The sequence below is a fragment of the Phaenicophaeus curvirostris genome, chromosome 5 (genome assembly GCF_032191515.1).
Source record: "Phaenicophaeus curvirostris isolate KB17595 chromosome 5, BPBGC_Pcur_1.0, whole genome shotgun sequence".
NCBI lineage: Eukaryota > Metazoa > Chordata > Aves > Cuculiformes > Cuculidae > Phaenicophaeus > Phaenicophaeus curvirostris.
Genome location: NC_091396.1, coordinates 55,750,279 through 56,038,636, shown reverse-complemented (window position 1 = coordinate 56,038,636; position 288,358 = coordinate 55,750,279). Strand labels below are relative to the sequence as shown.

At 42.4% G+C, this 288,358-nt stretch overlaps 4 protein-coding genes across 6 annotated transcripts; 2 read left to right on the top strand and 2 right to left on the bottom strand.

Moving 5' to 3' along the window:
• Positions 1 to 970: 970 nt before the first annotated feature.
• On the bottom strand, positions 971 to 24,027 carry HHIPL1 (HHIP like 1). The gene is made up of 10 exons (XM_069858788.1): positions 23,735 to 24,027; positions 17,021 to 17,667; positions 14,262 to 14,405; positions 13,369 to 13,697; positions 11,137 to 11,263; positions 10,093 to 10,238; positions 6,979 to 7,060; positions 4,803 to 4,885; positions 1,551 to 2,188; positions 971 to 1,513 (listed from the first exon to the last, which is right to left on the bottom strand). Exons 1-9 carry the CDS (start codon positions 24,002 to 24,004, stop codon positions 1,596 to 1,598), a joined length of 2,421 nt encoding a protein of 806 aa, XP_069714889.1. The 5' UTR covers positions 24,005 to 24,027; the 3' UTR covers positions 971 to 1,513; positions 1,551 to 1,595.
• Positions 24,028 to 54,387: 30,360 nt separating this feature from the next.
• On the top strand, positions 54,388 to 166,514 carry CCDC85C (coiled-coil domain containing 85C). Its single transcript, XM_069858824.1, has 6 exons — positions 54,388 to 55,242; positions 122,261 to 122,337; positions 138,427 to 138,531; positions 154,217 to 154,312; positions 161,190 to 161,288; positions 162,889 to 166,514. The coding sequence occupies exons 1-6, from the start codon at positions 54,528 to 54,530 to the stop codon at positions 162,976 to 162,978; spliced, it is 1,182 nt and encodes a 393-aa protein (XP_069714925.1). The 5' UTR covers positions 54,388 to 54,527; the 3' UTR covers positions 162,979 to 166,514.
• Positions 166,515 to 166,669: 155 nt separating this feature from the next.
• CCNK (cyclin K) lies at positions 166,670 to 184,601 on the bottom strand. Its single transcript, XM_069858812.1, has 11 exons — positions 184,504 to 184,601; positions 182,147 to 182,413; positions 181,037 to 181,118; positions 180,294 to 180,425; positions 179,169 to 179,274; positions 178,971 to 179,028; positions 176,513 to 176,682; positions 174,667 to 174,947; positions 171,146 to 171,179; positions 170,132 to 170,206; positions 166,670 to 167,993 (listed from the first exon to the last, which is right to left on the bottom strand). The coding sequence occupies exons 2-11, from the start codon at positions 182,341 to 182,343 to the stop codon at positions 167,368 to 167,370; spliced, it is 1,761 nt and encodes a 586-aa protein (XP_069714913.1). The 5' UTR covers positions 182,344 to 182,413; positions 184,504 to 184,601; the 3' UTR covers positions 166,670 to 167,367.
• A 467-nt stretch (positions 184,602 to 185,068) lies between these two features.
• On the top strand, positions 185,069 to 249,573 carry SETD3 (SET domain containing 3, actin N3(tau)-histidine methyltransferase). Of its 3 annotated transcripts, none has more exons than XM_069858809.1 (13): positions 185,069 to 185,180; positions 210,370 to 210,479; positions 213,492 to 213,584; positions 216,801 to 216,949; positions 218,008 to 218,080; positions 218,617 to 218,873; positions 234,592 to 234,650; positions 236,497 to 236,611; positions 240,890 to 240,964; positions 243,644 to 243,810; positions 244,450 to 244,538; positions 246,253 to 246,413; positions 247,035 to 249,573. In XM_069858809.1, the coding sequence occupies exons 2-13, from the start codon at positions 210,377 to 210,379 to the stop codon at positions 247,476 to 247,478; spliced, it is 1,785 nt and encodes a 594-aa protein (XP_069714910.1). In that variant the 5' UTR covers positions 185,069 to 185,180; positions 210,370 to 210,376; the 3' UTR covers positions 247,479 to 249,573. The 3 variants fall into 3 exon arrangements, with proteins under 3 accessions (XP_069714910.1, XP_069714912.1, XP_069714911.1); XM_069858810.1 differs by lacking the exon at positions 185,069 to 185,180 and adding an exon at positions 185,295 to 185,413; XM_069858811.1 differs by lacking the exon at positions 218,008 to 218,080 and having other exon boundaries at positions 216,801 to 216,900; positions 218,702 to 218,873.
• Positions 249,574 to 288,358: the final 38,785 nt, after the last annotated feature.

The window sequence follows — 288,358 nt, the reverse complement described above, 5'->3', positions numbered from 1 at the left end:
AAAGATTGCACCTCCACTTTCTGTTTTCTTCTGGCCCTCTAGTCCCATCAGCTCAACAGGTGCCAACTCTTTTAACAGAAGTATTCATAAAGGGCTTTCTTGTCCTCTGAATGCTTTGATGTGCCTGAGGTGAATTTCTGCACTTTAAGTAAATGTGTTTGTACCTGCACTGCAATGGGAAAAGCCTAAATGACAGTCAGGTCCCTGATGGTATTTGTAAGTTTTCCAATGAAACGAGAGTAGTATTTTGCAAAAGGCACTTTAGATGTCTGTTCTCCCCTTTATAATTCATAAGAAGTAGCGAGTGCTATTTTTATGGGTTTGTATAGTGAAGGTGTTCTTTAATATCAAAAGTATCAGAAAATTGAGGAAAAATATTGAAAACAAATTAAATTACCATATACATCTATGTTTTAGGCTTAAGAGGACACAGTCAACTTGAAATTGGGGAATTAAAATAAGTATCCACAGTAAGAGCTTTAGATACAAAGTTTGGCTTGTGAACTTTTCTGGATGCACTAGTTGCTTTGCATTTGTTTCCTTTTGTCTTTCTCACATATTTGTGTAAGCAGCAAGATAAAAATTATCTCGATTAGGGAAAAAACATAACCTGGCAAAATACTACCAAATGTAGGGAGACCAAAAGAGAAGAACATGTGTCTCCGACCATCACTCAGGTGAAAAACACATTTCGGACAAAATGAAGTTTGCTTTCTTTTAGCATCCTTTAAAAAGGGGTAAATATTACAGGACTGTTACCCCACTACATTACCTCTTGTCCAGTCATTCACAGTCCTGAAAACTGAATGCAAAAACATGTGGCTTCACAACCTTTGGGAAAATGGAGAAACATGTACAAAGTATCTTCAGGGTTAAACTGGGTAACCATCCTGTTCATGTGAAAAAAACCCACATTTTCTTTTGACTTGGGCTAGTGTAAACTGCAGAAATATTTTTCCAGACAGTATGCTCTGATTTTTTCCTATTTTATCTGATTTTGCTTAGACAGTTATCTTCGATAATGGATAGGTTTATACCAATAAAAAGCATTACAGAATAATAATTTTCCTTTAAATCATGGAAAGTTACAACAAAAATTGTACTTTCGTGTTCTGCCAAGAAAGGCACAGATTTACATATACTTAGAAACCACCATTCAGAGCTGCAGGTGGTAAAGCAAGCCAAACAATGCAAACGCTTCCATAAGCAAGAGCAAAGTGTGGTCATTTAGGAATTCTTTTTTTTTGGCAAAACACTGTGAAGCATGGCTGGGGAATGCTGTATTTTGAAAGGTGAAAGGGCAAGAGGACGCATATTTTTTCTCATCTATAATGGCTGACATCTGGGATTTTCTTATTAAAGAATCTCCACGCAAACACACTCTCTGCCCATGACATACTCAAGTCACTGTTTCATGTTACTTTTTCTTTCCCCCTGAAGGCAGAAGCATGAAGATGAACATAAAGAAAACATTAAGATCCCTTCAAAGAGATGCAGCATCCTCACAGCAGGACTCGCTTTCCTCAGAACTCGCTTTTCTCATTACTGACGCTGGTTTAGAGGGTCGGGCAAGAAGCGGATGTGTTCAGCTGCTGTCACCAGTCTGCCACCTCCTCCCGGCTGCACACCACGCCAGCGTCCTCCTCGTGGGAGCAGTTGTGTGTGCCAATGTCAGCATGGGAGCACTCCAGCAACGTCTTCTCCTGCCCGAAGCACTGAACATCATCCAGGAGAATTCGTAGGGAGGTCCCTTCTCCAAATTCTGCTTTCTTGCTGGCCCGCACCACGTAGGGAAAGCCCAGCTGGCGGCACACCACAGCGGCAGCAGCAGAGCCCCAGCCATCATCACACACTGTGCCCCACTCGCCATTGATGTAAACCTCCACCCGACCCCAGCTCCGGCCGCGGGTCTGCTGCTCCATCAGCCGCACAGCACCATTTTGCAGTGGTGGGGCTGTGCTGGGGGGCTTCTTCCTGCGCTGCCCCTTTCTCTCTCCCCCTTTCCTGGGCTTGTTGCTGGGCGCTGGTGTGGTGGGCGTCCTGCTTCGGTTCGCCGGTGACGGTGGGGCTTGGCCCAGCCAGTCCACAGACAGTGTGTGGTGGATTTCAGGGTCTGGCCCACCTGCCTGTGGGGCCCTGGTCGTGGTCTTCAGTTGGGGACGTGGTGTTGGTGTTTTCACAATGAGCTCTGGTGGAGGTAAAACCCAGGAAACCATGAGTCTGTCACTGGACACTTCTTAAAGACAACTACATGAAAACAGTGCTTTTTTTTTTTTCTTATTTAACTCATTTATTGGAATTTGCTTACTTGATCCTGTTAGGAAGCAACAACACTCCCGGTGAGCCAACATTTCCTCAGAGAAAAATGCTGTCTGCTTTTACTTAGCAGAGAGGACTGCAGGGCTTAATGTCAACTAGTAAGCCTCTCCCAAGAAAGAAACTCCAAGCAGTTTATTGGCAAAGCTTCAGCCTGGCCACTAAAGGGTGGGCACTGGAGTTTCAGGGTTGGAAGAGGAGTTCCCCCTACTGCCCCTCTCCCCAGCTGAAAGCATTTTAAAGACAGGGACTATTTCTGCTCTTCTTTTCACTACTGGTGATTGGATCCTTACCAGACAAAGAGTGCTGGCCTCCCCACTGGGCCAGACGCTTTATACAGAGGAGTTGAAATCAGGAACATTCAAAATCAATTCTCTCTGGCAACTGGAATGTGCAAAAGCAAGAGAGTTGCCAGGACAACACATAAAACAGGATTTGGGGTTGGGTTTTTATTTCCTTATGAAAAAAAGAAAAGAGCCTTGAACTCCCTAAGAGCTGAAAATTCTTTGCTGTCACTGTTTCCAGGCATTACTGGACTTGCTTATTCACATGTGCTCTATTTTTAGCTTAAAAAATAAGTTTTAGCTTGTCAGAAGGAAGCAATTCAGAATTGCTCAGAATATCAATCAACTGAGCTGGGACGCTCATCACAGACATCTGCAAAGACATGACAACTTTTTGAATTATACCCTAGATTTACCCATTCTCATTTGTAATTTGCTTTGTAGCACAGAGATGAGGAAAAATATGACTGTCTTATTTGTCCTTAATATCAATTGTCCCCAAAAGGCAAATCTTTGCGGCAGTCCAATTTTTTCTGAATAATGCTCTTTGGAATGCAATTGTATTTGTGGCATGAAAAGATTGCCCTTCTTTGGAAGATGAGGTTCTGAAGGCAAGAAACAAGTGTGAAAGCTTTACCTATGCATACCTCAGTTGCTGAAGCCTGATCTGGCAAAACCCTTAAAAATCCTGGAACTTATAAAATGATTTGTAGGACTGCATGAAAACTAATGGTCACCTGGGAGTGCTTTTTCACTTCACTGAATCAAATCGGTATTATATATTACTCTTTGTCAAGCTATTTATGAAATACACTTCAAACAAATGCACTCATCCAGCTAATGCAAGCTGCATGCCTTGGTGATTCTGTTACATTCACACTAAACACTAATCAAAAGAGGAAAATATTTACAGCTACAGATCCTGTTTGCATGCTTCTGAATCAAAATATTCATGCTTGGTTTTCACCTACACATGAATTCAGCTCTTGAGACACTTAGCAGAATCTCTCCCAATGTTTTTAAGTTTTATTTTATGATGAAAACTACCTCATAAACAGACTTAAAAAGTTTAGTTATTTGTGTAGTTTAAAAATCTGAACTTTGGACTTTCATAGAGAATAATGCAGAAGGAAAAACAAAGACCCAGCTGGCTGACATAAACTAAGTTAATAATATTTGCAAACTGTGTGCACAGCTCACAAAGGAGAATGTTCCCGAAGATAAGCTGAGTGCTCAGGCATATCAACAGTTAATAACAGCCTTAGATCTTGTTCCACCCTGAAGACTCAATCTTGCAAGGTGCTGAGTGCCCTAATTCCTCCCTGAGCTGTCAAAACTGTCAATAACTCAAATGCAGTGTAACATGATTAATATATTTAAAAATTAAATAAAGGTGTTCTGACATTACAGATCAAAGTTATATTAACTCCATGACAAAGTTGTTAGAGGACTAACTTGGAACTTACATGTGTAAACAAAATGCACAGAGGAAAAGAAAGGTGATGCTGCTTAAGCTAATTTTGAGATCCTAATAGTGCATTTAGAGTTTTGTATTTAATGTAAATAATACTTGGTTTACTGCAGATTCAAGTACATCATTGACTACTCCAGCCCTAGCACTACAGTACTTCATTCAGCATGAAGTAATCAAAAAGCTCTGGAGGGTCTGGATAAGCAAAAGGTTCAATGGAATGGCTGATCACATCAATTCTTTTGGGAGTATTTTCTCATCCCATATCCTTTCACTTTTAACTAACGACTCAGCCCTCATCCTACTCAATGAGCTATTTATCAACCCTTTAGCCATCATATCCTTCATTCCTGAAGGGCTCCTCACTACCTGAAGGCACTGCAAAAAATCACTTACCACTGAAAAGAACAATCAAGCACAGGATCTCAGTACAGAAACAGTTATGGGAAACCAAGTTGGTGGTAATGAAACAAGCACGATGCATCTTGGACAAAGGAAAACATACAGAGGTGAAGACTGCAGAGATTTCACATGGCCAGGGGAGAGGAAATACCTTCTGCCTTATTTGAATCAACTCTTCAGTTCCAAAACAGCTGGTAAGAATTAATTTTGAGGATACTCTGAACAGTGAAGTTCTGGGTGGTCTTGCATACAGAGATAGTGCAAGCCTGGAGTTTGTATTTACTGCCAGCTAACATGTGCCAATAAGAAACAGCAACAGTGACACTTACTTTCCTTTGGCACAAACCGGATGCGCTTGCTTTTTACTTTCACTGGCGATGGCTCAACTCGGCATTTTCCTGGTGGTGCTCTCCTGTGAAAAAAGGAACACATATAGCGAACAATTAATTCCTTTCCCCTGGCATCATGAACCTTTGTTTCCCATTGTTTTTCAATTAATGTAATGCTCACTGGAAAAAAAATGTCTTTTAAAATGATCCAAGTAAGCTCTTACAGTCGAAAACATAATTAAACAATCACATATCTCCATTGATCAAAGTTCAAATATTCACAATGCAGTGGAGTCCTCTGGCTGTGTTTCCTCTTGCTATTGCTGAATCCATTAAGGAAATAAAACATTGGCAGGTTCAAGCATTAAGGACAGAGATTAATCAAACTGAAAATAAAAATCATAAAACTAGACAGTGTATGTTGAACATCTGAAATAAAGGTCATGGGTATGCAAGTTTTCAGGCTGTCTTCAGAGAAGCACAGCAATATGCTATTATTCATACATAAAGCCCCCCCCCCAATACTATTACAAAAACGGTCCTAAAAATGCATTAGTTTCAAACAAGAGCTCTGTGTCTTCTACAGAGGCTTCCTCTTAGTGTAATGCATTGTTTTGACATAAATTTGTTTGCTGTGGAGGTATAATTCACTTCTGAGAAGTAACATCCAGTACATCATCACATTTTCCTATGCCAGCTGGCTCATTAACCTGCAGCCTTCTTCGGAAGTTTCCAACTTGGTTTAAAAATATTTGATGATTGCATTTGGAGGGTATAACTTGTTTGTAATTAGGATTGTTAACATTTTCATTTCTGTGGAAGGCAAAGAGCTCCTCTCTCAGCTGCTGCCACAGAGATCATAGAATCATAGAATCATAGAATAACCAGGTTGGAAGAGACCCACTGGATCATCGAGTCCAACCATTCCTATCAAACACTAAACCATGCCCCTTAGCACCTCGTCCACCCACGGGAAGTCCACCTCCAGGGAAGGTGACTCAACCACCTCCCTGGGCAGCCTCTGCCAGTGCCCAATGACCCTTTCTGTGAAGAATTTTTTCCTAATGTCCAGCCTAAATCTCCCCTGGCGGAGCTTGAGGCCATTACCTCTTGTCCTGTCCCCTGTCACTTGGGAGAAGATGTCCCCTACTTTTGTGAATTTTCCCGTAAGTTATTTTCTGTACTCTACAAAATTAAGAAGCTTCTTTTTAAACTTAAAGACTGTCTTTTGACTTCTGCTTGCTTTGTTTTTGCAAAGGTTGTGCAATAGCAGCCTCTCAATACACAGTTTACAGGAACTTCTCCACTGTGTTAGATAATGGAAAACGCTCCTGACAGAGGAGAGTCAGATGAAAACACCCGGCAGCTCTGGGGGCTGTGTAACTTTGGGGCCTGGTTCTAACCCAAAACAGAAAAGTGTTTTGGTTCAAAACACTCAGATAGCTAAAGCTGTAAACTCAATCTGTTTAAAAAAAAAACCCAAAGCTACAGAAGTCTCAGTCTACATGTCCAGCTGAAAGCATTTTGGTATTTAGCCAGTAATACTAATGCTTAAAAAACAGGAAGATGGAAAAAACAGCTGTAAGTCTTCCCATAAAATGCAGCTACTCCCGGCCTTGCCCAGTCTGAAGATACATACACGTGGGATCCAGAAGGTGTAACAATGGTTTTAGTTCCTTGTCCAAGGCATTTTCCTCCTTAAAACACAAACACACAATGTATTTTTTGACATTCATTTCTGCTTTGCCTGAGAAAGGACTAGTGGTCACACCGGGTCTGCTTTGGCTGCACCTACCTGGGCACGGCACAAGCAGCCAGCTGCAAGGGATAGAGAGGAGCTCAGAGTAAACACCTTGAGAAAAAAATTCCTGGGCAGCAATCCTAAGAAACTTTGCCTAAGAATGACAAGCCATTCATAAAGTAATCCTTTAGCTTTAAGGAGCAAATATTCCAAGCCAACAGGCTCCGTAACAAACAAGTTACCAGGCAGCATAGACTCTGAGGGCTGCTGTAGTAATGCCGACTCACAACAGGTTGCTCCAGCAATTTCTCGACCAAGGACCACAGAAGGGCCCAGCATGGGAAAGGAACTAATTAGTTAGTCAGCATCATTCATCACATCCACACCTGGACACACTGCACTGTACTTAGGATATGCAACAAGAACATCTCATACCTAGAGGTGTCCACTACTTTGTACACCACTCCATGGGGAGCCGTGGCGCTTGGTATGCCAGTAGACATGAAGTAAAGTTCCCCTGGGAAAAAAAACAAACACAACCATGAAAACTCTCCATGGCACTCCTGTTCTATACAGCACAGGGTCATTAACTCTGCATCACAGGTCGGAGGGCATCAGGAAACCTGGGAGTGACATGGAGATCTGGCTACTGGAGGAAACAAGGCAGGTTTGTATTTGGGTTTGTAGTGAGAGCTCAACTGCAGTCCAGTGGCATAGAATAGTCTTAGTGAGTGGGAGCTTTTACATATTGTCATGAAATATTATTTTGACAAATTTCTACTGCAAGCTCAGCTGCCGAGACTTCAGCTGCCATCTCGGCCTGATTTGTAACCTTTAACCTCACTAGCGCTGAATTTCCTCTGCCAAAACAAAATCAAAGCAAATTAAGACTGTTCACACTGTCTTCTGTTCCCCTGGATGAAGCACTGCTTTGGAGTGAACTACAGATCAAGATTTTGCTTTGCTCTCTAGCACACTCACAAAGTGAGATGTATCTCATGAGAATGGCATTTGGTTTGTCACAGCTCTGTCAGGTCACATGGGTAGAGCTTGACCTTCAGCCAAACCATTTCCATCAGTATATATTTAACATATTTTCTCTTAACTGCATTTCCATTCCTCTCTTTCTGTTGTGCAGGGGAGGCCGGGACAAGCAGTCCCTCTGGCACTCTCTCTTTTGACAGTTCAAGTGCTTTACGGGTGCAATGAAAAGGATCAGAGAGAAAAAACAGATAAGCAATATTTCAAAAAAAAAAAAGAGGAAAAAAAAAAGGGGGGAAGAAAAAGAGGCAATGGAGAGCTGCTTAGGTGAGTAAGGCAGACTTCTTTGGGCCTCCTATTGGTACCCCAAAGGGAATAGGGGAAGGAGTGGAGAGGTCCAAGTGAGTGAGCAAAGGAAGACGCGGGCAGTTGGTGGCAGCTACTTCTGCCTGTTGAGCCTTCCTCCTCCTTGTTCTTTTGTTCTGCCACAGGCCAAGCTCCTCCGGATGCTCCCAGGGCAGAAGCCAGCCACCCTTGGCCACCCCTGGTTTGTTTCTTCCTTTTCCTGCTGGGCCCTATTAATCACAGGCTAGAGCACTCTCGTTTCAAACAGGGATGGGAACCACCTGGCACTGTGTCTTGCGGTGCAGTGATGTGTGCTCCACATCCCACCCATCTTTCCTAGAAGTTATTAGGCAGAAATCTGAACGTTCTGGCCGTGAAGCCCACAGGCTATATCGCACGTGTGCCCACAGACAGAGCACAGCGTGCTTGATGTGTTCAGCTGCCAGGGGACAGGGCTCTGGCTTTATAATGGCTGTGCAATGAGTCAAAACTATAGGTGTCTCTACTGCACAAACACATCCACTGCACCAGTTGGATTAACATTCATCAGAGTAACAACCCCCAAAACCAAACGCTTCTGTGAAGAAAATCTTGTTACAACAACCTGTGTGATAAACTTGTAAAAAACCACTCTTAGAACACCAAAAATGTGCAAGACTGTTCTCTGCAGATAAAGAAATTCAATAAATTCACTCAATAAACTGCCATCAACAGATTTTTCTACATTATAATAGAGTGAACACATGGCAAATAATACCTCTGAGGAGAGACTCCAGCCCAAACTTCCACCCAGCTCTATTATACTGTAGAGTATGGGTGAAAAGCACAGGGTGGAAGGGCAGCAGCATTTCACCCCAACTTTGCAAAGGTGGCAGGGCAAGGGAGATGCTGCTCCCCAGGTGCACGTACAAGGGCTCCAATTAACAGCTTGATAATGCACCTAGCAGCCCTCTGCCTGAGCATAAAGTGATTTAAACACGTTATTCTGATTTTAGGGTACAATATCCATCTTGCCACAGCAATGTGGAAGCAGCTCTACTGTTCACGAACATTAACTATTAAAGAATATGGATTTTAACTCCAAAAAAGATAAAATTCCAAAGTAAAACTTCTGACCTAATGCTTAATTTGGATGACTTACATTTACCTGATATGTTACACAGGTTGTATTTGTGCAATATCCACACCTGACATCACCTGCAGGAAAACCAGAAATTTAACAACTCGGGCACTCTGGATGCAGGTGCCCGTGACCACAAGCCAGCACCTCCCTGCACCAGCACAAAACGAAAACTCCTGCGTTGCCCAGTTGTACATGAGGCTACTTAGTAAGCGCAATACTCTCCCCTTCCCCAGCCAGGAGCTGCATGCTCTACCTACCCAACTGCAGGGCTGGGCAATTAACCACTTGTATGAACAAAGGTAGTGATGACTAGCTTTTACCCCAGGACTCTTTATTTCCTCCTTTTCAAATTACAGCAGCTCCTTCATAGAAAGCAAAATGACTCCAGTCCAAAAAACACAGCTATGCGAAGCTACACTGAGACTATATCCTTTGGTACTATGCAAGGCAAAATCCCAGATGGCACTAATAAAATATAGAATTAAGCAGCCTTTTGCCAATACCTCAATGAAGATGTAACACAGGGCTTTCATTCTGCTTCACCTCGAGAGGTACAAATACTCTAGGCTAGAGTGAGCAAGCTCATAATCACTGCTCATTACATCTGCTTTCCTGTACCCATTAATAATGTCAACAGCCTTCCTGACTAGCCAGGAGCACAGACTTGCTCTCACTTGGGCGTCAGCTTCTCAGCCTCTCAGGGCCTGCATTCCCCACAGCATGGCACTGTAAAGAATGAGATATCATTTCTAAACCATGTTTTATTGTATTTGCTCCCACGCTGTTCCCTGTCCCTCCAAAGGGTAGGTGTGTGGGCAGCAGCACACCTAGACCCAGTCCTGCAGGGAACTGCCTATCCAATTCCCTCTGCAGTCACTGTGTGGCACACTGGCCTCAAAATTAGGATTCTAACTTTGGTTTCATGTTTGGGAGATGCTGGGAATCTCACCCACTAGCATTTTAAAGACTGATGGACTCATGCTCTGCCTCCCCACCACCGCTGCCTTCCACAAGCCCTCTCTGACCTGTTCTCAGGTGTTTTACTCCTAAGAGTAACCATGAGCAATGCCATACAGTGTGACATGAAGTTAAAAGATTACCTGCTTCATCTTCAGCAAAGGAGATGATGTATTGATAATAGTTATTGATAAGCCCAGGAAACATGCATGTCTGTCCTGTCCCCATGCAGATTTCATTGTACTGCCATTCTCCAGTAGCGTGATCCTCCTTCAAAGACATCAGGCGTCTGCAAGGCAAAAAAACACTTGCACCAAGCAACCAAGAAGATATTTTATGAACATTAATCCAGACACACATTAACACTTCCTGCCTGCATTAGCTCTTATAGGAACAGTACTCCTCCAAAAAATTAAAGACTGATAATATCAAAACACATCTATAATATACCTCTGTAACACCTTGTCTTTCGTGGGCACCACAAGCACAAGAAATCATTATAATGGAGGGTTTAAGGGATGTCAGATTGTTTAGGGGGGATGCTGCCAGAGGTGCAGCACTTGGCTTCATTGCAGCTCTGTGGCCTCTCTCCTGCACCCAGGATCTCCAAATGCAGCTGGCCACTGGATCAGCTAGGGCAGGTGGTGTGGGGGCTGCATGCCAAAAAAGCCTGGGAGATGCAGATACAGCAAAAGCAGAGGAGGTCGAAGGAAAACAAAGCAGTCTTATGTCTGCCTTACCACAGGTTTGCAGCAACTCACTGTTGGACCATTTTTATTTCTTTTAATGTCTTTGGTGTGTGTAAATGTTGCATCAGAAGTTTGGTTTTTGTTTTTGTTTTTTTATGATGCATTAAAATGCTTTTTTTAATACAACTTTCAGGATTTTAAATGAGCATCGTATCATTACCCCTTTATTTTTACTGGCACAATGTGAATTAGCAACATCAACGGCTGCTGGAACACAAAGATTGCATTCCTGAACAGCACCATGGACTAAAGGTTATATAAAACATGCCATGTGAGCCCTCTGTAGTGAGCAGTCAGGCTTTGAATAGTTCTTGTAACCAGCAAGTAGCAGCACGTCCTCAGTGGTTTAACCGCATGAGCATTCACAGGCAGGCATAGCATCACTGGAGGATGTTGGCTGGGGGTACAGCTTAGTGAGTATCTGAAATATTTACTTACCCACTCATAAAATCACCAAATATGTACAGGCCATTCAAGTTCGGAGACTCACAGCCCCGATAGACATAGCCTCCTGTAACGGATTTCCCCATTTTGTGCGGATACGCATAAATTGGAAGCACATCATCTGCAGAGGAGGAAAGATCTGTGACTTGCCTTGTTTTACATGATGCAGAATAGTTGTCTACCTAGATATTATAGTTCTGAGACTAGCACAATACGATCAGGTTCATTTGAGCACCCTGATTAAATGAACTGCCAATGGAGTCATATTTAGTTGGATTTTCACCTTTTCAGAATCATGTTCAATAGTGCTGTCTAGTCATCTGCGCTAAATAACCAAGGACAAGCTACCTCAGGGAGACTGGTTGCTGTTTCACTTGCAGTATAATCTGAATTCCTGATAAGCCTGAGTGCTCTTTACCACCTCACTGTTCTCCTGAGCCCTTCTCCTACAACCTGACTCTGCTAGTGCAGCCTCTGGGCCATTTCTGCACATTTCTATGCTTCCTCGTTTATCAAACACTGGAAGAGGCTGCTCAGGGAAGTGGTTGAGCCACCATCCCTGAAGGTATTTAAAAGACATGCGGATGTGGCCCTTAGGGACATGGTTCTGTGGTGGACTTGGCCTCAATGACCATAAAGATCTTTTTCAATCTAAAAGATCCTATGATTCTACACATACTGACTGGTTTTGCTATGAATTTGCAGGTTACTCTTACAGTCACTGCATCCATGCAGGAGATGTTTGCCCAATGCAGCTTTGTTTCGGCGGTAAAAGGGAAAAAGAGACAGGTAACTCCAGCCTGCAGGCCCTGATGAAAAGATATGTCAGCGCAAATAGCTTCTGTTTCTCTGAAACAGGGGAGCTTAACCTGAAAGGGTCATCAAATATTTATGGTGTGGCACAGGCAAGATGTAGTACTGGCATATTCATTGTAAAATGTAAATTAAAACACAAGACAGTAGCAAAACAGAGGGAGATTTTGAGGGTCCCCTTTGGATGCTTCCTCTCCTTTCTTTCAAAACTTTTGGGTTAGAGGTATCTCCTTGTGGTACCCACCCTCCTCTTATTCGCAGCTTTCCTCCCTGCACACAGAGCAGATGCCTCATGTAGCAAAGCCAGCAGCAATGTCACCAATGAACTTGCACCAAGGGCATTTAATCTAAAGTAGGTGTTTTCTATACTCCAGCCGCACTTGCCATTTTAAGGGGGCTGTGACATTTCACTGTTCTAACAAAAAGCTCTCTAAAAGCATCAGAAGTTGTTCTGAATCCCCGAAGACCTCTGTGAAGTGCTTGCCATGAATGCTCATGCAGGCACTGTCACACAGGAGAGCACTGAACAGGCTCTCTGACAACTGCTTCAGAAAAGGGAGTGCAAAAGATCTGCTCCCTGCTCTCGAAATATTTATAAAAAACACTCAATCACTGCCACTGTACTTCTAGCTAAGTTAATAAAAGGAAGGAAGTTAAACTAAGTTAATAACAGGAAGTTAAGCAATGCCACAGAGCACATAGAAGAGAAAAAAAATCAGAATCTCAGCTAATACAAACGAGTGCCAGTCCACTGCCCCACCGCTCTACATCTCTGGAGAGATGCTCCTGCATGAGATGTGGCCCACATCAGGCCTTGCAACACAAGACACTCTGACTTCACATGTGTGCTGGAATTTAGCCAGCCAGCTAATAACTTGACTCCAAGTTTGAAAAGTAACAGAAAAAAAAAAAAGAAACTAGGGTTTTCCTTTTAGGCACAGCCAAAAGAAACAGAACCACATTGTACATGCAGCAAAGCAGGCAGTGTGTATACTGGCCGGCCAACTTAGACAATTTTTCTTTCTTCTTTTTAAAAAAGGACATTATGTGTGAGTTATGGAGAAAAATACAATTGCTTCAATCTTTTCATTTCTGCAGGAAAGCTTATTTTATGTGTGAAAGATTAAATTGTCCCCCCAAATCACAGAATCACCAGGCAATTTGACTAACAAAGATCACTTTTAAAAACAACAGTTAGCACATTTCATTTTCTTCACAACTCAAAATTGATAACATTGGGACTTTCCCTAAGTCAGCTCCCTTTGAGACTGAGACTGGACAGATTTACATCTCAGAGATCTGTGCTCTCCACCTTCTTTCCTGCCTTTTTTTTTGAAGGCAGGAATTAAAAACGATGCCGCAGAAAACTGCACAGTGTGAGACACAGGTAATTTACAGAGAACATCTATTTACCCATTGAAGAATTGGTGCAAAGCTTTTTATCGTAACAGCTGAACCCTTCCCTCGCCCTCCAGCCATAATTTTTCCCTTTCTCGACGATGTCGATTTCTTCGTATTTATTCTGCCCCACGTCTCCACAGAAGAGCCGCCCTTTCCCTTCCTTGGTGCGAGGATCACCCCTATCAAAAGAGCAGCGCCACATATTTCTCACTCCATATGCATAAATTTCAGGGCGAGCCTTAGGGTCATCAAGAAAAGGGTTGTCTGGAGGGATTCGGTACAGAGGCCCGCGGTCATTGTTGTTAACATTGATCCGCAGCACTTTGCCCAGCAGGGTTGATCTGTATTGGGAGAAGAAAGGAAAAAAAAAACCAAACAAATAAGACTGGACCTTGGTTAACATTAGAGATCAAAAATAGACATTTTTGAAAGCCTAGGGTTTCATTCTTTCTGGTTTGGAAAAGAGAAGTCTTTCAATATATCTAAAATACCCATTTCATGACCATTTAATTTGTCCCAGGCCACTGAACAGCCTTCAGGTGGCACTGACTTCCCACTACTTGCTGCCCCATGGATGTACACTGGTGGCTTGGAGCTGCCGTACGGATGAGTCCACTCTTCCCGTATCATGGATCCCCTCTCTGAGCAGACAGAAGGCTCAGCGAGCTATCACTGCTCACAGGGGAAAAAAAGGCACATCTCAATAACCTCCCCTAAGGAAACTGAGACTACACAGGAGGTCTACACGCCCACGTGTGTGCAAAAGCATCAGTTTGGGCGTTAGGGAAAAAGTAAACCCATGACAGAAAATTCCTCCCCCCCAATTTACCTCCTCCAGTTTCTACTCTCAACCCAGGTGTGACAGGAGGGACACAGGGTGCAGACAAGGTTTTAGGAGCTCTTACTTGTTCTGAGCATTTCCAAACGTCCCAAAAGGATCCCCAGCCATGCCTCCGTCTCCAGTAAATATATAGAGATAACCATCATCTCCAAAGAGCAGCTCTCCTCCATTATGGTTGGAAGCAGGTTCTTCTATTTCCAGGATTATCCTAAGCGAAAGCAGGGAAGAGGCATTACCTACTGCACAAGCCCTAAGAAAAGGGCAGAGCAATGTCACTCCAATGTTGCCTTTGACACATGGAAATGGCTAAAGATCCGTTTTGATGCAAAGTACTGCATATCCACACTACTGAATTTACTTGGGTATAACTGATTTTCTAACCTTAAATAATTCCAGCATATTTTCTAGATTAAAAAAGCATCGAATTGTGTAATAGTGAAAATCTGGGAAACCACGTGACTGAATATACTTTCAATTACTTATACTTTTCCTCTGATTCTTCCTTCCTCCTTGTTAAACTTTTTTTTTCTTTTTAGTTTTTTTCCTTGAGATAAGACATCTCAGCTTAAATATGATTGTAAACTGCAAGAGAAAGGGCTCCAGTCCATGTGTTCATCTGTACAGCACTTGTCACAATGCTGAAAAGTGCTTTCAAGGTGAACCTAAAACTGTTCAAACATTAAGTTACAGTTAAACTCTTAAAGGGAGAAAAATTCTTAAATGATAATTACATACACAGAACTTCTTGAACTTAATGAGTGGTTAAAAGCAGCCCCACCAATAAATTAACACTTTGACAAAGGTAACTCAAAGCAGTACCAACAACCTTTACCTTCATTTTAAAACCTAACTCTCTCTTACTTTTATCTTTATTTTATGCACCTGGCACCCTTTTCCTAGTAAGAAAACGGTGAAATATATACGAGTATAATTTTGTAGAAAGGTAAAGTCATAAATATATGCAGTGGATTTTCCCAGGTACAATAACTGAAGTTTATTTCACTCCAGCTTCTAAAGAAGTCCAGATTTCATGCTGGCAGTGCCTCTTACTAAAAAAAGGGATAATTATCACTTAAACCACCTCATTTTTAACAAGTTCTTTGCCTTCTGAAAGTACTAATAGTTTGTGATCAGACTGTAAATTGTGGGAAGGAACCCAGGTATGCAATTATTCTGTCACCAGCTGCTAAATATCACCACCGCTGAGAGAAGGTAACTGTGCACCAATGCACAGACTCCAGCTGGCAGCAGGAGTGAAGGAGGTTCCTGTACCGACACAAAGGTGAATCCTCCTCAACCTCTCAAAGAAGACAGAAGAAAACAAAACATATTGAGCAAAAATCTGCCAGCAAACAGACATACACCTTCCCACTAAGGCAATGCACACCACGTGTTAGCTGAAGCTTCCTCTTGGGCAGCACCTCAGGATGAAGTCAGTGGGAGCTGTGCCTATGTAAGCACAATGGGACCAAAACCTTGTTTTCTTAAGCTTTAGCTGTTAGCTAAATAAGCACAAAAAATGTTACAAATGTTGAGCCTGAGGATTTTTAAACAAGACAACTCATAGGCTCTGACACCTGCAAGTGTAAGCTCCTGACTTGCTTTCCAGGGGAGAACATTTCAATTCCCCCTACCTGTCATATACAGTGTTGCTTATACTGAATTGCTGTCATTGCTTTACAAACAAGCATATCCTTTCTATCACAAAGCTACATGCATTTTAGCCTACAGGAAAGACAGGGAGGGGCTCTTTATTAGGGAGTGCAGGGACAGGATGAGGGGAATGGTTTTAAGCTGAAAGAGGGTAGATTTAGATTAGCTATTAGGAAGAAATTTTTTACTCTATGGGGTGGTGAGGCACTGGCACAGGTTGTCCAGAGAAGTCGTGGATGCCCATCCCTGGAGGTGTTCAAGGACAGGTTGGATGAGTCTTTAAGCAACCTGATCTAGTGGAAGGTGTCCCTGCCCCTGGCAGGGACGTTGGGACTAGATGATCTTTAAGGTCCCTTCCAACACAAACATTCTATGATTCTATTATTTTTGAGATAGAATCATTTGCTGCTGAGTATTTCACAAGTCTCTAATCTAAATCATGTAACAAAGCAAGAATCCTAACAATAATATTAAAGGGTCACTTGAAACAGTGGTTCTGTTTCACGGTTCTGCAACAGGTTATATAGATCTATTGATGAACTCTACAAACTTCTCATCATCTGTGCATATCAGTGTGGGTCAACTGCAGGATCAGACTCAAACAGATTAATTTCCAATCAAAATGCACTCAGTAATAGCACGGTGGTTTGCATTTTATTTAATTTGATATTAAATTTGTGATATCACAGGGCTGAGCTGTCATTCAGATAAGGAAATGTGTGGCCAAAACCATTTTTGGTCCAGTGTCACAGCGTTTGTTTGGAAACCTTTGGCTGTCGAATGAACTTCACTTATATGTCACAGAAGTCTATTTTAAATGGTAAACATTACAATACCAAAAAAAAAAAACAAACCCAAAAAACCTAGCCAAAACCTAGACCATAAAACACTAACTGTAAATAATATTTAATCAATGTTCAGTTAAATCTTCTAACATACCAAAACTGAGAAACATCAGATTTATTCCCGAGCATTTGCATATCATCCATGGAGGACAAGCATGTTCTCTACCTTGAAATGCAAGATATAGATGTGGACTGACTCGCTACATACTAGAATGCAAGAATAATACTAAGCTAAGTAAGTCTCATCGATTAATAGCCTTCAAAAATGCACAAGCTGCCCTCCAAGATCTTAAATACATTTGTCAGAGAAACATCAGTACAATACCTTTCAGAACTATGGTCCAAACTATTCATGTCAGCAGGAGAAATTCTGAACTCACTGATTCGGATTCTCTCTTCATAATGAACTTCAACTGAATAGTAGACATACACTTTACCATTAAATTTGAATTTAGGATGGAAGACAATACCTAGAAAACCTCTCTCGTCTCCTTCCCAAGGTGAGGTAAGAACAGCTTCACTGATGTTCAGAAATGGTTTTTCAAGCCTGGATCGATCAGGGAGGTAGGTCCACACCAGGCCAACCTGCTCCGCAATGAAGAACCTGTGGGTGCCATCGTTGGCGTGTACCATCGCAACAGGATTGCGTAGCCCATTGGCAACCTCCACGAGGCAGAGCTGGAGACAGCCCTCTGCATCGGCAGTCACTAACCCCAGGTTTTGGTTAAGGTTCTGGTTAGCCAGCAGGTGTGGAAAGCAGTAGTCTGTGTCCTCCAAGGACAGGTAGCGGCAGAATTTTGCCATGTTGTTCTCCAGTGCAATCAACTCTCGGTCTGCAGAGAGATAGCGAAAAATGGGGCGGCATTTTTGCCACACTTGCCGGCAGTAGTCTTGGCAAAGTCCTGGTATCGTTCGCACGGGGGTAGAGGGATCCTCAGCATCATACAAGTGAGCCGCATATGGAGAACATTCCTAAAGGGAGAGGAAAAAGCCTCATGCCATTTCTTGGACCGGATTTTAAACAGCTGAGTAGAAATACTAATTGGAGAAATTTCACCTTAATTAGAACATATGTTGTGGTTTATTCTGAAGATAAATTAACAGAAGAAAAGATCTTAAAAAGGAAGTTCATCTCAGCATTCACTGACATGATCTTCACTATTCCTCATGAAAGCTAGCTTCCTCATCCTGTTACTGATTTATTCCAACCATAGCATTAACAAAAGAAAACCAGTGATGATATGTCTTGCTACACCACCCTAGTAGACTGTACCATGGGAAAAGAGATCTTTCTATATTGGATGTTCCAACTTTATCTATGAAATAGCGAGCAGATTCATCGCAGCACAAAAGTGAAACCAAGGAGTCAGCAGATAAGATTCAGGTTCTGCATCTCCAGGCTGAGAAGGGAAAGGACAGCAGGGCAAAAGCCTGTGACTTCCATACCTCATCTGATAATCCAGGCACGAACTCCAAATACAGACATGATCTACAGGCGAAAAGGAGCAGCATAAGAAAGTGTAGGAGGAGAAGGAGACTCATCCTTCACACCATGCAGTGCACCCAGCCCTGGGACACGGTTACTGCATACACCATCCTTGTTCAGGTCCAGCTGCCTTTGCCTGCAAACACTTTATATACCTGACTAGAAGTGGTGAAATGACCATAATCATGACACTGGTCACCAAGTTCTGTGGTGGATGGTCAGGCTATGGGATTTCAGGCAGTGAGTACCAAATAGCCATAATCCAGGCAAGGTCCAATGGCAGCAGCTGCAGCTCAACCTTCATTTATGTAAGGTACAGCCTCGGAAATCTATCGAAGGATTAAATCAAGTTCACACAGTTCATTGTGCTTTCCACTACAAGAGCTCCTACAGGCACATTTTCTTTACGTAAAAAGCCACTGCAATCCAGTAAAAGTGTCCGTAAATTACAAGCTGACCACAGTGACTCCGTTCTGCTTCGCAAAGGCTTTTCTTTGTAATAAACACACATGATTTTCCAGTTGTAATGCATCTTCCTGACAAGCATCTCTAAACTGCTCTCCAAATAACAGAACGTGACCCAGTAGAGGCTCAGTTATTTTCACAGCGTAGATAAATAACCGAGGCAAGAAAGGTAGGAAGAGAAAGTATCCTTCTTGAATAAATTCTGCGGTTTTAATTCTTAGCTGGCATTTATTCCAAGCAAAACCAGCTTACTTAAGTAAGAAATAGAGAGCTATTTCTAAATATATAGGGAGCTATTTCTTAATGCAGATTACAGCACAATTCAAGAGCTGAAAAGACGTAACATCTGAGATACTGAAGTATTTAATTTATCTGATAAGTACATACAATATTTAATTTTTATTTTCCATTACATACCATAATAAACAGAGAGGCCACATAACAGATCATCAGCGCACAATAAGCTTTCCTCCTGGAATGTCAAGCCATTCATTGCGAAATGAAGGTTATTATGTCTTCAAATGAGCAGCAATTAATGTGGTGAAAAGGAGACTGCCAGTGACACAAAACACTGAAATTACATGGGCAGACTGGGTAACGGCACTCGACTCAGTTATGTGAGGTGTGCCAGGGACAAAATGAGCTGAAGCTTTTGCTGATGCAATTGTTATGACTGAAAATTTGGCCTTAGAAAACACACTGAAATGAGATGGAAAGAGGATGTGAAGACAGGGCTGGGTGCGAGATCAGTCTGTCACCGCCTAGGAAGGTTTCAGAGAGCGGAAGACCAAGGGCTGAGTACTGGGGTGTATCTGGTTCCCTGAAAGCCTCTTTCAAAGCAAGCAGTGATCTTAGGTATTACGAAACAATGTCCTGTTTTCAGCACCAGAATTAAAAATAGCACAGAGATATGGCTTCCCTGACCCTTTGCCACTGCGGGCTGTTCACTCCAGCCTCAGGTGTGTTTGAACAGCAGAGGCAGTTGTAATGACTTCTTCACCCCTTACCACATCCCTGGTGGCATACAGCTGTTTACAGTGGCATCACGGTGGTCATGATGTACAGAGGTCTATCACCAGACAGATAGTACCCAAGCACGTGTTTAATGTATTTTCTAGACACAATTGGAATATTTCCCAACTCTTATTCCAGAAGATATGGAGCCTGATGCCTGATCCTGAATTTTCCTGAATCAAATGTTGTGGTCCTTCACCATTTTCATGGTCTTGTCACATTCACTGATTCAAAACACCAAGAAACTGTATACTTGGTCACAGCCCAGCACTACTAATAGATCTAAATCCTCATTTCCAAATGACACAGTCTGTTCATCCATTTTAAACTACGATGTGGTCTACAGACCAAGGAAACTAATGGGCTGATGATAAGTAACTTCAGCAGGACTCGCACAAGTTCCCACTCACTATCAGAAAATAAAACAAGTGACAATAAGACAAGTTAGACAAATCCTTTCTATCTGTTCCAGGAATTCAGAGGCAGCTATTTATCTGAGGAAGTGAAACTCTCTGAATCTGGATGAACACCCACCCCAAACAGTAGCTTATTTACTGCTGCCATCCGCCTAGCGGAAGTGACACGACTCCTCAGGGAAGTGTCTGCTTTTCCTGTAATCCCTGACATTCCCTGCCTACCTCCATCTGGAAACTCAGGCATTTAAGCAAGCTGTTCCCCAGGAAGCAGAACAAGGCATCTGCTCTTCTGCAGTTTGGTGTCTTGTATACCACCATACAATAATCCACACCCACACACATCCCTGAGACCTGCTGCCCCCATCAAATCACCCCTGGGTGCTGAAACTGTGGGGCAGGCAGGGGGACATCCTACTGCAGCCCTCCTCTCCCCCATAGCCAAAGGTATCCTCAGCCTGATTCTGGGTGGGGGCAAACCCTGTGGGGCTGGGAGATCATGGGCAGTATGGATAGAAGGACGTTGAGGCTCTTCCACTTGCCCTTCCACAAGGAAAAGGAACAGTGCCACATAGCATATCACAGTTTAAGAAGAGGTAGGAACTCTCACCACAAGTACAAGCTGAGACACTTGTCAAAATAATTTGATCACATTTGAGAGAAATCATGAATTGTGAGGAGAAAGAGAGAGCAGTGTGCTGAATAATAAGTGGAAACCCACTTATTAATTCAAGTCTAGGATATAAATTGTATATACCACAAATGAATGGAAGAAAAAGTGTTCTGGAGCGTTTGCAATGTCTGAACTGCTGTTTCATGCTTGTGTGACCAGATGTGCTGGTTTGTAGCCTTGTCTGGGCTAGTGATGCACTGATCTCACCAGATTACAGTGAATCATTTTTCCCACATTGAAATATTCCACTGCTTCTGAACAAATTCTCAGTGGTCAAGTTTCTGATTTACCCAAGAGACTTACTTACAGCTTCCAGAGGCAGAAGGAGGGCTTAGCACACATTGCTAACTGATTTCCTATCTGCAAATGGACTTTTGGGCACAACTTGTTTCAGGAATATATTCAAAGTTTGTTTCCAGTACAACACAAAGTGAAATAAAAGTCAAATCTCTGGAAGCTGTTGTGGAAAAGGGTTGTCTTTCTCTTCATGCTTTCAGGAATACAAGAGGTACCCACCAAAATGCTAAGAGCAGGATTTCTGAAAAGCTACTTTGATCCCATCTGAGCAGAGCAGACGAGACTCCACTGTCTGAATTAATTTAAGATTTCCACTTGCACAGCACAGAGCTGACACTGCTCTGCCTCAGGGGCATTTTCATACAAGGCCACTGCTGATGATAGGGTCAGACGCTTTGCTCTGCACAGACTGTGATCATCCTGTTATTGTACCTGACCACAGAACATCAACCCTGAGTGGAAATATCCCCCGTAGAGGATGGCCACCACAGAGATTTCTAGGCCACATCCTCAGGCATTACTCTGCACCCACCATCAGGACTGAAAGCACCTGGCACACACTAAAAACATCTCAGGATGCTGTAACCCAGTACAAAAAAACACCTGACCACATGAGCTGGGCGTAACAAAAAGCCTGTTTTGTGCAGGCAGGTCTCCTCCTAGGTGTTTTCACCAGGTCCAGTGATCTAACTCTGAGAGGGCAAGGGCAATCTACAAATTGTAACTGCCCCATGTTCATCTCAGAGCACTGCTGCTCATAAATTAAAGCAGAGCAACATCCCTATTCCTCTTTCAGACACCTGCCAAAGGACAAAAAGTTCCCTGGGACACCTGATGATGGACAGTTGTTCCTGACAATGCTGAGGAGTACACATCAGCTGGGCTGAGTCCAATGGCATGAGGTTTAACAAGGCCAAGTGCCGGGTCCTGCACTTGGGGCACAACAACCCTGTGCAGTGCTACAGACTAGGAGAAGTCTGTCTAGAAAGCTGCCTGGAGGAGAGGGACCTGGGGGTCTTGGTTGACAGTAACTGAACATGAGCCAGCAGTGTGCCCAGGTGGCCAAGAAGGCCAATGGCATCTTGGCTTGTATCAGAAATGGTGTGACCAGCAGGTCTAGGGAGGTTATTCTCCCTCTGTACTCGGCACTGGTGAGACCGCTCCTTGAATCCTGTGTTCAGTTCTGGGCCCCTCACCACAAGAAGGATGTTGAGGCTCTGGAGTGAGTCCAGAGAAGAGCAACAAAGCTGGTGAGGGGGCTGGAGAACAGGCCTTATGAGGAACGGCTGAGAGAGCTGGGGGTGTTTAGCCTGGAGAAGAGGAGGCTGAGGGGAGACCTCATTGCTCTCTACAACTACCTGAAAGGAGGTTGTAGAGAGGAGGGTGCTGGCCTCTTCTCCCAAGTGACAGGGGACAGGACAAGAGGGAATGGCCTCAAGCTCCGCCAGGGGAGATTTAGGCTGGACATTAGGAAAATAATTTTCACAGAAAGAGTCATTGGGCACTGGCAGAGGCTGCCCAGGGAGGTGGTTGAGTCACCGTCCCTGGAGGTGTTTAAGGCATGGGTGGACGAGGTGCTAAGGGGCATGGTTTAGTGTTTGATAGGAATGGTTGGACTCGATGATCCAGTGGGTCTCTTCCAACCTGGTTATTCTATGACTCTGTGATTCTATCTAGGCTGTTGCACTAATCCCTGACACATCCATATGTGGGCCAATGCACTTGTGCCTGAGCCCAGCCACCCATGCTCTGGCTGATGCATCCGTAGGGTGGTCCACGTTATCCCTGTCTGGGCCTGGGAACTAACGCCATGGCTCACACCTCCCCGCCTTGCCCAAAGTCTCCCTGCCAGTGACGATGTAGCCCTGCACCGGTGGGTGCAAGTCATTTCTGGGCTGATGTTACCATGTTATGGCTCACGCAATCCTGTGAGGTTCGAAGTACCTGTGCCTGGACCAACACACCCACGTCTGGGGAAGCACCCATGCTTGGGCCAGAGCATCCTGTGGGGCCAAAGCACTGCACAGGGGCTGAATCTCCCTGTGTGCCTGATGCCTTCTGCACAGTGGAAGTCCCCTGTGTGGCTAATGCTTTCTGCACAGCGGAACCCCCTCGTGTGGCTAAAGCCCCCTGTGTGGCTGATGCCTTCCGCACAGTGGAAGCCCCCTGTGCAGCAGGACCAATGTCTTCTGTGCAGTGGAAGCCCCCCATGAGGCTGAAGCACCCCTGTGTGGCCAATGCCCCTTGCACAGTGGAAGCCCCTTGTGCGACTGAAGTCCCCTGTGTGGCTGACACCCCTTGCACAGCGGAATTCCACCCCGGTGCAGCAGAAGCACCCTGTGTGGCTGATGCGCCCTGTGCAACGGCAGCCCCGTTGCAGCAGGAGCCTCAGTGCAGCAGGAGTACCCCGCGCAGTGGAAGCTCCCCTCTGCAGCGGGAGCCCCGATGCAGCAGGAGCCCCGGTGCAGCAGGAGCCCCCCGTGCAGCAGGAACCTCAGTGAAGCAGGAGCCCCGGTGCAGCAGGAGCTTCAGTGCAGCACAAGTCCCCCGTGCAGTGGGAGCTCCTCGTTGTAGCAGGAGCCCCCGGTGCAGTGGCAGCTCCCCGGTGCAGCAGGAGCGCCCCGTGCAACAGGAGCCCCGTTGCAGGGGGAGCCCCCAGTGCAGCGGGAGCCCCGGCGGGCGCCGCCTCACCTGGCAGAGCAGGTCCTGCAGGTGCCCGGCGCAGGCCGCGTACTGGCGCTCGTCGAGGCGGGCGCTGAGGCGGTAGAATCGCTGGAGCAGGGCGCGGTCGCGGCGCCGGTCGCAGCACCCGAAGTCGGCGTAGCGGCGGCAGAAGGCGAGGCCGCTCGGCGGCCGGAACGGCGGCTTGAAGTCCAGGCACTGCGGGTGCGGGCGCGCCGGGGCCAGCGCCAGGAGCAGCAGCGGCAGCGCCGCCGGCGGAACCCCCCGCGGCCCCCGCATGGCCGGGCGCGGCCTCCCCGCGCGGCGCGCTCCCGGCTCGGGGACGGGTCTGGAAAGGCGTGCGGAGGCTGGTCCCACCCTGACCGCAGCCTGGCGGGTGCCGGGCTGTGAGATCGGCACGGGGTGTTACAGAGTCATAGAATAGTTTGGGTTGGAAGGGACCTTAAAGATCATCCAGTTCCAACCCCCCTGCCATGGGCAGGGACACCTCCCACCAGCCCAGGCTGCCCAAGGGCCCATCCAACCTAGCCCTGAACACCTCCAGGGATGGGGCAGCCACAGCTTCCCTGGGCAACCTGTGCCAGTGCCCCATCACCCTCATCGTGGAGAATTTCTTCCTAATCTTCTTGACTACCGTTGTTACTCGGCACTGGTGGGACCGCTCCTTGAATCCTGCGTTCAGTTCTGGGCCCCTCACCACAAGAAGGGTGTTGAGGCTCTGGAGCGAGTCCAGAGAAGAGCAACGAAGCTGGTGAAGGGGCTGGAGAACAGGCCTTATGAGGAACGGCTGAGAGAGCTGGGGTTGTTTAGCCTGGAGGAGGAGAGGGAGGTCTCCCTGAGGGGAGACCTTATTGCTCTCTACAACTACCTGAAAGGAGGTTGTGGAGAGGAGGGAGCTGGCCTCTTCTCCCAAGTGACAGGGGACAGGACAAGAGGGAATGGCCTCAATCTCTGCCAGGGGAGGTTTAGGCTGGACATTAGGAAAAAAATTTCACAGAAAGGGGCACTGGCAGAGGCTGCCCAGGAAGGTGGTTGATTCACCGTCCCTGGAGGTGTTTAAGGCACGGGTGGACGAGGTGCTGAGGGCCATGATCTAGTATTTGATAGGAATGGTTGGACTCAATGATCCGGTGGGTCTTTTCTAACCTGGTGATGCTATGATTCTAGTCTAAATCTTCCCCCCTCCAGTTTGAAGCCATTCCCCACGGTCCTATCACTACATGCTTTTGTAATTCTGGAGTATGTAAGGCTGTGATATCTCATATTGGAAATAAGTCCCTAGGGTGGTTCCTTGAGTCTGGGCTCACTTCTGTTGCTGAATCTTTAGTATGACCAAAATATGACAGATAATAGCACTCTGAGTTTATATGACTGATGGACATTTTAAAACTGAGAGAACTTAGCTTCGGTACAACTACTATATCCTTTGGCAATCTCATCCTGGGATGAGATTCTGATTTAATTCATCTTCGAGAATGGAAAGGAGAGCTCTGGTGTAGTCTTTATACCGTGTGGCCTGGATAACCCAAGCAACATCTGCCCCTCTGTGACGATACGGCTGCCATTCAGAATGATGCTCCCTCCATGCTGTCCGAGTACTCCCTGCCCAAACAAAATAAAATTGTAGATGGTGCTTTCCTTACCTTAAAGTGGTTCATGGCATATCCTGGGAAAATACTTATTCCGAATGACATTTTCTTTCCTGTCATATGTACTATCTGATGTTATCAGCTAGTAAGATCAAGTCCCATGTAGATGGCATTTTTTTGCTGTTAGGTACAGCTAGCCACAGTGTACTGTGTTTTTCAATATTAACACACAGACTGCCCATGAAAGATGAAGAATACAGAGTTCATGCTGATATGCTATTTTTGACTCCTGTCTGGAGACCAGAGAACTGCTGTACAGTGCATATGGACTGTAAAATCACTGCATAGCTTGGAACATCCTGTCAGGAGACCATATGTGTTATAGCATTTAATACGAGTTTGTTTTTCTCTCCATATGCTTATGTAACTGCTTCTAAGGTCACTAAAAACTTTGCATACGTGCAGGGAACCAGAATACCTGATGCTCTTACTTCAGAATTCTCTGCCCTTTTATTTGTGGTCACTTAAAACCACTTTTTCATGGACAACCTTGGTAAGCGCATCAGAAAGCACATGATCTAGCCATTGCCCCTGAAAACTTCACGTGCTGTGCAAAAAATGAGTATGCAGTTACACAATCCCATGTTTGCGTAAAAAAGACACATGTAAAGGCATCTCCCTCTTCATCCCAGTTAATCTTTTATTCTTGTGGCTAACACTAGCTCGTCTCATTGTTTGTAATGATTTTTAGCCATTGCTAATTAATGTCACAACAAAGCTTAATATACAATGAATGCATTGCAGTACCCAAACATATTCTATGGTAATAAGGTTTGTCCTATAGCCTCTTGATTTGCTCTTCATTATTTTAGCGTCCATGCAACACTTCAGAAATGAAAGGAAAATTAAATGCTGCACATATTTGGTTGTAGAACATGGGAGTATAGATTTGATCAGCTCATCACTGCAAAATGGTATAAAATACCTCTGGAGATCCTCTGTGTGCATTTACAATATGTGCCCCTGTGCCAGACTTCCCAGAGGTTTGTTCATTCAGGTGGGACAATTTTTGGATTTCCCTTCAGTCTGGGGACTGCACAGCAATTCATGGGCAGGGTCCTGCTGAAACTGAAGCTATAGCCGCCTCAGTCTCAATAACGAGCTAGTTCTGTCAAGTATGGCTTCATTTACATCTTGTTGTGAACTGTATTTTGAGGCTTCCAAGGCCACAGGTAGGAGCTCATGGGCTGTGTTTGAGTGATCTGTGCTGCAGTGGATATGAGCATGTAACCCTAGCTTTTCTTTCGAGCCCTGCTTGGAGATTTAATTTACTCTGTTATTCCCGAATTACTATCTTTCTGCTTGGATTCTCCCATTCATAACATGAGGATAGCCAATGCTTGCCCATCCCATGGCAATCTTTCAAGGTGTAGTTTATTGATATTTTCAATCACTGTTTTGTTATTCTCTGTGAGTTCTCTGCTGAGCCATGATACTAGGCTCAGGAGGGGAACTGTTGCCCTCCATCTGACACACTAAATTTGAAGTTGCCCTTGTTGCTACCTGAGGGTAGCATTGCATCCGTGGAGCAGTGACAAAATGGGGATGAGGTTTGATTTATGCAGTATTCACCAAGATCACATGGCAATTTGAGAACTTGCCACTCAGGGCTGTTCATGTTAAAATGACCTGGTTTTAATCTGGATAATTTGAACACTCATCCTTGTGCTTCACGACCTGAATCAGTCGATTGAGTATTTTGCAAATATCAGCTATTGCAAACGTAACTCTTTGTTTTAGTTGTTTGGGTTTTTTTTTTCTTAAGATATTGAATTGCTCCTATTCCCACCAAAGCCCATAAGAGTTTTACTAAGTCACTTCAATTAATTCCTATTTGTATTGATGGAGGAAATTGAAAAACCAGGTGTGAAAATGCAGTACTTGTTTGTAAACAGCACAACATTAAGGCACAAAAAGTCTACATTTGAAACATGTCTATCATTTTGGGCTATCAAACCTGACATCTTTAGAGACGATTAAAGCAAGAGATATTTGTGGATACTTTGCAGCTTAAAAACACATTTGCATCCCTCAAGCTGAGCTCCTTGAAGGTGCAACTTCCAGATTTTTTCACTCTTTCTGCCTATGTTAGAATATGTTTGCATTCATGGACAGACGGAATGTGGGCACATGGCTTAGAAATGTAATCAAATTGCATTTGATCAATGACCAATGTTTGACCCAGTGTCTGGAACTCCATTCTTAAGAGGAATTGAATGCTCTGTGCTTAAATAGCCAAAGGACACACTGCTCATAGCCAAGTCAGCTGTGAACACCATCCCTAAAAACAGTCAGGAATGAAATATAACACTATAACTCTTTTTAGAGGAAATTATGCTTTTTTTTTTCTCATTATGTATCTGATTGCAAAACCCTTCTGTTCCTCATTTATCTTCTCAGTGTTTTATTTTCCTTACTAGTGGTGTTACTGAGAAGAGATTATTGTTATGAGAACAAAATAAATATGTGTGCGTGCTGGTACATCGCATGTTCTCACAAATCTACAGATGCAAGCAAGGTAATGCCTTTCAGCAAATCAAATCCACAATCCATACCAAGCAGTGTGGAAGTGATCTGCTGGCATGGAGACTGCTCATTCACACAGCTTTTAGTATTCTGCATAGAAGAGTTTTACAGCACAATCAAACCCAAATGGTCATCTGCTTATTCAAGGTGATTTGTCAAGGACCATAAGCAAGCACTGAGTAATAGCTAAAGTCACGCTGGCTGTGATAGACCTGCCAACATGTTTTGATATTAAGGAAGTATTTAATGCAAGAAACCCGAGGAGCCAGTCCAGTGCAGGCAATATCACGTGCTATATCAAGAATACTGTCAGAGGATTCGGTAAGCAGAAATCTCGCTGCCTCTAGACATGCTGGGATGACTCAGATGTGAAATGAAATGTACCGCTGCAGCATCAAAGACCTAATTTCTCCTGGTAATGGAACCACATGAGTCCCTCATATCCTTTAATCCTGTTGTGATGAAGCACCTCCTCCTGCTTCAGCAATACCCTCTGGTGCACGTTCCTGGGCTCTGTGTCATATGTCACAGCAAATATTGGTACAAAACACTGGGGCAGCCCTGGAGACAGTAAATCAGCAGAGCTCAACCATAACATATGATATCCTGGATTCCCATGTACATAGACCACTTCTTAATGCTTTACTTGTCCTTCTTATGCTCATTTTATACACACGCAGGAGGTAAACACCACAGTTTTACAGCAATTGGGTAACTCCCTCACTTCTTTTGCTTCAAAACTTGCTGCCACAGAAATTCTATCACAAGGGTCCTAAAGAGAACATATGGGCAGTAAACATTCCTTATGTGTCACATGTACAGAAAGAACAAATTCTCCTATCAGCTCTGACAACAGCAGATCATGTAGAAATGATTTTTAAAAAATTACTACTTTTTTCCCTGCAGTAACAGCAATAGAATGATAAGTAAAAACCCTTGAACGGGTTCTGTCTATTTTACAGCGCATGGATCTTTTCCCCTTTTTGGTCACAAAAGAAATAATAAAGGCATCAAAATGTACATTTCTTTTCAGAAAGTGATGTATTGATTTTATGTGACATCTGAATGCTTTGAGATGTAGATTACATATAACCATATAATTTTCCTGTAATGAGAAGTAGACCAAAAGACTTGCTCACTGAATTGTACAAATGAGCCTTTCCTCATCAGTGATTCAAGACATAATAAAATACCCTGCCTCTTTAGTTCCCTCTGAGAGGTGAAAAATCTCACTTATAGAAGTGTGTACATTCCACTGAAAGAAATTAACTGTGATTAACTGTAGATTGAGCCCATACCAAAAAGGAAAATACACTTTGGATCCTTGCCTTTGTCCCAGGGTCATTAAGTCCCGTCTCTAATTCGGAGAGAATGAGGGTTGTTTTGATTAATAACCACAAAAATTTCACTTTTATGGAACAAAGCTAGCAGCAGCCAATGCTGCCATTACTCCACCACTACTGAAGGACAAGGAGCTAATAAACAAGTTGTTTGGATGTCTTTTAATAGCTGAAAATAGAAGTCATAGCAAATAAAAGCAAGCTATAAGTTGAAAAATTCTTCCCCGAAGTAATCAACTCTTGCAGTAAAAGAGGATCGATGCCGGTCTGGAAACAGAGATTGCAAATTTAGTGTTTCTGTAATCTTTCTAGCTGAGCAACGAGGTGCATAACATTGGCAGCTCTATCAAGCCCTCAGACATATGCTTCCTAAAAGCCATGTCTGAGGACCAAACAATCTTTTAGGAAAGGCAAAAGAGTTACACAAGTCCATGTGGACAACCTAGCAGGCTCTCTTCTGCAGGGGCAGGGACCATGGAAGTGCAGACTATGCATAGCATAGGACCCCTGGAGAATCCTGACATAAATTGGCAGCTCTGGGGTAGTTATGTCACTTGCAAAACTGTCCTAGTACTAGCAGGCAGCTAGTAATCACACTGCCTCTGCTTTCCAATCAACTCCACTGTCCTCATGAAACGGGCAAGGAACATTTTCTGCTAAGGGAATACACATATTTGCATTTAATTTAGAGAAGTATTGCATTTGAAGAAGACCAAGGGGATCACACTCCTCCATCCATTGATTTGGTGCCTTTTCGTTCACATTCTCTGGGCAAAGTCAAGAAGAAACACGTGACCATTTCCTTCCCCAAAGTGGAGGAGGGCTTTGACCCTAGAACTGCTCTCTGCCAGCATGGGGTATTATCAAGCACCTCTCCCAGTAACAGCAAGTGCCACAGTTGTCTGGGGATGTTTCAGAGCTGGACTGACTGGCTTCAGAGAGGCTTGTAGCCTCATGCAAAACCTGCTTTAGGTGCAATAAATAGCAACTTGAGAAAAGTTCTGAACAGGTTCAGGTTGTTTCCTTTTCCTCCAGCTGCTCTGCCCCACACAAAGGGCTGCAACAGTACCATTAAATTCTCTCGGCCTAACTTTGGTGGGAGTTCATCACTAATAGAGTCTGAAGTCGGTGAGGTGCCTGCCTTCCATTGGTCTCCATGTGGGCTCTGTGTCTGATGTGCTTCAGCATCTTTGGCATTCTCACTGTCCATACATGCCTCTAGACCTTTGCAAATCCAACTCTAAACTCTTATTGACTTAAATCATAGGAATAAATCCTAAGTTTTTTAAAAAAACAGAGTATTTTTGTCATAATCAAAAAGTCTCCTATTCTGTATATCAGTTATGATTTACGAGATTACCTGACAGGTCTCAAAATGCTAAAACAGTTGTGGCACGTACAAAGCAATGCCACAATGTAGCAGTGAAAGCTAAAAAGGCACAATTACAGCATTCCAGGGCTTGGATACAAATTCTGTTGCACAGAATTTTTATTTTTGCAGAGTTTTCTAAGATCTCTTGGAAATAGCTATAAATTAAGAACTAATTTTATTTGATGTCTAATTCATAAACAATAGCATCTCTTGCTGTAGAAGTACATGTGCTCAAGGTAGTTTCTACCCTTGGCTCTTCCCTGGTTTTGCCTTTGTCTGCAGCATTTTCAGTGGGGCCTGACAAGAGTCATGGGTCAGCAACTTTGGCCATTGCAGGCAGGAAGGAACAAAGCCTAGGAGCAAAGGGCTTTTCCCTGGCAGCAACCTGCCACAAGCCCTGGGAAGCGATAATCTGGTCTCCCAGAGCCCCAGTGACCAAGTCATCACAGCAAGGGGGAGGTGAGGTGAGGTAAGGAGGTCTTGAACTAACTAGAGCTAATATATGTCAAAATTAACAGCCTGAATTACAGAGATAACTGTGAGGTCACTGGAGATCAGACAGCATTGCTATTTCTGGATGCCTTTGGGGTTTGCTGCAGTAACCTAAGCTAAACTGAGCAGACCCTGATTCACTGTATCAACATCTGTGTCAGGAGCAGAAAGAAATCCCTTCTGAGCAAGCGTCAGCAGTGGGAAAAGCATTGCTGGTCATGGTGCTTTGTGTGTTCATCACCTGCAGTGGATCCAGTGCTGTTTCTAAACTCTGACCCTGTTTTATGGAAACTAGGCAATGGTTTATGAAATAGCCACCATTTATCCCTTGACTGAGAAGAGCTTCTCAGAGGCCCTCAGTTCTTTACAAGCCCCAGATACTCTCATTTGCGGAGCCAGAAAGATGGCCTCGCAGGGTCACTCAAAGTCCAAGGCAGACCTTGTGATGCTTCAGGTTGTCTGTGGACTGCACTGGAGAAGATGATTGGCTTGTTGGGATAATGCAGATTTTGTAGCCACACTGAGTTTTCATGCATGAAGCTCTCCCAGGCTACAATTACTTCTGCCAGTAGAGTCTCAGACTGACTGTGGAGATGGCCAGCAATGCATAGTCTGCTACCATATGGATATTTTCTCTGTCTGACATATCAGAGGTAAAGGGATGGATCTGGGTCTAGTGTTAGTGATATATTTTTTTTTCTGTTCTTTATGTAACATGTGTACCATGCTTTGGTCTTTGGTGTATCTAAATCAGGTTTCACCTCAGAATCTTTGTTCCAAATCTGGTTCAGTAGCACCTAAGAGCTGTTACCATACAAATGGCTGGCGTGTGAGCTGTGTCCAATGGTGTCTTTATTAGCCTCCATTCCAGATTTCTGGAGATGGGAAACTGCCTTGTCTACAGTCCTGTCCTCACAAGAAAGCACCCACAGTTAGCCTTCTTCCCCTCCTTGCCTCTTCATCCAAATGTGCAGCATTGCCAGTTTTCTTCTCTGGAAGCTCTGACAGATGTCCTGAAAATATCAACTAAAGATCCTGTCTGCAAAGGAATACGCTGTCTGCATCTATACTTCATGTTGCATGACTCCATCTCCTGGCAACCACGGGTAAATAAAGCCTGCTACTATTTGGGAGTCTCAGATCAGTCCAAGGCTTTTCCTGCTACATGGAGCATGTATGTCCCATGGCTGTGCTGGTGACATCCTGGGGGCATAAATGGGAGCTCCCCACAAAGCTTGGATGCCTCCAGCATGAGACCCTCCTTTAACACAGCCAAACCTCTCTCTGTTACAACTACAGCATGCACTTTGTGGGGTTTTACCTCAAACCTGCATGGATCTCACCTTTGATGCTTACAAGGATGTTGAGTTCAGTTAGTGGTGAAGGGGTAGCCTAGGCATTGGAGGTTTTTCATTCAATTCCATTGTAATGAGGCCGTAATGTATAAAAGATGCCTGCAACATGCTAGACAGCAGCTTGGAGGGGGCAGTCTAATTTTAGCATTTCAGCCCCCCTTGTCCTTGTTTCCATCAGTAAAAAGGAGACACAATCCCTCCGTGCTTCACAGCACTTCACATTATACCAATACAAGTCATAAAATCATGCAGAAGTTCTCTTTTTATCCTCTGAAATATTTATTTTTTTTATTTTGAGCAAGAACATCCTATAAGACTTTAAAATACAAGTAATAGAAACAAATATTGATAATCATGAAGCCAGAGAAGCTATAGAGAAGTCATAACTTATGCAGCGATTCACTGCAATGATGTGAAAGGCTTCTAGAAATGGAAAAATTCCTCCTTCACAGTGATGTCTCTTGCCCTTTAAAAAACAGCCAGATGAGACTCTTTCTACCCACAGGGCTCTCCTGCAGTGACAGCTACATTAACCTTTGCTGACAAGCACTTCTCTTTGCTTGTAAAATCAGCTTACCGAGTGCAAAATTCTTCCAGACTTTAAAATGGTTACTATCAAATGGGGATACACACCACGCAAAACAAAACAACCTTGTGCCTTACAATTACTTGTGTATTGTTAGCACCGCTCTGAGATCACTGAATGGGCTGATATAGGATAATCTCTGGGCATCTGTCTGTTTTGGCTAATACTACAGAATAGATGTGAATGCAGGAAAGGACACTGGGATTTTTCCTGTATTTCTCTCCCTGGGCATTTTTCCGTGCTTATCACCACATTGTCTGTGCAATGAGCAACGCAGCAGAGGAGCAGTAATATATGCTTGGATTATTTGTCTGTTGCTATTAAAGCAATGCTTCAAAATTGCAGATAAAGCCAGCATGCTCCCTCCTGTGTGCAGGCACGCATGCACATGAGTGCAGGCTTCCTTCCTGTCATCCTATTTCCCCCTATTAATTTCACATCCTTCTTGCTTATACGTCTGAGCCATCCTTTATATGCAAGGATCTCCTCCTGTGCAGAGGGAATTCTTCTGGGCTTGGGCAAAAAGAGGCTCTACCGATCTCCTCCTGCCCTGTCACAGCACTGAGCCTTTGAAACTGGGTCACACGAGCTCTGCCACCTTGGCAGAGTCACGCTTTTATATCACCTAGGGCCATTTCAAAGATTTCATAAACCCATGGACTGAATTTAAACCATGTGGCAGATATAATTTTGATGCAGTCAGTAATTCCATAATATTCCTATGGCATTTATAATCACTGACCAGAAATGTCTAGGACTAGGACCTTTGCATAAAACGCAGGTCAGGTTCCAAATTTACTTCATCCCTTTTAAAAATCTGTCATGTCCAGGAGACTAGATCTCAAAAAAGTACAGTTATCAGGTGCATCACTGAAAAGATAAAAAAAATTATTAAGACAGGATAGAATAGAAAATGGAAAAAAATAAAAAATGCATTAAAATTGTTTTAAATTACCTTGTGGGTAATTGACTGATTTTGCAGTGTAAACATAATGCATTCTTATACTATCTTTCCTTTAAGGCTTCACTACCAATCTATGACATTTAGTGCAAAACTCCTACTGAGCTCAAAGATGCAAACCTGGCCTTCAAACGTGTCTTATCACCATATTTGGTGGGACTGGAATTGCCCGATTCAACAATTGGCTATTAAAACCTTGAAGCAAAATATTAAATTGCATGTGAGAAAGGAGCAACCTTCTGCTGCAAAAACAACAGGAAACAACTTTGCTGCAAGCACAGATGCAAATCAACTGAATTTACTTTCCTAATAGCTTCCAAATGAAATTGTTCTTATTACTTGAATTATTCTAGGATGTTGATCTCATAGTCGTCTTTGTAGAGATGCAAAGTTAACTGGCAAATCAGGTAAAGAAAGCTGAATTTCTAAGACGCTTGTGTGTAATCAGTACTACCAGAAGAATCAAAGACCTTTGACATCATCAAGTACAACCATACCTGTCCACTACAACACCATATCCCTGAGCACTTCATCTACACATCTTTTAAATACCTCCGGGGATGGTGACTTAACCACCCCCCTGGGCAGCCTGTTCCAGTGCCTGATAACCCCTTCAGTGAAGAAATTTTTCCTGATGTCTAATCCGATCCTCTCCTGGCACAACTTGAGGCCACTTCTTTTCATCTTGTCACCTATCACTTGCTAGAAGAGACGAACATCCGCCCTGCTATGATCTCCTTTCAGGCAGTTGTAGACAGTGATAAGGTCTCCCCTCAGCCTCTTCGTATGACTTATTCTCCAGCTCCTTCACCAGCTTCATTGCCTTTCTCTGGACACACTCCAGGACCTCAATGTCTTTCTTGAGAGGCTCAAAACTGAACACAGTGTTTGAGGGGCGGCCTCTCCAATGACGAGTACAGGGGCACAATCACTTCCCTGGTCCTGCTGGTCATGCTGTTTCTGATACAAGCCAAGATGCTATTGGCCTTCTTGGTCACCTGGGCACACTACTGGGTCATATTCAGCCACTGTCCACCAACCCCCCCAGGTCCTTCTCTGCGAGGCAGCTTTCCAGCCACTCTTCCCCAAGCCTGTAGCGCTGCGCAGAATTTTTGTGTACCAAGGACAGGACTTGGCACTTTGCCTTGGTGAACCTCGTACTGCTGGTATCAGTCCATCAATCCGGCCTGTTCAGATCTCTTTAGAGCCTCCCTACCCTCAAGCAGATCAACACTTCTTCCCAGCTTAGTGTCATCTGCAAATTTACTGAGGGTGCACTCAACCCCTTCATTGATAAAGATATTGAACAGTACTAGACCCACTGCTGAGCCTGGAGAACATCACTTCTGAGCAGCCTCCAGCTGGACTTAACTACATTTACTGCAACTCTCTGGGTCTGGCCATCCAACCAGCTTTTTACCCAGCAGAGGGTATGCCTGTCCAGGCCAGCGGAAGCCCATTTCTTGAGAAGAATACTGTGAGAAATGGTGTCAAAGGCTTTACTGAAGTCCAGGTACACTCATCCATCAAGAGGGTCACCTTGTCATAGAAGGAGATCAGATTAGTTTGGCAGGACCTGCCTTTCATAAACCCATGTTGAGTGGGCCTGATCAGCTGGTGTGTGCTGTGTGATAGCACTCAAGATGACCTGCTCCATGACCTTCCCTCGTACCAAGGTCAGACTGACAGGCTTGTAGGTTACCTGGATCCTCCCTTTGGCCCTTCTTGCAAATGGGCATAACATTTTCCAACCTCCAGTCAAGTGGAACTTTGCCAGTCATCCAGGACTGCTGGTAAGTGATGGAAAGGGGTTTGGTGAGCACCTTCACCACCTCCCTTAATACCTTTGAGGGGATCCCATCCAGTCTCATAGACTTAGGAATGTCTAATTGGCCAAGCAGGTCCCAAACCATTTCCTCTTGGATCATGGGAGCTTTGTTCTGCTCTCTCTCCCTGTGTTCTGGTTCAGGAGGCTGAGTACCCAGAGAACATCTTACCTTACTGTTAAAGGCTGAAGCAAAGAAGGCATTAAATACCTCAGCTTTATCCTCATCCTTTGTCACTATTGTCCCCCCTGTGCTCAGTAAAGGTTGGAGATTCTCCTTGGCCCTCCTTTTGTTGTTAATATGTTTGTAGAAACGTTTTTTATTATCTTCCATGGAATTGGCCAATTTAAGTTCTAGCTGGGTTTTAGCCCTTCTGATTTTCTCTCTGCATGATATCACTTCATCCTTGTAGTCCTCCTGAGATGCCTGCCCCTTCTTCCAGAGCTTGTATACTTTCCTCTTTTTTCCAAATCCACACAAAGCTCTCTGCTCAGCCAAACCGGTTTTCTTCCCCACTGGCTCGTTTTTCAGCACACAGAGATGGAACTGACCTGGTCTCCTACATGATAAAACTTAATTGTCTAGTACAGTTCATTAGGAAAGAGGTCCATGAACTCTTGCTGAAACTAAATCAACTTCCTTGTTAAGTACACTTATTAAAATTTGTTTCATGGTGCTTAGGGGGAAAATGGTTTTCTGCCTCTTATATACCCACAGGAAGGACTGCCAACTTCTTGTTTGATGCGGGTATAATTCCATTACTTTGACACTGAACAAGAAAAGAAATCCAAAATAAATATAGCTGTGAGAATTCAGACCTGTTTTCTGTCTGAATCACAGAGGCACAATCTTTACCCAGGTAAGTGAATGGCAGCACAGCCTCTGACTTCATTTAGGCCAGGATTTTAGCCAGATATTTTGCCCTCCAAGCTTACATATGATAAAGTTTAAAATAACCCACTGAGAAAGACCATGGATAATGCAGCCAGGGCGCATTACTCCAATGGAGTTTACAGCTGTATGCTACAAACAGCTCATAAGCCAAAGCTCCTATCTCCAAAACACAGCACAGTTGCTTAGATGATGAGGTCCTTGGGACTGAAAGCTATTTGTGGGGTGCTTGCTCAACACCCAGCACAGCTGGCCCCAGTTCCCAGGAAACTGGGCTGCAGGTGCTACTGCAAAGCCTCCAAACATTAAACATAATTGTAGTGTACGGGAAGGGGGCTATGAAAGAGAAAGTTAAAGAAGATATAAACTAGGATTTAGGAAGAGGTTTTGCAATGTATGTGCAGTCATGAGCAGCATCTAAGTCAAATGAGTGATAGGGCTGACATGCCCCTAGAAAGCATTACAGCAACACTGGCAGGTTACAGAACTGGGGGGCCCGTGGGCCCAGAATAAAATGCGGTAGGTGCCGCAGGCTGGTAATACAAGCAAGCCTAGAGCTGCCGTCCTGGCCTGTCCGGCAGCTTTGCTGATTAAGCTATCAGAGATCGGATTCAGAAGCAATCTTTCTTGTCCCTAGGTAAGTAGACACTGGGAAAAGTAGGCAATAAACCCTCCCAGAGCATTCAAGGTAAAGTTTGCAGAAAGGAGCACTGAGGAAGAGAATGGCATTTTTAAAAGTAATCAACAGGAACAGAGAAAAAAGCATTGATTCAACAAACACCATTGAAATGCAGGTCCTGCTCAACCGTGTGGCATATCACTCCTTGGCTTACACCCTCCTGTTGATGATGAAGGGAGCAGAGGGGGTCAGTCTGCAGCCCAAGGCTCCTCTCTGCACAAGTTCCATCGGCTGGGGGACAGTTGGCTCCTGGCAGTTTGCTGGGACCATGGTGCTGGACACTTTGGGTGTCTTAGTACAAGCCAGCTGAGGTCTGTCTAGAATTGCTCGCTCCAGTTTGTCATCGCCCAGGCCAGAGCCAGGCTTGCCCCAAGATGACACGGGGATCTGCACTGTGCTCAGCAGTACTGCGTTATCCATCTTTTCCCTTTTTCCGTAGTATCCTAGCCCCGTACGAGCCAAAATGCTGGAGATGTGGTTGCACACGACATGGAGCAAAGCACCGACATAATGCTGGTGCCAGCAGACAGCTCAACCTCTCCTTCACGAATTTGCAGGCTGAAGATACTGGTAAGAGCTGGCACGCAGGGAAAACGTCACTGACAAGATAATAGACCCTGGTTTGGGAGACCAACATCCTTCTTTTTTTAATAGACTGCTATGGATGGGAATCCAAATTATTCCAGTTAATGGAGGTAATGAGACCTTAAACTTCTGCAAGTCTCTTTTTATCCTGGTATCTTCACCCACTTAGCAGCCCAGCATTAAAAACATGGCTAGTGGTGGTCAGCTACAGGCTCTAAGACTTCACCCTGAACAGTTTGCCCCTTTGCTAGGAGAAGAGATAATTTTAAAAGAATATCTCACTCATGTCCCCTCATAGATACCTGCCCCCTCCCCTCAACCTTAAGATAAATATCAGCTGTTCTGCTTCTGGAGGTTCCCAAGCCTCTTGTCTGCTCTGTGCTCATCTTGCTCAGACTCCAACAACCTCTGACTGGAGCCTGGTTTTATTTTATATCTTGTTAAATTTTGAGCCTTTTTTTGTTCAATAGCAACAAATAAATCTGATAAGTGCCTCAGACAGCAATTACTTTGGGCATGTTTTTTATTTGATTTTGGTTGGTTTGCACCTAAATTGCTATGAATAATAAAACACCAGTTCAATTTCTCAGCTCTAAGAGACACAACTGGACACTGCATTTACTTCACAGTTTCAGCTATGAATAAAACTAATCAAAGCATGTAAAGAAACCATGGTGTCAGAAGAGTTCAGAAAAGGGTCACTAATAATCTAAAACTGTGGTCAGAATGTCTGGATTTTAAAGTCTGAAAGAGCCATTGATGGGAGAGGCTATTATTTTCTACACTTAAACTCACAGGTAGAAATATTTCCAGCTTAATTTCTGCAACTTTTTGACTTAGGCTGTCCACAGTTTCTGGAAGAAAACTAACAAAGCCTCAGATGGTTATTTGGGAAGCAGGGTGATTATCATTCCAATCTGATCCAAGATCTAAAAGAATTTATAATTTATCATATCAAGGTTTTCTGATGAGTAGTCATGAGGGAGATTTCAAAGGTCAGGAGAAATGAAATACAGATTTAAATTCAAATTAATCAGGGGCTGACTCTAGACTGGCTTACACTTACACAAGTAAACGTTCACTGTGGGCTGTATATTGCTCCAAAACATGAAATATAATCCCGAACTCAATTTCAAAGCAGCGAACAACATGTAAACCATAGAAAAAAAGCTGTGATTGTAAGTGAAAACCAAACAGTGACTACTGTCACTGAGGAGCAATTGGGAAAACAGGGAAAACAAGTGGACATGAACTCCCAGTGTACTCGGTCCATCCCTATCCCACACCGGGGCAATCTGAAATCTGCTCTAATTGATGCCATCATTACCCCAAGACAGTTTTCCTTAATCTGACTCCTGACTTGCTCCTTTTATGGGACTTGCCCATCTTGCAGTATGGACAGAGATCCCTAAGGATCTGTTGCCGCAGCTTTAGGGATGGCTGTGCCATGGTGCAGAGATCAGAATTCTGACCAGGTATGAGCCTTAGGGATTTTATATATGAAATGTAGAAAGTTTGGAGAGTTTTGGTTAAAAGTTTGTCAGGCATATAGAAGCACTGATAGATGTGTTTGCTTATTTAATCCATATGTTTGCCCATTAAATAATTCAGAAGATGTTATATTAAGCAGACTTCAGAGAAAAGTGATGGAAGTGCTTTTGCTGAAGCAAGAGTTTGTATAATGAGACATTCCATAAAAGAAGCTGAACTTTTAAAGTCAGAATAGATTAAGGGCATGAATTCATGTGTCCCATGAGAACTTATTACTTATAAACTTGAAGGACATTCAGAGACCTCCAGAAAGAAGCAGCTCTCACACTTGAGTTTAATTTTAATATAATTGCAGTTGTAAATAAGTTGGTTTTATAGTTGTTTCTATAACAAAAATAGTGAGCAAGAATTTTATCTGATCACCTAATTAGAAGTATTGGGTTTTTGTAAAAAATGAGTAATTTATTATGGTTTATTTTATGCACTACTGAAGACAAAAGAAGATTGTAGCTATAAAAATAGTGCCTTTCTTTTGAGACTACAAAAAAAAGAGAATTTAAATTATACCAAATAAATCATTTTGGAAAAAGCCCAATGTATTTCTCCCTGTCTGTGTTGTTGTTATAACATAATCAGCTTGGACACTGATAACAACCTCATCAGGTTCATGGCTGATTTCATGTTCTCCTACAGTAATAATCGTATTATGATCATTCTAACTCCAGGGTTGCCAAGGTTGCAGGAAAATGGTAATTTATCTTAAAGTGATACCTTCAGTAGTGTGTAAAAGGAAGAAACCCAAACTGGAATCTTTTCCATTAGTCCCTAGTTGCAGGTGAGGATCTTGTTCCCCAAACCCGTCTCCGGGCCTCGCTGGGATGCTGAGGATGAGGACAATGATAAGGGAGACAGTGATGCAAGGGTGTGTCTGGATACTTCAAAAGCTTAACCCTTCTGTTTATCCCAGGGGTGCACTGCATGGTGGCCTCCCCTTGAGGAATTTTTTTCAAAGCCTGTTTTGCAAAGTGAGTTTCGGTGTGCCTCTTCGCCTGATGACTCGAGTAACACATACCCTCTCCCCTCATCCTGCTCCATTTCCCTTTCCATCCTCATTTTCACAGAGAATTCAGCTTTCCTTTGGCCATCCCAGTTACAGGGAAGCCCCCCTTCTTAGCAGTGATTAAGCATAGTCAGCAATTTAAAAACAGGAGTCCTGATCTTAGCTCCCACTAAGGACACAAAAAAGGGGGCTTCATAAATGATGTATAAATGGTCACTCTACTTTCACTCCTCTCTGATTTTTCAGTAGCAGAAATAATGTCTCCTGCAGTTTTCTAGAATAAGTTTATTTTTAAAGTGCTTTAGAGCAGTTCAACATGATTCCTGCATTGGACACGAGCTACTCACGTTACAGGTGTGTGCAAAATGTGGTAGAACCGAATATTTCAGTTGGAAGGGACTTACAGCAATCATCTAGTCTATCTAGGCTACCCCTGTATGGTGGACTGATTTTGCTCAGCGCAGGCACAGCAGGCTTCTAAAAAAACCCTCAATCATGCCTGTTGCTGGTGAGATACCTCCCGAAATTCTTCAGTAAGTTTTGACCACTCATATGTGGTAGGTGAGAGATGGTGACTGATCTGAGCCTTGGACCTTATTTGATGATTTGTGCTGATGAAGACACGCGTGGACAGGCAACAGCTTTCATTACTTGTTCAGGTTTTTTTCTGCAGTAATTGCTACGTATTAGGTTCAAATCCAAAGTTATGCATGATTGTAAGACAGGGTCTGAGAAGGAGAAATGTTAAGCTCTTGGGCATTTAGATGCACTCTTATCATAACTTTAGGATTAAAAACCAATGTAATCCGTTAACATAGTGTTTCTCATTAAAAAAAATCTGATCTAATTTACCAACTGCAAACTAATCTCACCTTTTCCCATCTATGAATTTAAGATTAATTTAACACCGATCATGCTGTGAGTGAAAGCAAGTCCTATTCTTACTTAGCCAAAGGACTTGCAGTGCACTTAAGCCTGAGCTGTGTTTCTTGCTGTATCAAGCCTTTTGCATTTTAGTTGTCAAATGCAAATACATAAAAGTTGGAGTTCTGAGATTTTTAAACTTCTAGTTGTTTGTTGTCTTTTGTTTGTGTTTTTTTTTAAAAAACATAAAACTATTATCCTAATATTAAAAGCACTTTAATTATAAGGCCAAAAAAAATTTCCTTACCTTGTGATTTATTTGGCTGGCTGTGTTAGATACAGATCTGTCATCTTAGTTTATACAGAAGAATCTCAATGGGCAAGAACAATTTCCCTATGATTAAAGTGATAGACTTTTGGAGTCTTTTAGCACTCCAGGGCAGAAGCAATAATGAGTTTGTGAAGTTGTTGAAAAGTGTAAGCTCAGTACCTCCAGAGGCTTAATCCTTCTGTTTATTCCAGGGTTAGCAAGGGAAGGGGCAGTTTAGCACAAAATATTTTTCCTCCATCAGTGCACCTGTCTCAGACCATACTTCCAAGTTCATCCTGCTGACTAAGTAATCCATGTCTCTCTGTATCTACTAAATCACTGTCAGGGATGAGGCTGATAATTGGGTTCTCTTTGTGCTCTTGAGATGCACACACCTGTTACTGAGAAAGCTGACCAAGGACACTCACCCAATTGGCACCAGCTATTTAGCAGCTGTCAGGCAGTAATACCTCCCAGTAACTGCCTATCCCGCTGCCGGGGTTTGAACCAATGGCCCAGAGACAAAGGGCTCATATGTCATTGCTGCTGGTCACTTAAGCCACCCCATTCCCTCACAGCAGATGTCTCTTGTATTAGCATCAAATGGTTTTATGCTGAAAGAGGAAAGGTTTCGATTAGATATAAGGAGGAAATTTTTTTAGTGTGAGGGTGATGAAGCTCTGGAACAGGTTACTCAGAGAAGTCATGGATGACCCATCCCTGGAGATGTTCAAAGCCAGGTTGGATGAGGCTTTGAGCATCCTGATCTAGTGGAAGGTGTCCCGGCAGGGGCATTGGAACTGGATGATCTTTAAGGTTTCTTCCAAACCAAACCATTCTATGATTCTATATGTCTAAAAACCTGCGCTGGAAGAAGTTTTTAGGGGCACATCTGTCCAGCACTTAAAAGCATTGTCCTGCAAACAAAATGTACTGGGGCAGGCTGTTGGATGACAGGGACATACTATGGGCTCTGTCCTCTGCTTGGGCTCCTATGATCCCGCATCCCTTTGCATCCCAGTGCCCAATGTGCTTACAAATAAGAAGGGGCTTCATGTCTTTGTTATATTCTTAAGACCACTATGTGTGGCCTTTTAAAATAGCAAGTGTGCCAAATTATAACTAAGTATAAAATCCATTCAAATTAGCTGAGCGGCTCCCACTTACCCCGAGAAAGGATTCAGCTCAGGCAGTGAAACTAAAATGACTAGGTTTGTCTGTCTAACATATCTGGTAAGTAAAAGGAGTGCAAAATAACCTGCCTCTAAGAAGATCCATGAAAATATCAGCAGTCAAATACACTTTGCTTTTGGCTTCGATTTATCAGGAGTCTCATCCAGCTGGTGTTCAACAGCAAGCACTAGCCAGGCAGAATTTACAAGCTGCAAAACAGCCAGCTCCTGGGACAGAAATGAAAATAAACCATTACTTGAAAAACACACATGTAAAAATAGCCCTTGCAGCTTCCTCTCTCCCTTCCCCCAGTTTCCAATCGCTTGAGGCTAAGCTCTTCCTACGGAAACTAACAGCTCCTGTCCTCACAGGGATGCTGCTTCCAGTCTGGCTGGTGCTTGATGGCAGGCAGGGTCCTCTCCCAGGCCGTGGTGGCTTTTCCAGTCTGTCAGGTCAGGTAAATGAAAAACAAAAGCACAGGAAGGGGAAGGGGTGGCAGCATGACCCTTGTCTCCCACAGCCCATCTTGCCTTTGCTCTGGCCCCCAGCAGTAAGAAGAGACCTTTGCTCAGAGGTTAAAGCTAAGGAAATGCCACTGATGTCAGTGATGAAGTGGAAGTGAAAAGAGAAGTTGGCATGTCTCTCAAAGCTTCTCCATACTATTACTATTACTACTACTACTACTACTACTACTACTACTACTACTACTACTACTACTACTATTATTAAAATGTGTATGGCAATTGCTTCTGTGATTCCCAGTTGCAGACTCCAGCCCATGCAGGGTGACAGTGCTGACTGCAGTAAGGTTTCATCCCCTGATCAGCAGTTCTCTCAAGGATGCCGGACTTGCATCTAGAAGATACTTACTCTTGATTGTCTGCGCAACAGCAGCGATAGCAATCTGTTGCAGTAAACTGCAAGACGTCGATGTGCTCAGCTATCAAGGGGTATGAGGGCAATGCGCAGCTCTTGTGCTGCCACAGATATCACACGGACGTGGTCCTGGGAGTTGCTGGCAGCATAAAGGCTCAAGGGAATAAACAAACACCAGGTGCCTGAATCATAGAAACAGAGAATCCTAGAACGATTTGAGTTGGAAGGGACCTTAAAGATCATCTGATTCCAACTCCCCTGCCATGGGCAGTGACAACTTCCGCTGGATCAGGTTGCTCAAAGCCTCATCCAAGCTGGCCTTGAACATCTCCAGGGATGGGGCAGCCACCACGTCTCTGGACGAGGGTCTATCCAGTGTTCAGAAGGATCAGGAGAGGCTCTGATCACTGCTCTCTGCTCCCCAGGCACTGGGCTTGTTCTGGGGGTTATTTTCCTGGCTCCCTGTGATGGAGTTATACCTAATGTAGACTGCTGCCCTAAAGTGCCTACTGGGGTAACTTTCCCCTCTCTTTTTTTCATTCCTCTCTCTTTCCACTACTTACGCAGAGTTTGCAGGGAAACGTGTGTCCCAGTTCAGGTGGTATGAGAACTTCCTTTTCTACACCCTCATTCCTTCACTGTCCTCTACAGGTCCCTTGACTGCAAAGCAAGCAGAAGTGCCATGTACAGCAGTAACTACTGTTTTTCTTGACACAAAGAAATTCATGGCTTGGGACAGTTTCTGTAATCAAACATCCAAAGCTAGACTTGTTAAAATAAGCACTGTTAAGATAAAGCTTTGGAAGCTTTATGAACAGGCTGAGTCCAGCCTTTTGCAGGTTGTAATGCATGCTACTACCTTGTAGGTACTGGATCATTTGCCACCACAATGCAGTAATTTCTACTTTTGAACAATTGGTTAAAAGCCAGCCTAGCTCAGTAGCTGACCAGTTACATCACTCAGCAGAGAGCAGAAATCTACAGAGCCAGGGAAGCACCAGTAGGGTTGTTCAAGCCCTACACATTTCAACAAGAAGGTGAGCAGACCAGAGCAACCTTGCTCAAGGGCTGGTCCTCATGGGTGATGTCGTTGGTGATCCTGGAAATAAGGCTGACCTACAGGACATGGGGTTAAACCACAGGGAGCACGTAGGCGTAAAAAATTTGCTTTGATTCACTCTAGTTTCCGGAGCTGTCAATTCTGGAAACTTTCTTGAGCATTACATTCACTTCTAATGAAGGCAAACCTGGGAGTACAGCAAATAAGCTCAAATTTGCAAGCAGGACTGATCAATTAAGCCTGGTACATCCTGCGTGCTATCAAAATCAATGTATATCATGGTTTAAAGTAGTATCTGCGAAGTGGAAATCGAGTCATACCCAAAATGTGAATCCTCAAATTTGCTCTCCAAACAAAGGGAAGAGACTAAAAATAAGATCACAGAGATGAGGAACTTTGCTGCTCTGTCCGCCTGGTGCTAGAATGGTTCCTGGGTGTGACAGATCATCTTTGCACTGTTAAAACTGATCAGATTGCTAAGGCAATTAATTCCTTGCTTTCAGAGTTTTACTTCTGCAGTAACAAGGACTGCCAGGGGCAATAATGTGGGTCAGTGAGAGGGGCAGGGTTTGGAGCAGTAAACAACAGGCCAGAAGAGAATGAGTGTGAATATAAAGGCACAGCAACCTGCTAGCAGGGCAGACCCATGATGCTGTGACCCACTGAGCTAGGGAGGCAAGGACACAGCAATGCCAAGCAGTATCACGTCGGTGACAGGGACACTATGCTGGGGAAGGTGCTGAACCTCGCCATGGCAATCTTATTACTCCACTGCCACCTGGGCTTCGCCTGGGCTCTGGTTGGGAGAGCATGGCATCCTGCCTCTGCTTTGTATTCAGATGGTGTCCCCATTGGAAACGGTGTCCCTGGCTGGCAGCGGTGGCAGAAGTGGGCAGAATGCAGAGAGGCATTAGGTGACTCTGCTGCCAGGACCTGCTGCAGCCAGGGGGGGATTTCAGTCAAGCCAGTGGGTGTATTGACTGAGAGGAGTGCTGGTTAGGAGGTCTAAAATGATACCACCCTGTTCAAGTTCACACATATACACCAAGTGGTCCCTAGCCTCACACCATGCAGTTGGCAAGGTAGTAGAGTTTGCAAGGCATCCCTTCACCAGCACCCATCCCGAAACATGAGACCCAGTGAGTGCCACAGGTCCAAATTAAGGGGCAGGAAACAATGTAGAAAAGCAGATCTGCAAACTCCAGGGGATTTCCTGTTTTCACATGCACAAGAAGAGACAAGCTGGAAGCACTACACTTATATCTGAATTGCAAGTGTGATTTCCCAAAAGACTTTCCCTCATTCCTTTCAGTGTGACAATGAGGGCTTTTTGGACAAACGTTGGTCTGGCTTCAGTCCAAAGCATCCTCAGAATTCAGGGATCTCTGATGCACCAGCACCATAAACAGCTTATCTCCAGCCTTTGCTTTGGACTACATTGTTTTGAAAGGCATTCGTTATTAAGAACAGAAAGTGAGCCATAGCCTGAAGACCTGTGACAGCAACCAGGGGTTGTCTGCAACGTCTCTGTGCATTAGAATGAGTGTGAGGGAAAGACACATTGTCCCTTTTCCCAGTCTGGGCTCAATTTCATTTCATTTGAAATACCACACAAGACAAAGGTAAAGGGTCATGTGCCTGACTGCAATAAAATCCCTGTATTTGGTGTATCACCCCACATCTTGTAACACTATTGTAGTTCTTCCTCAGAAAGACTGATGATGGTTTTTTTTGCGTTAGAAAGAAACTTGTGGAATTTTTATTTTTCTGTAGGATGTACTAAACCTGGATGTTGTCACTTATGCCACTATTCCTTTAACATGCACTGCTTGACACTATGAATTATTCAGATATCTCTATGATATATAGGAGTGGTGTCAGCATTTTAGGGCATGACTCTCCTTTCATCTACTATAAAATCCCAGTGGCTTCAGTGAGCTATAAAAGGAGAAATTAAGTCCTCGGCAAGCAGAAAATGCACTTTACCACTGCACAAAGTGTACCAATGGGCCTAGCTATAAGTATAAAATTGGTTATTTGCATGTCCCTGGTCCACCAATACAAATAAGAGGTCAGTTATTCATTCAGAACTGAAAAGTAAGTGTGTAAAGAAGACGGAGATATTGTAACATCATCTGTTTTCTCTACTGCAGAACCACTCAGTCTCTCTGACCTCATGCTGCTAATAACCAATGGCTTCATCTGCTTGAGTAGGTATGTGTCTGTTCTGCGACCACCAGTGCCAAGCTCAGTGGCTGGCTCAAGCACAGAGCTGTGCCAGGGAAAAGGAGGATGTTCGTGGAGTGGAGCAGCAGCAGGGGAACCCAGAAGAGCCTGGGGAGCTGCTGCATCACAGAATCACAGAATCACTAGGTTGGAAAAGACCCACAGGATCATCAAGTCCAACCATTACTATCCATCACTAAACCATGTCCCTCAGCACCTCATCCACCCGTCTTTTAAATACCTCCAGGGATTGTGGCTCAACCACCTCCCTGGGCAGCCTCTGCCAGTGCCCGATGAACCTTTCCATGAAATTTTTTTTTTCTGATGTCCAGCCTGAACCTCCCCTGGTGGAGCTTGAGGCCATTCCCTCTTGTCCTGTCCCCTGTCATTTGGGAGAAGAGGCCAGCTCCCCGCTCTCTACAATCTCCTCTCAGGTAGTTGTAGAGAGCAATGAGGTCTCCCCTCAGCCTTCTCTTCTCTACGCTGAACAATCCCAGTTCCCTCAGCTGCTCCTTGTAAGACTTGTTCTCCAGCCCCTTCTCCAAATTTGTCGCTCTTTGGGAACATCGCATCCCTAGGGAACAGGCTACTTGGCGGCAACCTGCTGAGCTTGGAGGCTGATCAGGCCACAACCACTCACCATGAAAATGAATGCTGCTTGGGAACATCACTGATATTTTTCCATTCATGTGTTAGTCTTTCTTCTGTTTTTTTAATCATCAATGGCAAAGATCATTTGGTTGAAACTGGTCTAAATACATTGTCACACATGGAACAGCACTTTGCCTCATCCAAAACATCTGCAAAAGGCTGTTAGCTTTGTAAAGAAAATACAGAGATAGTGAGATAAAAGATCAATGAATATACTCTTGCAAAAGCCAGTGTCTCAACCACCAGAGGCTTAAATGATGTAGGTCTAAATCCCAGGAGCTTCCTGGGTCTTACGCAGTGGGTGGATGCTACACACCCATGAATGACGTAATTAAAACCTGGGAGCAGGGTTTTTGTCTTGCAAAATAACCTCCTGCAAGTACCTCAAGGCAGTGGAACTGACTTGTGCCCCCAGATAGACAAAGCCCCCTCCTGAGCTCTGCATTTAAATCAGGGCAGAATCTGGCCTCTGGGATGTACCCTGATGGGACAGCAACAGAGAGGTGCAGTTTAGCGATGCTAAATGACGTATGCAAAACCTTATCATCCATTTCTCCCAGCTATTTGTTGGATCACCTGTGTTTATAAAGGAGTATTTACAAACGGTAAAGATGTATCAAGCTATATCTGTCCTTCTTCTCATGTTAGATAGGATGGTAAATACTTTTGGAAGGGATGTGAACCTTAATGCTTCTGGGAAGAAGCCAAGTGGTACCAGATGGTGGAGAGAAGGAAACTCACCCCATGGGCAGTTTTTTCACAGTATTCTTATAAGCATCTGGTATTTGCCACTGACAGAGACAATGCAAGGGCCAGCGCTCTGATGTAGTCTGCCTGCCTCCCTATTCCTGCTGCTGTCTGTTATCTTTCCTGTTCAGAAGTTCAGTCAAATTTTTATTTATTGACACACGCTTGGAGTCAGGGTCTCACTAGCACTTCTCCTTGGGTCGATGACGGCAGTGGAGGTGACAGCTCACCAGCACATGGTCTCAGTTCACAGGCACGTGGCGATCCTGGTGATTCAAATGTTGGGAGAAGTTTGGGGATTTTTCTTAACGCTTGTAAAACATTGCTCTAATATTGTATGCAGCCTTCTGACTGCACAATGAAGTCGGATCCCCATCATATATTTAACTAGCAGTGAAATTTCTGCTTTAGCTATTTTGTATGACTTTGGGATGTGTCAGACACCTGCAGCTCCCAGCTAGGAGCAGCATGTGCCTATTGCTTCTTAGGGTTCTTCTTCCAGTCCTTTACCTACATACAAATTAGGGATGAGGGGAAAAAACCTCCATTGTGTTGTTCCTTCAAGGAGCAGATCTGCAACTCCCTTGCTCTCCAGTTTGGATGCTACGCTTTCTAACAGTCGTCAGAGGGTACTGTTTATGTCTTTTGGAGGACCTGTTTTTCTGGCACAGAAAAAGAGTTTGCTGGGCACAACCATAATTATTCTCTGACTATCCGGAAGGCTTTCAAACAAGTTGGTGCACTTTAGAATTCCCCTAGCAGTTTCAGGGCACAAAATAAAAAGGCTTTGTGGACACAAGATGAAACCTTCCATTAATACATAAGGAGAGTGAATGAACTGGATGGCCCTGTTATATTGCCAGAAGCCAGTATTATGGAGTGCTGCATAATCTTCGAAGAGACTGCTTTTTCCTCATAGCTCACTCAAGGGGCAAATGGAGGAATAAAGATTTTTCACTGGAAAGTTCAGCTGATCTGCAAAAAGAAAGAATGATGCATGACAGTTCTTCAGGTAGCTGCTACTTGGAAAAATGTTCTACCTGAAAATACTGCTCAATCAGGCTAGAAGTGAAGCACCTATCTTTATAGTACAGATTAGGAGTGCTGGACATTTTTTTTCTGCTATCATGCAGCTTTGTTGCACAAAACAGAGCTCCTCTGTCGCAATCTGGGTGCTGTATTTCAAAACATGAATCAAGGACTAGTCCTTGGTGCTGATTTACAAGGAAATTCCAATGTCACAGAGGATTCATAACCTGTGTAAATGATTCATGGAGAACATGTTTTATGAGATGGGTCCTCAACGCATATAAACTAGGGCATGGCCTTGGTGCACACACAGCAGTGTGTACCTCCTTGGAAAGGCAAAGTCCTGGCACAGTCCCACTGGGATTCCTCCTTTCCCTCTGCCCACTTTCACACCGTATGAGTGGGCTTTGGGAAAGCCATCCCTCTCGAGCAGAGGGACAGCAGGACAGACCTGAGCTGTGGCAGTGCCTTCTGTAATACTTATGTAGCCCTGTAGAGGGAATGCTTTGGTAAGACTTCAATGAGGCTATGCATTGCTGTGTTCTATCAAGGACCAAATTCACTCTTTGCTTCATTTGCTGAGTTCAAGAGTTAACATCAAGAGAAATTTTACCCAATAGAATTTCTTTTTTCTAAAATTCTTATCATGCTATAATTAGCTTTAATATTTTTTCCCTGACTGAAAAAGGTGGAAGTGTCCGTTTGATTCAGTGCAAGGGGTAGGCTTTGATGCTGTCTTACATGGGCATCAAAAGCTTAAGATGACACACATATTAGAAGTGCTTTTCAGTGGCAGCTTGTAGAAGGCACTGTGGCCAAATGTAACAAAAGGGAGTCTGTGGGTTGTTGTTTACTAGCCTATCCCATGTTTAATTTTAAATTGGCATGGGGAAATCATAAGGCCGTCTGAACACCAGGAAAATGGGTTTGTTAACTAAAAATAAAATGCACAAACCCATCAAAAATGCTCTGATGTTATGTATGATTTCTCTTGATTAAAAATCTGCTTGCAACACTGGGTTTGCTATTGATCATAAAACTCTGCACTGACCTAGTCTTTTGCCTCCAAGATATCAAACCACTTTAAAAACCTTCTTCAGCCTAGCTCTGAGTTCCACTGTGCCCACAGATAATCTGGGCCACAGACATTTTGAGATACTTCCAGGCTTTGCCCCTCTGCTCTAGCGCTGCTGCCTTGCCTTTCCAAGCTAAAAGGATTTTCCTCTCCTACAATGCAACATCCACCTTGAAGAGAAGACAAAGGAGCAGAACAGGCAACAACACATGGTGCCCAATTGATTTAGCTCTCACTCACTCAAACCTGCTAATCCCAGCCTGCTCTCTTGGTTGCTAATGGAGGCACCTGGCAGATATTTAAGTGCAGATTCAATGCCACCTCCAGAGCATCCAGATCTGGATGCCCAGGCACAGCAGGTCACCACGCTTCAACAGCCACCTGGGCACCAGAATGACAGCAAACCCCTTGTGGATGGTGGCAGGGTGGATCTGTGCCATTAACCTTCCTGAAAGCACAGACATGCTGAAAACTAGTCTTAATCATCACAGGGACTTCCTCTGTGGATATTAATAATCTCCTCGCTTCCTCTAAGGAGCCCCCCTGTCTGCTAGGCTCAGGCTCTACACAAGCATTGGTAAAGCTCAAACTTTGCAAGATTTCACCTAGAAAAAAGAGCTTTTCCTGGGAAAAAAAAATCAAGCAAATGTGAGGCAGGCCCAGCGATGCACTGCCTGGGCTGGGCACTGCCATGGCGTAGCTACACCTGTGTCTGTGGTGCAGCTGCCAGAGGCTTCTCCTCCTCTGTTGACTTCAGCCAGCGATGAACCATTACTCTGCAGGATCCTTGGGCTCTGCTCCTCCTTCTCTAAGCCACCAGACAGGGATCTGCTAGTCAGATCACCGCTTGGGAGGGTCTGGGAGAAGCACTTTCCGCTTCCTGTGGGGAAGGACGTGATTAAAGCTTTGTAAATAAAAGGCTTGGCTCGGAAGATGCTTGGGTACCTTCTAGACATGATGCAGCCATGGACCATGGCAGTGTGCCCTATTACTGTGGGTGCTACCTTCTGGTGGCCTGATGCAGGGTGGTGTCCTGGCTCAGAAGCAGGAGGTGTGGCACAGCCAGATCACATAGCACACTGGCCATGGCCTGTCTGGGACCTGCCAGAGGGGTCTCAGTCCCCAGGAGCAGTGGTCTCGCGGCACAGATTCTTCCTGGTTTCCACATCCTAAGGGCTGATTCTGGAGGGGCCGACTGACCATGGCCAGGACTGTGCCTTCTGGAGAGCTACCACCAAGGTGGGCACCCAGGTCAGAGCACAACTGGTCCCAGGTGGCCCCTGCTCTACCTGCTCAGAGCAAGCCCCCTGAAGGAGGCAAACTGGCTTCTCCTGGTTTGCACAGTGAATTCCTTCCTCACTAAGGAACTACCCTGGTGTGGATATGTGCTAGGGAGAACTGTCCTCTTCACATCTTCATGTCAGTGCAGTGTGTTGCCCAGGACTCTATAACTTGCATATGCCACATGAAGCAAACTAATGTCCGTGTTCTCTCTTAAGCTCCTCTTACCCTTTTGATACTGAAGAGATAAAAGCTATTTTGGGAGAAGAAAAGAGCCAAAAGTGCCCGTGGAGGGGATGAACTCCCTCAGAAGCAGGGAAGTCATGCCGTTCTGCTCCATTAGGGAACAGGCAGTTATCTTAGTTTACCAAGGGTATTGTCAGAAGACAAGAAGCGCAAACTCGTGCAGAAAAACATTCAAGAAACCACAGCTTTAGCAGCTGAGGCTCAGGAAGAGAACACGAAAAGGCAAAAGTTGCAGTCCTCCATCATTCTCCGTTCTGATGTTCCCTCCATGCACAGGCCATCTGCTCTGCATCCCACGCTCTGGCACCAGATTTGATGTTTCTTAGTAGCTAGAGGGTGCCTTGACCAGCTTGCCAGTGTGGTCAGAAATCTGAGGTTGCACTCAGTCAAATAATTTACTGAGGTTCCTCAGGAACACAAAGCTGGTAATTCCCTGTGGCCTTTTAAGGATATTCTTGTGGGAAACAACCAGCAGAACTGCCACTCTGTCCTGGTGTAGCTTTCATTATTTACAGTGTGAAACTGTAGAAAGATACATATAACTATAGAAAGATCGCATAACCTGAGGAAGAGTGCATTAGACTAAAAGTCAGGGGATATAATGCAAAGATACAGGAAACCTGCCTACAAGTTGCCTGGGAAATCCAGTTTATTAACTTTCAGTATCCATTTAGAGATTTTGCTCCATGTGTGGAGAAGTTATGCAGGACCTGGCTAAATTCTACTGAGCAGTTAGTGTTCTCTGTGTCTCCAGGGCAGTTTCCTCGCACCGGGCGGAGGGAACACACCGGCCCTAGGAGCAGGGAGGCCGGCAGGCTCCCCCCGAGGCAGGAGGGACCCGGGGACGACCGGGGCAGCAGCGGGGATGCCCCCGCAAACCCCTCTCGTCTCCCGGGCTCCATCCCCGCGCCTGGCGACAGCGGGACCCTCCGGCGCCGCTCCCCGGGGCGCGTTTTCCTGCCTGTCCAAACCCCCCCCTTCCCCGGACTGGTGCTCCCTTCGGTAGTTTTTCTTTAAATAAAAAAAAAAAAAAAGGAAAAGGAAAGGAAAAAGAAAGGAAAGGAAAGGAAAAGGAAAGGGAAAGGGAAAGGGAAAGGGAAAGGGAAAGGGAAAGGGAAAGGGAAAGGGAAAGGGAAAGGAAAGGAAAGGAAAGGAAAGGAAAGGAAAGGAAAGGAAAGGAAAGGAAAGGAAAGGAAAGGAAAGGAAAGGAAAGGAAAGGAAAGGAAAGGAAAGGAAAGGAAAGGAAAGGAGGAAAAAAGAGAAAAAAAGGAAAAAAGAAAAAAGAGAGAAAAAAGAAACAGAGGAAAAAAGGGGAAAAGGAAAAAAGAGAGAAAAAAGAAACAGAGGAAAAAAGAGAAAAAAGGAAAAAAAAAAGAGAGAAAAAGAGAAAAGGAAACAGAGGAAAAAAGAGAAAAAAGGAAAAAGAAAAAAGAGAGAAAAAAGAAAAAAGAAACAGAGAAAAAGAAGAGAAAAAAGGAAAAAGAAATAAAAAGAGAGAAAAAAAGAAAAAAAAAGAAACCGAGGGAAAAAAGAGAAAAAAAGAAGAAAATAAAAATGAAAATAGAAAAAAAAGGGGGAAAAAAGGAAATACAAAATGAAAATCGAAAAAAAAGAAGGAAATAAAAAACAATAATAAAGGCAAAGGGGCGTGTGAGAGGCAGGGCGGGGGCAGCGCGGGGGGGAGCGGCCCGGTCCCTTTGTACCTGCCCCGCCCCGCCCCGGCGGCCCCGGTGAGCCGAGCCGGGCCCGGGGGCGCTCGGCGCGGTTCGGCTCGGGCGGGGCAAGGCCGCGCCTCCCGCCCGCCAGGGGGTGGGACCGGCCCCGGCGCTGCCGCCCGCCTCCTCCCTCCGCCCGTCTCCCTGCCTCCCGAGCCGTTCCGGGAAGGCGCCGGCTCCCCCGCCGCTCCTCGGCAGCGCCGCACCGGCCCCGGGCTCGGCCGCGCATCGCGAGGGGCCGCGGGCGGAGCGGGGCCCGGTCTCCCGCGGCGGGGACGGAGGGACGGGGCGGCAGCTCCAGCGGACGGGGCGCCGGGGACGCCGCTCTCCCTGCCCGCGGTGAGTTGGCCGATCCCTGGGGAGGCTCCGCTCGGCTCCCGGCTCCTGCCGCCCCGGCCCCCTTCGGGGGGGCGCCCCTTTTTTTTTTTCGGTTGCTCCCCCCCTCCTCCGTTTTTTTCTCTCTCTTTTTTTTTTTCCTCTCTCTCTTTTTTTTTTCTCTCTTTTTTTTCCCTCTCTCTCTTTTTTTTTTTTTTTTTTCCCTTTTATTATGGGGGAGCAGCTCTTCCAGACCAGCGTTGCGATTCTCCCTTGCCCGGCGCTCTGCGGAGAACTATAATATATTTCCTCCCCGAGATGCTGCGGTGAATTTTGAGTTCCAGGAAACCGGGCGAACCAAATAATCCGTATAACCCGAACCGTTCGTTACCACGTGAGCGCGAGCGCTGCCGAGGCAGAGATGATGGCAAAAAATTCCCTGGAAGGGTCCAAGGAGGACCTGAGCAAAATTACGGAGGAGGAGATGCTGAGGTGGAGCAAGGAGGAGCTGGTGAAAAGACTGAGGAAAGTGGAGAACGAAAAGATGAACTTAATGGTGGAACACGGCAACTTGATGAAGGACGTGAACCGGCGGCTGCAGCTCCACCTGCACGAGATCCGCGGGCTGAAGGAGGTGAACCAGAAGTTGCAGGACGACAACCAGGAGCTGAGGGAGCTCTGCTGCTTCTTGGACGACGACCGGCAGAAAGGCAAGAAGCTGTCGCGGGAATGGCAGCGCTTCGGGAGGCACACGGCCAGCGTCATGTGGAAGGAGGTGGGCATGTACCAGCAGAAGCTGAAGGACCTGGAGGCGAGGCAGGAGACCCTCCTGCGCGAGAACGTGGAGCTGAAGGAGATGGTGCTCATGCTGGACGAGGAGCGGAGCGGGGCCGGCTCGCGGAGCTCCATCGACAGCCAGAACAGCCTGACCAACCTCAACGGGGGCTCGGCCACCCGGGACGTGGGGGACGGGAGCAGCACCTCCAGCACGGGCAGCGCGGGGAGCCCCGACCACCACCACCACCACCACCTCCACCACCACAAGGCCGGCGACGGCAAGGCCGGGGCCATGCGGAGGTCCATGGATGACCTGTCCGCGCCCCTCCACCACCGGAGCATCCCCAACGGCCTCAACGGTGAGCCCCGACCCTCCCCCCGCCCCCCGCGGCAGGTGCCGCCTCCCGGTGCCGAGTCTCGCCCTCCTCGGCCGTGGGGTGAGGGATGCGGAGCCTAGGGGAGCCCTTGCCATGCCCCCCTCCCCATCCCCGGAGCAGCCCTGGGGGCAGCTCTCGTGTGCAGGGCGGCTGATGGGGCTGCTCCCTGGCTTGTGTTATCGATGTCTGGAGCCTTTTTTTATCTGAAGGGTTGCTGTTGCGTTTTGTTTGTTTATTTTGGTTTTGACGAAAACCAGCTCGAGTTTTCAGGGTTAAATAAACACTGATTTTTTTTTTCCCCATCTCTTCCTCTCCTCCCCAGCCACCAAAATATTTTCATTTACCTTTGTCTTGTTTGTTTGCTAAAGAACCTGGATGAGATTTTTAAAGCGTCTGTTGGAAGTGCAGGTACTGCTCTACAGAGCATCACCTGTTAGCTCCGGGAGCTCTTGGGACAGGCTGGCTCTGGCATGCTCAGCAGTTTTGGAGAGGTGCGACTGCCCCCAGCCCCGTTCCCTTGCTCTGCTTCAGAAACAGGAGGGTTGTTTTTATAGAAGAGATTGCTCTCCAAGGGACGCTGTGCTCGCAGTTTTGTTCAGCCCAGTCATTAAAGCAAGCTCCACTATGAAATCGTGCCAAGCCTCTTCTGACAGTTTGTATTCAAGCAAAGTTTCTCCTGTTGCCTAATAGTGATCAATATTAAAATAATAATAGTGGCATATCTTTAAAATGGAGATTTTCTTTTTTGAAACAAACAGGACTTGGCTTATAGAAGAAGTAGTTTGGCCAAGAGAATTCAATAGGAATCAAACCAGGCACCAATTTAATTAATTGTTGTATGTAAGACTCCTGTTAGTATTCTTAATCCTCTTTTCCAAATAGAGATGACTGTCTTCTGGTTGGGGTACCCTTTCCGCTCCTCAGGTTGGCTCTGAGTGGTGTCAGCACTGGGTGGGTTTACCAGATAACAGGGCCTTCAGCCTTCAGCTCCTAGAGATTTTGGTGGTCCCAGGGAGTGCTGGTCTTTTTTTTTTTTGTTTGTGATTATGGCAAGTCCTTATGCCCTAAGAGATCTGAGGATACGGAGTACTGATCAATGAGTTCTCAAGTTCATGAATTTGCCCTATGTGGTCCTGTTGTCACAGCTGTGTGTCTCCACTCATAGCTGGAGATGTTCCAGACACCTCACTCGCCCAGTAGACAGGGATTGCTGGTTTCAAGGGTGATCTAGTCACCAGATGTTGCAGGATACAACAAGCATCTTTAAATGTTGTTTCTCTCTCTTCTAGTGCTGTGTAAATCAGGAGTATCTGGTTTGTAAATCTGCTGATAGCTTCTGCTCCTGATGTGACTTGACTTTATTTTCTTAAAGCATTGTTTGCTCCCCGGGGAGGCCTGGAGGGCACTTGGCAGATAGTGAATGTGCTGTTACTGCTTTGGTACAGGAGGGCCTGGCAGTTCTGGTGGTTTGTGAACCTGAGACCACATCCCTTCTGGGTATCAGCAGCTGACTAGAACAAAGCCAGTTGAATTCATTCCAGTTAGCACCAGGGCTCTTGTGAGTATGGGACACCACTACAGCCTCCGAGATGCTCCTTAAACCTGGTGTGAGGTACTGTGGGATTCTTTGCTTGGGATTCAAGTCATTCCTGTCTGCATGAAGTGGAAGGATTATTCTTGCAGAGATCAGTCCTCATTGCCACAAAAGTGTGCTGGACGGTGCCCAGCAGCATCGCTCTGAGGGACCTCAGCTGAGTTTCATGTCCTGCCCTATGCAGGGTAAGCGGAGAGGGGGTGGTAGAGCATCTGCTTGTGTGTATGTTTCTGCGCAAGGCTCTGCACCGTTTCTCCCTCTCCCCCTTCTATATAGAAAGGGTGAGTGTGGGTTCAAGCATTTCAGATGCGACCTTAGGTTTTAATGACTTCTGGTTTTGGAGTGCCTGTAGAAGATGGTCTCTGTGGGGAAGCGTCGAAGCTAGCTTTTTGCTGTGAACCTGCCCAGCTTCTTTTCTAAGGGTGGTACAGATATGATCTACGCTTTTAAAGCTAATAATCCTTATAAAGATGCAAACAGGCCTGATCTCTCCACTTAGGTAGTGAAGCTATAAAATGTCATGAATAGCTGTCATTCTCAGATAGCATCGGTATTCAGCAAGGCCATTTCCCCGACTGCCTTTAGAAGTGCCTCTCAATACACATGCAAATACAAAGCTTATCAGGCCCCTCTTTTTGAGTGACAGCAAGAAGTCTGGGAAGGAGGTTTGCCTGGGACCAAGTGGCAAATCTGTTAATCCTGTGACAGTGCGGTGGAGCAGGGCAGGTGAATGGGGAAACCACCCCCAGTGAGTCAGGTGGGCAGTGGAGCTGTCACGGAGCAGCCTTGGCAGCGAGCATCCTTCCGTGTCTCCTGCTGCCGGCTCTGTCTTCCGCCCAGGAAGCTTTTTATAATCTTTTCCTGATGACTGTTTGTGTTTTGGTGTTGTTTGTTTGTTTTTTTTTTCTCCCCCCCCCCCCCCCCCCGCCCCCGGGATAGAACAGAAGGGAGGAAGAGGAGAAAGTGTAGCTTTTCATTTTCAGGTTGCAAACTTCAGTCTGATTTGCAGTTGTCTCATGTCTTTAAAGCACTGGATAACTAGCGTGTGGGTAAAGCAGAGACTGTCCAGCCAGCTCACCCTAATACCGCAGTGAACAGCCCTCATATACTTTCTTACAGAGAGTGGAGGCGGATCTGAAGAGGATGCAGGGCAGAATTTAGCATCTGTAGTAGGAACACAGCAGAAGCCTTGGACAACTGGAGGGGGCAAGACGTGTGTTGAGCTGCTTACGAGATTACTTCTGCATATGGAAAAACTGGAAAGCCCTAGAACTGGAAGCTGAAAAGTGCTGCCCCTGCTAGTGGTATCCATTGGGCTTTGTGAGGTGCTCTGCATTTCTAGGTATTGAGCAGGACTGTTTGGCTTGTTTAGTGCTTTTCTAAAGGAGTCAGGACTATGTTAGCTGTTAAATGCTTCTGGGGCAGTAGCTTTTTAATGAAATCTTAGCAAGTAAAGGTGGATTAAATATTTATTATTTTCTTTTCAGCAGTCCTTTGGAAGTAAGTTGGTAAACCAGGGATTGATTTATTTGTCCCAATGACCCATCCCAATGTGAGGTGGTGAACTCTAGATTTTGTAAGGTGAATTTGATTTAAATGATACGAATTTAAAAAAAAACACAACCAACCCAACCTGCCATCCACCTCCCCTTTGCTCTTCTGAAATCTATTTGCTTTTATAAACTGGCTTATTGGAAGCTGATGTTTACATATTTACTCATGGAAGATAAGGTAATGTGTAACTGATGGTGTGAAAATTATTACTATTAGATGACACATGTAATTTTATGCAGCTCTGGATATTCTACTGAGATCCAAGAGGAAATCGACTTGGTCTGTAAGTAAGTGGTATGTCCATTCTGTATGGAGGATGTATGTATTCTGTGAGCTGGGACCTGGGCCGTGGGGGACAGGAGCACCTCCAGCCTACGTGATGGGAACAGGTCAGTTGCATCAGCATTGAGTGATATGCTACAGTTCTCATAAATCTACCCACAAATCCAGGGCAGAAGTCAAGGCACAGTTGTCCTGTTGTGCTTGTGAGTGCTTGCTTTCCTTTGTATGTGAGCAAGAGTCTCTGTGTGTCCTCAGGTAGCACAGGATATGTCCCTGAACTGTGAGGTGTATGGGAACATTGGGAGGAGTGACTCAAAGCTCCCTGAGGCCAGGGCTTCTGCTGGTTTTAGCCTTGTCTGGCACTGAATGGGGTAGTTGTCTATCCATCTGCTAATGTGGAGGGGTGCAGACTCCTAGCTAGCTGGTGATGTGCCTGGGACAAAATTGTGTATGTGCAGGCAAAGTTTTCAGGCTTTGATGTTTTTTCGTCCAGCCACTGAATGTTGTCGCTAGAACTCTTCTTCGCCTTGCACTGAAGCTGTTGGCTTTGGGTTCCCGCGATGGGCTGGGTAGTTTCCAGTGTCTCATTGACTTTATACCAGCAGGGTAAAATGCTAATGCATTGCTTTATCAATGTAGGAAGCTGTTTTGTTTTGTTTTGTTTTAATTATTAAAGCCATCAAAGCTTGAAAAGTGGTCAGAAAGGCCCAGAAGAAAGCCGTGGGTGCAGCAGGCAGCCTGTAGTAGCAGAGACCTTAAGCTACGGCCTCTTGCTGCTGTCTGCTCCAACAAAAGAAGAATGGTCTCTCTGGGTGAGGGGGTAGGAAGATCTCAGTTCTATTGATTCCCGCTTGTACATGTCCACATATTTACCTAGGGGATATGATATATTACAGTTAAAATGGTGGCAAAGAGAAATGGCTGTTCCCCGTGGGTTAGTATTGATCAGATGTGCAACTACCCTGTACGTATTTATTCTCTTCTTCACACGTCCTTTAGGCCAAAGTCCTTTGTTTTTATTAGCGTATTTATAATCAATATACATATTATTTACTATGACGTATTAATGAGGCCTTTGAGATGAGGAGATGCAGGGGCAGAAGCAAAGGGTGAGGTTCATCTCATTTAATTTGAGATATCTCCAATACAGACTTAAATGTCTGTGTCCCCTTGGGCTTCCTTTATCAGCCATGTGGAGAAAGGCACTTTGGGGTCTTGATTTATGTCAACCGTGCCTACTTAGAAGGGAGAAGAGTTATACGATAATCGTGCTCTTTCTGTCTGCTGAAGGGAAGGCAGCCTGGACAGTTAGTTCACATGCAGCCATATAAGTCAGATGAGAGCGGTCTTGTTTGACGTGGTGTGGTGACTACTCTCCACTCTTCCAGCACAGCTGTGCTTGCCCTGGTGAAATGGAGGAAACCAGCTTTCTCAGCTGTCACCTCCTTGCAATTGCCACACTGCCTGGGCACAGCAGCCTGGCTTAGAGAAAGCCCTGCTCTCTGTGATGGAGACCTGTCAGAGCACAGGAGACCTGCCACGCTTAAGCAGAGGTTTGGCTACTTTACTAATTAATACCTTTCTTATATCAAGAGCACTTTTCATCCTCTGAGCATTGGTTTAACTTTTCTTTATTTGATACTGCTGTATTTAACCTGTTGGTAATTTTTTTGCTGTAGGCTGCTATGTACAATTCCCTTGCGTTTAAACTAGGAAATCTGCCTGGGCTGGTACACTAGATACAAGACTGTTGTCCACCTTTTTTAAGTCCAAATGAGTCCCTCTGATAGGTTTATCAATGCTGAAATCTTGAACACTAAGGGTACAGCTTGAGTTTCTTGTGGTCAGCAGGCCACTCCTCCAAGGAGCTTCAATGGAATATTCCACTTGAAGCATCTGTCTTGCCTGCTCCTGCATCCCTGCTGGGGTACTGCCTGCGTGCCAGCCTGCTTGGCTCCCAAACTTCAGGGTAGCTGATGTCCCTGAAAACAAGGCTTGAGGTACTTAATCTAGGTATTAAATCTAGATATTAAAACTGATTCTTATCAGGAAATTTATTCCTCATAGTAGTGTGGGTTTTTTTTTTTTTGTTTTCCTCTTTCAGTTTTCTATAGAGGTACCTTGCTCTCAGCTGTCCTGTTGAAGGAAAAAACTTGTATTGATTTAAAAGGCAATTTTCTATGGACCTTTGATGGAATTATCCACTTAACACTTGTCAAAAGCAATCAAAATACGGGGAGTAAACTGTGTTGGTTACATGTAAGTGATTTGGTCCTCTGGAGGCATTTCATCAAATAAAGCTGAGCATCGAATTAAATGGTGATCTAATTAAGTGGCAGGCATGGGAACCCAAAATGCAGGCTTGGCAGGTGTTACACTCGATATGTGAGTATGGAGATGAGGGACATGAACAATAACACTGACAGAAACATTGCCTCTGGAAGCTTGAGGGTTAATGCTTTTGTGGGAATAAGTCTGACCACATCCATGCATCCTAAGTGATACTGGAAGTCCTCCCTGGCAGGGAGGCTTTGGCTTTTCATCTGTCTTGGCGTTGCTATGGCCATGCTTGCATCTCACACAGAGATATCCATGGCAGGGTCTGCTGATGTCGCCTCAGACTGGTCCGGAGACATCCTTCTGTACTGGGGGGACCCCTTTGAAGAGGCTTTGGGAGCAGAAGGGTGGACAATGGCTGATCTCGCTGACGGATGAGATGGGGATGAAGTGCTTAAACATTCAGAAATATCTGGTATACATTGTAATGTATGGAGTGAGATGAATGAAAAAAGAAGCCTATTGAAATATACTTAAAACACCTAAGTTGCTGAAGGCTGAAGTCGTAATTACAAGCTCGTAATTGGGCCTTAATGCATCATGCTGCAAAACACACAATGCTGCTCGCCTGTAACTGGGAAGGTTTAGGGGATGCACATCCAGTTTTCCTGTGAATTAACAGTGACTGGCTGGGTTTGCTTCTGCATTCTGTATTTTTAACCTGACTGTTTGTCTGCCAGCCAGAATTCATCCTGCCCTGTCGCCAAATGTCATCATTCCCTTGTGGTTAACTTGCTGCAATTCATGAAACACTTGGCTGCCATAAATAGTTATGTGCAGAGGTTCCTCTGCACGCAGAGCGGGCAGAAATTCGCAGGCAGCGCTCCTAGGCACTCGCACACTAACATGTCCACCAAGAGGAAGTTGACCCACTTCTGCAAATAGATAACTCCTGGCAGAAAAAGTAACACTGTCTCAGATAATCTGTCTTCCCCTTGCCTGCTGAATTGTGAAGCAAAAAAAGCAAGCTCCATCTTCGGAATTAACAGCGATGTGCGCACAGTACTCCCCATTGAAATGAGTGTGTAAATCAGCCCTTGATCTGAGGAAGGCTTAAAATGGCCACAATTCATTTGTATTTTTTTTTTTTAATATAATGAGTGCTATTGTTAGTGAATGAGGTGTGTGGAGTTCAGGACTCAGCTGCTCTTAAGCTGTAGGAAACATTTATCACCATGGCAATTGAAGGCTGCTGTACAGGTTATTTTGAACACTTTTCTAGTGACTGATGTCTGGGCCAGGACTGTGTATGTCAGGTTACACCTGTATGCACGGGGACTGAAGTAGGTATGCCCTTCCCTCCCTTAAACTGCTTCTTGGATTGCTGTTTGCCCCTCTTGGGAAGCTCATTGCTTGCGCTGACTTTCTTGCATTGCTGAGCAGTGGTGGTGCTAAATGTTTATCTTGCTCAGGGACTCCTCTGCAAAGGGTGTTTGTGAAAAATTGTTCTCGTGAAGCAGATTACAGGTTATTTCTTGGTTGGATTTGGGATTGGGACACTGAAGTACTATTAAGAGTGCTGTCAGTATTGTGGCTGTTTTGCCTGGCATAGCAAGTGGTTGTAGATCCTCCTTTTCCAGGGAACTTCTGGTGAGATTCAAGTGATCCTAAATCTGATATTAATTATCTTGTTGTCTGTGTGGGCTTCTCCTACAGGCTTGTAGGACAGGATGTCTCCTGATTGCCTGGAGTGGCTGTGGTGGGAGAGGGCTGTGCTGTCTATAGCAGAGGGAGCTCCCGCAGCCAGTGCTGGGCTTGTGGCATCAGGGCTTTGGCGAGCTGGAAGCTGCAGTTGCAGGGGTGACACGTTAGCTGTCTTGTGCGGTTGCATCAACCCTGGCTTGCTGGCAGAATTAGTTCAATGAAAGCTGGAGTGTTCCGAAAAGCCCTTCAAATGTTGCTCCATCCCCCAGTTCCACGCAATGCTGCTCAAGACTGCATACTGCTGCCTTTCTCCCTATTTCATCCCAAGCTCCTCTGCTGCTGGTTTTCATTCACATGCAGGAGGGTCAGCAGAATGTGAATATTTACAGAAGATGGAGGATGTAGTGTATGGATTAAGCAGATGGAGGAGAGTTTAGGCTGGAATGCAAGAGAAGGTACTTTGCTGCTCTTTCAAACCATCTCCATGGCAGTAGGGTGCTCCAGGTCTGCCTGTGCCTGGGGGTTTGGCAGCCACATCTGACCTGTCCCTGCCTTCCTGGGGCAACACAGGGAATGATGAAGAGAGCTGTGGAGTGGGTGCTGCTCTGTCATCTTGCTGCAGAAGACCTATAGAGAGGAAAGGAGCAGGCAAAAGGACCCCTCAAAATACAGCAGTGAAACCAAACTGTTATTTCAGAAAAGAAAAAAAAGTAAGCCTTACAGCATTTCCAGTCCCCAAAGTGTAATATTTCTATGGAAACCAATGCAGCAGGAGGCTTGCTGTCAATCTCTAACCTAGTGGGTTGACTAGATTTAAAAAATGTTTGTCCTTCCCCACATCTTCCATCCTGGATCATCTGAGGGTAGGTTGCTGTATAGCACAGATGCAAGGTTAAAACTTGAATTCCTGGTTTCTGACTCTCCATTAAGCGCTAAGCAGTCTCCGGAGGGTTGGTATCTGTCTTTCATCTGCAGTTTTTCACTTGTTAAAGGTACATTTCATTCACTCTTTTACACTTATTGGTAACACCCCTTTCCTACGATTGACACTCCTGTGACACTGTGCTCCTTTAAGGATGCCTGTTTAAGGTACCTTTAAGGTTGGTACACCTTGGTGTCCAGAGGAGTTATGGCAGGGACACTCTTTGACTTGAATGGACTTAAGACTTAGACTCTTTACACTTGCTTTAATCTTGTATTCAAAGGAGATCCATAATGTCTTTAATCTCCAACAATGGACATAATCTGGCCTATCTAGGTAATAGTCCGCTTGATTTTTGTGTAGCCAGAGGACTACCCCTAGTTATGTATATGTGCAACTATTTACCATTGTTATGTAGATGTTGTCACTGATTTCCTCCCACTTTTGTTTTTAGTAGGATCTACTAAAAATGGCTCCAGGCCAACCTCTATGGAAGCCCAGTGTTTGTGCCAGAGTAGCATTGTCAGATGCTAGCAGAGTATCAGTAATAAAATTTTGGTTGGTGCTGAATCTTTTTCAGCTCCCCTAAGAGAGGTGTTAAGAAAATCTTATTTTTATGTACACTCTTAAAGCACTTTAGTGATGTACAGTATTCTTTTGTCTTCCTGGTTTCCTTTTCTTATCTCCTTTACAGGGGTTTGCGGTCTCATATTTATATATTTCCCAGCAGCTGACTATAACTTTGATCTATGCTTTGGATCTGCAGAGCTTTTAATCCTTTTCCATGGAGTTAAAAGCTTCTTTGCTGTTGAATGTGATACATAGTTATAGGTTACACAGTCTTCACCGGTGGCTCATACATTGCACAAAGATGGCATATTGTGAAAACCTCCGATAAAATGTCCCCTTGTTAGTTTGTCTGACTGCAACTTAAAACCGGCATGGGAGTAAGTCAGTTCTTCACTCCTGTGCAGAACGCTGATACACCTGTCCTTGCTGTTGACGTACCTATGCACTCGCATTATTTCAATTATTAATTCATTTCTTTGTGATGTTTATGTTTTAGGCTACAAACCAGTTGAGTATTTCAGCCAGTGCAGTAGGGTTTCTGTCTTTCATCTGATAACATTTGTGGTGTTTTCCTTTTTCATTCTCTTTACTGCTTGTTACATCTCTTAAAAGGTGGGGATTGTTTTTTAAAGACTGAACATTTATTTTGCTTTGATGTCTTGAAAGATGATAATGTATGCCTTGTTTGTGAGGATCTCTTCTGGAGAGGCTGCAGGTTCCACCTCAGGAAAAATATTGATTTCTGCAGCTTTCAGTCCTCTAGGGCACATGGAAGTAGCTGCATTTGTGTGACTGTATTCAGCTGTCTTCTGAAAGTTGTTCTTACTGAGTTTTTGGTGTAGCTGTTTGCTTTCTGGATTCTGAGCGGCTTATTTGGAAGTCTCCCATGGTTGTCTCCTGTAACAAAATGCAGTCCTCTTTTTACGAGGTCAGTTAAGATTGTATTATTTTAGGTATAAGCTTTAAAATAACAAAGGGATGGGTTGCATTGAATTGGGACTCGGATTTGATGCATTTTCTCATTGTAACGTGGCCTTCTGATATAGTCTTGTATAAATTACATGATCTGTGGTTCTCTTTTTATAAAACCAGGATAACGTTTTTCCTTTGCCTTCTCCAAGTTGCTTGTGATTTGTTGGATCATTTATAACGTGCTTGTACAGTGCTAAACAGAATTACACCCTTACCTCCAGTAGGGCCTCTTAACCATTGCTATGATACCAGTGATAACAAACAACACAGGTTTTCAGTTATAATCAGCTAGCAAAGAAGGAGCAGCTTTTATAGTAACTAAAACTCCAGACGTTTGTAATTCCCAGTTTTGGAGTTACTTCAAATCCTGTTTCAACTTTAGTGGGATAAAAGTAATTTATGTGTTGGGTGCTTCTTTCTGTGTTGTATATATTTCTTGGGACTGTGGGGTGATGAAGGATGGACAGACTCCAGCCAACTGTCAAACATAGAAACTTGTCAAATAATAATTCTCCCAAATAAGCAAAATAAGACCAAGAGCAGTGTTTGTCTCTGCAGCTGGAGACAAGTGCAGAAAGATGCTGCTGCTGTTCCAGCAGCAGGTTACCTTGATATCTCAGAGGATATTGAGGACAAGATATCTTGAGGACAAGATTTGTTGTTATTTCATCTCATCCCATCTGCATTGCCCAGTTGAGTTTAAACAAACACATATGGTATGATAATGCTGTTTATCTGGCAGCCTAGTGCAGTTCCAGCTGAGGTGGAGAACCACAACTGAGAAGCAGTCACCGCAAAGCAGCATTGTATTTGCTGTAATTGCTGAAGACACCTTTCCTCTTTGCAATTACCTGATCCCTTGATTGCTGTATTTCTGATGCTGATGATGTGGTAACTCTTTACAAGCCCTGACAAAAAGTCATCAAAGTCACTTTTGGGTGTGAACCTAGTGTTTCTTAACTACCTTCTGCTTTTATTCAAGTAGTGGAATTCAGGGGAAGGTTCTATTTGACAGTGTATCACAGAATCATTAGGAGGGTGACAAGACCGTTGTAACTCTTCCTAGGCAATTATGTGTGAAAGGATGTCAGTATGAGTAGTATGGGAAGTTAAAAGCCTTAATTTTCATTTGGAATTGAAACCCTAATGACTTTCCACTCCCACAGTTCATAAAAACCTTGTTTCAGCCTCAAGTTGACCAAGGGAAGGGGGGGGGGGGCGGCTCTTTTATTGCAGACTTTTATTTTGTGCAGGATTATTATGAAAAAGCAGATTTATGAGTCACTGTTCTTTGAATAAAAGATAATTACTGTAGTATGAACCTCAGAAAAGTGACATTTTATGACTTCACTGCTAGCCACACAGTGTAAGCTTTTGATTTCTTTCTTTGCAATTAGTTAAGTTGAACAACATCTCTGTTTGAAAGGACTAATTATATTCCTGTTTGTTGTTTGCCTTGTACTCTAAAAATGTTTTCTGTATGTAAAGCTAAGCAATGTGGGAGGGAGAAAGGATCACCCCAAATTAATGCTATTTAATTATTTAAAATGATGGGTGTAGATCCTATGGGGTTAAGTGGATTGTTGTATTCAGTCACATCCATCACTTACAGTGTAGTAAGGAAGAGAGACTGGATCACGCAAATCCTTTTCTTAACCCTAGAATGATAATTAAGTTCCTCTGGAAATTTGTTCTGTAACTGAACATTCCTCTAAGTAATGATGATGTTTAATCTGTGCTTAAATATAAAGCTATGTGTTTATCCACTTCTGCATGTTTTGTTGTTTCTTTTTTTTTCTTAGAAGTAAAGGGAGCATTTTTTAACTCAGTAGTGTCTGCTGCTTTACGCAGGTGAGAGCTGAGGGTGGATGGGTATGTAGAGGTGGAACATGCAGGTCACAGTCCTGCTTTGGCTCTATGGCAGCAGGTCAAGAGTTTGCACAACTGCACGTGATCCAGAGCATCTCTGGTTTTGGGGATCTGCCTGACATACCTGAAGGCATCTTCTGTTTAAAGGACAGGCGCTCAGCGTTTTCAGTGTTAAGTATTCTGAACGCGATCAAGCTTTGCTCTTGGAACTATCTGAGGTGACTAGCTAATTTTCTTGGACCCAGGGCTGTACGCTTAAGAAGGTGCCGCTGTAGAGCTGTAAATGCCCTGTTTGTTGGACCTACGCTGTAACGAGCTTTCTGATCCCACAGTTGTGGAGGCAAGTCTGCTCAGAGTCCTTCAAGATGAGGAATGGATCATGTAAACAGCAGCTGAAGCAGTTGGAGAGGCCTCTTTTTCCTTCCAAATCGTTATAGTGTCTTGGCCAGATTGGACAGGGAAGGTTTCCGATAAAAAATCTGGTGTCCTATGCTTTCATTCTGCCTTATTTGGATAAAAATTAGAGGGCTGTCCTTTTTTAATTTTTTTTTTTATTTGGCAGTTCAAAGTGAAACAAATGCAATAGTTTTGGGAAAGGCTTGGAGCTGGCCTAGTAAAAGGAATGTTGTTTAAAAGGTAAAACTCCCTTATTGTGTTATACTTAAGGATGGCAATACTTGTATTTGACCTTTTCTTTTTAAATGAGATATTTCATTTTTGGATTTAAACCAAAACCATATCAAACACAAAGAGACAGGGTTGTTCTACAGATGTTGTCTTTGACAGAGCTGGAGGAAAGGGCTCAGCGAGGTGGGATGTGTGGTCTGGCACAATGGGCTGTGGAGGTGCCGACCTCCTGGTGGGTCTCTTCCAATCTGGTGATTCTATGATTCTATGACTTGGTGCAGGAGGGTAAAGAGTAAGATGACAATTGAGGGGACTTCTGTCAAGCTCAGGTGAAACTCTCAAGCAGCCCTTGTGCTGAGCTAGGGGGAAGATGTCCTCACCATGGGTGAGGAGTTGGTGGCAAGAGTGGCCTGCCTAGCTAGCTGAGGATGGAGTTGGAGACCACCTCAAAGGGGTCTGGCAGCAGCCTGGAGGAGGAGATGGAGTAAATGAGTCCAAAGATGTGGTTTGGGAGCTAGCTGTTATTTTTAACAACCAATTTCATTGAACTGGATTGAACTCCCTCCAGCACAGCATTGATGATGGAGCCTGGAGCTATAAAGATTGTATTTTGATCAGCAAGTCAAAAGCAAGTCTACCACTAGTTATGAATACATTTTCAGAATTGCAGGCGAAGGAGATCTCAGAATAATAATGGGCAGAAACAGTTGCCTGAAGGGACCAGCTTCCTTGATAAATGCTGGAGGAGGTGTAGATCTGAACTTTGCACTCCTTCCTGTCTCAGCTTTTAAAAAATGTGCAAACATAATTTTGAACCTGTTGAAATCCTGAGTAGATATAATGCAAGATGGCAGGAAAACCAGTAATCATGGAGTTCTGAAAATACAAGTGGTTCAGTTGAAGATATGTGGGATAAATGAGGAAAATGAGTGCCTGTGTGTCCTGTGCTGTCTGTCTTTGACCCAGTTGGTTATTCCATGATGAATTCTGATCTGTATGATTCGAATGACAGATCTGGGTTCTGAAGTGCTTATAATTAGATTAAGACTGTGTAGTAAACCTTAATGGTGCATGAAAAGCTACTGCTGGATTTACAGTAATATGTACTTTTCTGCCTTAGAACAGCATGAATAATACTTTATGGTTGTATAACTCCTTCCATACAAGAAGTCTAGGAGTGCTTTGTAAACACTAATGGATTTGGCCTCATAGCATATTTATAAGCCTGAGAAGTAGCATTATTCCCCTTCTTTATGGTTTGAGTGTTGACTAGCCTAAGTATGCAAAGAGCAGGCAACAGAGCTTTTTGTCTTCCAGCTCTCAGTCCTGGGCCTTATCTGCAGGACTTGGTAGGCTTTCTAAGTATATCTGAGGCATGCTCAGAAATTTACTGCATGTTCAATCCAGCAAATGAGTTGTTTTGTGCAAACCTCTGGGTATCCATTGTGAAGCAAAAAGTATTGTAATTATTTGATGGTAATTTCTTGCTCGCCTTTTCATTCTACAGCAAAAGAGAGTGAAGCTAATCCTCTACTGGAATGAAATCAGTTTGGGCATTATGAATATTGTTTCCTTGCCCAGAACAAAGAGACTAAGCTGATGTGAATGAAAACTCCTGTTATCTTTACATGGGAATTGCAGGTGGGTGAGGAATGTGGGGTCAGCCGGGATTGGGAGCAGATAATTGCCTGTGTCAAAGGGCAACGAGAGTGATGACTGTGAAAAACGCCTTGCAAAGTAGGTAGGATCAGGCACTGCAATGGGAGTATACAGATTTTTCTCTATCAGCTTCTTCAGATGTTCACCCCAGAATGTCTTCGTTATTTGTACAGATTTATGTAGTGGGGTGTTCTGCAACATAAGCATCGTTGGATTGTAGGTAAATTTTATAAATATTTTGTGTGTGAATTCATTGCTTGGTGATAAATGCCAGAAAGATGATTCTAGAGGGAGAAGTCCCTCTTTAGCTGTAGGATGAGCATTTGCAAGCAGGCATTTCACATACTACTTTTGCGTTCCTAACCTGAAAAACTGCTTCCAGATCTCAGTGCTTTTTCAAGAACTAGAGACCAATGAGGATCTCAGCTGGAAAGCTCTAGCTGTGGAGGTGTTGATCCTAGTGATATGGATATACATCTACTAGCAGAGCTTGTTGTTTTGATGAGCAGCAGTTGTGGTCTCAGACATTACCTCATGGCCCAAGGTGGTCAGGCCGGAATACTAAAGGTGTCCTGAAGCTGTTTTGAGAGGGGTGATGACTCCGATGGAAGTTTGGTAGTGAAGATTAGGAACAGGAGAACATACCTGTATTTTTTTACAGTAGTATTATTAGGAAACACTAAGGGAGTTACCTAGGAAGATTTACATGTGGTTGATTATTATTTTGTTGGCACGATGGAAACTGCAATAACAAGCTAGTTGGCACTTGAAAAAAGGTACAGATTTTCTTGTTTTCAGAGGCAACTGCTTTGTCTACTCTTTGTATTTCCACGTGTGGATCAGACTTGTCTCATATTTTAAGATGTTACTGCACTGAAGAAGGCCATTCTTTGAGAATTTTTGCATTCAGTTAGATGAGCTGTACCAAGGGTGAATTTGCCTTGTGGGCTTGTGCTGTGCAGGTTATGACCATGCGAATGTGAAGGGGGTTAATTGATTTCTGTGATATTGATACAAAGCATATGAATGGCAGCTGGGGTCATAAGCAGGAGACAAAGATTTGAAGCATATGGTAATGTACATTACCTGAATGATTTTGGTGAGACGATCTCTGGGATATCGGTATTCCCTTGTACCATGATATCCTCGGAACCAGAGATAGGAGAGCTGTACTACACCATGTGTTCTGGTGCTGGAGTTGTGTTCAGTGTATTGCTGCTATTCAGACCTGTATCTCATTGAAGTAAACCGTATTAAAGCAGTTGGCTGCTCCATGTCTGGCCTGTGTTTTCAGTCTGATTCTGGTCTATTAAATTCTATGTTGGCATGTGACCTTTTTCCTTATCTGGCCACTTCTGGAATGCAACCTAGCCTTAGCTCTTCAGCACAGAACAAAAGCTCTTCTGAAATGCTGTTTGCTTGTGGCTACAAATAGGAAACTTCAGGTGAATAGCAAGAGGTTTTGGCAAGGCAAAGCACCGTCATGCAGATACAGGGTATTTTAATATGTGACATGGCATTCTTGCAGAGCCAGGAGCTGGAGCATCCTGTAGAGAGGCTCTTAGTTGACTGTGCAGTGCTTAATCTTTCTAATACAGCCCATAATCTGTAGTGAAAGATCTAGATAATGCAAGAAAACAGTTATTTATCTGAGATTAGCCTACATAAAATGTTTACATTGAACAGAAACTAGGCCAGAAGACCATTCTTTTGTAAATGGTGGAGGTGAATTGTGAGCTGATGCAAAGTCTTTTGAAGTCAAAAGAACCTTTGTAATTCCTATAGTGAATGGACTTGGGACCCTGAACTTTGGCTTAGTAGACCCTTTGGACCCCTGGACTTTGGCTTAGTACCACAGTCTACATCTATCAGTGTTCTCGCTGCAAACAGGAAAGTCTTAGTTTTAAAAAAAAAAAAGTCAGCCTTGCCCTCCCCCCCTGCCGGCACCCAAGCAAGCATGCCAAATAAGCAGAGTGCAATTAATATGATATTTGTCACAAATTCTCATTTTGGTTAGTTATCAGTGCCTGTTTATGAAGAACAGTCTGCCTGCTTTTCCAAACCCCTGCTCTGCTAGCAGTGCACAAGGCGTTTTCCTGGTGATTTATTATGGTAGCAGCTACAGAGTAATCCTTGGTAAATAGATTTTTACACGTGACAGTCTACTGAATGGGAAATTAATACTTGGCTATTCCATTGCTGCTTATTACCATATGATGTTTCATTGAATACAATTGTATGTCTGCCTCTACTCTTTAAGGACTAGAAAGGTTTCACAGCGTTCCTATCTTCTTCTGCTCAGCAGAGCATCACAAAGAGGGCACTTTCCAACACAACAAATAGGGTTTGCAGGTTGCTTTGTGCCTGGTAGGTCTGGTTGTGGGAAGGAAGCAGAGTTTTGGCTCTTGGCAAGACTTGTAGTACTGTTATGCTGAAGGTGTTTTAGCAGTTGAGCTTAGCTTTGCCAGCTGCCTGAACTCTCAAATGGTTTTGCACTGCAGAACTGGCCTGGTCTCATAAGCCTTTAATTAGGAAGATCCTAATAACTCCTACAGGTCTTACAGGACACGTTGGTCTGATGAATTTAGTTGCAAGTATCCATTGTACCAGCTGAAGATAAGAATAGAGTGTTTCCTCTGACATTAGAAGAATTATTTATATTTTTATTAGCTGCTATTTTTCACATGGTTTCTTTGAGGCAGATACTGGTGTTTACTGCTGCTATATACTACATTTTTAATTTAAATATTCTCATTAAACTAAAATTATTTCTTCTTCCTTTTGGAAATCAATACAATATTAAACAAAACAAAAATCAAAACAGCGGCTTAAAGTGATAGGATCTGCTAGGTATTTCGCTTAATACACTAAGGTCCCTAGTCAAACTTCCCTTGACATTGGAAGCGTTGCTACTTCACTTCTTATTTCCCGTTTGCCCCTAACATCTTTTTGTTCCTGGCTAGTGCATATTACATCTTTAATTATTTCATTTCAACATGGCTTTTAGAAACCATGACCCCTTCTGTCCACGGTCAAGCCCTGTGTTGCTGCACCCTTGCGCTCTGAGACCTCATTCATAAACATTTCTCCAAACATGGCTCTTTTATCCTGTGTCCAGGGATGCGAGAGAATCCCAGACAATAGCGAGGCTGAGATAAAAGCTGCCATTGTGGAGGGGGCGCCGGGGCGGGAGCATGAGGGGCCCTGGAGCCTCGTCAGGCTAGGACCATTGTGCCAATAATTGGATTTCTGCTGGCAATGGCCAGCCGGTGGGAGCAGGAGTGGGACCTACCGAAGCAGTTGTGCCTGCCGCAATAAACCTAGAAGTGATTGGGGGAGGCAGATGACCTTTAGAGCCCATGTTGTTGAGTGAGACCTAATACGGTACAAATGCACCAGGCTGCAACTTTATTAGTGATTAGACACAGAGATAAGCCTCAGCACATTGCCTAATCTGCAGAGCCTAATTCCGGGCATTGAAGCCAGGGATGCTGATGCAGACCAAGTGCCCATTCAGTCTGAGTGAGCTGGAGTGGCTGTAGACAATATGATAGGGAGTTTCTAGACTGCCTGGGTCTAGGGCAGATTCTGATCAGCCTCTGCTGTGGGGATGCTGAGAGAGGGAGGCGAGGCAGGCACTGAAGATAGGGAATTGTGAAGAGGGTCATACAATTGTCTTCAAATCCAGCTTCACATTTGTTACTGCTGATTAGAAGAATATTTGCAGTAGGCAAGGATTGGTCCTTCCTGTCAAAAATAAAGTGAAGGCTACAGCGACTTATCAAATGGAGTCTTTTAAGGGGGAAACTAACTCTTCTGTATTTCCATTTTTCCGTCTGAGGCTGTTCCTGGGTGCTCTGGAGCTGTTCTGAGTTCTTGTCTTCTGCTGGACAGGATTCCCTTTCCTGCAGCCCAGGGTAAAAGCTTAGATGGCTTTGGCCCATGGCAAGTGATCCATGATGGATGTTCTAGGCTGTGGCTGACTGCTACTAATGTGTCTGTTTGAATGGTGGTGGAAAATCTTACGAGCTTGCAAGCAAAGATGAATTGCTGTAGGGCAAGGGTTAAGACTCTCCGTGACAGCACAGCAAATATGATGCTCTGGTATGCTCTGCTATTGGATTTCCTCCAAGGATTGTTCTTTGAGGAGTTTTGGCCTCATGAATTGTTGCAAAGACCTGGTGCCATCTTTTAAACATAATGTGGGAGCCTCCAGTTAGATTGTATACAGATTTTGGTCTGTGTTATGAAGATATGCATTAAAATGTTTGGCAGATTCACTCTACAAATCCAGACAAGCCCATGCAACCCTACCTTTTAAATCCGTAGCTTGGAAATCTGCCTCCCAGAGCCACTACAGACTTCCTTATCCTGGATTCTTGGGTCGCGTTTGCCTTGTCTTCAGACTCACCTGGAGAACCACACAAATATTATCTAAGAAACCAGCTTGGTAATAACCATACTCTCTTCACTTTGTCAATCAGAGGCGGTCTTTGACCTTTATTTGGACACACTGGTATTAAACTAATCCTGCTCGATCTCTGTAGTGACAGGATGACCTATTTTTTTTTTTTTCACTCTGGTAAAATGATGTTGTTAAAGTTACTGCATCTCACTGCCTTTGCCCCTTGCCTCCAGGCAAAACCCATTTGGATTCCTGCTTCTCTAGTTTTTCTCTTAGCCCTTCATAACTGTGTTGTGACTCATATTTTGGAACACTTGACTGTATTTGGGGGTGGAAAAAGGATAAGAAGCTTCATTTGCTATAAGAGAGTAATTATCACTGGGATGACATTTACCCCCAAGAGGTGGCAGGCCACAGAAATTTCCTAGAAGAAACCAAAACCTTGTTCTTATTATGTTAAATTATCCTGTTTGTTAAGAGGTAATTTGGAGATGTTAAATTCTCTAATGGCCTGTTCAAAACTGCAGAGTGACCTAGTTGAGGCTGAGCTGTAGGTAAGAACACAGTAAATCCCAGGTTGGGGCCCCCATCTCTGAGACGGCACCTTGCTGGGCTAGTGTATCAACGTCCCTGCAGCCTTGCATTGTTTTCCCTTTTATAACTCAGCCAGGGCTTGTTGTCTGTCTGTCTTTTGCCTCCAGAGTTTTGGAGAGGAGCCACAGACTTCCCCTTCAGTTAAAGGAAGCTTTGCATTAACTGATCCTTTCCTCTAGCTGAAAAGGTGTGCGTCTGAAGAGGAAGCTTCTGTTGCTTTGAGCGAACCTGGACCCAGCCGGAGTTGTTGAGGTCAAAATCTGTGGAGAGCAAACAGTGACATGAACTTCATGCCTGCTGCCATGTGGCATGTCCAAGGCCATTGAGGCATCTTACCTGCAGGTATAAAATGTGCATTATTCCACCAACCTCATTTTGTTCATCACTTTCCCTTATGGAAGGATTAAGCTTGGTTCTGGGGGTGTTTGGAGGAGGTGAATTAGGAGCTGAAGTGGGAAGAGGTCATTCAGTTCACATCTCTGTTACTTGTCTGCGATGGGTGGTGTGTTTGAAGGTTTCCCTGACTGATGCAAATTTTGTCTTTGCTCATCTGCTGGCCTTGTTTCCTGTCTACACCTGATGCAGCTGGAGTACTCTGCTCCAGAGCAGTATTACTGGTGAAGTAGACACCTTCTGTGCCGTACGCTTCTTCTGCTGGAGCTGATTATGGTTGGATTGGACCTAAAGTACAAGAGAAGCCTAAAACCTTCTGCAGCAGAAGAGGGAAACTCCCTGTTTGCTCTGTTGTTGTGGAAGGTGGTGGTGTGACTTCTTCCCACTCACTTTCTTGGTGGTAAAGACTGCACAAGCAGTAGGTACTTGAAATAACTTATATTTGCCTTGTGAGGTAGCATAGGTGTCTTGGGAGGGGGCTTACTGAGCAGAGCTCTCTTCACCGCCTCCTGGCATCTCTTTTTTCTCTGAACCATCAGCATTGCTGTCCTCTGCTGCACAGCCTGTTACCCACCCGTGGTGATGGGGTTCCTGGGGCATGTGTGGGGCCGGGAGAATACTTTGTTCACTAATCTGCAGACAGCGTGGCCTTATTTAAATAAATCCATGCCTATAGGCAGCTTTCCGGGGCTCATTATAATACTAATTCAGTTGAATTCCTAATTAGAGAGCAGTGGTTTTGTGTGGGTATTGGAAGTTGGTATAACTTACTTAAGGCATAGGAATCATCCACTGAAAGCTGCTTTGAGGAGAGAGGCTGAAATGAGATCAGAATCTAAAAAAAGATATTTGTAAAATAAAACAACTGTTTTAAATGTGCATATAAAGCTGGTGTATTACTTCAGATCACCCAGAGTGTGGAATTATTCTATTTTATATTAGTTGACATTTTTGTGCAACATCAGCAAGGGAGCTGTGTAGGCATGTCCATAGATGAGGAGATGTCTCTGCCTTGAAATACAAGGAAGGATAATTTTCACGACCAAGTCCAGTGTTATTTCTTTGGGTTAGGTGAGAGGACTGCTTCAGGTAATTTGAATTAGGATTAAATAAAGACAATTTACGAGGGAGAAAGAATCTAAAGCCTGACTCCTTGATATCTGTGAAGAAATCCCAGCAATATCCCTCTTTGACCATTCAGGGTTAGATGTGTCCAGAACAAACAGAACCATGATTACAGCCCATGTATTTTAATTTTGTAAATTGGAAGAAGTAGAAGTCCACACTCTGCACCATGTCCTGGTTTAGGGTGGTGATCTCTATTTGTATTGCCTCTTGTGTTTGAAAGTCTGACATTGCAAGGGTTTTGTTCAGGAAGTGTTTGTGCATGTGTTTCTGTGCTGGGGTTGCACTCTATCATTGCTCTAATGGACCTCTGGAGGAATGTGATACAATGCCAGCTATGCTGTTAAATAATAGCTCTTTCAGGAAGGAAGTGAAGAATAATTTATGTGCAGGAAAACAGAGCAGGTATACGGAGAACAATAAAAATAGACAAGCTGTGATTTCATTAAAACAGTTGAGCCAGTTCCTGTAGCAAAAAGTTACTTGGGCTCTGTGATGCCTGCTGGTGCCCTCCTGCGTGCTCCCAGCAGTGACAGCTCTGGGAGGATGGATGGCTGGGACTCCTGGAGCTTAAGCAGTCAGAGGATGTGACAGGGAGCAGCTCAAAGCTCAGGGGTTGTTCAGTCAGTGCTAAACACTGGCAAATGCACACATCCAGCGGCCCAAATGCAGTGTCCTTGCAGATGCACTGCAACAATCCCATACTTGTCAAGATATCGTGAGGGAGAGGATGTTTTCCTTTAACTATGGTTCTGGTGTGAGGGGCACTGCTGAAGCTTGTTTATACTGGGAATTGACTAAAAACCGTGACCTGCATTTTGATTGTACCAATACCCTCATTCTTGTCTAAATAGATTCGTGCTTTACCATACCTAATTATCTGCTGGACACTCTCAACATTTGTTTGGATAGCCTTCCTTTTGTAGTTAAATGTAAATAAATACTGACTGAATAGATGGAGCTCCATGCAGGCTATGGGGCTGTGCCATGGCTGTGCTCCTGGGAGCTCCTCAAATAAAACAGAGACCTTCACAGAAGCTACCGGGAGAGCTCTTCCACTGCTAATTTTAAAAGTAGCCTATAAATCAAAGTATATCTCTCGTTCTTCTCCCTTTGGCATTGCATTTTTGAGGCAGGTTTACTTTTGCGGTGTGCAGCCAAAATGTCAGCTTCTGATTACTCCTCGCCTTTAGTCACAGAGATGCATTATTTAAGTGTAAATGCATTTATATGGAAGAAGTGGTATCCCGTGTCAAAGCTGTTAGGAAGTGATCACTGCTTATCTTGTCAAAGAAACTTCTTGCTGCTTATGCAGGTTTCACCTGAAACCCCCCTGAGTCCTACCCCTTCTCTCCCTGTTTCACAGGTGTGTTTGGGACCCCCTCCCAAAGCCTCTCAAGCAGGAAAGGCAGGAAAGCAAAGAAATCCCAGTCGCATTCTTGTAAAGGAACAGACCCACCTGTGTGACGGGGCTCGTGGGCACGTAGGTCAGCAGTGTATTTTGAGAGCGCAGACTACCTGTGATGGGGCTGCAGTTTACATTCCCGTATGACAGGGAACGAGGTAATTCTAGCTGGTACCTCTGCCACCGCTTTTCTGCTAAAGTTCAGATGGTAATTTTAAACCGTGGGAAAACCATTTTTTTCTCTTTGAAAAGCATTGTTAGTCACTTGAAGTCTCCTCCCTTGTTCCTTCAATAAGTGCATCAGCCCTCAATCGGATTGTGGGGAGCCTACAGTTCCCCAGGGGGGCGTGGGAGGGTGTTGCCCACTGCAGGCATGGATGTGTGGGGTGGAGGGGGCTGCATAGTTTTTCTTCTGGGTTTGACTCGTGTGGGTGTGCTGATCTGTGTTTGTGGGGGCAGGAATGCGACAGACACATTTGAATTAATCTCGAATCAAATTAACCGACAGTTTAGAGGTGGATTTTTTCAAATTCACAAATTACAGTTATGTCAAGAAAATACTAACTGCTTGCAATTTTACCTCTACCCCTCCTCCTCACTTCCCCAGTGTATCTATGTTCCCTCACTGAATAATATTCCACCTCCTTAGAAATGTAGTCAGATGCCTGCATTTATTTCAATGGAAATGTCGTCACAGTGAAAATACTTAGTTTCTCATGTACTGCCAGGTGTTATTGGCAGAGGGTGGAAATCTGCACTTCAACAGATCCTTGGCTTAATAAAGAAGTGAAAATGATGCCAGTATCTTAGGGTTGTGTTGTTTCGGGTTGTTTTTTCTTTTTTAAACACTATCCCTGCTCAGTAAATTCACTCTAAAATACTTGCATTTCAATAGCACTGTTTTTGTTTTTTGTTTTTTTTCCCCTCAAACTACTAGGATGAAGGAGATCTGATAATGCAGTCCAGGGTGGAAAATGTTGATAACTTGAGCTGTTACTGTATTTGTTGTTCGTTTTATATTGTTGCATTAAAAGATAAGGCTACAAAGGTGTGGTGCTGTTTTTTTTTTTTGTGAGGATTTTTCTTTCCTTGAGGCAAGAGCTGTATTTGGTCATGAGAGAGTCTGAGTGGAGGGATGGGCAAATTTGTTGCTGGTGGAATTGGGTCTGTGATGAATGCATGCTACTTGGCCGCAGATCCTTTTATAGGTGTTATAAATATAAGATCTTGCCTAGAAGGTGATGAGTGATGGTAGGAAGCAACACTTGAGATTAATGTGATATCTTTCTGAAGCTTTCTGCCTTTTTTTCCGAGGTCCTGGAAACTGGTTATAGCAAACGCCTCTCCAGTTCCAGGGAGGGTAAGGAAATCCCTACCAGAAGCCTGGTGCGTGGCAGGCACGCTGCTTGCCCTTACATTAAAAACAACCCCCCCTAAACCTTGACAAAATTAGAACTTGTGCCACTTCAAACAAAAAGCTGGGCTGCAGGGAAGGGTATGCCAAGAATCTGACCGCGGGTGCGTGAAGTCAAAAGGGCAGCAGCGGGAGCAGGGTTACGACCATCCTGGCGCAGCAGCTTTCAGGCTGTTTATTCAGTTGCCATTTAATTAAAAGCTGGGGTGGTTGCAGGCAGATTGTTATTTATTTGTTTGTGTCGGTAGGAGCTCTTTTCTTTGGGAAAGCTTGTTTCTGAAAGGGATGTGGCTCAAGTGTTGGAGTGGGGTTGTCTTTCTGAAGAATAACCGGTGGCATTGCTTGCTCTTTGATGGCTTCAGTCCTGTCTTCTTTGGTGGGCTTGCTCTTGTAATAATCTCCCAGCTACTAACCTGCAAGTAAAGTTGTTAAACTAGAACTAATTATTGTAGAATCATAGAATCATTTAGGTTGGAAAAGACTTTTAAGGTTATTGAGGCCAACCATAAGCCTAACACTGCCAAGCCACCACAAAACCGTGTCCCACATCTACTTGTCTTTTAAATACCTCCAGGGATGGTCATTCCACCACTTCCTTGGGCAGCCTGTTCCAATGCTCAACAACTCTTTTGGTGAAGAATTTTTTCCTAATATTCAACCTAAACCTCCCTGATGCAACTTGAGGCCATTTCCTCTCATCCTAATTATGAACATCTCCTTCTAATGAAATATAGATACCCAGAAAATGCTCTTGTCTGATGAGGGAATATTGGTTAATTTAGTTTGTTTTCCCTGGTTGAGATGCACCTGCTGCCATTTATGCCTCAGCCCTTTTACCACTGTTTCTGCTCCAAGCAGGCCGAAGGAGCAATCCATATATTTTCATGATGCAGTTAGATTTGGGCTTAAATGCATGGGCATTCCTGAATATGTGATAAGCTGTTAGATTTTTTTTCAAAAGTATAGAATGCTATCAATCCATTGATATCAGGGAATTTGTAGATATATTTTGCTGCTGCGCAGCAAGGCCCACTATCTTGATGACATCCAGCACTTGATATTTCCATGAGGTTTTCAGCAAGAATATTGAATTAAAATTCAGTGGCTTTCTGCTGTCTTTAATGATACCCAGGTGAAAAGTACAGGCAGGTAATTACACATAATTTTCACATTTTTTTTCTGAGATAGACAACAATTTTCATATATACTAGGATGAACAGCACAGAACGGTCTTGCATTGAGTGTGCCTTAATTAATACAAATGTTAACTGTTCTTACAAATAAGCACTTTTAAATGTCAAACGGTTGTTATTCAGTGCCTGTGAGTGATTTTTCTTGCTTGCATATGTGTGAATTAAGCGTATGTTTTGAAGTCATGAAGTATTTGAGGTCATAACTCAATAGTGAGTGTGCATTGTTTGCCGTCAAGTGTTAGAAGAAATTCTCAGTCACAGACAGTTTCTGGCTGTGTGGTGTTCAAAGGAGAGAAAGGCAGTGCCATGTTCGTGTGGTGGTACAGGACCTTCTGAATGCCAGAGTTTGTAGGTTAGTGCAGATTTTTTACTTTTCATTCTGAATTTCCTTGTTTGTGTGGTCTGTGGTGAAACTATCACTGCATGGGTGTCCTTCCCAGGAGAAGAGCCGTGAATCCAGATATTTCACTTCAAGGAAGGTTGAGAGGCAAAGCAGGGTCCTTCTGTTCATTTTTCCCTTTGTATTCACCAGTGTATTTATCCTATTGCAAAATGATCAGCAAAGAAGTAGTTACCAGCCTTTGCATTTTAATAGCCCTTATATGGAAACAAGTGGCTGTGTTGGCTTGACCTTTTGTTTCCTGATAGTGTTGCTGGTTGTGGGCAGTCCCAGTGTCAGCACAGCTGGAGAAGCCTGCCCTGCTGCATGCTGACACGAACCTTTGGATCTTGCAAAGGGCAGAACAGGCAGGGTAGGCTGCCAAGCAGCCCCAAACTACTCCAGCCCCTCAACACTTGTGGGGATGTTTGGAAGAGTCCTTGGTTGATGGTGTTTTGAAGAATCTTTGTTGGGGATGCTTGGAAAAGACCTTAGTGAGGGTGCTTGGAAAAGTCCTTGCATAGCCAATCCTTGAATCTGTCTAGAACAGGTGGTGTTTTTTCTTCTTTCAGGAATACCACAGTCATAGCTCTTGCTATTCTAAGAGGTGGAAAGTGAGGTTTTCCTGTGGTGAAGAAGGTGGAAAGAGAAGCTTCTGTAGGAAGCCACAAGGCAACTGCTAAGATGCTGCTTTCCAGCTGTACTTTAAAGCTTGTGTAGCTGCTGCTGAGACGACTTCTTCGTGAAAATGCTCCTGGAGCTATGATTCTCTGAGCACCCGTCTCATAAACTTGCTTATGGGAGTGTGCAAGCATTCACAGGAAAAGCAAGCTCCCTCTGGTACACAGCATGTCCAACAGAGTTTGATTTGTAGAGCAAGTCAAGGAGTTGGATCTGTAGTGATTGGACCTACAAAACCCCTTCATTGCTGCAAGCTGAGATGAACTGACTCTTACCTGAGCTGGCTGAGCTGTCCTCTGTGGCCTGACAATTGAAGCCGCGCTGAGATGGAGATGCAGAGACAGAATAGGTACTGTGAGGACTGAAAGCTGGAAATGATGCTCTGCATCCAGGCATACTACAAGAAAAAAAGTGTCCAAATTTTAGCTTCTCCTTCAAAACTTTTCCTATCTGTTTACAACTTTTCACCATAGTGGAGCCCCTTCTGATTTTATTCTCTCTGTGGAACAGACTGAGACAGGGAGAGGGACAGCAGGTGAGGAATGACAGCATGTAGAGGACTTTGCCTGGCCCTGAAAGTATGCCCAGCTCACGTACTATGCAGTGAACAAAGTGGCACCCCTCTTCATGGTGTCAGAGCAAGGCTGGCAGGAATAAGGAGAATTGCTCCCCAAACCAGCCTGGATTGCAGGGACACTGCCATGTGGACCCCTACTCAATGCTGGGACATAGGAAAAGGCCTCTGATTATTTTATTGCTGGATTTAGGGCTGCTTCTGGAGCTGTCTTGGGCTGTGTGGCTATGAGGAGAGTTAGCCTGTGCTTTGTTTAGGCAACCTCTTCTCTGAGCAATAAAGAGCCTTAATTTTGCTGCACTGAGGGTCTTAAAAGGCAGACATCAGAGCTGGAAAAACAGATATTTGAGTCAGAGGATCCATCCTGGGTTGTTCTATTTCTTGGCGCTAGGCAAGAAAGAATTTCAGCTGGTGTTTCTAATCCCTTCTCATATCACAGTCCTGGGTGACAATAGCAGAAATAATATTTAAGACATTTCTCCCCTGTAGTGAAAGAAATGAAGGGTGATGCCCCTGGACTGTCCATAACCTTCAAGCTTGTCAGAGATGCTCTGGAAGATTGGCCTGCCGGCCTGGGTTCCTGCTTTGAAATGCCTCAGACTTTTATCTAATCTCTGCTGAAGCATCCTGACTGATAAAGGATGTTTTTATTTTCTCCATTCCTCCTCATGCTTTCAAGGAGGCCGTAAGTATTTAATAAAGGCATAAAACTGCTGGTTTAGGCAGCAGCATGCTTGTCAGCTGCTTGAGTCAGTCACCCTGTCTTCCTCTAGGTTTCATGTGGGAATGATCCTGCTGGCAGCAATAAATAACTGTGCTTCCCCATTGTGCCATTGGAGGTGTTTAAATGGTCCTTGCTTGGAGGTCAGCCCTGGGGGTTACCCACAGTTGGATTTCCATTAGCTGCATTGAAATCTTGAGCGACATGCCCCTGTTTGCATTGTGTAGAGGTTGGTGTATACCAGGGGTGGCTGTCAAGCTCCAAATTTCCATCCCATGAGTGGGGATCATGAGCAAATCGCCCCAGAGAGGTGCCAAAATGTGTGTGTGACCTGCTCTGGGATGGATGGATGGATGGATAGATGGACTTTAGCACCTGCCAAGCTCTGAAGTCCTGCTTGTGAGGCCAAACTGGAGCTGCTCCCATGGCTTGAGCCTTCCCCCAGAGCCAAGCCAGCGAAACGGGTTCAAACAGGCTGCTGCTGCTGCTAATCTACTTAATGTCTCAACATGTTGTAATAGCGCATCATCTGCTGCTAGTGGTGGGAAATGGGGCTGTTATCTGCACTGATTTCAAGCACAGAAATGGATACAACTGAAGTTAAAGAATTGACCTGGTTCATTAAAAATTGGGAGCATTTATTTATTTATTAAATTAAAAATAAGTCATTATTTCCTCAAATGGATTGAACCTCAAACGCCACCCCAATCCTCAGCCTTTAGTTGTGGCTCATTTGATGCCTTTAAGTTTCTTCCTGCAGTGTGTCCCTGCTGCTCATTACAATGGTTCCTCTCTGAAAGGAGAGCCAGGAGAGAATGCAGTGCTGAGAAGGAGGACACAAGCTGCGCCAGGGGAGATTTAGGCTGGACATCAGGAAAAAATTCTTCACAGAAAGAGTCATTGGGCACTGGCAGAGGCTGCCCAGGGAGGTGGTTGAGTCACCTTCCCTGGAGGTGTTTAAGGCACGGGTGGACGAGGTGCTGAGGGACATGGTTTAGTGTTTGATGGGAATGGTTGGACTCGATAATCCGGTGGGTCTCTTCCAACCTGGTTATTCTATGATTCTATGACTGCATGAAGAAAAATGTGCTCTGTTCTCGCATACTTGTCAGGGCTGGGAAGTGGAGAAATGGGAGCCTCCCAAGGTGTGTCCGTGTGTGCTGCCACAGCAGTAGTACCCAACTCTGTGGGTTTGGTGCCTGCCCCTTGTCTTTGTTTGCTGTAACCCATGTAACCCCTCCTGGCTCAGGCATAGCTTTAGCTGCAGGAACCTTCTGTGCATCACAGTAGCTTGTTCTTGGGGTGGGAAGAGCGTGGTGGTGGTGGTGACCGTGTGTATGCTGGCATGAAGAGGGAAGGTGCTGTTTCTTCCTTGGCTGCATTGATGTTGTTAAAGTGATGTGACTTAATGTATGTTCAGACAAGGCTTTGGGAAGAAAAGTGGCATTTTTAGAGCTGGCTGGCCCAGTGGAAGAAGTTGCTGTTTGACTCAGCAGGGTGGGACCAGCCCTTGATGATCAGCACTTAATGACTTGCCAGTGAAGCAAATTCCTAATAAAGCAGAACCAGCCATGCTCACAAGTTGCCTGGACGAACTTTTTGCCTATCTTGACCAGAGCCAAACAAGCAAACTGCTGGGGCAAGAGTCTTTATTTTGATATAAAGGGAGAAAGGAGTATATTGTGATTTTGCTTGTTTAAATTTGTGTATTTTAAATGAAAGTAAATCATAAAACAGCAGCGATAAAAGGCAGAGAGGCAGCGAGTGATGAACATGTGGAGGAGGAGTAACATCAACAAATGAGTCTAGAAGATGGGAAAATGTTGACATGATCAAAGAAAATAAATGCAAGGAAAAGGCATGGTCAGTCGCATCACCCCTTGAGCGCAAGGGCTCTTGTGGGTTGTTGAGATATCCCTGCCTGAGGAGGCACTGTGGAATCCGTCTGCCTTGGAGGGAGCGGACAGTCTCCGAGGTCAGGGTCCGGCCTCCTAACTCCCCTTGCATCAGCAGGGATTTTGTCTGAGAAAGGACCACTTGCTGAGTGCTACAAAGGAGAACAGCAATACAGCTGCCATCTCTTCTGTGAAAGAGTAAAGACTTCAGTGGATTTTTCTTTTCTTTGCCTGTGTTCAGAAAAATGGTGACGAGAAGCCTTTTTTGAAGCTTCTTGGTCTTTTCAAAGCCTATAGAAGATTTCTCTATGCATGTTTCACCTTTTTGAAAAGATATGGGAAGGTAGTGAGTGATCCGTAGCGCTCATCAATATGTACATGAGCTCCTTATGCAAAAGCTAGTGAGGTTGCTCTCAAAACGTAGTCAGTGATGTATATGAGGGTGGCTGCTGGCATCAGGCTTATGAATTGCTCAGTGATTGGAATAGAGTTTGTATCTTTTTAGGAAACTGCTCTCCAGGCCTTAATAGACAGTAATTTGTTGTCACAACTGAAGAATGTCCAATTCCCTTTTCTCAGGGCAGCGTTTCAGAATATTGCATCCTTATTTGTCTGTGAGGTTCTGCTTCGATGCTGCTGTCCCAGCATTGGGTGAGAAGCACCAATACAAAAGCCCCAGGGCCTTAAAAAAGAAGTCTCTTGTAATAAAACTATATTGCTTTCTCACAAATGTAAAACTCAAAGCAAAATTTTACTTCTTAACAACCATTTAGAACAAGGTTTAATTTGATCTGGGAATAACTCTTCTCCCACCCCCCTGCCTTTTTTTTTTCTCCTTTTTCTCCTTTTATTTTTAATACATTATTTTAATTTTACTTCTGAAGAAGCAGCTAACCTCTCTTCTTCAGTTGTGTGGGGTGAGTTGTTGGCTGCTGGGCAAAGGCTGAGTTAAAGGTTTGCTGGGACCACCTGAGGCTTTGGAGACCACCACAGTTAACGTTTGCAGTCCCACCTGTCTCTGTGGGTGGGAACCGACCTTGGGCCTGTTGCTTTTACAGTGCCTGGAGTAATGGGGCTGTAAACCCTGTAGGAGTCCTTAGGAACTTCCGCAGCAGAAATAACAATTGGGTGCATGCACAAATCGAGGAGAACATAGGCAGATCCCTAGTGTGTATGTGGGGTTGGTCACAGTCTGAGATGAGGATGATCTACCCAGATGGGTACCAGTGCAGGATCACATGCACTTGATGCAATTACTCTCTGAGCAGAAATGGGGAGGCAGCCCTTGCAAGGCTCCCACAGTTCCTTGTGTGTACCTGCTTTAGCTGTGATGTCTCTAGTCACTTGGGGATGTAAAACTTGTCTTTTTTTTTGTGTCTGAACAGCAGCTCAGACAAGGCTTGTTGTCTGCGATGAGGCTTATAATGCAAATAACAACTAGGTAATAATAATATTTAAGCAAAAGATTGATAGCAGGATTAGGATTGCAGTCTGGATGTGTTTTTCAGTATTTCCTGGGGTTTGTTGTTAAGTAAATGCTCTTTGGCTCTACCTTACTGCTTGTCATGCAGCATTTACAGGGACAGGTTCTTATGCATTAGTAACATCCTCCTATAGGGGTTCTGAGATGGAACTGTGCAGGTGTTACACTTCAGAAATGTTCAATACTTCTTGGGTTATTTCCCACAGCTGTTCTATCCCTGTAAGTCTGTAAGACTGGCATTTAGTGTGATTTGGAGCTTTAAAACAGGCAAAAGCTGGTCCTTGCTTGTGACCATGCAGGTCATTTCCTATGCTTTGAGGTGGAAAGAGAGTGTGAACTTTTTAAATTCATCAGATCTGTTTGTTTATTTTGCTGATGTTATGCTACCTGCCTCCCGCTAGAAGCAAGTTGCCAGATCTGAACTGGATTTGAGGAGGGGGCTAGGAATGAACCTAAGGATCTGGCAGCATTTTCAGCCCCTGGCTTTGCCCCCCAGCCACAGGGACTGGGTCTCTGCAGGACAAGGCTGTTCTCTTTCGTCCATTTCTTTTGCTGGAGGGTGCTCAAGAAGAGCTGGTACTAATGATTTGGTCCAAGCCAGGCAGAGATAGTGAGTGTTCTCTGCTCGAAGAGAGGAGTGGGGAGGCTAGTGGCTCATGTTTATGCAGTTTTAGTCCTTTTCAGCAGAAGTGGAAAAGCATCATTTGCAGGACTCATGTTGTCCTTTACTGTAGCCACAATGGCCCTTTGCCCTCCTGCTTCCTGATATTTTCTTACCTCCTCTTGTGCAAATGTGGAAATAACCTGGTTTTGGGACAGTAAGTCTGTAGCCAGTTCTCATCAATGTCCAAGTGCCTCATACCCATTGAAGGAAAATGGAGTTGGTTGCTTAAGTGCTCTGTGAGAATAAGGGACATTGCTTTGGTTTTTTATTGAATTATTTGCTGTATTGGTCAAGAAATGTCTAGAGTCTCAGACATAAAGCATGGACTGATTCTCGTGGAAGCAAAAACATTGTGCCTGCTCCAGAACGTTTCCCTCAGGAGACTGGAGACAACAGGCACCTATTGGGACACATCATCACACCATGTTGTATCTACTGGCCCTCACCAGTTTCTGTAATACCATTTTTGGGAGTGCAACCTGTAATTCTGCACTTGCACTGTGTTTTTTGTGATCAGTTTCTTCCTAGCAATTGTCTGAAGTAAGGGATGCAGGAAACTACAGATCTGGCAGTCCCAATCTTGGATCCTCTTGACCCTTTCAAAAAATGGAACAAAACGTTGTCTGATGCTTTAAAACCGTCCCCCTGCAGGGCACTGTGGATGGTAAGCTTAGCATGTTTAGTTCGTGCAGAGCCGAGCTCTTAAATTGATAGTGCCTGTAGTTATATGTAGCTCTTGTGAAGGAAAATAAGAGAAACATCTTAAATCTTTAAACTTCTCAAGGCCATCTTTTCCCTGCCATGCTGTGAGGAGTTTGTAGCTCTATAATATCAGAAGAAATCCTACATGAATGTAGCCATGACAAGATGTGCTTAGAGATAAGAAGCCCTCTTGTAGTGGGCATGAACCAGTGCCTGCCAGGGTTACTTATGGGGGTCTTTCAAGGCTGCTGTAGGCTCTTCTTAATGTACCTGGCTTTTGAAAGCATTGCACGTGTTTCAGAAAGCCTCAGAGTGATGCTGTAGTTGCTCTATTCACACAATGTAGATCTCGAGGATTATTAGTTTCTGTGCTGAAATATTTTTTTCTAAAATATCAGGGGATGACACATATATCCGACCAGCTCTGCTTTGAGTTCTGGAATGGATGTGGGTTGTGCTTTTCATTTTATTTAGATTTGGTTTAACTAATGAGAAACACAAGTAAATGTTGTTTGTTGCCTAGAGGGAGATCGTGAATGTAGATCATTAAGAAATGGGGTCAGATGAAGAAGAGAAAAAAAATTATCGCTGTCCCCAAACTTGCAAACCCATGCATTGTGCAATGCCCCACGGAGCTGCAAATCTTCTGTCAACTCTCATATGATTGTGATGGTCTGCTGAGCTGATAGCAGTGCCTGGCTTCAGGGTCCGTGCTACCCCTACATGTCACAACCACTGTGTTTCAGAAGGCTGGATTGCATTTCCTCCTGGAGAGATTGTCTGATTGCTCACAGCACATAACAATTTGAAAATGAGTTTGGTTTTAGTAATAAACCTTTATGGCTCTCGCAAAGTGGGTCTTTCCAGACTGGTTAGGGCAAAGGAACAGCTCCGTCTGACCTTCGTTAGGGAAGACTGCCAGCCTCATGAAGGTAAGGCGAGGTTGTTGGGAAAAGGGGAAATAAAAGATTTTTCTCTCAACTTGTTCTGAAAGCACATAGCTTGGCAAAATATATGTTTCTCCAAAATTCTGAAAAAATATTGCATTAATGTAGCTTTAAGTTATGTGAAATGAAATCCAAAGACATTAATTATAATTCCAAACCATATGGTCATGCGAATCTGGAGATCCACACAACTGCATTTTCATATCTGATGTTGACACATTAAAATTTATCAGTTTGCAGCCTGAGTTGTCTTAGTTAATTTAACTAATACCATAACATTCCTGAGATGCATCATTACACCTCATCATGTAAATATAGACCAGGATGATTAGGAGAGAACCACTTGCTTCAAAGAATTAATATAGCTGAAAAAATGCTTACAGTTTAGAAGAACTAAAATAAGATGGCAAATATGTCTCCATTTTTCCCCTTGTTAAAGCCAGACCTTTATTAATTTACACAGTGCCTGTTTTCTGATAATGTATTTTAGCCAATGGCTTGTTTTCACTTGTTTCTGTGCCATCTAATTGTGTGTTTGGGGCTGTGATGCATGTTGTGTACGGGACCTTTAAGGAGGAGGTTGTTCAGTTTGGTGGGCTTGATTGGCACCTTAGCTCCAAAAATGTGTATTCTCCAATATGAGCTGGCCATTGCCTTGGAAGGAAGAAATGAAAGGGAGAGAGGGCTGGAAAGGAAGGCAAGGAAGGCAAGATCACAGCTGAAAATGCTGACCAGGGGCTATCCTGGCCCACCGGGAGCCTGGTCGGACCTTCCATCTTTGTGTCTTATATTTGGCATGGGGAGATTTAAGAGGTTTGAGTCTCCTCTTGTGCTTCAGTTTAGCTGGAAACTGTCTGCTCGGAGGTGAATCTAAGGCAGATGCACGTCGCAAGAGAGCTGGGTTCAAAAGGGTGATACATTCTTAATGTCTGCTTAGATGCTTTTTATCCCCCTGATGGTTAACTGTCATGTTTTGTGTCTAGGTATCTGTACAGTGTGTGCATGGACAAGGAGGCAGAATACACTTCTTGTGATTACAGCAGTCAGCTTTCAGGCTTAGGTGGCTGGCAACAAAAATATTCATGGAGATTTTTTCCTCTTTTTGTGTGTACAAGGTCAGGGCTGCACTGGTGACAAGCTGACCAAGGGACATCAGTCCAGGAGAGCAGTGGCTGCCCTCTTATAGAGTTTTGTGTGATAATCTGCCAGCTCTGCTGTCATTTGGTAATCTTGTCCTTGCGAGCAAGACCAGCTGCTCTGGACCTCCTCCACTGTGTGGAAGCCAACTGCAAATCAGATATGCCCTTATGGTCGCCTGTTCTGTTGGTAGGAATTTGGGACCAGCCTCCTACAGAGCAGCAGTCCTGGGAGGACTGAGGTCAGCATGAAATTACGGATGTTGTGAACAGGCCTCAAAGCAACCAATCGATTTGAAAATTGCGATATTGACTTGTGAACCACTGTTACTAATCGAGTAGGTGGCGATAGGACGTGAAAGAGTCTTCCAGGTGTCATCTAGCCCAACTCTTTGCCCTAAGGCAAGACCAGCTCATACCTAAACGGATGTTTCTACAGACTGGTCATGAAAACCTCCTCCAATAGCAATTCCATAACCTCACCAGGCAATGACTTCCAGTGTGGCACTATCATTCCCAGTTGGAAAGCTTTAACTAACCTCTAACCTAAATCTTCATCATTGCAATTTAGGTATTTTTTCACCTTGTCCGATATGCTATGGGAAATGAAAGCAGGTTATTCTTTCCACCTACTTGTCATGTATTTTAGAGATAGTTATCGTGTCTATCCTCAGTCTTCGCTAGACTAAACAACCTAGTTCCTTCAGTCATTCTTTGTAGGTCATGTTTTCTAGGCTGCAGAGAAGTCTTGTTCCCCAGTGGACTGTCAAATCAATCTGCTTGCTTTTTTTGAAGTGTTATGCCCCAAACCAGCTGGCCGTGCAAGGGTGGTGCTAGGCAGAGAGGGAGGAGTTGGCATAGGCTGTCTGCTGGTCACCGGGAGCTCACTGTGTCAGTCTGTTTGGGGAATAGCAAGCTCCTTGAGCAAGGCATCATAACTGGCGCACATGCTTCGTGGCCTGGCCTAAGAGAAGGAGAAACCTCCTTGGCATACATGCTGATGCCTCTGAGGTTCCTACATGTCTGAGCAGGTTGCTGGAGCTCCAATGGAGTTCACAGCCTGGGCCAAGTTTGCTGGCAGGACTTACAGGGTCCTTGAAATATCTATGAGCAGGTCCTTGCTTTTGTAGTCTTGACTTTCATTTTTATTGTTACTACCTTTTCTCTCAAGCAGACATACATGAAAAAGAGGAGCCTGAGTGGAGTACTTCATGTCTCCCCTTGGCTCGTGCAGCGAGTTACCCGAGTTTTCAGAAAGTCTCTCAAACTTTGCCTCTTTAAAACTTGGCGGGTTGCCGCTGCTTTTGGAATTAATTTTTTTCTTTACTCCTAGTGTTTCAGCTGCTTTAATAAGAAACTGTTGGAGTGTGGTGTATGTGGATACCCTGTGCAATGAAACCGTACCAAGGAACCCTCCTTATTATCTTAATGTGACACAGGTCAAGGAACTTCCTCTGCCTTGAAATCACAGTTTATGCTAGGGTTCAAAATGAACCGCTCGGAAAGTGGCTGCATGGGAGGGGCCAGCTATCCAGCATGTTTTCTTCAGTGGCAAAACTGATTGCTCACTAGCCTTTCCTTCCTTGTCACCAATCTGCCACAAGTTACCTTGTCCTCAAAGTCAAGCCACCTCCTACAGCCACATGTATGGTAAAGGCACCTCAGCAGAGCAAGTTCCCAAAACATGCCCAACAGGTGCCTTGCAGTGAAGCTGCCTGCCCAAAGCCAGGAATCAAGCCCATGTTCCAACTGGCATTACCTGTGGCAAAGGAATGACTAAAGGAGCCCTCCAGTCTTTTTCCCAGAGCTTAGGATCACGCCCCTGTGCATTTTTCTCTCTGCTTGTTGATGGATTCTCCTTCCATGCATTCCCTTCTTGAACCAGTGGGCCATGTGCCAGCCACAGGAGTTGTGCAAAAGCTCAGCCTTGCCAGGCTGCCAGGGATGTCGCAAGAGGACACAGGGCTGCTCTTGAAATGTTTTGAGGCTATAATCTTAATTTTTCATTTCTTTAGTACTGGCAACAAGTTTAAAGAATGGAGGATAATTACCCTGTGAAATAGATTTGATTTCCTACCAGGTCTTTTCTCTCTGCCAGGTAGTCTTGAAACTTCAGGGTTTTGGAGAGGAAATTTCATAACACGTGAACGATCATTTGACAGTCCATGTGTGGATTTGACCTTAGTGTCGACAGACTCCTTTAAGCTGTTGAATGCAAATGTTTTAATTTTTCGTCCTCAGTATTTGCTAAACATCTGGGTCTCAGTCTTCTGCTGACTTGCCTTTTCAAGCTGCACATACTGAAAAGTGGGTTACACAAGGAACATTCATTATTTGGGTGAAGCTTCTCTTGGAGCTTGAAACCAGAGCTCTGATCCAATACATGGCAAGGTTTATGGCCTGGTGGATAAATTGAATTTAGCAGAACCGAAGCTGTAATAAAATGATCGTATCAGAGTGCAATGTGTAGATGTGTGTGTGTCAGGTGGGGCTCAGATACCTCCTGAAAATATTCACTTTTCTTTTCCATCCACCCTCAACTTTAGAACCTCAGTAAAGCAGTGAGGAAAAACAAAGCAAATAGGTTTGGAAAGGATCGCAGCTGACTGGCTGACTTCTGAAGGGTGGATAATTTTAAAACAGCAGCATTATTTCTTTGAGGTTGAACTGATTCAGAGCATTTATTCTTCCCTTTCTCCCACCCCAAGGGACAGATTTTATTTTGTTGCAAGTACAGGTCCAGCCTGAGGAAAAAGAATTGTTTTTCCTTATTAAATGTTTTTGGAGAAGTCCTCATGAAGAATTCCGCCTTTGTGTTAAAATCTTTGAGGAATGGACTGCACCTTAGTTGGTGTTTCTCTCTCTGCTCCTTCACTGCCCTGCCTTGAAACACTTGGTACCTAAAACAAGGAAAAAGCAGGAAGAAATTGCTGACAGTTGAAGGAAAGGAGGATGGAAGATCAACATGATCTTCCTACTCTATCCAATACCCTGCTGGGATTAATTCGTATGATTGTTTGTTTGTTGGTTTTGGACAGAAGACAGGATTTTATTGATGAATGCTGGATGGAGGCAGACCAAAGCTATGGAGCAAGCCAGGCCAGCAGTGTAGGCACAACTGTTGATGCATTTGGAAAGGGCAGGCCTGTACTGAACTCTCATTCAAGTTATTGCTACCCCTATCTGAGTAGGTCTGTCACTGGCTTGGATGGCTTTTGATACGTATTTTGGGTTTAACCACGCATTATTAGTGTGCTCTCCCTGGCTGAGAAGGGTAGGCCAGCACCACGTCCATATGATGGTGGGAAGGTGGTCCTATTTATTTCTGGGACTCCTCAGTGCAGAAGAGATGTAGAAAGCTTCTTGGACATGGTCATATGCTCCAGAGCTCTCTGGGAGGGGCTGAGAACAGCCATGTGCTGTAATGTCCTTGGGCTTAAGTGGTCTCTTTCTGGAAAAAAAGGAAGGAGGGAGAGGAATGTGTCAGGGCATCACAGAGAGAAGAGGTGACTCTCTGCCCTTGGGAGCAAAGGAAAGTTGGCCTTTGCTTTGCTTCAGAGCTCCACATTGCCTCCAGGAGCTTTCAGCCCTGCAGACTGATGTGAATTACACTAGTATAGTAAATTCCAAGCTTAATTTTATGAAGGCTACAAAGTGAACTGGATTGGTGAGGCGGATTAACTTTCTCCCTACAACTAGTTTTCATTGAAATGATTTGGAAGGCGTGCCTGTACCTTGTCATGGAGCGCAACCCTGGCACGGATGGATGCCTATGGGAATGAAGGCTGTAACAGTGCATCTGGCTATAACATAACCTCCTCTGGGGAAAGTTATGTGTCAGGACTTGTTCACTTGGCCAAAGTATTATCCTACTCTACTTGCTTGTGATCTGCCTGGCATTGCTCTTGATTCTCCCTGCCACACCTTCTGCAGGGAGCAGGTAAGAACTTTTTTGGGATGATGTAAGTTTTTCCATGTTTGGATGCTTCAGCACTGATTTTGGGGCACCAAAGTGAAATTACCTCCCACACAGTAATAGAGGGTCTTGCTTGGGTAGATTTGACCACTTGGTTGCAGATCTCATGCAAGCTGAAGAAACCATTGATATTCCTGGAGAGCAGGTAATCCCAGTGCAAACACAATACTAAGTGAGTGTTGTTATGAGGGTGCACAAGAGATTTATTTATGTTATATGTATATATATGCAGAGGTAATAGTAATGGCAATCAGCAGTGGAAATAGTGGCTGCAGTCAAAGAATTGTATATGGACATTTTGTGGGCACAGACATTTTCTGGCATTGAAGATTCTAGTCAGTACAAACCCTGCTCATTCCATTAAACTAATGTTCATAATTGGTCGGTTCAAAATTCACCAGTACAGATCATTGTTTTCCAGAAACAGCATTTTATGCTTTTCATTGGACATTGCTTACAGCATCAGTGGACAGTGCAAGGAGAAAATGTGCTCATTAGATATGAACTTAATTGAGAGTGACATGGCTGGGTATTAATATTAGTTTTGCCGCAGGCTTTTCCTTTCCTTTTTTGTGTTTATAGTCATGCTAGTAGATACTGAGCATGTTATCCATTTACTGAATTCCACAACAGCACCTTTGATAAAAGGAATAGATTTCCCAGTTTCTTTCTAAATGGAAATGCAACATCAGATGTCCATCTTCTCTAGATGCGGGATCGGGAGCAGCAAAGCAGGAAGCTCCGAGCATCCGGTCACCCTTGCTACTGAAGTGATGTTTTTTTGATGGTATTTCTGTTTGCAGGAATCTGCATTTATGGTGGTTAGGGTGACTTATGGAATTTAACTTGGCATTTGTTTTTCTGGAGAATGGTCTGGTGACAAGTAGCTGATGCAGATTTCTTTGGGGTCCTGTCCCTGGGCACTCCTACCTCTTGCTCCTCCCCCCTGAATGTGCTTAGGAGAAGAAAGAAATTAATTAGATGAAATGTAGGAGTCCATTTTCACTGACAACAAGAGAAGCAGGCTGGGAAATATGAGTAAGTGTGGGGCTCTGATTGGTGTGGAGGGAGGTGGTGGTTTGTATAAACAGTGAGATGTGCTTCTTTGTGCTTGAAAGGCTTCTCGTGTAAGGCAGAGCAAAGATGCTGGATTTGTTGCTGTCACAACTAATTCAACTCTTTTTGGTACATAAGCTTTTTTTTTTGAGGGCATGCTTCCTTTTTTCCCCAACCTTTCCTTGCCCTGTGCACTCTGTATGCAGACCTGCAAGGCGAGGGAAGGTGCAGATGCCTGTCACAGGGTGGTTTGTGACTGCAGAATCCCTGGCTCCACGTGCTCTCCTGCTGCTCATGGCCAGGATGAACAATTATCCAGAGCGGTTTGTCTCAGGAGTCAGTGCCATCTGTGTGGGGCGTCTTGGATTTTGCTGAACAAAAGGATTTGGAGGGGCTGAGGGGCTACAGCTTTAAAGACCCCCAGTTGAATGGAAGAAAGGATGCTGTCATCCATTTCTAACTGCACGCTGGAGCATTGTTCCCTCCTGAAACGTTCATCATCACTTTTATTACCTGCAGCTGTGCCAGGGGGACAGGGTAATAGATTCAGTCATTCTGCCTGCTACTGTTACGTTTTGTTTTCTTTATATATGTTTTACAGGGTTAGGTCTAACAGTTTTGTCTCCTGAGTAATTAAGCTGACTCATTAGAGGCCCAGAAATTAACACTGTCATTTTTAATAATTAAAATAAAGTAAATCTCAGCCTGTTTAATGAGTTAGGTTATTTCCTCTTACTGATTTTGAAGGTGCGTGTGAACTTGTTTGGAAGAATGTGAGCACTGGGGTAACTTGTTTTAAAATTTTGTTTAACAAAAATATGGGGGAAATCCCTAAGTCTTACGTAAGGTTTCTTAAAACGTCCAAGCCTTATGAAAAGAGAGTGGTAGGTGCAGGGAGTCAGTGTGTGCAAGGCACTGGTGGTAGGAGTCTTCCTTGCCTAGTGCTTCAGGTAAATAGTAGAGAATAGGAGTGTGTTGGAAAGTATTCTAGAGCAGGGTAGGACCTTTACAGATAGATTGTTTCCATTTTTTCCCTTTAAGTTGTAACACTACCCTCAGAATTTTTCCTGGTCTGGTTATATCATAGAATCATAGAATGGTTTGAGTTGGAAGGGACCTTAAAGATCATCTAGTTCTATCCCACTAGATCAGGCTGCCCAAGCCCCCATCCAGCCTGGCCCTGAACACCTCCAGGGAATTTGAATTTCATTTTTTAACTCAAAATTGGAATTTTCTGTTTGCTGTGGATTTGGGAATAATCCTCATTTGCTGTTTGGGAATTCTAGGATGGTGAATTTCAAGGAGCCTGGTTTGGTTAACTCCAGTGTTAAGACTGTAGTTCTAGCCTTCAGTTCCTAACTCGGGGCCAGTCGCACCCAGTTCCATTCAGACTTATTTCTCTTGACAAGGCTACCTTTCTATACTGGATTTTATAATTTCTTGCAGAGTTAAGAGTTGTAAGTGTGGGCAGTGATATATATGTCTGTGTGGAGCTGCAGCAGAGGAAGGGGATGCTCCCCGTGGGAGTAGTCAAATGTGATCTGAGATGCTCAAGTCCCAACAGTGCTGCTGCCTGCTGGGGATGGACATTCTGTAGCAGTAGAAAAGCAACAGGAATCAGAACAATGGCCAGGAACAGCCAGAGGGTAATTCAGGCTGGAAGGGACCTCAGGAAATCTCCACTCCAACCTGCTACTCAAAGTAGGGTTGGTCATGAGACTAGAGGAGGCTCCTTAGGGCATAGTTCTGTTGGGTCTGGAAAACCTCAAAGGCTGGAGACCATGTAACCTCTCTAGGCAGCTTGTTGCAATGCTGGACTGAAGGAAGGAGAAAGCTCCACAGGCCAATAAATCATTGTGCCTCTGTTTGTGTGTGGTAATGTCTAAAGCTGCAGAGAAGGTCACGGGTGGGTTAAGAGAGCTGTAGAACAAGAGTAGTAGCTCCAGCCCCAGCGAATTTAATTGGCTTCTAAGTATGCACCCAACACTTTTTATCGATAAACATGTTATTGTATTTCCTTGGTGACACAGTGTGTTGTGGCAACAGCTGGCTCCTAGTTTGCAGCCTGGAGGTAAGGGAGAGGAGGTGATGAAGAGTCTGCCAGGGCAAGGGCTGGGGTCGAGGGGCTGTTTTTTCTAGGGGAAGAAATATGGGCCATGAGATCCAGTTGCTGCATGAGACTTCATGACTGCTCTCAAAGTTGCTGGCTGCTGTGGGGTCCTTGCCAAAGAAAGGCTTGATGATGTGGCTTTGCCTTGTGAAACATTAGCTGCTCTTAAGCTTCAGACTGGTTACCACATCAAAGAGAGGAGCCAGTGTGTGGTTAAGGCACTGAACTGGGCCCTCGTGGGTCTGGGATTGGCTGCAGGCTTCTTGTGTGACCTTAGGCAAGTCACTTAGCTTCTCTGTCTCCTAGCTCCCATCTGCAAAATGAGTGTAGCAAGGCTTCTTCTGTTCACCATGTCCAACTTGAACCGTAAGCACTTTGGGCAGCAGTGGCCTTCCTGGGTGTTGCAAAATGGGGCTTCAGACTCTGCTGTGGGTTGTTCGGGTGCAGGTGTCACACCCAGTTCCAGGGCCAACACGCTTGGATAGGCTTTCAGACATGCTTTAGAAATAAGAAAGTTTGCCTTAGAAACCAGAAGAACACATTCCTAAAGCTTGTCACCCACTGGTGAGTTTGAGTGGACTGAGATGCCAAGTGCGTGGTTCCCTGCACTCAACACAGTACGGGGGACATTTCTCCTTCTCTGGTCCTGCAGAAGGAGACCTTGCTTATTTAATTCTCCACAGCTTTGCTATTTGCATTTTGGGTTTACAGAGCATCTTTCCTCCCTGCAGAAGCAGAAACACCTGCTTATCCTATTTAGGGTCCTACATGGCAACAGATGGCTCAGGCTTGCCTGGAGGGGGTTTCAGCATCTTGCTTGGAGGTTCTCTTTGGGCAGAGGAAAAAGGGGCTGGTAGGAGGTGCTGGAGGTGGCTGCATCTTGGTCCCTATCTCCAAGAGGTTTGTAGGCTTTTTGTTCTTGCTTCATCTTACACCTATTTATTGCTAGGCATTAGCATGACAACATGAGACATATCGCTCTTGTTAAAAGCACTTATTTTAATCATTTTTAACTTTATCTACCCTCTGACCCACTTTCCCTCTTGTTCCCTTGCAGGGGAACAGGTGAAGTGTGAGTGGGTCACTCAGGCAGTGTGTGTTCCTGGGGAATCCCGGATCACTTCCAAAGAAACATTTTAGCATTCAGATGCTAAGGTGGTACTTCAGAAAACTCCTCCAGATGAAATGCTTGGCAAATCTATTTTCACTTCTCTGAAATGGTGGGAAGATTTTTTTTAATTGGAAAATCTGGTTTGGTCTCTTCCTAATTTTCAGGAAAGACTGATGGAAGGATTATGACCAACCCTAGTTTTGCAAATGAGGTAAGGAAGCAAAGCCAGTATAATAAAACCACAGGGTAATGCGTCATCTTGTGCCCTTTCTTCACTCACTAGGCACATACAGTTTAGTTGTAATGATGTGTGAACTTTTCTCCAAGTAAATATTCTGGAATATGTTTTGCCAAAGGAAAGAAATCACAGTAATCCCAGATCTCATATCTCCCTGCTGTCTGGGGCATGCAAATGATGGATGAATTTCTAATGTGTTAAGTTCCCACAAGCCTAAACCAGATCCTTAAGGAGAAGCTAGTGGGAAAGACATTTCCCAAGACAACAGGACTTTTTTATTTTTTTAATTTCTCCTAGTCTTGCAAAGAGTTTTTGTTTGGTTTTGTTTGCTTGTTTGTTTCTTTTGTTGTTGTTGTTTAATGAGCATCAATATTAGCTAAGTTTCCTCCTCTTAGGAATATAAAGCATGAACTTTCCCATTGCTACATGGGCACTTTGATTGAGTTCATCCTGTTGGGGCTCAGTGCTCCCATTATTTTCATATCAGTGTCTTTGAACTGATTTCTTGATGCTGAACAGATGAAAGCCTAGGTGACCATGCGGGAGGGTGTGAAGAGCTGCATGGGAGTGAGCAGAAGGCAGCGGGGCTGGGAGGTGCAGGGCACAGCACTGACGTGCAGATGGGTGCTGTGAGAGCATGTTTGGTATTTCTCAAGCGCTGCGATGGCAAGGTAGCAACCTTGCTGAGGGATCACATCTCCCAGCAGCGGAGAAGCCTAACTAGCTCATCCTGCCCAGCTCCCCAGCACCTATTTTGAATTGACCCTCTAATGTGTGTAGTCTTCCCAGGCAGCTGCTTTTCCATATTACTGATACCCGGATTTGGCTGATATCCGGCACTGTTGTTATTTTCTTGGTTTCCAAGTGCTGCATCCCATTGCAGTCTGGGATTTAGGCACGGAGCATTTGGCCAGTATCTTCTTCCCAGGTAAACATTACTTTAGATGCTGCAGTTGGATTATGCAGTTGAAGATAGGTGGAGTGGCAGTAAAGGGAAAGTTATTTTGCTAAGATAAAAGTGGGATTTTCTCTAATAGCTTGGTGCACAATAGAACATCCCTTTCTAAACTGTGCTGTCCTTGGCAGCTGAGGGTGGCTGGAGCTGTGCTCTTTGGGAAAGAGGCAGTGGGTGAATCAAACAAGGTTTTGCCGAGGTTTTGAACAATTCCCTGTTCTCCATGGGAAAGGGAGAAGAGGGGTGGGCTCTGCGTGTACCTGCAGTGGCACACAGGGATAGCCTGGATGTTGGCTGTGCCTGCCCTCTTCAGCTGTGAGCCTGCCTGTGCTTTTGGGCCAGTGTTTGTCTACTCTTGTCTTTGCTCTCTGTCTGCCCATCAGTTGAGATGCAGCTCTCAGCTGTGTCCTCATGCTGTGTCCTCCATGGATCTCACCAGGGGTTTGCTGGCTGCTCTTGGGGCTCTGCCACTGGCCTGCGTCTGCGTGGCAGACGTCTTCCCCAGATGTTAACCAGGCTGTTAGTGCTAAAGTCACGTGTAAAATCACGAGTGGCAGGTTGTGGTCCCTGAACGCTGATGGCAGCACGTGCCTCTCCACGGGGCTGCCGGCTTCCCACTGCAGCAATGCTGTGGGCAGGGCTGCCTGCAGACCGGGAAAGCCACTCTGCAGGCAGAGCACAGCCAGGCAGCTGCCTTGCCCTGTGCCCTTGGCTCTGCTGCTCCATCAGCACCCAGCACATCAGTGGTCTGAATGAAATTAAAAAGTTTGTGCTCTTGCACAACAGTCTGACGTACAGTTTAGGGGCCAAGAGGGAAGAAGATGAAGAGTTATTTTCTGTTTTTTTTTATCGGTGCTTTCTTGCCCTTGATGGCGTCCATTGTGGGCAAAACCACAGATAACTGTAATATGTATGCATCATTTTAGTATCATTAATTATAACTCACAAAAGGCTTTAAAAAGTCAAGGATGACCCAGTAACTGCGATAAACTCCCTGCGATAAACTTTCCAAGGTCTTTGTGTAATGAAGGCTCCGTGGCTCTTCTTGTGATTACAGATCCATTGGGTAAGTGCACAGTACCTTAACAAACAGCCAGTCATTATATGGAAACATGAATATTTGTAAAATACGTTTTACAGAATTTTTTCAGTTATTGTCACTGAACCTGTGGTTCTAGCATCTGAATATTTGAGATCCTTTTAAAAAAAATGAACACAATGCCAGTAAAAGCAAAACCTCCCAAGAGTGAATCTTTACCCTTTGTCAGCTGTCTTAATTAAAGGTAATTGAGAAGACTAGAAGTGTTTGCACTTCATTATATGAGGACTGGCTTTTCCGATTGAGAGATTGTGAGATTGTGAAGAAAATTTACTTCAAGGATGAGCCCAACTTGGAGTCCGTTAAGTAGTGTCTGTTGTCTTCCCTTCTTCAGTCAAGCTGTATTAATCTGTTTGAAAGCTCACATTCCCAAGGGCCACCCAGCACTTGCTATACTGTGGCAATGACCTGAAGGAAAGTGCGTTACTTGTGTTATTTTGTAGAAAAGCTGAAACTGAATTTTTTATGTAAGCAAAAACATCAGTGAAAACAGCAGTTGAAGTGCTAGAGGATCTTAAGCCAAAAGACACATTTATACATTGCCTCCATCCAGGACATGCCTATCTCTGCGTCACTATATTTGTCCAAAAGACCCATTGCCCCTTTGTAGGCACACAGCTTATCTGGTAATAATGAGATATGGGTATTTAAGTTAGCCAAATTCAACCCTGAGGTCATTTAAGTGACTTCAGTAGAATTAAACCAGGATTGAATTTGCTCTTGAATCTTTGTTTCAAATTAATTTGGGTGGTATCTACTTCTAATTATGCCTTACCTAGTCATACTAGATTTACTGTCACAAGGTAGGAATGGTCTAATATCTAAACAATCACAATGAACAGGGCCATCCCCTTAGGTTAATGTTACATTGATGTTGGTGTGATATGTGGTGATGGTGTGTATACACATACATAAGTCCGTGTGTGTATATATATCTATCTATATCTATATACATGCAAAATGCACTTGTATTAAAGGATGTATGAGATTAGAAGGGCCCTTTGGGTGAGTGAATGTGGTCTTGCACCATAGTGAATGCTCCCGCTTGATGCTGCCTGTCTTCTGAAATGTATGCCCCAACTGCTTGTATTGCAAAGCTGTTCGTGAATCTCATACCTCCTTTCCCTAATTTCTAGCCTAAATGTCTTCAAATCTAGTTTATGTTCGTATTTTCGTCCCTTTCAGCTGCTGTATGTTTTGCTTTTCCCGCTGTCTTCTTGCCTGAGGCAGAAGCTGCTGCGTTCTGAGGAAACACAAATCTGTCTGTGTGAATCTTGAGTTATGGTATCCTTATGTACCTTTCATCCTAATAACAGTATCTAACCTCATGATATATGCTATGGACGATGTCATAAGCAGCCCTGCAAAATGACTCTTAACCCTTCAGCTCCCACATGGGAACCTGTGCTAATGCAGGATGCTGGAAGGCCACCTGTAGAAGCATAGTTAAGGGCACCTTAAAATTCCCAGATGATTGTTACCTTTAGAGAGGAACATATTTAAGGCAGTCTTGTCTCACAGAAAGGTAGTGTAACTCCTCTGGCGTGCACTGTGCTGCTGTGTCTTGCAGCTCTTTGCTCAGCATGTTTACCTGGGATGCCCTCCATGGGCTATTTTCAGCAAAGATGAACATAGGTGCTGAGGAGCACATGGGTTCTTGCTGGGGACATGCAGTGCTGTGTCCTCCACTTCACTTATGGCCCTGCCTCATTGGCTGTTCCAGGCATGTGGGAATGGTGAGGAGAAGACAAGCTGCTGTCTGAAGCGTGAGGCTTGGGAGGAAGGCAGGGAAGACTCTGTTCCTGGCTGTGCTGACGGCTTGTCATGCACAGCTCTGATCTAGAAAAGCATATAGATGTATGACTGACTCTAGGTGCTAGATTTTCCTGTTCCTCAGGTTACTGAGCTGTTCTGCCAGGGTGTAACACTTCCTTACATCTGCAGACAGCTCTGCTTAGCTTTATTGATATGTAGTTTATTCATATTTTTCCTTTTGATGGGGAGAGCTCATGGAGGGTGCTTGTATGGCACCATTGGAGCCTGGCAGTGCCAGCCTTATACCCAGAACTTTATCAAGTTTTAATGGAAGTGCTGTAAGTACTGCTTAGCGTATTGGCAGTGCCAGATTAATGCTACAGAGAGAACAAGTTTGCTATCCAGTGTAGTTGGGATGCTACCTGGGCTGAACTACTGCTGTACAACAACACGCGCTTCTCATTCCACTTAGCCAAATGTCCTGCGCTATGGAGGGGAAAAACAGTGGGGAGTTTATTAGCTCCAGTTTAGAGATGAAGTGCTAGGCATGTGGTTTTGTGAGCGGTTTCAGCTGACCTTGTGTTGGGTTGCTGCCAAGGGCTGGTGCTAGCTCCCCATGTCCAGCTGCACGTCCCCTGCATCATCGCAAGATGCCATGGTGTAGCATTGCCCCTCTAGGCAGCTGCCTGCAATTGGATGGGCATAAAAGCCTAGGTTTTGCCCATAGTTAGTGGCAAGCTTTTAAATAGACTTTCCAGCTCACAGGATTTGGCTCCCTGCCTCCCTCATGCTCCAGTCCTTGCCCTCTTGCAATCACTTTTACAGAATTACCCATATCTGAGATCCCTAACCAGCTCTGGCATCTTCTGTGGCTGAAAACAGGGCTTGCATGTATTGAGGGAGTAAGTAGAAACCCTTTTATTTTTGTGATACCTCTTAATGCATTTTGCTTGGGGAAGCATTTGTTAAAAGGGTTGAGTAGGGTTAGAGAAGATAAATTTGGGCCTCTGGGCATATGCTGTAGCTTGATGGGCATGAAGCTCTTTCTGTCTCTGCCTCTGTCAGAGACTTGCAGATCCCTTATATCAAAGGCTGGCACCGGCTACTGCAGTACCATCAGCACTCTCTTTTCTTCTCCTTCTGGCAAGGAATTTGCTGGGAAACCATTTGTATTATTTAACTAGTGATGACTAATACTTGAGAATGGATGTGTGTGCAATGTAGGATTGAGCTTGTCTGAGGTCTCAGCACTTACCTTCTGCTTTCTGGCCTAAGAACGCAGCCTTCCCTAAAAAGATAAAAATGAAAAATATTTTCAGAATCTTTTTCATTCCCCCTTTTTGAAAGTGAATCATCCTGAAAACGAGTTCTCTAAAAATGCCCATCTTGGTGTTTGTTGAGGCAAAACTGGGTGATAATTAGTTTTTTTGAGAGAAACAGAGAAGCTATGGAGGACTTTGTCTCTTCTGGAACATGCACTCTTGTGCACTTTTGGGTTTTTTTGCTGGATGACAGCCAGTTCTTCAGCAGGGACAAGGAACATGTATCTCCATGATTCTGGGGCGGTTAGAGGCCGATCTTGGCTGCTAGTAGCAGCTGACGATGGCTGGAGGATCTCTGGATTCTCACCGAGGTGAAGGGCAGCTGGGCTTTTGCAGTCCTGTCCTGATCTCTGCAAGGGGAGCAGCAACCCACAGCAAGGACACCCTGTGCTGGGCAAAGTCCGAATAGCTCCTTGGAGGGTCTCAAGCAGCTCAGTATGGTGAAACAGCCTGACAGAGTACCCCAAAGTTAATGAACTCTGTGGCATGTGTAGCTGGTTGGGTTGAGCTCACCAGAAACAAAGCTTTTGCCTCACGTGTGCCATTTTCAAGCACCGCATTATGACTTGTGTATTGCTCTGCTTTGGCCTGAGTGTTACGCTGCTGGGTACTTGCAAAGCCTCCAAGGTCTGAGAGTGCTTTGTTTAATTTAGTATTTTTTTTAAACGATTTACCCGCTTGCAATCTTGCTCTTTTCTCCCCATTGCCTTTCAGGACAGTGCCTGCTTCCTTCCTAAAGAAGCCATTAGCTTGCATGCTCCAAACCAAATTGTTAGCTCAGCTGCAACAGATGGATGGATATGGCTATCGTGTGGCAACTTAATGAATAATATCTATCACCTAATTTCCCAAAAGTTGGCATGTAATGAGACTGGTGCCATGATTATTACCTCTGTAAATCATGACTTTAAGATGGTGACAATCCCTCCTGCCCCAAGGATACAGGACAGCCAGAAAATGATGTACATTTAATTGCTGTGTGAGAGAGCCAATGTGTTCGGGAGCATGCCATTGCCTCTAAATTATCTTCTGCAGCACAGACGCAAGAGGAGATTAGTGCAGATTGGAGGGAAGGGAGAGCCCTGCCATGCTGCAAGGTGCTGTATATATGTGTGTATTTATTCACTTGAGACAGCCGGTGGTGGTGTGAGCTGGCTGGAGTGGGATGGAGGTGTGACAAGTTTGCCTTCGTGGTCTCTCCCCATGACTGAAGAAGCAGTGAGTGGAGAGGGGATTGCTCACAACTGTTTAGAGATGCTTTCTGTGTTTTTCTGATGAGTGTTTGTGGCAAATACCTCTCATGGCCTCCCACAGAGCGACCTTGGCTTGGGGAGTGAAAGCAGCCAAACCTCTGCCCCAACCTCCTGCCACTACAGGAAATCTCTGTTCCCGTTTCTTTCTACCACAAACCACAACTGGCTGTAAAGCAGAGCTGATGTCCACATTGTGGCCTCTCAGCTTGATCCTGCAGCTGCTTCCTAGCCAAGGGAGACATACCTTCCCGGCTGTCTCATTCTTCATCATTTGAATGAATAACAACTCCTAGTAAAATAGTTACTCCTCTGGACTTTTAAGGTGTCTTTCATTAGGTGCTATGCTATGACAGTTTACAGAAATGTGGCTGGTTTATGGATGAATTGAATATTGCAGCTGACCCTTGGAAAGCAGCTACTGTCAGCCTGGCTGCACTGCTGGTTAGTGCTTCTCTTCTTTTTTTTTTTTTCCTTTTTTTTTTTTTTACTCTGTTGTTCCCCTTCCTTGAGTATTTATTTGTGTTTGTTTAATTTTTCTTTTAATTTTCATTCTGCCCCCATCTCCCTGATGTGCTGATCAGTGTGGTTAGCTGGATGTAGGGCAGAGCAATGGACACACTGCTGCTGTGGTCCTCTCCTCCACTTTAGTGCTTCGAAGCCTGGGAAGAACAGAGGTGACAAGAGCCTCAAAAATGTGATAGAGGCTGCTTTGCATTGGGCCAAAGATCCCCCTGGACTGATGTTCTTCTGCCACCAGTACCCAGGTGAATTAAAACTAGGACAATGTCATGATCATATACGATGATGTGTTTCCCTACAATACTTGCCCAGCTACCAGCTTCTTGTAGCTCAGTGACTTTCTAAACCAGGACTGTTACCTTTGAGTTTGGTGGCCTCTGTGCAGCCACCATCGGCAACGTTGTGGCTGCTTCCAGTTCCTGCAGCTCATCCCCCAAATCCAGATACTCGCCTGGTTTGTGCTGGAAGAGAAGCCCCACCATGGCTTTGGTGGACCCTCACATGTCCAGGGAGTCAGCATGTCTGAATTAGCATATTGTCCTCTCATCTTGGCTCCCAGAGCACTGATCAGTGTTACCTTTCTTTAGCCCTGGCATGCAGGGCTTCCATCTGGGAAGGTGGGACAGTTTTGCAGAAGAAAGGTGAGGGTGAAGCAGCCTGTGCAAGCGCAAAGCCAAAGGGGTCACGTGCAGGTACCTCAATAAGATCCTTCTGCAGCAGCCACCCTCAGCAACACCCTCAGTTTGGTGTTCTTGGAGAGTGTTTGCAGCTGAAAAGTGGCCTGGAGGATTTCTTCCCTTCCCCCAAGTAAGCAAACACCATCCTGCCAATGCTTTGCCAATGCCAAATGTTCCCATGCCTGCTGGAAGATGCTACCTGCTAAGGCAGTAGTGGCCATGCTGATTGATTTCCCAAAGTAACATCAATTTCTTCTCTTTAATTCCTACAGTGAATTGGCTGTTGTTGTTCTGAGCCTGCATTGAGCCTTTTTGTCACTAAAGACATTGTAGTACTTATGGCATTAGCAGTTACATAAGCTGGCTGTCTCCGAGGGGGCTTTGCTGTGCCGTGATGCTCCTTTAGGGTTAGGTAAGAACCATCCACAGAGAAGGGAGATGTGAAAGAAAGTACGCATCTGTAGTCAAGAGACTTATTTGAACTTTTTTCCCCACAGGAAAAGCAGATTTTGGAGTTTTCACGTATTCTCTGTGGCTCCACAGATTAGAGGGGGACCGTGGGAAAGCTGCCAGGGCTTGGAGATCAATCCAGCCTTTGTAAATCCTTTCGTCTGACTGGCGGCTTCATACAATTGCGTATTACCCAGTTTTTTATTGGTGGTTGATTAAATTCCTGTTGGTCAACACAAATAGTGCTGTGCAGGCTGTGCATTCTTGGGATGGAAATCGGCATTGCAAAGCACTTCCTAGAGAAAGGCAGGGACAACCTGTCATTTTAAACCACATTCAAGGGACACTTGAGTGGGGAGAAAGGACAAATCCCTCCATGCAAGCGACTTCCCAGGCATTTCTCATGTGCCTGCAGAGGCTGAGCCTGCAGTGAGAGAGTGTGAGAGGTGGGTCCCCACTTCTCTGGCAGTGAAGGCGAGCAGCCTCAGCAGGGATGTGCTCATCAAGCCCCCAGGCCTGCAGGGTGGGGGAGGTGTGGTGCATGGCGGACCCAGTATGTATAACAAGGATTAATGGGATGAAATTAGGCGAAGGAGAAAGTCGTCAGGACATGTTCCCTCAAGGTGACAGCTATTAGGCTGCAGCATAGTTTCTCAAGGGAAACAATGGATACTTACTTCCTCCGGTGTTGTTAAAATGAGAACATGAGAAAAACTGGGGAAGATGGGTGCTATCAGTGGCTTCAGGGGGCTCCAGGGAGACATGGTCCCCCCAGGAACAGTGCGTTTCTGGGAGGGATGGAGGAGGCATGAGTAGAACTTCTGCCTTTCTACAGGGCAGGGTCTTCAGCTGAGGTTTGAACTCAGGGAAGCTGGCGGCTACTGTCTACCAAAGCTAGACGTTACCGGTAAAGCAGCAGCAGGGACTTGTTCCTGCTGTGAGGCAGGGCTCTGGCAGGCCCTGAAACAACACTCCCGAAATTCATTGGTCTTTCAAAATACCCTTTTTAAATACTGATTGGCTTTTATGAAGGAAAGCATAGGACTTAAGACTTGGAGTAATCAGGAATCAAAATAGTTTAGGAACCTCTGTGCTTGATGACCTGCAACATCTTCATGCTTTTGTGAATGGTGTTACCTTGGACATCCACACATTTTCCTTCCACATCCTTGTCCCTGGAGCAAAGCAACCTGTTTTATCTTTGGGTGTAAAGATTCATTTCTCATCTCTGTGCAAGGTGCGCACCGAGAAAATGAGCCCACTTGGTTATTTGGGGAGGAGATGGGGGATATCAGTGGCTTTAGGGAGCCTGTGCCTAGTGGTCTTTTTTCTTTTATGTGTGTAACTAAGAGCTCTCCTGTGGAAATAAGATCATCTTCTCTCCCTCTACTAGTTCTCAGATAGTCCCAAGATGTGGATGCAGAGGAGACCCAGGTGACTTTCTGCAGTGAGCAGATAGGAGATGCCAGGAGCAACATGTGGTTGGGAAGGAAGACATTTGTGTCAGGGTCCCTTCCTGTATCCCTTCCCTCTGCCTCAGCTTTGCCACGATATGTGTTATCAGAACTGACTCTCAAATGTTTAGACTGAATAGTAGGAAGAGATTTTTCACACTGAGTGTGGTAAAACACTGCAATAAGTTGCCCAGAGAGGTGATAGATGCCCCATCCTTGAAAACATTCAATGTCGGATTGAATGGGGCTCTGAGCAAACTGATTGATTGAATATGTCCCTTCTCTCAGCAGGGTGGTTGAACTAGATATCCTGTAAAGGTCCCTTTGAACTCAAACCATTCTATGATTCTGTGTGACACCACATAGTAAGCAGAGGTCCATGCTGCGGAGAGCCCACTCTTCGAGGCAGAAGAAATGCCAGATATGCATTTGAAGGCCAACATAGATGGGTCTTGCAGGTTCCTGTGTGCTGCTGAAGCGACAAGGTGGAGAGGGAGCTGTGGAGGCTGCTCTGCAGACTCAGAATATTATGTGTTAACCTGCTTGGCAGGGAGCAGTAAACCACCAGTCCAAAGGGCTTGAGTGAGAGGTAATAAAGCTGTTAATAAATAACAGGGAAAGCAGGCTATGTTGCGTAGTTTTAATATCTGAATACAACCTCAGGGAAACATGGTAGAGGTTTGTATAGTCCTTTTACAAAGCTGTAGTGAGCAGTTGTTTGGCTTGTGGGATCAGAAAGTCTCTTCTGATCGCTTACTCTCTGAATCATTGTGGGATTGATTTTATTATCCCTGGTGGCCAAATGCCTGGGTTCTCCTTGCTGCCCCAGGCACGGTGATGGTGCAGTTCCTTGCTTTGCTCTAATCACCAGGGAACTCATCCTGTGGGATGCTCAGTCCTGGCAAAGACCAGCTTTATAGAGTGCTTCCTAAAACTTCTGCCTGAGGGTGATAGTATGGATGAGAGTGAGTCAGAGTTGTCAGATTGAGTTGCTACTTCTAAATGATTTCTCATGTTGTAATATTAATTTATCTTAAAAAAAGGTGTGTGGTTTTTTTTCCTATTGTCTCATTATTTCACTCTAGCCCAGTGGTGCGTTGTAATCTACTCCATCTTATTTCTATTCCCTTTAGACATTGTACAGTTAGGAAATGCTTAGGTATGGTCTGGCCTTTCTTTCCAGGGATCAGTCATATGTTTACTATATTCAGAGTCTTAAGCCATGCCACGTGTCCCTCACTGTAGGTATCTGGAGTCTCTATTCTGCTCAGTTTTGGGATATAACATATTTTTGGCTGGCCTACTGCTGTTCCCAGCTGGCCCTGACAAAGCCTGTGCTGGTTCAGTACAGCCAACACGTTGCACTTGACAGCCTTTCTCCTGTTTAATTTCCTTTCACTAACTCCTGCAACAGAGCAGGGGGTGCTGGCAGGGGAGGCTGCAGGTAGGATGTGAAGCATCACTGCTTTCCTAAGTGAGGATCTCCCTCCACCCTCTTGTAAAGCACATAGGCAACTGTCTCTTCTCTGTTTGTGTAATTTGATGACATGAAGGGGCTCCTCAGTTGCCCAGTTGTAGGTTTGTGTTTTTTGGTTGAGTTTTACCTCAGGTGAAAGCTGGCAGGGATTGGATTCATGCTATCTTCCAGCTTGGCATTGAAGTACAATGAATGAACTGTACATACTATATTGTTTTTATGCATAGATGTTTTTCCTGTCTGTACTGAGCCCTTTAAGGTGTTTGGGAAGAAACACACTTTCCTCCCACGGTCATGCTGCTGTTGGAACTTGTTTGTCAAAAGTGAGTTAAATTACTGCTCGATTACAGCACATAATGTTTAACTATGGTCTGTAGTAGGAGAGCACAGGGATAAGTGGTTTTCCACTGCCAAGGGAAGGAAAGAACCAAGTGGGGGAAAGAGAGAAGAACTAACTTGGAAAATACCCCAAATCAGAGGGGACCTGCTGTAAGGGGAGGAATTCCCTCAGTGCTCTGGACTGCAATAGAGCTCTGCTTCCCACAATACTGTCTGGGAGAAACCAGCATGTTAAACCAGCTAAATGCCAAATGCATGAAGAGCCAAAACTGAATAATGGGTGAATGGTGGGACCTGTGCAGGTGTCCATCCTAACTGGTAGTAGCCACTGGCTCTACAACTGGGGTTATTTTTGGCAAATACGACTGGGTGTGGACTTTCTGCCTGTAACATAGCCAGGCTTCATGTCCTTGGCCATAGAAATCTGTGTGTCTTTGACACAAACGCGCACAATCCCCAACTCCAGAAATGCTAAGTGTGCAGGGATTTGGATGTTCCCTGGCAATTGCCTTAAGCCGTGAGTTTGCAGCTATTTTAGGCTTTCTTCCCTTTCTCTCTCCGAGGGTCTCACCAGAAATTTCATCCTGAACTAAAAATTGCATGAAATTGGATGCGCCTGTGTTAAAAACGCTCTCTTGATAAATCAGCATTTTCTTATGAAAACCTGCTTTACCTAAGAATTCCCAATGAGCCCTCATCCCAGGCAGCACAGCAAGAGTAGATGGTGCCATGAAATTGTGCATCTTTCTTGTCACTTGGGCAAGAGCCCTCCCTTGCCAGCCCCAGGTGTGGGAATGAGGTTTTTTGCTATCCTGCCCCATACATAAACACTATCCATGACTGGATAAATGCTTTTTGCTGGAAAAAGGCCAGCAATTTTTAACAGCTTTGCTACCTTGCGCTTTTTTAGGCTTAGGTGGAGAGATGCCGGCAGCCAGTGCTGGGGCGAAGGAGGAGATGCAGGGCAGCCTGGACCAGGGTTGGGGGCATAACGAATTCCTGGGCACATGGAGGCTGTTTAGCGAGCACTGAGCTCCAATGGGCCCCTGGGTAGAAGGGCTTTGATCTGACTCCAGCCCTTTCCCACCAAGGCATCGCTTTTGAATGCGTTCCTGCTCTCAGCATTGCCTTGCACATCAGACAAAGGCGAGGGGAGTGAGGATGGAGAGGCCGGGGGGGCTGTTTACCCTCATCAGGAATGGTCCAGTGGCTGAAGTCAATAGACCCTATTTTTCATTAACCTAATCATTATTTTTTTCTTACTGCCAATTAAATTTTTCCTGTCCATACTCAGAAGGGCATTATTTGCATCTATGAGTTATATTTTTTAATAGGGGACTCCCTGTACATGGTGGGTATATTTGAGGAGTGGAATTTAAAGTTTAATTTCTCTCAGGATGGAAGAGGATTTTTGAGTTCTAATTGTCACGCAGCTTGGATTCCTGACAGTTAAAGACCACGTTGGAAACGCTGGTTTCCATTGTGTGGAGTGGATAATTATTCAACCCTCTCCCAGGCTCACTGCATGTATTGTCCAGAAGAATCTTCCCAAGCAAAAAGAAGGGGCAGATTTACAACCCAAAATGTGTTTTCAAAGCCTGCAAAAAATTCAAGTTGATGTTTGCAAAGAAAGACTTTTGCAAATATTTAAGATCATCTTATTTACCCTTTTTTTTTTAAATAAAAAAAAGACCCATCAATTAATCTGTTAATCTGCCTTTCCTCTCGCAGGTTGCTTAGGAGGTAGTTTTGTAAACTCAAGAGAGCCCTTCTGCAGCTGGACTGCTTTGTGCTATCAGTTTCTAAGCAGGATTCTTTCGAAGGCAGTGGGAATTTCTGCACAAAACCTACTGGCCCATTTGTATGTATCATGTTGAATGTAAGATTTACAGCCATCTGAAACTTGGCAGTGCTTCTTACCTAGGAGGTAGTGCTAATCTATCCAGGAGAAAATGTTGAAGGATTCAAACAAGCTTAAAATTTCAAAGCAAAACTCATTCACAAGTGTTTTATTTCACAAGGCTTTGGATTAACTTGATGTCTTTCTCACAGGTTTTTGGACCATTAATGGTTAGAAATCTGCAATAAAAATGGAGAAATATGAGCAAAGGTCTTGTCAAATGTGGCAAAGCGCTTGTAACTGCAACAATTTCTCCAAATCTTTTGAGGGTGGGATCAAAGTTGCACATGTTTGGGTGGGTTCAGGTTCAGAGGCAAATGTCTTGAGCAGCTTTGGTCAGTGTGATGAGTTCAAAGAGAAAAATACCAATTTTCCACTCTTTCTCCTTGCTGAGAAGTGGAGCTACAATAGTGTGAAATGGAAACCAGGGAGCAGACTCTGGGATACACGTGCACTCATTTCAGTGCATTTACAAGGGATAATTAACAGGGCAGTTTGGTGTGCAAATGTTTCACATTGGTGTGTTTTCCAGAGCTTTCTGGCTGTGACAGAGTAACAGAGGGCTCTGAACAGAACTTGACTTTAATTTGCAGCATTTTTGATTTCACTAGTGCAAACTCGAGAGTCCTTGGGCTTCTGATAACTACCTTACTACGGGGCATTTCTGACTATTGAAGTAGCTTAGGACAACCTGGTATTCATTTCCCACATACTGAGTTTTCAAATTAGCAACTTTTGTGTTCTCGCTTGTGCTGCCCTAAGGCTCATAGATGTGGACACAGATGTCTCTATAGTCTTCTCCAGCCTCTTCCTCTGTCATAGTACCTACAAGCCTTGACTGGAGTTTGTCAGTGCTGCAGAGGCTGTTTCCTAACCCATGTGGTTTCCTGGCATTCCCCAACTCGCCTGCATTCTCTGAGCATCTCTTTTTTGAGCTCTTTTGGCTAGAGACCATATGTTGTTACTATAGTTATACTGAGCCTCGTGTATGTTGGCCTTCTGTGGTTTAGGACTGTGAATTTCTGTGAAAAGCTGGAAATAATGACTCTTATAAAGATAAGAAGTCTCTTTTTTTTGAGGTGGTACTAACTCTTGAAATTCCTGGCGGTATTTTAAAACAGACGACTGTTTCCAATGTAACCTTTTTATTGAAAACATACCAGTAGTACTGGGAGGCCCTACCCCAACACTTATTCTCCATGATCTCTTGCCAGATCGGCTTTCCTGTTTGTCAGTTACCATGCAGTTAGTTGAGACTTTCTGCAGTTGACAGAAAACCAAAATGTGTGGAAGGTTTCAGATTACTGAGTCTGACAGGCTAATCAAAGGCTGTTTAGTGATTTCATTTTTGCCTTCAAATAATTGTGGTGCTTCCTTTCTGGAATTTAGGTGAAATAGCCACGGATTTTCTCATGTGATATTTTCACAGGGTAGGCATGGAAAACAGAGTTGATGGGCTTTCAGGGTCACCTGACCCATCCCTTTGCCTCAAGGCAGACTCAGCTCTACCTAAACTACTCCTGACAGATGTTTGTCTAACCTGCTTGTGAAAGTCAGCATCAGTGGCAATTCCACCTCCTGAGGCACTCTTTTCTAGCCCTTAAATATCCCTGTTATTAGAGAGCTTGCTTTACCTGGGTGGGCATGGAGAACAATTTATTCACTTCATCTTTTTTTGGAAACCATTTACATATTTGAATCAGTTACTACATCCATGTTTAGTCTTTTCTTCTCCAGGCGAAACAATCTGGGTACCTTCAAGCTTTCCTGCTAGATTATGCTTTCCACACTCTGATCCTCCCTATTTCTCTCCTGAATTCCTTCCAAGTAGTCCACATGAGTCTCAAAGCGTGATGCCTAAAACTGGACACAGATCCTTATTCAAGATCTTTAATAGCACCAATGGAGGAGGATTATTTCCCTTGTTTACATACAGGGCTGTTGTTTCTGTGCAGTCTCACATACTGCTTTTGCCCCAGCGTGACACTGATTTATGCCCAGTTTATGAATTGTAATAGTTCCCAGGATCCTTTTCTACACTATTACTGTGTATGAGGATTTGAGAGATGCTGCCACAAAATTCTGCATTGAATTTAGAAGATGCTTTGAGTGTAGGACATTGGTGGTGGGATGGGCCTAGCCTTTGGTTGCTGTTGTAGAGATGGGGACAGAGGTTACCACAGTGGTAGCCAAAGCCAGGTAGGAAGGGTTGTGTTTTGGAAGTGGGAGGGAGGATTTAAGTAACTGGATGGATACAGGTGGAAATTAGTACAGCCTATCCTCTTGGTGTTGTGGATTTTCCCCTGGGACTGTACCCTCTTGGCAGCTTCTAGGGGCTACAGCCTTCCTCAAGGAGCATGTGGAGCAAAGTGGGCTACTCCTCGTGAAGCATTCCCACCATCCCAAATGTTTTGAGTTGTTTGTAGCCAGTGGAAAGCCACTAATCGGCTTTGGGGCTTTTTTTGACTGGGTCACGTGACCATGCTACCAAGATTAAAGCAGCACGAGGAAGGAAAAGAGGCTTAAACAGCTGAGGGTGCCTGGCAGGTCATTTTAACCTTTTCGTAATCATTAAAGCTGCAGAATCCCATTAGCGGTAAATGATTTGCAGCTCTGCTCCTGGAATGAGTGCTGGTGGCACAACTTTCTGTCCACCTCGGTCTTCCCTCACGGGAAAGTCCCATCACAGCTGGCTGGTAGGGCTCAAAGTTTGAGGGGAGGTTACAGCCATTCCTTCCTCTGCATCAAGGAGTCCATCGCACCAACGAGAAGCAATCCATGTATCTATTAAAAGCAGAGGATTTTTCTCTCTGTATCTAAAATTAGACTCTCATGAAAGGTACTGCTTAGACCATACTGTGGTAGATCAGCCTTTGCCCATCTGTAGCGACAGTAGAGAGGTACAGGATAAGGAAGATTATGATGATCTCCTAATTCACTCCTTTGGCACTGGTCGATGTGCTATGGCTTGACTCTGCTGGAATCAGCGACAGTGTAACATTCTGTGCTGCTACAGTGCTTCTGATGTGGGAAGCAAAGCTTTTTGGACCGAGCTATGCTCCTCTCCTCAGTTTTTCACTTGCAAGTTCTTGCGAATGTAGTATTGTACCTAGTAGTCAGTTTGATCTTCTCTTGCTCTCCTTGCATCTTTTGTTGTCTCTTCATATCAAGCAGTAAGCATTGACAAAGCAGTGCTAATACCACGCTGTCTGGAAGGGAGGATCACTCTGAACCACCTGCAATTTGAACATTGTCCCACTTCCTCTAGAGTTGCCCTTTCTGCATTCAGGCAGTTCTTCACTGAGTACAAGGATGTGGTTGGACAGAAAATGGCTTCTTAAAGAGGCCAAGGAAAACCTGAATTCTGCCTGGTGTCACTGAGCTGTGATGGGTGTTGCAGATTTTGCAACACCTGGAATTGATCCAGAAAGCACCTCCTTCCTTGGACAGTGCAAGGTTACGTGTATACAGGGCAAGGACACTGCAGTGGGTGTAAATCAGCCCTCCTCTGTTACTTATACACCAGTCAAGACTGTCTGGCTCTGTGTGTCATGGACGATAATATTTCTATCACTGTGTTTGCTTATTGCATCTAGTTACAGTCTGTCCACTCTTGCTTAAAAAACTCAGCCTGAGGCTGAACCTCAAAAAAGACCCACACTGATTGTTCTCAGAGCGATGTCCATAGTCAGGCATTAAAACACAACTTGTAAAATGAATGCAATCTTTTCCTTGGTTGTTTACTTTCAAAATCTCATGGGGATAGAAGGAAAGATTTCCCCAGGAAACCTGGACAAACAGTAGTGACTAATAATTAGGGCTGAACCGGTCTGTCGTGCAAGTAGCAGATCAAGTGGGGAGCACATCAGAGCGTCCCAGTGAAGGGCCATCCTTTGCAAGCAGGCTTACAAGAATAGCTGCAGCAGCGCTGTGTCTCCTTGCCCAGTCCCAGCAGCAGAAGTTGTCCCCTAAGGAGGGAGGGAGTGTGGTGTCAGACTACAAGACTGGGAGGTGTTTTACCACCTTCCCGTTAAGCAGGTTTTACAGGATGAAGGAGTTAGATATCTTCAGATGCAAGCAATCTCCAGTGGTCCTGTGATAGAAGGACTGCCTCTGTGAAGTTTGTAGAGTAAAGGTAACTCAAGCAAGGAAGGAGAAACCAGTTGCCGCTCTCCGATGGGATGAGACAGTTCTCTCACAGCAGCGCTGCATTACGTGGGCACACATGCACGTGCTGCTCCTTCCCTTTTGACTGCCTCCTAATGAAATTTTGATAAGATATTGGGAGCTCTTGAGCTGCTGTTGACAGTTGTCATGGCCAGATGTTCTGCTGTGAGCGGGGATGATGTCATGGCTGGAAGTCACAGTAGTGAGATGTAAAAGCCGAAATCAGGAGAGACCTTATCAGACTGTTACAGACTGACTTGAGGCCGCTAAGCTCCCAGACAGGCCTAATGAACTGGAACTGAGTTGGGAACGTGCAGTCTTGAAAAACTTCAGAGCTCATAGTTGCAAGCTTGCTATAAAATATTAATTAAAAAGCTGCATTGGCATATGTCCTATCCTATCAGAGCCACACTTTGCAGCAGCACAGCTCTGTCACCAGTGTGTAACCACCGGCTTGTGAGAGTTACGTAGATGTGTATTAGTCCGAGACCAGATTTCTTTGTTGTATGTGATTAGACCCACAAATAACTTCTCTGTGGTTTTGACTAGTGTTTGAATACTTGTACTAGAGCCATCACCCACACCTTGAAAATCAGGCCTGATCCTACCTGTCTTATTCAGACAGATGTCATCATGGGTGGCTTTGAATGCTCTGTATGGGCCTTTTATTTTTTTAGCTTAGTCTAGGCGGCGTCCATTCAGTAAAAGCATGCTGTAGCACCTCGCCTATGGAAATAATCAAGATTTGGCCTTAGTTCTGCTTCTGTTAAGTGTCCTGCTGTCAACTCTTTAATGTTGCCTGGCAGTGTGTGGAGGAAGGTGCTGCCTGTGCACCTTGGGTGAATGAGTTGATGGGAGAGAGATAGGTATGGTTAGCTTGTAGAATATCTTGCAGAGCTACAAAAGGCTGGAAGCTGCTGTCTGCCATAGATGTTATTGTTTCATATTCTCTTACCAGGTCCCAAAAGAGACCCTGCATTGCATCCAAGCTCTTACTTGAGAGGCATGGAGATTGGGGTTAGCAGAGCATGGTATTTTGAGAGAAGGGCGCAGGTGAGTGTCATTGCAGGATTGAGTGCGCTAAGGTGAACCAAGGAGCCTGCCCCAAAAGCCCTGGTGGTGCCGTAGCAGAGGGCCGCGTCTGCAAAATTGAAGTTTTTCGGTAGTGGCTTTGTGGTGTCCCTGCTCATGTTTAAGACATCCACCGAGTTAAGCTTGATGTGAAAACTTGTCTCATGGACCAGTCTGAAACAGGACATTGGGAATGGAGTTTGTTAGTAAGAACAGAAGGATGGGGGCTGCCTAGGAAAAAGCAAAGGTGGTGCGTTTGTCCACCTCTTTCAATAATTTCCTTTAATGACAGTATATAAAGAGGTGTGAGTTTCATCTGCTTCCCAGCTGCTCTGAAAGAGCCCTGTTGCCTTAATAAATCAACTTTTTTACAGGATGTAACCACTGGCCCATTTTTCAACCTGCTTGTCTGTGTCAAGAAGCGGAACCAGCAGAGAAATATGAATCTGAAGTATGGTGCCGAAGAGCAGAGGTGTGATAATGAAACGGCCTACAAACAGAGAAATGTTTTATTGAATACAAGTGAAGGACTTTTTAGAAGATGATCTTTGATGGAAGGGGAGGAAGTGAAAATGTGTGTCCTGTCATGTGAAGGAGATGGTGGCAGCTGACTGCAAGGTGCAAACCTGGCAGAGCATCTCTTCCTGTCTGTCTTTCTTGGGTTTGGATTTGGGAGAATCCCTTGAGGGTTACTGCTTTTTATGAGAGGAGAAAGAGCCTTGTTTACAGGACATTGACAAAATATAGCTGTGCTTTACTGTCTTAAATCATTCTTAGATGATCTAAAAGTACCACATGGGGAAAAAACACAGCAGGAGGCAGTAAGTGTCCAGCCTCGCTGCTGGGGGTGTGGAGCACCTCCATGGTGCACACAGCAACAGTATGGTGCTGGAGTAGGGCATCACGGTTTTGACCTGCCAGCCAGCACCCCAGCAAGATGCTGCCTGACCCCTGATTTTGTAGTAGACATTGAAAAGACAAATCAAATTCCAGTGGAATGCCTTGGAAGAGGACTAAGGCATCTCTGTTGGCTCAAGTCTGCTCGTGCCAAGTTGTTTTGTGTTGCCTAGACTGCGTGTAGGAACCATCCTCCTGTGAGTGAGTCCCATCTGAGGACTCTCGACTGTTTCCTTGTCTCACGGACACCTGTATGAACCTTTTCTTGCATCTGTATTGTGAACTGCCCTAAGTAAAGGGGTTTCATTTTTTGTCTTCTATTCCGTTAAGTGCTAAGGCCTCATTATGAAACGGTCTTAAATAAAAGTGTCTTGATCCCAACCATATACCTACCACACAAACCTCTGTGCTGCATACTTGTGGTTTGGAGAAATGGCATACAAGGAAATAGAAGCATTTATTTTGCTACTGTCAAAATAAATGTATAATTCATTGTATTTACCCCTCTGACAGATTCCTCTGAAATCTCAAATAAGAATCAGAAAGGCTCCAGTGTCTCCAAGTGTCTTTTAAAATGACACTGTTCTGTGCTCTGCAGGCTGAAAGATTGTTTTGATTAACAAAACAGTTTCTAATTTATGTTTTAAAAAAGCTTCAGGAGCCAAGCTGTTCCTTGCTCTCTCAGAGGCCATTGAGTTAAAAGAAGGTAGAGTGATTTGTCTTGCCTCAATTTAGCTGTAATGAGTATTAAGTGGTTTATCTATGTGGAGAGAAGTTACTCAGCTAGATTATATCCAAGTTGAATTACACCCCATTCCAGATGGAGTATATTTTTAAAGACAGTAAATCTTGAGCAGGGTGGATAATAACAGTAATGCGCCTTCCTGGGCTGGAATGTGACTCTTTACCTCTGGAGATAATATGCAGTGCTACATCCAATTAGTTTTTCAAAGGCTTTGTAAAGAAATGGAACTTCAGGTTTTACAGCTCTGGGATCAATTTAGCTTGGAGTATTTACATCGTACAAGTGAGCAATGGTTGATGGTCATTATGGTTTTCATTGTTTTGCTGTTGTGGGCAGCAGCCTGGCAAGGCACACATCACATCTCTCCCTGACCTCTTCTTCTACACCAAATATAATGGCTGTGACAGGGAGAGTGTTGGGTGGGAGATGAGATGTTTTGATGGTGAATTCCTTCCTTCTGGTATCATCTGGTCCACTATGGCATCCATTGCTCGTGCAGCTGCTGCTTGTGGCCCTGAGGAATAACTGGAGGGGGATGTTGGCCCTGCTGGCATCCCAAGTGGCACTGAGTGCCAGAGCATTCTCCCAAAAATCTTATCGTTGACAATGTGTCCTTGACCATGTTGCCTTCACCACTATCTTTGTCTGCTTTCCTGATACTGCGCCTCCCCTTCACTGTGCTACAGCTCTGCAGAACCACCTGGCATGGTTAAGATGAGGTATTAGGTCACTAGTGAGGCACCAGCAGGCATGTGTGGACTCAGAGTAAGTGCTACAAGTTGGTGGCCCAGGCAGGTGTGCCGGGGGTACACCCCAGCACTCAGGTCTGGGAGCTGCTTGTTCCATCAAGGAGAGGGCATTTGCACTGGTGCATTCCTCATGGCTGGCAGCAGGCTTTGGGGACCATTCGTCTAATTTCTAATGAAGGGCATGAAGGGATCCAAGCTGTCAGTGATCCAGCTTTACCGTATCTTCTGGGTGGGTCAGCAAGGCTGTCCTCACCCCATGGCTCTGGGGGAGGCAGGGGAGGAGGGGAACTGACTGATAAGAAGAAGGTCAGCGGCAGAAAAATGTTGGGAATGTGTTTCTTGATCTAATGTGGGAGAGACTCAGCCTGGGGTTTCGCTGCTCAACCTGCCAGTGTTACTGCCTGCTGTCATGAGAGTTATGGGATTTTTTTAAACTTGAGATCAGGATGCTCATCTGGCACCTACCTCAACACTGGCAGGTCCAGAAGATGGGGGCAATTCATCTATGAGAGCGCTGTGAGGATGGTGATGGCTCTGAGCACTGTTCCTTAGCCTTTGTCTGAGAGAGCATCTTCTGCTCAAAAAAACCCAGATCATCTGCTTTTTTCTTTTTTTTTTCCCTCTGTCTGTTTTAGGTTGCTTGTGGGGTGTTTTCTGGCTGAGGTCAGACATCAGACATGATTTGGAGCTGAACAATGGTGTCTGAAGAATTCTGGTGGATCTCAGAACAGGCTTTCATGGCTAGAGGTAGCTGTGGTGTGTTTTGGTTGCTGGGGATGAAGGGGTTGCCTTCCCAAGGAGCGCCCTTTTTTTGCAAGGCTTATGAAACTCAAGTTTTTCTATCAACCAGCCTGTTCTTTTAGTATCTGAGGCCTGAACTCAGTAGCTTCTGTGTCACTGTTCAACTGTTTAACCTTAATTTCCTGTTGCCGTTAGTGCTGAAACCCACTGCAAGCACATTGGAGAGGTTGTTTATGAGGTTCAGGTTGTCTGCCTCCACCTTGGGTAACTTCCCACTGTGCTTGAACGCAGAGCTCTTGGAGAAGACCTCCTGCAGTTTCTTTGACCTTAGTGCACATGGGACTGGGCAAAAGGGCTTGTCTGCGTCAAAAAAAAAAGAGTTCCCATAATTTTTCATTTTGGTTGCTGTTCTTTGCGGGTGACAGGGTGTGGTGGTCCACAACATAAACTCTTGGTAGTGATAAGAAAGTACAAAGGTGAGAGTGAGCACTCCATACAGCAGGCTCCCTGCTGCCTGGGACTCAGGCTTGGAGTGCTAATGGGCAACAAGCTTAGTCAATAACTCTGGCTCTTGTGGAGTCTGTGTCTGTTAACAGCATCACATCAAGATCTTCTTGAACGTTATCTAGCATTTTTACACTTGTCTATGCAATTGTTGCTGTCTGTGTAATTTATGAATAGAGAGACTGTGCTTGGTCTGGAGGCGCTTCTCTGATTCCCAGGCAGGCATGTTTTGAGCCTTTCCTGTGACACCACTTTGAATCCTTCCTTGAAGCTGCTTTGAATGCCCTGATACTTTGAGATAAAAATCAAGACCTGCTGTATCAGGATCACTGCATTCATTGTGTAGAGGCACTCAAGTTCTGCTGCTGCCCTGGCAGCGTGCAGTATAGGTGAAGCTGGAGGGCATGCAGGGAAGGACGCTTTCTCTGCCCAGATGGAGGCTGTTGTATCCAGCATATGAGTGGAAATGGTGGAGTCTCTGGTTGTCTTCAGACAGAGCTGGAGACCATTCTGGGAACTGTTTAGCCAAATGGGTATTACTGGACTGAATTTAGGGATAAGATAACTAAGTGTGGTGGCCTGGGGCATAGTGGAGATCAGATCAAAGGGTCCATGGTCCTTCTGGCTTTGTATTTAAGAATCTCAAACTCCACTCTCATCCCACTGGAGGACAGATTCTTTACTAATTCAGCTAGTTGTTCAAGCTGATGCTGAAATCTTGCTGACTTAAGCACCGACCTTCTGCAGCGTTATACTCACCATCTTTTGATATGCATGACTAAATTCACAGTGCTGTTGGAGGCCTTCACAGGGAAGGTGTTGTGGGTTGGTCCCATAACCTGTTTGATTTGTCTTCTTCTCCTCCAACCTGGAGACTCCTCCCATATTTACGTGGTTGTTGGGCAGAGTTTGTGGTTCTCTGCAGTTGAAGGCAGTACCGCTGTGAACCATATCACCACTGGAAAGGTTCACTGAACTTGCATAACTTCCTATGGTGTCATCTTAACCTTTTTCACAAGGACTCGTTTGGATTTACTGGGTTTGGACAAAGCTCAATCCGAACAAAAAAGTGAGCATGGTCTCTCTGAGGGTGTTTGTGCTTTAGATGGGCACTTGACTCCAATCTGTCCTGCTGTTCCTTTATGTGCGGTTTGGCACAAGTCTACGGCACCACTTTTACAAGCATTTTCCAATTTTTCTCTTGAATGGTCAAAGCACTCTTGGTGATTAGCTGTAGCTTCCATGCTGGCTCTTCTGCAAAACTGCCCCCAGAGCTGCCAAGAAACGGCATTCGGGCTTGTGCTGAGTGCGTTCAGCAGCCATTGGCAAAGGCAAAGATAAGCTGTTTAGCACGGAGCCAGCCTAAACCTTACACTTGTGCGTGAGCATGCGTTTGTGTTTACAAAGATGCAGCCAGTGGTGCCTGCTAACCATGGGGGGGCTGATCCTGAAAGGTGCTGGCAGTCGGTGATGGACACTGATTGGCATCAGCGTGGTCACGTGAACTCCCGGTTCCTCACCGATTCACACTCCGTGGGAAGTCCTGTGGTTGAATAGTGGCTTTGGCAGTCATGCTATTATAAATGAAATGAGGAAAAATATAATTCTGTTCTGCAGGGTCCTTTTAGTAGTGCAGAAAGTGTTTGGATTTTTTTTATATGCTTAAGCTGTAAAACTCTTCCTCCTGCTTTGACAACTCACAGCCTCTGCTACCAAAATTACAAGTGGAGGAGAAATTTGGCAAACATCCAGGTGGATGGAAGGAACTATTGCAAACTGTTAAACTGTAATGAAAAAGGAGAAAAGGTTTTCCCAGGTTCCTTTATTTTCTTCCCTGTGAAATCTGCAAATGTGTTGTTTCAGAGCACATTTCAAAACAAAACCCAGATGTTTTGGAGGGCAGTAAGCCACCCACAAAGCTCTCTGTCGAGTTATCTTCTATGCCAGGTCACCCTATCTAGTGTTAGTGTCTTACTGCAATGGTAAACTGGCCATTACATTCCTTCAGGTTGAACATTACCATTTTATGTGACGGTATTCTGTATTTTATTGTCCTGGTATTGTTTCTGTTTAGTGTCACGTGCTTCCACTAGAAAAAACAGATGGTCCTGGGTAGGCACTTGTGTATGTCAGGCTGTGTGCATGATGCAGCTCTGTGGCCTTGCTGTATACGCTTCTCCCTTCTTTTACAGCACTGGCAGTTGTGGCGGTGACCTCCTTGTAGAGCTGTGCCAGCAGCTTGTTTTTGTGAGTTTTTCAGTTGTTTTCAAAAGGAAAAGGCGTGTGTGTGGAGGGATTGTTTATTCAAACCGAAAAGGAAACATCTTGTTCTGTTGTTGAGTAGTTTGGTGCATTTTAGATGAATGAGAATGGATTTCAAAGCTAGGAAATCACTATTATAAAATTGCGAAAGACAATATTTCAACCACACTTTCCTTCTGTCTCCCCTCCACCCCCCGTCAACCTACTGGCACTGATACGGGTTCACAGAAGATATTGCTGTTGCTGGATCTCAGCTTTTTACTGAAAAAAACTTTTCATCAGAATCCCCTTCTCACTCTATACACATGGATTTTTTTACATTAGATCTTTCCCAAACTTACTTTCCATGGAGGGAGGGAAAATGTATCACTGTCTGACAGTACTTGCCTGTAACACAAGAAGCTTAAATGGATTTTTTCTCTTTTCCTAAAGATCCGTCCTCCAACTATATCCGGCAACTTGAAACAAAAGTGAAACTGCTGGAGGATGACAACAAGCTGCTTTCCCAGGTAGGTTTTTAATTGCCTAATAGATATTAATGTGGCTCGGTTCTCCTGTTTCCATATAGTTGTGTCTGACTGCCTACTTGAATGCTCAAGAGCTTTTGGTGGACCAGGGGAAGAGCATAATGGTCTTTTCATATCAACCCCCCACTAACAGAATTGGGTCTCTTTGTTAAAGAAAAAAAAGAGAGAAAACAAAAGTATACCCTCTGTTAGTGTCTGTGTGTGTTTTGGAGATGTATCGATGCCTCCCTGCAGAACACCTTGATCTACTGCTGCTCTCAGAGATGCTGTGAGTGTCCAATGCTGCCTGTGCCCTTGCTGTAGGATTTTGTCTCGCTTGCCCATTTACATTGACTTTTATCTTGTTGAAAGAGGAGGCTGTAGTCAAAAGACAGCCTTGGGAATAGTTTTGTGCAGTGCTGGCTCCCAGCGTTTATTTGAGATCTTGCTTAAAGACAGACCTCTTTAAAACTGGCACTTTCTGCTTGCATCTGCCCTTCAAAGTCTACTCTGTGTGCCAGTGGGCTTTTTGATCACTCTTGGTGCTTACCTGTCTTTATATAGGAATGTCAAGCAGCAGGAAGAAAACAGTCATTCTGTCTGGTATGTCCCCTGGATCCCCTGTAAAACACAACACGGTGTAAAGAGGGGCAGCTTTGCTGAAATCAGTGGAACACTGTCTGTTTAAGTGTTTCGAAGAGTTACGCTTTTTCTCTTGTTCTTTGCATCCTTTCACTGTTGGACTGTTCTACCTCCCTGGCATTTTAAAGATATATTTTTTTTCTGTACTTTGCTTCTTACTTGAAGCACAGAGTTTCACAGTCATTTTGTTCCAGATTCTTTCCATTTATAGGGACTGGAAGTAAAAATATGCCTCCTAATTATTTTTTTTTTTGTGAAAAAAGAATACCTTTTTGCTAGTTTATGTTGTGCTGGGTTTTGTATTTCACCAAGTATGAAAATAAACTGCTACAGGATCATGTTTCTAAAACGTTCCTCTTTAGAAAAAGGAAATAAAACCAAAAGGCTCAATGCTTACTGATTTTTTTTTTTTACCTTACTATGAGTTTTTTTGTAAAGATTATCTCTAATTTCCAGTGTACTTATTGGCATTACTAGCCATGAAACAAAACTCACAGCATGCTGAAGGGTTAAAATCCCGAAAGGATGCTCAACTCAGCTGTTACCGAGTGGCTTCATGTATTAATCAATCACTAATTTAATTTTAACTCCCTCTGTCTTTCTCCCAACTTGTGAGTGAGCTGGTGGCGGTCAAAACCCGGAGACTATTTAATTGGAGATATTGATTAGCAGATGGGCTGTGTGTGGGCAGTTGGGATGCGCATGGATTCGGGGATGAGCTCGATGTGCCCTTGGCCTGGCTTTGTCCTGCCACAGCTGAGCACATTACTCCATCATGTCTGTCTTATGAAGTTAAAAAAAAAAAGGTTGGTAATTGATGAGGGGTAAATTAATAAGGGCTGAATAGCTGCCTGAGCTTATTGTGTCAGGAGGGTGAAGCCCTATGAGTCTTGGGGTGCATGAGCCCTAAGCAGCCCCACACATCAGCCCTTCACCTTCATGCTGTCTTGAGTGGCAAGGCTGTGCCTTTACACCTGCATGCACAAACTGTCCTCAGGTGCCTGTACCCTTTAGGCTGTGTTACTATGGATGTTTGAGTCCTGGAGGGAGGGAAAGAATCTTAAAATAGCTGTGTGCTCTGAAGAGGACCAGCTGCCTCCCTGGCAGCAGCAGCCACCGAGGCCAGCCTGCCTCAGATGTTCTGTGCAACCCCTGTGCCTTCAAAAAAGTCCAGGATCCAACTTATTTTAGATTGCACTCAGGAAATACCTCTTTTTTTATTGTAGAACTGAGACAGCTGTCCTTGGGGCAACAGGAGAAGCATTGAAGCTACCGTGGCGTGGGTGAATGAACTCGGTGGAATGCTGTCCTGCATTGCCTCCAAACCTGCTCCTAACCTAGATTTGGATGTTTTCTCTTTTAATAAGAAAGATGAAAAAAAATTTGTACAGGCACAAACTCATATGCGTATGTACACGGTGCTCCCAGCACTTTCCGAGAAAAGTATAATCCACTTACTCTGTTCTTTCTTGCTTCATCTGATTGAAAGGTGTTTAGCTGTTACCATGCGGATCTCAGGATAAGACTTTAGTCAGAAAGGATCCTGGCAAACTTTCCTCCTGTTTTTAAAGTTGCCAGGTAATCCTCTCTGTTTGAACTCTGCAATGCCAAACTGGCTTGTCAACACTAAAGTCACATTTTAACTTGGCTTGGCTTTCTCCCTGGGAGTATTGACATTGCAATAATATTTGCAGTCTGGTGTCAAGAAGTTCTATCACCAGCATGCTGAGGAGTGATGAAACCTGACGTCCTAAGTAACAAACAGTTCCTGTGCATTAAGGGATTAACAAATCAGTGGTGGTTATGGAAGTCTTCCTGGCTTCTCTCCAAGTGCTAAACATAGAGCTGAAATAGTGCTTCATCCAGAGAAACCTGAGAATGCCAGTGTGGCAAATGGTATTGCAAGCTCTACAGGAGGATTTATATTACAGTGGCCGGTGACACAATGACTCTTTGCTAGCTGATGCATCCTGAGCGAGATTTGTTGCTTTGTCGGCATCTGGGATGTGAGGCTATGCTGAGATGTGGTGTCTTTATGCCTCCTTCAGGCATTAAGTTAAGGGATGGAGGGTGTCTCCAACCTTAACTTTTTCTCCTGCTTCCTATTACCTCCTTTCTCTGTAAGCACTTAGGAACAAAAGCTCAGTGGAAGAGATGAGAGCTTTCCAGCCTATGCCAAGGCAGCTGGTCTGCACTGTGCTACCCTCAGCACCGGCATGCTGGGATTCACCCTGCTCTTTTTCTGGTGACTCATTTGAACAGAACAATGGAGAGAGCTTTTCCTCAACTTGGGAGACCAAGAAGTAACATCTTCTGAACCAAGCTTTGCAATGGGAGGAAAATAAATGGAGAAGTAGATGTTACTTATATTAGCCATAAACGGATTTTTGGGGTTTGACTTCTGCTTTTTAGGGAATTTTCAGGTGCTTCTGACTTTGCTCACCCATCAGTAATCATCACTCTTCCCATTCTCTTTTCTCTGAGGAGAAACAACTCCTTTTTTTTTAATCTTCCTTTGACTTAGGTTTACAGTACAGTGTTTGACTGGCATGGTCGTGTTATCTAGGAAGTCACACTTTTGGATGACATTGCTGTGCTGGCAAAATCCCTGGCAGCAATTCTGACAACACACAGCTTTTGTTGCCCTGGTTGGGGAGATGCTGTAGCAAATGCTACTACCAGAAAAGGCCCCTTGATGCCTGCGCACCTGTGCTGCCAGGTGTCTGTGGTGCAGCCATGGTGGGAAAGACCCTGCAGAGCAGGTGGGGACCTCAATGTCCTGGGGCTGATGGTATTAGCCTTTCTCAGAAGGCTAGCTGGTTTCTCTCCTCCGTATGCACATGATCAAGGAAGGGGAGAGGTACATGCTGAGTTCCCAAGCAGCATTAGTGACTTGCAGGGCTGGTATTTTTGGCTGATGTCTTACCTGGGCTGGTATTTTTATGTGGGAAGGTGCAGTGGAAATCCTTGCTTTGTTTCTAGCTCCCTTTTATAGGAGAGGTGCAATCCAAATGTGTTTCTGGTGTGTAGGCTTAATTGACAGCTTTGTTTTCTAATATTTTAGTTGAGGTGTAAAGAAGATGAATGCAAGCTCTGAAGAATGTTGGTTGTTGGCTTTGGACAGCTTCACAGGCATCACTTTTATAGCCTCAAATTATCTAGAGAATAAATGAACTAAGTTCTGCTGTGTGCAAGCAATTATTCTATGCAACATCATGTGGGAGAAGTTCTCATTTTCCTCTGTGTCATTGTGGGTAATGCCCAGGAGAGCTAGTATTAACCTCTCTATTGTGGTCTCTTGTTGGCCTGATGAGAGGATGCCTTCCACGTCTCCTGAGATGGGAGACTACTATATTTACTTTCTGTTCTTCTGAGCTGAAAGTGTCCATGCAGAGAATAGACCCCTTAAGTCTATACCCCTTGCTGCTTCTTAAATGGTTTGTAATCACACCCTTTCCTCTCAAGAGATGCCTTCCCCACTCAGAGATGCCCGGGGCATGTGGCACACCTGTGTTTCAAAAACTTCTGCTTTGAACAGAGCAGATATGTTGGGTAGGTGAGACTTGTAAGTAACTGGACATTTGACAGTGAGGTCCTGGTGCTTCTTTCAGGGGAAATTTCAGGACCCCTAGTGCAGAGCAGAAATATGAAAAAAATCTTCTCTAAGGAGGGGACAATCTGGGATTTATCAGAAACATCTAAGTATTTAATTGAAATGACCATATAGACTTCAGTATTAGCAGCACTTCACAGCATTTCAGTATCTGCCAGCTAGCTGACTGGGATTCAGAGTATCCCTGGAAGGTCTTGAAAACTGTGCTTAGTCTTATTCTTGAGAAACTGCATGCTTAGCCTGAATTAAAAGAAGGCTTTAGATGTACGGATAGTACAATTATAGTAATTAATACCTGTAACCACTGCTGTTAACACAGAGCTGAGATTTTTGAGTGAGGAGCTTCCATGGTGAGTATATATACAGTCTGCTTCAATTCTTTTTAAGCAAATGTGAACTTGGTACAAATGTGTATTCAGCAGCCAGTTTCTAGTATATTGTTCTGAAAATTACAGAAAAAAAATCTGGGATTTAAGAGAGCCTGCAAATCGTCAGTATTGCAAAGGACAAAGATGTAAATGCCATTCAGAAGTGAGCATGATCCCTTCCTGAAGAGAGAAGGATGGAGGAGAAAAAGAAATTGCCCACAGTGTACTGGCTGGCTCCAGGAGAGTAGGAGTGCAATTTCCTCTGTTGTTTTATTATCAGCTGCTGTTGTGCCAAGCTCTCAGAGTTGCTATTGGGTCTTAATATTTGGGCCTTTCCTTGAATTGAGGCTCTGGAGTTCTATTGTGAGGCCACAGCTTGGGCTAGGAGCGTTGCACGTGCTCACCATGAGCAGAACAAAATTAGAAACCTGTCTTATTTCCCCAAAGTCTACCTAATGTTTGTGTGTGAGGAAGATAAGTATAATTGCTTTAATTTAAGGTCTCACAAGGGAAATTGAATTTTTTTGTAATAGAGAGCAACTCAGACATGAAAGCTTTCCAGTGCATTTGGTCTCCATTTAAATTCAGAAAACTGAAGGGGACATGCCCTAGGTTACTATATTACCGGTTGTATGCGCTGTTTAAATGTTTAGCTGTGTATTAATTTTAACTAATCAAAAGGAGATGCATGTTTGAGGCCTCATCCTCATTCATTTCGAGTCAATGGTAAGACTTTCTACAGAACTCCATGCATTTTAGAGTACAGCTCATGCAGAACCAGGTTTTTATGAAAACCTTCTCTCATGAGACCACTCTCCAAATGTTGATTTAGACCTCTAATTGCATTGCTTTGCTTACATGTGTAAATGCAAGAAATGTTAACAGGATCCCCCCAAATGTAGCTTCATTAGCTGTAACAGCAGAAGCTTCAAAAAAACATAGCATGCAAATCCATTCTATGTATAAGAAGTATGTCCTTTTAGGAATTAAAATGATGAGACTGATCTGACTGATTTGCTGTCAAATAAGTGGAAGTAACGTTTAAGTAGCTAAGGTATATTTCTTGAGTACAGTGAAGTTTTTCCCTCAAATTTGAGCTGTACACTTCAAAAATGTCTCAGACTTGCATCCAAAATACTTTCAAGTCCTTTAAAACAGTGGGGTTCATTCTGTTGACTGTGGACATCAGTCTTGAGTTGCTACATACCAGAAATAAATATTCTCTTGGTATTCACCTTCCATTCATAGGTGCAGAATCAATGACAGAAACGAGTTTTTGCAACTCGTGTTAAAAGCTGGATGATTAACAGATAGACAGAAAACTAGTGTTTATAGTATGTTATGAATTTGAGACAATCATATAATTTCTTTCAATTTAACTATAAATTTTCGATGGACTGGAGCTGAATTTCTGTGTAAGTGTGAGAGAGATGCACGCAGGAAGAACTCTGCATGCCCCATTTGTTCCTGTTGTGGGTGAGCAAGAACACTGGGTTTAATGAGGCTCATTTTAACCTCCAGCTGTGAAATGTGGGATTAGTCATATCCTATGCTTAACCAGCTTTGTAATAATTTTGCTAGGTTCCACTTTTTTCCTATATATGAGGACAGAGTCAGGGACAAAAGAGCTCTTAATTGCAGTTAGATTAGACTATGAAGAAGCCACATTTTGTGTGTTTGTAATGTATGGAGAGGTGATCAGTCAGTCTGAGAAGGATGGAAAAATGTTTCAAGGGGAAACTAGCAGTAGCTGCAGAGGCATAAAAGCAATGCCAAATTCACGACCAGCTCGAGAAAAATTCAGTGTTTGATATCTGAAAACAATTTGGAGAAGTGTGGGAAGGGTGTTAATTGTTCTTTGCTTTTGCAAAAAAATGAGGCTTTACCCCAAACTGTAAATTTGTGATGAATTTTTCAGTTTTGTTTTGCTTTTCATGAAGCCAAATATGCAAATTTATAGGAGTCTTCTAAAGCATGTTCAAACTGTTTCATAAAAATTAAGACTGACGGCAGCTGATTCTTCCTGGCTGTTCAAGTCCTGGTTCAGCAAAGAGCTTTGAACATCTGAGTGGTCCTCCAGAAGAGAGGGCAGCATTCCTTAGCTTCTCCTTCTCACGTCCCAAATGAAGAGACTGATTTGCTGCTAATGAGCCATCCCCAACCCCTTCCCACTCTGCTACTCATCACTACAAGCTACAAACCAGACATGGACTACACCCAATGTCAATCGTTATAGCTCCATTTGGCTTTGTTAACTATTGAGCTGCATTTTCTATTTGGGTTATAGGCTGTGATGCTTGAATCTCAGCTGTGCCAGTCGATATTCTCTCTTGAGCAAAGCCTGCCAGTTGTGTGATTATAATTATGTACTGCAATTTGGTTTGAGCTGATTATCTGAGTCTCCCGTGAGTTACAGGGTTGATCTTTCTCTGCTGATGTAAAACAAGAGGAAAAAAATACAGACGCTTTTGAATATTTCTGTGTACTGAAGTTCCCTACCTCAATTGCTACAGAGAATGAAGAGGTTTGAAACTTGCATTGCTTTTATTGCCTCTACCCCACTGAGATACTAATATTTTTCCAAGAGTGGTTTTACATGGCAAAATCTTCTAAGCCTCTTACTGACTGTCCTGTCTCCTGCTATTTATTAAGCAAAATGTAAGCTCCCCGACAACAGAGAATTCCAGTTGTCACCATTGCAACCATATGAAATCTGCTGCTTTCCGTCTCTAGCTTTGTCCCAGGTTTGGCTGGGATAAAGTTAATTTTCTTCAGCTTCTCATACTGACTTGCCAGCCTCAGAGTGCATGGGAACCTGGGAGGGGACACAGCAGGGAGAACTGACCCAGGCTGGCCAAGGGGGTATTTGATAACATATGACATCATGCTCAGTGTATAAACTGGGGAAATTGGCTGTGGAGCAGAGGGATTCCTGCTTGGGAATGGGCTGGGCAGTGATTTTTGGGTGGTGAGCAATTGCACTGTGCATTACTCACTTTGTATATTCTGTTATGATTTTTATTATTATTTTTCTCTTCCTTTTCTGTTCTATTAAACTGTCTTTATCTCAACCCGTGAGTTTTACCGCAACCCCTCCCGCCTCCACCCCGATTCTCTTCCGTATCCCACCATGTGAAGCTTAGTTAACTAGGTGGCACTAAGCCATAACCAGCTTGTATGAACACAGCTCAAGATATGAGGGGAAAGCCAGATCACAGGCAGAAGTGAATGCTCACTCCTATGTTGTGTTTGCAGATGGCTGAGAACCATGTGTGGCAAAATATTCAAATGCATCCTCATAGCTCCCTGTGCTGCTTCTGTACAAGGGCAATGCACCTCATTCTCAGGGTCACACCATTTCCAATTCCACGTGAATAACTGGAAATTGCTTTACTAATGAAACTGGCCGAGGTTGCACTTGTGACTTGCTAGCTGAATGCTGGAGTGGGAATTGGAAGAGTAGGTGCCTTGGCAGACTATCGTCCTCTAAAGCCTTTGTCACCACTTTAAGGAATGATCCCTGGATGTGCTGCACATACAACAGGGATATGAACCAATGTAAAGGAATTTAATCTGCCCTGTTACAAAAAGCTCATATTATTACATGACATGGAATATGTTAAATAGTTTTAATCTCATCCCTTAATTTTTTTTCTTATTTGCAGAATTCTTTCAAAATCAAATACGTTCATTTTTTTTTACTGCACTCTCATGTATGTAATTTGCAGCCTGCCTGATAAATGCTGTTGAAGCTAATGGGACTCTTCACGTAGACTTAAAGTCAGACACATGCTTTGCTGAGCTTATTTTTGCTTGAATATGCCTTGTAGTGATAACTGCAATTACTGACCCTTAATTCAATTATTTGCTGCCTTCACACAGTGAAATTGCACATCCCTCAAGTTCCTGGTGCATAAGAGCCTAAAACATGGATTAATGAGATAAGGAGGAAATCTTTGTGCAGGGTCTTGTGTTGGGGGAAGTTCCCTGGGGCATGGGACCTCCTGAAATAGCTGCTTGCATGTTGTGCAGAGGTCAAGAGAAAGCAGGACCATTGCCTTGGTGCCCCCGTGGGAGCTGCACAAAGCAGGAGCTTTGCAGGGTCTCCTTCACATTATTTGAGATGTGTTTCCACTGCTTTGCCTCAGCAAAATATCACTGCTCTGCTGGACTTAGTAAGTATACCTTGGGCCAGGTTGTTCTTACAGAGTGGTGTGTTCTCATAGTGCCATTGAACTCTTTGGATGTGGTAGAATATCTGTAGATGTGAATAAGAGTCAGCTGATCAACCTTAATCAACGATTTGTGGGGTCACCATGCTCTAAATCGAGATAGTAAGATGTTAATATTTGCCCGGTTAATAAAGGGTTCTGCAAGATTTTATTCATTAATATGGCAAAAGGGGTTCAAATAATAGTAATGTTCAAATAATAGTAAAGTTCAAATAATAGTAATGTCTTGTCAAGTGCTACGCATAAGACCAGCTTGTTTTAGTCATCTGTGGTAAAGACAGTGTTTTCTGAGATGAAAAAATATATTTTTAATATATGTTCTTCTGTTCCCTTCTAGTCGGCTGACTGCAACAGCTTGCCATGAAATTTCAGTAAGGTGGAGAGAGCTAATGCATCCACAAACAGCTTCTTGGATCTGGGGACTGCCTTTTATTATTGTTGCTGGTTGTTTATGGCTCTGATTGCTTGTTCTTTCACATGCTAATATTGACAATTTCCATTTCTTAATCGTCTGAATGTATTAAATATGCCCCTAATTATTTTTTATTTTCCTCCTGTACTTGTGCAAAAGACATTGGTTAGTGACACCTGAGTTTTTACCAACTCCAAATCAAAGCTATTTACCTGCCTGAAAAGAAGCTGTTTCTGTGGCTAAATTGTTGCAGGAAAAGATTTTGAACTAAACCTTCCATTTAATTACCCAGTTGCAAATGGTGGTTTGTTAAGGGCCAAAATTGAGGCAGTTTCAATTACTGGAACAATTATGGTTTAGAAAATTGTTGCTGGTAGGTTTAAGAATTTATATTACAGTGACAGGCAAGTAATTCAGGTAATGGGCAGTACAAGAGTCCATAAAGATCAAGGCAGTCTGACCCAGTGGACTGAAATAAAACCTTCCTCTTTTCTCTTCACAAATACATATAATCAAAAGGCATGTTCTCAGCAAAGTTTTCCATTTAGATTTATCCATCCAAGATTTATCAAGTAAAACTAGAATATCAAATAAGAATGACATTTTTTTTCATAGAGACCTTTTCTTATATAGGGAATTACCCAAATGATAAGCCCGAATCCTTATGGGCTTGCATGGTCTGGATGGGATACCCTATTGCTAAGGACCAGGTTCACCCTGATATGTGAATGACAGATAAAGGAAATCCTGTGCTTTCTAAAAAGGTGGAGTAGCCACTGAACATGGAAATTACCTGTCTGTCTGGGGCCTTAGTGATGGCGTTGTGTATTCATTTGTCCAAAGAAAATCTTCTGAACTAATAAGGGTATTTTCTATTGCTGGTATTGAGTTAAACACAGTATTCCTTTCTATCTCTTTGTATTTCATGTTAAGGTACATAATATCTTCTAATGATATGTTGAATAGAAGGTATAATATTAATAAATTTAAGTGGTGCAGTGTGTAATCTGCTGTCTCTTGAGCTTAGTGCCAGTGGGTCTGCATTGTAGGAAAATGAAGCTGATTATTATAAAGCCTCTGAAATGAAAGTCCTCTGGGAAGTCTGTTGTTGGTGACACACATATGCTTGCTTCTCCTCTTCATTCTGGACACATTTTTCCATCCCTTTATAAAGGGACCTCCTAGAGGTAAACAAAAGAAGCTTTGCAGGACTGCTGGCTCTCGAATTGGTGCTGGTTTTATTTTTATCTAGCATGTTGAGGGGGAGATGAAACTTTCGCAATGCAGAAGGTTACAAATGAGTTACAAAGAAGTGAGGAGAGCAGCATCTCATGTGCTCCGACAAAGTCCTTAGGTGCCATCAGGGCTGTCTCTCCTGGTTCCTGCCATGCACCAGAAGGCTGCGGGTCTCTAGCAGCTCTTCATCACATCTGCCAAGCCTCTGTGGGTGCCTCGGATACACTTAGGCATGTGATTCCCTTGTATAGACACCCAGATTGCTGCAAGGTAACCCCACAGTCTGTGGGGAGAAGGGAAACTGTGACTTTAGAAAGGCTTTGATATTTCTGCAGGGCCCAGGGTCAAACTGATTATTTATGATTTTTTTTTTTTTAACCTCTGTTCAGTCTTCCGCTGTTACAACTTACATGAAAGGAGAAAACAGTGTTTTCAATTAAAGACAACTTATGTAACACCCCTGTTTTGAATGCTAATTCATGAATTACTGGAAGCTGACAGTGTCGCTTTTATAAATGCTGAGGAATATTTGTGAAGTAGATTTCTGTCTTTCTGTAACAGAAAGCATAATTGTCTAACTTCAACAGTTTTCAACACTTTATCTTCACAGTTGGTTCAACATGGCCACTGCGCTGATCTGACTTTACTGGACGGAAATGAAAAGGAAAATTAATGTTTCTTCTTAGTACTTTGACCTTAAAATACCACAAACACCATCCATCTTCTTGTGTTATTTGTGTTATTTTCAAATTGAATCTCTCAGCACATCAGGTCAAAAAGTCATAGACCACCATTTCTTCTCCCTGCTAGCAGGATAGAAGGGTTTGATAGGAACAAGTGTTTGTTGATTTTTTAAAAATTATAATTTTAGGCTTTGGTAAGCACCAAGACTTTAATTTCTATCTGCAGTATTTAAAATGATGCATTAATTTTTATGGAAAAAAACACTTTCCACCCATGTTAATAATCAAATTGCTTCTGTTTTCTAGACAGAGGAAAAGTTGCATTTGTAGTCTTTTTCCTAAAAACCTGATTTGTTGGTCCTGTTCCTTTCTCACTGGTACAAGTAGGCAGAACTCCCTTCTCTGCCAGGAGGGGCACGTCTAGGTCCATCTCTTTCATAACAGGGCTGACAAGGATCTCGGGCTTTGGTCCAGGAGCAGTTACCTTCCAGGGTCACTTTAAGTTCTGTCTGGTTGAAAAATTTAGCAATAAATGTCATTTTGTTATTTCCAGATAATGAAGAGTTATTGTGTCTGAGGGAGGACTGTGGAGCATTGGTAGTGTGTAGCACAGGTTGGGTCTACAGGTTTGTCTGCATGCTTAGTAAAGGGTGTCGACACCAGGCAGAGTAATGCTGAGTTAGATGGAGATGGAGTACTTCTGTGCTACTGTGAAAGTCAGGAGATGCTCTATTTTCCTATATTTCCTTTCTTTTTCTTATTTTAAATTTCTTTTAATGTTTGAGTGAAACAAGGCTTTGAAAAAATATCACAGTAAAAGAGCAAGAGCTGCTCCAGAGTAGTCAGTGCCTAGTTGTTCACCTTTGCCAGGGACAAGTGTATTTCAGGATATGCAAGTTGTAAATTTGATCATGTTAAGTAAAGCCTGACTTGTAAGTCTCCTCAATCTCCTTTTCTGTGTCCCTCTTTCTCTTTCTCTCTGCTCCTCAACTTACATAACGTTCCCAATTAAAGTTCAATTGAAACAGCTCTCTCCCATAGAGTTTTATTTCAGATGAAAATTATTTTGGTGATAAATGCCTTGAAACCACAGAAATAGGAAGTGATTTTACGCGAAGGGTAATTTATTATAGACATGTTGCCCGTTAATTGAGATAATTTCCAACAATGATGATGAACAGAGATGATCAGGGATTGTACTTTAAAAATGCCGTTCTGACTAGAAAAGCAATTTGGGATCCACTTACATCTCAGTAATGAAAATTGGGTAAGGTAATAAGAGATTTCATTTTGTGAGCGAATTGACAATGCAAATATCAGGATTTTTAATTTAGGCTTAAGTGGAGTAATGGCTATTCGTTCTGATGCATCGTTAGTCGTATCGCTTTTTAATGAGGGATTCACATTCTTTTCCTGGTTAGCTCTAATACTGATAGCGAAGCCCAATGAATGCATAAATGTTTAGGGAGGTCTGATGAATACGTGTCGCTGCACCAATTGAGTTTTAAAAAGGAAGAAAAGCAGTTTTCCTTCTTTGGCGAAGAAATACACATTCAGTTTTAGTGCATGGAAAATAAATAGTGCAGAACTGTCATTGGCAGGCAGTTGTAAAAATACATAGAGGAAGATACATTTTGCAACAAATTCTCGAAAATATAGAAGGAATATTGGATTGAGTGGAATGCTTGTGAAAGGACTGGCTTTTCTGCTGACAGCGCTAGGAAAAAGTGTTTCTTTGGTCATCTCCAATATGAATGCATTATAAATGATGACAGATGAAGACCCTTCTTACCCTCCCCAACCCATTCCATGCCTGAAACAACTCATTCCTCCACTAGATAGATCTCTGTCAAGCAATTTTATTTCTTAGATACCTCTTCTTTTGCTTTTCTTTTCCTTTTATTTTCTTCCTTTTCCCTCTCTTTTCTTTAATTAAGAGCTTGTTTTGATGTTCGTTGAGCTCAGTGGGAATCTTTCCATCAGATTGAATGCATTAGGTCAGATTCATAATCAGCAGTCACTGAAACAACCTACCAATAGCTTTGTCACACACAAGTGCACTGTCTTAAATGGAATTTGCTTAAAGAAAAAGCAATAGAACTAATCCATTAGAAACACTTGTTAGAGCAGATTTTTGATGGTATCTGTATATTTCAACCAATTTAACCCAAATTGAAATTAACGCAGGCTCTTGCTTCAGGCAGGAACATAGGGCAGTTAAATTAAATCCATTTAAATGAGCATATTTTTAGCAATGGCAGTATGATACTGCATATTGACCACACTTAGGTCTGGTTGCCTTACTTCCTTTGGTGGACGAAGCATTTTGATCTTCTACAACCTGAAAGCAGGTTGTAGAGAGGAGGGTGCTGGCCTCTTCTCCCAAGTGACAGGGCACAGGACAAGAGGGAATGGCCTCAGGCTCCGCCAGGCGAGATTTAGGCTGGACATTAGGAAAAAATTTTTCACAGAAAGGGTCATTGAGCACTGGCAGAGGCTGCCCAGGGAGGTGGTTGAGTCACCTTCCCTGGAGGTGTTTAAGGCACGGGTGGACGAGGTGCTGAGGGGCATGGTTTAGTGTTTGATAGGAATGGTTGGACTCGATGATCCGGTGGGTCTCTTCCAACCTGGTTATTGTATGATTCTATGAGGAGAGCCTGAAGTGTGATGAAACACACGGTATGTAAGTTTTTGGGAGACATATGGACATGCCCCTTCTATGCTCCTGTTTCTCCATAAGCATGTGGCACCTTGTCTTGGTGCAGTTTGCAGAATTCTAAAGCAATCCAGGGCCTCTAAACACTGGTGATGCAGTGCACGTCCTTCTGGAGCCGAGCCTTTAACCTTTGGGATCTCCAGTGTAAAGCTAGCACCTCGCATTTTTGCTCTGCTGTTTTCTTCTGATTTTGTTTTGTTTTGCCTATGCAACTGCCCATTCATCACAGATGCCAAGGAAGGATGCATCAACTCCTGAGCTAACAAACTAAAGGAGTGGTAGCAGAGTGTCAGGACCTCTGCAGGAGGTTGCTCTCCCTCCTGTGCATGTACAATAGTGAAGAATGGGTTGCACACAGCCAGGCAGTGGAAGTGCAGACAGCCTGGGTAAAAACCTCTCAGTATAACCACCAAGAAGCCCCTACACATTACATGCCTGGGACAGGGACAGTAAACTTAAGAGTCTTGTCATCATCTTCCTTTCTTTGAAGGTATTTTGTCGGAAACTCCTAGGCATAGTAGAGGAAACTCAGTTTTGCAGCCGTCCCTTTTTAGCGCCAGAGTGAGTTATCTCCTTCAGATCTTTCCATCTCTGACTTCTTATTGTAAAATGTGAAAGAAATGTAGGCCACGATCTTCTCTGATGCCACCTTGTAAATTCAGGGAAATCCCAGACATCCAATATGCTGAAGTCATTCCTTATCACTCCACTCCACGCGAGGTACAACAATTCCCAGCAGATTGGATGAAACAGGACTAGCATCCATTTTTCATGATGGCTTTTTTGAAAACTGCCCTTCTCTTCACAGTTTGTAAAAGGAAAGTTGATAGAGTGAGTGTGCCAGAATGGTTGTAAAAGCACTGGGTCACACTAGATGTTTTTACCTAAGAGAAGAACATTTTGAAATAAGACAAAAGCTGAACACGTCCCAGGCAGGCCTTGTGGCTACAAGAAAATATTTCAGATACTGACAGAAAGTGACGTATCTACTCTGAATGCACCAGTTCTTCTCTGCTAGATGAGTGCAAGCAATGAAAATGAACTTTCCATGTTTCCAGAGATCTGTGTGCAGCCACAGTCTCCAGAGTCTCTGTTATGGTCAGGCCTTTGGGGTTACCGAAGAGTGTTTATATACAGTTCAGCTGATTTATGAGATTTCCTATTAAATTTTATTGCACCAGTGGCTTTTCTGTGGTTCTTTTGAAGTAGAAAACATAATTTCTATAGAAAATGCAAGTCAAAAGTCTTAATGGAGGTCAAAGGTCATGATTTAATAGATTTAAAATAGAGGACAGTGCACTGCTTGATACTCTTAAAAATATGAGAAGTTAATGAGGATGTTTATTGGTAATAAAAAGATATAGTCTTCTCCCAGACCTCTGCTTCTGGCCAATTGTGTATTGGCTTTTTACAGCTGTGCTTTTATAAATGAGAAACTATTCTCATTCTAGGACTGTTCCGTCCCGTTTCAGAATTGCAGAGGCTGAGATCTAGTAGCATGATGCAGAAACTTTTTCTCAGAGGTTTATTCAGTGCTCTCGACAGCCAGTGCTACTTCTCCCTTTGAATGCAGAGTACTGATTGCATTTATCTAGTTTCTAGGGTCATATAGACTAACTTTATTTATTTTACTTTGTTTAAGACCAGTGGGTGCATGCACATTTATAACCAAATAAGAAACTGTTCCTGTCACACACATTTTGCAAGAGTAGGTGAGTCACAGCAGCACTGTTTACAAGTTCTCATTGCTTTCCACATGCAGGTGATTGGTATAGCCTGTGCTGTTTGAAAAAGAAAAATCTAGAAAAGGTCTCCTAGTGGATTTCTTTTGCTGACTTTGATTTAATTTGGAGTCTTAAAAATATTTTTTCACATGCATCTTAACAAATGTATTTAATGAGCGGGTAGGAAATTAAGTAAAATAAGGATGCCTTTTTGCTGTATCAATGGATTAGACACTGAACTGTTCACCTCTAGCTGCTTGCAAATGTTTTCTCCAGATGTGGAGAAAACAAGGGCATGGGAAAAGCATTTTATTACAATGTTCAGAGTCACTGCTATTGCAGGGAAAAGTAATGCGAACAGATCATCAGACAGAAGCCATTGTAGGAAAAGCCGATACAGCAGGAGGGTTACAGCTTTCCTTCTTCTTGTTAATATGGGCTGCCCTGTTTTCTGTTGTCTTTGCAGCAGTCCAGCATGGGGGACCTGAGGACTCTGAGGAAAGGGTTGTCCCCGTACCACTCTGAGTCGCAGCTCTCATCACTGCCGCAGTATCAAGACGCACTGCAAAACGTAAGAGACATTTCCTTACCTATACAGACGGAGTTATGTATTTCCCTGAAAGTGGGCACATGAACATCATGAGGGAGCTCTCCTAGCTGAGAATTCACCCTGAAACTGATAGTGCAAACGTGCAGCTGAAACTTGCAGCTGTTGGGAGCATGGGGAGCCCCTGGAAACATTGATCTTTACCTGAGTTTGGATCATCAACTTCCTAGTATGGGTTTTTCCAGTTGGCTGATGGTCACTCCTAAAGCAAAGGTGAATCTTTGTTATAACTGCAGCTCCTTTTAAAATGCTCTATGTACCTGCTGTCAAAAAGCTGGTCATATGAGGCAAAAGATGGTTTGCCAAGTGCCTGGCAGCGTGTGGTCAAGGTTGCTTTAGTGTTTAAATTCTTTAAGAAGGTTTTTCTGTATCACAAATGATGTTTATCTTAAGATTTGCCTGTGCTGCTGCTTCTCAAACAAACCAATCTTGATTAAAGCCTCTTGTGAAAGGTGGATACTGTACTGCTGTACCGGGGCTCCATCTGCACTAGTGCACCAGCCATGGCTGAGGAGGCTGATCCCTGCCAGATGATTGTCTCTTCCAGATGTTTGCCTGACTGCCTGAGACACTACATTTTCTTGGTGACATTGTTTTCCAAATTGCAGAAGCATAGATGCAGTCAGGGAATCCTGCTCTGAGTCAGCTGCAAGTGTTATGAACTTGGGCAAGAGCCTGATGGCAGCACAGCTCAGGGAGCATCCCTGCTGCCCTACGTCTTCTGCTCCACACCCAGGGTACTGTTCAGCAGAGCTGTGGATACCGCAGGACCAGTTATACATTCGCTACCTTCTTGGGTAAAAGTAATTCTGTAGATTTAGTGTGCCTCTTAGAACTCTAAAAAATGGAGTAATAATAATATCACAAAATTTGCATAAATAAAACTCAAATGTGAAATCAGAGCCCCTTTCTATCCCTGCTGAACTGTAGGATAGATGGACACCTTCCAGCCAAAAGAAAAGGGACAAAACCAGGCAAATGCAATGGAAGGCTGTGGTTGAATATCCACTTCTGTAACTTTGTGCACCATATATAAAGGCAGGAGACTTTATAAGGAGGGCAGAAAGATATGAGCCTGGGGATGTTTTTCTGGCTGTGCTAGTGCCTTATGGTTTTGTGGATTTTGCTTCATTTCCCTTGTGCTCAGGCTTTTGATTCCCAGCTCGGTTCCAGGTCAGGGATGTGCCATCAGCCTGTGCTGGTTGCCCCAAGGAGTGCGACTACACACAATTTTATGTTTATCTTGTAGGTCAGGCTGGTGTACGGCTGGTTGCTTTCTGCAGAGTTGCAATGTCTGAGCTGGGAGCTGGCAGGAGTTTTCTCTGGTGGAGCATTGGCTCCTGCAGCTCACCATGGATATGTGGGGGCTGGCGGCAGACAGTGCTGCCTGCTGGAGCCCTTCCAGGCCACTTGTCCCTGCTTTTCCTCCCTCCTCAAGGAAGAGGTGTTTATGGAGAGGCCCAGGTGCTGCATGGCGCTCACCTTCATCTGTAATCCTGGCTGTGTTGTGCCGTCTTTGTGGGAAGATGATAGAGGAAAACCAGAACCAGCTCTGGGATCCAAATCCACATCACTTACATAGCCACTTCCCTTTGGTTTGTGGCTTGACATCATGTATTATTTTTGTGACAAAGGATAACAATCATTCATTCAGTTGCCTTTGAATGTCTCAGGCACCTCCCAGAAAGCGGAGTTAGACACACTTGACTTTCTCTGCAGTCTTTTTTTTTTTTTATTTTGACAATAGGCATGAGTTTGTGACAAAATCTTTCCTCTTTGTGCCTACACAGGCTTCATGCAGGTAAGTGGTGGGCAGTTGGTGTCAGCTTGAAAACTGTCATGACCGTTCAGGGTTTCATCATTGTCACTGCTTGTGCAGCTCTGGGGAAGTTCCTCAGCACATCCCTCACTGTCACACAGTTTGCACGTAGGCATCACTCCAGCTCTTCATGGCCTTGACATACCTCAGTTAATAACAGTTTGGGTTTTCTGATGGATCTTGGATCATGCAAACCAGTGCACACTCAAGATGCAGAATAAAGAAACACTCATAATTGCAGTGTGTGTATTGTTTAGTCAATGGAGCATCGTGCAGATGTTGAATTATAAATTTGCTCTGTGGTCTGCAGCAGTTACCAAATATTGAGGAAAAGCAGTCCCAGGCGGTTCGTTCTGACCTACAAGCTTCTGGCCATTGCACGGGAAGGTGTGACGTGTTTGCTTGAACTGATATCAGGCTGGTCAAACTCCCCAGCCCTGGGAACTGCAAACCAGAGTCATATCATGGTGTACAAGAGGCTCCCTTTGTCCTTTGGAAGGTGACGGTGATTCACTCAGGTTTGGACTCTGAGTGAAGCATGAAAGGAGGTGGCAATAAGCAGCTCCCTGTGGTACCTGCCATTCCTCTGGGATGGAAGTGTCAGGCTCCAGGGCAAGCTGGTTGGGCTGGCTCAATCTTTCCCATCACCAGCAGCCTCCAGACCTGCTCAGCTTTGAGTCAGTTCATGTCCCAGGCATGGGAGCTGACTCTGAGGTACCTGTAAGCAGTGCAGTGCTGAGGACCCAGTGGCCAGCCTGGTGTCTGGGAGTCCTAGATGGAAATGATCCCAAAGCATCCTTTGAGGGCTTGTGCTTTCATTTGCTAATCTGGGCTGTTACTATGGCTTCAGTACTTCTGTGGTAGCTGAAACAGATTTTTTTTCACCCATGTTGCATTCATGTCTTACTTGCACTGCATGCGTTACCTTCATGGCTTCTCCATGTGGATGCAACAGTGCTTGGGATGGGTTATTGCACTCAGATCAGTGGTGCTCTGATTTACTGCAGAAGCTGTTGGAGGAGTAACACTGGGGAGTCTCAGATGTGTGGCTGGAGTGCACAGAGAAGTTGATGCAAAATCTATGCTGCAAACTCTTCCATCTCAGAGCTTTTCTGGAGTTTAACAGTACCAGTTGGGAGTTACTGACCTTCAGTTTTATTTGTTGGCATTGTCCAAAGAGTCTGGATTGCAGAGTCATATAGTCTCACTTCTGACTAGTGAGGTGGAAATTACATTTCAGTAATACTGAAAATTTTAAGATAATAACGGCAGTTTTGTGTAATTGCCATTGCAGAGGGAGGAGGAGCCCTATAGGCACAGTGCTATGAATCAGGACTGGGAGCTGTGCCTGCCACTGTGCACATTTTTCCCCACAAATATATGTACCTTCTTTTCATCTGTCAGTGCCTTAATATTTCTCTTGAAGGAACTGAGTGGGAAATCACCTATTCCGTAGCATCGTTTTCAGGCAGTTCTTTATCATGAAACTAAATAGCACGAAGTGCTCCAGGATCCTCCAGGGGTGGACACTAAAAGGCGGTGTTTAATTTTTGGAACAGCATAGTGTTGCTGAAGAGTTCATTTGTTTCTCTCATGGGTTTCCTCCACCGTTAATCAAATGATGAGTGAAGACTGGGAGGTGGACTTGCCCACACCTCAGTATCAGCAATAAGGTCTCTCACTCTCCACAAAGCTACCGTACACAGTGCTTAACCTTTGGTCACATCTAATGATTGCTGAGTTATGTTTCTGACACGAGGAGAATGTGTAGTCCAAAAGGAGATTGCCCATCCACAGCGATAAGGCTCTTATTTTGGTATTGTCACGTTTCAGCAATTCATTTCTAAAAGGTAGAACCTCAGCTACTGACTTCTGATGCATTTGAGGCCACTGTAGCACAGCTGAGGATGAATGTGGTGGCTGAGGCACGGCCCAGAGCTTGCATCTCTGTGTCTTCTCTGCTCCCTTTGGCATCTTCTTGGGTGCCCTGGCTGCGCACGTGGACTCATGGACCCTTGCAGACCTTCACATTCCTGCCCTCTTCCCTGTGGCTGTGCCCCAGGCCTGTCTCCGGTGCCCAGGCGTGGGAAGGTTGCCTGAGGGCTGCTTGTGCTCTTGTGGTTGGAAGTACCTTCACTTGAGAAGTTCACAAGCCAGCTGCCTGGAGGAGTCGTTTATCCACATTGGCATAAAACACCATTAAATGTGAAACAGCCTTTTACTAACCATTGGAGCTAGCCTGGCTGGCTTAGACTTACAATTTACTAGTAGCGTTCATGTGGTTAGTAATAGGAATCCCATTTTTGGTGGAGGTAACTGTAGAGGTTTGTAATGGAAATATTAAGGCTAGTGTGGTTGGAGTGTGAATGGAAAAGTGCATGTAAAGACACTAGCAGGAATGCTAGAGCAGGGGATGCAGGGATGGCCTGTGCTGAGGACCAAAGACACAACCAACAATAAACAAATGAGTAAACACCACAGGATGTGTGGTTTGCATCAGGACCAGGAGGTCTGTGCTGTGATAAGGCTGCAGCACAGATGGCTCATCACTAGAAGACCTGCACCCTGATAACAGGAGCAAGGTTACACTGTGATGTGCCTGTGTGCTTCCTGTGGTTCCAAGAGGAAGGTTTAGATAAGGTGCTCAAAATGAGAGAGAGGAGACAACAAGCAGCAGCTTCCCTAGGATTTATGGGGGATGAGTAAGCAAGATGCTGAGATAACGATCAGCCTGTAATAACCGTTGACTCCTAAAGCATGTGAAAAATGTGTCCAAACCCCAGTTTGCTGTCAGTGAGGAGTGATGCCAGATCTGTTGTTAGATCTTGCTAGTGGGTGTCCTCTGTCCTCTGTGTCACACACAGTGAGCCTGACCACACTACACGAACACCTATGTACTGGTGAATGCGTGAGCGTGAGTTCATAGGCATGACTCTCTACAGAAATCAGTTTTAGGTTAAAACAACTATCACCTTCCACTTTTAACTTTTTGTATTGAGTTTGTACTGGGGTAGTTTTTTTGCGTGACCTGCTGCTGAGAAGCAGGAGCTCCCCACAGTGCCCAGCCGAGTGCGGGAGGATGTGTCTGTGGGTGCTGTATGTGGTGGTTGGAGGAAGGGACTTGTGCTCATCTGAGCTCTGGAACTGAGAGTCTCCAGGGAAAATGCGTGCAGATATGCTCTGCAAGAGCTGAGCAAAGCTCCCTCTTTTGAGTAGATAGTGATGACAGTGCCACTGCCCAGCTTTTATATACTTCCCTAGGGACTACAATAAGTACCTGTGGAAAAAGCTGAGATTTCCATTAAGGTATTCAAAGCTGCATCTTTCAGGAGTCTGATTTAGACTACAGGCCAGGCTGAGAAGAGACAATTCCATTTTCCTCCCTAAATCTACTTGAAAAAAGACAGGGGCCATAGGAAAATGCAAAGAAGCAGGACAAGTCTGGTTTTGTAGTGAAAGGCACTTGGCTTAGAGGACTGCCTACTTCCCAGCACTGTCTCTCATTGCAGTTCTTTCCTGTGCCTGTTTTGAGCAGGATGCAAACCCTGGGAGATGGCTCTGGCTGCCTGGCTGCAGCACCGGATTCTTTGGCTCCTTCTCTTGACTCTCACCACGACATCACAAACAGCTGCATTTCGTAGCTCTGCCTTGTAGAGGTACTTGCGAAAAGCGTATTTCATTTTGCCAGATGGCATGCACGCTATTATAAAAACAAACCCAAATGTTTGTGGTCTGTAGGTGTAAAGAGAAGCCGTTAGATGGAGTGGGAAGAGATGATAAGAGATTCCTTGGCTGATGCGCTGGCTGTCTCCTGAGCCTGTGAGAAGCAACAACAAGAGAAGTTAATTTGAGGGCACGTAGTAGCTAAACTCAAGCCCCAGTGACAGTCTCCTTCTGGCTGGAGAGATGGTGGTCTCCATCCTCTTCAACACAAGGGCTAACGAGAAGAAAAGCAAGAAGATGACTCAGTGTCTCTCTCACAGCTCCTTGCAAAGGAAGGACCAAGCTGGCCCCTGTGCCAGCCTAGCGTAGGCAGGGAGCCGTGGCTGTCACCCAAGCCTGGTCCCTGGTCTCACTGGGGGACCCTGAGCAAGTCTGTTATTCCCTTCCTCAGCCTGCGTGGGAGTAAATCTGTTCCTCTCAGGGAGAACTGGATCAGCTTCTTAAAGCCAGCCTGACTTTTAAAATCAAATTTGAAATAGCCAGAGACAACTATTCTCATTGTGGTGCCCAGGAGAGCCAGGGGAGTCATCTGGGCATTTACTGAGCGCTAGAGATCTTAGCATGGCCCTGAGGTGTCCTGTCACTACACCATGGAGTCCCCAGCCCCTTGCAGTGCTGCAAGAAACCCCCCGGCTGTGGGGATACCTAGGTTGCCCAGTGCCTCTGGCTTTCTCAGGAATGCTTTTTGCAGCTTTAGCATCGCATTGCGGCCTCTCAAAATGCCTTCAGTTCCTTCTGTCGCTCCCCCAAGACCATCCTGTGTGCAGCAGCTCGATGGTCTCACGCCTTCTCCCATCCCTGCATCCCATCCCGTCATCTGAGCTGAGTGTTGCTGGCTCGTGTAGAATGATGACCCCAGGCCTGTTTCTCACCTTCCTCTGGCAATGGGATTGGCCACAGTCCATTTACAGGGAAGGGGAAACAATGACTTGAGGAGGCAGCAGAAGGCAGCTACTTCCCTCTGGCAGCACTGATATCACCAGGATGCCGTTGAGCAGACAAAGAGAGAAATTCAAGGCGGCCGTTTTTCTGCTGCGGTAACAGGGGCTGTGGAAGGGAAAATAAAATGAAAGTTTTGTTGGAATTTGCAGCCCAGGGAGTGCTACTGTGAAGCTTCAGAGTGTGTTACTAGCAGCTGAGTACAAGCTGATCCGTTTCTGAAGGCAGCTGCCCTTCATCAGCAGTTGTTGCAGTGGTGCTGAGCTGTGGGTGGCTTTTTTTTCCCTGTGGCAGTCAACTGGCATAAAGTTTGGCAACGACAAAATTTGGGGATTTGATAAGCAGAAGAGGCACTGACAGGTGAGAAGAACTCACCTGTTTTTGGGATCTGCTGTAGATTCAGGTTCAGGCTCACCTGTCCCATCTGTTTGTGTGGGGCTGGCAATGGTCAGGGGAGAGATAGGGACATGGCAGACCCTTGCTCTGCCCCACGCCTGGCAGAAAAATGCTTTGCCAGCAACAGCCAAGGCAGCCAGGCTTAAATGGAGATAGACCTGGAGGAAGAATACAGACATGTGCAGGTATCCTCCGGCATGTGCGTGCATCCTCCACGCGCTCCCCAAAAGACTTTTGCCTGGGCCATCCCTGCATCAGATTTGCTTCCAGATCAGGGAAGTCTCAAAAGTGCCTGCTGTCTCTTTCTGAAATCAAATGTGCTTAACATTCCTTTATAAAAAAAATCCTAGCACGTCTCAAAATACTTATGCTGATAGTGCCCCTATGAGTCGGTTGGAGTTAGTGCACTTCGTTGGTGGGTACAGCATGGGCTCGCTCTGTACCCAGAAGCCACACTTCTTGTTTGCTTCTATCAGGTAGTTACAGGCTGAAAGTGCTCCGAGTATGTCATGTTGGTAACAATTTCACAGTCTGAGGGTGCAGCTGAAGCTGTCGGTGGGGCTTTTTAACAGAGTTCACCTGTTCCAGCTCCACAGCGCTGTTACCAACCTGAGCAGCATTTGCTTTCATCTCCCCTCCCAGTGCTGGCGGAAGCTGGCTCACTGGATTAACGTGCATCGAGGAGTTTCCCAGGGCTGGAGCTGTGATCTACCATTAGCTCCGTGCTGAGAAAAGACGCTCTTCCTGTTTGCAGATGAGATATAGTTGCAAACAATGTCCTGACTTTGTTTTTTCTGTCCCTGAAATCTTTCCTTTGGTGCCCCAGCACAGCCCATACAGCCAGTGCTCTGTGGTGGGAGAATAGCTATTCTTTTGTTGGGTATCCTTGATGTTTATGTTCAGAAAGGAATGAAACAGTTAAATTGGTTTTTTGTTAAGCAAAAGGACCACGTGAGCCCTTTTTGTTACTCCAGTAGGTAGCCATGGAGGATCTGGAGATGCAGAGGTGGTGGCTGAGCTGTACAGACTGAACTGTATAGACTAAGCTGTATAGACTGGCTCTGCCTGGCTTCTCTGCTGTCCCAGCAGTTAATTCATGGATTTGAATGTTTACATGACCAGCTGCTCTCTATGATTAAAGACAGCAAATTAAGTTATGCCAAAGGAGATTAGCATCTCCAATAAAGTCCCTTTATTTGATAGGGAAGATGCTAATACCAAGCACTGATGGCTCCTGGCTCCCTTTGCCAGTGGCTGGGACCCACGTTGTGCTGGGAGCCGGTGTCTATCTGTGGGAGCTCCCACGTGTTCCTTCTCCTGTGTCTTGTGGCAGGGTGTCAAGCGCTCACAGCTGCGAGGCAGCCCGCTGTGACTTTGGGAACGTAGAGCTGTGCAGCCCTATCCGTGCGCAAGGAGGGAGCGGGTGGTTTGCTTTGAGCTGGATGCTGGCTGGCTTTCTGCGCAGTAGGCATAGAATAACAATAACAAAGTGTCATCATAGCTTTGAATCATCTGCCAGGCAGGCTGGGCACACAATGGGCTTGGGTGCTCCGTGCCTCTGGGTGTCCCACCCTCTGGCATGAGAGGTTTGGCGTGACCTGCAGCAGGGTTTCAGAAAGGCTGCCCTTTGCACGGTGTGATTTGCAGAGGAGCTGAGCTGCTGGCTTCCTCATGCCTCTGGGAAATCTCCTTGCAGCCAGCAAAGAGCCCTAGGGCTGCTCTCAGGGTGCCTTCAGGTGGCCTTGTCCCTGCGGGGCCGTGAGAGGAGCCAGACTCCTTCGGGAGTGCCGTGCGTGGCGGCAATGGCAGAGCTGCCACAGGCGTGGGAAGATGCAGCAGGGAGGAAAGGAGCTCCGAAAGAAGGGAGGATGAAGTGTCAGCCCCAAGCCATGTCATGCTTCAGTAAAGCGGTACTGTTGCTTTGTTTCAGCCATTAACCCCCCTGCAGCTGCAAGGCAGCAAAGCCCAGGAAACAGCCCAGGCTGTGAAACGATGAGAGGGCTGATCTGCCTTTGTGGGACCCAGGGAATTTAATTTCTCAGGCTGGCAGTAATGGGAGATTATTTTGTGTGTGTGTGATCTCCTAGGAATACTGCTCAGGTCTGCATGAAGGGGGATTTCTCTTTCTGAATGGACTGGCTGCCTGCGTGAGCGTGGTGCTTGCCCTCAGTGCTGCGCGTGCTATGCTTGCGATGGGGTTGCTGTGCTTTGGGACTTAAGCCTGTTCCTCATGAGAGTCTGAGGATGCTCCTCTCATGCCAGAGCGGCCCCGTGCTCTTGGTGCTGGGTTTTGCGGCTGGTTTTCCATGCTTGCCCCCAACACTGTCTCTGATTGGAGGTGCTCCCTGGGGGATTGTTCAGGCACTTTCTTAAACTTCTTAGCCATAAACACGTTTGCAAAACCAAAATATGCTGGACCTCTTGTTCTGACAGCATGGTTGGGGCTGGGGTTTGCAGTCAGACCCAGCACATTTCCATGTTGCTGCCCAGCTCTGCCACCCATTTTCCACGTGATGGTGAGCACGTTACTGCCTCCTGCTTATACCTTCACAGATCCTAATTTACAGGGTGATGTAGACGCCTTTATTTATGTAAAACACATGGATGGTGATGGGTGCTAAGGAACAGCCCAAATATAATTCAAACCTGGATAAGCAGGCTGCAAACCAAACCACCACGAGAGAAATAGATGTGCCTGGGAATTTTATTGTGAATTGTCTGGCAGTGCTTGCCTGTAATGTAATTTTCCTTGTTCTGTCTTGGCAATAAAACCTTCTCAGTGTCTGATATGACTCCATTTAACTTGAATGTTGTTTGAGGTATGCCATTAGAAAAATGTGGTTTATTTAATCGGGTTTGAATCCTAAATGTCTTCTTGTTTTTTGAAATTGTAGACAAAAAATAATAGAAAACAAGGAGCAGATGTGAGGTTCAGAAGCATTAATGCTCGCTTGCACGTTCCACGTTGATCTGAAGCATCGTCAGTGCCTGGGCTGTGACTGTTAGGTGAAGTAAAATCAGCGTGATGTTTTCCTCTGGGCTTTGAAACTTAGTCTTTTGCAGTATTTCTGCAAATCAGGAATAACTCTCTCAGAGCTGAGGTAGGAGAGGATGTCATTAAAAGACAGAATATAATTGAGCAGAAAGAGATTGAAAACTGATGGCAGGACCAAGGTCTCATGTCTTTTCCGATCCCTGGAGGAATCAAGGAGAAATTGTTTATTGCAATTTCTTTGTTCCTTTTTGAGATTTCCAACCTAAAAACCTCTAAAAGAGCAGACACCTGTCATCCCCGTTTAGGCTCTTTTCTTCTTTGGTTCCAAAGCATTCCCACTGTTCTTAAGAAATGTTCATATTTTAAGCCATATTTTGCCTCTGTGGAGGTGTGTCATTATCAAGAGTTCCCAGCATGCCCTGTTACAGAGAGTCCTATTAATTTTGTTCCTCCAAACATGTAGGAATGGAATATTGAGCACAGTGCTTGCCAGCATCTGTGCTGGATTGCGTCCCATGCAACCAGATAGAGCCAGCAAGGACTTACCAGGCAACGTGGTCCTAGACACTGGCAATGTCACCATGGATCAGTACACTGCAGCAGACGTTCTCCAGCAGCTGCAGGCTGAGACCTCTGCTCTTCATTTTTTGGTGTCAGATTTAAAAGGATATTAGCAGTATTTGTGGTCTTCTTGTTTTCTTTCCCACATAAGTGCTGTTGCTTTGCTAATGGTCTTTGGGTTCTGGGCTGGGGCAGTGCATGGGGCTAGTTTGATTGGATTTGTTTTCTGCTTTGGACCTGAGACTGTCACCAGGTCAAGCTCATTGTTAGCAGATAGAGAACTGAGGGATTTATCCCTTGTGTGTAGTATATTTCTTCAAGGGTGCTCTGACATGGAAGACTGCAGAGTTCCTCTCTCTTTTCTTAGTTTATTAATGAAACTGGACTGTGAATCTCCTTGCAGATTTGGAGATTGAATCACAAGCCCTGCAGGCTCTGGTGAGAGGTTTCTGTGAGGGTCTTGAACAGAACTGGGCTTCTTTAGTGTATTTGTGATTTGAGCATACACGTTTGAGGCTGGTAGGATGGGGAGGGGTCTGATGTTACATGGGGACAGTAAGCTCTGAGAAGTACACTGGTCCCATCACACACACCCGCAAATATCCAGTGCTGATCTGCTTGAAATGGAGGAGAAGGTGAGGGCTGAAAGGGAAATATGTTCAGTGGTGCTTCAGTACTGCTGTCTGCACAGAGACAGCAAAGGAATAGTTCTTGTCATGCTTTCCCCACTGGGAGCAGGGCTGAGTATGTGTGTACTTACCTCCCATGAGGGATGCAGAAGAGCATCATCAGGAACCTCCCAGGACACTGGAGTCCCAGAACTGTCCCAGGAACAGAGATGGGGCTGTTCTTTTCAGGGCTGAACTCATAAGAGATCCATGTTACAGCAGTCTTGAATGCTCTGAAATTCCACAGTGGTTTGCAGAGCAGTGAAAGCACCACCTTACCTAGGAAGCATTGGATGCATCACACACAGCTCCACAGCTTTTGGTTCCCTGGAACATTTGCTTTTTAAAGATATCTTGGAGAAGGGTCTCTGGGTCTCAGAGGTGCAGTGGTCAACAAAACCTGTGCATAGGGAAGATAAAGTGATTCCTCCAACCACTTGGGAACTCCAATACATCAGATATATAACTTAAAGCCCCACCTCTTCCCCACCCCCCCACCCCCAAGTTAGGCTGATAATCTTGTTCCTGAGCAGATCTTTCTTTTAGCAGTGTAACTCTGGCTGTGAATGACACACAAAGCAATGTGTGATGTAATTCTACCCAGGTGACCATTTGACGCCACAACATAAATGTACAGTTGTTTTCTTTTTGAATTACACGTTCCTTGTATAAGTGATGAGTTATACAAACTAACTTCCATTCTGGCCCCTGTTGTTTGGTTGGGGACAAAGAGAATACGAAACTTTGCATTTTGAAATAACTCAGCTTCTCATTCTGCTGAAGATCAGCCTCAGCAGCAGTAAACTAGAAAAATGATCAAAATTATATTTCTCAACATCTTTATTATAAATATAATGGTGTCCTTTTTGGTGACTTCTGAGCAGTCTTTCAGTACTATTCATTGATAAAGTTATGTGACACCTCAATCACGTGTCTGAGGACGGAGAGTGAACCATCTCTGAGCTGCCAAATTATATGAAAACTTAGCAAATGAAAATGCCAGGTGTCCAGAGAGTGCGTGTTTGACAAAACCAGACAGGGAGAGGAAATTGAGAGTGATGCATGCCCCAAAACACACTGCATTGCTTTTACCTATATGGACAATTTCTGCTTCTTAGTATGTAACCAGATTACCCTTGCTATTATTGACTGTCAGGGTGCCGAGTCAGTCATGTTCCCGTGACTGTGAAAATGTCAGCTATAGGGAGCGGTATGGACATAGGTTTCTGCAGTGATGGAGGCCCTCAGAGTAGCTGAGTTAGAGTGCTGGGGGGTGCAGCTATGGTAGTTCTTACTCTCACGGTTTCCAAATATATCTATTTTAGGCATGAGGATTTTCGTCCATCTGTGTGATTTCAGCTACTACCTTACCTTAAGGCTTGACATCTTGAGACTTCCCCCTCCCTTCTGCCCTCTTGCCCTTCTTCCAGTCTTCTGTCTTTGGTTCCCCCTCCCCGGCATTTCATCTCAACTGGTTTCCTGCTGGGTAAAATGCACATCCTCCCCTTTCTTCCCATTCCCTCCCTTCTTTCCCACAGTTGGCATGTTTCCAGTCCAGCAACCTTGACCTTATCTCCAATTCCTTCCATTTCCTCCCCGTCAGCTAATGCTGTTGGTGAACTCTGCCCATCTTCCTCTCCTCCATCCTCCAAAGGCTGGCCATGCATCCTGCTGGATATGTTGTCATTTCTTTCCTTGCTGACTACAAGCCCCCCTTTTCTGGCCTCCTTTACATATGCCTCCATGCGGGAAGCTGATAGGAGTTTGGCTGAAACTTTTTTTTTTTTAATACAGACTACACTGAAATCAATGGGAACAAAGCACCTACCCCCTTTATAAAACTCAGACTCTCTGTGTATCTGGAAAAAGCCTTTTCTGAGGGTACAACTGCAGAAAAAGCACTAAGTGTAGTGATAAATATTATAGAATACTTTGAGTTGGAAAGGACCTTAAAAATGATCTAATAGTAGTAATATTAAATATTTAACATTAATATTAAATATTTTATTTAGCCACCCTTAGCAGTGTGGTTATATCTACTTGTTGCATCCTACAGTTGCGAAGAGTGGGGATGTTGGCAAGATCCGTACTTCCTCCCCCACTTTCTTCATATTTGACCTTTTGTAGTAACAACTTCACCTGCTGGGGAGGTCTGTGTCTTGAGCATAGTGGGCGAGTGGCGTGGTTGTTTGGTGCGCTCACCATTGCTCATGATTGCACTCAGCAATTTGGACATCTGTTTCAGTTGGCTGAGGGTTTTGGCTTCCAAGCCAAGGATCAAGGATCATGCCTGTTTTAGAAATGAAGTCATCTGTTACTGCAATCCTGATAGCAAGTTTTGGATCTACTTCCTTTGCTGCATTCTTTACCATTATTTTTCTCTTCTTCAGTCAAATTCTGTACATGTGTCCAGGTGGAGCTCAGTTGATTGCCCTTGCCGAATTTCAGCCACTCATATGAGAAGGAAGGTGACCCTTCGAATGTTTTTTTGTGTGATATGATATATCCAGTGCATCACTGTGCTTGCAGGATGACTTTTATCTTGTCAGTATGGTGATCAGTTAAGTATGATCAAGCTCTTTACAAAACATTTCTCGCTAATCATTCTGGTTTCATTTGTATTCTGTACTAATTTTGAGAGTGATTATGATCATGGAAATGCTTTGTAGCTCATTAGTGACTACAGTTTTGTGAGGAGAAGCTGCTGCTGCCTGTCATACAGGAGACCTCATGATCTACTCTAGTTTGGTAAGAAAAGTATATTTAAATGTTGTTAGCAGCAGGATTCAGCAGAATTCCTTTTACTTTAGCAGATTACTCTCAACTCAGAGTAAATATTGGATGTTAGACTTCTGCTTGGTATTTCTTGTGTTACTTCTAAGGAAGGCCATGGGGGAAGATCCATATCAAATGTGGTTCATGGCTACAAACTCCTGAATGCTTTTAGTTGTCATGATCTTGGTCATTTGTGGAAAGAAGGCAGTTTACACGATGAAGACAGAGGAACTATGCATGTATTGGTGTCTTTGACCTCTGTGGGAGGCTGATTCTGGAAGGATTCTGTTGCATATACCAGCCCTGTGAGAAATTTGTAACCCGTTTTGCAGTCTTAAGTCGCAGCTGTAGGCTGACTAGACCCAATTTGCTCTGCCTTTTCTCTGTGAGGTTATGGACAAGGTAGCTCAGGACATGTCCCCACATGGCCACAGATCCAGCAAGCTGTGACCCTCTGCCAGCAGGTCCAGAACCATGCCCAGCCTGTGAGTGTCTCTTGGTCTCTGTGCTGTGACAGTCTGTTAAATTTCCTTTGAGAATTTTTGTGGAGATATTAAAGTCTAATTTTCCCTTTTCTGAGATCACTGCCTAGGCGTGAAAGGCTCCATGCCTTTCATACTATTTTTGTCTGTAGCCTAATATATTGGCCCATCTTTTTTCTTTAATGTATGCACATGGACACTTCTACTAGTAAAAAGGCCCCCACAACTTAAAATGTTTGGAAGAACGAGAGGTGGTGAAGAGCTCCTCTGTTTGTCCTCCTTTCTGGCATGACTAGCTTGCTGGCCTTGGCTTAGAAGTCAAAGTGGTGAGATGAAGCGTAAAACATGCTGCGTTTTTAAATGTGGAAAAGATGAGAATGGAGTGCCTCGTGTGTTGTATGTGAAAGCATTCCTGTGATGGTGCTACATGCCGCTCTGCCATCCTAATTTGCTTTCAGAGGCTTCCAGTATAATCATTCTTTGTGTTTCCTAAAGGGTGCGAAGACTAAATACAAGTCTGGTCAATGGCTTCATTGTTGATTTCTCCCCCTGCTACAAAGCAATGCAAAAATATTAGGGACAGGCAGGGTGCATCTCACTGAATAAGGATGTTGTCTCTTTCATAATCCAAGCCAAATGCCTTTAAAAAAAGGAGAGCCCTACGAAGAGTGCTTATAAGTCTGTTTGGACAGTAGAAATCTTTTGTAAAATGTAGTTTCAGCGTCTTTCCCAATGAGATCCTTCATGCAAGAGGGACGGCCAGCATTTTGGAAACAAACCCAGCCAACATTAGGTTTGGACATCTGCTTGTTTTAAGGTTGCCTTCACAATTTTCTTTGTAGCTGAAGATCGGTACTTGATGTCTATGTGAAAACGTTGCCAGAAAAGCAATGAAGTTATGCCAACTGTTTATTTTATGAATGCAGCTTCTTAGAAATGACTGCTTTTTGCTGGAAAATCATCTTGTTTGCATTGCTCCCTTTGCTTGAAGGATGAGAACTGTTTGATCTTGTCCTTGTACAAAGGTACCCTAAGTGAGCAAAAAATGTTTCTTGATTCAATTTAGCTTTAAAGCAGGGTGGTCTCCTGCCTGAGTACATCTAGACTGACTGATTGCAAGCTTAAATGGCATTAAATGAAGTGACCTGTAAGGAAGGGGTAGTGATGTCTTCTGTCTTTGCAGGTGGCTGCAGTGGATCAAATTTGAGTGCATGAATTTTGGGGTTATTTTCTTCTTCCTTGCTTAAATCACCCAAAGGGAATTAAAGCGTATCTTCTCTTACTTCAACAGGGACCAGCTCGAATGACATCTGATCTTGCGTCTTCTCCTGCAGCAGGGTATGTCCCTGTTGGTCAGAAACCAGAGGCTGTTGTGCATGCCATGAAGGTAAGGGTGCTGCAGATCCCCACACAGCTGTGCAGTGTGGTGCGTACAGTGCAGTGTGGTGCAACAAACACCAAAGAGGCAGGACTGGACATTTGCTTTTCTTGTGGGAAAACAGCAACTAGAAATAGAAAGTTAGTACTCAGGCAGATTATCAGTAACTAGCACCTGCATCATGATAAATAATCATTGCTTCAAATAGTTGTGGAGCTAAGCAAGGTTATACATGACTGTTTTTTTGGGTGAGAAACCTCCAAAAAAACCTGCCGATACTGCAGGTATCTAGTGTTACCCTTTCTGTTCATCAGTCCTGCATAAACTGGGTCTCTTGGATGACAACAGTGATGCTGTCTTTAAAAGGGTTACAAAACCTACGGTTCCTACATATATAGATCCTGGGAGGATGTTTAGTGTCAGTATTTTTCAAGTAGTTAATCTTCTATGCATTTATGGTGTGTAAGGAATTATGAAAGGAAAGACAAGTTTGGTTTGATTTGGATCAAATTTGAATTTAAATTATAAAAGATCCTTCAAGATGAAAATGGTGATTTTTTTAGCTTACTTGAGGCTTTATACACTCAGATTGTATAACTCTTATTGGATCTTAAGAGAAGGGTGTCTGGCACCATCAGGGGTTAAAAAATACCTTTAGTACAGTTTTTACTAGTTTCCAAAGAGCCTTGATTGCTCAAATGTCCTGAGTTTTCCTGATGAGTTACTTCTTCGCTTGTTATGAACGGTTCTGTGCTATCAGGAAGATGTGCTCCGCCCTGTGCTGTGCTGCATTACACTTGTGGGTGACGTTTCTCCTGTCTATATGTATGTGCATATGGATATGCATATGGATGCCTCGCAGAACATTGCAGACTCATGAGATACCTTTGTTTTTTCTGACACTTTGGACTAATCCAGTTTCACTTGCATTTAATCATCCAAGCCCTCATGCAGCCCAGGCTACTGCTGTTGGCTTTTTCTTCCCAAACTGTGGCATTTGTGCCTTTCTGCACCTGCTCTTTGTTGCATTTGGTGAGGTGGTGGTGAGGGGTGATATCAAGCAGAATTGATATTTTGTGTTGAAAGATCAAATACGTGTAAATTGATTATGAACACATTCTGAGGGAAAAGGCAAGAAACATAAATGGTTTTAAGATGTGGTTTGATAAGTTCATGGAAACAATTGGAAAATTAATGAGGAAGATTCTTGGAAACTGGAAATAAGATTTAGGATGTCTGGAGCAATGATGCATATAAAGGAATTGAGAGGAAGTTGAAACATATTAATATTATTAGTATTATTAATAATCTTCTACTTCAGAGTTTTGGTGATCACTAGGAAGGACCGGACGAAATTCTTCTCTGCAATTTCATAATTTGGCCAGTGGGGTATGTTTATCTGTCATCAAAATCCTGGGAAGTGACACAGCTGGGGTTAAGGGAAGCAAGTGGCATAGCAGACACATCTCATCATGGGGCATAAATGATCTCATGTGTTGTGTCCTGCTCACACACTTAGGGTTAAAAATATTCTCACGTTTAAAGTGAGGAGGAGATTCTCCTGTAGGTCAGTGTGGCAAGAGGTGAGAAAGTGCTTATTTTTCCATCCTGTGGCCTATTTCCAAGGATCAGCTGGAAACTGAACAGACCGAGGAAACTGATCGTGATCTCAATCTTTTCTCCGCCCCTCTTGTGTCACCGTGAAATTGTGACTGTTGGTCTCCAGCCATGAATCTTAGACCTGGTAGAAGATAATGTGGTTTTGGCCATGGCAGGCTATAGTATGTGGAGTTGATCTTGTTTACACCCTGCAGGACTGGGAAGCTTTTCCAGTGCCAGCCCCTTCATGTGGGAAAAGGGATGCAGCTACCAGCTTAGTCCCTCACTTGCCTGTGATACAGCTCATGACCTTCACCTGAGGAGGAGAGGAGAGTGAACTACAAACAAGACTTTGTGCTTTGACTATACCACAGCAGATATTAGAAAAAGCCCTTCTTGGTTGTGTAAAGTCCTTATGGCTGTAGCAGGTTAACCCCTTACCATTAGGAAAGGCAAGGACAGTTGGAAGTTCATTTTGCTTGTCTTGCAGGCTGTTTGAATGCAAGTCTGTCCAAAAGTGATGTGACTCTAAGGAGGTGGTTCTGTGCCCAAACAAAGGTGCATTCTGCACAGATCTGCAGGGCTTCTGAGTACACCCATCTATGTCACATCACCGAGGCTTTCTTCTTGTCTTTTTCTGGCAACTGAATGCTAGCTATGTGGCTAGTGTTGCCTGACATTTAGAATAAGTTAATTCTTCCTTGAGCACGTTTAGAGATTTTCTTTGATTTTGCTTCTGAAATAGTTTTTATTTATTTGTGCCTGCTAAATAAGGAGCAAGATGACAGGTTGGCACTCCTAACAGCTGTTTTTGCTAACGAGAATAAAAGGTACATATGCTACAGCTCAGTATCTCACTGAACATCAAAGTACTTTTCTTAGGAATTGAGCAAACCTGCTAAATACGTGAGGAGGTGAGGAAGAGACAAGAACAATGTTTAGCCTGTAACCCAACTCGCCCTGCAGCAGCAGCCTGGACCTCTCCTGTGTGCACAGAGCCTTCAAGCAGGTGATCAATCACACCTACTGATGTTGGGTAAAACAGGATTTGGCCTTGGCAAAGATAAGTAAAAGTCCTAGCAGGGCATGTAGACTGTCCCCTTGCTGAATCAGGATGCTGTGTTACCCAATGCTTTGGCCAGTTGAACTATAAATCAGTAAAATCAGTGAGTCTTGCACCCTTCAGAAAGCAACCCTTAGTCACAGAGTGCTTCCTGGTATGGAAACACTTGGAAACACCTTAACTTTCAACTTTCCTTCCAAAGACTTACGGCAGTCTTCCCGACTCCTCGGTGGCTTGTTTGTTTTTTGTAGGTTTGTTTTTTTTTTAATATGCAGTGCATGGTCATGCAGGGCCAGTACAGCAAGTCAGCAGGGAGGTGGATATGATGAACTGGGTGATTTTCAGGTGACACTGCCTTGGTCACAGACATCAGTGCGGTCACGAAGTAGAGCTAAAGATACCCAAGATGTTCCTCAAAGTTTATGGATTGGCAGGGAGAAAGCCAGATGAGCCAGTGTGCTCTTTGAAAGCAAGGTGCAAGTTGTCTCCAGGAGATGGAATCCCCGGGCAGAATTGCAACACATCCTGGTCCAGCCCTATTCCCCTGCATGGGGAATTGCCCTGTGCCCAAACAGAGTAGGCTGCCCTCACCAGCTGGCGTTTTACCCAGAGAGATCACATAGTGCCAGTGTGTCTGCAAAGGCCAAGTGCTGTCAGCATAGCTTGATGAAGAGTGAAAAGGAGGGGACAGGGTAGATATACCCAAGTTTCTTAGATCCACACTGAATCCACGGTCCTTGAACTTCAGCTGAGCCATAGACAATTTATGTGGAAGCACGTCCATAATCCTGAGTGGTGTAATTGGAGGAACATTAACCTGGTCCTTCTGAACAGGCACCTAGGGTAGCGCCTGGCAGGATCCAAGAATGGCTGGAGCTGGGTCAGCACTAAAAGGCCTTCCTGTCTTTCTTCAGGAGGTTATTTCACTCTTCAGATTGTAGTTTTTTCCAGCATGCTTTTCCAGGATAGGCTGTTGAGTTTTATCCCCCCAAATCCCTCTTTCCCATATTCAAAATGCTAATATATCTTTACAAGTGCCTACCAGTTGTGGGGTGGGCCTGGGGACCTGGATGATTTCCAGGGTAGACAAGTCCCATGTCATTCAGAAATGAAATACGACTATAACTTCCATCTGATCAGCTTTCCGTTCCAGCTCTGCCTTGTTTACACCATTAAAAGACGTTTCCACTGAAAGAAAAGGGCTAGACCACCCTTCCACACCTCCTGGACTAGGTAATGCGGTTTTAGTTTTAAGTGCAAGGCATAGAAAAACAGTTTATTTTTCTCTGCTGAGACTCTTGTGCCTACAAGATTGATGACTGGTGGAAGCAGAAACTGGAGCTGATGTGATCTTTAACTACTATGAGCCATGATTGTCCTTGACACTTGCCCTGTTGTCACAACCAGTGCTCAGCTGTCAGCCAGGGAGCCCTGGTGCTCCACCTGGGGATGTGATCCTGCAGGCTGCTGCCTTTGCAGCCAACTGTCAGAGGCACACTGACTCCAGACAAGCAAGTTTGATGTGCGAGTCCAGCTGGATCAATAATTAATTCCCTCCTCTTTAGCAAAAAATAGATGCTGTCTTTGTCAGCATGTACATAATTTTTGCATCCCTCTTGCCCATCCTATTCTGTTAGAAAGGATGTGGATAATTCTTATTTGTGCAAAGATTGGTCCCAGCTATGTTGGTTAAACAAGCTGATGTGTTTTAGAAGTAGGTTAAAGGCCCTAGGAGAATGACCTATTTTTGTTTGTAACACAGTTCGAGTAAAACAGGATTGCTGCGCCGAGGCAGACTGGGGGATAATCTACCCTGGTATCCCGTTTCGTGGAGCAGCTGATGCTATTGACTTCAGCAAAGGATGAAATCCTGCCTTGCGCTGCATCAAGCTCTGTACTTCCCTGGGAGGTGCAAGAAAATACACCTGCTGTACAGCATTATACACTTGTGGATCGTGGTGAATAAGACCACGTGCTCTTTGTCGGTGTTGGGTGATTCCAGGAGCTTTGACCCTGCACACTGAGCTGACTGCCTCGCTTATCAGGGGGAAAGCCCTGGGTGAGGTATGTAGGTCAGCACAAATGCAGCGGTAAAATCTTGAGGCAATCCTGTGCTGTGATATGCCTGACCTGTGCAACAGGCCTGTCCAGAAGAGCTATCTGAACATATGCAGAAGCATTGGAGGGCGTTTTCTGTGGCTCAGTGTTTCCACTGGGAAGGAAAGGCAGCTTCTTCTCTGTGACCACCTGGTCACAGCCAGCACTGCCTCCCTGGAGGTGCTCTGTGGGGGTCGCCAAGATGATGTGTGCCCCGGCTGGGACAGGGGAGCTGGGACTTGCTCCCAGCTGCTGTTGAGCTTCAGAGTGTGGGCAGCATGTGGTGGGACACAACAGCCGCATAGCCGTGCTGTGTCTTACCAGCCATTTGTGGCCTGGGGAGCAGTGCTACGGCAACGTCTCCAAGTGCTATTTAAAATAAAGAGATTTAAAATCAGACTTGTTCCATTTTCAGATGTTATCGTTCTGAAATCTAAGAAAATAAGTCACAAGCAGGATGTTTCCACTATTTTTTGCAGTGTCCTGAACTGCTTTCACAGCACGTTTACTTGTCCTCCCAAGGCAAGTCTGCAAGTGTGGCCCAGCCACCAGACTGAGTGGTGTGTAGAGGGCCCACGAACAGGAGCACTGGATGTGTCAGGTCTGGAGGACAGTGCTGGAGCTGTAAGTTCTCTGTCTCTGCAAGGAAATCTGGTTCTTCCCAGAGGTGGGAGTGCCTGCCGGAGATGCCCTCTGAGCTGCAAAGTGGAGCTTCTTTGGAGAGTCTCAAATCCTTCCCCGCTCCTTTCAGGCTATTCCTATGCTTTTGCAGCCACATCTCCCATTTTTTTTCAGTGTTTTCCTTCCATTAATATAATGGAAAAGCCCCGTAGTTTGAGTAGGAGGGAAAGGAAAGGTGATTCCGCACTCTAGAAGCTCCTGTGGGCAGGGTGCTGCAGGCATGTACGTGGGCCTGGTGATGGAGCTGCTTGTGAAGGACCAGACGGGCTTGACACCGGGGTATGTGGATATGGCCTGTATTCATCAGCGTTTGTACCAGCTGAATTCACTGAACCCTGTGTTACCCTGGGGCCACGGCTGCAGCCGTGGGTGTGGGTGGTTGTGCAGGCGGCACCTGTGTGTGTGCCAGCCCCAGCCAAGGGCCACCTATTCCCAGTCCTTTGCAGGGCATGCCCTGTGAGTGGAAACAGTGCTAAGGGAGATTAAAGTAAAGCTCAGGGAGTCGAGGTGATTGTCTTCATCTTCAGAGGGCATCTGTGGCACAAGGAGAGGGTGACCTAGATTCACCACGGCACTCGGCTCTCAGTGTTACGGTGCCTTCAGAGGACTGCAGTCAGCATGCAGGCTTCTGGGAGGCAATACTGTTTTTTTCCCTGACCCGTTCCCATCCATTTCACAACCTGGATGCATCCAGCGCGAAGACAGAGTGGGTAAGAGCCAGGAATCAAATCAGGATCTCTTGAGCCCCAGGGCTCTAAGCTAATAGCCCAACTCTTACTCACTGTCAGCATGGGCCTCTGAGGGGTTTCCTTGAGAAACTAAGCAGGTTAAAACCAATTTTCAGCCAAAAGCTGAGCGAGATTGGCCATGTTTGTTTAAGATCTGGAAGTTCATGGCTGTTTGGAGACCACATACTTAAAGCTGCACAGTGGGCAATGCTCTGCTTTTCAGTGATACAGCCCTTGTTTGCCTCTCTCCCTGATGGCTAAAACCCTGTTACAACTAAAAGCTGTTGTCCTGGGTTGACCACAGTTGCCCATGACTTGACTTAGTAGAAGGGAGTGGAGAAGCTCTGCTCCTGTGAAAGAGGAGAATGCAGGGAGCGTGGGTTGCTGGGGGATTGGCTTTGGGGAAGCTGCCTGGAAGATGCAGCAACCAGCAGCCTTCCTGGGAGAGATGTGTTTGTGGGCAAGGCAACTCACTACCAATTATCATGTGGTTCCCTGGGACTGTGGTGGCAGCCACAGCGTGCAGGTGGTGGGACAGGTATGTCATCACCAGGGAAGGGAGAGGATGGAGGTGCCCAACTTGGTGTCATGCTGTCTTTGCAGTGCTCTGACTCTCAGGGCTTTGTGAACTTTGTCACTCTAGATACAGCTTAATGACGTTGTTAGGGGCACAATTATTTGAGGAGCTTAATGCTTTTTGAAATGTTGTTTTTTGTAGGTCCTTGAGGTCCATGAAAATTTGGACAGGCAAATGCAAGACAACTATGAAGAAGACCTGAGTGAAAAGGAGAAGGCGATTGTTCGTGAAATGTGCAATGTAATAACTTCTCTCAGTGGCTCCAGGGGTTTCTTTCTTGGTCTTTTGTTAGAAGTTTGGAGAAGCAGGGGTCTGCTGCATACAAGGCCTGTTTGGTGCAAGATCCACAGGCACAAGGGAAGAATGGAGGCTCTGCTGATCACTGCTTTGGGTATCAGTAACCTGAGCGCCTTGTTCACTGCACAGAGCAGCCTTTGCTCAGCAGATAGTTCCCACTCTGCTGCCTTCAAGGGTGCAGAGTAGCCACTGAGAGCTGTGCAAAGGGCTCTCCCTGGTTTGGAGAATCCTGTTAGCGGTTGGCTCCAGTGTGTACTTAGAGACTTGGTTTGGGCTGAACAGCAACTGGTTGCTGTCTGTAAAGCTGTACAGCTTGGATGGGCTTGAGCCATTCAGAAGGAGAATACTTAAAACTGAAGCCACTGAACAGCAACATGGTGTACAGGGTCCTTTTAGCACTGCCAGCAGGTTGGGCAACCACACTTATTAATTGAGCTTGCCACGTCCTGTACGATGAAAGTTTGTACCAAACCTCTGTTCTGTGATGTCCGCTGCTGTGGCTCTGCCTCCAGCTTCAAAGCAGCTTGGCCACACTTTGGCTTTGGACAAAGAGTTTGGAATTTATGTTAGAATGTGGCTCAAGCTGCATGTCACCTGGAGTCAAGGATGTTTTGTTTGACAGTGCCAGCAGTACCCATAGTGGGGAGGAGGGTGCTTGTTGAGCCTACTCTTTCAGAAGTCCATGTTGGAGGTCAGCCCAAGTGGCACCTCTTAGTGTCTCACAGCAGCAAAGAGGAGCCTAGCCCTCCATTTAAAGTCAAAAAAGCACTTCAACCCTCAAAAGGGGCTGTGAAGAACATAAGTGCATCTGGCAGAATGAAATTTACTGCAAGCATCCTTGGCAAGGGCTGACGCACTCCACTTTGGTTGCTGTATCCCTATAAGCAAAGCCAAGAGCAAAGTAAATGAGGGCCTGCTTTTTAGGATATTTTGTCTGCTTAATGCCACATTCCTTTGTAGCCATGCAGGGGGAAAGGTAAAAGCTGTAACTTCATCCTCCCAACTGGACTCATTTCTGTTTGTGTATCTTCAGCTGTTTTTTTCTTTAAAAATTAATTTTTTTGTAGAGCCAAGGCACTTATGACATTCTTTGCAGTTTCTTATTTAAAAAAAAAAATAGCCTTGCTTACCCCTGTAGCCCTACAGTGGTAAAATGTATGTTTTAAAGAAGTCATATATATATTTAAGATTTTAATCGTTATCTTTTCTGTTCGTGGTAACATCATTTCTGTAAGCATGGCAGGGTTGACCTACCATTGAACTTAAATTCTGAACCTAGTATATTTGTTTTATACTATTACCCCAGGCAAAAATGGTTCTAATTTCAAGAGACTAATTAGAAAAATGCATCAGTGGTTTTCGCTTGGAAACTGGTGCACAGATGCCATCCAGTGGCTCTGCTGAGAATTGCAGCCCAACTTTAAGAAACGACTTTTTTTGCCTTTGAAACTCTAATTATGAAAATACTGCAACTCCTCAGAGGCTTGTTTTTTTAAAAAAATTCCTGTCTTTCTCTCCCCCACCCCTTTGTTTTTTCTTACAGGTTGTCTGGCGAAAACTGGGTGATGCTGCAAGCTCCAAACCCTCCATCAGGCAACATCTTTCAGGAAACCAGTTCAAGGGTCCCTTATAGGCACATTGTCCCAGAGGCTGGAAGTGATTGAATCTGTGAAGACTTAAGAGGCAGAGCTCAGTGTTTCTGGCTGCCTGTTCAAGAGTTGGAGTTGAGGATTTTTTTCAGGGTTTCCTTTTTTCTTTGCTTTTTTTGTAACAATAGTGTAAATATGGCAGCTAAAGGCCTGATTTCCAGGCTGTGGTGCTCTGGAACTACTGTTCAATGGGTAACCATCCAATAATGCCAGACTTGCATCATTTGTATTGTAGTTCAAACCTGCTTTGTTGTAATGGTCTGTTTGTAGAATTTTAACTAACGCAAGAGAATTTCTAAGAGGAACAAGAAGAACCTGCAGAGAAGTCACAGTTTGTATCACTCCTGTCCACCCACTTGTCAGTGATTCATAGCTGGGTTAGTGACTCCAAGCAGCACCTTCCAAAGAACAATTTGAATTCATTGGCTTACTTCCCACCAGGCTCCTGAGCTTCTAACACTTCTTTGGAGGTCCTTATTTTGAAGAATGACACGCAACTGTCTTCATGAGGCGCTGAGTACAATATTGAGTGGCGAACTGAAAACGCTGGTATTGTGCTGTACGTTGTACTCATCACATGAGCAACAGAAAGGCTTAAGACTCTGTATCGGCTTTTAATTAACCTTTTTTTCATGAACAAACGACATAAGATTTCTGCAGTTGTAACGTGAATGAACTGAAGTCACTTAGCCACACACCAGTATTCCCTAGAAACATGGTAACACTTATCCTGCAAAGCCTTTACTACAAAATAATCCAGCAGAAACTGCCGTCCTAACAGTGTTCATGGCTTTCATGGGATCTTCACAAGCAGCTCATCTTTCACATAAAGAAGATTTGGGTATTTTTTTTTTTAATGTCCTTGCTGGATCCCTCACCTATACTGGTTCTTGTGTAAGGTAACCAACAACCTTGCAGACCTGAATAAAAGCTCCATAAACACGGGCTGTCAGGTGAGACTACTTCCTGCCATTCAAGCTTTACTTTTGTTAATAAACCAAAACAAGTGGGTTTTTCCTTCTTCTAATGGTTGTATATAAAACAATGGGACTTATACTTTGCTATTGTGGAGTAGCTGCTTGTATAGTTGTAAGAATTTGACCCCCTTCTTTTCCAAGTTGTCACAGCAGCTGTCCCCGTATTTCATTAGATGTTCTTTCCCAATAGTCCAAGGAAGCAGGGCTTGGTTACTAAATGTATTGGTGTAAAATAACAGGCATGTGAAAAGATCAAAACCTCCTCTTCAAAAGTAGCATCAATTTTAGTGATTAGTTCAAAGATTTAATGACCTCAAACACCATCACTTTTGTTTTATTCTCCGTAAGAGTCAGTCACAGCTATGGACAGCTGAGTTAGCTGGACATGTTTTGCCTCTTAAATGAATTTGTTCTACCAGCTGAGTTCTTGACTTGTGTTATTGTGTGAACATGGAGCACCCTTACAATACCAAGGAGCTCATGCTGTAAGTTATGAAAGACAATTGGTCTCACGGCATATGATAACATAGCTGCCTGGGTAAAGAATGTGCAGTCTTAGAGCTGAGCTCTGTAACCGCTAAAATACAGAGAAGCAATACAACCAAAATACATAATAACCAGTAACAGGAAGCACCACTTCATTATTCATTGCCAAAATAAAAATGTAACAGTCGAGTGGTTATTTAAAAAAAAAGAACAAGAACCACCCCCAAAACATACATGCATACTCACTCACACCAGTAGTTTTATTTCTTACTACTGCTCAGTCAGCAAATGGTGAACTCGTTAACCTAAGTCTAATATTTACATCTTGTGGAGTCTGAAAAGAATCCATTCTGGAGTCTGATAGTCTCTCTCAAAACACAGTGTGTTTAGTGGCACCTGGATTGTGTCCTCTTTGCTTTTTCTTATCACCTCGTTTCTATTCACCATTGATTACCTGTCTTCCTCCTGCATAATTTATACCTTGAGATTTTTTTGCACCAGAAAAGGTCATGTAAATCAGAGACATCATTCTTCCTTAACATCTAATGTCGAACAGAGGGTTACTTTAATCTATCTGCCCATTTTAATTTTGGTGGCATCTAATTGCTGGATTAAGCAGAGAATTCAAGCATATTGGGAACAAGGTTAATTTATGTCAGTGAATTTTAACTAAAGCAATGCAAATATTGCCAGCACTTGTAAAGAGTTAATTGTGTTGATGACACGCTTGCTATTTTAGGAGTACATTAGACTAGCAGGTCCTCTCCACAAGCCAAGAGCTATGCTAATCAGATTACTAGTCTCACCAGCTATGCAATTCTCCTTCAAATATTCCCTGCTATCAAATCTCTCACCAAAAAACCTCAAACAAAGCTTGTTTTGTTCCACCTGTAGATCTCACCTACAAGGGAAAGAGTGCTAGAATTGACATCCATTAGTGCTGCAAATCCTGAAGAGCCAGTTTACAGGGTAGCCAGTAGTTCAGCTGAAGAGTCTTGATAATCTTAACAAGTATATCCTGTTACTTTAAGATTCTGTTTGTCAGCATAAATCTACAATGCATCATCAGTCCTGCAAAAGAACACGACAGTGCTGTACATTAGGGTGTTATATTGGGGGTTTTTAGGCTTGCTACTCTTCATACTTAGCTCCATTTGAGCTATAAAATGTCTTCCTGGGATAAAATGACACTCAATGACTTTATGGGATGACTTGGGTGCTGAATTTTCAGTTGTCTAAAAAGATGGTTTATATGCATATTTAAATTAATTTACCTATGCGCTAAGTCTTCAGTGAAAAATCACCTGAGGAGTTTTGTACATTAAGTTGGAGGGGAGGATCCCTTGAAATAGCAGCCACTAAATTGATGTACTTGGGGCAATAGCTGAAGTTAATTTCTTCAAGATTGAAGCCCTAGGTTCTGCAATCCTCTGGCAAAGTAAGCAGCCCCTGTTTACAAATGGACTTTGCTTGCTTAAGGGAAGTAAAATCACATCCTTGACTTCTGTTGGAGTGACTGAAGCAAATGGCATTTCCACAAAAGTCCCTGAAATGCTGTGGTGTAACCAGCTTCAGTTTGCTCTTTGCACCTTGTTAAGACTGCTGAGCACAACCTTGTTTGAGAATGGCACATTTTTATCCAAATATTAGATAACAAATCAGTGTTGAAGTGACCTTTTATCTTTTTAGAAACTGTGGGGGAAGAGTACTACTGATCTTTTTCAAAGTGCATGACTGTAAAGTGATAAAATTGTATATTTTTCATAATGTGGGGAAAGTCTATTTGTGCTGCTTTAGAAATCAGTTTAAAGTTTGATTTCTGTTAAACCTGTGATCTTACAGCCCTGCTGTATTTTCTGTATAGGATTTACAAAGAACTGGAAAAGTTAGCACCTGCTGTTGTGTATATAGCAAAACTCTTTAGAACTTAGCACGCGTTTTTACCTATTATTGAACCACTCTGGCTTTTTTTGGGAGGAAAGTAATAGTACAGATTTTTTTGATAATGTGTGTAAAACATTCATTTGAAATATTTTAGTAAAAATGAAGTAAGAGATTGATTGTGATAGTGTATACTTCTAGTTGAATAAAATAAAATAAATTCTTTTTAAATAAACTGATGAATAAGATTTGGGAGACCACTGCTGAAATATCCAACAGTAAGTACCATAGCTATGGATTCTGAACTAAGATGAAAAACCTGGAACCCCACTAAATCCAGAACCAATTTTATTTGGGTAGATTTGAACAAAGTAGTCCCACTTATAACCAGGATGTACATCACAGTAGGTTGTTACATTCAGACTTTCACACTTAGAAAATATATATATTATATACAGGAATTTGTAAATAGGTGTAAACATACAATACTTTTAAGATACCAATACATTCCAAAACAAAAATATCAGCAAGGCAAACACCTCAAAATGATTCCAGTCAGCCAGCATTTAGAATCTCTCTTAAATAAAGTAGCTTTTACGCTTGACATTGCGTGGTTTTAATTATTACTAAAAATGAATTTTCTTTCTATAGATCAAATTCTGTGGTATCTGGCTGTTTTGATACTCAAAAATAGGCACTGATTTCTAGAAGGGTTTTCTTCTTACTGATATAATTGAGCCAATATGGCTGGTTTTGCTAGTACAAAATAATCCAGTGCTGGAATAACTCAAGACAATTTAAACTTAATTCAAATCTATAAAGTTAGGATACTGCAAAGCGGATTAAAATCTAGAAGCCTATTACTCACCATAAACAATACCGCAAACAGATCAGCTAAATTTTTTATTTGAATGTCTCTATTCCTTCTAAATTATACAAAATACCCTCCTCGTCATCTTTACAAAGTAGGTTTTGGCCAGCTATGCCTGCCTAGTCAACATAAAGGCATATTGTGCAAATCATCTCATGCTATCTCATCCATGTAGCACGTCCCAGTCCTGCTACTGGTGGCATGCCAGGAGGTGGAATTGGAGGTGGCACAGGTGGCTGCCCACCTGGGGGAACAGTAGGTGGGGGATAACTAGCTGGTGGCATTCCCAGCCCTGGAGGTGGATGAGGTGGTACTGCATGAGTTGGAGGCAGTCTTGGAGGTGGGAAGTTAGGGTTGTATGTAGGAGGGGGAGGAGGATATCCAGGAGTAGGAGGTGGAATAGTGGGCGGGGGAAATGAAGTAGGGGGTGGAGGTGGAACTGGTGGTGGAGGATTGGGAGGATAGACATGAGGATGATATGGTAGATGAGTTGGTGGTCCATAGGCCGGTGGTAAAGCTCCGTAAGTTGGTCCTTCTGTTTTCATCATTGACTGAAGACTTTGATAACCCTCCCCTGACATATAAGAATTTGTAGTAGACATCCCTGTAATATAACTGGTGGGGGGTGGGGGTGGGGGACGATGCGGCAGAGGTGGAGGTTGATGTACCGGAGCAGGATGAGCAGGGGGAGGAATCTGGACCTTTGGCATATCTACCGAGTCCACAGTAGTAGATTGCTCTGCTTCTCCCATTGAAACTGCAGTTGTCAAAGGAGGTTTGCGCTCTAGAAAAGAAATTTCATTTATTTTTTGAAGGACAGTGGCAATAACAGCTTCTGAAAACTTTATCTTTTTCTTCCAATTAACATATCAAAAGAGGTCTCAATTCTCTAAGTCTCAGAATGCCATGTGGTATCCAGTCAGACCTTCTTGTATCACTAGAAAATAATTAAGATCCAAGTTCAGCTTTTCCCACTCTAAAACTAAATACATCTTCCATTCTTATTATTGATTTTTTTTATATTGTTCTACAACCAGCATACATTAGCAGACTGGATGGACAGAATCACAACTAGCAGATTTTAAAAGTCGTTGGACCCAAGATATAGTCTTTAGACCAGGGCCTCCTCTCTACCTCTTTTATACTTTAGGAAGTAGAGCCTGGCATTACCCTCCGTACTTCACTTGCCTCCTGTGCTGTGAAATATTATTTGAGAATACAGGCCAAAGTCTCAAAGTCTTTTAACACTCAGTTCTAAACCTGTTTACCAAGAGAAAGAAGAAAATTGGAAGGTAAGTAAGAAAGTGCAATAGATTGCTTGGGACATGAAGACTCATCAGCTTTGTTCCACTGATTAGTTTCAGGAGACTCAGTACCTGACAGTCTGGGGAAGTTCATAAAAAGGTAAATATTTTACAGTATGTACTTGGCCACTTCTGGGAAGAACATGCTTTAAATTGTCTTCTCTTTAAATAACAAGCTTATTTTTTTTTTCCTCTTAACACAGATACAAAGTAAGGAATACTGCAACAAGATGACTGACCTAGTGGCAATGCCTCTGTATGGCCATACAGGCAGTATCAAAATGTCCAGTTAAAAAAAAAGAAAAAAAATAGTTTGGGCCATGTTGACACCCATTTTCCTTGTATATATCAATATCTAAAACATTGTTCCATAAGAAGTTATTTAGGAGCAGATATAAGGCAATCATTTCCAGTGACACACAACATCTAAACTAACAATGCTACGTGGAATTTGAAATAAATCAACCTTCTAGTACTTCTGTTCATTTGGTCAAGAAACATTCTTAGTTTTCACCTGATTTTTCCTCAGAACCCAAAAGGACAAGATTTGGCCTCTAAAAATAAAATGTTTCAATGCTTACACAATGATTTGCTTATATAAACAAATGAAGAAGATAATTCTGGATAACAAGGGAAACATTTGTTATTGGCCTAAACAGGACTTGCCTTAACCTAAGCAGTCAGAATTTTATTATAACAACAAAACTGTCCCCTTTGACAGTACATAATTAGGTCATGCAAGGTGGATATGCTGGCTGTGGTATCTATGATTTAAATGACTTCTAGTCCCTAAGTTATAGCAGACAATAATTTCCTCGTTTACTCATTTTCAGAATCATTGTGGATGCAAAATGTGCATTCAAGATTTCACAACTGAAGGAATGTCGACTGGTATTTTAAAGAACATCTTCATTGTTAATTAGATTTTATCAAAAGGGAAAAAATGGTCCTACTATATTTCTGAGTACTGTTTTTCTCTCTTGTAATTCCTTGTTAGAAGCTGCCATCTTATGAGTTACATTATGGACCATGCCCTATAAAATATTTAAGTCATATTTAAGGGTCACTGGAAGGACAGCTAACGCATCAATGCGCTGGAAGCACATTTTTGCAACAGTACAGTTGATTTTGCAAACAGAAGGCATGTGTGCCCTGTCAAGAGTTCCCTGGCAGATGACAGTTCTATTCTGAGACACAGCAAAGAAAGTATCCCCCTCTTGTTATAGACGGTACATTTCCAGAATTTTTATGTTGAAGAAGAAACATGGAGGACTTCTACAGGACAGTTGGAAGCTACTCTAGTAGCATAATATGGCATCTGCTGTCCTTTTGAGAACGTAAGTCCCATTTTGCCTGCTAGTGACAATTAGTTTTAGTCTTCTAGGCCTTTAACAGTCACAGCTTTGTTTTGCCTTTGTCCATCTAGTATAGTCTTGTTTCTATCATAACTTTTTTTCCATTTGTCTGAAAAATCTTGTGCTACTAAGATGAAATTCCCTCTAGAGCTTATCTACCTAATGCTTTTATAACCCCTGCCCCCACACCGTTACCGTCATCTGAATGAAAAGCAAGACAATCGACAGCAAGAGTAAACGTGTTTAAGAAAAGAAAAGCTTACCTGGAGGTGGATGTGCAGGAGGTATTGGCGGATGTGAAGTTTCAATTTTAGGAATTTTAGATGGTGGTGGTGGTTCTAAAAAACATTTGGAAGTTCATGATTGGCTCTGCAATATTTACCGAATTCCAACTCTAGGCTCATGCTAATGATTATCATATTACATTGTGCAAAAGCACAGTGGAGATCCTATATACTAGGTATGTTTAATAAAGAAAACTAAAGCCAAGAACTTTGTATAAAGAAATGGCATCAAGTATCACATACAACTCTTCCAGAAGAACACAAAATACATAGCTTGAAGTTGTAGGCATAACCAGAGACAAATTGTCACAATAACAGTATGTAAGTGAAGATGAGAACATGCACATTTTCCGGCACAAAACTAACTTGTAAATAGTTAAAACAAACCTCAGAAGAGGTTGAACTATGCTGTGCTAAGCAGTACCAGACTTATTTGGGAAAGGTTACAGAATCACACCCTAGCTATCTGAAATACATTGCTCCAAAACACCAAAATGAAGGAAAACACCCAAACAAAAGTAACTGTATTTGATCACTGAAGTGAAGCATTTCTCAAGCTAGACTACAGACTGATACAAAATGCCTTTTACTGGCAGCCATACCAGCAACTGAACACAAATGTCACTGATTACCGATATATTATTAGTGCAGCTGTTTTATGAAATGGTACCTTCAGTTACTTCAAGGTCCCACAGCCTGCTGAAGAACTAAATGATGCATGGAGTTATAATAAAACTACTCAAGTCTCAATTTAAGACTTCTGCTGAAGAAACTGTACTAAGGGATTCTTGGGGCAGAGTCATTCTCCATTTTTTCATGTTTTGCAGTTAGGAACACTTTAAAAATAGTTACAGTATATATTTAAAGACTGATCATTAGGATCAAAATAGTTTAGAACTGCCAAGCCTGTAAGCAAAGTACACTTCAGCAAAATTACTTACTCTGGTTAAAACAGCAAAATGAAAGCAATATGAATACAATATTAACATTTACCTGATGCCTTTGCTTCTTCCTTTGGAGATACAGCCTGTTAAAAAAAATAATCATGGAAATAAGACCACTGCAAAATACAAAGCACTGTAAAATGGTAACAAATGAACAAAAAAGGAAACAACTTACAACCTGCTAAAAAGTTTTTGTACAGATCTGACTAAACTAGAACTGGTTTCCTCCTCCCTTCCCTAAAAGGGGGCAGGACAACCCCGCTTCTTGTTCCCATGTTTTTATTGGGAGGCTAATGATGTCCTCTCTCTTTAGATAGATGCACCACAGACACTAAACAAAACCAAACTGCAATGGGAATGCCCAGCTGAACTGGTAAAATTAAAAGATTGAAAAAAAGCAGTTATTTTAAACACAGCATTTCCTCCTGTTTTCTCTGTTGAGTATTACATCTTGTTTTACCATCCACTGCACATGCGTCATGGTCCGGTACACTGCTTACTGAGCTGAAAGTAAGAGACTTGGCCTCTGTTCCCAATTTTGCTTTGACCTCTCATTCAACCTTTGCCAAAATCACTTCAGGCCTTTACGCTTTATTTACCAGGACAGGGGGGCATTGCTTAGTGTAAAACCTTTCGGAAGCCGTCAGATGGAAACCATTATATACTAGCCAAATGTTATGCCAGAAAAAAAAAAAAAAGCACACTGAGCAAAACCCACAAAACCTCCCATAATCCTTCCAATCACAAGTTTTGGGGGTTTTTGTTGTTGTTTTGTTGTGGGTTTTTTTTAAAGAACTGTAGACAAGGCAGTAAGAAAAATCTTTCCAGCTTAATTAGTCCAGCTGAGATGGCTTGCTGATGGTCTTTGAGAAGGGTGAAAACCTAACTGAAATTTTAAGTGCAATAAGCTTAGTTACAAATATATTTAAAATACACAGTAAAAGTCAGAGGGGCACAGTACCTGGTTTCTCAGTCTTTTGAATGAAGTGGGTTTTTTTTCAAGGATTATTTACGTCTAGTAGCTTTAACTTCAAACCGTTGCTCAGTTCCCATTACTTGATTTTCCACAGCAAGAACAGACATACATTTCACTCCAACTTGAACAATTTCTTTTCCTTAATTCTGATTGATGGGTACTCTCAAGATATTTGCTGTCCAATGCAAAGGTATCCAAGGCCTGCTTGAGGCTACCCTCATTCTTATATTCCTTTGATATTCATTTCAATTCACCTCCACCTTTTGGCTGCTTTCCTGCTTTTGAGGGACAATCTTTATCTCTCCACTCCAAATATACATACTTTTCTAAGCGAGTCTCACAGAATCATCTGCCACCTTCATTTTACTTGGGTGGTCTTTTCTCAGTTTTCTAGCCCTAAATTCCTTGCCTGAAAAACTGCATGCAAACATCAGATCTCCCTGCACTTCCAAAGAAAAGCAAGTCTCCACTACTCATTGCAATATTTCCAAAAATTTCTCATTCTGAAAAGTCAGTTGATCACTTCACGTGGTAAGCAACTCACTTATTGTGCATTTGTTAACATGCAGCTACATTTAGAAAACAATGTCAGAGGTGTACCACTAGAATGGAATAATCAACCTCAGCCAAGCGTGATAGAAAAAGCCCCATCAGTTTAAACTGTACTTACGCTAAAGAAAAAAAAAAGCAAATAATTAAGAAGCAACAAAATCAAAGCCTATAGAAATTTGAATCACTTCTCTAATAATGGCAGCTGCTAAAAAAAGGGGGATGAGCCTTTTTTGGTCCTTTTACTGCACTGCAGTTTGTATTGCTCCAGCCGTGACACCCCAGTGTCAACATTATTTATTAGCATGCTGATTGTTATTTAATCCTTTCATAATAAGGTCAATCCATACCACAATGCAACAATTCTTCTACTGCTCTTTCCATGTACATTAAAATTGTTCCCACTAACGATTTTTAGTTTAATAGAACTAAATATATTATTTATGTCTAATAATTCACCAGTATATTTTTAGTGAAGAGAATTGAACACAAGTGCTCTTCACCCCCAGAGATGCAGAGGATGTGCTGACGCTTTAGACATCTGACATGGGTCAGTAAGTCATGGGCCAGGGCCTCAGTGGCTTGAAAGTATCATGGCTCAGTAGAAGATAATGCAGTTACAACAGTTCATGTAAATGGAAAATCGGGCCTCCTGGAACCAAGTGTATTTACATTCTGTACAAATCAAAGGAGAAATCATGCAAAGCCCTATTTATAGGAGGCGGCAAACATTTTAAGTAAGGTTTATGGCACACCTAACTGAAAAACATTTTAGAAGCACCAAGTACATCTTTCAAACATTCCATATCTTGTTCGCCTAGACTCTTTTCTGGAGAGAGGATGATTTCAGATCATCACGTGTGCTTTTCTCAAATTGACGCTGTTTGTGCTGTTCACCTATAAAACACCTACTGAATCACCCATAAAACACCTACTGAATCACCCTTTGCTTTATTTTCTGGACACCTACAGTGTACCAGGACTTACCTTTTAATCTGTACTACTCACTTCCTTAATTATTACGTAATAGACCTCAAACTTAATTTCAAAAAAAGGCAAGTTGCTCTGATTGCTCGACTGCTCATAAAAAGCTCTCCCAATTTTCTAGCTAATTAACACATTTCATCAGCTTTCTATCCTGAACCAGCTTCCACTGCAAGAACTGGGATATTTCAGTGTAGAATTTTTCTTGTAGTAGTGGGCTATATCTTGCAATTACAAGACCAGGCTTTATAGTTACATTTCTCTTTTTGGAAGGAAGCTATCATGAAGATGCGGCACTCTTCCAACTCCATTTCATTCTATCATTTCTTGTTTTTTCCCAGGTTTTTTGGCCCCCTTTTTCCCCTCAATATCAGTTCTCTTGTTTGGGCACACATTAATTGCCAGGCAGAGCACAAGCTGTAAAGAGCTGTACAAAACTTACTTCCTAAATGGAATTGTTAAAAAGATTTGACTTTTGAGCACACTATTCTTGCTAAGTACATGCAAGAAGATTTGGGTAATACTTTCACACATTTCTTTTTTGATGACTTACAAGTGAAAAAAAAACAATGACCACAAAAAGTGTAAAGTCTGAAAGCTTCATTTGAATTTGATGACTGTGGAAAGGCACTCAGTGTATCTGTCTTCTTAAGCAACTGTCAACGTACCTTCTTATTATCAATGATGAGGTGATAACACAAAGTGAGATTAATGCATGACGATGCATTTGTAGGCTGCTACTGTTATTGGATTATTTTGAAAGACATACTTCTAGAAGTCATCATTCTCTTACATTTGTAATCAAAGACCAGAGAGACAAAGTGTCCTGATCAGCAACGTGCACATCTCTAGATTCAGGTATAGTACAAGGTGTGCCAAAACCGTAAAGGCTGTTCTACACTAACACACTTGCCATATAATCAACAAAATCCACCACACAAAATTACCAGGCTCATACTTAAAGCAAACACAAGTCTGCTGCACACTGCAATCTTTAAATCATGTGAACATCAGATCAGCTCGAAAATAAAGTGCAAGTTAAAGTTCAAAGTCAAACTTACTGCTGGTCTTTTAACCTGTCTAGGAGGACTTGACTGAGGAGAGGGCTTTTTAGACTGCTGTGTCTGTGTTTGCTGCTGCTGCTGTTGTTGTGCTGGCTGTTGAGACTCTTTTTGCTGCTGAGTCTGCGATTGCTCTGAACTCTGGGATTGCTGGGATTGCTGTACTGTAGGTGCCTGGGGCGTAGATTGAAGAGATGGTGGTTGCTGCAGCTGGTGAGGAGTATGATGAGGCATTTGCTGTTTTCCCTGTGAGTACAGATCCAGGATCTGATGACAGATATCTTAAAAAAAAAAAAAATTCTGTAAGATTATTCACCCATAGTGTACAAATGCACATTTAATACAAAATAATCAACTAAATTTTTTACTGGACATCAACTTCAGAAAAATTCATCACAAATATCACTCATTGCTATAATGACCACAGATTTGACTTTTTTTAAAAGCAGACTATGTCTCAGTTTATACTTGCATTTCTGAGTTTCTTTGCCTATGCTGAACAGTACATAGATGTATACACGCACCCTCCAGCACAACAATAAAGTGCCTCAGAATTAATATACCACATATCATTATGGTGTGCTTGGAAAGGCAGGTAACAGCCTAACAACAGGACAGCAATATAGTAAAAAAGTGAGTGAAGGAAGACTATATGTTAAAACATGCGTGCCAGTTTAGACCAGTCAAAAACATTTCAGGAAACTAAGTAAAATGACTAGGACTAAATTCTTATTCCAACACGTTGGGAGGTAAAGGGCTGTCAGGAAACATGTTGGGAGGGCATTGTTCAAGGAAAAGAAAACCTTTCTAGAAAAAGCTAAGTTCTTTCCCTGAGCATTCACTGATGCCATAGCAAAAACTGGAAACATTCCCATTCTAACACTTTTTGGCAGGGATTCAGCAGAGGATCTATCTGAAACTAAAGCAACTCTGAAAAAAAGCTACAACGTAAACTGAGAATGTAACCTGTTAAGAAATCATCAGAACTTCATGGCATTCACCTAAGAATTCTAAAACCAACAAAGGCTAAGCCAACTGAACAGGTACACATACTGTTTCACTTAAAACTTTTAGAACCAAATGTCCAGTTGTGACAAGCGTCAATTTTTAAGTATGCTTCACCTGATGTCACCAAGTAAGATAATAAAAACTTTAATAAAGCCAAATTAGTGGCCACATAATCATAATTTACTTAAGATCCAAGAGAGGTCCTGCTTTATTTCCTGAACTTCCTGAGGTTCTCTCAAGAGCACAGGCAACAAAATATGAGCAATATATACCCACGAGGGCAACAGTACTACAATACCTGTATTGATGAAAAAAGATGCATAATTCACTTCTACCAGAATTCACACACACTCCTCCTCCCAGAACTCATCCCCCATAGTCTGTTCATCTGTTGTGGTACACCATAAAATGTGACTGCAACCCTAGTATAATTTGGTTAAAGAGTTCATTCATTAACGAGAGAACCACTGGAAACCAGGATCCATTTAGTTCCAGTGCTTGTAGAGTTGCTTATTTAAAATGGGGAGAAGGGAATAATTAAAAAAACCTGAACAAACCACAACACATCACAACAATTTAGCACCTATTTAGCTGTGATATAAACTAAACAAGTAGTAAAGCAAATATTGACCAGAAGACTAATCATAACTAAGATACTTCCAAAGTAAGCCAATCTAGTAACTTTAATTAAAAACCTGGTTTTCATGTGACCCGAGTTACATACTCTACGCATCATTATTTTGAATAAAACACAGAGAAAAAGCAATTTACATTTACTTATGACAAATCACACAGTTAAAGGAAATACCACTCTGTTTGTGGCAAGTGTTTTTCATACCTTCCAGAACATCAACAGGAACATCTTGGACAAACTGCTCCCACCATCGTCTGTACATTGGTTTTGATGTCCATTCCTGTATTTCAAACTTACACAAACGACCTGCTAAATACATAACTGCAACAGCTATGATCTCAGGTTCCCACTGCAGTGACAGTGTAGTGCAGAGACTGAAATATAAAAAAAAATAAAACAAAAAAAAAACCACATAAGCCTGAAGACAATTCTGACTGTCAAAGTAAAAAATTTTAACGTATGACAGCTATAACAGGATAAAATCCCACCACGCTAACATACCAGACAATTTTAATGGAGAAATCTAGAAACGGCCTGGTTAAAAAGAGTTAAAAAACTAAACTGTTTTTGTACTACTGCTATCGTGAAACAAGGCAATTTTACACAAATAATACAGAGGACATATGCCTGCAGAAATAATACATCACATATAAATGTAAAGTTTGGAGTTTAAAAATAGAAAGCCTAACACTCCAGGAATGTTGATGAGGAGAGAAAAGACAGCCTTATATTCCAAACACAGGCAGCAACACTCCACTCCAGTCTCACCTGCAGTGTTAGCTAAATGCATTTGCTCCTCAAGTGTGCTACGACTGCACTACACTGGTTAGGGAATGATGCCCACATTTGGACTTTATAGAGTTTTCAAATGTTTTTGAACAAAATATAAACAAATAGTAAAAAAAAACCAACAAAAAACCACAGAACAACCAGCATGAACTTGTAAAAGCAATTTGTCAGGCACAATGTAAGTATTAATTCAAACTGTAGAAACTGTAACAGGTTCTCTCCTGAATAGCCTTTGTTAAAGGGAATGCTGAAATAGTATCAATAAGATCAATAATTTCAGTTAACTGAATAAATTTCTGTCATAATCAAAGTTACTATTTCCTGATATTAATTTTAAATGATAAAGCTTTTTCTTCTTTTCCTTTTTTTAATATTTTCCTCTAAACGCTCAGTAACACAGGATCCACTTAAAGAATTTTAAAGCCAGCTAGCCAACTAAGTTTCTGCCAGTTCACTGATGAATACTTAAAGGCATCAAAACTGCAGCCTAGACAGTGGTTTAAATCCATTTTCCCTCCAGTGGGCTACACATAACAGAAGGCCAATGAGATACTTAAGTACCATCAGAATCAGGTCAGTAGTAAACAGTAAAAGACACAAAATCTAGCTCTTATAACACGAATTGCTTATTACTTTCAAATGTTTACTTGGAGGGATGTACTGTGGCTGTGCAAGAACAGAACTCCCTATTCTAAAGGCCTGTAGTGCAAAGTACAGGATGATCTTCCCAGCATCCTAGAAAACAAGCGCATTGCTAATACGGCACCTATTAAGTAAACACAAAACAGCCTCTCAAGGCAAGAGATAAGCATTATTTGAAACAATCACTACAACTTCATTCTAAAGCTTTTTCAGAAGTGGATATTGTTATGTACCGAATTTCTTGGATTATTAAACACTTTCCAATTCCAAATAAAGTAGTGGCCAAAGTTTGATGGCTACATAACAGGACTTTCCCCAACAGACTTAACAGTGACAGTCAAGCTGTATTTTTGTTCCATCTGTAAAATGATCACCTGCAAGACTGACAGCAGCTGAAGTAAACATTTCTTGACAACGAAACATGCTAAGAAACCTTTTGCTCAAGTTAATTTGGAGAGTTTAGGTGATTACCTACAGAATCTGGACCTAGACTGGGCTACTCCAAATTAGGTATAAGAATAAAAATGCACTTAATTTTTAATGACATTCTACTGCCACAGGTATGACTGAAAGCAATGCACTTCACATTTCCAAATATTCAGGCCATTTACACATTTTCTGAAAGGTTTGCTATGGAAATTAAAAATTACGTTTAACTGTCCTTGGTGTATTAACTTGCCCAGCTCTGCAGAAACATCCTTAACAAGACTAACGCGTACCAAGTTAGTTGATTTTTTTCCCCCAATACCACACGATACATGAAAAATGCTTCTACAGACACCACTGTTTATTGATTTGATCCTCTTATTCTAAATCAATTGTTCGAGAAACTAAATTAAGAGCTAAAATCTATTAATTGGTAAATGTAACAGCTAGTTAACTATTACCAAAACATCATTTTTAAAAAAATAAAGACATTGGCAAAGGGCAAGACACCAGCTTCTATCCTGGAATTCTATAATTTGGTTTGGCCCTTCCAAACAGTAATTTTTTTTTTTTTTAAATACAGCATTAAATCATTACCACAAAACTGCAGAGGTCTTAGTGATCTAATTCTATACTCATTCTAGATTCCCCAGTAACAATGGAAAGAAAAACTGATGAAGACAATCAAGAAAAAAACCAAGCAGAAAACATAAAACAAGCAGTTGTCAAGGAAATGTCTAATCCCAGAACAAAGTAAGCAAGAGTAACTATTTCACTTTCAAAAAATTCCCCGAAAGAACCTTACCTGTCATTGACAAATGTCCATGCCATTTGAACCAGTTTTTGAATTTTATTTTTGTCTCCTGAAAAAACAATCAGAGAAGTTGTAAGAAAAAGTTTTTAAGAAGGATAAACAGTTTGGAATAGAGTACTCTTGCGCTGTTAAAGTAAATTAAGTGCTGAAAATTAATAAACATTACTTGCTCTCCCCATAATATTTTACCTTTGAGTTGTTTGGCATACTTAAGGAGAAACTGGTATGGATGTTCCACTTGCAAATCAAACTTTATTGTTTGTAGTAAGATTCTTTCAAGGACCATCACTTCTTCCTAAAGAAATAAAAAGGTAACCACAACGTTATGCCTTCTTTTACTTGCAAGTATTTTATGTTAATATAAAGCACGACTACAGAGCATCTCCAGGCAAAGGTATTAGTCTCCTTTTGCTTGATTAGGGTTTGTCTTCAAGAAGAAGAGAAATCTCTCCAACTTTTTTAAACAGATGCTTTTTCTTCATTTTTTTTTTTTTTTGCGACAGGAGAGGGAATGTGATGTTTAAAATTCGTTTTCCTCCATAGAGGAGAGAACTAGACCAAATACAGCATGAAAGTGCCAAATATACAAAATAGCAACAAATAAGAGAAGCTCTCATCATATTTCTCTCCTGAGTTTCAGATCCTTCTTCTATTTATAACAAGTAAATTTTGAGAGAAGCATAGTTTTGCTAAATAAAATACTTTAAACAGGAAAATTCCCAATACTTTGAGATGTAGCTCTCTTACTTAAGATTTGCTACTAATTGCAATTTGCTACTAAGGTGCAATTAAGACTGTCAAATATGATTTATGTCTCGATGACATTTCTAGCTCTGACTGGAATTACTCAAACTCACTTCAATTTGCAAAATAACATCAAAACTTACATGAATTCAAATGTAAACTTTTTATACAAAAACTTATACCAGTAGGGGCCCAAAGCTACTTGTATAGGCTGGATGTAAGAAAAAAATTTTTCATGGAAAGGGTCATTGGACACTGGAACAGGTTGCCCAGGGCGGTGGTTGAGTCACCTTCCCTGGAGGTGTTTAAAGGACAGGTGGATGACGTGCTGAGGGACGTGGTTTAGTGGTTGATAGGAATGGTTGGACTTGATGATCCTGGCGGCCTTTTCCAACCTAGTGATTCTGTGTATTGGCAACAATTACATAATTACCTACCACATTACCCAAAAGAGCTATAAGTGCATGCTGAACATATAACTTAATATAGAAGAACAGAAAATCAGCCTAATGATCTAATGACTGTATGGCACTTTGATGAATAAAATCAATTTCAATTTGAGTTTTTCACCTTTGGATCATCTCCAAACTGTCCAAACTGTACATCATTTAGCAAGCTACGAGCTGTTTTAATTATATCTTTACATTTCTTGGGCGTTTCTTCAACTTTTCCTGCCAGGAAGAGACAGCAGGCTCCTGTCACCTTAAAAAAAAAAAAAAAAAAAAAAAGTGCTTTCAAAAAGTTGTCTGTGTGTAGATATGTAATACAGGATAGCATTGTGTAAAAGTACTGTCAGTTTCCATTAAAAGCACTGTAGAAATTCCCCAAGAAAGACTTAATAAGCATTTTCATTTCTAATTTTATTACAGTGTTATTTTAAACTTATACTGTCTTAAAGCAAATATAAAGAATTAGAGGACTGCCCATTTTACACAACTTTGTTTGAAGGGCAGAAACCCAAAGCAGAATTTGTCCTGGTTCAGCACTTCTTGTCAAGCACTTTAAGATGGTATCACACTTTTTTATTCTCTTTTAGTCAATACAAAAATGCCAGAACCATAGCTGTTAATCTTTCTAAAGAACGGTATCAGCAAGATATAACTGCAATATCAATATGTTTCTAAACATAAATAGAAATGCGTAAACAAGCAAGAACAATATATTTTAAGTTGTAAATATTAAACAATAAAATGCTTATTTTTCATCATTCAGAGCAGTGGATAGTGGTAGCACTCAACTAAGTTAGCACTATTCCAAAGAGTCCATGCTTAGTGGAATCACTGTATTAACTCAACAATGTTGTAAATACTTACATATCTTGGGAATTGTTTGAAGGAATGAAACATATAAAAACGATGGAAATAAATTATTCCGGTTGCCAGAGTATCATAATGTCTGTGGTGTAGAATAAGGACTTTCAAACAGGACATAAAACAAATTTAGAACTAAATACACACAAAGTAAAAGATACATTCTGCTGTATCAAGTACCTCAAGTAATGGTTTGTTCAGTGACCAGTTAGAAAACACTGCAAATAAAACAGGAGCTTTACCAAAAAAAAAAAGCCACACAACTCCTTAAGGCTGTGTAAATACCATGATTGAGCCCAGATGCAGCTGATAACTAAAGCATTTATTGGAAATGCACAAAGTCCCAACCATGTTTACAGGATTCATGCAAGGTCATGCTCCTGTTAAACCATATCTGCTTCAAAGAAGGCCAAAACCAGCAGTATGCACACAAAGGAACAAAACAGTATCACTTCACATTAAGGTCTTTGTGCAGAAGCAAGTTACTAAGTATTCATATCTACAAACACAAAAAGAATCTGAACATACTCCCTACTCTTCTCTAAGAAGAGTAAAATTTCATCCGCGCTAGGTTTCATTAAAGCAAGAACTGAGGAGATTAAAAGAAAACCGGGAAGCAAAAAATTTAAGTGGCAATGTATGAGAGGAGCAGCACAGTGGAGAGAACTTAAAATAGACACAAAGTTATAAATCCCAACTTACACAAAAACCCCAAAACAAAACAAAAAAGAAGAGTGGGAAGATAGAGGTTAGATGCTTCAGGGGCAAAGTATGTAGAAGAATGAATGAAAACTTAAAAATTCAGGAAGTTAAGCAGATTCGTGTAGCTAGAGACAAAGTCTAATAACGGCCAAAAGTTATCCTTAATTGGCAAGTTTGAAATCACCTTACTTCTCCACTACCAAAGGGGTTCAGTTGAAACCATGCATACTCAATAAATGGATAAAAATTATGTAGGAACACATTACATCAAAAGGCAAGTACATTCACAAAGATTTTTGATTTATGATTAAGAAACTGCTAGCTAAGCACATAATGCCACTTCTTGTACATTTTATTCTGAAAATCCCCATGCATAAAGACATTTCATGCCATCGTGAATTTAAAGGATACAGCCCTAAACGTGTTCCCACATCGAATATGAATCTAGCCCCCTCTCTGCGGTATCGCGCCTCAGTAGCTGGATCAAGCCCTTCTAGCTGTGACGGTGTATGTGCCAAGTCTTTCTTATCCCAGTACCAACATGGCTTCGTATGGTCCAGGTTTGCCAAGTTTACAGAAGGGCTGGAATTCTCTTTGTTCTCCTTCATTTATTATAATAGGCTTGTTCTTGTTATTTAAGTTTTCAAAAAGGAAGTCTTCAGGTCGTCGCTTCAGAACCTTCAAGAAAAGAAAAAGGGATTTCTTTATAAAAGGAAAGGACCTCCCCACTCCACCCACGCTTGAAGATGAGTGAAGAGGAATAGCATTTAACCTTGTCCACTGCAAGGGATGTTTTCCATGCTCAAAGACAAGCAATATTTAACCTTGCCCTGGCCTTCTCCATAAACAGCAAGTTGAATTCTACGAAACAGACATCGGTTACTTTGCTATAAACTGTTTAATAAAGAAACACTAAGAATGCATTATCAACACTATCTACTACTTCTTAGTAGAAGAACTTTCACCTACTTTGTCCACAAAATAAAGAAAAACAATTCAATGATGGTAGCGGCAAGATTTGAAAAGCTGGTAATGGGGAATCAACTTGCTGTTCACATCTAGAAATTACATCCATTGTGTTGGTCTGGATTGCAATTTAAATACCTAGTTGGCCTCCCAAATATCCCTGGATGTAAGATTGCATCAACAACTTGGCAAAAAACTTAGTAAAGCTGTCTATACTTGCATTACTTGAAGAAAAGAAGTTAAAAGCAGTAGTGTTCTTTCACATACCAAGATTAAGACCACTGATGCAAGTCTGTGGCATAAGCTATCATCTGAAATTGTCCCTAAACCAAGGCAGTTTATTACATCCACAGCGCGTGCTACATTCTAGTGCTGAACAGCACTTTGTGTATGCCTGTGTACACTACAAAGCTCTGCAGATAACTGTCTGGTGTTATGACTGATGTGCAGTCATGTCTCCATTTAAAGAAAGAATAAAGACAGTCTTGTTGCCTTCACGTCTTTCAGGCACAAGCCACTATTACTGTAATTCAATAAACTACATAAACGACACACAAACTGCCAGAACGACTACGCTTGTAATCGAAGTTTCTCTTTTTCACAATTAAAAAAATTGCGTTTGTTCCATGCAGACTTGGGAAGAATCATAGAATCACCAGGTTGGAAGAGACCCCCAGGATCATCAAGTCCAACCATTCCTATCAAACACTAAACCATGCCCCTCAGCACCTCATCCACCTGTGCCTTAAACACCTCCAGGGAAGGTGAATCAACCACCTCCCTGGGCAGCCTGTTCCAGTGCCCGATGACCCCTTCTGTGAAGAATTTTTTCCTGATGTCCAGCCTAAACCTCCCCTGGTGGAGCTTGAGGCCATTCCCTCTTGTCCTGTCCCCTGTCACTTGGGAGAAGAGGCCATCACCCTCCTCTCTACAACCTCCTTTCAAGGTAGTTATAGAGAGCAATGAGGTCTCCCCTCAGCCTCCTCTTCTCCAGGCTAAATACCCCCAGCTCTCTCAGCCGCTCCTCATAAGGCCTGTTCTCCAGCCCCTTCACCAGCTTTGTTGCTCTTCTCTGGACTCGCTCCAGAGCCTCAACATCCTTCTTGTGGTGAGGGGCCCAGAACTGAACACAGTATTCGAGGAGCGGTCTCTCCAGTGCAGAATACAGAGGGAGAACAACCTCCCTGGACCTGCTGGTCACACCGTTTCTGATACAAGCCAAGATGCCTACTAGCTACTTAAAACTATTTCCAGGGCAAACGAAACAGCTCTGTGCCATCATCACACATCACATATGTCAAATAAAAGTTATTTCTGCAACTACTATGGATTTTCTATTTTACAGGTTAGTTATTTCTTACAAGTTGATTTAAGTACTCTCAACAGTTTAAAATCTCCTCAAAGCAGCGCTTCCGAACCAAAAATCAGCAATACGAACCACCAACCCGAGAACATCCCAGACAAGCCACCCCGAGCATCCCGCTCCAAACCGCAAATGACCGAAAAGCACAATGAAAGTTTTCCTTCTGCCTTTTTACACATCCCTCTAACAGAGAGACGGCCTTGGGAGCTCGATGCCGGCTTCTCCCATCCTACCTGACACGAAGCAGCCGCCCGAGAGCCCAGCTCGCCCCGCGCAGCCCCCGACCGGCGGGGCCGGGGTTCGGCCGCGGCCCGCACGCGACGCTGCCGGGGCCCAGGGAGGCGCTGGCTCCCGCCTCGGCCTCCCCGCTCCTTTCCCCTGCCCTGCGGCCCCCGGCTCTCGCCACCGGGCGGCCCCAAGACAGGCGCGGCGCGCTCACAGGCCGCGTGCGTGAGAGAGCACCCCAGCGGGACGCGGGGCCTCTAGCGACAGCGCGGCCTCCGCTCCCTGCGCGCCGCCATCTTGGGAGCCAGGCCGGGCCGCTCGCTGTGTCGTCACGTCGGCGTCGCAAGGGCACGGCGCGGCAGGACGCTGCGCAGCGGCCAATGAGAACCCGCAATCCCCGCCCTCCGGCCAATGAGAAGCGGCAGCCCCGCTCTCCGGCCAATGAGAAGACCAATCCCCGCCCCCCGGCCAATGAGAAGAGCGATCCCCGCTCTCCGGCCAATGAGAAGCAGCATCCCCCGCCCTCCGGCCAATCCCCTCTCCTTTAGCGGCCGCTGAGCGGCAGCAGGAGGCGGGTGGACGCGCGCGCCTCATGCCGGAGCGGGCCAATCGGAAGCCGCGGAGCGATGACGGGCAGCTGCGAGAGCCAGTGGGACGCTGGGGGCAGGGTTACCTCTCAGCCAATGGCGGGGCGAGCCTCCCCAGGGCCGGCGGCGAGGGCGCGGGGCCTGCTGCCGCGGATTGGCCGTCGCGGGCCGCGGCGGGGGCGGCGCCCTCGCGCGGGGCCAATGGCGGCGCGGGGGGGGCCGGGCTCGGCCGCCGCCTCCCACCCGCGGGCAGCGGCGCCCGGCGCTCCCGGCAGGCGAGGCAGGAGCCGCCGCCGCGCGGGAGGTAAGGCGGGGCCTGGCGCTCTCCCGCGCCGGCGGGGCCCCCCCCGCGGCCGCCCGGGCCCTCCCCGCGGCCTCCCCCCTCCCGCGGGCGGCGGGCAGCGGGGGCGCCCTCGGTGTGGGGCCCGGCCGAGGCGGCGGCGTTCGCGTCTTCTCGCTCGTCCCATCCCTCCCCCTTCGACAGGCCGATCGGGAACCAGAGTAAAACAAATGGCTTGAAACTGCTTTCTCCGTGATGTAATTCCTTTTTCTTTTTTTTTTTTTTTTTTCCTTAAATCTGTGACACATTTCGAATGCTCCCACATCTTCAGCTCTTGGAGCGCTCCTGCTGCTCTGTGGCTCCTCGGAGCCCTCTGGCAGGAAAAAAGAGTGCTCTGGGTTCTTTTCTTCGCCCCCTGCAACCTGCTTTAGGAAAGGGGTTAAACCTTTGGAGGGGAAAAAAAAAAAAGTTTTAAAATGAGAATGAATCGTTTAAACTGCTCTCTGCAGGGGTGTTACTCCTGGAGCAGGCGGGTGTTGCAGCCTCCCCCGTTACTGCGGCAGCTGCTGAGACAGAACTTCTCATGAACCCTTCCTCCTCTTCCTTCTCATCCCGCAACACGTGCTTGGAGTTTCTTAAGCTGAGGTGCTGCTTTGCATTTAGTTTTAATTCTTAGCAACTTCCTAATTTTTGAGTTTAAGTGGCATTTGGGGCTTTCACCCAAAGGCAACGTTTCTCAGTTCTTCCTTTTGGAAGTTGTCCCTCGCAGCTTGGTTCAAGGTTGGGCTTACCTGGATGTCTGCTCTTCTGAATGGACTTGTCCTTGAAACCCAGGCTTTCTCATGAGATAGAGTTGAAAACAAATTGCCTTTTTCCCTTCTAAGAACATAGAACGTAAGCCCCTGTCTCTTAGGTCACAGCTTCGTTCTATGAATATTGCTGCTAATATTAACTTTACGTCTATGTTTTCTGCTTTCAGTTGATGTGTGCTTGTAACTATAAAGTGAAACATAGTATTTTGTAGGTGAGTAAATAGCTGTAGGATTCTGCATGTCGACATCTGAGTCCTGGTATAAAATAGTAAGCCAGCGTACAAGTTGTTGGAGTGAACAGCTTGATGGGCACAAAGGTGGTGGGGGTGTTTCCAGATATTTTTGCTCAATTAAGTAATGGTAGAGATTCCAGTATGCTAGCTTGCCCAGTAATAGAGCTTTAAGTTATGTTTAGCAAGCTGGATTGATGTATATGTTGAAGAACAGCTGAAAATACTTCTGCGGCGTGATGTGCCTGGAAATAGACTTAGGGTCTTTGGAGAAGAAATGCTGCAAACTCTGAAATCATTTGTAACCTGTGTGTTATTGTTCTTAGAGATGGCCTGATCTGTGTGTGCACTGAAGTCAGACCTGAGTCTTGAAATGAACTTCTTATTTAGATATTGTACGTAGTTTTAAAAGTCACATAATGTCTCTTCCCATGGAAAGGTGTACATCATAATATGTTTATTTTAATAAATGTAATGAACCTAAGTATATCTACTGTATCTGAAGTGTTGCGTACTTTATCATAGTGGTGCTGATTATACAGTTAAACTGACATATTGGGTAATTTTCAGCAAACGAATGTTTTAGTGGTTGATGTTTCAAAGAATGAGGCAGTTTGAGGGTGTTGGAGATCTCAGGGGATTCGTATCTTTGCTACCATAATATCATAGTGTTGAGTGCTTGTTAAAGGGTGTTTCATGATGCCCATGATTTAACCAGCAAGGGGTTTGGGAGGCCTGCGGTGTGGTTTTTGCTCTGTGCTGATGGCTGAAATCAGTATGACTTGCTTTGTTCTCAGTTATGAGTTATATTTTGTAAAGCAAGGTTAATATTTTCTAAAGGAAGAACGTATTTAGAAACATGCATTAGGGCTTTTCTCATTCTGCTCAAAAGAAATTTTTGGGGAAAAGTGTGTAGGAGTCTTCAGGAGGAGGTAAAAAATCAAGCAAAGAAATGAAATGACAGAAGTAGGTTGGCAAAGTGGTAGAGTTTAACAGTCCATTTATCCTTTCTTTTCTCTAAAGAGTAAATATTCTTTCTTTTCTGGCCAAATATTTCTCTGAGCTGGTTCGAAACAGAGCAAGGGGATTATTAATCATTAAGAAAGATTTGTTTCCCGTGAGGCAGCTAGTAAGCCATCTTCCCTGGAAGATCAGATGGTAAGAAGCACTCCTTCTGCCTAAGAAGGATTTAGTAGAAAGTGAAGGGATGTGGGGACAATCCTATAATTATTAATATAATAGTTCAGCATTAGCAAGCTGATAAAAGTGACGAAATAAATACTTTTCTTTAGGATTTGTTCTTGGATGTAGCTATTTTTATTTGCCCTTTAGCATTTTGTGTTACCTTCAAATTAATAATTTCTTACCAGAAGTTTATATTTAATTTATGAGGCAGTGTTTTATTTAATATCTAACTAGTTTCAACTGCAAGGGAAGGGTGGAGGGGAGTAGAATAAATGCCAAACTGACATGCTTCTTTTTTTTTTTTTTCCTAATAGATCTAGAAGTATCTTGAGTACCCCAAGTCAGAATATTGTCAAGATGTGTTGTCTTTGATTCTGTTTATAAGACTAAATATCTTTGGAAGTTGTTTCCCAATAATTAGCTAAGTTTGTTGGAGTTGTTGGTTTTTTGTAAGTGCATCAAATAAGGATTTCACTGATTTTAGTAACTTTTTTTGATGTTGTTCTGCAGAGTGGCTTCTTCCCAGTATCACAGTAATATTTATGTACCATCATTCTTTCCTTAACCTAAAACCAGAATGGGGTTATTAAAGTTTATTCTCTGCAAGGTAGATATGTGCAGTGTGTGCAGCAGTGCTTCAATCTTCCCTCTTGTCCAGATGCTTTAGACTTATGCTAATGTTGGCAAAACCTGTGATGGTGCAGCTTTTTATAGCAAACAGAGGATTATTTAACACTGACCATCCTTTGCCAGCTAACTTATTAGAGACACTTCAGTGTCCTAGGCCTTGTTTAGATTATTAAAAATGTTTTAACCAAGACTGCTAAGTGTTAAATATGAGAAAGGACTTCTCAAATGTAAATAAAGTACACTACGAGTTCTTCATCATACCATAAAAATGCCTTGTAAGTGTTGTCTGTCTTTAGCCTTGTGCATTTGGAGCTAGACTTTGAAAAGGCTTGTGCTGTAGTAATTAAAAGGCAAGTTCAGTCCCCAAGAGTATTTTAACTCTGCTCTGCATTCTTACTCTTGCCCTTCTTCTGCTATAGCGTTCTTTGCTCCCTTTTTTCCATTTTTAGCTTTCCTGCCCTATATTGGCTCTTGTCTGAATCTCTTCCACTGAATGATTATTCCAGTTGCACCATCTATCCCTGTCTTGTGAAGTCTTGCATTTCAATCTGGGGTCTGTTACCAGGCTAGGGCAGTGGACCTGTCATCTGCAGGAGGATTTCACCTGTATTTCTAGCCTGGGTTGAAGCATGCCAAGAGGTGAATGTCTGTGCTTCAGATCAGTATCTCCAGTGAGTGCATGCAAACAGGTATTTACATGCTCTGGAACTGGCCACGTGTAAGTGATATATAAGTCAGATATAAGCAAAACTCAGGTTTTTGAGACTCTCTGCTAATATCCTGTCAAGAATCAAAACAGAATATAACTTCTAATTTGAGATTTATTTTACTTTTTGGAAGGATTTTTTTGAGCCCAGAGTTAAAAACTGTTAAATATTAGGGTGTGACAGATTAGTGTCTGCTTCCTGTTTTGTTTTATTCTTGGCTGTCTTCCCAATATCTCTGAAGGAGTTGGCTGACCTGTCCTTGAAGTGCCTCAGCATGCTTGAACCACCATATTTTTCAGCCAGTGTTTTAATGTAGGCCAAAATTACCTCTGCAGCTGAAGCTGGACTAAACTATATCAGTTCTAATAAGCTGCTTTTCTATTGTTTTTTAAAGAGTGTGAGCAGCCTGCCCTGGAAGGAGGGGAATCCATCTCTGGGGTTCTTGTGTTAGCAGTCTGATGCTAGCCTTTTGCACACAGATCAACTTTTAGGTTTTACTTTTTGTATATATTTGTGTATATTTTTAGGGTATGATATACAGTGATGAAATTATGTAACTCTCAATAAAACTAAGTCTCTTACATTGCAAATGCTGAAATGCTGTCTGTATTTCTTAGTGAATAGTTAATAGAAATAGCAGAATCTGTCTTTAATGCTTTATAACACTAGCGTCCAAAGTTTTCACATAGTATTGTTTTAGTGGAGTGGAAAAAGTGTTGTCATGTGGGTTTCTGCTTCCATGGAACCTGGTTTAATGGTCCAGTATTTCTCATATGTTGCATCTTGCTAAGTGTGCCCGTACTGATCATAATATAAGGTAATGAGTTACTTTGCAGGGGGGGGGTGGTGACCACCAAGCTTGAGGTGCAGGCTGTTTACTGTCCCTTCCAGGCCTTCTTGGGCGTTTGGGTCAGTTGTCTTTGTGGCCGTTCTTGGAGGCATTTGTTTATCCTTACTTGATGACGAAGTCTACAGATGTAGCCATGTTGTAATTTCAAGTACTGAGAGAAGGAGCTTTTGGGTTTAAGAACTTTTGTATTGAAATGTTTCTGACAAGGACTTCTGAAAGATCCAGTTTTGCAGACTTGTATCTAGGTGATTTAAGTGAACAGTGTCCTAGTCTCTGCAATTATACAATTTATGAATTTGTATGCATACTCAGTGTCATTGTCCAGGTCATCAGTGAAGATGGTAAACCATGTCAGTCCCTATATTAATCCTTGGGTTACACCACTGTGACTGGCCTCCAGCTGGACTTTGTGCTGTTCATCACAATCTTTTGAATTCAGCGGTGCAGCCAGTTTTCTGTCCACCTCACTTAGGTAGCTGGTACTTGATCAGCTTTGTCCATGGGGATGTGATAGTGTAGGGTAGGCAGTATCCAAGCCTTACTAATGTAGAGAAGGAACAGCATCCACTGGTCTCCTGTCAAGGTTACAAGGTTGGTCAAGCATTACTTCCCCTTTGTAAATCCATGTTGACTGTTCCCAATCACCTTGCCCTTTGTATGTTTGTTGGTGACTTCCAAGTCTACTTACTTCAACAGCTTCCCTCCACTCAGTACTAGTGAGGCCACACCTGGAGTAGTGTGTCCAGTTCTGAGCTCCTCAGTATGAGAGACAGAATTACTTGGAGGGAGTCTAGTGGAGAAGCCAGTAAGACAATTTAGGGATTTCCCTCATATGAAGAAAGCCTGAGACAGCTGGGACTGTTCAGCCTGGAGAAAAGAAGGCTCATTGGGATCTTCTCAGTGTGTATAATTACCTGAAGGGATGGTGCAAAGAAGGCAGAATCAGGCTTTTTTCATTGGTGCTCAGTGATACAACAAGAAGCACTGGGCACAAACTGAAATGTTAGATGTTCACTCTGAACATCAGGAAACACTTTTTTTTACTGTGAAGGTGACTGAGCACTGGCTGGTGACTGAGTGTCCATTCTTTGAGATATTCAAAAGCCATCTGGACATGGTCCTGGGCGACTTGGTTCTGGGTGGTCCTACCTGAGCAGGAGGGTTGGACAAGTTGACCTCCAGCATTCCCTTCTAATGTGAAATTCTGTAAGATTTTTTTTTTCTTAATTTGTTTAAATGTTTCTTCTTTCACTGAGGGTAAGTCTTCCTTACACCAGGTCTCAGGGCCTAGGATTCGTCAAGACAGGTCTTCTCAGCGAAGTACTTTAAGTACCAAAGTCTTTTGTTTCCTGTGGTGTTTTTCACCAGGTTCCCTGCCCCATTCAGCAGCAGGCTCGCATCTTGCCTAGTCTTATCTTCCATAGCTGCTGATGCACCTCTAGAAGCCATTCTTGCTGTCTTGTACTTCCTGTCCCTTGCCAGATTCAACTCCAGATGGGCTTTGGCTTTCCTGACCCCATCCCCACATGCTCAGTGTCTCACTTCCTCCTGGGTCACCTAACCCTTCTATTTCTTTGAGTTTTGTCAGGAGTGTCTTGTTCATTCATGCAAGCCTTCTGCCACCTGCACTTAACATCCTACACATAAGGATGGACCACTCCTGAACTTGGACAAAGTGATCACTGAGAGTCTCACCTCTTTACAAATCTTAAAAATGATAGAGTGGTAGGGGAATGGCTGGCTTTCGATTCTTCAGCTTTCAATTGTATGCTGCTGAAAGAGTTAAAACTAGTAGGCTGCTAGGACGTATTTTGTGAAACCAAAAGAGGTCCCCAAGTTAGCAAATACCAAGTTAACCTCTTCAAATCTCTGGTTTGGAGAAGCTATATAGGATTTGCTGGAGCATTTGATGCTGCATTTTTTTATAAATACAACGTTTTTTTCATTTTTTAAAACTTTCACTTAAAGGTGACAGTGTGTTTAGGCATAGGGATGATCTTGTTACATTTTTAATACCTGTATAGGCAGCATTTCAGTGTTTGCCAAAATGATTCTGTTTTACTGCTTTGATAGCACCTTTTCTTATTTAAAATTACTTTTTCAGACTTTCACTGGGATGTAAGGAATTGTTGCAAGTATGCTCTTCCATTGACTGTTGGTGGAATGGAGATTGATATCAATATTCACAAAGTTGGGCTTCTTGTTTTTTCAAAACCAGTGATAAAATGTTCAGAATTTCCAGTCACTGCTGTTGTCCTGCACTTATTTAAGGGTTAATTTATTAAGTTCTAGCAGTTGAACCTTTGATACAAAAACCTTTGTTTAACAGGTCTGCATAGGTTGTTTTCTGTTGAACGTATTACTGAGAAATATCTGCTGATGTGTATCTAAAAGCCTGTGACCATTTGTCCAGTTTTTACCTTTTTTACATTTAAAAACTTGACTTTTCAAAGTAGGATTCATGAACTTGATAAAATTAATGCATTTCAACAGTTTTTATTTGCTACTCCATTGCTAGCCTCTGTAAGCTAGCAGGACTTTTATAGCTACTACTGCTCAGTGTGGAGAGTAGCACTGCCTGGGTCTGGGTATTCCTGGTATGTCTTAATGTTGGGAGGCTGTCATATGCGTATCTGTGGTCTCACAACTGGGTAATTTTTCTTTGGAAGCTACCTTCTCCAAATAAAGTGAGTCTCAGCAGGAAACTGAGCTGTTATGGGTGAATTTCTTTCCTCAAGGAATTTTGCGTGCTGGAATAGTATTTTTAGCCTTGCAGAGAGTAACAAGGTATAGCTGGTGTAGAAGAGGAAATAGCGGTCTGCTTTGGATGATCAGCAATGTTTAATCTTCCACTTTGCTAAGCAGAGTTGCATTGATAGTATATTAATATATTAACTCTTTAAAATAGAGATGCATCTGTTGTGCATCTGAGTATGCTGCACCTGATTCTGTCAGTCAGAAAGAAGTAGAATGGGTGTTGTCAGGCCAATTTGAGAGGCTTTGTGTGCTGGTAGAGTGAAGATGCTGAAATAATTGCAAAGTTTAAAGTTGCAGAAAATGACTTGGTTTTTCTTGTGATTGTCAGTTTCAGATTCATATCTGTTCTCTGCTCCTTTTTTTGTAAAAGTCAGCATTCACGCAGTTATTTCTCACTTTGTTCCCAGCTGATGCTTGGGAATAATAGTGAGCTCCACAAGGGTTCGTGAAATTACAATTTTTGCATTTCTTAATGCTCTATTAAAAAACAGAGTCCCTGCTTTCAACACAATGACAGATGATGTTGGTGTTTCATTCTGTCACTGTAGGATGCCTGGCTTGTACAGCCTGTTTCTGTTGTGTATTAGATCTTTGAATTGATGCCTGAGTATTAGAAAACTGTCCTGTTGCACTTTCTTTGAGTTTAGGCATTTAGAAGACTAAAATGTGAAACAATAGCCAAATGCGATAACTGCTTCCTTTATTTTGTGGTGTCTGTGCAAGTGATTTGGAGATGAATTGCAGAGTTTCGTAGAATAAAACAGCCAAAAACTTTGCGGACTCTAGTAAATGGAGGTCATAGTCTTAAAGGTACAGTGTATGTCTTCTTTGAAGATGGGAAGCTAGGGTAGTGATGCAGCTTGAATTTGATTTACTGCGATTTTACTGATGCACTGAAAGAAAGCAAAATTCTGTGCAACTTTGAGGAATGCTTTACCTTCTGTAAGGATAGAAATTTATCCTTTCTAGAAAACTCTCAGAAATGCCAGGTCAGGTTAATAACAAAAAGTTGGTTCGAGCGCATTTCTGCAGACTTCTGGCCTGACAATATGCGACAGGTTGGCCCTGAGGCACAGGACATGAGCAGTCTAGTTCTGGGAGGTACTGCTGCTCCCAGAATGCATTTTTCTTTGGTGAAGAGATGTTTACCAATATCACCTGCAGCAAGACGTCAGAAGCAGCTTCTCTGTGATAAGTCATGGGGTTTGTATTCAGTCCTGTTCTTTGTGTTCCATAAGGAAAGATTGGTCAGAGTGGAAGTCATCTCTTTATCTAGAAATTTGCCAAACTAGTAGATAGTGGTTCAATTTGTGGAAGCAGGAAACTCAGCTACAAGATCTGGGAAGCAGGATGTGAATAGTACCAGCCACTCTCGTGAGGAGTGATGCCACTGCTTTTTCTCTTGTTCTTGAGCTTATATTACATAGGGACAAATTTTCATCCTGGGCTGATGAGTATAAATTTCGTTTTGCAAGTGTTTCAGATGTGGCTTGGTGATTACCGTGGTCCAGTTTATGGTCCATTACTGCAGAAGAACCCATGGCAGTATTCCCGGAGGATGTGGGTCTTTAGCTGTGGCAACTGGCCTTAAAGCTGCTCCTTGAGCTGTGCCTCCCTGCTGTGGCACAGGAAACCGCTCAGGTCCAAGAGGAGATTGAAAGGTGCTGGATCTCCAGAGGCCTGAGACTGTTGGAAGTCCAAACAACTGGAATCTGAGACAAGTGGATTATTGATGGTGGCTATGCAGGAATGAGATAGCCCTAGGAAAATAGTAGTGCAGGTAGTTACAACACTGAAATCTCAGTTGGAAGCAGTCAGAGCCAAGAGATACCTGGAGTTTATAGGGGCACTGTATAAATAGTTACTGCTCCTTATCTGAACACTTCAGAATATCACTTTTAGGGTCTGGTCAGCCCTGCTCTTGGCTTTGATGCATGGCCTGCCTTAAGGTTATGCAGATAAGTCAATGACATGGCTAGTGGTTTGCATGCAAATAAGGTAGGGCAGAAAAACTGATTTTCAGTAGTCGTGCTAACAGTGCATTAGTGTACTTAAGGCAGATCTCTTGTAAAAAGATTCTGTTCAATCATTCTCCCTTAAAATAGAGAAGAGGGCGTTGTTCATCCTGCACGTGTTCTGGGAGTGGAGAGTTCAAAATATTTCTGCTTTGCTCTGTTTTGACACCTGCTAATATATAAAATAAATGTTACCAAGCAGTTCTACCATAGTTATTCTGAATTGTGAGGATTAAAATTCCTGAGAAGCTGATGGCAGTTTACAGTGCCCTGTGGTCTGTATACATTTTAGTTATTATTTTATCAAACGTTTGAAAACTCAGGGTAATACGTTTTATTGCTTCATCTTTCTTGTACTCAACAGCCCAGTAAATGCTTGTGTTAAAAGCTTTCTGATTTCAAACCACAGCAGTGTCAGTAGTTTGAGTAAACATGGAGGAGACTCTTAAGAGCTCAAGCTGCCAACTGTGAATGCCGGAAGATAAAAAGGAGCTTGGAGAAAACCTGCTCCTTCACTGCCAAAGCCTAGAATAAAAAGATCAGAAAACTGCCAGTATTGTACCTAACCTCTACTCACCACTTCTAGAATAGTCACCATTTTAACCACTAGATGGGGAGTAGGCTTAAGCCAGGTGGATTTGGAAGGCTTTCCAACTATTACTCAGCCCTCATTTACATCACTTATCAGGCATTCATAGAAGCAGCTTCTTAATTTTTTTTTTATTTTTTTTTTACAATATACATAGCACTTAGATGTTGTCAGAAGTTCCTTTCTGAACTGTCAAAATAGCATTATTTTGGGATTTAGAAATGCCAATTGCGTGGTCTGCTATGGGTGCTTTCAAGGACACTAAAATTACAGTATCTTGAAGTGTAGTCTCAGCTGGTTTTGAGGGCTGTGAACTCTTCAGTGAGGGCTGCCCAGCAAAAAAGCCCCTAATCATTAGCAGCTGCTGTGGGACATATCTGTAATAGTCTTATTGCCAAAGTTATTTCTTTGAGCTATGAAGAAAAACTCTGGATGTGCTGTGTTTATCGCTTGCATTTCAGTTAATCTGCGCACTGCTACAACTTATACGTTTGCAACCATTACACTACCTTACCATATAATGAAGAGCTCAGTTTTCCTCAAACTTTGCATGAGTAGGTATGGCATGAGTGATAGTAATGCTGATTCATTATTTCCAAGAATAACCAGTGATGTAGGGTTTTTTTATAGATAGAACTAACTGGTATCATTACACACCCAGAGCAGGAAAGCAGGCAGGTGTACTATCTGGGTGTGAAAAAGCACAGTGTGCTCTCATGCAGCTGGAGTACTATTCCAAATTTCATTTTTCCTCCTTATTACCATGCACTCAATCCTTATTCAAAATGAGTTGTGTGCTGTCTTTCAGAATTGTACAAGGTGCAGTATATAATTTACTAGCAAGTGCATTACCTGATGTAGGTATTCCCACATGTCATAGAAAGGTTAAGAGAAGGTGTGAAAATAATTGCTGCCATTCTTCATACCGGTATCTTTTCCTTGTTCACAGGAGTTTGTACTGCAGTTCCTGGCCACAGCCTGGAAGTCCCTGGCATTGATTAGGCATTGAATGGACACATCTGTACTGCTTAGGTGTGTGTTGCTGTTTGTGGTCTGATAGTGATCCTGAGCACTGCTCGTCATGGGAAAGTGCCAGCAATACAAGTCTCTGAGCACATGTTTAGGGAGTTACTCTGCTGCAGGCAGAAGCTTGATGGAACAGCTGTGCTTCACTCTTAGCTAGAGAAAAGTACAGCAGTTATTTTAAAATTGCTTAGATACTCTTCTGTAAGGACAGGGTATTCCAGGAAACAACACAAAACTAGCTCAATTGAGATATTTATAACTTCGAGCACAATTTAATGGTGCACACTGGGTAGTGTCAATTCAATGTCCAAATACAGGTCCTTAAGCATCCTTTTTTGGTTCCAGCATTGGTATCAAAACACTGAGCCAATTTAAGTTGTTACAAGGCATGAATGCATAACGAAACTCATTTTGAGGGCAAGAATTGCATATGGAGCCATGTAGCATAGAACAGGTCTTAAAGCTTGTAGAAACTTGTTCTGTGCTGTGGATGCTGTCTGTCTTTCCTCCTTTTTGTTAGAGGTATTTGCAAAGATGTGGTTTGTCTCTTCATGTCAGCATTGCAAGCACTGTGTAGGTCAGAAGACCTTTTGAATGAAAGGGACCTGGTGTATCTGATGTACAGTTACATCTGTATCATCTAGCATTTTGGATGAGAAACTTTGACCTGTGCATTAGTTACATTAAAAGGGCCCAGAAACTGATGAGCGCTTTTATAGCATGTTGCCTGTCTGTGATGGGAGATGTGGGTTGTCAGTGTGATGGTCCTACATCATTATCTGATAGGAAAGGAGCAGCCTAGCAGGCAATAGTAAATCATATTGGAGTTGCAATATGTGTAGAAAGCAGAGGGTAAGCAAAGGGATTGAGACAAAAAGTAAACAGAACTGATAGAATTTTTTAGTGAATAGAAATGATTGTGGGCCCAGTAGCTATGAGGTTGCTTGAGGGCATTCCACTTAGGTGGAATTATTATTGCAATTAAACAGTAGTCCTTGGCATTAAGTATATTCAGCTTTAAATCTTTTTCTTGGAGATAGTCCAGTTAATTGGAATATATGTTACTGCCTAGTTTTGTATTATTTATAACAATGACTATAATGCAATTAAAAAAGGACTTAAAAATCTATGCAGTGACACCCAGTAGTTTTTTTTTTTTGCTGTTCACCCAAACTCAGTTTCTTCTGCTCTGGCTGTTATATGAAGCAGATGCAATAATATATGATATTATATATCCAATATGCATCCAGTCTTTTCTGTGCATCCTAGAGAATTTGCCTCCAAAATATGTATCTGATGTTACATACTTTTACTTTAGTAACGCATGGAGGAATGGACTAATTTCTTGATAGAAGAAGTTTTTCCAACTTTTTAAAGAGGTTTTTTTTGTGTTGTTAATGTGATTCATGGTAACTAAGAAGCACTTGCAGTTTTGATTGACCCATGTGAAATGCACATTTTGGGTTAAAAAAAATTCCTGTTGAAATGATGTCTGCTTAAATACTATTATCCTAAAGTTTTTAATTGCATCCAAGGCTCTGTCAAAATTTCAAAGCATATAAATTATCTTGAATGGGGACTGAACTTCTGTTCCTGGCTGTTCACTTTGTGGCAATGTAATGAATGCTTCATTATTTTGTTGTACCTGCGTTAGTATGATATTGCTGAATTTTAACTCTCACTCATGCCTTTGTAGTCATCAGCAATGACTAATTTTCTTACTGTTGTCTTACTTTAAGGAAAAACATCCCGGAGATGGTGATAAGAGGTCATTGTCAATATTAAGGTTTACATAAAGTAGTTTTAGTGAGTCCTGTATTTACCCTGTGAAGTGAGTACACCATGAGTATGCCAGTGTGGTTCAAGAATTCATTGTCTGAAATTTTGAGCGTTGTTAGTACATTGCAGTGGGAGGTAGAACAGGTTGTGTTAAGCCATCACAGGAGCTATTTTGGAAATTTCTGAGATTTTTTGGTCACAAAACTGTTCAGGTACAGACAAAGATAGCACGTAGTTACCAGTTCATGACTTAGCATATGTTCAATATCTTTATCAATGACTTGGATGAGGGGATTGAATGCACCCTTAGGAAGTTTGTGGATGATACTAAACTGGGAGGAAGTGTTGATCTGCTGGAGAGTCGGGAGGCTCTAAAGGGAGATCTGAACGGGCTGGATCGTTGGGCCGAGGCCAATTGGATGAGGTTTAACAAGGCCAAGTACAGAATCCTGCACTTGGGACACAAAAAACCCCTGTGCAGCGCTACAGGCCTGGGGAAGAGTGGCTGGAAAACTGCCTGGCAGAGAAAGACCTGGGGGTGTTTGTTGATAGCTGACTGAACGTGAGCCAGCAGTGTGCCCAGGTGGCCAAGAAAGCCAATAGTATCTTGGCTTGTATCAGAAACGATGTGGCCAGCAGGACCAGGGCAGGGATTCTGCCCTTGTACTCAGCACTGCTGAGGCTGCATCTCAAATACTGTGTTCAGTTCTGAGCCCCTCACTATAAGGAAGACTTTAAGGCCCTGGAGCGTGTCCAGAGAAGAGTGACAAAGCTGGTGAAGAGGCTGGAGAGCAAGTCTTACGAAGAACGGCTGAGGAACTGGGGTCGTTTAGCCTGGAGAAGAGAAGGTCGGGGGGAAGGCCTTATCACTCTCTACAACTACTTAAAAGAAGGCTGTAGAGAGGTGAGTGTCGGTCTCCTCTCCCAAGTTGGAGGTGATAGGACAAGAGGGAATGACCTCAAGCTGCATCAGGGGAAGTTTAGATTGGACATTAAGAAAAATTTCTTCACAGAGAGGGTTATCAAGCACTGGAACAGGCAGCCTAGGGAGATGGTTGAGTCACCATCCCTGGAGGTGTTTAAAAGGCAGGTAGATGAGGTGCTTGGGTATATGATTTAGTAGTAGACAGGTATGGTTGGACTTGATCTCAAAGGTTTTTTCCAACCTTATGATTCTGAGGACATTTGATATGAAACCTTGTGTAGTATGTTATTTCCTGATGTATGTGTACAGGATAATAAAGCAAAGTCACTGTCTCACTCTTAAGTCTTGCATAGCTATGACATGCTGGCTAACAGATTTGGGACAGTATTGACATTTTTGTATTATGATTTTAGAGTTTGGGAACGTTTTCTGATGTGAGTGCGGGAGGGTTGGGTAGCTCTTAACAGCAACTTATCTCATTCTTTATGTAGACAAAGTTTCTTGTATGTGTTGAGGGGGTTGTTTGTATAAGTACAAAAGCAAAAATGTTCTCTCACAATGTTTTTTGATGTATTTAGTTGATGCTAACTGTTTTTTAAGTAGTGACAAATGCATATATTGTAACTTTACTAAAACCCATCCTTCAGGAAGAGAAATATGGCATTCTTTGGGAAGCACTAAGAATATAGGTATATATTTCTAATAATTTTTTTGCCAGTAGGTTCTTTTCATTAGTGGAAATTGAGATATTTTCAGTATTGGTCTTTTTTTTCTCTGCTTGCTTTTGCTGATTCAGAGTTTTAATAATTTAATCAGTTAATTTTAGGTGTTTGTACTTTTGTTGTGATCCTATTCTTATTTAAGGAACAGTAGACCTTATGACCACTGGCGTAGTAGATTTCTTTAAGAAAACAGATGTTTGGGAAAAGCAAGTAGCTCAGGGAGTAGAGTTAGAGGTAAAAGGTACCTACCTTGTGGATGGGATAAAATCCATCTGTTAACAGGTTGTGAACAAAGAGAAAAGGTGTGGGAAAGAAAACAAAAGACTTGAGGCTCACGGAATGCTTATCTCAGGAACATTGTTCTTGTTTAAATAGGTTGTTCTCATCACTTCTTATTTCCTCTACCAGAAAGAAGAAATTTGTGGGGTCCTGGGTCCTGCTTCAAATGGGTTGTATGTTTAATTCAGGTCTTAGAAAGGAAAATAAAACTGAAATGCTGTATGAAGCAGGAAGAGCTGGCCTGGGGAACTTCACAACCTAATGATGAAGGGAAACTTACTACGCTGCAGGATGTACTGCAAGAAGCTGGATGAAAATATTGGAGAAAACCCCCTCTGTTGTGCTTTTCCGGTAGCTCTCTGAGTACCTGCTCTTGATTGCTGTCACTGTTACTTTTCCTCTGGTAAAAATTGGGGTGGAGGAGAGGAGAAATAAGGAAGACTAAGATGAGGACGGAAACTGTAAACCTTAAGGAGAGACAGCAGAGCAACTTCTGTTCTCACTCCATCTCCAGGAGATGGTGGATGGTGCTCAGTGCTATTCTTTAGACGAGGGAAGGTACTAGAGGATGTGGTAAGTGTATTTTTGTCAGGAAGACTGAGGAAGAAGCCTTGCGACTTACTGGCATCTTGAATTTGGGGAGCAGACACTAGAAAAGGAGGGAGGAATGGTAAGCAGAATCTCATAAGACGGAACTGGAAGAAAACTGCAGCATGCACCAGGATCTCCCTCTTCCTGCAGAATCTGCATGCCTAGATCTGTGGACTGCTGCTAGAGATGACATTCTTGACTTGAAGATCATATGAAAAATCTAAGTGTGACTATTCTTATCTTCTATATAGGAGAGAATTTACAGTTTATTAGCTATCAGGAAGGAATTTCATTTGAGGGATACAAGTTTTGGGAGAGCAGAACCACTGAGGATGCTCTGTATTTGCTGTGCTGTGCGCTGACCTGTTTCTAACTACAGGATCTTGCCACAAGGAGCAAGCGTATCAAAGCTAGTTCTTAAAGAAGGAAATAGTGTGCATTATGACTAAGGGAGTTCTGGGGAAACATAAAATTACATTGTATTTTGAGTGGAATGCAATCCTAAGTGGAGAGAGTATGGATTTTTCTATCATTAATTTTATTAGTATTTTCTGTAGGTTATTTTTGTCAGCATTGTCAGTGTTAGAGACTCTTTAAAAAAAGGCTGCCTTGCTACAAGCACTGTAATCACAGACAGCCCCACTTTGAAAAGAGCTTACAACTTACATAGATAAGAAGAGAAACATGCTGGAGAAAAAGTATGTGCAGTGAACTGCAAAGGCACTGTATTTAGCAGAGCTTTTGGGGCAAGTTTATCAAAGAAATTAAGAAATGGAAGAAAAAGGAAAGGGCAATAGTGGGAGAGGAGAATTAATAGCAAGATGAGGAGGGGTAAAGTGTAGTTAGGTGAGAGATTGAGAGCTGGGGGGGTGAAGGGATCGAATAAGTAAGTAATTAGTCATTTATTTAGTGGAAACATCTAGATAAATACCTTAGAAGAGATGAGAGTGTTAATGTGCTTTCTAAGTGACATGATGTAGGTGGTTTTCACAAGCAAACATAGTGTTCATTGTAAATGTATAAGCTGAATTTTCCTTAAAGATCACAGATCTCTTCCTCCACCCACACTGTTCTTACAGGTCTTGATTTCATGCTTTCTGTTTGCTGTAAAACGTATTTATCTTTTTACCCACAGTCATAAGGTTCAGGTTTAGGAGGAAAAAACCAAACTTCATCAGTGGAAGCAAAAGATCACATTTCCTGTAAACGTGGTTGTATCAAGTGTAAAAGTGTTCTCCTACATACAAACTGGAGAACTCCTGACATTTGCCTGTAAGCATTAAGCTTGTCCCTTAAGACCCAGGCTGCTCAACATATGCTGATACAAGAGATGATATGCTTCCCTCGAGTAGAGAGGGAAATAACTTAGTCGAGGCAATCAAACTGGGAAAAAAAAAATTGCAAGCCTTGTTTGTGTACATCCTACTCATCTGTCCTCCTTCTTGATGCAGCCAAGGAACATATCCCACAACCACCTACTATACTCTCCTTTCTGTGCTCTCTGCATGGCTTGAATTCCCTTGTCTTCTCCTTGTCTGCTCTTGTCGACCTGTATCTGTCCTTCTAATACTGATGCTAGATATACAGCTCTCACCTTCTGTGCTTGAAGATGCCAAGGGGATGCGTGGGGTGGGAGCTATTATGTAATGAGAACATAATATAATTAGCATCCACAAGGATCTGAATTAAAGAAGGTATGGTGTTAAGATACTGCATTGGAAATATTGAGCCTTTGAAGCAAAGATAAACTTGAATGGAGAACTCTTGCTGTGGGAATTCCTAGATTAGTTCTTGTAAAAGCACAGGAGATTTTTGAGTAGCTAGTTTACTAGTCTGTAAAGTAAAGCGTTATAGCTGAAACAAATGAGGGTTATTGAGATCGTGTCAGTTCTGTCTGCTGGTCAGTTCTTCCTGCTTCACTCATCAACTTGTTGGATGTTTTCAATCAAATTTGCAGTGGAAGAACTCAAACATAAGTTCAGTCTGCTTGCTTAGAGGAAAAGCTGTATTGAGAACAGTTTTATCTGCTTGACCTGTCTGTTAGTCAATCAACATCTGTGATGATGCTTTTGTGCAATGCGTGCAGATATATCAAAATGTGCAAAAGGAGATGTCGCCTGTTAGTAGAGTCATGTGGGAGGGAACCAAAAGCAATTTGGAGTCCCAGAAGACCTGAGGAGGGTAGCTGAGAGCAGGACTGGCATTCTGGGACCGTTGGAAAAGGTGTGTAGAAGAAAGGGAGATGCATGTCCAGAAGAAATCATGTGTCATATATTCTATATCATGTAGGATAATTTTTTTTAAAAATGGGAGAGTTAAATACTTAAAAAATATGGTGTTTACTCAGCACAATTGTCATTTTCATGGTGCAGTAACAAACGTTGCAAGCTTGTATTTTGACCCACTGAGTAAGAAGTAAGTATCTCCACAGTTCCTTATGGATTTGTTTTCTGTTAAACTTAACTGCAGCTCTGTGTGGTACTGCAGTGAATTTCTTGGTGGTTACGTGATGTGAAAAGTTAGGGGAGGTTATTAATGATTAAATGGATTCTTTTTTGTCATGAAGCACTGTTTGGAAAAAAATCCATATTTTATCATTCAAGCTTGGTATTGCTTACATATGGAAATGTGGTCCTGTGATGTGATGAAATTCTCTAATACCACGCGCAATAGCTTTCTTAAATAAAATATTTGAGCAGTGGCCAGTGGGTCGGGGGAGGTCGTTCTGCCCCTCTGCTCTGCTGAGATTGCACCTGTAATCCTGCATCCAGCTCTGGAGCCCTCAGCACAGGAAAAGCATGAGAGGTTTAGATTAGATATTAGGAAGACTTTTTTTTTTTTTTTTTTTTCTCTCCGAGAGTGGGGTGAAACACTGGAACAGGTTGCCCAGAGACATGGTAGATGCCCCATCCCTGGAAACATTCAAGGTCACATTGGACAGGGTTCTGAGCAACCTGATCTAGTTGAGGATGTCCCTGCTCAGTGCAGGGAGTTTCGACTATATAACCTTCATGGTCCCTTCTAAGCCAACCCATTCTATGATTCTATGGATTTTCTCACAAAAAAACCCCCAAACACACTCACATTTAGAAGCAATTCTTTAGTACTTCTTTTGGGATTTTTGTGCAAGCTTCTTATAGTTACCTTCTAAAGCTCCTAGGTGCATGTGTTCACTTTCTAAAGCTGTAAGTCAAGGGGAGGCATATTTTGCAGCTCATTAAACTATTATTTGTTTATGATACAGAAAGAAGTTCAAAGTCTGCCACAACACAACTGCTTTTTGATAGCAGTATTAGAGGGGGGAGATGGATCACTTACACCCCTCCCTGCCAGTTTTGGCATGCTTCTTTTTGCCAAGCCAGCTGATACACTATATTTGGAAATGCGGCTGTGTTGGGTGTAACCGAGCTTATTCATCATTGCTGTCAGTGTACGCTCTATTTGCAGAATGCTTTCAGGAATTTTCAACAACGTTCATTTGAAAGGAAACATGGCACAATACTTAACCTATTCACTAGAAGACAACCAGAAAAGCAAACTTGAAAGGAAAAAAAAAAAAAGCTCAAACCACTTTTCCACTGAAATATGTGTTGCTGCTGCTTCAAATATTTATGAACTCTGCAGTTCATCTCAGTCCTGCAGGGTTTTTTTTGGTTTGTTTTTCTCCACATTCATGCAGCTATATCTTATATTGCTGCTTCTGTTGTCATGCATGTACTGGCAAACACCCTGTCCTTTCTCTGCTGTGTTTAGAAGCAGGCTCATACTTTTCTTTATAAGCAATAGTTTCAGTCATTTGCAAATAAAAGATACTTCATATCTGAAATTTTATTTCAGCTTAAAAAATACTGTTTATTCTGAAGTTACAAATATTTTCAGAATTTCAGGGGTTTCTGTAGAATTGAAATCTAACTCCAAAATATGTTTAATGAACTGTAACTTTTAATTAATGTAATTTTAATTAATGTAATTTTAATTAATTTTAATTACAAAAGTGTAGTCTCACTTAATTTCTCCATATTGAGTCTCATGTTATCAATATTACACATGATTTATTGGTTAAATATGGCAGAGGGTGTTGCTCAACTGAACTGTTCTTTTGCCAAAAGTGAAACCTGATTATATGTTGTGTGTAGTTTTCAAAGATTTTGATCTCTGAAATAGATCAAGTCGATTTTTATATTATATGTTATATACTGTATAAATTATATTATGTGGGTATTTTTAATACAAGGCTGCTCTACTAGATTGGTATTTAAAATACGTTTTCTGGACAACCATGCATAGCAGCAATTCCTTTCAGATTACGGCTTTTACTAAACAATGCGTGTCGAATGCATTACTTTTTACATAGCTGAATCAGTTACATAAAACTGAGCAGTGAGTGCAGATGAGTTATGTAGGAAGTGGGGATCTATTTTTCTGATTGGCAAGTAGATAAAAAGTACAGTTTTGATTAAGATAGTTGATTCCTCAAAGGCAAATACTTCTGTAACAAGATATCTCAAGATATCAGTCTGCTGGTTTTTCTTTTTTGTGTGAGATAGGCTTGCTGATTTAGTCATGCATGCAAAATATTTTCTTTATAGAAATTCTGATGACTAAGAAGCAATGGTTTAGACAGGATACATGCATCAAAGGACAGAGGGAAGATACTTACAAAGCTTATTTTGTGTTTATATATTGGTAGCTTTCTACTGAAAAAATGCATTTCTGATTATGGGGCCATCAGTCTGAGTTGTGCTCTCCAAACTTTGTTTATCCTATGATACCTTTGCTGCATGTTATCTGAGCAATAGCAGCTGTGACAGATCTTGTATTAGCCTTGAATTTCCTACTTGCATCAAGTAGATTTCAGTTAGAGATTATTTTTCAGCATCTAAACCAACATTCACCTGCAACGGTAATGCAAATAGTGTTAAGTTTTTCTTTTCATCACATTTGGGAAGCTGATGTTCACGTACTCTAAAATCAGCTTTATCTTTAGATATAACTCTTGGCGATGCCTCCACTGCTAAAATAGATTCTCACTACTAACATGTAGAAAAATTCAAAATGTTGTGCTGATACACCAATACACGAAGGTGTATGAATACGGAATGCATTGTTCCGATTGTATGATGATGCTTTTCATGTCTCCTTGTATAATACATGCATGGTTCTCTCTGTTTTTTTTTTCTTATAAAATCTAGCAATGGATGCTTATATTCCAAGAGGAATTTAACCATTCCTTTAAATACAACTTCAGAAAAAAGCGGGGGGGGGGAAGCCTGCAGTATTTTAGTATTTGTGTATGCAGAATATTTACTTAGACTGTTTTTCCTCGATTTATTGATCAATAAAATTACTTTTCTCTTAGAAATAAGAAAGCAAAGTCCTTCAAAATAATTTGTTGTTCACCTTAATACTTATGAGCACCTTGATTGATATAAACTATATGTCAATATAATTTATAACTTGTAGCATGGAATACACTGTGAGTGCTTTAATTTTCTGATGATACTGAAGATGCAGGGGACTGTAGTTAGGGTAAATGCAGGAAAACATTTATATGAATCAAAACAAAGCTGCATTGTTCTTGCCCTGAAGATTTTGGACTCCATCCCCAAACCTGCTGTTGGATCCATTACAGACCCGTCTGACTTCATTTCCTTTAAGAGCAGAAGGATCTAACCCCGATGTAACAGGATGGCATATGGGAGAGGGGAACGCTTAAGTGAATGGGTGATATGCAATTAAAGCCTTCATGAATGGGAGATCTTGTACCAAGAACTCCATTTATCTTCTACAGGTATGAGAACATTACTAGAGAGAAAAAAAAAAAAGGAAAGTGTATAATGGGAAGACCATGAAAATGAACTTTTCTAAGTTCTTTTTTCTTGGTATTGTTCTTCTGTGGCTTTGTCTTACTGTGTTATGGCAGGTTGGCCATTTATATTGATCTAATTTCCAGTTTAAAGTATTATAAATCCAACATGGATCTCATAATGAGCATTACTTCCTGCTTCATATGAGCTGAAAAATGTTCTCAGATCTGATATCAAATGTAATTCCATGTGGTAGAGCAGTGCCTTTCAAGGGGATGTCCAGTGTTCATTTACAAACTTCAGGGGGTATGAGCAGTCAGTGTGATTACGTTGAATTTGTGGGATCTTGCCTTACCAGCCCGCACATTAGAGCTTTTAGCGTTAGAAGCTTTATGAGGGAAGTGTTATGTGGTTCAAGGGAGACTGATAAAATTGAGCAGCTCAGGTGTGTTGTTTGGGCCTCTGCTGGAGAGAGGTAAAATTGAGGAGTGGGGGAGGTTAGCCCCAGGATTTCACATTTGCCATGAACTTGGGAATAGTCTTGTGCCTTCACTGTTTGGTGTCGGAAGATGAAAGAGTTTGGTTGGTTAACCTTCCTTTTTGAAAACACCTTGTAGTTTTGCTTTAGATTTTTTTCCCCCACCTTTGTTATGAGGTTGTGTCTTTTCAGTCAGTTCTGTGCTCCCTTAATTTTGAGTTAGTTAATAGAGTTAACTTATTAACTTGCTTCCTGATAATTCAAAGTTATTATTTAAAATAAGACTTGGGCTTGGCAGTTTCTTGTTCTCTCTAATTTTCATGGAAAACAAAAGCAGACAGATTATGTACCTTTCCCACTAGAAGTTTTTTAAAGTGTAGCATTTGTATTTGAAAGATCTGCCCTATACAGTTTCTTAACATCTGGATTGCAATTGTTTCTGCCTTGGTCAGTGTGGAGAAGCAGCTTTTCAGCTGCTGGTTGATACTTTCCAGTATTAGTTGCAACTGCCAAACAATAAAACTTTGATAGAACATGAGAGGAAATATTTTATTTTTGGGTAAGCTAGCTACACTGACCAAGGATAAAAGGATCCCTTTTATACATACAGACTGTTCAGAACACTTGGAATCTGAAGTGCTGTCTCTGTACAGTGATGTTCAGCTTTTTTTTATTTTACTGTGGAGTGTGTGATAACTTAAAGCTGCTTAGGCTGAGGTGATCTGACTCAGGCAGCTGAAATCTTTCAGATGTCCAGAGTTACCTGAATGTGTCTGACTCCTCTCTCACTACAAAGCAACTGGACATAGATGATATGCTATATAGACTATATAGGTTGCCCATACAGAGGTAAAAAAGTCAGTTGCAATAACATGTAGAATCATAGGAAAATGTAGATGGGAAGGGACCTCCAGAGATGAGAGGCTCAATTTTCTGCTGTGACTTCAAAGTTAAATTGGGTTGGTTAGGGCCTTGCTGAGTCAAGTTTTTAAATTCCCAAGCTTGCTTGGAGATGTTGTTAAATCTCCATGATGTTCCAGTGCTCGACCACCCATATGATGAGGAGCATCCTTTTAGCAATTTGGAATTTCCCTGGCAGCATCACGTGACTGTTGCCTGTTGCCCTTTTGCTGTGCTTACCTCAAGAGAATTGGCCTCCACAACCACTGTATACCTATTATACAGGCGAAGGCTCTAGTGAGCTCCTTTTTTTCTCCAAACTGGACAAACCCAGCTTCCTCATTGCATCTCTCATCTCACGTGTCAGCCCTTTTGCTGTTTTAATGACTTACTTCTGGATGTGCTCCTGTTTGCCAGTACCTACGATGCTGCATGGCCCAAAACTGTACAGAATTCTAGATGTGGCCTCACCAGCACCAAGAAGGGACTGATCGCCTGCCTTGACCTGCTATTTATGCTCTTGCTTATGCAGCTTAAACTATGTTTAGTTTTCATTGCTTTAAGGGTGCATTGCTGTCAATTTGTTGTCTGCTAGAGTCTCCAAATCTTTTCTGCAGAGCTACTGCCTGTCCAGTTTGCAGCTGTAATGTTGTATAGGGTTTTTCCTTCACAAATACAGGATGCTTTGTTTAACTTTACGTAGTTCCTGTTGGCCGCTTCCTCCAGTTTGTTGAGGTCCATCTGAATGGTGGCCCTGCCCTGCAACATGTTGACTGCTTTTCCCATTTTGTTATATGTAAATTTGCTGAGGATGCTTGCTGTCCTAGCATCCATATCTGATTACGATATTGTCCAGTATTGACCACAGTATTGACCACCAACTGCCTCTAACCAGTTGTCAGTTAGACTTAAAATTATTCCCCAGAACTCTTTGAACCTCATGGTCCAAGGAATTTTTTGTCCACTTTGTTTTCCACCTATTTGGTCTGTGTCTCCTAGGAGACAACTAGGAGATCCTTGACAACTAGGATGCTGTGGAAGGTAGCATTAAAAGCCTTGCTTTCATCAAAGCAACTGGCAATCACCAATTCTCCTCGATCCTCAGAGCCACTTAATTCTTTAGAAGGCAGTCAGGCTGGTTGTACCGGGTTTGCCTTTAGAAGTCAGTCTGATCCCAGTCACATTTATGTCTATCATGTCTGGAAATAGCTTCTCTTTGGGACTCACTCTGTTTTGTACAGTAAATGAGGTGAAACAGATGACTATCTAGTTTTCTCCAGATAGTTCCCTCTGGATCCTCTACCTTCTCCTGCTTCCACCTTGTCTTTCTGTTGGGTTTTGTTTGTTTGTTACCTGTTTCCATTCATAGGAAATCAATGTGACTTTGCAAGATGCTAGCTGGCAACCTTCCAGTGACACCAACTAGCTTTCTCAATACCTTGAATGGATACCTCCTGTCTGGTCCTCTGTACTTGTGTAGGACCAGCTTACCTAAATTGTCTTTTAACTTGATAGTTCCTCTCCCTCAAGCTTTACTACTAGACACAGAAATCTGGGAAGCCTGAAAGCAGAGCTTGCTGGTAAAGAACATGCCCAAGGTGCTGGCTACTTCAACTTTTTCTATGCCTTTCATCACTAGGTTGCTTGATGATTTAGTAGCTGAATTACACTTCCCTCCATCTGTTATTTGCTGATTGTATACCTGTAGAAGTGTTTCCTCTTGCCTTTCACATTCGTCTGCAATAGCAACTCCAGACGACTTCGGCCTCCCAAATTCAGTCTCTGCTTGCCCAAACAGTGCATCTACATTCTCCTCTGGTTGCCTATGCCCACTTCCACTTAACTTATGTTTCTGTTTAGTTTGAGCTTAGTCAGTGAGGAATCCCATGTACAGTCAGCTGGCCTCCTGCTGATTTTCTTGCATCTTGGGAAGCCTTGCTTTTGTGCTCTGAGAAGAGAGTTCAGAAAGATGACTGTCTTGGGCTCTTCTGTAGCTTCCCAGGGCATATTGGTTACCATTCCCTGAGCAAGCCCCATCTCTACTGTTCTGAGTCCACAGTCTTTAGGCTGCTTCTTTCCTTCCTTCCATCCTTCCTTCCTTTACTCAAGATATTGTGCAACCATTTCACAATTACTGCATCCAAGGCTGATATTAGCCGTCCATATTCATGAGAGATTCTTCTTTATTCGTGAGTACTAGATCCTGTGCAGCCGCTCCCATAGAAGCCTATTCAGCACTAGCATCAAAAAATGCTCCCAGCACATGTGAGAAATTCTCTGGATATTTCATGCCTTGCTACATTACCCTTCCAGTAGATGTGTGATTTAAGTCCTCTAAGAGAATAAGGCTCTGAATATTAGAAAACAAGCTAGGATGATGTTCCATTTATTGTGGTAACTGAAAATAAGTTTTCCTTAACTAGTTGTCTTGAACCACAAGAAGCTGCTGCAAAGTTATACATATGATATTTTGATTTTGGTTTGAAATGTAATACTTAGTTTCTGTTAATTTTGAATTACTATTTTGGTGCAGTCATAAATACTAATGCAGCTGATGAGGTAAAATAACCTGGTTCTATGTAGCATAGATACTTTGGTTAACTTTGGATAACACTGGTTCAAAACTAATGAATTTTCAAGTGATCTGAATGATTTTTGTTCCCTCCTTTCCTCCTTCCCTAAGATTTCTGGTTTCTAATTATCCTGAGGTAATTAATGTGCAACTACATGAAATATTGCTTCAGACTGCACTGTATGGTTGCCTTACATTCAGGCCATGCAAATAATACTTGTATGCATACATGTGCTAGAATCGACTCTTTGTTCTCTCTCTTTTCTTTTTTTAAATGACTAATAAGATCTTGTCCATTCATCATTATTATATTTTGTTTCTTAGTAATTGGTGACAGTGTGCTTCTTAATCTGTTTTAGTTAGAAGATGGGGAAGAAGAGCAGAGTAAAAACTCAGAAGTCGGGAACAGGAGCCACAGCGACAGTATCTCCAAAGGAAATGTTGAATCTAATTAGTGAGTTACTGCAAAGTAAGTTTTGATTTTATGCCTTTCTGGAAAAAGGGATGGTGTGCAGACAACTAAAAAATGTTCCTTTGTTGATACCAGTGAATTCCATTAATTTTCTGTAAGTTGTCAAGCTTATTACTTCAGCCTGCTTAAGGCCGAACATTATGTATCTCACAGTATCTATATATCCATTACTATATATCAATCCTAGCAGCAATCATAGAGTCACTAGGTTGGAAAAGACCCACAGGATCATCGAGTCCAAACATTCCTATCAAACACTAAACCACGCCCCTCAGCACCTCATCCACCTGTCTTTTAAAACACCTCCAGGGATGGTGGCTCAACCACATCCCTGGGCAGCCTCTGCCAGTGCCCAATGACCCTTTCTGTGAAGAAATTTTTTCCTGATGTCAAGCCTGAACCTTCCCTGGTGGAGCTTGAGGCCATTCCCTTTTGTCCTGTCACCTGTTACTTGGAGTAAGAGGCCAGCTCCCCCCGTTTCTACAATCTCCTTTCAGGTAGTTGTAGAGAGCAATGAGGTCTCCCCTCAGCCTCCTCTTCTCAAGGCTGAACAACCCCAGTTCTCTCAGCTGTTCCTCATAAGGCCTGTTCTCCAGCCCCTTCCCCAGCTTTGTTGCTCTTCTCTGGACTCGCTCCAGAGCCTCAACATCCTTCTTGTGGTGAGGGGCCCAGAACTGAACACAGGATTCAAGGAGCGGTCTCACCAGTGCCGAGTACAGAGGGAGAATAACCTCCCTAGACCTGCTGGTCACACCATTTCTGATACAAGCCAAGATGCCATTGGCCTTCTTGGCCACCTGGGCACACTGCTGGCTCATACTCAGTCGGCTGTCAACCAACACCCCCAGGTCCCTCTCCTCCAGGCAGCTTTCTAGCCAGACTTCTCCTAGTCTGTAGCACTGCATAGGGTTGTTGTGCCCCAAGTGCAGGACCCGGCATTTGGCCTTGTTAAACCTCATGCCATTGGACTCAGCCCAGCGGTCCAGCCTGTTCAGATCCCTTTGCAGAGCCACCCTAACCTCCAGCAGATCAACGCTTCCACCCAGCTTAGTGTCATCCGCAAACTTGCTAAGGGTGCACTCGATGCCTTCATCCAGGTAATTGATAATGACATTGAACAGGGCTGGACCCAGCACTGAGCCCTGGGGAACCCCACTTATAACTGGCCTCCAGCTAGATTTAATGCCATTTCCCACCACTCTCTGGGCCCGGCCATCCAACCAGTTTTCCACCCAGGAGAGCATTTACCTGTCCAGTCCAGAGGCTGACAGTTTCCTAAGCAGAATGCTGTGAGAAACTGTGTCAAAGGCTTTACTGAAGTCCAAGAAGATACATCCACAGCCTTTCCCTTGTCCAGTAGGCGATTCACTTTGTCATAGAAAGCAATCAGGTTAGTTTGGCAAGACCTGCCTTTCATGAACCCATGTTGACTGGGCCTGATCACCCAGTTCTCTTGCATGTGCTGTATGATAGCACTCAAGATCACCTGTTCCATGACTTTCCTGGCACTGAGGTCAGACTGACAGGCCTGTAGTTCCCTGAATCCACCCTCTGACCCTTCTTGTAGATGGACACAACATCAGCCAGCCTCCAGTCCAGTGGGACTTCCCCAGTCTTCCAGGACTGTTGGAAGATGATGGAAAGGGGCTTGGCAAGCACATCCGCCGGCTCCTTCAATACTCTTGGGTGGATCCAATCTGGCCCCATGGACTTGTGGATGTTTAGCTGGACAAGCAAGTCTCTGTTCTGTTACTCTGACTCCTGGGTGTGTACACACAGGGAACAACTTTCCTTACTGTTAAAGACTGAGGCAAAGAAGGCATTAGGTACCTCAGCCTTGTCCTCATCTTTTGTCACAGTTGTTCCATTTGCATCCAGTAGGGACTGAATATTCTCCCTGGTCCTCCTTTTATTGTTAATGTATTTATAGAAGGATTTTTTGTTATCTTTCACAGACTTGGCCAATCTGAGTTCTAGTTGGGCTTTAGCCCTCCTGATTTTTCCTCTGAATGATCTTACTTCCTCCCTGTACTCCATCCAAGATGGCTGGCCCTTCTTCCGAAGTTCATAGACATTCCTCTTCATTTTGATGTCCTTCAAGTTCTCCCTACTTGACCAACCTGTTTTTTTTCCCCAACGGCTACTTTCCTGGCACATGGGGACATCTTGCTTCTGACCTGCTAGGATTTCCTTTTTGAAGAGCGCCCAGCCCTCGTGGGCTCCCTTCCTCTTAAGGACTGATGTGTCAGCTGATCTTTTTGTCAAGCATCCATGTTTTATTCAATGCAAAGATTTTTCAAATTGGTTGAGCAAGGTAATCTTCAGCTGTCTGCTTGGATTTATGTGACTTAGATCAAGAAATCCACACACAGCATTTAGAATATTGTCACAGACACTGTGGATATAATCTAATGCTAGAGCTTGGTAGAGTGTTCCTCTATTTGCCCTTCCAGTACACATGCATCTATGAAAACAGTGTTGACTAGGCAGGTCAAATGTACGTACTAGCAAATTTCTCAATTACTTCAGGTAAGGTCTGTGCTATTATCATCTGCTGTCATTAAAACGAGAGTGATGGCAAACAGGCTGATGTAAACAGAGTGGTTTGCTTGGATTATTGAAACCAGACTTTTGTTTGTTTGTCTTTTCTGAGAGACTATGTACTTAATGGTTTGATTGTCGAACCTTTTTTCTTCTTTGCTTTTTAAACATTTGATTTTACTTACATCTGGAAGAATACTAAACAAAAAAGAAAATAAACCAACTTGAGACAAGTTATGCTGTTAAAATTTTAAAAGAATCAATTAATTGCATGTCAAAAGAATGGAATATTTATAACAGTGGTGATTACAGTGTTTACTGTATAAACACTTTTGAAGGACAAGTAGTACTAAAGTTCAGCTGCTGTGAAACTGACCTTTTCTCTGATGTTAATATATACATATGTATACACACACACAGAGAGACTTTATTAAAGAAAGCATTTTCATTTGGCGTTTTTATTTACAGAATGCAGTAGTCCTACCCCAGGTCCTGGTAAGGAGTGGGAAGAATATGTCCAGATTCGATCACTTGTTGAGAAAATTCGCAAAAAACAAAAAGGTAAATGTGAAAGACTAAGATAAGGGTGGCTCATAGTATTGATTCTCCTGAAGAATTGTCTTTTGACAGCTGAAAGGAATATTATTATTGTTGTTGTGGTTATATAGATGTTATGCAATCCTTTATGTTTGGGATAAAACTCTTAATTCTCTGACGTGCAGTTGCTTTTTACACTTGCGAGTGTTTCTGAAGTGTTCTGGTGGGCATGACTACTAGCATTACCCATTTTAATACTTGTTCTGAGTGAATATCACAGACAGGTGATCCTGTGGTAATTCTGTTTGGTAAGTTGAAAAAAGAGCTTGAGATTGTAATGGGATGACTATCTGAAGGACTAGAAGTAAAAATCATTTGAGAATAGTAGGCCATTTTGAATCCAAATTACATAGTCTGCCTCTCTGCCTCTAAGTCTGAACACTTTGAATTCAGTTCTATAACTATTTTATTTTAACCTGAACACTTTACTAGACATGGAAACAGTTTCAGCAATTCAACATAATGACGTTAAACTATGACAAAATAAAAATATATAAATGCACAAAATAAATACATCTGCTAATAAATCTATCTGCTATAAGTCAAGCACATAATTAAAATAAAGATAGGCTAATGGTATCAGAGTTAACATGGAGTTTATTGCCTATTTTCCGAAGTTTAAGGTATGCTTATTTTTCAGATTAGAACAGTTTTCTTCTGATTTGTTCTGCAACAACTCACTGTTACTGATACTTTATTTTCATATTAGATTTGGTTTTCTTTGCAAGTATGATTTAAGCATGATTTTTGAGGTAATTTTATTAAAATTAACCTTTTTTGTATTTTAATGGCAGACAAATAACAGTGCTTTTTTCTGTTATTTATATGGTGATGGCATAAAGGCCAGACTGTATTTGAAACAGAGTTTGATGGGCTCATGTGCTTGCTTGAAAAAGCTGAATCCTGTACTTGGAGCCTTTAAAAGCCCTTTTCATACCTATTTTTAATAATTTTGACTAATGCAAGAGGCTCTTACTTCATGAAAGGACTTTGAAACCTTTGAACATCAGTTACTGGCAGAAGGTGTATGGGAAGAATCAATAATACTGGTTGACTGCATCCTGTAGCTCTGTAGAGGTGAACTTGATTCACTGTTTTGCTGTCTTGTGACTTCTGTAAATGTGTGGCACATGGCTTTGTTTTTATGATGTAATATTGGTATTAGGGGAAAACATAATTTAGGTTAACAAGAAGAGTTGGACTGTTCGCTATATCTTTCTTCTGTGCCAGAGGGATCGAGACATTCATGGGGAAAGTGGCTGGTGGCAGAAGTGGTAGAATTAGTGTAACAGTATTATGTTAACAGAGGTTTTTCCTCAAAAGACGCAAAGCCTACTAACCCCACAGCACTGTTGACATACAAATGGGTTTTAATGTAATATTTTTACCTAGTGAGTATGAATAGTATGGTATCTTACAAAACTATTTTTTAATAGAACCTAATAATTTATACTACACAGTTTTCTAGCTTAATAAAAGCTTTCAACAATTAGCGATAGAAGTATAAATTGCTTCTGGGAACTCTGAGGTATGCAAATGAATATATATCGCCTAAAGTATCATAGTTTGTGCTTCTCTGGAATAGAACACTAGGTTACAGAACGTGAACTAAAATGTTCTTGATTATAGAAAACTATATTTGAAAACTGAGTATTTTTACTTTTTAAAATTTTTCCCTGTTTGACTCATTAGCAAAATTTTAAATAAAGCTAATTTTTCTATATAGATCTTCATCAGTACAGCTACATTTTGTTCAGTATAGAAATAACTGTTCCTCAACAGTGCTTGTAGTTTAAAGGAGCTGTTCTCCTCTTTAATTTGGAAAGAAATGAGAAGTATTGGAGCACATCATATATGAGGAACAGAGGCAAAATTTCAGAGATGCTTACAGAATGGTTCCAAATACAAGCTAGATGTTGAAAGCTTCCAGTAGCCTTATATAGTAGCCAATTTTGGAAATCAAAAGAGCAATGTCCTGGGCAGTACAAACAGCTATCAAGTTTTGTAGAAGCTATGCAACTAGTGTTACTAGATTTGCGAGGCCTTATCTCTGAATATTTTCAAGAGAAAATACCGTACTAAAGGGAATGTGCAATAAAGGAGAAATTACGGCGTTTTGGAACAGGAAAAGGTCGATACACCATGGACCACATTTTCATTTCATTTAAAGAAAATACTTAAACAATCTCGAGTTTTTATACTGCATCATCACGAACTATATTTTTAGATCATACTTGCAGTCCTATGTCAACTGTAGATTTGATTGGTTCTGTGATTTGAAGGAGGGGAATATTTCAAACATGCTAATGCTGCTTTTGTAAAACTCTTTTAATCTAAAGATGTGCTAATAATTTAACCAAAATATCTTTGGATGTAAGCAACTTGCTGATGATGTTTTGTCACTCAGAGAATGACCTGAAAATTTCAGAGGCTTTCAGACTCTTTTAGTGTGATCTGACACTAGATTTTGTGTTGGAGAGAACACAGAGGCAGAGAGGAATGAAAGGAGCCAGCTGAGTGTAGCCATGTACTATAATGCATAGGTTCAAATTGGATGATGGTAAAGGGGAAAGCTGAGGAAATGAACGAGGCTTACGATTTCACCAGTAGACCATGTGTCTCTTGAAACAAAATGTAATGATTTGGACAATGTCTGAGGTGTCAGGAGGTTGATCAGTCCTTAGTTATTTAATAGATCCATATTCTACAGGGAAAAGCTAACTGCCTTGTGTGTGAAAGAGCTTGAGATCTGCTTATCATCATTTTCAGTGCTGAATTAATGATACTGCAGCTTGCCTCTCAAATTCCTCGTTGTATCAATATTAACATGTTGTGGTGATTGCATTTATCATCAATATTGAACTGGAAAATATTTTTGTTCAGCTTTAGAAGAGAAAGAGGAGAGAAGCTTCATATTTCATCACATCTCAGCTTAGGTGGTTGTGTTCTTAAGATAACTGGTAAGGCAATTTGGCAGAACATTTAATTTGGTGAAAATTGGGTATGACATTTCTATCCTATGAGTAACACTTAACAAAGACCTGTTCTGACTCAGCTACTTCAAAGTAGAGCTGCTGTGGGATAGCAGATACCCTTTTACTTGTGCTTCTATATTGAACTACTTCATCTTTCTAAATTCTCTTCTTTCTGCATTTGTTTTTTAATAAATTGTGTATATAGGTTTGTCTGTTGTCTTTGATGGAAAAAGAGATGACTATTTCCCTGAATTGATAAAGTGGGCAACTGAAAATGGAGCATCCACGGAGGGTTTTGAAATAGCTAACTTTGAAGAGGAGGGGTTTGGTTTGAAAGCAACAAGGGAGATAAAGGTGAGCATGTAAACATTTGACTTAGACTAGAAAGTTGTTTGGAATGTAGCTGCAGAGCTCTGAAACATACCACCTTCCCTTTCTTCTTTTGACTGCATATGAAACTGCTGTTCTGAAATGCTCTCAACTCTGCATACTTGAGAAATAAAATTATTGATAAAATTGAAGAATATTTTTGACTATTGGGTAGTAATGTGAATTTTTAATCAGTCTTTTTTTTACCTCTGTGTTGCCTATACTGTTAATGTGATCACCAGAGTACTCTACCCCACTGATGTATTGCCCTCTTCCATGGTTCCTAACTACTTAGTCTCTTCTCCTCCTCTGTCTTGTCCCTTCCTTTAAAGCACTGGTCTTTTTGCCTCAGAAAGAGGTATTTGCAATACTTATTTTTTGGTGAAAATGAAAAAACCCACAGTGTTAACTGATAATTGTAAAGAATATCTTTTGATCATCAGGTAGAGAATATAGACCCACACAGTTAGCTAGCTATTAAAAGGTAAGCATCAAAGATTGCCTCTTTCCATTCCCATTTTACTGATGGGAAACAACAGAGAGAGAACAATCAGGTGTTATAGAAAGAATATTAGAAGACAAGCATATTTGTTTTAGGGCTTTAGTAGCACATGGTTAGTAAAGCTAGCACTACTGGTTGATAAAAATCCTGAACAGTTCTTCTAAAATAAGAATGGGCAAAGCGAAAAAACCTCTATTGGGAGAAAATATTTGATCATGCAGTTCTATAATAACAATAAAATGTATCTGGTAGCTTTGAGGTTGTGTGGGAAGTTTACATGTTAGCAGTTCCAAACCGAAGCACTTTATTTTGTAATTTCCATGTCTTAAAGCTTTGTGTATTGCAGATTGTGTATTGCAGATTGGAACATTTGGTAACCACAATATGAAACATAGCATGTTTTTTGGTAGGGTTTTTTTTTTTTTTAATTTGCAGTGGAAGAGAAATACAGTCTTATTCTGCATCAAAATTCTTCTGTTTGAGACACTTGGCATATTGCAGAAATGCTAACTGACCCTCTGCATTTTTTTCCTTTCTGTAGGCTGAAGAATTGTTTCTGTGGGTTCCTAGAAAACTGCTGATGACAGTTGAGTCAGCTAAAAATTCAGTATTAGGTAAGAGCTAACAGAACTTTTTAAGCAAGAAGTTGATATGTATGGGATCATTATTCAATAGAAGGTGCTTTTTTTTTGTGATCTCCTTTATTTTACAGGACTTGGTTATTCTGCAAGTATTCCAACTGTCAGGTTTGGAATACATACAAGCTTGAAGTATCAGTGGAAAGAATTTATTTTCCTCTTTGTTTCTGGCTGAGCACTCTAGATATCCTCTAGAAGTGCGTGTGTTATTTTGAGCATATATTATGTAGTTTGTATAACACTAGGTGATAAAATGTTCTGAGGTACTGAGAATATTGTTCTAGTTTCTTCATGTCTTCTGTCATGCAATTGTAAATGAGGCATTTACTGCGTCAAATAACTTGCAGCGTAATAAAATGTGGAGAGCTAAATAATTTAGAAACCTGAAAAGCTTTTTTTTCATTGTTAAAAATTCTTACATTGTTATCTCATCATGTTATTTTAAAGTAAATCTAGGGTGATATTTTCCATGAACAATTAATTTACTGCCTCACCTTTCTGGGCTAATTCAGGATCCCTGTACTCTCAAGATCGAATTCTTCAAGCCATGGGCAATATAACATTGGCATTCCATCTTCTTTGTGAGCGAGCCAACCCCAACTCTTTCTGGCTGCCCTACATACAGACACTCCCCAGTGAATATGACACTCCTCTCTATTTTGAAGAAGATGAAGTGCAGTATCTTCAGTCAACTCAGGCCATACATGATGTTTTTAGCCAATATAAAAATACAGCTCGACAATATGCCTATTTCTACAAAGTTATTCAGGTAAGCATCTTAAATGTAGTGTACAGTATATGTCGTTCCAACGATGATTGTTGAGGAAGGTGTGAAAACAGTGGTGCTAAACAATAGAGCAAGTGTATTGCTCTTAAATGTTAGAATCATTAAACCAATTTCCTACAGCTGCTAACAATTCACAGTTCAGTAGGCTTGTGAGTATATAAGAATGTATGTGGTTGATTGGGAGGAGTGATTACTGGCCTTTGTTTGGCAGTGAGGCTTCATCTGGCATATTGTACAGGTGTTGGCCCACCAGTACAAGAGACACGTTGACAAACTGGAATGAGACCAGAGGACTGTTAAGATGTCATTTGCTTCAGCCTTTTATGCATACAAGGAGAGACTGAGCAAGCTGGGTTTGTTTATTTTGGGGAAAAGGAGATAAGGGATGATATGATTATTGTTTGCAACTTGCTACTGGTAGCCAGGCTCTAGAAGTTTGCCTGTGGGAAGCTGGGCTAGGTGACCTGCAGAGATCTACGACCTATGCTTCTGTAATTCTGCAAAATGTATAGTTTGCAGGAAACAAAGTAAAATTATAGTTGTAAATTGACATAAAATAAAACAATTGCATATATTGTATTTCCAGTGAGTGTGGATTAACTTTTGGTTTTTTATTAGATTATTTTGATTGCTTTCAAATACAAAGATAAACCCATATGGTAACAATTTGAGTATGAGGAGGCTCGAGATAGGTGAACTGTTCATCACGTTCTGAAGTGAGGGTTTAAATTTAGTATCTAAGAAAGAACTGTTACTCTGAATGATATTGTAAGTGAATGGTGATGTTGTCTTGTCAAGGTAGTGCTCAATGTCCAAACATTCAAAGCTTTTTGTGGTACAATCTGCATAAAACAACCCCATATGATACTACATACTGAATTTCCACAATTGTGTGGTTTAGAGACCATTTTTTTTTTTTTGGCCATAGAAGAGGTGAGAAGACTTGAAGCAATTCTATTCTTTAAACTTTGAGAGTTCCAAAGCTCTTCTATTAACTGTTTTAAGTCAACAAAAGTTACTTTCTGTAGCTGTTGAGTGTTTGAAGAACTTCCTGTGTTTCAAGCACAGTGTCAGTTTACAAAGTATAAGGAGCAGTGGGATACATTTTGAAAACTGACGTAATTGACAATGGTGGGTGAAAACCAAATAAGATGCGTTTTGTTTTGAGGCAAGGAGTAGGGTAGGAACAATAGCTTTAATGTCAGGAAGGAACAAAATTCTTTCTTCCAAGTGTGTCACAGTTCAGGAAATGACAGCTTAGCCACCTCTTCTTTTTTTTTTTTTTTTTTTTTTGCCATGTGCTTTTCTAGGCTGCCAGTCCGCATGTGACCATCCAGCTTTTCCTTTTTTTTCCTCAGAATGCACTGCCTGAACCAGTGGAACTCCTCAATTTTATTTCTTTAGAGTATCTTTTTACCCTTAAATAGTTCTTCCATTTTTAAAAGAGTTATTAGCAGAACACAATGTAACATTAGATAATCTTCTAACTACTAGTTATGTTCTTGCAGCACTTACTCAACTAGCTAAACTATCACTATGACTAGTTCCATCATTTTCATTGACTAATCCTGCACTAGTAGTATTATGTGAGAGGTTATATGGTCATGACATTAATTTGAAAAAAAGGAAACAAACCCAAACTGAAATAGTTTTACAGAGAAATGCAATCTGGAATGGTGTTCTGGATTTTTGTTTGGTGTTTTATAATATTCTCAGTGATTGATGAATACATGTAGACTGGTATTGAAGTGATCAAGAATAACTGAAGACTATATAAAATGCAGTGGTGTAACATTGATTGAAGCATGAGATATGTTATGTGAAAAGCAGCATGAAAGTTTGACAATATTTTTTGTTTATGAAAGCTTCTTGTGGCAGATAATCTGTTAAGCATGGCAAGTACACACTATTTCTCTTATTGTCTCTTAAAACTAATCAAAGATCTATTATATATCATTTAGACTACTGTGGTCAAAGCTGTGTCTCACTAAAAAATAATTTATATTCCACACCAAAGTCTGTGCTGTTGACTGTTAAGAGTAAGAAAAGCTAAGAGCAAAGAAAATGCATGTGAGATGACTTGTAAAAAGCCTTTAATACTCTGCAGTGTTATATTTTCTGTTTTACATTTGCAATTCTGTGGAAGCTGATATGGCAACTCATGGAGGAAGACTTCTCCATCGGATATTGTTGATCAATTCTGTTTGATCTGCACCAGTGGGACACCTCTGTGGAAATAGTGTTTAAACAAATGGCCGTCTTTTTAGGCTTTGTATTAGTAAGCCCAAGAATGTGTTTAGTATGGTACTCTTGACTTTTGTATGAATTGTTAAAATATAGGTTCTGGTCACTTGTGGTTAGAAATCTATACTAGTTTCTTTTTTTTGTTGTTCTCCTGACATGCTTTTATTGCTTGTTTTATGTTCTTGTGTAATACAGCTGATTGTTTCATGTTGAACATCAGCATGAAAGTAGATCTGGTAGGAATTCTTGTTATTTACTTGTTCTTTGGAGAGTGAATGGTAATAAGCATCAGGTAAATTTTAGGTCTGTTCTGGTTGTTTTGTGCCATGCTTCAGCACTGCCACATAACCGCAACTTCAGTGAACATTTCTTTAGTATTCAGTAAATGTCACATTAGGAAGATAAATACTTTCAGCTGGCTTCAGGGGTGGCAAATGTACTGGGTACCTATTATTAATGCTTTTTATGAAAATTCATGAAAAAGTTTTAAATTTTTTTTTTTTGTTTCTGGTCTCAAAAATAAGAGCCTTGTAATTCATAAAATGTTAGAGGAAAAAAAGTTTATTAAAAGAAAAAGCCTCTTCTCTAAAGCAAAGTACCATTCTTTATTATTCAGAAAAGCTAAAATGGATTTTAGTATCATCTTGCGTGCGCTCATTTTATGAACAAAATTGACCCACAAAATACTGGTGCTAAGGGTAGTATTTTTGGAAATTCATGAGCATATGGAAAAGGGAAGAAAAAAAATCATGATATAAATGGAAAAAAAAACCAAAGCAAACCCATTTTTCTATGAAAGGCAGTGTGTTCTGCAAGCTTTATGGAAGTGGAAGTTAGGGTTTGTATACCGTCATTTAATTCAGTACTACTGCTGCTCTAGCATTAGCATTTTAATGAAAGCTGGTCTGTTGTGACCAGGTTTGCAGACTAGTATATTTGTAAGTATTTTAAAAATAATTTTTCTAGTACAAAAAAATCTTGTATTTCTATCTTACATGATAGCTATTCTACTGCAGAAAGCAAAGTATATTGAAATAAAAGGTGTTTTGTTGGTATTTGAAGACACTTAAAAAGGGAATATTTTGTGCAGGCAAAATATTTTAATTCCTTTGCAGCATTTTTAGTCTGCAAAATCTTTTTAATGGTGGGACAATAAAAGAATGAACAAATCATTTATTAAAATGCTTCGTTTTCTTTCCAGATAGGATTGCTAGACTGTTATTAAAATAATTTGGCTTTGGATAGGTGTACACTTTTAAACAATTTGTCGAGTGTTGTTCTGTTTTATTTCCCTAGCTTCTCCGTAAGGGTGGCTTTCTCAGAATGCTGAAGTCCTAACTCTTTTCTCCCAGTGCTTAGTTTGGATACACATGAAGAATGGGCAGATTGATGCATTTAACAGCTGTTGCAAGCTGAATTGCAGTCTGGCTTGATAAGCAGAAGCAGGTGGGATGTTGGGTAGACAAAAATAAACCCTTGAGCATGTTAGCCAGGCTCTATAAACCACACTGACAACTTTGTAAACACATGTAATTTGATAACTGAAAAATAGTTAAAAGTTTTTACAGATGTACTTTAACGGTGCTTTTGGCCTCTGCATTGCAATCAAAATACAGCGGATGGCCAAAAAATATATTTTCATCACAGCAAACTAATAGGTTGCAAGATGTTTTTGTAGTTTGTTTCAAAGAAGTTTTGTAAACTGTAGGCTTTTTGTTTCCCTAGAAGGTGTGCATGTGACTCCCATTAACATTTATAGGCATTGCCTGCCTACTGAAGGGTGAGCAGAGCCCAAGTATTTATGGTTTAACGTTAGGGGTTTTTTTTGTATGCTGAAATGTGGTATAATGAGCACAAGAGGGAGCCATATAGTTTCGACATTCACAGTGAGCTTGTATTTCTAAAGTAAAGATAACCAACTTTGAAGCTCTTTTAAAAGAATATGCAGTGGTCTTCATGTTTTACTTTCAGCTGCATATGGGTGCCTATTTGCAGTCTGCTACAGAGAAGTTTCTGTAAATCTAAACAGGAAATCAAGATGAGGAGTGTTCTTAGAGGACGTGGAAGTGCCTGAACTAATCTTGCATGCTTTGAGTCTGATGCAATGTTGTATCTTTTCCCCAGGTATAGTAAAGGCTGTTACTTGCTGCCTTACTGAAAGACAATTTTATGATAATTTTAGTGAACTTTTAAATAAGGGGTAGGTCTGAAACTAGCAGAGCTCATCAGCTAGCCATAGGTTTTGCCATTGTAGCCAGCTGTATGCATTCAGTGGTGCTCTAGGTGTAGGTAATATCTGTATGTGGTAATATTTCTTTTGTACTGGAAAAAGGGTCAGTTTTGCAGGACTGTCCTGTTAGACATTGATTTAGATGGTGTTCTTAGCCTGTTTTCTCTGGACCACTGGGGGACTGCAGATTTTTCTGAAGGGTACCTGTGAGCTAGCTGTCTTAGGGAAAAAAACACACGCGCACAAAACCAACAGAATGCCACAACCCCAAAACCATCAATGTGGATGACATTGTGGTGGACTTCTACTATAGGCTGCCTGATCAGGAGGAAGGAAGGAGAAGATGAGACCTGCTACAGAGAGCTAGAAATAGCCTTACATTTGCAGGCCCTGTTCCTCATTGGGGACTTCAGCTGCCCTGATGTCTGTTAAAAGAATAAAGCAGCAGGGTAAAAGCAATCCAGGAGGTTTATGAGGGGAGCATCAATGACAACTTCCTGACCAAGGAAATAGAGAAGCCAATGAGGAGAGGTGCTACTCGCATTTGTGGACCATATAAGGTCCCCAGGGAAGTGTTTGTTGGGAATGTAAAGGTTGAACAACAGCCTTGGCTGCAATGCCCATGAGGTGGTGGAATTCAGGACCCATGAGAGGAGGATGCAGAGAAAAAAAAAAAGTCACAATGCTGGATTTCAGGAGAACAGAATTGGCATCTTCACAGATCTGCTTGGAGGAGTCCCATGGGTTAAGGCTCTAGAGGGATGAGGTACCCAAGAAAGAAAACACAAAGTTAATATTCAAGGATTGCTTCCTCCAAGTTCAGGAGCAGTTCATCACAATGAGCACGAAGTCAGGCAAAAATACCAGGAGCCCTGCATGGGTGAACAAGGAGCTCCCAGCAAAACTAAAACATAAAAAGAAAGTATACAGAAGGTGGAAGCAGGAACAGGTAACCTGAGAGGAATACAGAGACATTGTCCTATCATCCAGGGATGCGATTAGGAAAGCTAAAGCCCAGCAGGAACCTGACAAGGCACGTCAGAGGCAACTAAAAGGGTTTTTGTAAGTATGTAGGTTGCAAAAGGAAGACTATGGAAAATGTGAGCCTGTGGCCAAATGAGACAGAGGACCTGGTGACAGATACCATGGAAAAAGCTGAAGTAACAAAAGCCGCCTTTGCCTCAGTCCTTACTAGCAAGACTGGTCTTAAGGAATCCCAGGCCCCACATACCAGCTGGAAAGGCTGGAGCAAGAAGGATGGTACCCTTTGTGGAAAAGGATCGAGTCAGGGAGTACTTAAGCAAACTGGACATACACAAGTCCGTGGGCCCTGATGGGGTGCACCCACAACTGCTGAGGGAGCTGGCTGCTGTTATGAGGTGACTTGGTGATCTTTGCATGATCACGATGATTGGAAGAGTGCCTGAGAACTGGAGGAAAGCAAGTGCTATTCCTATTCTTGGGAAGGGCAGGAAGGAGGACCCAGGGTGTTACAAGCCTGTCAGCCTAATGCAACAATGTGCCCTTGCAGCAAAAAGGGCTAGTGGCATCCACGGCTGCATTAGGAGGGGTGTTGCCAGCAGATTGAGAGAGGTGATCCTTCCCCTCTGGTCAGCACTGGTGAGACCACAGCCAGAGTACTGTGTCCAGTTCTGGCCTCCACAGTGCAGGAGAAATTGGTAAGTAAGAATTTTAGAATTAAACCAAATGGAGAAATCAAAGTCACCTGTTTAAGTAATATTTTAGCAAGTAAACCTAATTTTCTTTTACTCAGTTTTATGTTTCTTTGAGAAGTGAATGAGCAAATACTTGCAAATGCTTTCTTTGCCTTCTGTCAAGTTACTATCATTCAAGGCAGAAGCTGCCCCATGAATTGCACCTTTTTTTTTTTTTTTCTCCTTCTTAATAGAATCTGTTTGATAGAAGTCATTGCTACTTTTAGGCAGTACCTGTAGAGTGGTTTGTATGCTGTGTTCCACAGGAACTCTCTCATACCAGTTTTCTGACTACTGTGAATTGACATCTGGACAGTGCTTGTGAAAGTGTTATTGGAGTCCCATTGCAACCTCAAATGTTGCAGTAATTTATTCAAAGATGTTTTGATCTGTTTGTTTGCACTATTGGACAGAGAACATGATTTCCTGGAGGCTGTAATCCCTTTTGATCAGATACTAAATTTAATTTATTATTCATATAAAATTTGACTAATTGATTTAGCGTGAATGAAATTCTAAAATCCAGTTATTAGCTGTTGGGCACTGGAATATCATTTTAGTTAGGACATTTTAACACATTAAGTTCCATATCTCAGTAATATTATAACATCTTTAAAATCTGATATCACATTTGACTCTTCAATATTGGGTATATTAGTTGAGATTTCACATTTCTAGCTTAATTTTAACACCAGTTTTTGAAGTTGTGATGATTTTTTCAACATGACTTATGCTGCTCTTACATTATTTTTTCTGTACCGTTTCTAATCTATCCTATTCCAATGAGCATATGATTTTCCAGGTCAGTGTGAAGTAGAACGTCTGGTCTCTCTCTGTACTTGGCTTTCAGATACCATTTAACTTTCATGTGCTAAATAACATTTGAGTTGAAAGCAGACAAATATACTGTGTTTTAAAACACTATTCACATGTTTGGAAATTATTATTTTTAAATTGATATAGCAGAGAATATTTTAATGCTTCTAAAGAGATCCAGTAATATGCAGTTAAAAGCAAATGTATTTGGAAGCATATTACTGTTCTGATCATATACCAGGTAGATCCTTACGTTCTCAGTTTCTCCCCTCCCTTGATTTATGCTCATTGGCATGCCAATCAAATAGCTTTTTTTCAGAAGTGATATCAATGACACTAAAAAACGGATGGAAGAAAGATGGCACAGTTTTAAACACTATAAAATCTTCCCTTTTTGGTTACTTGTCTATTACATGTGTCAGCTTAAGGAAAGATTTAAAATTCCATCGAGTAGACAGTTACAAAGGTAAAATAGCATTGCTATTCGAATTTGCTTTGTCTGAATGTCAATGCCTGAGTTGTTCTTCTTGATCAATAATAAATCAATAGGCACTTAATAATGGAATACATTTATGCCTTTCTGTGAGAAATGGAATACGTTCCATTCTGTGAGAAATGGAATGCATTCTATGCCTCACTCTGTGAGGGCCAAAATATTGTATTAATCTGTTTTGCTGGCAGCAAACTGAAGGCTGACTGTATGCTTGTATGTACCACTTAGCGTGTCTTCCGTAAGGTGGTTTAGATTTTGCAAACATGTGCCAAATTCCTGAGTTTTGTGTCACTTCTGGTATATCCCACCCCTGGATGTGATGACAATAATGGCAGATCCTGGGGCTTCCTTGGGCCATTCCTGTGGCTGCCTCTCTTTATTGTAGAAGCAGCTACAGGCTTTGCTAGGTTGTTTCTGTCCATCTCAGAGCTCGAGTCCTTGCATGGGTAGGAGGTCTGCTGCCTTCTTCTCTGTTCCTTCCTTGCCTTCTGCGGGAACACGGTGACAGCGCTGGGCTTTGAGCCAACCGGACACAGGAGGTGGTGGTTGGCTGTTCAGGCAGCATTTGCTCCTCAAACAGCTGTTCCCTATCTCCTCCAAGGAAAAGGTGGCAGGCCATATGGAGGCATCCTGTAGTCCAGATTCAGCTGATGGGCGCCAGTTGGACCATGCTGGCCTAGATCGAAATACAGGCGCATCCCACTTGGTGTCTACTATTTGTTACAGTCAGAATATATTGAAGTTGGAGGAGGGCAAATAGGATAAAATGTATCCTTCATTTTAGATATACATGTTATCTTTCTTTGGGCATTCATTGTTAAGATCTCCTAGGTTTTAATTTATTTTATATTCTGAACGGTTTGGATTTTGTTATAGTAGCCTAAATGCCCTCATTCCTCTAGAGAAACAGAGATGTACTTCAAAGCATATATGCCAGTACTAAACAAAATTTGTTTCTGCACAGTTTAAACCACGTTTGGGAGGAATAATACATTCTCTTGTTAGTATTATGGGCTTTTAAAACATTTTTTTTTTTTTGGAAGATAGGATTCTCAACCACTCTCTTAGTTGGGAATGTAGATAAGCATCTGTTTTTACAGCCAATAGAGTGAATAGGTTTTTTGTTTGTTTTTCTCTTAGTTGCTTTTATTTCTGTTTTTTGAGTTGCACTTTCTGGGGCACTTGAGTTTTTCCTCAGAGATGTTGTCTGTGTCTTTTGTGGAAGTGAGTGCCTCAGCAGACATGGGGAGATCATCATGCACTTACAAGTATACTTTCTCATATAAAGTTTGTACTTATTATGTAGATTTAATATTTTTCCTGATATAACAGCAGTTACAAATGTTCCATAAATTTAAAATATGATAACAAGCTGATGTTTCTTAGAATGTAATACTCAAAGGATGTATTCTTTAAGCACTGCAAAATTATACAGGGGACTTCTCTTTGTTAAAATTAGTAATTTAACTAAATTACAAAGTGGATTATCCTCTTCAGTCAGACCCAGTGCTAATACTCCACACAGTAGGAGATTGATATGTTGCTAAGTAAACCAAAGTTTCTTTTCTTGTGCTATGGTTTGAATGTGAGTTGGAGAGGAAATGTTAAGTTTTTAGCTTTGGATGTATGTGCTATTGTGCCAGTACACCTGGTTCTAGAATTTACCGTGCCCTGTGTGCCACACTGTTTGTGCAGTGTGGTACCCTGTTTATATGATCACGATCTAAGCTTCCACCTAAGTGGCTTCTGGTATAGTTTATCTGTAAACTTGAGTAGTTGATTCACAAGTAACAAAACTTAATATTACCGCATAACGTTAATGCTTGTTAGGGAGCTCTTTAGGTGTGGAGTGGTTGGGGCTAGGAAATAATATCCTTGTCCTTTTAAAGCAGTTCACTTCAGGCGTTCCACCACAGCATTTTGTTTGGGGCTTGTGATTCTTTGAATTAATAGTAGATTTAGTGATGGATTTGTGCATGAACATAATGCGTATGCTGCACTAAACAAGATGAACAAGGTAAACCTTGTATCTCAGAAGGAGCCTAAAGAGTAAATGGTAGGTCTTAGTATGCAGGAATAGACCTTTGCAGAGAAACTCTACTGTAGCTGTCTTACTGTACCTGTGTGAATGAAGTAATACTGACTGAACCTATCAATATTAGGCTCAACAACACCACGTAACTCATTTCATGAGGAGATTTACCACAGGTGGACCCAGTGTGTGTCTCTGTTAAGAGAGTGGTTGGGGGGACTGTCTCATTGGAAAATGTGTCTAGTCTCAGCCTGGCTGGCTCTCCCACTTCTTCCCTTCAACTCTCAGTGGGGCTGCATTCAGCTCTTTATGAAAGGACAGGAAAAGGTATAAAAAACTTGGTCATTAGTTTAAATGTCATATCCAAATGCCTTGTTTTCTGGGAAAGATTAGTATTTTAGAATTCTGTATGTTAAGAAGTGTTCAGTAAATGTGATGAAGAAGAGGACGTTAAAAAGTCCTTCGTTGTCTTGTCTCTATTTAATAAAGGCAGGGTACTCATCTGCAGTCAATTCAGAATAGTTTCTGTGTACTCCATCAGCCAAATGCGAATGACCACTTTGCTTGTGAAGTGGGTTGTCAGTCCTTCAGACCCTTGAGTTAGTAGTTGATGTCATGGTTTGAGTTGCCTGTTATGCCACTGCTGTCTCATTAACTCAAAGCAATTTTTGTAGGTAGAAGGTACAGAAGAAGGGACTGTGCAGTTAAATTCCATTGCACCAGGAGGAGTCATTCCACTCTGTTTCCGCTGCACGAGTCCCCTAATAGTCTGGAACAGTAGTTTCTTGTGTATACTGGCAGAAAGTAAATAAAAAATGCTGACATAAAGAATAAGCAAGAATATTATTTAGATTTAATAAGTTTCAATCCTGTGATACCTTTTTAATTTGAAGATTCTTTCTATTAGGTTTTTCAAAGTAGGATGATCTTTCTTCCATTATAAAAGCACATGTTTGTGGATGTAATTCCTAGTGCTTTGTGAATGAGGCTGTTTGAAAATTCTGGAGCGTGCCTCTGTAGTTAAGACTGTTATTACAAAGTAAAATAGTCTTTGGCCTTGTCTCCTGTCCTGTGCAGTGAACTGGCTTTCCCTTGTTAGGTTAGGCAGTATATGTCCAATGGAAAAAGTGAATTCTTGTTTCCCTATAGATCGCTAGGATCCTCCATTCTGAATTCTTTATTTTACTTAGCTTTAGGGCAGTTAAAGCCTCTGTAGCTCCACAGAGAGGAGTTTCTCTTCAAGGCTGCTGCTTCAAAGGATTTCCAGAGCTGGGAAAGGGACAGTAACCAGCAAATGCTGACAGATCTTCCTGCTTCTGGCCTTGAAAGTGTGCGTGTGGTGTATGTTTGTGTTTTTGTACACCTACACATTGGCCTGAAACCATCAAGTAGCATCCAACAAGGCTCATAAGGAAATCTCCCCATATTAATGAGTACATTGGAAAGAGGGGAGAATCAGCAAGGAAAAAAATTGTTTGGTCAAAAGGAACAAAGCCTTGGGCTTTATGTTCAAAGGAATGAAAGTTAACAAGGTGGAAGCTTAAATGGATTTTGGCTTTAACTATTTCAAGTACCCTTAGTGTTTTCAGGGCTGGGAAGGGGGTGGAGTGATGGCTTCAGTGTAATCGCAGCACTTGGTACGATGCTTTCCTGAGATTGAAATGGAGCTATGTCTACTTCAACTGTGCACAAGAGGTTTTTGAGAATATTGAAATCTGATTTTGTAATATTGATGTGATGATTGCCCACAACTTTGCCTTGGACTTGTAAGTACTTGAAATATTCTTCACAGAAATCCAACCATCTCTGTTTACAAACTCAGGAAACCAACAAAACCAAGCATTTTCTTTTAGTTTAATATATTACAGTGGAGCCGTAGACGTCTCCAGTGGTCAGCTTATCTCAGCTGAGAGGTGGTGTCGTTTCAGAAAAGACACTAACTTTGATCACATCCAGTGATTCAATTAATTTTTTTTTCTTATCTGGAGAGTACAATGACTAATGGTACAAAGGAATATACTGGCTAGTATGACTTCACACCAAAATACACCAATTCTCTTCAAGACATCTAGTAGCATCAATGTGAAGACAAATTTAACTCTATGTAAACTTTTGTACTGTGATTTTAACTTTTACTCAGATATTTTATTGGATGTTACAGTAATAGGACTTGTACTGTGCATCACTTGGTAAACAAGCAAATATTAATCCAATTTTGATGGAAATTTCTTGTCAAGATTAGGAGCTCTGATAAATGAGCTTTGGCATTTTGTGATTGAACGAGGAAAGGCGTTACCACCACTAATAGCCTGGGCAATCTTTTACAGGACGTTAATGCCCTTGCAGGATGGATAGCAGAAGTGAAGGTTAGGATGACTTCTCAGTTGGAAGGGCACCCACCTGTCCTACATTGAAACCTACATACTGTCCAGTTAAAAACAAACCTTCACAAAAGTGGAGGAGTCCTCTAGCATTCAGTTTGTAAGACTTGATGATTATTATCTTGTGATGTCCATACAAAGATATGGTGGAGAAATCACTATTGCAAAGGCCCCTAAGCAGGCATCAGGAATTGTGCTTTCTTGTGAGGCACTGAACAAGTCATAAACTCCTGAATATTACTGCTTCCCAGAAAGAGAAAGATGTCTCAAAGGGTATTTTTTTTTTCCCCTGTTTCCCCCCGCTTTTCTCTGGTTGCTACACTGAGTAACTGGCTTCTAGTCTGATAGTGTTTTAGGTGACTAGAATAACAGTCTGTCTCTTTCCGCAGTGGCTGCAGACAATCTGGCAGCAATCACTGTTACTTTTTAATATTTCTGGTTATTTTGAGATATCCTCCAAATGTCTCAAAGAAGGCTTGGAACGCTGAAGGGAAAGAAGCATTTTTTTTCAGGAATAGCAGCATCAGGAGGAAAATTAAATTCAACATGCCACTATTTGTTTTTGCAGTGGTCATCACCCTGATTGCCAGCTCTGACAATATTTTCACAGAAAGGGTAACTAAATAGATGGTATTTGTTCTTTATAATAACTCTTTCAGTAGAATGTCAGGACCTGCATCTAAATGAATATATTCACATTTTCATGTTCCCATTTTTTATTTGAAGCTTTCCCCTCCTAACTTTCTGAAACTAGTTCATACAGACTTGGTAAGTTACAGTTAGGGTTCATGTAGGGGATAGTGTCATATTTCAAAGCTCATCTATAGAGACCTAGCTGCATGAACCTGTAAAAGCTAGATCTGATTTTTTTTTTAATGTATTAAGTGTTTGTTTAGTTTAAATATGTGTGTATCTTTTCTGAGCAGCCTAAGAAATTTGCATGCTATGCAGCAGTCATCTTCTATACTTTATTAAATATCTGTCAATTATAAATATCAAGGTTTTACATTAATGTCAAGATAGTACATCAAAAATTCATGGAATATGTGACTTTTTTCAAGGGTATTTAATACTTAATGCATTTGTGTCATTTTTCTTTCTAGATATATTGACAGGTTTTATTAAGTGTTTGTTAGGGAGATTTCATTTTTACCAAGGGACTATAAAGAGAAGCTGCATACTAAATCAATTTTTTAATCAGAATATTGTTCTTTTTGTGTGTTTCTTCAGGTTCTTGTAATCTGTAGGGGCTTTAAGTTACGTTGTAAAATAGTCCAACTCAGAAATCTAGCATGATCAAATATGCTGACGTACCTTAACTTTAAAACAGCTACTAGAATATCGTACCACAGAATCTTATAAATATGGTAATTATGTACACTGGGAATTTATTCTGCTTTGTCTTTTAGGACTGTATATTTTGTATTGTATTGTAATTTATTAGTGGTTTTGTATGATTTATGTGTGGACGGTAAGTTTCACAGATCTGTAAATGGGGAGCGTTACGGTGTTTAGTGGCATCTGGAATCTTTGCTTACGGGTTGTGTCTTCGAGTTTACTCCTTATGGACAGACTACTGATGTCAAATGAATAAATAAATCTGCAACCTGCAGATTTAACGCGGATACTTCTGGCAGAGAGAGCAGTCCCAGCCCGTGTGTGTCCTGCTTCCCGTGAGTGTTTGCTCCGCGTTAGGACCGAGCGTGTTGGTTGGCGCTCCCTGTGCAGAGTCCAAGCTGGAACTGTGCGCAGGTAACGCGTTTTGTCTGTAAAAAACCACTTTTACAGAGACTACAGAGGGCTTAAGCGTGATGCCTTTTAGTGCGATATGTCCACAGTGATCATTGCCGTTTGCAAAATCTTGTATTCCACATCAAGCTCCTGTTTGGGAAGGGGGAGGAGAGCGGAGAAGGGCAGGGAGGAAAGCCGGGGGTTATCTGCTTGTGTACCCGGGGTCTTCCCTCGACTTGCCAGACCCTCGGCCGCCAGTCCGGTAGCCCGAAGGTGAGTTACCCCGGGCGGGGTGCCGGCACCTCGGGGTGACCGGGAGGGTGTCCTCGCCGGGTTCGCTCCCCTGGCCCCGCGGAGGCGCGGGCGGTGCCGCTGCCGGCAGGGGGCGCTGTCGGCCCGCTGGGGGCTGCAGAGGGTCCCAAACAATTGCTGGGCTCCCGTCTCTTTCCCTGCTTAGTTTGTCAAGCTTCCGATTCGTAATATTAGCAATAAAAGCGGACGTTAGATTGTCTTAAAGGAATAATAGAGGCGGGGAGGTGTCTAAGGATTGTTGCTCCCAGCTTAAGGCTCGATTTCTGCGTCCCTTTCTGGAACCGAGTCCAGGCTGTTGTGCTGCAGCGAGGATGTTCTGCCTCCTCAAATGGGTTGCTTTGGGTTCAGCTCTGGTTTCGTAGGGAATCATTTTGAGAGAAGAAATAACTCTGCAAAATGCACGGTTACAGTCCAACTCGACAGAATCTGCTGTGCGATGACCGTGTCGTCGGTGTGAATGAAAATCGTGTGGAAACGCGGTGCTTTAAAAAGGAAAAAAAAAGTGAGGGGGAAAGGGCAGGAGTCGCTGAAATTGTTGACTTGTGTCCTATTCCAGAGAAAGCCCTTCCGAAGGGTTAACTGGACGGGCTAAGGGAGGACGGGCACCTGGGACCTAACACCCAATTGGCCGTCTTTTGTAATGTATAATTTGCCTAAAATTGCGCGCTGAGCACAAGCTTTTGTTTTCTAATTGATTTACGGCTTGAGACACTTTTACCTCATCCCCTACTGTCCTGCACACGGTGCCAGCAAGTACATTACGGTGAGAAATGATAAATTACCGTGCACTTGTGATGCTAATGCATCAAGAGTAAAAAACTGCACGGAGCTCCGTGCATTAAGAGTGTCGCAAAGATAGAGCTATGCAAAAAAATCATTTGTATCTTCTGAAATAACCATTTGATCATTTACTTCAATTCGTCTCTGAAACTTAATTGAACCCGAAGATTAAAATTTATGCTGTTATGGCTTTCCATTTGTGAACCGGGACAAAGTTCTGAAGAAAGTGGGCAAGAGTGGGTTTAAAGCTACCTTTACTTTTGAAACTTTTAATAAGTTAATTGATCAGGAAGTTAACAGGTATTGCAGTGTCTTAATTAAGCCTTAAAATTGAAATGTTGTGCTTGTTAATGACAACTGCAGTTTGCGTTCTGAGTTGGCGTTGCTCCACTTTTAGATGGGGCTTATGAAGGCACCATCTAATTGCTGTTTGTCACCAAACCTATTAAAATATTCTAGTCTGTTTTATTCCAGAGGTTTAGAACCACTTTTACTCAATGAAACCTTTACAGGTATCGAGGAAAAATGGAAAATCTCGTGTGATTTTTACTTGCATTTGTGAAATATCAGTATCCCAGAGAAGAGGAAATTGTGGAAGTTGATAAAACCTAATATGTGCTTGTTGTCTGATATCTTTCCTTCACCCTGTACCTTGGGGTGGGTTTTGTTTTACTTTCACATACTCAGTCCACCTTAAATTTTTTATTTTTGTGCAATATCTGTGGGTTCTAGTCTTGAAATATGAAGAAACAGATTTATGGCGGCTGCTGGGCACAACAAATTAAGTTGACAGTGATGTATGAGAGCTAAATAGCATGATGATCCCTCTGTAGCGCGGCTGGACGCCTCCTGCTTCATTTGGCTCTTGTTAGGATCTGTTAGGCAGCTAAATAATGAAATTCTGCTGACTGATTTCTGATTTCTTTTTTTCTCATTTCACCTTTTTCTGAAACTTGCATTTTCCAGACCCATCCTAATGCCAGCAAACTGCCCTTAAAGGATTCTTTCACTTATGATGACTACAGGTTGGTTGGTCTTTTAATTCTCAATCTCTCTCTCTCTTTTTTTTTTTTTTTTTACTTAGTATGTAGTAAACTGTGGGGCCATGGAAATACTTAATTGTTGGGAAATCCCTGTTGTTATTGACATGTTAAATGTAGGATTTGATTCTCATACACTTTCTTAATGAAGAAGAAAGTAAAATAAAGAAGCAGATTTTAATTGTTACAAAGAAATAGTCATTATGAGCAGTTAATTTAGCCAACTGGCACACACAGTCTGAGATTAGTAAATTAATTCATTGTTCCTTAAGAAAATAGTGCAGTTGACATTTCAGGAGGTTTGGGGATTTATTTTTTAATGTCTTTTTAAAATAAAGTCTTTACCAGCACATAGTAGTGAAAACTAATATTTACAGTGGCAGTTGAACAGCAGAGCTGGAGAACATAAGTTGTACACTTTGAGTGTCACTTAGAGGTACTATAGGTGGTGACATAATTAAGATAAAAATAATTAAGATAATGAGAGCTTTAATTCTGTTAAGTGATTAAAATAGCATGAATAAAAGGCACTCATGAGGTCTAACAGGGATTTTTATTAGCCTGGTTGTACTTCTGGGTGAGTCTATGAAAGTGGCGTTTCCAAAGCTTGCTTCCTCCACTCACAGGGTTACAGAAGAATACACCAGCTTGTGTGAGGGGGTCTGAAATTTTGCAGTTATGTTACAACAGTTAAAGAGAAACATATTGTTATTATGTTTCAGTTATGTTATATATTATCTGCAATTTTAACTTGCTTTTTAGAAATGAAGTAGATTTCTGTTTGATGGTGTTTTTCTAAGAAATCTGTAGTCCTGAAAAATTCCGTTTGAAAGACTTATTCTGTATGTTAAATACTTGTTAGTAGTAGAGTCTATAAAAGTCAGAATTATTTTGATATCCTGGTGATATTCTTTCTTTTTTTTGCTCTTAAAAAATCCACAACAAATACACATACTAAAGCCACAACGTAGTAAAACTAAAAGCACCCCCCCCAGAATTTAATATTCATTTTTGTCTGAAATCAAATAAGAATTGTATCTTAGAAAATACTGAAACATTAAGTGTTTCTGAAGATTCTTGTTTGAATAGGTAACTGGCATTTGATTTGCTTAACCTGACTTAGAAGGGTTTTGAATGATGTCTATGTGCTAAACTCTGTTATACTTTCTTCATTCTTTTAACCTTACTATGCGTTTGGGGTATGTTTGGTTTTGATGTTTTTTCCTCTTTATTATTTTAATCAGAAAACTTAGCAATACTGATCTAGGCCAAAAGTTCACAAATTGAAGAGAAGCTTTTACTGAAATACCATATGTGTGTCAGGTGGTGGCACTGGTTCCCAGGGCATGTGGTAAATAAGCTCTTGAGGGGAAAAATACCTCGTGGCTCTTAACAAGATTCTGCTCATAGATGAGAGCTATTGCTTTCAAGCTGTAGCTGTGAAGTACTCTGAAGCCTGCAGGAATAGCTGACCCCAGTTTTGGGATGTGTGGTAAGATGTATGTGTGCAGTAAAGGGCTGGGGAAGCAGAAGGTGACGTGGGAGTGGGTCCTCGTTGAGGTAATGGAAGGTATGAAGGTTCTGTTACAAAGAGCATGGGGAAGGATGGGATTGGAATCCTGATATGGGAACCAAATGCGTATCTTGGAAACCCAGGAGCGGCTGCTTCTCCTGCAAGTGGTATGGCCTTCTACTGTTATGCAGTCAGTGCGATCTTTAAGAAAGCTAAATTTGGAAACTCCTAACCTAAGCGGTTGCTTCGGGTTGGACTACAGCCAATTGCATATTGATGTTTTGAATGTTGACCATCTAATGTTTTTAATTTTCCTAGATGGGCGGTTTCTTCTGTCATGACACGCCAAAACCAAATTCCAACAGAAGATGGTTCCAGAGTAACATTGGCTCTAATACCTTTATGGGACATGTGTAATCATACTAATGGACTGGTAAGGATTTCTTCAGTGTTGCTGAAAGGCTTTAGGGCTTAAGTATTAAGCCTCTCAGCTGCTGTAGAACAGCTTAATAACACTTTTCATTATGCTTCTTAACACAGGTAAGAAGTGTGTTCCCAAGTGACCCTAAAAACCTAATATCTGAAAGAAAGATTTGTCAGTTAAGTCTCTTATGATAGCTTTTTCAGGAAGAACTTTCTTCATCTAGAGAAAACTTTGGATGCGATGACATTCTTGCCTACAGTTATGTCTCATATGTATGTAGCAGTGTACCTTTAAAAGTTTTCAGTTACGTGATACCTTTTTCCAGCTGAATTTGAATATTCTTCTGACATGGAATTTTGGATTTCTGATGGCCTGAAAAGATTCACAATACTGGACAGATCTGTACTGACAATAGGAAAGCAGAGAATGACAGAGGTTGCCTCTTTGTAGCTACCACTAGGGAAGATGGTTAGAAATTTGCAGCTAAGAAATACTGCCTGCTCTCCTAACCATGCCCAAGGAGCCTTGTTACGGAGACAGTAACAATGAGAACAAAGCCTAGTTCAACAAAAACAGTACATCTGTTACTACATCAAAGAAGCAAAATGCAAAAATACTACTTTAGGGCATATTAAACATTTAAAAGGTGACATATATGTGTGTGTATATATATATATGTATATATAAAGTCAGACCTGCTGACGTTTTGGCTTACGTGAGCTAGTTTGGAGGATGAGGTCTTGATTTTATTAACAGACTAGTTAATGTTGAAATGAGGAGATGGAAAGCTGTAAGAGAATGGTTTATCAGTGTTATTTAGCCAGTTTCATGTATGCGTCAAAATTCATACCCTCTATTTGTGTTTCCAGTAGATAATATTTATTGTAAGCAGTGAATATGACCAATACTATTCAAGTAATCTGGTTCTTTTGTGGGAGAGTTGGCATGAGCATTAGGACAGCAGAATGTGTTAGTGTTTTTGGTATAAGAAAAACCTAGTTTAACATGAACAAATTGTAAAGCAAGTTGTTTTTCACTTGAGGTAGCTAAACTAATTCATTGTTACTATGACTGTAACATATGGAGTACAGTAGGCTAGGCTACAAAGTTGCAAGTGTTTGGGGTCTCTTATTTATTTTTTCTTATTAAAAGTTGATTACCTGTTGTTCTGTAACAGTGGTTCTTATGTTTCACTATTTGTTACACAGTCTCATGCCTCTGATTTAGTAATAAAGCTTGTATGAGTCTCCAATATAAAGAAAATGGCTTAAAATTCAGAAATGTATGTTTTTGTAATATAAGTCTTAGCTGCAAGCATCAGTACTTCCAGTACCCTTTTCCTGCTGGGCATCTCTTTCAGATGCTTTTGCAGAGACTTGTCTGTATTCATTAGACAGCGCTTAATGAATGCCTTCAAAGTTGGGATTAGAGGAAAGAGTAAGAGAATTAAGGTTCTGGGAGGGGAGAAATTAAGTAGCCTATATTAAAAGAGCAGCTAGTTATGTTGTTTTAATCATTATTTAAATCGATAAAGTAATTTTTATTTTTATTATGCTCCTTAACATTAGGTTTGATATGGAGCCAGCCTCTGGAGTTAAACCTGCTAGTGCAGTAGTATGTCAGGGTTGGAAGCATGTTTTTTTTATGCTGAAGTATATCCTAAAGGGCAGGGGAGGTGCTGAACTTAAATGTTTTGCATGACTTTACTCCTTTGTTTCATATTTCTACAGAAACTAGTTTAAACAGTTACGTATTTAGGAAGGATAGACAAATGTAATATTGATAATGGGCTAAGAAAAGCTACTAAACCTGTTTTTGTTTTGTGTCATTTCCTTGTACTACTGGAAATGGCGGGGGGGGGGGGAAGCTGCCAAGATAACTGTGAGTTCCTAAGATCACTGTAAGCTGTCTGTATTGTAGTTTATATTATTGTGGAGTGAGATGAGGGTAGATTGTGCTCTAATCATAGTGCATCTCTTTAAAATATGCAAAGGGAATTGTTCTTCATTGCAGGAAAGTAAGAAACAAAAGGTAGCGTTGCATGCGCCCATCTAGCCTATTCCAAACAGTGCTAAAGTACTTCTTGAGCCAATCAGCTACTATACCCACTCTTGCTTTATTCTACAGGGCCCCTTTCCATGAGCTAGTTAATGAAATGCTCTTTGGGCTTTGACTGAAGCTAGGTCCATCCAGCTTTTTCTTGCTTCTGACACGATTAATTAGATCAACCTGCCTCTAAGAACTATATCAAAATGGTTGTCTTCATGCATTTCTCATTGTTATTCTTTAGTGGGATTGTATTTTGACAGTCAGAGGTTGATTACCAGTTCTGCCAGAGCTTTAAATAAGCTACATTTTGCCTGTTGGGCTGGGTCCATCCTTAATCACTGACCAAGCAGACTATTGCATGCTTTATACACAACTTGAAATTCATGTATCAGTCTGCCTCAGAACTAAAACTGAAGAGATGCAATTTGTCAGCTATCATGTGGGAAGAAAAGTAAACACCCTGTTAATTCTCTTACATTACTGCTATTAAAAGAAAGAGGAAATAAGAGTCTAGCGCTCCATTATGCTTTATAGAAAAGTCTCTTAGAAGCACTGCTGTTTGGTGGTTGGTTTTTTTTTGTTTGGTTTTTTTTTTTTTAAGATAAAAATAAAGAATCCCCAAAAATGGGCAGTATTCCAGTGAAGCATGCCTGACAGAATCCTTCTCTTAACACACTGGAGTTTCCTTGAAAGTTTCTGATTCCACAGATTTCAAGAGACTGGAATGGACATTTCACATTCAGAAATATTTTATTGAGTGTACACACTAAGAAAATTTCATGACAAATCAAGAGTTCCGTTTTTTTAATGGAAGTTATGGATTTTCAGAAGATTACTATATTTGAACTTGGAAGATAAGTTTGTCATAGTGAAGGTGAATTCTGTAACACTTGTAACCTGCAATTTGGTCTAAGGGAGAGATCTTAATTAAGAATTGTTCAGTCCAGCATACTGAACATACTGGAGTTGCTGTGTTCCACTACTCCAGTCTGTGTTTTGCAGTAGGCTGTATTGCATGACTCTTGTGTTCTCTTCTGATGTCAATGTACCACAAAAGCGTTAATAGACCTGAAGGGGTAGCATCCACATGTAAAGTGGTTCTGCAAACCTCCTCGGGGCCAGGTTGCCTATGCCTGAGGTTACCATTTTGGATTTGCTGCATTGCAGACAAGTTCCCTGTGCTCACTTTGAAAGGACTGGTTTGGATGACAAATGCATGACTGATGATGCAAATAGTGTAAAACTATTAACATCTAAGCCATCAATGAAGCTTTCAGAATAGTCCATGGAGTTCTGTCTTTGGACAAACTGCATCCAAGATGGGAATTGGGGTATATCAACTTAGAAAACAAGCATGTTTTCATTTATAAAGGCTGAGAGAGAATCTTTGGCAGCTTTTAGTTTTTTCCCTAGGCCCAGAGGATATTTTTCCATAAGTCAGTACTGAATTTGGAATGCTTACCATAAAAGTTGATTCCTGATTGTTCAGCAGCTTATGTTCCATCCTGTGACAGCATCTGCCCCTGCATCTTTGGAAGTGCTATTCAAGAACATGCTGCTTGACACTTTTAAAAAGTATTACATTTTTGGGATAACTTTACTTGTTAGTGTGACCATTTTATGGTTTTGTAACTTTTTTTTTGGAGAAGGACAGGTTTGTTAAGAGAATTTATCCTCTTCCATTGCCTGCTACTATCAAAAAAATCCTTTTAGTATTTTAAGAGTATTACTTAACTTTAGATAAAGGGATTATTTGCAAGTAAATTATAATTCTGTGAAGATTGTATCCCCTAAAGATCCACAGTTATCTAATCCTTTTTCATTGAGAGATCAAAAATGTGCTGGCAGTTGAAGGATAAAGCTCAGCATACAGAGCTGTCACTGCCTTGCTCCCTTGGGCCTCATGGGAGTGACTGAAAACTCTGGAACTTTATAATGAGCTGCTGGCTTGAGCGTGGGACTGCCTGTGGTCTATGGAGGGTAATTTCCTTGGAGCCTTCCATTCTCTTCAGGTGAGTTATTTCTTTCCTTAGATTTCTTTAATGGAGACATTTTTTAAAAAAAGAGATTTCTCAGGAATTGTAAAACAATTACTACTAGCTATGTTATGTTGTGCAGAGAAAGAAACATATGCAGCTGCTACTGTTAACACCTATTTCCAATAGGGCAATGATTTGTCAGTGGTGGTGGAGATAAATATAAAATGCTAAATGCTTTTGTTACTCTTTCCTTGGTTAGATCACTACAGGCTACAATTTAGAAGATGACCGGTGTGAATGTGTAGCACTTCAGGATTTCAAGGCTGGAGAACAGGTATTGTGAACAACTACCTGTATAATTGTTCTTAAGTTTTTTGAACACACACACGCAATTTTAGTAGCAAAGTGGTGTGGATTAAGCCCTACTACATTTGAATCTGAATATGCTGAGATACTTTTGTGTAAAAATACTATCAAACTAAGTGCACATCTTTCAGAAAAAGATATTTTCTGTCACTTAGTAGACCACAACTTTAGGTGAGTTCTGATTCCTCATATTGTAGATAACTAGTTGAAATACTTAATCACTGATAAATGCACAAACACAGACTCAGAGTTTGGTATTCTGGATGCGATTAATAAAAAGCCATATCCACAGGACCAAAGATAAATGTATTTTAGATTTGAGGCATCACTTTGTCTGCAGTAGCAGATTGTAGATTCTTTCTTAAAAATGTTGGTTTTCTTGTTGGTCCTCATTTAACGAGGCTAAATGCAGTATAGTTACCAGTCATTTTACCCATGTACTTCCTGAAAGTGAAGGACCTAAAAATATACCCACTCACTTTCACACAGGCCTGCACACATGTACGCACCCCTTCATCCTGAAACAAAAAGTACCAAGGGGTCAGCCTTGAAAAGATGCATAGAACAGTTTAGAATCTGGTATTTTGTTCCAAACTGCTAAGAAACAATGAGTGTTAAAACTAGTGATGTATTAAAGACAGTGGTTCCAGGAGTGTAGGAAATCTCTGGCAGGAGGGTTCTGGTGCTGTGTCAGCAGCCATCCTAAGCCCTCAGGTGTAGTAGCCCTTTGTTCAACTACTGTTTGTTCAACTGTAGTCAGCATAGCCAAGAAAAGACTGGCTATGAAACATTCTGAAATGTTTTGAAACTCAGTCTCTGAGTTACTACCTATAGTATATTATTTTGCCGGTCTTATACTTAATAATATTTTGATTTTCATTTTTCTTATGGATTGTTACCTTCTTTTTTAACAAAGATGTGTCTGAAAAATTTTTTTAAGTATGTCTTCCCAGAGGTATATTTATCCTCATTGCTATGCTGGGGTTTACAGTGATTGTATGTTTTTTGTGTTGCTCTTTGAATTTGTTATGGTAGTCAAATATTTGCCGTTTTTTCCAATACTGGTATGATGAGTTAAAAGGGGTCCACAGTTTTTCCAGAAGTGATCCAATTTATAATTTTCCACAGCTGGCAGTGGATGTGTCACATAGCTGTTCTGGCTGCTCTCTCCATTTCAATTATAGAGGCTTCCTCTATTTCAATTTTATTTTAGTGGTTTCACTTTGTCTGCTATTTATCAGAATTTTTTTAAAATTTCTGTGAAAACTTTAACTGTTATCAACATCATTAAACCAGTTTAATTATAGAATGCTCCAGTCTTTTAATATGCTGTGCAGATGTTATTTCTTACAGTTTCAGCAGGAAGAGTATATGCTCCTTGCTTTTACTACTAAAATATGTGAGGCAGCAGAAGTCCACAGAATCTATCAAACACTGGCCTTGAATAAAGCAACTTGCTTGTTCTGCTTAATTGGCTTTTTTTTTGGTAAAACAGTCTTAGAGTGTTTTACAAAGAGCAGACTGTATAATCTACACATCATATGTGACTTTTAGTTCAATACTAAAATACGAGATGTATCTCTGTAGTTCTAAAACCTGAGAGGGTTAGTGATTCTTTCCTTAACCATTGCCTTAACATAACTAGGCAGGTCTCTTGTTACAGTATAATGTTTACTATAATTTAATATGACACTTAAACATTTAGTGCTTAGGATAAATAGTTCTAATCTAAAATTGAAAACAAAGAAAGTAAATAGCATTGTTAGTGTTGTTGAGCTCTTAAGAGAACACTGTGCTTTTCTCTGTCAGCTAGACAGGAGTGGCACTGTACAGGTATCCAGAGCATTGCTGTATCCTAGGGTTAAGGAGGGAGCTCTATAACTGTTGAAACTTTTATTTCCTGATTGACAATTCCGTTACCAAACAAATGGGAAAATATGCTCTTGGTGCAGGAGAAGACAGTTGCTACTCTGACCTCTTGTCCCATGTACTTCATGCAGCCTAGCCCCAAGTTGAACAGTTCTTGGAACTCCTTGTTTTAATGTGGATTTAAGTAGCCTCTTCACTTTAGATAAAGAGTTCAGAGTAGAACACAAAATTGAATCCTGGCTGAACACTGGTCTCTGTATGATATACTTTGGTATATCCCTGCCTTAAGGTAACATTAAAACAAAAGCAAAGTCGATCCATCAGCAGCATAGGCTACTGTTTTTCGTGGATGTCTGGGGGAGGGGGGTGGAAATGACCCCAGAAACACCATTTCTTTTAATAAGTCTTCCTTGTCTCAAATTTTTTAGCCTTTAAAAGGCATAGGATCTTTGAAACCTTATTGCTATATACCGGTGTCTTATGATGGTGTAAGAAAACAAAGCATTTTTATTTTAAAGTATAGAATAAGAATCTATACTCTTCTTTCAAAGTCTCTCATGTACATGGATATGTTATCTACTTCTGTAGTGTATTGCTACACTCTGTACAGCATTTGAATTGATACCAGAAAACAAAGCGTGTCTCTCTCTATATAACTATATATACCTTGTACTCAGAATAGTAACTCTTTCAAGAAATAACTTTCAAATTATGTCAGTTTTGTGTGCTGATGTTAAGCTTTTTTCCTGTCCCTTCACTTCTCTTTTCATCCTTCTAGATTTACATTTTTTATGGCACTCGGTCAAACGCTGAATTTGTGATCCACAGTGGTTTCTTCTTTGATAATAATTCACATGACAGAGTGAAAATAAAGCTTGGCGTGAGTAAAAGTGACAGGCTGTATGCTATGAAGGCAGAGGTCTTAGCTCGTGCTGGTATCCCAACGTAAGTAAAACACAATGCCATGGGTTTTTAAAAATATTTCCGAAGTATATGATGTCCAGTAGAGCATATAGAAAGCTGTTCTATGATAGTTTTTTTAGGTGTAGTATTTCTCCTGTTTGTATAGCAAATTAAAGTTATTGTAATAATTTTTGCACAAGTTCTCTGAGCTATATTTTCATCTAAATTGGACCATATATAAGGAAAAAGCCTTTGCTTTAATAACCATTTGAACAAAACCAGCAAGGATTAATTTAAAGCAATCTGTGGTTTTTCTTTGTTTCCTATCCCTTGCAGACATACTACAATGTTCAGTATGTGAACCACAGCATTTTCCTTTAGTCTTTTCAGTCCAGAGGGTACAGTTAGAAGCAGCAGACGTGAAACATTGCATTGTCATGAATTTATTATGAAAGCCATATAAAAATAATTGTAAGTGTAAAATTGTAGAGATAATTGTTCTTTTCAGATACAGGCTAGGGAAGCTTTTCTTCAATTTGAAGTATTATTAACTAATTTTTTAAAAGTTACTTCTGTAACAGTGCATTTGTTGTATTCTTTAAGGTCTTTAATGTTGAAATAAGTTCAAAGGCAAGACAATAAAACGTGCATTTACTGTTGCTGTTTGCTTCTTTCATTTAGTAGTTCTAGTGTTTTTGCCTTGCACTCCACGGAGCCTCCAATTTCTGCCCAGCTTTTGGCTTTCCTTCGAGTGTTTTGTATGACTGAAGGTAAGAAGTTTTATAAATACTGCCTAATTTGTTTGGTTTAAGGGCTTTTTTGTTGTTTGTTTTTTATTTGTTTTTTTTAATGCAGTAATGTCATAGATATTTATATAAAATATTAAATGAGGAGATCGTAAAATTTGAGGACTTGAGGTTAAAAAGGGCTAAGCTGGTGAGAAACCCAGTGTTTGGCCATGTTGTCTGAGGGAGTGTTTTCAGTAACAGCCCTTTTTGGAACTCCTAGTGTATAATTTTATTTTTTTTCATTCCCTCAGGCTCTTGTGAATGAGTGATTTTTGGAGTTTGATCTTTAATTCTTTGGTTTAAAAATGGTTCAGAGAACAAGATCATGTGAGACTTAAGGGCTGACATGCTTAAAATCATAGCATATTAGCCATGACTGCTAGAATCTTTTAACTGTGGAATTAGAATATTTTGTACTGTAGGAGAAATATGGAAGAGACATTTCAAAGTTGAGTATTTTCAATATTTTGGTAATTCATAATCTAAAATCAACTTAATTTGCAAACTGCCTTTGTAGTGTTTCTCTTGTGTTAGGGGTGTTTATGGGGAAAATATATGTAAAACCCAATAGATATGCACCTAATTTGTGCATGTGAAACTTCTGATTAAATGTTTGTAACAGCTGCTTGCTGGTTAGATGCAATTTTGGAGGTTGTAGATGTGACAGTTTTTCCTGACAGTGAGAGAGTTCTCCCTTGCAGTTAGGAACGCTGTGCAGATGATGTGGTTTTTCATACCAGTAGCGATGCTGAAGTTAAGTTTTTGCATGTGCTCCATTTGCTTTCTTTAATAAAAACAACCCACTTTATTTAGTGTCATACCTTCTCTCCATCCTGTCATCTGTCTTTTAGAGCTTACTAAGAAATTTGAATAGAATAGTTCAGTTGGAAGGGAATAGTTCATCTTGTCCAACTGCCTAACTGCTTCAGGGAAATAAATTCAAGTAAAGAAAACTTTGGGATGCTGATGAGGGGGTGAATTTTGGCTCGGAGAAGAAGATGTGTCTAGTAAACATTTTAATTGCATTACTCTGATATATGATTGTGCTCCAATTATTCATACATCTTAAATGTTCTATGAGAGAACTGTTTATTGAGAAACTACATGCAAGAAATTTGTGAAGTCTGTGATAGCTGCTTTGCAGGAGTGAAATTTGGTAACTAAAAGATTAATGGAATTTGTGTAATGTCAAGGAGCTGACTAAAACGTTTTCTACTCTGTATGAGGTTTGTTTGATGGATGCCTCTTCTCACCAAATGTAGGGAGTTTCTGCTGCTAAAAACGATTAGGAAAAATAATCTGTTTCTATTTGCACACTCTGGCCTGTTCCTGTCATTATCAAAAAGTTCACTGAACTCTCTAAAGAATTACTCCCTTTGGTTTATTAAGTATTATACAAAACATTCCATCTCGCTGTCAGACTTACGCTGCGTGTGAGAGGCTCTTTATTTCTCTTTATTAGTAGAGTCTCTTTATTTCAGAGTGGAGCACTTATTGCTAACCTCTAGACTTCCAGATGCCTCTTTGAGGAGAATCCTAGAAATAACCAGCACATCTGATAATTCTTATTTGAGGAGAAGTTTTTTTGTTAGCTGCTCAAAGCTATAGTATTGAAAATAAGTCTTTGTGCAGTTTGTCAACTGACAAAGTGAATGATGAGATTGTTTCTAACAGATTGGTTTTATACTTATTGCAGAAGAGCTGAAGGAACATTTGATAGGCGAGCATGCCATTGAAAAAATCTTCACTCTGGGCAACTCTGAATTTCCCGTTAGCTGGGACAATGAAGTTAAACTTTGGACATTCCTAGAAGCCAGAGCATCCCTTCTTTTGAAAACTTATAAAACAACTGTGGAGGTAAAATTATCATTCCATGTAATTTAAATGTCTGAAATATTTTATATTACAATTGTAGAAAAAGATATCCTGTCCCCCATCTTGTCTTTACAAACTTCATTCTACATGTTACTACATAATTCATTCAGTACTTTTTAAAGTGTAGAAAAAGATTTGCATTATCTAAGGAAAATCAAATAAGATTACAAAAAAGAAAATTTTGTTAATGTAATTTTGTTAGCGTCTTTTTTCTTTGATTCTCCAAATAGAGGCTACCTGCTTTTTCTCTGCAAGTGAAATAGGGAATGAGTTTCAGCTTGTTGTCTATTAGTTACATTCTTCAGACTGCAAAGAAATGTGCTGCAACTGCGAGTGTATAAATGAACCCATGTGTCTCATGTATTTGTGAAGTCTCTTGACTTCGCTTGTTGTGCAGGCTGATCTATGTGGGGAAACATTTGGTTTCTTTCAGAATTCTTGACAGACTTCACTGGGACTCCATGCAGATCCCCTCATTCATATATGCCCATTTTGGTCAGCCTGAAGAACTTATAGTGTCACTTATTGTTAACATATAGAGAAAAACGTTGAGGGATTTTATGTTGCTTGTTATTAACAAGCTTGCTTTTTCTTTCCGAACAGGATGATAAGTCCTTCTTGGAGACCCATGACCTTACTTCACATGCAATCATGGCTATCAAATTGCGCTTAGGTGAAAAAGAGATCTTGGAGAAAGCAGTAAAGAGTGCAGCTGCTAGCAGAGAGTATTATACCAAACAAATGGCAGATGGAGCTACACTTCCTAAGTATGAAGACAGCAATATTTCCTTGCTGGAGAACAGTGTGGCAGACTCTAGACTCCCTATTGTCTTGAGAAACCTAGAAGATGTGGAAGAGCAAAGGGACTTAAAGATTGATGAAGCTATTGATGCTGAAGTTGCAGAGAATGGGTTTGTAAATGGTGAAAACTCTCTATTTAATGGGATCAAATCAGAAAGTGAAAATCTAAATAAAGAGAAAAGCAACAGAAAGACTGAAGATGCCAAAGAATCTTCTTCAGAAAGTACTGATGAGGTTAAAGAATAGTCCTGAAGTTTTACTTTCTTGTGAAATTAAATTAGCTGAAGTTTATGAACAGTGCATTTATGTTGTGTGTTTCTTTGTTAACATTTCTCTTTCTGCAGAGAAAAAATGTTTTTGCTGCTTTATATAAAAATGAATTTTTAAGTTATTTAAAAGATTTAGCATCCCTTTTCAATTAAGATTGCCATCTTGCTTTCAGGCAAAAACTAGGGAAAGAGGTGCCTTTGGAAGATTTTGCAGCCCTTTGTTGAACCAAATGTATTTTCTTCCTGGGGAAGAATTAAGCTCTTCTATCTGCTGTGCTTTTGTTGTTCTGTCACTCTGACTACCGAAATTAAAAGCTTGCTCTGCCTCCTGCCAAGAAAAGCAGAAGGCAGGACTGAATCGGTATTCAGCATGAAGGTGGGAGAGCAGTACAGCAGAAAACTGGATAAAGAGGATCAGAAACTTGGGAGACTGGAGGGAAAACCTGTTTAAAATCAGGTATGCCAGTCCAGAAAAAGGTAAGGTGGCAACCTTATGATTTGTAGTTTTAAATGATGAAAATCCAAATTATATACACTTAAAGTGATCTCGAAAGATTTCAGTTTACTTTATCTTTTGTTTGCTCTATGAAAATATCTCACCTTTCTTCTTCAGTCAGAGCTAGGCTGCTACAATATAACATTCACCAACTTTTAAAGGCTGATGACTTTTTACTTCCAGGCAGTACCTTTTATTTACAAGGTTGGCAGTGCTACTGGAGAGCTTGAAAGCAGATAGGCCAAGCCACAGCTTTAAACTGTGTTGTTCAAAGTGAGTTCACTTCCCACCTTCTTCAGGTTTCCACAAGTAGCTAGAGGTTTTCAAATCTACACTTTTGACTAAACAATTATTAAAAGGAAAATATGATAAATATCCCTGTCTGCTACTCCTTCATTTTTGTGTTGTTGGATGTACCATTGAATGTGACATGGTTGCCTGATCTTAATCAATCTTCATCGTTTGGTTAAGATATTCATTAACACTGTTTTCTTGAAGGAAATGGCAAGCATGCTAATATATTTTTGACCCAAGTCCAGACCACAGCCAAGTCTGCAGTATGCTTTGCCATTTAGATTGTGTTTCCCACTGACGGACATTTCTTGGGATACCTCCACAACTTAATCAGGTCTACTGTCTCCAGCAGTTTGTCACCCTCATACTATGTTTTAACCTTAAGGTGGAAACAATACAATCCTAGTACAGTGCAATATCAGAATGAGGATTGTTCCAAGGCTTGATATTGGAATTACCTGGGTGTTGGGAAGAGAGGAGGGTGAATTTTTATTTTGTGGGTGAATGAAGAGAAGGAGCAAGTGATTTACTTCTGTTCTCAATATTAAGGACTTTATCTTTTACCTTTGTATCCTTAAGTTCAATATAATGGATAGAATGGACAAGCTTGGACAATTGTTTAACGCTCAATCAATGTTGCAACCTGCTCATCTGAGATCAGTTGCAGTAAAATGTCTTTTGGCATATTCATAGTTTTATTAGATTTTGCTTCTTTTGTACTGCAACTTGGAAAATGTGTTTTTGCATAAATCTTTGGTGCAATACACATGATAAGTAGTGACTTTCTTTCAGGCTGTCATAGCAGTTTTGGTGTGCAGCTAGTATCAGTGTGGGGAAAATAGGAAAAAATAGTTTTTTAAAAAATACTTCACTAAGAATGGCACGTTGCCATTGCACCTTGGATATTGCTTCACCACTAACAAGATGCTGGACCAGTATTTTTGTAACTATATGCTGCCTTTGGTAGAATGTTATGAATTGTTGTCTTGACAGTTCAAATGTCATACAAAAGTCATTACATTTCGGTTCTTATTAGGACCAATATTCCATTTCTGTTTCTGCCAGTTACATACACAGCATTGTACTAAATATAATGATGCAGTCCTGAAACTAGCCTTCCCTGAAAATTATAAGTGTAATTAAGAATTTAAATGCTTTGATTCAATCTGACACACTGTATTTTGTTCCGATATTTGCTGATATCTATGGCTTAACAAAGCCTGTGGTCACCACAGGACAGAATGTGTGGGTTTTCTTGAATAAAATATAGTTCTACAATGTCTTCCTTAGTTGAGTGTATTATACAAACAAAACCTCTACCTGCTACTGACACCTGCATCTTTTGGGGTCTGTGGGGAGAAGAGTTACTGTCCAGGTGTACAGATTAGGATTAAAGGAGATATAGCTTGCAAAATAAAAAAAAAATAAGAGGGATACTAGTAAACAGAAAAGGAAAAGGGTCCGTTAAGTACACGGTCAAATTCTTACCCTTCATATGCTAGTGTTAGAAAAATGTTGCACACACAATAAAAATTGTGAGTAATCTAATTTTGTAATTTGCATTTTTCTTCTGTGCGTGTAGTGGTTTCTCAGAAGCACTAACCTAAAACTTAAGCTTTTGAAAACTGAGGTGGAAACAAAAAAATTTGGCACTGATGAGCCCTTATTACCATCTGTCATGAAAACAGACCTTTCAAAGCATTTTAAAGTTAACTTTCTTCATAATGTTTGGTTAAGAGGCTGTTCGCACTAATCCCAGGCTAAATGCCAAATCTTGCTTCTGTTTAGCTAGCTATCTGAAGCATTCCTGTAAGAAAGACATACTTGGATTTCTCGGACTGCTCTCCAAAAACAAAATGAGGGGCAAAAAAACGCCTTTTGAATTTTACATGAACCTACCTACTGATGGATTGTTTCCCTAACAACCTGCAGCTGCTTTGACTCTAAGCTGCACAAGTGTGTCTGTGTAGCCCTGTTGATAAAAGTCAAATATACAAAATTGAGCAACAACCTACACTCTGAAAAAATGCCTGTAAAGTATATAAATGTAGCCTAAGTGCTGTCACGCGTATGTGCAAGCTGAGAGCCTTGTGGCTCTAGAAGTGAGATGTTTTTAGCATCTTGGCTAAAATAAGTTGGGTATTAGCATCTTGGCTAAAATAAGTATTCCTTCCTTTGGACAGTGTTGAGAGGCTGTATGTACAGAAAATCTATGCAACTCCCCAGTAGCTGTGTTGTGGAGGTAGATTTGCCTTTAGAGAGGAATGGTCATCATGGAAAACACACTGGAAGATTTAGATTACACAAACTTTTCTTCTCTATTTCATGTTAGGAAATGGTATTTAATATCTGCTGCTGCCACTTCTGTTGCCCTTTTTCTTTTTATAGAAAGCCACATGAAGTAATGGTGAAGCGTAATTTGAAGTGTTTCAGTGTGACACACCAAAAATGTTCCCCAAATCCACTGCCCTTTTCTGATTTTGTGAACTGGAAGTCGATCCTTTCTATTTCTTGTATTCTGTGCCAAAGAGGATTGTTGAGACAAAACATTGCTCTACCAAATATATCTAATGAAGCATCCTTTTTATCTAGGAGATTTTTCACTGATTCTTGTTGAAGTCAGATATGAGCACACGATTTTCACATAATTACCATCTATATTTAATAGTTTCTACCACGCTTCCTTCGTCAAGTGTGTTGCTTACTGTACCAAGTACTGCATGTAAGTTGGTGACTCACAGTTAGAAGAGCTTCTTTAGCATTTCTCAATTTCTACATCTATTTCCTTACGAATGCCACAAGTTTGGAAACCATGCGGAGGATTTCTCAGTTAAAATAAAAATAAAATAAATCTTAATCCATATTTAAGAAAAAAGAGCCACAAATGGTCCTGGATTCTTTTGGGGTTTGTCTCTCCTTAGCTTCACTGATGTATTTATTCAGTGTATTTCAAACCTGAATGAATGACTGCTGTAGGGTTGGTGTAAATGACATTTGAGCTTTAGTAATACAAATAAAATCTATGATAATTTGTGTAATGAAAAACATAAATTGCCAAAGCACCTATCCTATGGTACCAGGAAGAAACCAAAACACTCAGTTTTTTCCATTTTCTGTAGCCTTTTCCTGAATAAGGAGTGCTCCAGTACTTAGACGCCTGGATTAGCAGTAACAGACTTAGAAATTTGCTTGAATCAACTTTTGTACAGCAGCATGCACTGGGAGGATATATGGTACTTGTACTTCTAAGAAAATGTGATTTTTGCCATGTAGACTACCTTTAGTCATTAAGAGTCATCTTTATTTTCAATTTGTGCAGGCATCAAACTCCAAAATGTACAAATTAAGTGGTTTTTTTCTTCATGTTGGTAGCAACATGAACTGAACCTGGTGGTTTACAAAAGCAATCAAGTTGGTCATGAGTGTGTTGTCCATGGTGTTCCATAGTCACTACTGGAATGGCTGGAAACCGGAAAACATTTGACATCTGCCTTTGTCTCTCTTAACAGCTGGAGCTGATGCCACTTTTCATCATGAAAGATTAAGCTAGATCGGGGAGGAAAGCAAGGAGATGTCCTTTCTTAGGTAGAAAATAATAGCTGGACATCTGAACGCTATCGTGCTTGTCTCTGAATCAGCAGTTGCTGTCCTGAAGAATAAGCAGCTGAGGAATTATTTCAGTGGGTGTTCAAAAAAAGAGTATCTCCAACTAATATTGTTTAAAATCTACATAAGGATAGGGAATAAAATCTTGCATGTGTGATGAATGTTGATTTTCGAACTGAATCACTGTTACTAATCTGATTGCCTTCTATGACAAGGTGACCTGCATGATGGATGAGGGAAAGGCTATGGATGTAGTCTACCTGGACTTCAGTAAAGCCTTTGACACAGTTTCTCACAGTATCCTACTTGAGAAACTGGCTCCCACTGGCCTGGACAGGTGCGCACATTGCTGGGTTAAAAACTGGCTGGAAGTCCAGGCCCAAAGAGTCGTGGTGAATGGAGTTAACTCCAGCTGGAGGCCAGACAAGTGGTGTCCCCAGGGCTCAGTGCTGGGTCCAGCCCTGTTCAATATCTTTATCAATGACCTGGATGAGGGGGTTGAGTGCACCCTTAGCAAGTCTGTGAATGACACTAAGCTGGGAGGAAGTGTTGATCTGCTGGAGGGTAGGGAGGCTCTAAAGGGGGATCTGAACGGGCTGGATCGTTTGGCTGAGGCCAATGGGATGAGGCTTAACAAGGCCAAGTGCAGAGTCCTGCACTTGGGACACAAAAACCCCTGTGCAGCACTACAGGCCTGGGGAAGAGTGGCTGGAAAACTGCCTGGCAGAGAAAGACCTGGGGGTGTTGGTTGACAGCCGACTGAACATGAGCCAGCAGTGTGCCCAGGTGGCCAAGAAAGCCAATAGTATCTTGGCTTGTATCAGAAACGATGTGGCCAGCAGGACCAGGGAAGTGATTCTCTCCTTGTACTCGGCACTGCTGAGGCTGCACCTCGAATCCTGTGTTCAGTTCTGGGCCCCTCACTACAAGAAGGATGTTGAGGCTCTGGAGGCCAAAGAAGAGCGACAAAGCTGGTGAGGGGTCTGGGGAACAGGCCTTATGAGGAGCACCTGAGAGAACTGGGGTTGCATAGCCTGGAGAAGAGGAGGCTGAGGGGAGACCTCATTGCTCTCTACAACTACCTAAAAGGAGGTTGCAGAGAGGTGGGTGTTGGTCTCTCAAGCAATAGATGATAGGACAAGGGAATGACCTCAAGCTGTGTCAGGGGAAGTTTAGATTGGACATTAGGAAAAATTTCTTCACAGAGAGGGTTATCAAGCACTGAAACAGGCTGCCCAGGGAGGTGGCTGAGTCACCATCCCTGGAGATGTTTAAAAGGCAGGTAGATGAGGTGCTTGGGGACATGGTTTAGTAGCAGACTGATACAGTTGGAGTTGATGATCTCGAAGGTCTTTTCTAACCTTATGTTTCTATACTTATGCACAGATTCAAACACCAGGCAAATCAGATAACTGAACTTAAACACTTAGCATTTTCTTTTAATGTTAAGCATACAGTGCTGAAAAATGGGTCAACTTGACAGCCCTGAACACACAGGTCATTTGTCCTCCAAACAGAAGCAATGGGGCAAAAAGCAAGTTTCCCTGTAATGTCCCATTGCTCTTCTGCCATGTGACAAGGCCAAAAGTAGCTAAATTCCAGCACAGTGCCTTGTTTCACTTACGAATGCTACTGACCAGGTAACCTTGCTTTGTGTCAGCCTAGGACCACCTACCCATTCCCTAGATGCACTTGCTATCCACAGGAGAAACATTGGCTGTCCTCTTGGCCAGTCCATCTGTGCTTGACACGATGGTGTAGAGGTGGGTAGATTTCACAATAAGCTGCAGACTTGGATCTCTGCAAACAGAGTATTTTTTTGGTTTTAACTTTCTTTTTTTCTGTAGTTTGTTGTCGTATTTACAGAAGTTGCCTGTTTCTCCTCTGTAGGGCTGAAATTTGGGAACTAGGTAGGATTCCTGCATCCGGCAATTGCTTTATAGTATGGTGTTAAGGCAAATTAATTTCCCTTTGTTTTATTCCATGCTGGTTTATCACTTTCAGTGGTGTTAATAACTCAGACGAGGTTCCTAATTTCAGCACTAATATGTGGGGTTGTATACAGATTTGTGGTCCAAGGCTATGAATAATATGCCTTAAAAGAGAATCTCCATATCAAAACAGAAAAGAACAGCTTCCTATGAACTGTAAAGGAATTTTTAGACTAACTTGAAAGTCTGTAAGAAAGTCCCACTGCCTTGAAGCAATTAATTCAAGTGATTGGATGCTAGAAATGGTTTATTATAATTGCATACAGGTAGTAATTTATTAGGGTGGCTGTTTCTTTTGGCATATGTCAAGAAGGTCAGAGTTTAGACTTTTTTGGACATTAACCTAGTCTTCTGAAACTCTGAAGTTCCACTTTTTGGTCATTAATTTCATACATGCTGAGATTGTGACAATTAACCCACTTAATAAAGGTCAAGTTTCACTTTTTTCCAATTTCTGGAACACTTAACTTTATTCCTTCTTGAAAATGGGCAGATACAGAATGATAAATAGTTATTAAATGAGAACAAAGATGTAGTTCTACTGTCAAGATACTATTGAGTGGTTAGTAACAAAAGGACCAGAACTGCTATGGTTTTGAAGTAAAAAGAATAGTGTAAATCAAACTGCAGGAAAATGAAATAAAAAAGCATAGATCACAGTAAGCTGGTTAAAGTAATTCCACTAACATCCCTGTTAACTTACTTCTAATTATTCAAAAACATAATTTGTCCCTTTAATTTTTTTTCGCATACACATAGGATTTTTTTCCCACAACTCTAAAGCAGAGTCTAACCACAGCTGAAAGGCATAAACAAGAAGAGTGAATAAGGAAATCTTGGTGGTGTTTTCAGGTGACCAAAGCCTAGCTATACTGCATTTTAATAATACCTGTATTTCGATGTTCCACAAGATTAGATAAAAATCAACACTTCTGTGCAGTGACATCAGTTCCTGAAGGATGCACTGGTATGTTGGGTCTCTTAAGCTATCATTTAAAAATTAGAACTGATGTTGTAATTTTTGAAACTTCTGAAACTTATCTATCAAAAAGCATATTTAATAATTTTATATTGCATCGTCTACTGAAGAAGTGTTTGCAGAAGAATCAGAAATAGTAATTTTCTATGTTAATAAAAACATTGTACTTTTATTATTATGTCAGTGATGAATGATTTTTTTGAAACCTAGTTTTCATTTACATTTTTGTGTAGTTTTTAGGTGTCAACTAAGATTGAGTCCTTCTGGAGCATTACTGCAGCTGTTTTATAGGTTAATGCTGAACACTTCAATGCAGGAATGACACACAAATCTTTCAAATAAGAACCTATGGACTGAAAACAATAGTGTTTCCTATATGTTTTTTTTCATGAAGTAGTACAAGTACTATTCATCCAAACCCTAGAAACGGAGATATCGCTTTTACAAATTCTTATTCCTGTTTTGTTGAACTTGCAGATCTGTGCTTCTGAACAGGCTCCTTTCAAGTACTGGGGTATGAAGTATTTCACACTTTTAGCATGTTAGGCAGCGTAACTGCAAAATGTTCACAGGAAAGCAGGGGAGGGGCTCTTTATCAGGAACTTCAGTGACAGGACGAAGGGTAGTAGTTTGAAGCTGAAAGAGGGGAGATTTAGATTAGATATTAGGAAGAAATATTTTACTGTGAGGGTGGTGAGGCACTGGAACAGGTTGCCCAGAGAAATCGTGGATGTCCCATCCATGGAAGTATTCAAAGACAGGCTGGACGGGGCCTTGAGCAACTTGATCCAATGGAAGATGCCTCTGCCTATGGCAGGGGGGTTAGAACTAGATCATCTTAAAGGTCTCTTTCAACCCAAACCATTCTAAGATTAAATGAAATAATTCCCTCTTCCCGGAAAAGAAAAAGAGTGGCTTTTGAGTGTAAAATACTGCACTAATGTTGGGCAATGATGTGGCTCATTTTTCATGGGAGAGGTCTAGCGGTTGCTTTAAAAACTTGCATTGTCCCCAGAGGTTTTTGCACGCACGCACGCGCACACACACACACACACGAGCACTTGAGGTGCTCTGCCCCTTCTCTCTTTGAGAGGAGTTATTAACCTGTGTTAAAACTGTCTAAATGCTTGCTAGTTAGTAGTGATACTTGTGGGACAGATGATTTACAGCCACTTGATTCAAAAGATTTTCAGCTGAAGCTAAGTAATAATTTGAAATGATCGTTTATTATCTGTCATAAGAAGCAAATACACAGCACAATGATAGTTATCAAGCTTACTCTCAGCAAAGTATATTATTCTTTTCTTTAGATTTTACTTTTGGGAGTAGCAATAACCTCTGACAGAACAGTTTGGTCATCTTAAGCTGGGTTTCAAGGAACAGCAGCATGTTTCCTCAGTGAAATGAGGTTCCATAGGTAGAACTTCAGCCTAAAACTGATGTGCACTCTTGAGCTGGACAACATGCTTTTGCACACCAAGAAATTAGCTAGCCTTTTCCTCATCTTTCTCTTTATTAAGAAAGCTATTTTTGTTGTTCATATTCAGCAACTGTATAAAAATAGGCAAGTTTTATATCTTGGCAGGAGTAAATGAGAAGTGTGCATGTCTCTTTTCATATCCTTGAATATCAAAACAAGACAAGCCTATTTGAGAACTAGAATTTTATTGCTTAACATATATTTGCATCCATGGCACGTTTTATCCCAGTGATTTCCAAATGCCTCATAGATCTCTCAAAGCTGATTTTTTTGCAGTACTTTTCTGACATAAAGAACGAGGCAGAGCCTTCATCTGTGGTTCTGGTCATGAGATATGGTTTTCTTAAGTGTTTTCAGGATCATGTGGAATAGTTTTGTGAATAAGGTACAAGATAGTTTCTAGAAAGAGGAAAGAAATATGTGCCTGCTACGTGTTGAAAACAAATGTTTACTAAAATAAGCAGTTTATCTTTAGAAACAGAAAATCATTAAGCGTTGGGTTTTTTTTTCTCCCTAGCCATAGTTTTGGGGAAGAAAGTAACGCTATAACAGCAATGTTAATCCTCCCCCAAGGACAGACTGGCAGGTTGATGGAGGTGATTCTGCCCCTCTACTCCACTCTTCTGAGACCTCATCTGGGGTACTGCACTCAGTTCTTGATTCCTCAGCACAGGAAGGACGTGGATCTGTTAGAGTGAGTCCAGAGGGGGCCACAAAGATGATCAGAAGGCTGGAACACCTCCCATGTGAGGAAAGGCTTAGAGTTAGGCTTGTTTAGCTTAGAGAAGAGAAGGCTCCAGTGAGACCTCATAGCACTCTTCCAGTACTTAAAGAGGGCCTATAGGAAAGCTGGGAAGGGGCTCTTAATCAAGGAGTGTAGTGATAGGATGAGGGGTGATGGTTTTAAACTGAAAGAGAGGAGGTCTAGATTAGGTATTAGAAAGAAAATTCCTCACTATGAGGGTCTTGAGACCCTGGCACAGGTTGCCCAGAGAAATTGTGGATACACCATTCCTGGAGGTGTTCAAGGCCAGGTTGGATGAGGCTTTGAGAAACTTGATCAAGTGGAATATGTCCCTGCCTGTGGCAGAGAGGTTGGAACTAGATGATTTTTAAAGTCCCTTCTAACCCAAACCATTTCATGATTTTATAAAATCTCAGATGTTGCTGAGTCCAATGAAAATCACTGGCCAGGTAAGTGCCTGCCTTGTGAACTCACATTTTTAGCATACAGAGGAAACACATGGAAACAGTCCCAATCACAGTTTATAGTCAAACATGAGAGCCAGAAGAAAACCGTGCCTCATTCACAAAAGCAATTTAAGTTGAAAAGCTCTGGTTTTGGTTTGAAATAATCTTTTATTTAAGAGTGCAAGAAAGTAAGATTTAAAGACTTCAACCAATTTCTTGGAAATGTTGAAGCAAAAGATTCAAAGTGTTCAATATCTTAATAACTTTTTGTCCTTTGGTTCAAATGGCCAAGAATGAATTTTGCTGCAAACTGAAGAACAAATGTAGATCTGGATTGGAAAGTTGCTTTTTGGTCCAGCCCTAGTCCCATTCATTCTTCTCTGTGTAGGAGGACAGTGTGAGTCTGAAGGGCAGGGAACTTCAGCTTACCCAAGGAAACATAGTTGACCACTGATACTTCATGCTATAGCAAACAAAACAAGAAACCCGCCACTCATGAGGAGTCTAAAAAGGCAGAGCATTGGTCTTAATGTTTCAGATTTCTGTTAAAGGAAACAGACAAAATTAAGAAGGTATTTAGCCCTCAGCCCCAAGATTAGAAGCAGATTCAGGCTGAGAGGGGAAGGTAGAAACTTATGCCGTGGTTAGCTAATTACACAGTTGTCTAAGGAGAAAGGCTTTTGCATTGCTTTTGATGCTTTTTCTATGCATGGCAGAATGGAAGTTCAGTGGTCTGAGCTGGATATCCTACATTCCTCGAAAGACCAGTCAGACTGAGTCTTTGATAACAGACTCATTAGTTTGGCAATAGGGAGCTTGAGGAAGTGTGCATAAGTTTCTGTCCTATTTTATTTTATTTGGCAATGTCTTTTTGAAGATCAGAGCTTACTTAAAATTTTGATAGAAATCCTAAATCATTAAACTTACCACATATCTTATAAATGTCTTTTGTAGTCTGCTTCAGGTTTTTTATATGTTGGGTTTATATCAGGTAAACTGGAATAAATGTGGGCTCCTGACTTCCACCTAGTTCTCAGTGTTCCCAGGAACACTTGCTGGTGGATTTAGTTAACTCTCTACCACTTGAAATAGCCACTAAATAAGGTCCATGTGCTTTCAGCTTTCTGACCTTTTTGGCCTAGTTACAAGTCAAAATGGAGCATGTAAGTGGTATCCCAACTTCAGTGGAGACTGATACGGCTGTCCATCATCTTCAACCTTTGCAGGCTCCTAGAGAATACAGCTGCTTTGGTCAGTTGGTCTTTGGCTATAGGACCTCATCACTTACTAACATAAAGGAGAAGAACATGCACAGAGCAGGTGCCACTGAAGTAGCTGAAAAGTCTGGGATGAAAAAATACTTACAGTGCAATAGTAATGAGTCAGCTGAAAATGTAACCTCAAGCACAGAAATGTTAAGTCTAATAAGCCTAAAAATCTTAAGAGTGTCAATTTTCCTGTTTGTTTAGGTTTGCTCTTTTTTTTTTAACATCTTCATATTTGCAGGCTCTCTAAAGGCACCTGTGCCTCTCTTGTAAGGGGATAGATATGGTACTTACTGGAATGAGATCTCATTTTGTTCTGTTTCAAACCAAATAAGTATGCTTTAGAGATCAAGGGAAGTTGTTGCAGGGATTTACCTCCAAAATTAAAAAATCAGCCATAGAACAAAGGGAGAATAGCTCTTGTTCAAAGTCAGTACTTATAAAAATGCAGTACGTTGGCACTCCAAATACTAGTTTTTTTCCTTTGTAAAACATGCTTCAGTATTCTGGAGCAAGCACCTCATGCTATACTGCAGGAATCTCTACCTCTGCCGTCCCTCTTTCTCCTTCCATTGACATGCATAGGAAACTACAGCATGGACAGTCTTAGTTGCATCATTCTCCATACCTGTAATCACAATTTCATATGTTTTATAACTTTTATCTGCTTCTGGTCATAGGAGAAGATTATTTTGTAAATGTAAGAACTACAGGTGGACTCAGTGTTAGCTGAATCTCAGGCCAGAGCCTTAGACATAGGCTCCAGATTATCCACTCAGCTCCCAGCAGGGAACAGCTGACTCCAAATGTGCATACAGAAGTTCCTAAATTCAAACATGACCAAGCCATGCTCGCAGGGTAGGTCCATCCCTGATTTCAGCACAAGTAGTGTCACTGTTTCTTAAGAAAGGACTTGACCTATTCCTGATGTGTCAGGAAAAGAAAAACAACCCCTAATTCACAAGAAGTTCTGTTGTATTTCTGGCTGAATGCTGTCAAGCAGTGGCTGGTGCCGTGTTCAGAGCACTCCTTAATTCTCTCTCCTTCACTTCATACTTATCTCAGTTTAGAGAGTGTGAATTTTTTTCAGTTCATTATGTTCTGAACTGTTATTTAATTGAAGCCCCTAATGTTCAGTCAGTACACATTGCACACAGTCATATAAAATATTCCAGCAGTGCATATTTTTTATACATGGTTCCACTGGAAGTGATCAAGGTTTGAGACTTCAAGCCTATAAAGGCTTCTGCTGTGGAAATGTGAAGTGCTGCTCTCAATAATTTCAAGCTGCTTCCTTAGCAGGTCCTCTGTTCTGACTGTCTTAAACTGCAGCAGAATTTCTCCACACAGTGCATGCCCAGAGCCTCCATTTAATATCTCATGCAGAGAAGAACAAATTGCAGGATTTGACAGAGACCACTAGCTGTGGAGTGTTGTGGGAAGCCCTCTGTCCTAAACAAAGAGTTTGGGTGGGAGACTTTTGTTTCCCTTGCCCCATCTTGTCCAGCAGTACTGGAACAAAATGACTGCCCTTTCTTCTGCTCAGTGTGCATCACGCTTGCAGCTTTGTCCTCAGTTCCATGAGATCTTCTGTGCAACTGAGATAGGAGCACAGAGAGCCTCTAAATTGATTTCTTCCAGCAGAGCCCTCTGAAACCTCAGTGCTGTGAGGATGGCACCCTATGAGAAACTAGAAAGAACCATGACATCAGGAGATAGGATCACAATCAACTGCAGTTTCACTGACCTGGAGTGCAGCCATGGTAAGAGAAGATACTACCAGGTGCAGCAGTCCAGCTATTTGAAGTTTACTCTGCCTGTATTTTGGACATGGTTGCAACCTGTGACAACACAGACTACAAGCTTACTTTTCTTCCATTTTCCATAACCTGTGCATTGACAATCTTCCCAAGACTGATTCTGCACATCAAAGGAAAGGCTTTACTAGTGAGAGAGAAAATGAAGCTCATCACCTCCCTTCTCCTGCTGCACAGAGCAAAATGATACTTGGGAATTACTAGGTGTCCGTTGTGGTGGGATAGGCTAGTGACAGTGATTGATAGGCAACACTGTGTACCACACGGAGAAGTCTCCATCACTTTTTGGTATCCAAATTTAAAGCTGAAGACAAGTCAGAGATACCAGTTTTATTGAAAATATTTGGTAATCTCTAGTAATGACCTAGTCTAGCAAAAGAACAAGCACTCGTTAAAGGTCATTTATCTGAGCAGAGAAAAGTGTTCATTTTCCAAGCACTGTCAGCTTCTACTTTAATTAATATCAGCTGTGTATGCTGTTGGCAGTGCCTTCAAATACTGTATCATGGGAAGACTGGACTTCTAGTGACATTTTTAATGAAAAAAATGTAAATAGTCTCTCCCGAATGTTGTAATTGAGGTGTTCATTAGTTAACCCTGGACTGCAGAGGAACATGGTTTAGTGTTTGATAGGAATGGTTGGACTCGATGATCCTGTGGGTCTTTTCCAACCTAGTGATTCTATTATTCTGTGATTCTATTATTCTATGATTCTATGATCTGTAGAAACAAGCTGAAGTCTGTGAATCGTGGAAAATTTTGTAGGAATGAGTAGTATTGCAGACATAACCCAGTAAGCTGCTATCAGCTTGGGACATGTCTGAAGACACATGGGTCAGGTAGCCAAAAAACATGTGAAAAAGGCAAATGAAGCTCAAGGAGACAGGTTCTACACTACTGAACTTTGACAGAAACTTTGTCAAGTAGCTCAGGAACCTGCAGATTTGCGAAAATGCTTCCATGAAGATCCTTGTCCTGATCCTTCAAAGAGGGAAAAACACTGAGGCACAAGCAGATGTTACTACGTTGTTTCCAGAATGCAGTAGAAGTAACCACTCCAACTCTGGATTTATACCTTGGCTGAAAAGTTCCACTAGGATCACTGCCTCTGACCTCCTCAGTTGCGTCCGGTTACCTGGTACATGTCTATAACATGCATTTGGCTAAGATAAAGGCATCCAATGTTGATACAAAGATAGGAAAGATAGCAATTCCATTGTTATTCTTGGCAGCTTGTTTCAATGTTTGATCACTCTCACTTTCAAAAAAAATTTTCCTATTGCTTCAGGTCCTAATGGTTGATTTGGTACTGCTGGATGCAAAAGATCTCTTTCTAGTACCTGGAAATCTCTCTCTGTGAATATACTTGTATGGAATAATCAAATTTACATCCCAGGTGTCTTCTTTTGATGAGATAGGCAAAGAGAGCCTCCCGTTTTAAGCTGTTTCCCTCAACCTGAAAGTAATTCTGGGGTGTCTCCTCTGTGTTGCTCTAATGTTTCAGAACTCTTCAAAGATTCCTCCACTGGAATATGCACTGGTACTTGTAACAGTAAACTGGCCATGGTGGTATTTATGTTTTTAATTGCCATTTTGCCTGGTCAAATATCACAGTGTTTCAGTAGTCCTCTTTGTCTTAGTGCTTCTTTGAAGTTTCATTTTGTTCTTTGCTTATTGTTTGAATCACTCCTATCAATGACACAATTTCCACCACTCACAGCTGGAGCCTCTACTCTGATTTTTAGACGTCTAGCTTCGAATTCAGGTTCTCAGATTCCATGATCCCATTTCCGCAACGGGACCAAAATGCAGGAACTCCATGATTATCTTCACTTATCATGCCTGATATTGTTACGTCTTCTTCAATTCTTTTTTTCAGCTTAATATTGTTATTTCTGTAAGTCCAGGGCTGGGGTTTTTTAATCTTCCAAAGTTCATGTGCTGCATGCCGTGTTCTCACAAGAAGCTCTGTAGTCAAATTTAATGTCTTTTGGAATAGTTTTACTTATGTGGATAAAAACAGGGACATGTTCTCCAGTACATTTTTTTTGGAACAGAGATTGCTAAACTCCACAGTTTTCACATTTAGTCACAATTTTAGAAAAAACAACAGTACAGAACTGCTTGAAAAGTTTGTGAGGTTCAGCTCCAAATTCAGTTTTCCCAATAGTGGGTTGAATCAAAACTCGTCTCTCCAGGTACCTTCACTTTTTACTGTGGATGAGGACTGTACAGCCTGAGTGTTTATAGCTCTGGTTAAATATGTTCATGGTGGGCAGTTAGTTCGTACAGTCGTTCAGTAAGGAAGAACATGGATCATCTGTGCTAGGCAATCTTCTAGAAATGTCTGAAAGGAATACCTCTGCTCAGTCAGGCTGTGTCAGGGCTATATGGTTTCTTACCAGGGACTCCTTGAGCCTTCACAATGGAGAAGAGTGATTGGACTCTCAAAGACAAATTGCACCTTCAAATCGACTTACAAGTCTCAAAATGCACTCAGGTCTTAAACATGCTCATATGAAGGACTGATTGGTGGTTGGCCTTTGGTGACAAAGGAAGGCTAAGTCAGATCTTGTTTTAGCCACTGGGGAGTTTTGGAAGGGGAGTAGGAGCTGCTCACCTAATGCAGTTTCTGGAGTTAAGGGCTGAAATTGCACTGCAGAAGAGTTCCTATTTAGGGAGTGGGAAATGAGTAGAGACCAGGCAATGGAGAACGGGAAACCTCTGACAAATAAGGGAAGTCTTTCAATTCTCTGTTTTCAATGTTATAGAATATTTAGATTAATTTTAAACAAAAGTTTTCTTTTTTGTGGTCACTGAAAGTAGCTTCGCCTGGATTGTTTCCTACCTTCCCTCAGCTATCGGTTTCCAATGTTTCCTGGCATATAGCAAAGTGACACAAAAAATGGGATTAGGCTGAGTCCACCCCTCCACTGAAGGTAAGAGTTAAGCGCAGCCCATACACCTTTAGTTCCCCTTTCACTCCAGTAGGTAACCCCTGTGTTATTGCCTGAGTTGCTGTATTGAAGCTCACTTGCAGAAAAGACTATAGCCATGAGCAACCTCAAGTAATGCAAGTAAGAGTGTGATCTGATCTGAGTGTCCTATGTCAAACAAGACATGTGGAGCAGAACCTGTGACCTCTCTCTACTCTGAGCCATGCTTTGCACGTCTTGTTTTTTCTCAGTTCCTCCTGTGTTTTCTGCCAGCCACCCAGTTGTGCACCTGCTGTCACAGATGCTGTAGTCTTTGTCTTTGCATATGTCCTTCACACACAGAATCCAAATACAGAACCAAGTACCTGGGTGATTTAAAAGCATGAAGTACGTCCTGGCTTCTACAGTGATGTGCTTTGCATTTTGGTGTGCACGCATAGATGACAACCTGTTGCAGCTTCTCGCAATATTGAAAATGTCTACTAGTAAGATTTGAAAACAGCTGGGGAACAGAAAATGTAACACTAATTATTTGTACTCTACTGATGCTTGGAGGCCATGGTCAGATTGGTGACCTATCACACAAGAAACAAATTCCAAAGAGCTCACAGTCTAACGACCTGTCATTGTTTTGTGGTTTTGTCTGAACATTGTATTCAACTGTTCCAAATACTAATGACCAGTCAGATAGTGAGAGGGGTAAAGATCTGGAAGATTTCTAAATGAAAGATCACAATTCTTTCCCGTATATATGCCTCATTAATATCCAAAACATTTGATTCATGTTATGAACAAAATGAGTTGATAATCTTCATTTCATCATGAGGCTGTATTGATACTCAGAAACTTGCAGTAAAGATCTCATTGACAGGTTTACGTAGCATTGTAAAAAGTATCTTGGAAGATGTTTGAACTTTGTTTTCTTAAGGTCAAGAAGAATTATTGGCACTCTGAGACTAAAATTGTTCCCTCCTTTCCTCCAAAGCTTAAACTAAATGAATAAATACTTCAAAAAAATCAAAATAACTATTTTTGTTTTGAATTGAGCCCTTTGTAACTCCTTTGTGTCTGAATCATAGAAGTTCTAGTATTTAGCTACTTTTGAGCAGCAGCCCTAGCTCCCAAGCTGCACGCTTACTGTACTGAGGACAAGCAGAAACCTCTTTATTACTAAATGTGGTTCCCTGAAGCTACTATTTTTCATACTTATCTACAATCCCATTCATAAACACATAAAGTTAGAGTTTTAAAGCAGTTACGTTTCTTGATTCTACTGCCTATATATAGGAGTTGCTTCCTGAAGTCCTGTTGATGTGTATGTGAAGAGTCAGTTTCTTCTGCTGTTAGGGTTTCTCCAAAGCACTAAGAATGGTGCAAGAGATATTGCTGTGCTACATGCAACTCGTTATGGCTGAGGCTGGTTTTATAGCAAGATGGGAAAATGTGGTCAAGATGCAGTGAATGAAAGCGCATATCAGTACACTTTTGTTGCAGGTGCAATTAAAGAAGAAATATTAGTAAGCTCTGTGACGTACCTGCACTGCCTTCATTTAAACTACTGCTGCTTTTACACTGCTTCTAGCCATCAGATTTTGAGGTGATTTGTGTGGAGAGAGTTGCACAAAAATCCACATTTTTATATAAAGTGACAAGCTTGTGCACTCTTCTCTAGCAAAGATGTGTAGAATCCAGTTGAAAGCTCTATTATGTAGACATTTCTGATTTTTCTTTTTTTTACATGCAGATTTCAGTAGACCCTTCTGGTAGTAGACCCTTGGGAAGTTTCAACACCCCTGAATGCTTGATCTGTCTAGAAACAAAGTTACTTGGGGTTGTTGAGCAAAGTTTAAAGATCTTCCAGTGGCTCAGCTGAGGAAATTACTGCGACCTGTGGAGGTTGTCCTGCCCAGGAGGGGGGGGCATGCTCTAAGTCATGTCCCAGCTCCTCCACTGCTCTACCCTGTGACCTTAAGAAAGGTGTTTTTCTGTGCCTGCTTCTCCGCCTGTGAAGAAATAAGTATTTTGAGCTAAGTACTTTGAAAGCAGTAGATACTGACCAGAGATTCCCTGGAAGAACTGAGCTAGTTTGGTATCTGGGATGTAGCAAAGTCAAGCCCTGTTCAGTAATATGGTGTGGTAGGACAGCACTCCTAATAATGGGAAAGAAATAATCTTCAAAACTCTTCAGTTTCTTCTTCTTGCGACTGGGGAGTTTAGGCTGCAGTGCAATTTCATGAAATGAGTAAGAAATTAGTATGTTGAGCTATGGCCTGAATTTCCTCCCACATTAAAATAGGTATTACCATTTGTAGCCAAGAGTGAATCATAGTGCTACGTACCATGGTGCCACATACCATGACAAATCAGATAATCACTGACAAAATACCACAACAGTACTTTGTGCAGACAAGGCATCATGGACCTGCATTTCAGGAATGTCATACACTTACACCGCTAGACTGGTCCTGAAGAGTTGCACCTGTTTGACTCCTTTGGTTAAATCCAGAGGCAGAAATGTTGGAACCAGTGGTTGTGAGCAGGATAACTACTGAGGAGCCATGTAGTACTTCTCCAGCACCAGCAACAATCCACCAAGGGCATGCAAGCAAAAGTGGTGCTTCCAATCCCAACACTTGCATCTATCTGAAAATAATCAGCTGAAGAGAAAATAAAATGCCTTCTATCCTTGCAAAGCTGGGAGGAAAGGGAAGTTGTGCTGGTTTTGCCTATGATAGAATTAATTTTCTTCATAGTAGCTTGTATGAAGCTGTGTGTTGGATTTGTGCTAGAAACAGTGCTGATAATACAGGAGTATTTTGGTTATTGCTGTGCAGTGCTTACTTGTTCTTGGGTTTTCTTTATTCCTCTCTTTGTTATTTTCCTTCTCGTTATAAATACATCGTTATTATAATTGTTAAATTCTTGAACTGTTCTTATCTCAACCCACAAGTTTTCTCAATTTTACCCTTCTAATTCTCTTCCCTCAATCCTGCTGGTGCAGGAGGGAGTGAGTGGCTGTGTGGTTGTTGCTGGCTGGGGTTAAACCACAACGGAAGAGTGTCTGAGATTGCTTCAAATGAAACAGCGAGGCTCAGAGGAACAAGAGATAGAATGAAAGAATGGAGTGTCTTTAATCATTTAATTAGGTTAATTTAAAACTACATATGCATAATTTATTTACAGAGAGGTAAAAAAATCCAATTCCTGCATTTATTATTGTAACACAGTATTAGAGTGATTTTTTTTTTCTTACTATTGCAAACACCACACTGTGAGACTGTTAGTTTTCTACATATCATGCTTGACTGGATGTGTTTGAGGGGATTTGAGACTCCAATTCACATATACTGTTGTTCATAAATTATGTACATTACTTCCATTTATATACAAAGGCATTGCAGAAACTATAACACAGATTAATACACAAGGATTTCTTTCCCAGGCACTCTAAGAGGCATTTGGTTTTGGCAATACTGTAATAGTGCCTTATGTTGAAGGAGCATTTAGCTTATTCACAGCAAAAACCAGGGAACCTGTCTTGTTGAAACTATCTCCAGATACAATTTATGCAATCTATTCATGTAAGTGGGACACCTTTTCTAATTCCAGCTCACGGGAATTTAATTGCCAAGTTTGAGCCTTTGTCAAGATATCTATCATTTTTCAAGGACTTCGTGTATGGATAAAGAATTCAGTGAAGTCCTTATCTTTTACAAGATTTGACAACTAATTCTGACCTTCTCAGTGTGTAAAACGTGAGCCCTGGAACACCTGGCTGAGGCAAAGAGAGAGAATTGATTCCAGACCTGCCTCATTCCCAGGTAGCTTTAAATTATGTTCCAGCCTGACCCAGAAGGTTTGTCCAATGCAAGTACCAGCCCAATCACTTTCAGATAGCTGAATTTTCCCTCATTCATTTTCTGACCTGGGCTATACTTTGAGCAGCCACCTTCACTGAAGGCATTGTGTGTCCACCATAATGCCTCTCATCACTAATTCACAGTCCCTTGGCATGTATGAAAGCTTAAATTATTTCCTGCAGTGTGCATTAGTTTGCACATGTCTATGCTGAATTTCCATCATGCTGTCTGGTCAAGTCTTCCTGGAACACGTCGTAGTTCCCTATAGTCTTGAGTAACCTAAAAAATTCTATGTCATCCGGACACTTTGCTAATTCACTATTTACATACCTACTCCCAGGTCATTAAGAAACATCTCTTACTACAAACTTTGGGCTGGCAGGCATAAATTCTTAATGTGTATTGAAGCTGTGAGCCAATCTAGGGCTGTTTTTTAGTTTGAAGTAGCTTTTAATGGCTCATCTGTAGCTGTTCAAGGCAATGAAATCTGAGTTAGCTTTACAGGTTTTGCTTTCTTGAGCTGGAGTGACCATTGGAGCTAGTGGGGGTTACATTCTGCTCCCCTGGACTGGATGACAGCTCTTTCGTAAAACTGTGTGGGACATGAGCCTCTTCCCTTCTCTGTATTTTTCTTGTGCCAGGAGGATAACAACTCCCAAAGGCAGTGGCAGCTAGTTGTGGTGGAGAAGTACATGTCTTTATTGCAGGAAACTGGGTTGACCTATTCCCCTTTTGCTTGAAGTTGGCTGGCACTAGAGGGGAAAACAGAGGCTGACAGAGGCAGAGCATGTACAGGGACAGGGAGAAGGGATGTGGGCCAGTTCTGGTTGTTGAGCCTCACAGCGAGGTTGTCTCCCCTTATTTCTGCTTGTACAGTGAGGCCTCTTAGAGTGGGTCCCTGTCTGCTTTCCCTGGAAGTGATGAAGGCAGTATAGTGATGTGGCTCTTCTTCCTTAAGATGGGATCCTTAGGGCTGATGTACCACATGGAGCATAGCAGATGCAGCGTCTAAGTGTCCCTTGAGAAGAAAACATGACTTGGCCACATCCTTTAATTGTGGGAACACACCTCAATATATTTATGTAACCCACCTGGTTCCTCACTTGCCATTGTGAAACTTTGTATTTTACTTTGTAAATACTCTCTGTTTTTTCCTAGCTATACTGTCAATACTTGTAGTGACAAAGAGGGATGTGCTATGGGCTATTGGTTGCTCTGTGGATGGGGTGGAGGTGATCTGGGCAATGTAGGTGATGTAGGAGGTAGTGTTAGATTTTCACTGGAGCAGGCTGCTCAGGGAGGTGGTTGAGTCACCTTCCCTGGAGGTGTTTAAAGGACGGGTGGATGAAGTGCTGAGGGGCATGGTTTAGTGATTGATAGGAACCGTCGGACTCGATGACCCAGTGGGTCTTTTCTAGCCTAGTGATTCTATGATTCTATGAAATTTCATGAAATAATATAGAGTGAGAAGGAGGAATATCCTTTTTTATTTCTGTTCCTCACGCATGATCTCACATGATCTAAAACATCTAAGAGTCATGAGCTCTGCTGGCAAAACCACTACCACACTGAAAAAGGTTACCACCAATGTCTGTCATGACGTCCAGCAGCAGTGAGGGAAAACATAAGCTGAACAATTAAGGTGATATGTCACCACTAGTGATGATGCTTTGTTGACAAGAATAGGATGGTATCTATTTCTCAGAGATTTTATGTTATTCCAGGATATATGCAGGCTTGAGAGTATGAGACTGATTTGGATTACGGTCAGCAACACTTCGGGTAACTCTGCAGTCAGAAGAGAAAAGACTTTTAATTACAAGCACAATAACACTATTAAGCTGGGGCAAATCCTATGCTTAATTCTGTGCTACTGATAGGGGGTTTACCTGGTTCAGATTCTTGTCTTCATCTGTTTCCTCATAAAATTACTTCCCGGGCTGGATGTTTTTGTTAGAATAATTTTGTGATAAAATGATGGAGAGCAGAGAAATATTTGATAGGCTGAACATGCTTGGGAAAATACCGTTCTGTCTACAGACTGTACTTCACTGTGGGAGGAAGGCCACAATGCTGCACAGGTGCCTTTTTAAACCAATACTCACTTATACTGTGGCAAGGGACCTGTGTCCCCCACAGCTGCTGGCTGAGATCTCTGCTCCTGCTCAGGAAACCACCAGCATAACCTTCCCCTGCAAGTTGTCCCAGCAATTCATGAGGTAAGGAAGAAGAGAAAGCCTCCATTTCCAGTTTGTCAATAGTAGTGTATAGAGCAATGCTTGCTTGAATTCCTTCCTTTCCCGTTAAGCCTCTCACACGTGGGTTGCACTGATTCAGAGGGCTTTGACAGTGAGCTAAGGAGCTCTGTTACCTCTGGGTGGGGGCTGTGCTGCAGGTGCTCTGAAGACATCTGCTTCCCCCAGATCATGTTCAGTCACCTGGTTCCCAGCCTGGAGGCTTTGGACAGCTTTGCCTTAGATTACATCTCCCATGTCATCCTGCACCTCATCACCCTCTACACCCTCCTCCCTGTCCTCCAGCCCTTCCTCTCCCTCCCTGCCCTCAAGCCACCTTGCAGACCCTCCAGTCATCCCCGCTCCCTCTCCCCAGTCTGCATTCCTCTCTGTCTGCTCTGTTTGTCTAAAACATCAGTGTCTGACAGACCGTGCCTTTCTGCGGACAGACTAGGGCAGTCACCTACTGGGCACCAGTGACGTTTCCCTTCTTTTCTTGTAAGCCCCCAGGGACTCTGTGAGCAGGATTTTGTTTGGGTTGAAGACATAGCATAGGTGGGTTGTCTTACTGAAAAGGGGGCAACGGTGGGGTCTGCAACTGAGTGGGTGAGGTGGTGGGAAGTGGACCAAGGGGCAGAAACCCAGAGAGGCAGGGTGCACTCAAGGCTCGAGGCTGTCTGGGAGCTGCGGTTTCAGGTGCAAGCTGAAGCATAAAGCAAAACTGCCTCCAGCGCTGCGGGGACATGGAAATGTGGCCAGCCCCTGCTCGGGGGTAACATAAAGTCCTACTTCTTCCCATGGTGCCCAGTCCAGACCTGCCACTACTTGCTCTGCAGAGATCTGTGAGCCCTGGAGGGAGCACAGCCACCAAGCTATGGGATCCCATCAGCAGGAGCTCTGCCCCACAGAGCTGGTGGGATCTGGCAGCTCGCCCAGGCCCCTCTGAGCTGCACAGCAAGGTAGGTGCTGGGGCTTTCATGGCACTTGGGTTTTGTTATAGGAGGAGGAGTTTCTCTCTTGACATTTTCACAGCTCTTGAAGGAACAGGAGGGATTGATGACTCTGAGCACAGCAAAGACAAAGAGGTGATCCTGCCCTACTGGGCTTTGATAAACCCAGGCAACCAGCCACCACTTGTTCTTACAATCCCTCACTCCCACATATGCACAAGAAACACTATTACAGGGCTTTTTCAACATTAATGCATGCTTATTAACTGACATGCCTTTGTTTTTTATTCAAAATCTTGTTTCTAAACCTCTCCTTAAAACTCACCATATAGATGCACGCACATAGTTATTTTTCTGTCAAAGAAATCAGATCTGTAACTTTTGAAAGGGAAAGAAAAGTACATTTTTAAAATAAATTTGTTTTTTTCTTCTTGACAATTTCTTTTACCAAATTACTCTCCAGCTATTAATTTCACAGACATTGTGCTCAATTTCAGTAGCCTGTGGAGGTTTCTTGAGGTGTGACTGGGCAAACATTTTGCTAGAAAAACTCTCGTCATTTTTTTCTCAGAAGCACAGCACTTACACCTTGCAAACCTGACACTGGTACTGAGGCGCAGATTTGTAAAGGTATTTTGGCATCTCCCTCCCAGTAAGTCAGACTCAGAGATTTGGCTTTTCCAGTACAACAGTTTGCTCTTTTATTGGTTGAATTTTCCTTCTGTTGGAGGAACAGCAAATATGAATTGACTTCTCTGGGAGCAAAATCACAGGAACACATGGTAAAATCCTTTATAAATACCCACTGTTTAACCCTTGCAGATACGCATCAGGAAAAATATGTACTTTAACCCATTTTCTTCCCAGAAACTCAGAGTAAAGCAACTGGCTCAGAATATGAGAACCGATATCTAATTCATGGTGATGGCTTCCTGGCTGAATGCAACAACATCTATATGGATTGAAGAAAATGTGGCACAGCAGCTTCCTAACAGGACTTCACAATTCCCAACACCTGAGTGCTTTTTCAGCGTTAACTCAGTAATTGTGCATCACAGACAGGCCTACTTTTTTTTGCTATCACTTCCATTTTTCACTGTAACTTTGCAAAATGATCAAATGATTGAGATCTAGAAAGTTCACAACTATTGCACAACACTACTGTGCAATTTAGACCTTTAGTGAAACTAATTGTGTTTCCTGTGCTGTCCTGCCTAGAGGGCCATGGAAAACAGGACCCCATTGTGATAAGTTCTGGATAAGCACATAATGAGAGTCCCTGTACTGACAAATCCGTTATATAAATGGAAAAAGAGATCTAGAGAGAGTGGCGACACAAAAGATAGTGAACAATGCAGGAGCCGTGAATATCAGGTCAGTGGGGATCTTGGCTTCAGAGCGTCCTGCTCCCACTTGGGGCCAACAATCTGAATAGCTTTCACAGGCGTGGAGTCTGTTGTATGCCCAAACCACAGCTGAGACTGGAGCTCAGCATCTCTGTGTATTCAAAAAGAACATCAGGCCCAAGGTGCTCTACTTGCTGTGTCCTGAAGGATGCTGCATCTGAACAGCATCATTTCCACAAAGCACCTCCATGGTGGAACCTGGAACATTATTATTCCCAAACATCCACTGAATCCCAGCAAACTCCTGAAATGCAATTGAAATAGCAGAATTCTGGTGTGGTCAGTTAACCCCCTGCTGCCTCAAACCCTGATATCTGTGTATAAATAAAATAGAAGGAAATAGCACTGGGTTATTTGCATAACTGGGGAGGAAAGCAGTGATACCATGGGATGGTTTCTTATGAATTATTTATTAGGTGCTGTGGTCAGAGCTGGGATTAGCCTCTGCCCTGCTCTAGGTCATCACAAGTATATATCCTATGCCCTCACTCAAAGCATTAAGTAGCCATGCCAAAGACAGGATCTTTGCATGACTGCCTCTAGATCCCAACACATACCCGTGTAGCCCCTATAATGGACAAGTACATGTATTATTAAGCAGCAGAAAGCACTTGTACAAGGCTGACAGCACACATGACTTATTTACATGGACCTAAAATAGCAGCACTTTAAGTGATACAAACACAGAAGACTTTAAAGTGCTCCATGGAGATTTGTGAATACAGGAGAACCCTTTGGCTAATCCTGAAATACTGTTTTTTTAAAAGTCATCTCATTCTCTTTTATGCACCTGCCATTACTTTCCTTACCTAGAAATGACTTCCTTCATTTTTCCCTATATATTGGATTATTAGCAGCTTGCTTAATAACAATCCTCCCACTTTTGTTGGCAGATGCAGCCTTTCGGAGCTGACAGTTCCTAAGGGCTTAGGAATACTCTCCTGCAGGCTTGCAGGGTGGAGAATTCATGGGGTTTTCCCTACTTTTATCTGGGTTTCCTGATGGAAAGCAGCTTCAAATGGTCCTCCTTCAACTATGCCCACTGGCCAGGTTTGGCATAGGTTGTCCCTATGGTCATTTGGTATCTGTTTGGGGATGGAGCTTGGATGCACAGTGTCCCTTGAGAGGTACGTGCCCACATGAGGAGGGAGGTCACTGCCAGGGCAGCTGGAGAAGGCTCCTGGGGGTATGCCAGAAGCGTGGAGTAAGAGGCGAGAACCAGTAAAACATTAAAATGTATGTATGTGTGTGCGGGGGGGGACCTTAAAGATTATTTAACCAAAAAAAAAATATCTCAAAGTCTGACTTATATGAAATTTAATTTAATTTATTTTTACACCAGCAGCTGTCAGTTCAAAGAACAAAAACAAAGTAGCCATCTGTGCTTAATTTCATAAATCTACTGTAGATTGTCACATGATAGTGGAACTTGGACAAAAATGTGTCACGTGATTAGGTCCGGTCCCTTTAAAGTTGTGCTTTCATATAGTCTGATTTAGCTGCAGTGATAGGCATGAGGCCCGACGAAGCAGGCAGCAACCTGTCGTGAACTGAGCAGGGTCAGTCTGACAAAAATCCTGATTTCTAGGGCTTGTAACCTCTTGCCCTCTTTTTGTGGCAAAAGTTGTTTGTTGTTTTTTCCTTTAATTGTGGTTCCAGCATTCAAGCAAAACTATGAGCTTATTTGATAACAACAAAACCTGTAACACGAAATGTAACATGAAATTACTCCCTTTCCATGAGAGCTGCAATGACATGGAAAAAGCAGGGTGCCAGGGAGCTGTGGTGGACCAAGAGTATTTGCAGAGCCAAGCAGTCTCGACTCTCATCGGAAGCCCTTCCCTGGCTTTTTAGGTGGGAGGAAAAGAGTTTTCTTGAAATCTCCTCAGATTACAGCTGAATAAGAGAAATTTAAAGAAATTATACTTTTCTTAGCCATTTGTGAGGCAGGGCTAATAGGAAAAGTCAGAGTGTGTTTACTCCTCAAATTCATATTACTAAGAAAGTGCAAGGGAGAAAGATCAGAAGGGGTGTAATTAAAATACAGATCAAAAAGTCGCATTTTTCAATTTGCCATGTGAAAAAAAAATAACAATCAGCTTGTCATATTCTCATTAAATACCAGATGGTCGAGCATGAGTAATAGATCTCTGGCTGACAGAAATCTGCAAACTCTTTTCTTTGGAGAGTTTTTAACTCAAGCAATCCGACCATATCGAATAGTCAATAATGCTCTCAAGGTGAATGTATTTGTTTAGTTTTTGCGTGCATGTATGTGTCTGTGCATGCCGGAGCATACGTGTGTGGGGGGTGGAAACAAGAGCAGAGCCTCAGAGAAAGTAAAATTAATTCTTAGCAAGTAATTTTAGCTGCCTAGCACACTCTTACTTTCACACTCACAGACACAAGAGTTTCCTGAGGTTTTAATGCTTTCCATCTTGGGGATAATTAAGTGATGACTACACCTATGCTGGAAGGAAGAGGCCACAGCTCCTTTATCTAATGCAGGTTGTCGCTCTCGAGTTGAGCCCCACAGATCAATTGCTTTCTTGCAGCACTGCCATCCTCCTCCAGTAAGGCAAGCAGGCAGCTGCTGGCAGCCCTGCTCCACTGCCTTCACCGGGGCCAGTTTGCCCCTGGACTAACGCCAGAAAAAGTTTTACCATGACGGCATTGTTTCTCTGGTTTGCTGCTCTTAGTGATGTATTACAGCAACTCTGATAGGATCTGGCAGGAGACCACCGCTGAGACGGTACAAACACACAATTAACAAGATGCTTCTTTTCTTCCCTCCCTGATTTATTCTCCCAGTAAGCAACGTGAGATAGTCCATAGACATAGGTAAGTGGGGTAGCTCAGAACTAACTGTATCAGAAGGTGCTTGTGTAAACAGCACAAGCAGCATCAGCACTGCAGGCTTTCTAGAGCCAAACCTTTATGCAGCCGGATGCCTGTCTTGATCCCAAATACAAAGACACATCCTAGTGCTACCTTACTGGACTTCAGCCATTTGCGAGGTTTGATATCAGCGCAGCCAAACGACTGGCAGCAATGAAAGGCAGGTGTCATGAAGGAAACATTTAAGCCTGCCAGCAACATGTGAAATTTCAATGAAATTTCAATGAAATTTCAATGAAATTCTCTATGAGTGCAGAGGTAGCAGCCATTTTCCTGTTGTCTGCTCCCTCCTGTCACGGAAGCGAATACGCATTGATCTCTCTGTGAGACCTTGCGTTTTATTTTAATTCCCTCCCCACCTCCTTCTGACTGCTGTTTTTCCTTAATCTAGAAGAAGTCATTTTGAATGAAAGTAGATGATCTGGTCTTTGTATATGGCAAAACAGCAATTACGGGCAAAGAACAACAGTCTTTGTGGTAGTGTGGTAGCTTTATTCTCCTACAAGTTTGGGCTCGACTGCTACTTAGAGTAATAGACGTTAATGGCAGAAAAAAGCTTGTGAGGTTTTTTTGACTACTCTTTGCCAGCAAGGGATTTTTCCCTATGGGGTATTGTAACCAAGCTTTAATTAAAAAAATTAGAAGGCATTAAAGCAGCACAAAATAATAGCCTCCTTCGGTGTACCTCATATTACCAACTGAACTGTTAGTCTCAGGCCTTCCTCATTCAACCTACTGACACATCTGTGTTCTTGGCAGATCAGGATCTCACAACACTGTGTTGTTCAGGGATAACTAGAAGTGGTAGAGCTACATTAGCACAATAAATTAGCATGGGTAGAGCACTGTGCTAATAAGTCTGGATTGCTTCTCGTCCTCAAGCTAGTTCTTTTAGAGCTAACTCACTTAGCACTGCAATGTGCAGTGCAGATGTACCTGTGTGCTACGCTAGTCTTTGGGAATGATGCTGGTATTACCATCAGAAAAGCCATGAATGGTAGGAAAGTGGAAAACCTGAGAAGCTCAGGCTCTCCCCACTCAAAACTTTCAGTTGGTCAAAATAAAGGTGTTTTCTTTTTCTGTGGCAAGACTCCTGGGGTAAAGTCTTGGCACCAATGAGAGCTGTAGAATTTTTGCCACCAGCTACAGCAGTTATAAAATTTTATAATTTTACAGAGTAAAAGCATTTTTCTAGTGATAATAGGCTAATCTCTCAAAATGTTGATTTCTCCTTAAATTCCATAAGGTTTGCCAGTTACATAATATTTTCCTCATGCACTTTTCATGGCTTTTGCTAATACCAGCATATATATATTTTTCTTTTTGGAATTGCCATCTTATCACACCAGCCTCGCTTTTCAGTTGTTACTTTTTCAGGAGTTCATCCCCCATCTACTCTTTTTTTTCTTGGCTTGACGAGACTGTCAGAGGCACATGTAAGCACTTGCTTTCTTGATCCTGAGCTTTAATGATTAGCTTAAGGATTCTCATATGCTCCTGTCATGACTATTGCTACTCTGTCAACTCTTTTCTCAACAGAGCAAACTTTGATCGCACTTAGAGACAAGGTGTGCAGCACCTGTTCTCAAAGCAAATGGAAAGATAGATCTTCTGCTCATAAGTAGTGGAGCCATGGCTAACTAATTCACCTGGATTTTTCATATGGGTCTTGAGCCCATACTTCTCTAAGAGAAGTCACTTACCGAGATCCTCAGTGACTGGATCCTCAGCTGCAGACATAGGCAGCTTCCAGAATATTTGGCTTCTCTTTGAGATCTGTGCACTTTCTGTCTAGCAGACCATGTCTGTCCTACCTTCTGCCTACAGGTAAGGTGGTTTTGGAGAACAGCTGATAAGCCTTTTTCAGCAGTTTCCCTACACTGCCTTCATTAGGATGACACATCCAGCCACTGATACTCCAACAGACACCTAACACAGTACAAACCAGGAGGAAGTTTCAATATGGAGTTGGCCCATCTTGCAGCTGTTTCATATCTCAGGACCTCACCACCAAGGTCAGAGGCTTGGGCAGAGTTACTATTTGCAGCACTTGCCATCAGAACAAAGGAAGTTTTTAAGCTGGTTTTACCACCTTATCAAACCTCTATGGGTGAGGCAGGAGAGAACAAACTAGTTTTCAGGACCACAGAGGTATACAAATCTGAGGGTAAGCAGATATACATATAGATGTCTGATGACTCGTCTGATATACCTGATTACTGAGAAAGGATGCTTTTGAGGTTAAGACACTGGATAGGATTCAGGAAATCTGGATTCAGTTCCCAGCCCCACCACAGATTGCCTATGGCATCTTGAGTAAATTTGTTTGCTTTTACCTCAGTTCTCTGTGCATAAAAAGGGGTCACAGGGTTTTCTAGCTCCTAATATTTCTTTCTGATAGATAGAGCAAGTGCACTGGTGCCCCCCAACACACATGGGTCCTCACCTCACTGAAGATCTCTTGATATCATCAGTGTGTGAATCACAACGCTCAAGGGAAGAGAACAACGTACGCTTAATACACGTATGTACAAATGATGAATAGTTTCAGAAGTATCAGTGAAGTATCAGAAATTGGCCGCTTTTGGGAACAGTAACAGTCTTACTGGCAGCTATCACTGGCAATCTCATACTGTTAACCAAAATTTGAATCAATCCAGGACTGAGTATTTTATTTCATGGTTCACTGAGCAGCTAAGTAAACACCTCCATTTTAGTTCCTTCATGCCAATGCATATCCAGCTCCTGGCTGCAAGTGTAACAGGACTGAAACAAAAAAACAGAGCAAGACAAAACAACCTGGGCAACATGGAGGTAGTGGGCAGCAACACTGCTTCTCTTTTTTCATTGGTCATATTGAACATATTTATTTCATGAGTCACAGTCATATCAGCCGTATAATCCATTGTTACATGAGGCCAAGAAGATGGCACTGAACACCAGAGAAATTCAGTGTGCTAATTTGTCCTCCATGCTTTTAGATTCAAATTCTCTCCCTGCTTGTTGAATTCCAAATACAACTAGCCTAAGCTACTCAGGCCTCTACACTCTACAGTAATTGAAGATAAATATTATTATTATTTGCAATAGCAGTAACATAAATGAATGAGAATCTCCAGACATGCCTTATTATGTGCTTTTTTCGGTCGATTCAGTGGTCTTTCTATCTTTTTAATGCCTTCTAGGCTATTAGTCAGAAATCTTGCTTTAAGGTTCCACTTTGCAATGTCTTGCTTTAAGACTATTGTAAGGCATTCTCTCTTGAGCCTCTTTTCTTGGCAAACTCTTGTAGCAGCAGGCTTTGTAGGCAGACTTCTTTCATTATGTAACCTTTTCCTCTTGATAGGGCATCTGTAGTACCAGAGGGAGGAGGATGCCTGATGCAGACAGGTTTCATCCTCCCACCCTATTTTCATGTCCATGCATTTTCTTCTCTTTAAGAGGACTCTAATACTTCCCCTTGCTATTGAAAGTAGGTGGAGGAACAGCTAGTCTTTCCTATCCTTGGCAAAATGTTTCTCTGGTGCTGTTACTGTTACTTATTGTAGAGTAATGAGTACAAGCACCCTCACTATTGCAGTAATCCAGGAGGAGATGCAATGCTCCAACTAGAATTCCTCGGCAGTGATGTGACCCATCAGACATTCACTGAGAGCATCAATAGGTAATAGCCACCTCTGAAAACGGATTACCTTGGTCTGAGCCAGGAGTTAGTTCTACAAAGGGTATTTATGCCCAGTGTTCAGATGTCACTGAAAGTGCCTTGCTCAAAGCTGTCCCAAGGGGAGCACTGGAGTGGATTGCTCAGGAAGGTCACGGAATCTGCATCCCCAGAGGTTTTAGGATCTAGTGACAAGAGCACCTACAAAGGGTGCTCCATGTGCAGCTGATACTACAGTGGTGCAGGAAAGCACATGGCATCATCTCCTGGCATGCTCTGAACACATTTAGTGGAGTGGGAAATGCCTTCAAGTCTTCTGGGAACCAGTCCTTTCAAAAATCGTAGCCATCTGAGCCCACCTCCTCAGGAGCAGTGATTTAAACTTAAGTCTCTCACATCCTTGGGGAATATCCTTATCCTTTGGCCTTGCAGAGAAAGGTGGGAGAGTCAGGTTTGGTTTATAATTGAACACAGGTATTTAATTAGCTATGGCAAAGTAGACCAGATTCAGCAGAGGGTATTAAGTAAGTCCTGTTCCCAAATACCTGAGAGGGTGATGGTGAGGCCACTCTCCTCAATGGGAGACCAAGGTTCAACTCTTTGCTTTCTAATCAGGTGTGTGGGCGAGGCGAGAGAAGGAAGACTTGAAAGCAGATTTCCTACCTCTCATGTGGCTAAGGGAAAAATATGGGGGAGATGACTGTTGGTTTTTAGTATTTTTCTTATCTCCAGGAAAGGATTTACAACCAGAACTCCCTAAGAAGATAACTGCCACATTCTTTCCCAGTGGTAGCTATTTAATTGCCTCTGTTTAATTGCCTCATTGCTAAATACCTCACACCACAAGTGTGACTGCTGTAGACATTTCTTGCTCATCAGCTTGGGCAGCTTCTTTTTCTCCTCTCCAGCTTCTCTAACCCCATCCTGAGGTATCAGTTTTACTCTCTCCCCTGCTCCAGACCTGGCACTGTGGGATGCCTGCATCTCTAACCCAGGGCTGAGGATTCCAGTATGCACTGGGGTAGGTGGAAGTTAGGTATTACAATGGCATGGTTTTCCTCTTTTGGTGTGAAGTGTCTTTTTACCTCAACTATGAGCATGTTTAATAGTGAGGAAAGCAGTGCTTCTGGCTGAAGCATGCACACATTAACCAAGCCTTGTGATCCTATGACACAGTACTCTCTGTCTCAGATCTTCTGTAAGGAGTTCCCTGTGACTAAAATTATGTGCTTAAGGTCTTTGTACTGTTAAATTGAACCTGTTTTATACTTTCTGCCGTGTGTACTGGACTTGAAGTGAGCTGGTGAGATATAATGCTCGTATTCCTACTGGTAAATGGCTCTGGTTTTGTAGGTCAAAAAGTTTTCCAGTTGCCAGTAGTTATATCTGGCCAGAGAAAGATAAGTAAATTTCTTGAAGATTTTTTTTTTGCTTAATAAACAAATTGGTTTGGTATGGGAATTTTTAAAAATTCTTTGATTTACTATGGAATTTTATATTCTCCCTTCTTACACTTCAGTAGAAAATACTCCCATTCCCACACATTTTAACCTCTCTTTCCTATAAGAAAAAGTAGAAGCAAGGAAGAATAAAGCAGTGAAAAATAACAGGGTTTGCTAGGATTTTAGATCTGCAACTCTCTGATACCTAAGCCTACTTGACAAATGGAATTAGTCAGATTTTGTAACATCTTATTGCACTGTTTTCACCACTCTGGTCACTCCTCCTCTAGCCCTGGCATTTCAGGAAGAAGAAAGAGGAGGAGGAAGGTGTGAGTCTTTGTTTTAGGACCTTTTCCCTTAGCCAGGTCAAAGGTCACAGCAGCATGCTCCTGTCACTGATTCTCCATAAATACCCCAGGTCTGTCCTTTGCTGATCCCACTGATGTCTTAGAAGTCTCTCCATTCAGAAGGAGGGAGGGCAATTTTCACCGATGATGTGATGCATCTTCAGATTCAAAGTTCACAGTGATGCTTCCCCACATGCTGATGTCCCTTGTTCTGGCACTCACAGCATCACATGTGTGTATTTCCCGTTTATACTTGCATCACAAGATCAGGTTTTCCACCTCATGCCAAAGGTGGTTCACAAGTCTTGTCACCTTCTGATTGGTGCAGTAATATTTTCTGCAACGCTGTGCTGTGGCTTTATATCATCCACCAACTATCCTTTTAAGTGCCATATTTCTGCACTCTTTCCTGGATCCAATAGCTGATGTTAGGAAGCTCACCAGAGCTTTGCTTCTTGGGTTACAGTTCTGTAGGTCTTCAGGTTAACATTTCTAGCTTCAATCAAAAAAGACGATGTCAACAGGAACCATGTTGTAGGCTTTTCCAGTGCCTGTTGTAACCTTTATTGTTGGTTAATTGACAAAAGTGCTAAAAGTCTGCTTCAGAATTTCTGTTTCATAAAAATGTCTCTTTTGTTGAAGTATCAATTAACAGTCTTGGTTCAGAGTTTATTTCCCTTGCATGCAGCCATTTATTCTGTAATAATTGTCTAGATTCTGACATTAAATACTGTAATTTCTCCTGCTATGTTTAAAGCTACTTCGAAAGGCTTCTAAGTTTTATTTCCTTCCCATTTTCTACAGAAATAGCCAGAGTTCGTTCATGCTTGGGGAGATTAATAAAACTATAGAGTAGATTGTGAAATTCACCCCAAACCAAAATACAATGAGCTCCATTCCAAGACTTCCTGCAGGCTCCATTTCTTTAATTAAATATATGCCAAAGTTCCTCTCCATGAAGTAAATACATAAAACTGCATTCGAGAGCAATTATAAGCTAGTGTATTTTGATATTTCTTCACTGCAAATCTTTTAACCTTTACTAAGGGAATTCTGGCTGAACGGATTTCTACTCTATATATAGAGAGAGAGAAGAAAAAGCTTAATGCCTACATAAAATTATGGACAACCTACAGAGAAGTCCTAGGAAATGTAAGTAAATTAAACCTTGAATTTGGTCCTACCAAGGTTTTGGCCAGCAAAGGTTCATTATTAGCAAGAGCTACGTGCTTGTACTGAAGCCAGAGGAATGTGTTTGTGCTGAGGAAACATCACCTTTCTCCATTCACTGTGTGGCTTTCCTGATGCACAGAACAACCTGTTTCCAGACTTTGTTGCAGAGGTGCCACAGGAAAGGTAAAGGGACAGGGCAAATGGTGCAGATGCTGAGTATGTGGTCTCAGTTAGTCAGGATCAAAGCCCCCTGCCCCTGCACTATGGTTTGTTTAGGATGGGAGCAAGACATTAGCTGGCTCTTTGTCTTTGGTTAATCTTGCCTATGTCAGTAGTTTCTTCTGACAGTGGGTAGCTGAAAGCGTGAGAAGTGAGTGTGAGGGCAGCTGGAGGACAGGAGAGGAGGGCAAGTTGGGCTGGAAATGGGACCTCTGATTGGGAAAACAATGCTTGGAGGAAGGGATATTTAAAGGTGTGCTGGCACTGTAATGGGACAACCCCACGGAAATTCCTGGGGTTTAAGGTCCCTCCACCCTCGGGGTTGTGGGCTGTTGTGCCACCAAGGGCTACGCTGTGAGTGGGATGGTGGAGGCAGAGGTGGGTGGTGGGTGCTGCAGGAGAGCCACTGAAGTCCTGGGGTGCGTCTCTATTCCCACTCCTTGAAGAGGCCAGAGTCATGGTGACCCCTGCATCTTTATCTCAGATCATCAAGCCTGTTTGTTCTTTTCCCAAAAGTGCTCTGATGTCAGGGAAAATTAGTAGAATTTTTTTCTGGGGAGGCCACAAAGGGAGTTAAAGCTTAGGTCATAGGTGGGATTCTGATTCAGATGTGGCCTGGGGCAGTAGGAACTTCTGTAGATGCCAGAGTGTAGGTACATTAATGTGGGAAATCCCAGTGATACGGCGAACATCCTGGCAAAAAAACCACAGCTCTTGCTTGAGCCAGGAGACAGCAGTATGCATGCAGTTTGGCCATCATTTTGAGCAAACCTAGCAGTTTTGCGTAGCTGCTGGAAGCTAGTGGTTCTTTGCGAATTATCCACACGGTTCTGCCTTGGGTATAACCTTGAACTTTACTTAAACTGTGATTCTGTCCCAGAAACACAGACTGACACATGCTGCACATTATGTACTAGCAAACCTAAGCCTGTTCAAATGGCAAGTACATCTGGTGATGGAAAGGATAAAACTGGCACTGAGGGGTTAGATAATCAAAGGACAAGTTAATCGGGAATGAACACTATTCCCTTTATGAGAGCTGAGGGTTCACCAGCCCAGCTGAAGTGCATTTACACCAATGCAAGCAGCGTGGGCAATAAGCAGGAGGAATTTGAAGTTATGGTAGGGCAAGGAGACTACTACGTAGTTGCCATCATGGAAATGTGGTGGGATGATTCATATAACTGGAGTGTAGCTATGGTGGGATATAAACCTTTCAGGCAGGACAGGATGGTTGGATGGCCGGGCCCAGAGAGTGGTGGTAAATGGAGTTAACTCCAGCTGGAGGCCAGTTACAAGTGGGGTTCCCCAGGGCTCAGTGCTGGGTCCAGCCCTGTTCAATGTCTTAGCAAGTTTGCAGATGACACTAAGCTGGGTGGAAGTGTTGATCTGCTGGAGGGTAGGGAGGCTCTAAAGGGGGATTGGAACAGGCTGGACTGCTGGGCAGAGTCCAATGGCATGAGGTTTAACAAGGCCAAATGCCGGGTCCTGCACTTGGGGCACAACAACCCTGTGTAGTGCTACAGACTAGGAGAAGTCTGGCTGGAAAGCTGCCTGGAGGAGAAAGACCTGGGGGTGTTGGTTGACAGCGACTGAATATGAGCCAGCAGTGTGCCCAGGTGGCCAAGAAGGCCAATGGCATCTTGGCTCGTATCAGAAACGGCGTGACCAGCAGGTCCAGGGAGGTTATTCTCCCTCTGTACTCGGCACTGGTGAGGCCGCTCCTTGAATACTGTGTTCAGTTCTGGGCCCCTCTCTACAAGAAGGATATTGAGGCTCTGGAGAGAGTCCAGAGAAGAGTGACAAAGCTGGGGAAGGGGCTGGAGAACAGGCCTTATGAGGAACAGCAGAGAGAGCTGGGGTTGTTTAGCCTGGAGAAGAGAAGGCTGAGGGGAGACCTTATTGCTCTTTATAACTACTTGAAAGGAGGTTGTAGAGAGGAGGGAGCTGGCCTCTCCTTCCAAGAGACAGGGGACAGGACAAGGGGGAATGGCCTCAAGTTGTGTCAGGGGAGGTTCAGGCTGGACACCAGAAAAATTTTTTTTGTGGAAAGGGTCATTAGACACTGGCACAGGCTGCCCAGGGAGGTGGTTGAGTCACCATCCCTGGAGGTACTTTGTGTCCAGTGGGTCTTTTCCAACCTAGTGATTCTGTGATTCTGTGAAACCCACTTACTTGACATCAGGCTACTAGATGAAAACAGAGTTGGTTCACTTATCATCTAGAAATAGAAAGCTCCAGAAGATTTTTTCTTACACAGCATAGAAGTTTCCAATATTTTTTTTTTTAATGGTAATCATTCCACCATGGAAGTGAAAGATAGCAGTATAAAACTTGAACTTGCATTTCTTAGCTGGTCAAAACAGAAGTTCTGTCTCTGTAACTCCAACTTTCCCTTTAAATACATGTGTTGAAACTTTGCCATGGATATTTTTCTGCCTTCTAAGAAAAAACATTAGATGATCCATCTATAAGAGGATCTCTGACATCAATTGGTAATGGATACCGCATACTAAAAAGACTCATTCTGAACAGCTCCTGCCCCACACAAACCCTAAGCCTGTTCAGCCTGACCTTCTGTGGCTTTTCTTGCCTGCAGAATAATTTGTGAAATTTTTAGCATTCCTGCAATTGTAACATCTGGGCCTCATTTTTCTATACCTTGGAAAAAAAAAGGGGGCAATCACAAATGCACTTTGCATTCACATCCTCTTTCACCTGGTTTTCTACTTATTTTGAATCGGGACTCTCAAGTGTAAATTTCTGCTGGCCGTTTGTGGCTGCCCTCCTGAGGGGCAGCCTTCAGAGGGAGGGAGGCAGAGAAACCAGCAGAGTGATTTTGTGCATACAGCACTGGGGTGCTGCTTTGTGTTGGGCAGGTAAACAGAAGAGTGACTTATGAAAAATACGCTGGAAGACTTTTGGCACTCTATTAAAAATACCAAATTAGTGCTGGTATCTGAGTTGTGTTTTCCCTTTCACAGATCTACACGAGTTTCTCTCTTACACATCACTGAATGGTAAGCTATGCATATTAAAAGGCCTTGGGTGATTTGAAGAAAATCATCTTCCTGTGCTTGTTGTAAAAAGAAGTTCCACAGTTAAAAAATAATTAAGATCCTCTAGAATTTTACTCTTCTCCAACCATTTGCTTTTGCACCAGCTGCTGACTTTACATGTTACATGATGTGTAGGAAATGCCATGAATAACTTGTAAAGTTTCAAAGGTCAGGGGTCATGATATCAGCTCTGGTGGACAAAAGCATTAGAGGAGCAATGCCTGTGTCTTGGGGCTGGAAAGGGTAAGTCTGAAAGGTGCAGTCATAGACTCATTAACTGAAGGAGTACAGTGTGGCTTTGTTGTTATAATTTGATAGAGTGCTCAGAAACAGGCAGAAGATCGGTTTGTGTTTGGGAAGGAATAATTCAGCCTCATGTGGATGCCTTTTATTTTTAGAGAAATGTGTCTCCCTTAGACCCTTGCAAAAATAAATCATGTGGAGCAGAGGGACATTGCCTGCATGCAGAATCAAATATTTGCCAAATGTTTTCTTTGTTTAAAATATGCACTTGCTAGACTGAAGCCCAAACTGCAAAGTTCAAACCAACACTCAAATTCCAAACAGCGCAGACTTTAAAGTCGCTGAAGTCCAACTGGGAATCGTGGCACTACAAGCAGTCCTGGAGTTGAATTTCTACACCAGCCTTTGCTTACAAAATATCAGAAGAGGTGCAAGTGCTACCACCTGTTTCCTTCCTCACCATTCTTAGTTTTTGCAACAGCTCAGTGGTTAATATGCCTTGCCAGGATGGGGATCACCCAAGTTTACTTTCTGGAGAGATGGAAAAGCATTTGAACCCACAGATCCTCAGGGTATCCTCAGGAGGGACTCCTTCAGTCAGTCCTGTTAAAGGTGTTTACACTGTTTTGTTGAATGATCATCAGATGTTAGATTAAAAAAAAAAATAAAAGGGTAATTGAGCATTTTTTTTTTATCCCAGGCAAGCTTGCCTGGAAAAAGGAGACATTGGTACCAAGCCTTGCTCCAGGAAATGCTTCCTTAGGTCAAAATACTTTAACAGGAGTTGGAGCTAAGAGCTGGAACGGATGTTTTTTTCCCTAGGTGAACAGCTAACATCCTTGCTAGGTTAGTTTCAAGCAGACGCTTTGTGTCCCTGTCTGGCTCCCTTAGCAAACTGGATTGCAGGGCAGTATAGTTACTGATAGAAGGACTATGATCAATGACAGCCTTTGGGGCACTTTTGGGTGGCCAGATACAAATTATTGGTTCGTTTGGTTTAATAACAAATGAAGATCTTTGCAGACAAGGAATTATTCAGTGAATTGGAGATTTGCTTTAAAACTAATTGCTATTGTGAATGAAGCATAACCCAAGACAACAGCTAGTGATAACAACTCCAGTATAGGAAAACGGAAGCTTTATCACTTAATGTGTTGCTATGCATGACTTGAGTCCCCAGACCTGCACAAAGAGCTGCTTCTTAGCAATTTTAAGGTGATGTCAGTGGGTGTTGGACACCCAGATAATTCTAGATCCTTGGCCCAAAGTGACTGGGTTATCCTGAGAAGCAGGTTCAAAGGTTTCAATGGGAAAACATCCTCTGAAAGACTCTTGCTTCCTCTGTCATCCCTATTAGCTTCCCCTAAGAGAAAAATCTGTATCACTGTGACTTAATTTAAATACGAAAGCAGAGTCTGACTTCTTCCCTTACTTTGTAATTAATGTAGAAAGAAGCCATCTCTTGGCAATACCTCGTGGTGTGTAACACACTAGGATTCAGCCCACCTGGGCTCCAGAGCTGGGATTTGCTCCTGCTAACAAAATGGACAGTACTAGGGGAGAAAAAAAGTGATCTGAAGGAAGGCTACCATGCTCAAGGATGAAGTGACTTGAAGAGAAAGTCCTGATGTGCCCAGCTGGGATGACAGCCACTGAGACCCCAGTGGAAATCCTCAGGGAAGAAGTTCCATAGCCGGAGTCCCCACCGAGAAGGTTCAAACAGCAAACCCAAGCACAGCAAAACTGTACAGCTGAAAAAAAAAAGAAAGAAAAAAAGAGTTTTCATGTTCCATAAGGCTATGATTATGTGATATACATATTTTTATTCAAGATCAAAGCGTTGTTTTTAATAGTTAAATATTCGCATATGCAAATGAGCTTTGGTTTGCATAAAGCGATAATTATGTTATTCATTAGGACTTGGTAAATGTTGTGCTCAAATTCCAAGATCATTTTGCTTTAGGGTTACTGAGAAACAAGTTTATGAGTTCGAGGGGAAATCTATTGTGAAAGTAAACGGCGGAGTTTATTTCCACCTAGCTGGGCTGATTTACCTACCTCGTCCGTTCTCAGCTCGGCATGTCCAGTCTAGCCCGTTATATCAGCTAATGTCTGTGGGGAGGCCCAGGGCTGCTGTCCCTGCAAGGTCATCTGTCAATGCCAGACGGGGAGGGGGAGCTGTCAGTCTCTCCGTGTAATTGTGCCTCCCCAGCTGCGCTGCCCAGCTCCCGCTGCTGTGGGAGAGATCCAGCTTCCCTCCCCAGCTCACACACATCCACCTTCCCCTGGGTCAAGAGGAACAATGGAGCAGGGAGGACAGGGCAAGCCTGTGCCGAGCTGCAGACACTTGATAAATGGGTGGGCAGGCGGCAAGTGACAATATGCAGACAAGTGATATCATTTGCAAATGGATTCAGCGAGGGAAGCAAGAATATATAAAGGGGGGGAAGACAAAGTCAGGGGCATGGAAAAGGTTTCTCGTTAACCCTTGCGGGAGGGTGGGGAGTATGATAGCTCAACTCTCTGGGAAAAAAAGATGGGGAATACTGCTTTTCAATCTCTCACCAACAGCCTCTGGGAGAGCAAAACATCCCCCCGAGGAAGTCACATGACACTAATTGCCTTCTTAAAACCCACATTTTTAATATCTATACTGTGAGCCTTCTTTCCAGATGCATAGATATGGGCGTCTTGGAATTTACCTGGGATTCACCTTAACTCCTTTGGAGAGATTCCCATCCCCTTGTTCAGAAGGTGAGATTGGTTCCTCAGAAGAAGACCCAATGCTTGGGCTGTGCTGACCTCCCTCTTTAGACACCCCATCGATGGCATCGCTCCCAGACAATGCTGCAGACCCTTCACCCCAGTGAATCAGCATCATGGGGGACACCCATGTCCCACTGGCATCCCAGAGGCAGGGGATCAGGACTGCTGTAAAGGAAGGGCCAGTGAGCCAGACAAACTGGCAGACAGGAAAGGTACAAGGCATATTTTAAATATTTCTGTACGTAAATACTTTGTAAAGATTAGTCATGAGATTAAACTACCTCCTTTCCTCTGAACCCTTTCTAAACAACGGTTATCCTGTAGGTTAAATCCAGGGGACATACACAGTCTTCTTAAACTGTGGGACCAAATATTTTTTTCATTACAGAACTGTTCTGTGTCCCTCCTAGTAGCTGACAGCCTCAACCTCTATCTTTCTTCCATGCAAGCATTTTTTCCTAGCTCCAGTCATCCAAGCAGTCTGGCCACGTTTTATACCCATGCTATTTGCTTCCAATGAATATGGGCCATGTTCCCACACCAC

Excerpts from the sequence above, each read along its gene's own strand:
- CCDC85C (XM_069858824.1), top strand. The coding sequence starts at position 54,528 with ATGATGGCAAAAAATTCCCTGGAAGGGTCCAAGGAGGACCTGAGCAAA. Across the intron at positions 138,532-154,216 it reads ATCAAGACGCACTGCAAAAC|GGACCAGCTCGAATGACATC; the intron begins GTAAGAGACATT and ends TTACTTCAACAG. Across the intron at positions 161,289-162,888 it reads TTGTTCGTGAAATGTGCAAT|GTTGTCTGGCGAAAACTGGG; the intron begins GTAATAACTTCT and ends TTTTTCTTACAG.
- SETD3 (XM_069858809.1), top strand. The coding sequence starts at position 210,377 with ATGGGGAAGAAGAGCAGAGTAAAAACTCAGAAGTCGGGAACAGGAGCC. Across the intron at positions 218,081-218,616 it reads AGCTAAAAATTCAGTATTAG|GATCCCTGTACTCTCAAGAT; the intron begins GTAAGAGCTAAC and ends GGGCTAATTCAG. Across the intron at positions 243,811-244,449 it reads GCTCGTGCTGGTATCCCAAC|TAGTTCTAGTGTTTTTGCCT; the intron begins GTAAGTAAAACA and ends TCTTTCATTTAG.
- HHIPL1 (XM_069858788.1), bottom strand. The coding sequence starts at position 24,004 with ATGCGGGGGCCGCGGGGGGTTCCGCCGGCGGCGCTGCCGCTGCTGCTC. Across the intron at positions 17,668-23,734 it reads TGCAGGACCTGCTCTGCCAG|GAATGTTCTCCATATGCGGC; the intron begins GTGAGGCGGCGC and ends CTCTCCCTTTAG. Across the intron at positions 4,886-6,978 it reads AAAGTAGTGGACACCTCTAG|GAGAGCACCACCAGGAAAAT; the intron begins GTATGAGATGTT and ends CTTTTTTCACAG.
- CCNK (XM_069858812.1), bottom strand. The coding sequence starts at position 182,343 with ATGAAGGAGAACAAAGAGAATTCCAGCCCTTCTGTAAACTTGGCAAAC. Across the intron at positions 176,683-178,970 it reads TGGACATTTGTCAATGACAG|TCTCTGCACTACACTGTCAC; the intron begins GTAAGGTTCTTT and ends TTTATATTTCAG. Across the intron at positions 171,180-174,666 it reads GACAGGTTAAAAGACCAGCA|GCTGTATCTCCAAAGGAAGA; the intron begins GTAAGTTTGACT and ends TTTTTTTAACAG.